Here is a 288,358-nt window from a genome sequence, read left to right as displayed (position 1 = left end):
AGAGTCATTTGCGGTTCTGCAAATTATTCTATTTTCATTGAGTGATTCTTGAAGATCTCCAAATTCACACGATTTAGCTCGTTTTCTTGCTCAGTTATGTACTGACTAATGTTGTCACTTCCTTGCATGTATGTTAAAAATCAGTAATTTTCATATGTGATGTTTTTCTTAGGGCTGCATTAGGCTTTGAATTTTTCCATTATTTCTTTCAAATAATTTCATTTCTCATCACTTTCAAATGTGAATGTGTTCTAGACTTCTAGGGCTGCTTCCCCTGTTACGTGAAGAAAGGCAGAAGACTGTACCTGAGTGTTGTTATTATCGCCTGCCCGTTGCAGTGAGATACAGCTTGAATCGCTGCTGGGACCTCGTCCAGTTTTTGGAGATTTCCCTCCAAACTGAGCTCTGTCAGTGGATTCAGAACCTCCATTGTTGCATTTAGTTTACTTCTGACACCATGGCCAGAATTTTCATTGCGACGTGCATGAGGAGGTGGGCCCCACTTGCCAACGCTAAAAATGACACACGGTGACATCGGGCGTGCATCCCGACATCACCGCACGTCATTCAGACCCTTCATTCGGCGGGCACATGCCAGAGGCAGCTGCACACCCGCCGAACAAGGACATTTAAGGCCAATAAAAAAACAATTAACGTAATTATCAACGCTGCCCATCCAACCTTAAGGTTGGCGGGCAAGCGAAGAGCCCAAGCAGCCTTCGGGTTTTTCAGGAAACCTCATCCACTGGCGGGATGAGGTTTCCTGAAGATTTTATTAAATAAATAAATAATTTTGTCACATTTTATAAACATGTTCAGCTCATGTGACACTGTCACATGAGGAGACATGTCTAAATAATGCTTATCTTTCTTTATTTAAAACATTCCATGTGAACTTAATCTCCCTGAGGCAGCTCCATGCCTCAGGGAGATTTCTGTGCTCTTTCACATGCATGCGCAAAAGAGCACAGGCGCCGATTCTCCCTCCTCCCCCGGCCCGCACAGGTAGTGCTCAGCGCTACCAGGCGTGCGTTACGCTGGGCTGGCCTTAATTGGCCCACCCACATGAAATGGTAGCGCGCAGCCGATCTCAAGCTTCGATCAGCTCCATGCCCGCCTGCGCCCGCTCCCGACCAGCCCACCTGACAGGGAGAAAATTCTCCTCCACATCTTGTTTTTTGTTTCAGTGATGCACACAGGCTGTTGGCATTGTCACTGAGCTAACTTTATTGATAACACAATTTCCTAATATAAACACATACCTGCAGTAACTAAATTCTATCAAGGCAGGTGCCAACATGTGCTATCTGACCTTCAACTCCCAGGTCAGGTGACCCCCCCTATCCAGTACAGAGTAGCATATAGTATCTAATTTTGGAGTCCACTACCACAATCAACTATTATCATGACAGTCTGGGGACTCGAAACCCCGAAGTCAAAATTAATTGATGCAATAGGATTGTAATCGCAGGTTCCGATCTGCTCAGTTGACTTCTGGGTTTCATCCTTGCATTCCCACCACCCTGCACAAAAGCAACCTTCAGCTTAATATCAAGGCCAGTGATTGTGCAATAATTTTTTCTACTCCTACATGTCCATATTCTAAACATAGTCTGCACAAGTTTCAAAAGATAATCATGTAGGTGGACATCTTAATCACAGAGTCAATGTTTGTTTTTGCAAGTCACCTGCAATATTATTGCTCATTTTATATTGGTTAGAGCAAAACAAAGAGTGAGTTGCCCTTGGACTGAAACGATTTAATTTACCCAAGACAAGGAAAATCACAGCTCATTTGGATGGAGAGATTAGCAAGTGCAATAATGAGCTCATAAATTACATTGCAGAAAAATCAATAGTCATGATTTAAGCAGAACACATTGCAGAGCTGGAGCATTACAGTAGATTCTACTGTGCAATCAGTTAATTTACAGGTCACTGGAGAAAATGTGCTTTCACAGCCATTTTGAAATGATAGAGGCATTTATTTGTGTATATTTCAAGTACTTTGCATTAATTTATTGAAGTGTTTAGTTGGGGAGTATGCAAATAGCCTGGTTACAACACTGTTTGAAAATGGACGGGTTGAAGGAGGTCACAACCAATAAGAATATGAGAACATAAGAAATAGGGGCAGGTGAAGACCATATAGCCCATCAAGCCTGCTCCGTCAGTCATTCAGTATGATCATGGCTTCAACTCCACTTTCTCATCTTCAGGGTAAAGTATATCAAAAATTTGTGCATCAGGTGAAGCTAGCCATTTCACACTGCTACTATGCAGTGGCAACACGAGTGGTGTTTTCCACTAACAGGATAATGCTGACAAACCAAAAAGAGGTTCTACCTACCACACAAATGAATAATGTGATGTATGAATTTCAGTGCCGGTGCAATGCCAGATCTGCAGGCCGTACATCCCAATGACTGGCGGCGGATCGTATCAAACAGCACGTCACTTTGGCTGTTCCCAGTAGGCAGGTTACTGACCTACAACAAGCCCATGCTTGCAAACCTCAGATCATAATGTCTAAGAGTAGATGTGATTTCATGATAGGGTAGCATTTGCTAAATAATCTTGAATGTGCTAGGAATCACACCAACAAATTTAAAATTATCAGTTTGGCTCGCAATGTAGCTCACTTATACTTGCTTGAAGCTACATTTTTCATATTTGTGGACCATCTTTTGCAAGCAAATAGAATATGAATTCAATTTTAATTCAATAAAAATCTGGAATTAAAGGTCTGATGATGACCATGAAACCATTGCCGATTGTCATAAAAACCCATTTGGTTCACTAGTATCCTTTAGGGAAGGAAATCTGTTGTCCTTACCTGGTCAGGCCTACATGTGACTCCAGAGCCATAGCAATGCGGTTGACTCTTAAATGTCCTCTGAACAAGAGCAATTAGGGATGGGCAATAAATGCTGGCCTTGTCAGCGATGCCCACATCCCATGAACGAATGAAAGAAAAGACCAGACTTTGCACCTTTTTTGAATTGATTCAAGCATGGGCGGATAATAGTACCCTGGTGCATTCGCAATGTCTCAACCAATCACAGCCAACTTTCCAACTAATCAGCACCCCTTTTCTCATGCAGTAAAAATTGTTGTTCCCTTTGAAATGTTGCTTTTTCCATAAATGTTCATATTTTTGGCTAGTTTACTCTCATACTTTATTTTTTCACTTTTTATCAAATATTTGGTGGCCCGTTGCTGGATTTTAAAACATCCCCAATCTTCAAACTTACTATTATTATTTGCAAAACTATAAGCCTCTTCTTTTAATCTACTACTATCCTTAACCTCCTTAGTAAGCCACAGATGAATCTTTCTTGCTGAGCTTTTGTTTTTCAATGGAATGTATTTGTGCTAAACATTTTTAACTGCTTCGTTAAATGTTTCCCACTGTTTATTTACCACCATACCTTTTAGTCTACTTAATCAACTTTAGCCAGCTCTCTTCTCATTCCTATGTAACTGTTTTTCTTAAGTTGAAGTTCTTATTTGTGATTGGAGTATGCCATTTTCAAACTTAGTATGTATTATGATCACTATTTCCCAGTGGATCTTTTACTATGACATTACTAACTAGCCCTGCCACATTGCGCAAAGTTGCTTTATCCCTCATTGGCTCCACAACATATTTCTCTAGGAAACTGTTGCAAAAGCATTCTACAAATTACAATGTTCCCTCTAGGCTGCACGGATGCGCAGGCCCCTCACAATTGGCACCCCACCCCACCCCCTGCATAAGATGCTGCATGTGTGTAGCTGTGAAAAGAAAAGGTCCTGGGCACTGAAATGTACAGGCCATCGACAACAAAATAAAAATTAGCAGGAATATTGGTCAAAATCTTGTGAAGTTATGTGGTGATTGTCAGAAACTTCAATAATATGTATTTCGCCATTGTGTTAATCTTGCTAATGCTTGGTGACTGACACAAACATATGGATCTAAAACCTACCATTAAGTCAAAACTTTCAAAGGTCTTGAGACTAAAATTGGCTTAGGAAACAAATTCACAAAAACCTATTTACATTTCAAACAAGTTTGATAGTGCTTATTTACTGTCAACTTAATAAACTAATAGTTCAATATTTATTAGTAACATTTTTGCACAATTTTTGCCTTTACTTGAACTCCATTAAGCAAAGTCAGGAAAATTGCGATGCATGTGGCTATAATCGAATAAACTTAGACAAACTCGATGTCAAGTGAGATCCCTTGCTGCTTTCAATTACCACGGCCTCTGATATGCTGTCTGTTTTTGACAGTCTGCTGTTTGGGCTCTATTTACAATGGATTGAATTACAAATAAAGTTTGACATGAGAGAAACTCCTCGAAAAAATTAACAGTCTCCGGAGGAGCAGACTACAAATTAGAAGCAAACAATCTGGGTGTATTTTGTTGGTTGTTATAGCCATGAGGTTAAGAATGTTGAAAAATGGAACATTGTTTACTTTTTAACCTCAAACATTATTATGGAGCTCTCTTACTCAGATGCAATGAGGGACAATGTCTGCAATTAGTTAATATACAAGTAGCATAACCTAAAGGAAGGCTAGGAAATGGGTTGTGCCATTTGATGCAAACAATGTAAGTCACTTACAATCGATTTCTCTGTGAAGATCTAATTTGGTATGTCTGCTGATCAAATCAAGTTTGCCATGTGCGGAATGAGAAGATATTTTATTCTGCCTCAGTAAATGCCAAAACTGCAATGAGTACTGAGTCGGAGAGGAACATTTCTGGATGGAGAATGGAAAGTTGTCTAGTGGAGAATCAAGGACGGTCAATTCCTCACAGTATAGCACAAAATCAGAAAGCACAAGATAGAGTACAGACAGCTAAGTGTAATACACACACACACACACACACACACACACACACCTTAAACCAGCTCATATTTCACCCCTTCCTTGGATTCACCTAGTTCTGTTGAAGGATCATGAGGACTCGAAACGTCAACTCTTTTCTTCTCCGCCGATGCTGCCAGACCTGCTGAGTTTTTCCAGGTAATTCTGTTTTTGTTTTGGATTTCCAGCATCCGCAGTTTTTTGTTTTTATCATAAGTGTAATATGTAACTGCCAGAAATCAGTATTTTTTTTCCAGCTTCATAGGGGCAAATTATTGTGTGTGGAATTGTTTCCATTGGATTTGGACCAAAATGTCATTAATATGTGCAAAGTATGTTTTCCCAGCCATATAATACCAATGTGACTCAAATCTTACAGTGCAACCTTAGCTGAAAAATGTCTGAGAAATGCAAGGATCTGCGTATTCTGGTTAAATTGATTGTACAATGTTATCTGAAATCATCAATGCTGGGCAGATAGTCAGGAAGTGTGGTTGTAGTCAGGATGCTGGACTGATTATCACACAGAGTGGCCACAAAAAAGTGCATCATACATGAAGTGTAAAGGTTGGAATAAGAACAGAAAATGCTGGAAATACTCAGCAGACCAGGCAGCATCTGTGGAGAGAAACAGAGTCAAGGGGCGGAATCATCCCTGATTTGCACTAAGTGCGGTAGCAGACGGGAAAAATGACGCTTTACCCGCTGGCCACAATGGCAGCTTTTCACCTTGTATCATCCCAAACCTGCTGCATTAATTATGCATTCCCATGATACATGCCGTTTCCATGGCGGGCAGGCTCCAATCCACCTGCCATCCCGTCACCTCACCACTTCATCATGCCAGGCACCACATTTAAAGTACAGCCGCGCTCAGTACTTCCAGCCCAGGACTGCAGCAAAGAAGACATGGCCCTGAAAGGCAAGAAGACTGCAGCCCTCGAGCACCTTTTGGACACCATAGAGACACGCTGTGATGTCCTGTACGCCCTCTCTGGCTGCAGGAGAGGCAGCAACAGAACCACTTCAGCTTGGTAGGCAATGGCAGTGGTGATCAGTGCCAATGTTGCACAGAGTAAGTTGGAAATTCCAATGCAGATAGAGGATGAATGATCTCATTCGTGCCACTGGGTTTGGCAACCATCTCATTTCTCTAAAGTCTTACACTCAAGTTCATCTCACACACTGCCAGCTCAAGGGACATCACCACCCGTTCTCACGCACACACCCTCACATGTCCATCTGGCCTCATCCCTCATCTCCTCTGGAGACTGCCTCCTCAGCCTTCACCATCTTGAAGCCACTTGCACAAATCAAATGTGCCCCCCCCACACACCCTTGGATACCCCTCTTCCCTAGTACAGCCTCCTCCTGCAGCCTCTTCCCTTGCCTAAGACCACTTCCCTCCCTTCCCCAAGAAAGGCCTAGCCCTGTAGCCATTGAAAAGCCACCTACATATGGTTGATCTGGTAGGTAGAGACCTGCCTGTGAGCCACCCATAAAGTGACATGGTGCTGTCTGTGAAGTCTGGCGCTGATAACTGCAAGTGCTGACGAAGCAAGGTAGGCAAACAAACCTTGAAGTCCCGAGTGAAGTGTAGCCCGCCAAATGCAAGCCTTATATATGCTGTTGTGAAACACATCAGCATGTTTTCCAGCTGACGTGGGCGGACGATCCAGCAGCAGGGCTGTGTCTAGCAGACTGGCCTTATAATGATATGCTGATGTACTACAATGAGCTTCCTGATGTCTGGTGGCGAGGAATGCGACCCTCCATTGGCAGGCGAAGCGGATGATCGCAAACCGGTTTCACGACGTTGTGAAACTGACTTTTGGCCTTCTCGCCATATTGTCCACTCATGCCACCAAACATGCTCGACATCAGCGGCCATGGAAAACCCCAGTCTGAGACTGCAGGGTGAAGGAGAGGGTGCTGTCTCAAAGGGCCAGTAATAAATTCATTTAATGTGCTGTTCCTCCACCCCTTACCAGGTTGCACTACCTGGGTATCTGAAAGGAGGATACGTGGACCGCAGTGCTTCAAGAAGGCAGTTCACCACCACCTTCTCAAGGGCAATTAGGGATGGGTAGTAAATGCTGGCCTAGCCAGTGGTGCCCACATCTCATGAATGGATAAAAAAACTTGCCTTTTTCTTACAGGACAAGGGGGTGCCAGCAAGGACTAATTGGAGGGGGACAGTGTATCAGCAAATATCATGTAATGTGTTTGGGTGGTGTGGATAGCTGACATTCTTGAACAGATTGCAGTGTGTGCAACCTGAGAGGTGTGGGTGTGTGACTTGCAGTGGTGCTATGTGTGTGTGGGTGAAGTGGAATAATGAATTAAGGTATAAATTCTGATTAAAAGAGATTTTTGATAGGTGAGTGATGAGGGTGTGATGTATTAAAGCAATATCGGAGACAAGGTGCAGTTAGTAGGATGTAGAATTTGAAGATGGATTCATTAAACTCGACCACTGCAGTGAGATCATTGAACTTTTTGCGGCACTGCATCCTTGTGAATTGACTCCCAGCATTGATCTCCACACCTATCTGCTCTCATTGACTTGTCTTTGCACCTGAAGGGCCTCCTGACCACAACCCCCTTCCGCAACTCGCTGCCACCCCCGCCCCCACTCCCACCCTCACCCCCATCCCTGCAGATAGAGAACATCAGTCCTCATTGCCACTTCCTCCACCAAGGCCTCCAGTGCAGAGCCCATGGAACTTAAGATTCCATTGTTTCGTATGTTGTTCCATTCCTTGATGGTTTGCGAATCAGAGTCACTTCCTGCATGACTATCAACACCTACTTCTGTCACAATGTACCTCACCTTCCATTTTTCAAGGGTACAGCCTAGCTTTAATTGGTGTAAGCCACTCACAATATTGCTCCCCCACACCAACCTCCCACCCACACCCCCAGCTGATCCGCCCAGCATATCAACAGTGTGCTTAGCTCTGGCTAGATGATGAAATCATTGGAATGAGCAGGCAGCAGGAAGTTGGCATGCTGCCTGCATCACAATCAACAAGTGCAAATTAATCTTGTACTGTGATCCCCATGGCCATTTTCAGGTGCGATTGAATACAGCCCTCAGTAGCAAGTTTCTTTATATGTCATGTTGCCCAAACAAAAAGTCATGGAAGCCCATTAGACATCACTACCCCTCACACCCCACCTCCCCCCGCGCCCCCCACCACCACCACCACCACCCCCCCCAGTATCATAACTCCCCCAATTTGGCATCCAGCAATGTTTTAAATGCTTTTTTAAAATTTCTATTGCCCACATGAGAAATTAGTGCAAGCACTTATCATCCTTTGAGTAAGTATCCATTACACCACATTACATTTATATTTTCTACCACTACCTTCTGCTTATATATTGAAGTTTATCTTGTCCATATTATTCAATTCAATATTTTACATACTTCAATTGCCTTTGTTTTATTTAGGGCATTTACAACCATTTGAAAATGGAATCTTTAACCTGATTTCTGGGTGGGAGCCAAATGCACAGGCACAGTGCTCTTTTTCAAAGCACTGCTGACTATTGAGAAGTGTGTGCATAGTTAGCACATACTAAAGAGAGGCTTTGTTTTGTCATTAATTTCATTTTAGGAAGTTTGCACGCATCCACTGATTGTATGTTTTTTTATTTAAATATTTATTCTCAAGATATGTTTATGAGTAAAAAGTCCCATCCTCAATGAAACTGAAAGATGGTGATACAACTTAATGGCTTGCTAAACTAATTCAGATGACAGTTAAGAATCAACTATTTTCTATAGGACTGCTCACTAGTCTGGAATCACCTGGAATGCAAATATAACTTCCAGCTTCTCTTCACTACAAATTGCCTTCTACAACTCCTCTCCCAGGCTCCTCCACATTCACCTCCAGAAGCAAGTGTGAGGAGCACACAGACTTGTTTGTCACTAAGATTGAGACTATCCATTCAACTATCTATGCTGATTTCTTCCCTTCTGCCAGTCCATCAAGTCCCTTTGCCTCAAAGGCTCACCCCAGCCTAACTCTAAGCCTGCAATTCTCTCTGGTTTCTTTATCACGCCTCATTTCATCTCCAAAGCTCATCTTGACAATGAGACTCACCTCCTACTCCCTTAACCCTATTCCCACCAAACTGCTGAAAACCCAAGTTTTCTTCCTGGCCTTCGTATTACTTGATTTTGTTAATGGTTCGCCATCCTCAAATGTCCCTCTCCCTTCAAATTTGCTGTCATCACCTCCTCCTCTCAAAACCTCAGGCTTGAACCCTCTATTCTTGAAAACTACCACTGAATCTCCAAATTTCCTTTCCAAGACAAAGGCCTTGACTGTGTTGTCGCTTCCCAAATTTGTGCTGACCTTTCCCACAACTCCATATTTGAATTTCTTCAGTCACATTCCCACTGCTACTACAGCACGAAAACAGTTACAAATAGCTATTTGACCCGAACATGATTAACTATCCCTTATTATCCTTCTCAGCCTACTCAGAGCCTTTGACATGGTTGACCGCATCATCCTTCTCCAATGCTTCTCCACTGTCATCCAGATGAATGGAACTGCCCTTGTCTGGTTCCATTCTTATATATGCAGTTGTAGCCTGAGTCATCTGTAATGGCCTCCAGCTCTTCCTGCTCCCACACTGCCCTCAAGACCCCAAGCATTTATTGTCCCCCTCCTATTTCTCATCTACATATTGCCGCATGGTTATACCAGAAAACACATCAGGTTCCACATATACATTGACATAATCCACATCTGTTTCTCTTTTGACCCATCAACTGTTTCTGATTTGTCATACTGCTTGTCTGACATCATCCTCTGGATAAGCAGAAATTTCTCCAACTAAATTTCGGGAAGACTGAAGGCATTGTCGTCAGTTCCAGACACAAACTTTAATTCTCTAGCCATTAACTTAATTCTTCTCCCTGATCCTTTTTGATCTTAGAGGAGTTTCCAAGTACACAGATGCTCCATCAACAAAACTATCTATTTCTATCTCCATAACATTGTCTGTCTTCCATGATCTCTCAGCTCATATGCTGCTGAAACCTTCATTCATGCAATTATTACCTACAGGCCTAAATATTTCCCTTGTTGGGCATGCGTGATCGGCAAGCCAGGTAGAGGTCGGGAAACAGGGCCCCAACCACAATCAGCCCATGACTGCGATTTTTCACGCTGACTGGCCAATTAAGGCCTACCCAGCGTGAAACGCGTCTTCCCAATGGTCGAGAAGGGTTGGGTGGGATTGGGGGCCTGTCTGGCACCGGGTCCATTAGCGACTCAGTGGGCAGAGGCAGCTCCCTGAAGGCTGCCAGGGGAGCATCTTTCTTCGGTCTGGAGACTGGAGCAATGGCCTCACCAGTGTGAGGAGATGTCAGGCAGGAGGGCAGATCGGGCAGGCTCTTGGCTCCCCATTTCTCGGATTATTATCTCATGGTCCTGTGGAAGAGGTGGATGTCACGCGGGACACCCTCATTCCCAGGGATGGAAGGAGGAGGCCACCACACCAGACCAAAAAAGCTTGGGGGGAGGTGGCAGCCAAGGTCAGCAGCCACAACATCATGAGTTGCACATTGGTGTAGTGCCACAAAAGGTTCAACGACCTGCTGCGCTCGGCAAGGGTGAGTACCGTGTTGGCAGAGATCACTGTGGAGAAGTGTTAAGGGCTGATTGTCCCCCTGTGGAGTCTGAGTGCCAACTGTCAATGACGCTGGAGTTGGCCAAGGGGGTGAGCCCTGGCTGCATGGCCTTAGTACCTTGCGGCTCGAGGGCCATGACTCATATGTGCCCTGCAAGGTGTTCCTCAGGCAGGGTTGGCCATGCTGCAATGGCGCTGCAGGTAGAGAGTGGACTAATCAATGCTCCACTGACCTCACAGGAGAAGAGGAGCCACAACAACATAGAGAGGTCAAAGACAGGCGGAGGTCCCCCCAAACCTCATCATGAGGTATGAAATGGATACATTGGAACTGGAGAGCCGCCACCCACCTCAGTCAGCTATTCGTGGAGAGGCAGAGGTCTCTGACAAAGGTAGGAGTTAATTACACAGATGTGAGAGTGTTGGATTGTACAAATGTTCTTGTGTAGTCTCATCATTAATGGAGCCTCAAACCTGGAGTCCCCATTGATCATTGAAAGACGATGGCACCATAATGCAGATTTTCAGTGTCTCACCAGTGTGTCTGGCATGCACAGTGACAGTGTGATGACTTAAACTAATAACATGTAGTTGTTCTCCCTTAGATTTGCCAACATGATCCCGAAGAGCCACCCTTGAAGCCAGAGAACCGCCAGGCTTTAGATGCACCTGCATCTCACCCGCTTTCTGAACCAGGCACCAGCGCAGATACCAACACCTCGGTGGGCATTAGATCGGCAGCTAGAATGTCGGTGCACAGCGATGAGGGCACTTCACACTTGCTTGAGGAGCAGGCGGAGGCAGAGAGTACCCAGGGCACCAGCAGTCGGAGGACTGCTGGAGACCAGGACGATGCTGAGTCAAAGGCAGATGATGAGCCTCTGGAGTCATCCATTAGGTGGCAGATGCCAGATGTCCAGTGGGATGTGCTGAAGGATTTGGCAGAGATCCATGAGGTTCTGCATGCCATGGTCTCTGTTGTGGAGGGGTCCATGCGGAGTATGAGAACTGCGCTGACCCTCATGGCAAGCACACTGCTTCCTCTGTTGAGAGAGTGGCAATTCTCATCGAGGGGCAGTTCCAGGGACCGAATCAGGGGTTCCTGGGGTTGCACTCAGACCTGCAAGCCCTTACACAGGCAATGATCTCAGGAGGTCAGTGCCGATGTGGGAGGTAGGTGAGGCACCCAGTATCCCAGCTAAGTGCCTGTCCAACAATGGTGAGCGGGGAGATCCAGAGTGACCTCAAGGTGCATGACTTGCTTGTCATCTCTGTGGGCTCCTTTCAGGGTGCTCTGGATGACAGCAGCAGCTCCTCCACTCCTCTGCCAGTGATTGTGACATCTGATGAGCTGGGATGACTGGGGAGATAACAGCTGCGGCACTGGCCGTTTCTCCCAGGAGGGGCCGGTACACGCTCCACTGGCCAGAGGACGACCACCAAGGTCATCAAGGCCAGCAAGACAGCAGAATCTGCAGGCTGTCTCTAAATACACTACTAGAATGGTGGCAGGGGAATGTGGGGGGTTGGGCACCAAGATGCAGCTCTTGTAAACATAAGTTTAAGGCACCATGAGCACAAGAGGGACTGTTCATGAGTGACCTTCTGTTCTGCCAAGTTTTGTTTATATGTTTATTGGTGTGGGCATAAACACTAGAGATGGTTATGTTTATTTGTTGTGAGTGTCAAAATTATATACATTTTGCTATTGTATTAATGGCCTGAATATGCTTCGACTTTGTCTGGTGCAGGGCACGCCAGTATCTAATGCTGAAATTGAGTGGCTCTAAACTTTATTGCACAGACGCTGAATGGACTTTGGGTTTAAATCAAAGAGTCATTTCAGAGATCTGGGTTGAAGACGGCAGCCCTGGCATGAGGTGGAAGCAGATCTTTGGCAGCCTAGCTGAAGGAGCGTTGGATCAAGGCCTCCCTGGTGTCCCTCCCTCCCTGAAGGATACAGAGGTCTGCCTCACGCCCTCAGCATTCACCTCACCATGTTTCTCTTCTGACTCACTACTGGATTCATTCTCTGTGACTTTTGAAGCTGCCTGAAGATCCTCTTCCTCCAGTGGGTCCCCTCTTGTCAGTGTCAGATTGTGAAGAGTGCAGCATGCAACCACTATCAGTGACACCCACTCTAGAGCATATTGTAGTACTCCTCCTGAATTGTCCAAGCATTGGAATTGCATCTTCAGAAGACCCTTGGTCCTCTCTATCTCCACCTTTATGGAGGCATGACCCCTACTATAACGCTGCACCGCCTCTGTTCTTGGTTGGCGAATGGGCATCATAACTGCCTTTTCAACGGATAGCCCTTAGCAGCCATCCATCCAGTCGGGCTGAAGCACTGAATAGTCTTGGCACCTGGGAGTGTCTGAGGATACAAGTATCATGGGAGCTGCCAGGGTACCTTGCATAGACTTGCAGAATCTGCATCTTGTGGTCACAACTATCTGGACGTTCATCGAGTGCAAGCCCTTCCTGTTGAAGAAGGAACCCGGCTGACCCGCTGGTGTCTTGATAGCTATACGGTTGCAGTCAATTGCACCCTGGATGCGGGGGAACCGAGCAATCGCTGCAAACCCTCTGCTCGCTCAGCCTGTCTGGCCTGTTCCATACATAAATTAATAAATGTCATTACCTGCCTGAACAGAGCTTCTGTCACCAGAGCTTGATACAACTGTGGACTGCTGATTGGGACACTCCACTACGATCCCCCACTGACCCCTGGAAAGAGCCGAAGGTATAAAAGCTGAGGGCCACTGTGACCATCAGAGCCTGTCATGGGGTTTCCACCCACACAGTTGGAGCTGATCTCAGGCCCAATCTTAAGACAAATGGAGGTCACTGTCTCCCTGGAGAGACGGACCCTCCTTCAGCATTGCACTTCGGATATATTGAGGTAGCTGCATCGCCGCCTGTAAATCCTGGCAGCAGGATCGTGGCGTCTTCTGCAGCCCCTTCCCTGGACTACCTGCTGCTCTGCACCCCTTGTACCTGTGCCTCTCCTCCCAAAGGTCCCTCCCCTGGAAGCTTTGTTGGGGCACCTGGCTGCGTCTCCCTTCTGCCCCTCTCCTCCTCAGAGGAGGAGGTGACCAGGGAAGAGCACAGTCCCCATTACCAGGATTACAGAAGACTGTCTGATACTTGGAAGGGTCCATACAGTCAAAATCCTCCAGGGGCCTTGCAGACACCAATGAGTCCTGAAATGAGGCCTAGAAATGCTAAGAATGAAGCTCAGTATAGAGATGAAGCTGTCAAGTTCAAATAAGTAACCAGCAGACTATCTCCCAAACTCCTCAATACTCACACTGGCACTGCTGCTGACCCTTTTTATCCGGCTCTTGGATGAGGCTTTGTAAAAAGTGGGCCGCCCTCCTGCCTGTTTTGCCCATGCAACGAGCACGATATCACACAGGCAACATAAAATCTTTTTTAATGGCCTTTTAACTTATGGTGGGTGCGGCTCCAACACCTGCCCACCGACCTGAAGATTGCTTGCTTGCGGGATGACATTGGGACGCTTGCCCAATGTCATCGGGAGTGATTTTACACCCGATTGGGTCAGGCGCGCACCTGCCCATAGAACGTAAAATTCTACCTATAGTCTTGAATATTCCAAGGGTCTCCTGGTTGGCTTCCCATCTTTTACCTTCCATAAACTTGAATTCATCTGCTGCCCATATCCTAACTTGTACTAATCCCTGCTCACCCATCAAAACTGTGCTCACTGACCTACATTAGCATTATATAAATGCAAATTACTGTTGTTTTATATATCTAACGGTTGTAGGAGGTAAGGGAAACCAGAGGGAGGCAATGATTTCTAGGGAAGAATGAGTTACAATCAAAAATGGTGGAATGAAGTCTTCCAATACAGCAAAGCAAACAAGGAGAGAGAAAGATCAGGTTGAAATGAGAGACAAAGAGTTTCAAAGCTAAAAGAGATATAAGCTTTCAGATAACAGAAATATTTTGTATCCTGTCCAGGAACGCATGACAGATTCTACAAGGAGCTTCCCAATAGACTTCCTAAAGACATTGTTTTACATGTAGTTCTTAGCACAGAGAAAGACAAGTAAAGTTACAGTGGAACTGATTTGGGGTAATATGTATTCAACGCGTCTCATTGGCTCAATGCCCAGGACATGAAAATTACGCTATCACCATTCAAAGAGGTTATGAGATAATTAAATCATTTTTAGTTATCCATTTATCACTGAATCCTGGCTTCTTTGCTTAAAGTGAAGTTATTCAGCAGTAAGCATTGTGTGAAGCATAGATCAAATACTATAATTAAACTACACACCCTGGCCTGATTTTCCAGCCCCTCACGACAGCGGGATCTTCTGGTCCCACTGATGTGAATGGAGATTTCGATGGCTCGCTGGCCCTACCGGGGGGCTGGAAAATTCCGGCCCCTCTAATACAACATTGTTAAATTTCAAATACTCTATTTCTCAGAGAATGGTGACAGCTTTAGCACATATGTAAGTATCTGCTGCCCAAGTTAAACTGTCACTTTTCATATGGATATGTAACCAATTACATCCTTTGTATTTGTGTCATTCTGCAAATTCAAAGGTAGGCTTCTTACCACATAAAATTTTATTATGATACAGCCTAAAGTAAAGGCTGAGTTGTTCAAATCACAGAGGGAAACTTGAAACAACTGCCCATTTTTAAAACTGTATGTTTTGAGATGCAGGCTTTGAATTCAGTGGTAATAAGGCCACTGAGTCTCAATAGTGTTTTTATAAAGCTAAATTAAACATTTATTAATACAAGAAAGATTGTAGACACATACATATGTCTACAAAATTACTACCATAACAACTACAAAAACCCTCTAATTAATCTGACTCTCATTACACCTCCAGTAAGGCAATAGTAAATCTCAGATTTAAAGAGACATCTGGCAAAGCACACCCTGGACAGTCACATTCAAAATGAGTTTCTTTCAGCTCTGGGTCCTCGCAGACAGCAGCCTGAGGCTTATGGGCTGGAGGTTTCTCACACTTGTTGGATCTTAAAATGCTTCTACTTTACAAGCAATCTCTTTTCTCCTTTATACATACAATGAAAAATTTACACTCAAAGATAAAGGTATCTTTAGGCTTTCAGCTTTACCTCTTCTAACAATAACATCCTTTCATCCCACCAATTTTATTAGTATGAGAAAAAAAAATAAACACGTTGCTTGGCATCTTCTAGCTAGGTATAAGATTTCACCTGCAGTCTTAAATGGTTTCTTTTAACAAAGGCAAATTTACACTTTACCTTTTGCCCTCCTTATGTTTACCTAATTAACATCTCAAAACTACTATGCATCAAAACACCCAGATTAGCTGACTTTAATCCAATTAAGACACATACAGACACACTCGTAGACACAGACCCCACTAGAACTCTATTTTAAAATAATTTCCAATAACATTATTATATCTTCTTGACAATTTCCTTCAGGCTTTTGGAGAAAAATATGTCCATTTGTAACAATCAAATGTGTAACTAAAAGAAGAATGATTTTCATGAGAGCTGTTTCTGAAACCTAACATCTATCCTATGTGCAGTGTCTACATCTCAGCAACAATGGCGAAAATCACTTGTATTGATCTGTCAGGCTCCCTTTACCAAAACAGTCTAGAGAGAAAAGTATTGCTCCATGGTGAATTCTGTACAACTACACAATTGCAAGCACTGAACAATATTGTAGCAAAATAAAAATAGGAAATGTTGAGATATTATTGTACAACTATAAAGATAGCTGGCCAATAATTAGTCAATCTGTTACAATGTCCATTACAGAATAGAGTTGTTGGGTGCTCAGCATTAGATTAGAATGGACTAAAATATACTTATGCACTAATTCAATTCCTAGAATGGATTATTTTTTTCTGGGCTAATGTTAATAGCCCTAAAATCGTGTTTGACTGAATTTCAATTTAGTTGTGAAGAAATCAGGGTGTAATTAAAATGAATGAACACCAACAGGCAGAAATTTTGATTAAATGCTCTACAGTTATGTATAATAGGCAGAACTAATGACACTGCACCACAGGCAAACTTTGAATTGTAAATATAAGTAGAAATTTGTCCATTTTCTCTTGTACAATATTCACTGAAAAAAAAGTTGTAAAAATCTGACTAGATCAGGCTCCATGTGAATGCAGAGATCAATGCCATCTTCTGTGCCCATCAGGTTGTATTGGATTTTCCATCACCATCGCCAAACCAGCCCAAAAAAAAATTGATGAGTTTCAAATACAAATTATGTCCAGCAGAAATCAAGTTTCCTAGTTTTAAAAATCTAGTCATGCCCCTCGGTTGAATTAATTGTCATGACAAGTTTCTAATTATGTCCCTGCAAGGAAGTTCTTAAAATTAAGCTTTCTCTAGGCACAAGGACACTTAAAGGGACCTTTAAAAAGATTATCAGTATGAATTAATAGTGAGTTCATTACAAAACTATCTTACACCAATGAACCTAGTACATTTTTCAGTTCAGTTTTTTTTTAAACACTATCTCCTGCCAACGCAAGATGGCCACCAATGCCTGTCTGCACCTGTGCACTTGTAAGTGCATGAGCAGAATCCAATGACGTGATTTGTAGGAGACACAAATGCACCCTCATTAACAGTCACAACTTCTTTTCAGCAGTCTTCAAACTTTTGATAATAAATCTTATTTCATTACCCAAGTATCCTCAAAATGATTTGTACCACACAAAAAAAAACACAACCACGTGGACTGTCCCTCTGAATGAATTAAATGGCTGGTCTGAAATTTCAAACAATCCAAGCTTCTTGAGCCCCGTGGAAGGCGGGTATTCAAGGCATGGCCATTTCCCTGTCTCTCCTCAGCCATTTCTTTAAATCGTTCATAATTTTTAAGACACCATTGTTTAAGACACCAATGTGAAGTGTCATTTTAATTGGGGGCTGGGGGTGAGGATGGGTGGATGGAGTGGGTTCCATTTGCTACTTGCTCTTTCCAAGCCTGTCTGTGAGGTTTGGGGCAAGCTGTGGATGGAGGGTAGTGTTATAAGTGTTAACTTGATGCTGCTGGTGCTGTAATATTTGCGGTTCCAGGGCCAGTGATGACCATGCATGTACCTTGCTGCACGTTGCCTCCTATAAAGAGGGCAGCCACGCATACAGCTGCGCATGAGTTGGCAGCAAATGCAGTCTTTTTTTTAAAAAGTCATTGTCAGTTATTTAATATTAATTGGGGTGTGGTCAATCATTTAGCTGGGCTTTACTTTAAGCCTGTTTTTGTGATAAACATGTTTTAATTTCTATCCTTAAAACTGTGCCAGGTTACCATTCTTAAACATAAGTTTCTGGATATAAGAAAACAAAAAAATTTTAAAATTCTAAAACCCTATCTGATTGTGCTGTGGCTCGTTGACGATTTTTCATTCAGCGAAATGCAAATGACTTTGAGTGGAACCTTGAAGAAAATGTTCAATTCAGAAAACTAGCATAGCACAACTTGAATGCAATTTGTGCACAGAATGCCAATAAAGCCCCAAACAAAGTCTACCCAGCAGTATGTATAAATGGAGCCTGGAACTCACTGCCTGAAAGTGTGGTTGAGTCAGAAACTCTAGTAACATTTAAGAAGTATTTAGATATTCACTTGCATTGCCATAGCCTCCAGGGCTATGGGCCAAGCGCTGGAAAATGGGATAAGTGTAGTCAGATCTTTGTTGACTGGTGAGGACATGATGGGTTGAATGGCCTCTTTCTGTGCTGTAAACGTCTATGAGTCTATACGAATGTATTTATTTCCCTTCCACATTTTCCTCTTATCTGATCCTAAAACCATCAAGTTCGGCTGAGGGTAAAGCTTAATGATCGTCACTAGCTGTCTGTAATTTCATTGAACCTGGGCATTCCTCGCATGTGAAATTTGCTAATTGGGCTAAATAATGCAGCAGCTGGTGCCTGGAGCATTATTATGTTTCAAGGGCTGGGGCTTCACATTACAGGATCCTCCTTCTAGGGCTAATGCAGTACTTGCAGTACTTGATACCATGTATTACATGCTGAGTCCACAAGTGGATTCAAAATCTTGCACAGTGAATGTTCCTGAAGTTTCCATATGCAGAAATGAAGATGTGTTACTAAATTCTTTGTAAAAGGATGCCACAAGGGAAAATTGCATACAATGTGAAATGCTTTTCCTGGATGGTCCTGGTGCCATTCAACTTATTTCCTCCAGAGGAATTTAGCCTAAAGAGGTCAAAATGTTTCTGTGACCATCATCTCACCCTCCCACCATCTCCAACACCACCACCTCATATGTCACCCTTTAGGAGCTGCTGAAATGCCTTTCCATGACCCTGAAGTCTTTCCCAACATTTCACATGCTGGAGCGCTATTAAATCATTTAAATGAGGTCATGTGGGGTCAGCTTAATTAGGCCCAACCATGTGCAACTCCTTTAAGAGTAGCACTCTCAGTCATGTTTCATGGGACCACATTACCAAGGTTGGGGAACTGGTAGTGGCTGAGTTTTGAAAAATAATAAACCAATCGTAAATGAAAGCCACAAGTCCAGAATTAGTTTTAAATGGACAGTGAGGCAGCAGAATAGAAAGTCAGATTTGGATTTGCTTCAGGGAGATACAACAGGCAACATTAGTCAATTGTAAAAAAAATTGATTTTTATTGTTGGGAGATTTATTTAAGATCAATATAAAATTATATTTTATTGCTGAATTTACATTTTGCCGAGCTTCTAAGAGTTTGTTATTAATGTAGTGCAATTTGGCTGCAAGGAGGAGTTGATGTGAGAGTGAATCAAGGGGGAGGAATAGCCAGAGGTCATTAAGAGCAATAACATCAGAAGCAGCAAGTTATAGCACACAAACAGATCTGATGGCAAAAAAAGTGATGGAAACCTTTATGGTGGGAAAGTGTTACAGTAATATGTGCAAACATAAACCGTTTAATGAATATGTAATAAAAGTCTATTATTTTATTTTATTCTTAAAACCTAATAGAATGACCAATCTGAAAATCATATTTATTATAATGTGGCTTTCTTAAAAGTTTATTTTTAAAACTTCGGAAATTAAACTATGATCTGCCTGCTGATATACGCACATACAGAAAGGCTGAGAAAACGCAGCAAACATATTGATAGTTCACCACACCAAATAATTAAAGCTGGTGAGCCACTTTCTGTACCCATTTTTAATGTCAACTACCAGGGAAGGCAAATACCTAAAGACAGCTGTAAAAGGTGGTGACTGCCAAGTAAAATGCTTTCTTTAAAAGAGTCATGCTGCAATCAGTGAAGTTAAAGAAACCCCTTCTCAATCTGCCTCTTTTCATAAAAGCAAAATACTGCAGATGCTGGAGATCTGGAATAAAAACAGGATGTGCTTGGAAAATTCAGCAGGTCCGGCAGCTTCTATGGAGAGTGAAACAGAGTTATGTTTCGAGTCCAATGTGACACTTCTTTAGAACTCAAAACGTTAACGGTTTCTCTCACCACAGATGCTGCCAAACCCGGTTGCCCTTTTTTCATGGTTGTTCTACTTTTTCTCTACCGCAATAATGTAAACCACACACATTACACTTCAATGTGCATTACTTTGTAGTATTAAATTAATATAAACCACATACATTACATGTAACTGTGTATCACCTTGCAATATTAAATTAATATAAACCACACACATTAGTGAAATGTGTATCACTTTGTAATATTACACTATTTTTCTCCCTTCCCTTTTATATTCCTGTTCTTTCTCCTGGGATACCTCACAAGGTGGCTAAGATTTGTGTGGAAATTTCGGCAGGTCTCAATTTTACTTGGGCCGTGGAGAGAGTGGCGAGGCAGGAGGGATGATTGTCTGGTGGGAACCCCAGAGGTTTGGATTTCCTGAATTCCTTGCAGAATTTAAGAGGTAGAAGTCTTTTTAAATTTTCCAGCAGATTTCCCTCCTGCTATCCAGTCAAATTGACAAGCTGACAGCCTGTTGGAAAGCAGCTGGGGAGTGGATGACAGATAAGTTTGGCATCACAGTGACATTGTAGGGTGGAGCAGTGTGGGGTTGGTGGTGAGTGGGAAGTGGTGTGGATGCATTCTGCAGGCAGGTTAGTGTCAGCCTATTGCAAGGGACCATCAAATGTAGATAACCTTGTTGGGCCTGTCCCACAAGCAGTACAGTAAAGATGCTTACACCTCATGAATCAATCTTACACACCTCCTTTCACTTGCTGGGAATCCTGGTCTCCTAGAGATAAAAATAAAAATACTGTTAAAATCGAGGCAAACAGCCTCGTTAAAAAATTCCAGAAACTGAATTAATCTCCTGCGAGTGAGTTAGTCAACTGACCCCCTCAAACCTCCTCCAATAAAATTGGGAGTAGGCAGGTTGGAGGCAATTCTTGGTTGAGAATTGAGATTTAAATTTTTTCACCTTCCCACCCACTCCCGACCTACCCATTCTTGAACGTTATAATTTCCCAACAGCCTATATGATTATATGGGATGGCAGGTGTCCACTTTATTCTATTGTCACCTAGGGCAGAATTGTTTCAGATTTGCACTAAAGTGCAGTAGTGGACAGGTAAAATAATGTGTTACCGGTCGGCCGCAATGATGGGTTTTCAAGTCATATTGTCCCAATCCCACCACATTATTTATGCATTCCCGGGAAACAAGCCGTTTTGATGTGGGTGGGTTGTCATTTGCCCACCTGCCATCACCTCGCCACTTCATGATGCCAGGCGTCATATTTAAAGTCCAGCTGCATGCACCCATCTCAGTGCTTCCAGACGATGAGTACTGCAGGGAAGATGTCCACGAAAGGCAAGAAGACTGCAGCCCCCAGGTTTAGCAACGGGTCACTGGAACGCCTTTTAGATGCCGTGGAGGCCCGCTGCAATGTCCTCTATCCCCTCTCTGGCCGCAGGGTGAGCAGCAGCATTACCAACTAGGCCTGGGACGTGGTGGTGGCAGTGGTGGTCAGTGCCAATGCCCTGCACAAGAGGACACCATCCAGTGCCACTGCAGGATAAATGGTCTCATCCATTCCACCTGAGTAACTCATTCTTCTCATCACTTTCAACACTCACACTCACAAAATCATCGAACATCCACAGGGGTCTCACACCTCAAGGGACAACACCACTAACTCTCAAATCTCCACCAGGCTCATATGCTCTTGCTCTCATATTCTCTTGAGCTCACATCCTCATTCCTGTCCATGTCTCTGCTCACCACACAAACATTCCATGCAGTTCCCTGTGTCCTGCTCACACTCTCTCCATATGTTTTCATGAAGGAGAAACTGGCTCACAACAGCAGGGAGAGATGCCAAACTGGGAGTGGAGTGGCCCACATTAGGCCCCTCGCTTACTTTGAGGAATGTGCCATTGCACTGACTAGTGAGGATGTGGACCCTGCTTACGGCAATGGTGAGGTCGGCAGCAATTACCCAACTGAGGATCCTGTACTACATCCTCCCTCCCTCAATGCAACTGTGAGTGCTCTCTCTCCTGCTTTTAACTCTGCTGCCGTGCACTAATTATCTCTACTTTGGTTCACAGGGAGCCCTGCCAAGAGACAGACACGCTCAGCCAGCCAGTCCCTCAGCTTCACCCACTTCCTCATCTGCAGCCAAGAGGACACCTCCTCCAGTGAAGAGGTGGAAATAAGCAGCCCGGAAGACCCATCTCCACAGAGGGAGCAGTTGGCCCATGAGTGATTCTGGAAGGAAAAGCGTGTGTGTGGCAGAGCCTTTTAGAGCATTGTGCAAGTGCTCTCCCAAGCAGGTGGATCCTTCATGTTTCACACTCATCTCATTGTCCCAAGCATTTTGAATGTTGCCTGCTGGGCTTCACTTTCAGGTGTCCATCTGAGCTGACCTGCATCTCCCCCTACCCACTGATCACATTCCCATGCAGCCCATGATCTCGCCCACCATGACTCTCATTTCACTTTCGATTTAGCAAGCATGGTCTGATTTCACTGCATTGTGCGTTCCCCGATCTTTTACACTCCCTGAGTCCTCAACTGCAGTTGACTCCTTCAGTATCACCTTCCACCTCCCCTCCGTTGCATACCAGCCACAACCCTTTGCCTTTGGGGATGTCTAGGTGAAAATGCACGTTCCCTTCTTCCCGAAAATCTCACTCCCGTCCACATTCACCTCCCTGACCTCCTCCTTCCCACCCCTAGGGTCTGTGTCTGCCTCCAGGACCCCACCAACAACCCTCGACGTCCCTTCTATTGCTACCATCGAACACTTTCCCTCCCACCCTACCACCTCACTCTGCCCTTGGTCATTCTCACCTTCAGTTTGCTCTCCAGATGGCAGACATGGACTTGTCCAACCCCTCCAGTGAACGTTCACCTGCACAACACCCGCTCCGCACCCTTTCCCCCCTCCGCACCCCTTCCATCCTTCGTACCCGTTCCCCCACCCCAGTCCTCCCATCCCCTCGGACTCCACCCCCCAGCTTAGTCCATCCCGACTCCTTCCTCCAGCCTCACCTCTCCTTCCAGCCTTACTCCTACCCTCTTCCTGACTTCTTCCTCCACACTGCTTCCTCCACAATTACTCCCTCCCTTCTCCACAGCCCTTCCTCCCCAACACCCCCCCCCCCCCCCCCCCCCCCCCCCCCCCCCCGGACACCGTCCCTTCTCCACACTCCTTTCTTCCCCCTAGACACTTTGCCCTATCCGCACTCCTTCCCTTGCACCTTCCACACCCCTGACACCTACCTCCCCAGTTGCCGCCTTCTCTCCCATTAACACATCCTCTCCCATTCTCCCTCATCCCTCCCACTACAGACACTTTCATTCCCCCCTCCCAACCTCACCCCATCCTGACACCTTAATTCCCCCCTCCCAACCTCACCCCATTGTGACACCTTCACTCCCCCCTCCCAACCTCACCCCATCCTGACACCTTCATTCCCCTCCTCCCAACCTCACCCTATCCTGACACCTTAATTTCCCCCTACTAACCTCAACCAATCCTGACACCTTCATTTCCCCCTCCCAACCTCACCCCCCTAACCTCTTCCTCTCTCAGCTGAGCCTAGCCCTTCCTCTCCCACCCCCTCAACCATCATCCATTGTGTGCATCAATGGTGCATTTCCAACATCCGTGCGCTGTTTCACAGCAAAGCCATGTCCATGGTGAAGGGTTCTCAAAATTCCCACATTTTTCATATCATCAACAAGGATAGGACCTTTGGACTTTTAAATTGCTGAGTTAAGTGTAAAAACCTGCAAACAGGAGGTTAGGCCCATGAAGGCCTAGAACTGGACATGCCCAGGCTTTTTGTGTGCAATGTATTTTTTTTGCTTGAACCCAGACAACGAGAGGAGACAGAATATGGGGTTTTCTTCCCTTTGAAACAATCAAACCAGAGAAAGGCTTCATGTTACACGAAACTAAAGCCCATCAAAATATTGCATAAATAATTGCTCCTAAATACTAAGGCAGGAAGGCACAATCAATGCAATTATGCGAACCCATCAATACTCCACACATACAATGGCTTTCAGTTCAAACCTAGTTGTGGGGGCAGGAGGACAATGATAAACATCATGCGAGCCCATTAAAAACAATGAGACAACAATCACTGGGGGAAGCCCACCAAAATCAAACAAAGAACTAACCTTGATTTGGATTCTGATAAGAAATTCGAAAGACAGTATAATTGGCCCAGTTAGTTACGAAGGAGAGAGAGAAACCAGCTAGCAGGAGGGTGGCCAGTTTTGAAACGGTTGAAACAGAGTTTAAGCAAGGAGATCTGGAGATTTGCAGGCCTGCAGGCAACATCATGGCGAGAGGCACAGGGTGGCAGGCTCAACCGAAGACAACAAGGCCGCAACTGCAGCCCTCCAAGAAGATCGACCACCCACAATTGCATCCTCCACTCAACTGAAGAACCTTTGCAGATTCCACAGATCAGGACCACGTGGGGACAGAGGATACAGAGCGTGCCCCAAAACTGCAACCAGCTTACCTTGCTGGATTGCGAACTGTCAAGGAACCCTGGTTGGTGAGCATGATACCTGACCTCTCCTAGTTCAATTTAGTTAGGTTTTGGGGTGGGACAAGGGTAAGGGGATTAGAAGCATGATTTTCCCTCGTTATGCTGTGTGTTCCCCATTCTTAACTAAGTGTACTTTGTAAGTCTGTATAATATCAATGTAATCCTAATGTTATAAGTTCATTTGTGACTTAATAAACTCAGTTTTTTTCTTGCACCATAACTAGTTGTCTGCTGCACTTTGTCACAACGCCCAAATAAGTCCAAGGTCTAGAACCCAGGGAGTGGGAGCGATTTGAACCCACTCAGAAGTCAGAGGTGAAGCTGACACACACACCACCTCTCCCTACATAATGGCGACCACGGCAGGACCTTGGCAAAAGGGATGTGATGCAGTGGACACTAACTTGGAAGAGAGAACTGTAATGGAAGAGAGGATTTCAAATTATGTGTTCAGTAAGGTGAATATGGAAAAAAAACGGGTCACCAATCTGTTAAATGCTGGGTGCCCGGTAGATGCTGCAGCTAAATGGACAGAAGGGAAGGACCATTAAAAATCCATAGAAAAGACAGTCTAGCTGGTGTGCTTCAAGAAACAGATCCAGCTTTTGGACCAGCTCGTTGAAGCACAGGCAGCTGAGATTTAGGAGTCAGCCCTGGAAGTCCACACAAAGGCCCTAGCAGAGGAGAAGTTACTGTTAGCATTGCAGGCTCTGAACTAGGAATGGGTACAGTTAGTGGGGGAGCATAGGACCCAGCAGGAATATTTACAGTAGCGGGCTCAACCGAAGACAACAAGGCTGCAACCGCAGCCCTCCACGAAGATCGACCACCCACAACCGCATCCTCCACTCAACTGAAGAACCTTCGGAGATTCCACAGACCAGGACCACGCGGGGACAGCAGGCCCCAGAGGACACAAAGAGCGCGCCCCAAAACTGTAACCTGCTTACCTGGCTGGATTTTGAACTGTCAAGGAACCCTGGGTTGGTGAGCATGATCCTGACCTCTCCTGGTTCAATTTAGTTAGGTTTTGGGGGTGGGACAAGGGTAAGGGGATTAGTAGCGTGATTTTCCCTCATTATTCCATGTGTTCCCCATTCTTAACTAAGTGTACTTTGTAGGTCTGTATAATCTCAGTGTAATCCTAATGTTATAAATTCATTTGTGACTTCAATAAACTCAGTTTTCTTCTTGCATCAAAACCCGTTTTCTGCTGCACTTTGTCACCACCCCCAAATAAGTCCAAGGTCTAGAATCCAGGGAGTGGGAATGATTCGAACCACTCAGAAGTCAGAGGTGGAGCTGACACACACACCACCAGCCCCTACAATGGGAATCCACCCAGCATGTCATGGACGTTCCTCCACTGTGCTGTTGCTGTCGGGTGCCAGCACCTTCTGCTCCTTCGACGTCCGTGATGTGAGCAAAGCCCTGGCGGGTGAGTCCCGACTTCTGCACATCATAGTTGTCAAGATATGTTCCACACCGATGTGATTTCCCGCCAACGTGGGTGGACGAACCAGTGACGATTCCGGTGAGCGGGCCTGATAATGATATGCTGATGTATTACAATAAGGTTCCTGATGACTGATGGTGGAGAACGTGGCCTGCCATCAGTGGGCTGAGCGGACGATCGCGAACTAGTTTCACGCCATGCCTTAGCTACTTAATTACCAAACATAAGGTAGACCACTTTTATTTTAGTTTGATTTGCAGTTCAGGAATACATTAGGATTTTCTCCCTAATGAATGCTTAAATGTGGGAGCTTTGCTGAAGTTCAATAGGCAGTTCATCTTCAACGAAAATTACAGCTAGTCCAGCTAGCCTCATTTAATTTTGTTTATTTAATTCTAGACTACTGTGTTTATTGTGTAAATCCAGCTCAGTTTCCAGGGAATAACTGTCTCATTGGGTGTTTTCCACTGGAACAACCAGAAAGAGTAAACATTACAAGCAGACCAGGGTTAAAGCTTTCATAGCTGCCCTTCCAGTTGGACAGTTGCTTAAAAAGTGACCAAAAATGATCAAGAAAGTTAAACCAAGTAGGTAAAAGCTAAACGAAAGTAGCATCTTCTGGGAGCTCGCTCTTAAACAGCAGTCAGCTATTTTGTCAATACAAGACCAATGAAATGATGCTTTTTTTTTTAAACTACCATTTACTCTCATGGTGAATATATGTATAGATCCATAAAGGTCCCATTGGGAACCTTAAATCACAGGCCACAATGACTCTAAGTTAAGTTTTACTGCAAGTGACAAAACAGACATTTATGATACCAGGCTGCATTGATTATTTTCTACCTGAAAGCATAAGCACCAAATCAAAGGTCTGTTGTAAACAAACATGCTGACAGAATTGCAGTATTCACTGGAGAACAGTCAATAGAAAATTACAGCGATTGTTTTTGAAACATAATTTGTGACCACAAAGGTCCACAATGTGTGAGCTCGGCTTCATTTGTTATTCAATATAACAACACAGTGTAAATGTTTACGGCCAAACCAGTAATAATTATCTGTGTCACCAGGGAAACCAATGACAACAATCCACATGCATAAAAAGAATATACAAGGGATCTGGAATATTTCTTAGATTTTTCAAGTCATGTATTGTCACTGATTCAATTGTACAGTATCTTTTCTTTTTAAGTTTAATCTCCCTGAATGCTAAGTACTGATAATTAAAGTGCATTTCAAAAATAAACTTTCAGGTTCCTACTTAGGAACAGAACCAATTCCCCAGCAGTTAGTAAGTTAGGGTATTAGGGATTCAGAGCAGCCCTAAAGATGTACAAACCAAAGTTAGCTGATCGTAAATGTGACAGCAATTCTGTTACTAGAACTAATCTCGGCAAAAGGGTTTAGTGGAGTAGAAATCAGCCACGGTTTCCTGTTTAAGTTTGCTATCGACTAATTCTTGTTGGAAAGCGTGCGTCTAGAAACATTCAATGTGGGCACTAATAAACTTGCCTGCAACCACCTCTGTAATAGTGTGCCAACATTAGCCATCTCATAAAAAATAATCGTTTAGCAAAGTTAATGGTCTCCCAACCCCAGTGGAATTGTGCTTTAAAATGCATCAGTGCCTTCAGGAAAGACCAACAAGTTGATTAAAGAGTTGCTGAAGGATGGGAAAGTGCTTGTTGAAAAGACAGTTGGAAAAACTAAACCCCAAGCTCTTTTCTCTATTTATTCTAGACATCTTGTAGGTGGGAGGAAGTGCAGGGCAGAGGAGGAATCAGTGGTATTGATGCTGTTGTTGCTTATGTGAAAGTGTGCAAGCAATTCCAATTATGCAGTCATTGTAAATGAGCAGTCATTTTCTTCTCTTGTCTTTAAATAATGTAATTGTAAAATGGTCACCAAGACGCATGAAAGCAATTAATGATAATCGCACTGGAATGAGGTGTGAACAGCTGAAGCAAACAATTATTCCACCTGAAACAGCCAGCACTCATCACATGATTTAAGCACATTTCACTGCTTGCACGCTTTCACATATGCAACAATAGCATCATTACCGCTAATTCCTCCTCTGCCCTGAACCTTTTCCCACCTACAAGATGTCTAGAAACAAGCAGAGAAAAGATTTTTGGGGTTAACACCATTTAGTCAACGTAAGCAGTTGTCCCAGGTAAGGGCAGTGTAAATGGTGGGGACTGTACTAGTCATTAGTAATCCTTAACAAATTAATTCTTAGTTTATATCCTTCAGGGTGCAATTGATATTATCCAAGTAATAAACTTTTCCAAGTGTCAGCCTCAAATGGTTAACTGAAGCACAGTCAGATCATAGAATGTGATCACTTTTTCAAGAGTTTTTGGGTTTCTATAAAAATCAGTTTATATTTTCTCTGCGATCAATCAATCACTTGCAATAATGCACCAAACAGCATTTTCATACCCATAAAAGCTTAAGACCTGAGATTATCACCTTCCTACCTCAATTGTCCACTTCCCAAGAGCTGGCATTAGCTAACAATAAATGCTGTCTTCAAATGGTCCAGCCCACAGCTGACAAAACTTCTTCCTAACAGTGGTGGCTGATCCTGACTTACAGAAATCCAGCTCAGAAGCAAATCTGTTAGTATGCAGTCAGTCTATTGCCTGCAATGCTTAGTCACCAAAACTTTCTTCATGGGATATTATGAATATGCCATCGTCCACAAAATTTTATGAAGATGTAGCTGCACAAGGTCCTTGTGGTAATTAATTCTTTTGTATATGATTATTGATAAAAGCATTATATTACAAACATGTCCAGATAACATTTCCTTTATATAGTGATCCATAAAGACTCAGTAATCGAAGTATGTTTCTCTGAGGTTTAGTTGTCGTGCTTCCTGGGCAGATAGATCAGAAATACAAATATCTTGGATCAGGCCTGAATATGTACAATCATAGAATTTACGATTGGGATAGAATCCATTTAGCCCATCATGGCTGTAAGGGCGCAAATAAGAGATGTGTAAGGAGACAGGCGACCACGCCGGAGTGAGATGGAGACTGAGTGAGTCGCAAATTAGGTTCTTATGGGAATTTGATGCATGGGGTAAAGAGGTGTGGTATACAGAAAAATTATTCTAAGCTAAGTGAGTAATTAAATTAAATTAACTAAATAAGAGAAGTGAAAATGGCAGGACAGGTGATATGTTGCAGCTGTGGAATGCAGGTCTTTTGATTTCCAAGGTGATCCATGACAAACATCTTTGCAGAAAGTGCAAGCAGCTAGAGGAATTCTGGATCAGGATTATTGATCTGGAAGCCAAACTGCATACACTGCACAACATAAGGGAGGAGGAGAAATACCTGGACACTTTGGCTGGAATTTTCAAGCCCTTCGCGCCTGTGAGATCTTCTGGTTTTATTGATGTGAAGGGACATTTCAATGGCTCGCTGGTCCTGCCGCAGGAAATCACAGCATGGGAGGGCTGGAAAATTCTGGCCTTTGTTCCAGAAAGTGGTCACGCCTCTTAGAATAGGGTGGTCTGTTTTGGTTAGAAGTGTGGGACAGGAGGACATGACCATGAATGAGGCAGGTAATGGGACTGAGCAAGTAGTAATGGAGAAGCCTCAGACTTTGCAATTGTCAAACAGGTTTGAGCTGCCCACCATCTGTATGGATGAAAGTGAGGTCTGCAAGTTGGATGAGTAGGCTGGCCGTGGCACCATAATAAAGGAAGCTGTTCAAGCAGGGGGACCAAACAGGAATGTAATGGTAGCAGGGGACAGTACAGTGAGGGGGATTGACACTGTTCTCTGCAGCAAAGAACAAGAGCCCAGAAGGCTATGTTGCCTGCCCGGTGCCAGGATTCGGAACATCAGCTCAGGGCTGCAGAGGAACTTGCAGTGGGAGGGGGAGGATCCAGTTATTGTGGCCCATGTAGTTACCAACGGCATAGACAGGACAAGGAAGGAAGTACTGCATAGTCGTTAAGAGAAACTAGGTACCAAATTAAGAAGCAGAACCTCAAATGTAATAATCTCTGGATTATTACTTGAGCCACATGCAAATTGGCAAAGGGAAAATGAGATTAGAGAAATGAATGCATGGCTCAAACTCTGGTGTGGGAGAAGTGTGTTCCCGTTCGTGAGGCATGGGCACCAATATTGGAAAGTGGGGCCTGTGCTGTTGGGACAGTCTACACTTGAACCATGCTGGTTCATGTGTTCTTGCAAATTGCATAACTAGTGAAGTAGCAAGGGCTTAACACTGAACAAGGGTGGTGAGGGATCATGCTTGGGTAGATGTGACAAACCAAGGGGTAGATATAAAGCAGGAGACCATAATAGTAATATGAGAAATGAAGGTCATGGAATACCAGGAAAGGACAGTGATATAAAACCTAAGAATACACCAATAGTCAAGACTAGATGTTACAATGGTAACAAAAAGACAAAACTAAAAGCTCTGTATCTGGATGCACGCAGCATTTATAACAAAGAAAATACATTGATAGCGTACATTGAAATAAGTAAATATGATCTGACATGGCTGCAGGGTGACAAGAATTGGGCCCTGAATAGTGAGAGCTATATACTGGAAAAACTCAGCAAATCTGGCAGCATCTGTGGAGAGAGAAACAGAGTTAACGTTTTGAGCCCAGAAAGCTGAAGAGAAGTGGAAATATGATGAAAGTTATACTGTTTAAGGGGATATATGATGTTCAAGAAGAATAGGAAGCTAGTTAAAGGTGGAGGGGTTAACACTGTTGATCAAGGATGGCATTGGTGCAATAGTTAGAGGTGACCTTGGTTCAGAAGATCAGGGTGTAGAATTGGTTTAGATGGAGATGAAGAATAGCAGGGGAAAGAAGTCACTTGTGGGAGTGGTATATAGGCCTCCTAACAGTAACCACAATGTAGGACAAAGTATACAGGAAGAAATATTGAGTGATGTGATAAGGGAACAACATTAATCATGGGTGATTTTAATCTACAAATAAACTGGACAAATCAGACTGGCAGTAGCAGCCTGGATAAAGAATTCATAGAATGCTTTTGAGATAGTTTCTTAAAGCAGCAGGATCTAGAAACAACCAGAGAACTGGTTATATTAGACTTGGTATTGTATCATATCTTAGGATTAATTGATGACATCAGAGCGAAGACACCCCTTTGTATCAGCTACAACAATATGATTACATTTTACATCCAGCTTGAAAGGAAGAGTGGGTCTAAGACTAGTATTTTAAACGTAAATAAAGGCAACAATGTGGGCATGAAATCTGAGCTGGCTGAAGTTAACTGGGATACTAGGCTAGGGAATAGATCAATAGAGAAACAGTGGCAGACTTTAAAGGGGATATTTCAGAATACTCAGAATACGTATATTCCTACTATAAAGAAAAAAATCTAAGAGGATGACTCACCATCCGTGGTTAACCAAAGAAGTTAAGGAAAGCATCAAACTTAAGGAAAAAGCAAATAACTGCTCAAAGATAAGTGGCAGATCAGATGATTGGTCAGAATATAAAGAATGGCAGAGAATGATTGAAAGGTCAATCAAGAGAAAGAAATTAGAGTATGACGAAGATAGCTAGAAATATAAAAATGGATAGCAAGAGTTTCTACAGGTATTTAAAAAGGAAAAGAGTAAATGAGGTGAGTGTTGGCCCTCCAGAGAGTGACAGCGGGGAGTTAATAGTAGATAATAAGGAAACGGCGGATGAAATGAACAAATATTTTGTTTCTGTCTTCACCATAGAGGATACAAATAATATTCCAGTAATAGTTATAAATCATGAGGTGGAAGGGAGAGGGGAACATGGTGAAATTACAATCACAAGGAAGTGGGACTGAACAAATTGATAGAGCTTGTGGGCTGACAAGTCTCCGGGTCATGATGGACTTCATCCTGGGGTCTTAAAAAAGGTGGCTAATAAGTAACAAATGCGTTGGTGTTAATTTTCCAAAATCTGCTTGATCCTGGAGAGGTTCAACCAGACTGGATGGTAGCAAATATAACCCCTCTATTCAAGTTGGGAGGGAGTCAGAAATAGGAAACTATAGGCCAGTTAGCTTGACGTATGTTGTCAGGAAGGTGGTAGAATCTTTCATTAAGGAGGTTATAGCTGTGCATTTAGAGAAACGCAAGGCAATTGGGAAGAGTCAGCATGGTTTTGTGAAGGGAAAGTCATGTTTAACCAACTTATTGGAGTTTTTTGAAGGAGTAACGTGCACCGGTATAATGGGAAACCTGTAGACATACTGTACTTGGATTTCCAGCAGGCGTTTGATAGTGACAAATCAAAGGTTATTGCAGAAAATAAAAGCTCATGCTGTAGGGGGTAACATATTAGCATGGTTAGAAGATTGGCTGGCTGGCAGAAAAAGAAACTATGCATAAATAGGCCTTTACCTGCTTGGCAGGATGTGACGAATAGAGGGGTCTGTGCTGGGGCCTCAACTTTTAAAATTTACATCAATGACTTAGATGAGGTATGATAGCTAAATTTGCACATGACACAAAGATGGTGGGAAAGTATGTTGTGAAGAGGAGGTTGCAGATGGATATAAATAGGTGGAGTGAGTGTGAAAAAAATCTAGCAGATGAGTATAATGTAGGAAAATGTGAAGTTGTTCACTTCGGCAGCAAGAATAAAAAGACAGAATATTACTTAAACAGAGAACAGCTGCAGAATTCTGAGGTGTAGAATTTAGGTGCTCGAGTGCATGAGTCATAAAAAGTTAGTATACAGGTACAGCAAGTAATTAAGAAAGCCAATGGAATGCTATTCTTTAATATGAGAGGAATTTAACATAAAAGTAAGGATGTTATGTTTCAGTTGGACAGGCAATTGGCGAGACCACATCATGAATATTCTGTGCAGTTTTGGTCTCCTTATTTAAGGAAGGATCTAAATGCATTGGTTTACTAAATGCAGAGGAGGTTTACTAGATTGATACCTGGAATGAGAGGGTTGTCTTAAGAGGAAAGTTTGACAGACTGTGCTTGTTTCCACTGGAGTTTAGAAGAGTGAGGGTTGGCTTGATTTAAGTATACAAGATCCTGAACAGTATTGACAAGGTGGATGTGGAAAGGATGTTTTCTCTGGTGGGTGAGTCCAGAACAGAGGGGGTACTGTTTTAAAATTAGGGGTTGCCCTTTTAGGACAGAGATGAGGAGAATTTTTTTCTCTCAGAGCGTCGTGCGACTTTGGAATTCTCTGCCTCCGATGGCGGTGGAAGCGGGGTCACTGAATATATTTAAGACAGAGGTAGGTAGATTCTTGTTAGGCAAGGGAATAAAAGGTTATCAGGGTTTGATGGCAATGTGGAAATTGAAACGCAAGAAGATCAGCCATGATCTTATTGAATCACTCCCACAAGCTGCAAGAACCTCAAAACATATTGAATAATTGCAAAGGCTCCTCCACACCTATGTTCTTGATCCTCTTATCTGCTTCACTTGCAGTCACACCCTCCTGTCCCTGATCACTGGCCAAATTAGAAGACCCTAACCTAAGGGATGTGACTCCCTTCTGAAACAAAATATCCAGGTAACTTTCCCTCACCCTATTTCATCGCAGTACCTGCAGCTTGGCTGCCAGCTCAATGACTCTGATCCAAAGCACCTCAAACCACTGACACTTACCAAAGATGCGTTTGCCCTGGATCACACTGGTGTCCAGGAACTCCCCATTCTTCAGTCACAACACATCACCTGCCCTGCCATCTTTATTATGTTTTAATTAATTAATTATTTTCTTAATTAATTTATAACCAATAAACCCTACTGCTCCCAATGTGCTCAACTACTGCTAGTAAAACTTACTAATACTTATAAAGCTATACAAATACTGATAAATTATCTGAGTTTTGCAGGATAACTGAGCAAAATGCTCAACAGCTAATGACTTACCCACTTCTCTTTTTCTTCACTGCACTGAATTCCCTTACCAACTTCCCAAGTTCACACTTTGTGACTAACTACTCAGAGCTGAGCTGAGTTGTTGTCTTTGTGTTTGCTTACTTTGTGCACTTAGTAAGACCACCTCTGTTTATACCAGCTGAAATTCTATAGAGATGAGCCAGCATTGCTGGGTAAAGAATCTAGTTCAAACTAGCTACCTAATTAATTAACTACAGCTGCCTGTCCTGTAGGGAGGTTATGTATCACTGACTGACTGAAAGAAATTCAACTCAAACAGTACATTGTAGCTAAATTCAAAATGCAAACCAGACTAGGTTTTAGAAAGAGATTCACTTAAACCCATGAAATGCCCTTGCTCACCAAATTCCCAAGTTTATACTTAGTGACTAGCTGCACTCAGTGATGAGCTGCTGCCTTTGTGCTTGCTTACTTGATTCACTATCAATTAAACTAACATACCTCATGCATTTTTGTGTCCATTATCCTCTCCTTTGCATCATTCTAATATGAAAAGAATGACTGCACTCAATTCCAATTAGAAAATTAAAAAAACAATATTTTTAGAATTATTCATTTAGGACATTGGCATATTTTGGGTGGAGAGCTTTCTGCTCTGGTTATGAAACTCTTGATAATGCGACTACAAACCTTGGAATGGGGAGTCATCTAGTCATTCATTTTGTATTAGGAAGGTACAATGAACAGGATTTTTTTAAACTTTAATTCATAGAGGAATTGATGAGAATTATTATTCAATCCCTGGCAGCCCCTGGTATCTTTCCATGGAGAGTTGTTCTCTACTGGCAAGTAGACTGGAATAAGTTGCAACGTGATACTATTATTATCAATTTTGATCAAAACTGGGTTGTAAGAAAATGTCATAGTTTAATAAAAACTGGATTGTTAAAGAGAAACATGTGGTTTGATCATGTCTGTTTTGTTTTAGATGCGTGTGAGATCTCAAAACTCTACATTTCTGCCAACAATGTAGATGGATATTCAGTATACAATATGTAAAATAATGGATTTCTTTCAACCTGTTGAGCAGGTTGCAAAAGGGATTGAAATTGACTAAATGCATGATTTTGATGCAAAAAAAAAATCAGGGGTGCATATCCCTGGATTCTACTTTAGAAATGGCCCTCCAATTTTGTGCATTCAACACTTTCCTGATTCAGGTTATCGCATACTTGCTTTTTTTCTTCTAATATATGTGAAGGAAAATTGAATTTATCTACAGCTTAAGTTGTGAATCCATGTAACTATTGCCTTCCAAATGCAATAGGCTTACAAAGAAGGCCATTCATCCTCTACCAGCTTTTCAGAAGCTGTGCTAGTTTTTAATCGAACTAAGTTAGTTTCTATATACAATTCCAGCCTTGTGTTATCATGTGACAAATGCATGAGCAGAGTGCATCAGTTACTCTCATTAGGTTTTATCCCTCTTACATACATGATGGCACTGGCTGTCACACAGGTCAAGTTATGCAGCCATCGGCAGCCATCCAATAATTGGCCCAAGTTCTGAGCCAAGGCGCTGAATATCAGCGATCTAAAGCATCTGCAGAGCAAGATAGAAAAACCGGATCACTACATGATGTCCGTAACATTTTGGGTGCTATTATTAACCTCTGACCCCTGGGCTAGAAGACTTTGGTGGAGGGTTGTAAGTCAGAAGTTAAGTGTGAGGAATCTGACAGGAATTTAATTGCTGATCACTATTAAATGGCTCTTGGTAGTTCATTTCCAAGGAAAGGAATAGATTTTATTTGCTTTTATTTGCCATTTGAGATGGATATGGATTGGGTTGTGGTGATAATGGCTGTAAGATATTTAGTAGAGTCAAGTTGGATTTTGGAAAGCAGGAGTGGGCTTGAAGTTGTAATAAGGTTAATTATGGGGTAGGTGACAATAGTGGGACTCATGAGATGTCCCCATCTACTGCAAATCAGGGGCTGAAGAGGAAGTTCACAGAGATTTTCCTAAACTAATCAATTTGTTTTCCTTTGATTTTTACTTCTCCCAGGGGATTACATGATTGGGAGAAAGTCAGGCTTGAGAAGGGTGCAAGATTCTGAGTTCAGTAGTGGATGTGGTGCCTGGATAGAGCATATTTAATGGTCCATTTTTTCATAGTGGTCTAATATATCCTTACTAGTATTTTTTTCAATTATGATTTGAAAAATGTATTTGAAGGGACTGCATTCCCTCATTTTTTCCATTTTTGACAAAGGTTACTCTGAATATTTTGCATTTATTCCATAACATTCTCAATTTTCTGTATATGAACAACAATTCTTCTGCACTTTTAAGATTTGCTTTTAGGTTTGCTGTTCTTAGAGGTTTTTTTCAAGTGGGTGGAATCAAAGATGCAATCGTAATTGCTTTCTCCTATTTGCTAATCGAGTCAAACTTCATTGCTCATTTCTTCCACAGTTTTTTTTTCTCCTTCGCATCTGAAGGTGTTAGTTTTGCAGCCACTTCGATTAGCTGACTCAGCAAAGACTGAGACTTGGACCTGGGATCCTCGTAAATTGTATAGCTCATTGCCACATTGAAGGTACATTTGACCACTATGCTATCAGGTTAGCTCTGTCACTGAACCATTTTTTTTCTCTGGTACTTTGGAAATTCCCTCTATGACATTTCTTCACAATTTTGTATTTTTTTCTAAATTTCACTTACTTTTCTTCTCTGCCTTGTCCTTTTATCTGACCGGTAGTGGCTGATTTCAACTTTGGCAGAGGCAGAAAACTGTCCATTGACCTCAATGGAAGGCAAAAATGAATGAGATGTATAATGAGCAGCATCGCCTCCAGCTTCCTAGCCCTGCTGAAGTTGAAAATTACTCCCTTGCTGTTGTATGACTGTCTAGCTCCCATATTCCCTTGCCTTAAATCAGCTTGATTTCTGTTGCCAAATAAAAGTTGCCATGGCTTTTCTGATGTCATACACTCCAGGCTAATTAACTCTATTCAACTTGATTGATGAATAAGAACCATTTGATGCATCTCACAATTAAAAAAATGTGTCAAGCATGTGTGTGTCTTTTATAGACATGTTCATAAAGAAATGGCAGTGAGGTTACAAGTTGTGGAGGTTGGATAATATAGTTTTCTACATTCACTGTAAAGTAGCAAATGCTTACATTTATATAAGTAGCAAAAGCTTACATTTCTATAACTGCTTGGCAACATTGTTAAAACATGACAAGTATTAGTTATTCTCTGGTGTTAATGGAAGAACTTACATTTACATAGCAACTTTTCTCATCCTCAAGGTGGCCCAAAGTGCTTTAAAACAATGGGCTGAATTGTCATCTGGGTGTGGAGGCATGTTTCATTGCACAAGTGGTTACACTTTGATTTTCTTTCGGAGGAAATCTGATTTTCTTCCACATTTCCAATCCTGTACCATTTTCCACAAGCCTTTTTGAGGGTCAGAAATGTCTAGACTAAATGCACACCCACCCCACAGAGGTGAGGTTCCTTATTTTAAATGATAATCTGATGGTCTGCACAATGTTTATCCTGGTGAGCAGATGGCAAATGTTGTATAACCTCTATCCAGGGCTCCCAGAGAAGAGAGCCATCTCTTCAAGGGATTTCCCTTCTCCTTTAGGATCCATCCACATACGTTGGGGGCTGGAGTACAGTTCTGAGGAAGCCCGGAATGGAGGAGGATGAAGAAATCATGCCAGCGTCTGGGGAAGCAAGCACGCACATGGAGGAAACTTTTGCTTTGGTCACAGACCCATTGGACATTGGGGGAGTGGGCGCCCTTTCTGTTGATGGATCTCACTGGCCACGTGGGTGCCATTGATGATGCCCTGCACCTGGAGCATTCCAGAGATGGAGGCAAAACCTAATGCCCTCTGTCCTAGAGCGGCAGTGTATGTTATTAAATAAAAGTGCTGTTCAGATCTGGCAAAGAGGGCATTAGTGACCAGTGAGATACAATAATGTGTTGCCATTTTTGAGATGCTACCAAATCCATATCTGATCCTTGGCAGAAGCCAGGAGCAAAGAGGTTTAAAGCCACAGTGACTTGGATGTCATGGTGAGCCATGCTGCGAGGTGCATAGTCATCAGCAATGAGGGCACAGACATTTGTGATCGTCTGCCTGGAAAATCTCAGTCTCCTGCAGTACTAGTTCTCGGTCATCTCCAGGCAGCTCTGTCTTTGGTGGTCGATCTTGTGTTGAGGGTTTATCCCCAGTTGCCTTCCTGTCCTTCTTTCCTCTTTTGCACCCTCCTGACATCTAACATTCTGTCCTTCCTGCGAAGGGTATTGCCCCTCATTGCTAATGCGCCAAAAATCTAACAGCTGTGCCTTTATTGATTCTATTGTGATTCGTAGCCTTGCCCTGTGCTCTTTTGCACCCAAAATGCCGGAGGATGCTGCCCCACTTCAAAGTCTAGGTACTGAGTGTCTACAGTCCCTGCCAAATTTTGCAGCTCCTAGGGCAGCCCCTTACCATGTGCACAGTCTCCCATTTCACCACTAACCCAATTATGAGGCTGGGGTGGTGCCCTGGGACAGCCTTGACTGGCATCACTTGTGTATCCACTTCCCCTCAGCTGTTCTGAAACTGACAGCTTTGAAATACTTTTAAATATTACACTCTTCCCCTTCAACAAAATTTTAACAACCTTCTTAACAATCATAATTGGCCTGAATTAGACGGGGAGTGTGATTCCTACTGCCCCCCCTGCTCCCATACTACTCATTATTGCTGGTGTCAGGATCAGTGCATTGAAATTGACGCACAATGCTATATTTTCAGGCTCCCCCTGCCCCCCTCCCCCCTCGTCACAACCCCCCCTCCCCCACACCAGCCACAACATCCCACCGCCTCGATTTCTGTTTTCTGAGAGTCCTGAAAATTCAGCCCAGAGCAATTAAAATTAAGCAGGAAAAGGAAGCGTATGACAAATGTTTGAATCATACTCCTGTGAAGAACCAAGCTCAATATAAAAAAATACAGATAAGTCCTGGAAAAGGAAGTGAGAAGGGCAAGGATTAGTGTGTAAAAGAAAATAATTAGTATATGAATAGAGAAAGGGTTGTCAAACATAGGGTAGTCTTGATTAGGAACCAAACATTCGGTTATCTTGTGGAGGCAGGGGGCATACCTGAGGTACTAAATGAATACCTTGACAACCTCTTCTTTAATGGAGGCAGATGCAACGTCCAAGAAAAGGAGGAGATAGTTGAATAATTAGATAGGAAAAAAAATCGTTAAAGAGAAGACACTTAAAAAGTTGAGAATGCTCAAAGTAGAAAAGCCACCCAGTCCGGATGGGATGCATCGTCGGTTGCTGAGGGAAGTAAGGGTGGAAATCATGAAGGCTCCTGATGAGGAGGCATATTTTTTTCACTCAGAATGTTGTGAATCTTTAGAATCCTTGACACTAAAGGGGATTTGAGGCTTTTGTTTCTTTACTTGCCCCATTACCTCTCTTTTTGCCCCTGCACCATCGTTATCCCTTTTGTCAATCAATTTCTCCTGCCTTTCACTCTTTCACAGAAATTCCCTTTTGTTCACCACCATCCCTTTGCCTTCTTTTATATTTGCATAAAACCTGTTACATCTCTAACTTTTCCCAGTTCTGATGGAAGATCATCAACCTGAAAGGTTAACTCTGTCTTTCCCTCCACATGTGCTGCCTGTCCTGCTGAGTATTTCCAGCATTTTCTATTTTTATTTCAGATTTCCAACATCAAAAGAAAATTGGACAAAAACTAGAAGATGAAAGATTTTCGGGACTCTGGGGAAACAGCAGGAAAGTAAAATCAGTTGGCTTACTGTTTCAAAGTGCTGGTCCAGGCAGGATGGGTAGAATGGCCTCCTTTGCTAAGTCATTCTATGGTGCTAAACATACATAGAGAGGTTCTGTAAATAGCAAATGAGTAACTAGATAATTTGCTTTTGACGTTGATTTTTTTACAGAATGTCGACTAGGACGACCAGAGAACTTCGAATTGTTCCGTGAAGAATGCAAAGTAACCTTTCACATCCAGCTGAGCAGGCATGGAAATTATTCAGTCTAGCATCTCAGCCAAAATTGTCCGACAATACAGCTTTCCCTCAGTTCTGCACTGAAGAATCATCAATCTAGATGATGTACGCAAATCTGCACTGGACCATGAACACACTACCTCCTGAGAGCAAAGATTAATGAGGGAGGAAACGTTGTGGTGGAATTTTCCCAGATTTGCACTAAATGTGGTAGCAGGTGGATAAAATGACACTTTACCCGTTGGCCAGAATGGCGGGTTTTTACGCTGGATCATCCCAAACCCGCAACATTATTTATGCACTCACTGTAAACTCACCATTTCAATAGCTCTCACTTGCCCACCTGCCATCACCTTGCTGCTTCATCAAGCTGGGTGCCATATTTAAAGTCCAGCCACAAGCACATATCTCAGAGCTTCCAGGCCATGACTGCTGCACAGAAGACAGGATGGCCCTGAAAGGCAAAATGACTGCAGCCCCCTGCTTTAGCGTCTCTGAATTGTCTTTTGGACACAGTGCAGTCCCACTGGGATGCCCTATATCCCTGCTCTGACCACAGGATGGGCAATGGTATGACCAACCAGCCTTGGGAGGTGGTGGAAGCAGTGGCCAGCACCAACGCCCTTCAAAAGAGGACAGTCACCCAGTACCACAAGAGGATGAATGATCTACTTTGTTCTGCCAGGGTAAGTCACTCTCCTCATCACTCTCAGCTCACACACTTGCAAACCCTTCACATGTCCACAGAACCCTCACTCACTGCCAGCTCAAGGGACGTCACCATTTACACAGACCTTCATTGTCCTCATCCCATATAGTGGACCACTCATCACCCAAACATGCCAGGCATACTTATCATCTGGCCTGGCAAGCATCCTGCTAACACTTTATCCATCTCTATTCATACAGGACAATTTGGCACACAACAAGAGGGAGAGGTCATAGATCAGTGGAGGAATGCCTGAGATCAAGGTCCAGGGCATCACTCCTGCACTTTTGCATGGGCTGAACTCCATTGCTGAGGCCATAGTTGGCCTCCAACAGTATACATGAGAGACGCGCAGAGCAGCCTGATCTCACTCCAGCTACCCCTTCTCCTCAAGGAGTCAGTCTGGGCCACTTGGGCAACCATAGGGAAGAGAATCAGCAGGTGCACATTCCCGGGTCATCCACCCAGTTGACTCCGAGTGTGTCTGGCCCATCTGAATCCCCTCTTCCTCTGACCTCGGCAGCTTCAGCTCCACAGGCTGAGGAAGGTGCCACTGCCGCACTGAAGCACCCAAAAGCAGGCTGGGGCCCTCCAAATCTCAGCCCTCCAGAGGACGCCCACTCAGGTCATCCACAAACCAGGCGTTGCAGTCAGCAGGCTGCCCTCACCTCCACTGTGGATGTCTGGGGAGCACGAAGACATAGCGGCAGGGTTAGGAAAGTTAAGAACAATTGGTTGCACAGCCTGGGCATGGGTGTTAATCACTTGTACATACTGTTCACTGTTATCAATAAACTCCCAAGATTGTCTCCCTGCCTATAGCTCCTTGTTCTGATGAGCAGTGTTCATGTCACTCAGATGTGAAACCTTTCTGCACAAGATAAAGGCAGGTGCCTCAGTCCAGGGCCTCTACTCTGTGCTCTGTGTGGCCTTCAGGCCAAAGTGATGGTCTGGCCTCACACCCCCTAGAAACATTACTGATGCCTGCACCTCAGCAGTGCTTGTTATTGCTGCCAGAATGTACTGGGCAGGTGCCACAGAGTGTTCTCATTCTCTCTATGTGTTCTCAGCACCTTTAAGGTGGAGCTGGCCCCCATCTCTTCAGCACCTTTGACCAGCGATGCTGTGTTCCTGAAGGGCTCAGGTGTTGGAGGTGGACAAAGGGTCAATGGCGTCCAAAGTTTCATGGCTGCATCTCTATGATATGACCCTGATCACATCAGCCTATCATTATCAGGCCAGCCCACCAGACTCGCCTCCCCCGCTGGATTGTCCATTCACATTGGCGGAAAAGCACGATGGATGGCGGGCAGCATTACCTGCTGTCGGCAGGCTGAGCAGATGATCTCGAACTGGTTTCCCGCCTTTGCAAAGGCGAGCACACCATATTGTCCGCTCATGCCACTGATCATGCCCGACGCCCGTGGGCACAGAAAAGTTTGCCCTTAGAATATGAGAGAAAGCTAACTAGAAATATAAAGATGGATAGTGAGAGTATATATAGATACTTAAATAAGAAAAGAGTTAATAAAGTGAGTGTTGGTCCTATAGAAAATGAGTCTGGGGAATTAATAATGGAAATTAAAGAGATGGCAGGTCAATTGAACAGTTATTTTGCATCGGTTTTCACTACAGAAGATACGAATAACATTCCCAAAATAGCTGTAAATCAGGAACTGAAAGAGAGGAAGGAACTCAGGAAAGTAAGAATTACCAGGGAAGTGGTACTTAGCAAACTGCTGGAGCTGTGGGCTGACAAATCCTCAGGTCCTAATGGATTTTATCCTAGGGTCTTAAAGGAAGTGACTAATGAGATAGTGGCTCGTGAGATAATTGATGCATTGGTTTTAATCTTCCAAAATTCCCTGGATTCGGGAAAGGTGCCATTAGATTGGAAAATAGCAAATGTAATTCTTTTATTCAAAAAGGGAAGGAGACAGAAAGCAGGAAACTACAGGCCAGTTAGTTTAACATTTTTCAGAGAGAAAATGTTGCAAGCTATTATTAAAGATGATATGGCAGGACGCTTAGAAAAATTCAAGGCAATCAGCCAGAGCCAGCAAGGTTTTGTGAAGGGGAAACCATGTTTAACCAATTTATTGGAGTTCTTTGAAGGAGTCTAAGGGGATATTTCAGTATACACAGAATAGATACATTCCAACAGGCAAGAGAAAGTCCGATGGACAGACACACCATCCCTAGTGAGCTAGTGAGATAGCTGATGCATTGGTTTTAATTTGCCAAAACTCCCTAGTTTCAGGGAAGGTCCCTAGTTTCAGGGAAGATAGGAAATGTAACTCCATTATTCAAAAATGGAGGGAGACAGAAAGCAGGAAACTACTGACCAGTTGGTTTAACATCTGTCATAGGGAAATGTTAGAAGCTATTATTAAAGAAGCTATGGCAGGGCACATGAATAAGTTCAAGGTAATTGGGCAGAGTCAACATGGTTTTGTGAAAGGGAAATCATGTTTAATCAACTTATTGGAGCTCTTTGAGGAAGTAACATTTGTTGTGGATAAAGGGGGACCAGTGGATGTACTGTACTTAGATTTCCAGATGACATTTGATAAAGTGCCACATTAAAGGTTTTTGCGGAAAATAAAAAGCTCATGGTATAGGGAATAACATATTGCCATAGATAGAAGATTGGCTGGCTAACAGGGAGCAAAGAGTAGGCATAAATGGGTCTTTTTCAGGTTGGCAAGATATAATGAGTGTTGTGCCACAGGGATTAGTGTTGGGACCTCAACTGTTTACAATTTATGTAAATGACTTGGATGAAGAGATGGATGGGATGGTTGCCAAATTTGTGGATGACACTAAGATAGGTAGGGAAGTAAGTTGTGAAGAGGACATAAAGAGGCTACAAAAAGATTTAGATAGGTTAACTGAGTGGGCAAAGGTCTGGCAAATGGAGTATAAGTTGGGAAAATGTGAAATTGTCCATTTTGGCAGGAAGAATAAAAGGAAGCATGTTATCTAAATGGTGAGAGATTGGAGAGCTCTGAGATGCAGAGGGATCTGGGTGTCTTAGTGCACAAATCACAAAAGGCTAGCATGCAGGTACAGCAAGTAATTAGGAAAGCTAATAGAATGTTATAATTTATTGTGAGGGGAGTTAAATGCAAATGATGCAAAAGTAGGGAGCTTATACTTCAGTTGTACAGGACAGTGGTGCGACCACACCTGACACATTGTGTACATTATTGGTTTCCTTATTTAAGGAAGAATGTAAACGTATTAGAAGTAGTTCAGAGGTTTACTAAACTAATACCAGGAATGGGTGCGTTGTCTTATGAGGAAAGATTGGACAGGCGAGGCTTGTATCTGCTGGAATCTAGAAGAATAACAGGCAACTTGATTGAAACAAATAACATTCTAAGGGGTCTTGACAGGGTCAATGTGGAAAGGATGTTACCTTTTGTGGGAGAATCTGGAACTAGGGGTAACTTTTTAAAAATAAGGAGTCACCCATTTAGGACAGAGATGAGAAGAAATTTTTACTCTCAGTCTGTCATGAATTTTTGGAACTCCCTTTCCACAAGGAAGTGGAAGCAGAGCCTTTGAATGTTTTCAAAGCAGAGATAGATAGATTCTTGATAAACAAGAGGGTGAAAGGTTACCAGGGGTAGACAGAAAGTTACAGTCAGGTCAGCCATGATCTTATTGAATGGCAGAGCAGGCTCAAAGAGCCGAGTGGCCTACTCCTGTTCCTAGTTCGTATGTTTATTTGTTCATATCACTCTAAAGACAGGATATTATCGAATGAACCCAGCTGACATTTAACTTGTCTTCTGTCTTTTACCTATTTTTCTCATAAAATATTCAAGCAAAATATATAGATTACCTACACAACATTGAGGCCTTGTCAAATGATCCCAGGATATTACTAAAGAGCCGCCCCAATATGTTGGGCATTATGGGATGAATTTTATGGAGTGGTATATTGCTCTCCCCACCACCCCCCACCCAACCCACTTGAAAATCTAGTTGCGAAATGACTGACTTTAAAAAACGCTGCACCACAGCAATATTACGCTGGAGGCGGCTATAACAAGCGCAGTGTGGGACTTACACCCCCTCAGTGGAAGGAAGTCTTGCCTTCCAGGCCTGTGGGACAATGTGATTGCCTGGCAGTTTTTGCAGTCTGCAGCACCAGAACTCAGTAGTGGGCACTGCAGCGATGACAAGCAGTCCAGGGAAGAAGTCAGCATGGGTCCCAGACCTAGGTAAGTCTGGAATTTTTGGGTGGGTAAGAATCGAGCACTTTAGGGAAGGGTGGAATGGGGGGTGGCGATAGCAGGTTTTGAAGGTCAGGGGTTAGGCACAAAGGGGAAGGTGTACCATCTTAGGGATGGTGCCCCAATGTGACAGGGCATTTCTTTTTTCCTGCTTTTTCACGACAGTTGATCCACTCTTTTCCACCTTCCACTGCCAACGGCATTATTGTGTGGGCAATGTATTATTCAGGTTAGTTGACTTGTTTACAAGCTCAATTGCCCTTTAATGAGTTTTTTAAAAATGGCAGCTGGGTTGCCTATTTCAGTGCCAAATTTTACCCATGCGGTGGACGGCAGTAGTCTCAATTTCCACATATAAAATCCACCCTAACAATATTTGGCTCTATCTATCTGATCACAAACCTCATTCCAAGCATTCAGCAGAGTTGATAATTATACAAACTTCTACTGATCTTATGATGTTCTAAGTGGGAAAGAAACAGCAAGGTAAAAATTTTATTTTGAATTAGTTACACCAATGAAGTTCTGCAAGTTAATTATTTATTCAATATATGCAATGATAAATTAGTCTGATCCAGTGGAATCTGCAAGATGGTGCTTCGGGGCAGAATAACTGAATACTTTTTAATCATAATAAACACAGTTGCTTTTCCATGCTAATTTAACACTGGATTTCTGCGATCTTAAAAAATAGTCATTTAATGGTACATAACTTGAGTATTGCTGAAAAAAGAGACATGTCTAAGCTTTTCATCTTACATTCATAGGGGCACATTATAAGAATACCAATATAAGGGCCGAAGCAACAATTTATACTATACGCGAAGAGAGTGCTAATTGATTGATAAGTGGCAATGCCATGGAGAATGCACTATTGATGGTGACTGACAATTAACTGCCAAGCATTGTTTGAAATTTAAAACTTTACCCTGATTGGTCATGGCATTGCTCTGAGGAATGAGTCAGCGAATGGCTGTCACTTATTTTGTTTAGCTGAAACAGACACAATGTATGTACATATTCCTTTTGTCTGCAAAGAACAGTGTCCTGTGTATTAATATCTGTAGCTTCCAGTACATGCAAATGCACCACATTGCGAGCCTAATGAGATTACACTGACAACTAATTTAAGATTGTCATTAGGGCTCTCAATGTGGTGCATTTGCAACTACTGGCAGCTACACATATTAATACAGAGGGCCCTGTGCATTGCAGACAGAAAGAATATGTACATAAACTGTGCTTGTTTCAGCTAAACAAAATAAGTTACAGCCATTCGCTGACCCATTCCTGAGGACAATGCCTTAGCCAACCAGGATCAAGCTGCCTGATTTAAATTTCAAACAATGTTTGGGAGTTAACTGTCAGTCATCATCAATGATGCATTTCCCATGGCTATGCCACTTGCCAACCAATCAGCACTCTCTTCACATACAGTATAAATTGTTGTTTTCTCCCTTATATTGGTACTCTTGCAAGTGTCCTGAATAGTGCAAGATGAAAAGCTTAGACACGTCTCTTTTTTCAGCAACCTTAAAAAAGTTTAATCTAATAATATAGCACGCATGGGATTTTAAAGGCTTATGTAAGTGAAAATCCTAAGTTTAAAAAAGAGCAGGTGGAATAGATGCAGCAAGAGGTCCTGAAAAAAAAAATAAAGTTCTATATATGTATAGCTTTTCTATATAACCTCCCACAGGCCACATAAGAATGAACCAATCATTTGGAGAAATATGAATCATAGTTAGCATTCTTATGCTGCATTTATATTACAGTGAAGAGAGAACAGTGATGCAAATAAGGGGGTGCTAATGACTCCAGTAGTACAGACAGCACAACTTGAAGAGATGGCTCATCTTTGTGTAGCCAGCAATGATGACCATTGCAGTACACAACTTTCTTCTTAGTATGGATTTTGCATTGCTGACCTTCTTTAAAAATGGAGCAAATGGTTGACCCATTACTGTTTTATTCACTTTTTTGATACACCATAGGCCTCTCCATTGAAGGTACCACCTTTCCCAGACATCAATGAATGTGAATATCAAGAAGATACTAAAACTCCTGTTCATGCTTTTCAACCCACAATAGAAATGCTATCTCTATTGCTCCCAAGGAAGTTCACAGTACAATGTCAATGAGTTAAATTCCTCCATGATTTGTGGAACTGCTTCAAGTAGAAACAGTGCTGAAGTCTAAACATGACATAATCGTCACATTCTAATGATGGTTGTGATCATTAAGGTATTAATAAGACAAGCATCCATGGAAAGAGGTAAGAAACAACAACACTGGGCCCATCATCATTAATAGACCAATTTTGATTTTCTTGTAAGCTCCAACATGATATCTTGATACTTGAGTGTGCAGATAAGTGCTTTGTTTCAGTTATTTTGTTGCTGAACCCAGTATGAGGAAGATCGAGTAGCAAATCATGTAAAAGTGAAGTTGTGCATCATTTCTACGGACATGAACAAGACATTACATAGCCTTCTGCAGGTGCTTCATGTAAATGTTGTTGTTCCAGCCATTGCTCACATGATTCTTGAATGTCATACCCAAGGGCAAAAACCTGAACAAAATGAAGTACACCTACTTACACTTCTACCTTCAACAGTCCACAATGTTCCAAGGAAAATGAACAAAACAGTGATCGGTCAAACATTTGCTCCCATCTCACCACCTGGGTTTACTTTAGAGAGAAAAAAAAATCAAAGTGGATTGATTTTTATGACTGTTAACATGCTGTGCTGCTCATCATTTCTATATTGTCCTAATAGAGACGTGTACCCTGCAGCCACTTGCTACAGAGAACCACACTGCTTAGGTTTTACAATGATGCATCCTATTCACATAAGTACAGTGGAAGTAATGACTGTTTGATTCGTGGATATATAGGGAGATTGAAAGATTTCACAAGTTCATAAAAATGTGAATTTTCTCCTATCTGTTTGAAGTTTAGCTCAAGCAGTGATCGCAGTTTCAAATTGTTAATGGCAGCAATGGTGAAAAAAGGATTTTCTATTTTTGAAGCAAGCTGAGAGGTTAATTATGTTTGCCTGGTGACTTCAGAGTGTATGAAAAGAAGAAACAGATTGCATGGTCTTACACCATCAAAAGTGATACAAACCAAGCATGTGCAAAGTTTGACATTAGATAACATAGATATTGATAAGGACATTTGAATAGTTGATGGCCCAAGTGGGACAGAGGAATAGAGTTGGAGAAGCACTTCTAGTCAGCAATAAAGCACATAATTTAACCTCCTATGTAAAACCAAGTATCATATGGATAATGATGTACAATTTTCTTCAATTAAATATTGGAAAGACTGTTATCTTCGGTCCCTGCCACCAACCCCATTGCTCTCCCTCACCAGTGTCTCAGACTGTATCAGATCATCTGCAACTTTGGCATTCTGTTTGACCTATAACTGAACTTCCTACCCCATACCTTCTCCTACAACAAGGCAGCTTTCTTTCACTTCTCTAACATCCCCTGAGGCCCTGCCTCAGCTAGCTGCTGCTAAAGTTTTCATGCTTGCTTTGGTTACCACTAAACGTGGTTATTCCATTGCTTTCTTAAGCAGCCTACCACAATGCGCTCTGTAATCAAAGTAAACTCGTCCAAAACCCTGATGCCTGTATCCTAACTCTCACTATTACCTGTTCATTAATCATCCTTGTGCTTTCTGACTTATATTGGCTTCCAGTCCGGCAACACCTCGATTTTAAAATTCTCATTCTTGTTTTCAATCTTATCAAATAATGCCAGCACTAATACAATAATCAAAGTGAAAGCTTTACAAGTTGATGGTCTTACCCTTTAGAATAAAAAATACTTCCACAATATCTTCAAGCATGCAATTGTTTCAGCTAAAAAGCTCAGATAAAACTTCAGATAATTGGTTCAAAATTGGCGAGGTAAAGTTACTGGTTGACAGAAGCAATCGAATTAATTTACTTGCCTTGCTACCACCTCCCTATGCACAGAACAGTGAAAAAAAGCATTGCTATAGTAACACCTCAGAATATTATAATCTGCTACTGTAACCATGTTGCCTCCCTCCATCCATGAAACTGCATTCAGCTTTTTATGGTCCATTTCATCTACCACTGATTGATAATACTCATTTTCTGTCGGGGAACAAACAAAAATGCAATCTATTACCTTAGCTGTTACATCCTAAACATCATAGTTTTGAGGTAGGAAGATTTAGCAAATTGTCCTTTGTGAGAGAATGATTTCACGTAAATTCCTGTTGCGTGGTGCACCAATACCGTGTGGTGCCCATGATTAAGTAATCACACATCAGCCGCAGCATTAACATTAATGCTTGGTTGAATTTCAGCCAATTTAAAATGTTTTTCTTTGAATGGATTGCAGGAGCTGGCAAAGATATTTCACAGTTATTTACTTAAATTGTTAAAAACAAAATTAATATGTTGACAGCTCCAGCTTTTACTGAAAAATTGAATCAAAGTAAAGATCTCCATGACCTCACAACAAATAACTTCTGAAGCATGTGATAAAGATATGAAGAGCTAATTTTGAAGCTTATGCTGAGTTTGATACCCAATTACATAAGGTTGTCTCTTTCATTATCAAATCTGTTCCATTTATACTGCAGATTCGACAACATCACAACAACAGAGGCTCAGAAAACATTTGTACATCTGTGGGCCTAATAGCACTGTGCAGTGTGAATGTGCATCAACAGCAAGGCCTGTGCATGCCAGACTCAAATTCACAGCAAATTACAACTGACCTTGAACATGTTGGTTCAGCTTTTACTCTCCTTTAATCATCCACCTCACACAATAATTATGCAGGTGGTTTTCTAAAGATGCATCCTCATCTCATTTGCTCTTATGACTCCACTTTTGTTACATCTCCTTTTTCTAAGCTGAGGTTTTCCTTCGGCAGTAACTGACTTTATCTACATTTCCTGGGCTCCACTCTCAAGGTCGTTTCCTTGCAGCAGGGTATTCCTTGTCCTTTCTGCACCCATCAAGTAATTTCCTACCATTTTCACCACTTCCGAAGTGAGCTCACCATTGAGCACATCTTTATCTTTCTATTCTAAGGAGGAAACATTCCCTCTGATCTAATCTTGTTCACTTTTCCACTACTAATACTACTATTACCCAACTACACTTCCCTTGCAGCATTGGCCATTTAGTTCCTGTCACACAATGTCTTGGGCCTCAAATACTCCTGTGTTGGGTAGTACTTTGCAGATTAGATGACTGCTTTCCTAAACACTTGTGACTCTGACATCCCATTAGCCTACTACTGCTTTCCTAAACACTTGTGACTTTGACATCTCATTAGCCTACTACCTGAACTCCTGCTTCAATTCCTTGTCTGACCTCTCCATCTTTGGCTTTTGGTTTTCATTCTGACAAAAGGTTACACTTGGACATGAGCCCACCTTGTTTTTCTTTACTAAAGCTAATTGACATGATTTAGTTTTCCAGCATTTTCTGATTTTTGCAATGAATGTTGTGTTTGGTTCAGGAATACATTTAGTCCACAATATCTATACATCCAGGTAAAAATAGAACATTTTCAGATATTTCCAGAACAGCCCATTCCATCTTTCATACAGCAATTCAATGCAAACAAAACACAGCAGAAACAGAAGTGATTTGATTTCTAAAATGTATTGTAGCACTAAGTTGGAATTTCACAGTGCATTGGTTATATTTACTCGAATGAGCTCTTTAAAGTTGACTAATTCAGCCGAGATGTATTTAAATCCTTTGCTGGCATTGTTTGTATGTATTGGTGAGACAGAGGATTTGATTGGTACTGTGGAATGTTCAATGACAGAGGATTTTGTTTACTGCAGTTGTTCTAAATGCTGAAACGGTTCTGGTAAAATAACAGTTTTTTTCTTTCAATTACTGAATTTTCTAATTAGTTCTGAGGCCCTGATCAGTACAGCCCTTCTTGCATATAATTTTGTAATGGAAAAATATCAGAAAGTCCTGTTCCCAATGTAATTAAATATAGTAAAGCCCTTTCTTGGGATTCGCTTCCTAGATCATTAAAACCTTCAGAAAATAATGGTGAAGAACTGTAATGCTGACCTGGCAAGAAATGAAAAATCATTGACCTAAAACGTTAACTCGGTTTCTTTCTCCATAGATGCTGCCTGACTTGTTGAGTATTTACTGCATTTTCTGTTATTATTTAAGCCTGATCTTTTTACAGACTAGGGGAAAAATATTCTATATTGGGCTCTATCTACTCCATTTCAGTGCCATACTGAAGGAGTGGTGTATTATCAGATGTGTCATTTTGTAAATGAAATATTAAACCAATGACCTTTCCTGCCCTCTCAGGTGCCTGGCAGTAAGCAAAGAGAAATGGAGTTCTTTCCATATTCTGGCCAATATTCACCCATGCAAACAACCTCACCAAAAACATATTATTCAGTAATTCATCTCATTGCTGTTTGTGAGAACTTTCTGAGTGCAAATTGGCTGCTTCTCTACACTGCAACAGTGACTACATTTCAAAAGATATTTCACCGGCTGTGAAGAGATTTGGAAATCCTTACATTATTAAAAGCCCCTATATAAATCATAATTCTTGTTCCACTTTTAATGTTCTGTAAGGTGTCTCCCTGTTACCCCCAATCTCAAATCTGAATTACTTTCTTATCTTGCTTCCTCTATTATAAATGTGTGTCCAGTTTAATCCTTTGGCAATGACATTTTCATGGCTACAATAGCTCAAGAACCAATTTCTCCTACACTGCCTTTGATCACTAATCTATATTTGTGTGGTACTCTGATGTGTAATATACCTTTAACAAGAAAGTTATAATGGAAGATCACATGATCTTAGTATCCAATAGCAGAGCAGCGCAGGCTACCTTCGCAGTCAGTGATCAGTAGGAGTAGTCTAGAGTTAGTCTATGATGTAGAGACAGGCTTTGAGTTGTAAGCGCATAAGTGTAGCTGCTGTGTTCCTTTGTAAATAAATAGAATGTGTTCTACATAAGAACTGTCTACTGATCTACTCTGTCTATGGTACTGTCTCGGACATCCCGAAATAAGCATGCAACCTGGATCCATTAGTCCAACTAAACTAGTGACCAGGATCCAACAAACTGATGAGAGAAAAAGCAAGAAAAAGCAAGGAGGAAAAGAAAAAAACAAGAAAAGTGAGCAAGGAAATCAAGTGAACCGAAATTGGGCCACACATTGCACAGTAGATATATATTGAATTTCCATCCTAATCATCAAAGCAGTCCCCCCAAAGCATGCCGCAGTTTGGAAGAGTTGATCCTTTCGACCCAACTGCGGACAATTGGTCTCATTATGTTGAATGCCTCGAGTTCTTTTTCCAAGTTAACGACATCGCAGGGAAGGAGTAATCGTCTTAACCACGTGTGGGAGTAAGACTTATTGATTGATTTGAAGTTTGAAGGCACCCAATGTCCTGGATTCGGAAAGTTTTGATGATTTAGTGAACCTTTTGAAGAGTCATTACCAGCCCATAATGATACAACGGTTCTAATTCAATTCAAGAAATAGAGCCCCAGGGGAGACAGTTGCTTGTTATGTGGCGAGTCTGAAACAGTTAACAAAATATTGCAAATTTGGTACATCTATAAATGATATGCTTAGAAATCATTTGATATGCGGTATAAATGAAGATATGATTCAGAAGAGGTTACTGTCAGAAACAAATTAGGATTTTCAGAAGGCACTAGAAATAACACTGGCCTTGAAAAGCACAGTATGGGACACAGAAACCATACAGGAAGCGCAAAATGGCACCGTCCTACACGGTGGGCAGGGAGCCCCAGCCAAAAAAGGGCGCAAAAATGCACAGCTCTGATGAGAAGCAGGAAGCAGCCACCACTTGCAGACAAATGAAAAGAAATGACTTAGCAGCTAAAACATGGAATAATGGCAACTGAAGTGGAAGCAGACAGCCTTGTAATTAATAGAAATTTTTTAAAAATCAAATGTTTTTACTGTCATCGAAACGGACACCTCATCAGACATTGCAGGGATGGAATCAGGCAGATTTTCAATCAAATGAAAAAACCCTGTGAGATCTATAACGTAAAAGAGTCTGAAGTAACAGTTTCAGATATTTATTTGTTGTAAAATTTAAAAGTAGGAAGAACAGAACCAATCCATGTAACAGTGAGGGTTAATGATAGGCTTTTCAGAATGGACGTGGACACAGGAGCATCCACTCCGGATGAGTATACCTTTAAATACCTGAATTGAAAACTTACATTGGAGAAGACATCAAAATCAAAGTCATAAGCAGGGCCGTTGTACAGTACGGAAATCAATCAGTAAAATTACCTTTGATGGTAGTAGCAGCTGAGGGGCCAAGCCTCCTTTGACGAAACTGGTTGAAAGAAATTAAATTGGATTTGCCTGATGCATTTCCCTCATTTGCCTTTGAAAGAAAACAATGAGGATGTTCTAGTTCTTCAAGAACCCGTTTTATTATTGAACTTCTTAGATTCATCACCGGTATGTGCTAGACAGATCAGAGATTGAACAAGTTGAGACCCAGTCTTGTTCAAAGAATGAGAACAAGTTCTTCATGATTAGTCACAAGAACAGGAACCTGACAAATTGAAACCGTATTTTCACAGAAGATGTGAGATAATCATCCAGGATGGTGTCTTATTGTGGGCAGCTCAAGTGATTGTTCCTCAACAAGGAGGAAAGCCATTGTTAACTAAACTACATAGTACACATCCAAGTATTTCCCAAATGAAGGCCATAGCACGCAGCTATCTATGGTGGCCTGGAATGGATAGAGAAATAGAGAGCTTAGTGAGAAGTTGTATGTGATGTCAGCGATTGCAGAAGTTACCTCCAATAGCTCCGTTACACTCTTGGGAGTGTCCAGGACGGCCATGGGTGTGATTACATATTGACAATGTGGGACCTTTTATGGAAGCAATGTTCCTCCTTATTGTTGACTCTTACTCACAATGTCACCGACATCATCTGCTACAATTGACAAACTACGGCAAAGTTTTGCCATCAACAGACTACCAGAAGTGGTTCTATCAGATAACGGCATGGCATTTATGAGTGCTGAGTTTCAATGGTTTAACAGCTTCAATGGTATAACTCGTAAAGCTTTGCCATACCACCCTTCTTCGAACGGACTGGCTGAGAGCGCGGTTAAAACATTCAAAACTGGCATGAAGAAATTAGCTGGAGATTCCATAGCGACCAAGCTAGCACATTTTCTTTTTCATTATTAGACCACCCCTCACATGACAACAGGTGTCACACCTGCAAAATTGTTGATGAAATGCCGTCTCAGAACGAGATTGAGCTTAATAATGCCAAATTTAGGGGGGAAGGTGGAAAAGAGTCAGGGAAGAAAGAAAACTGGACGTGACTGGCATAGTTATGAGAGGAAATTTACCATAGGAGAGATGGTATATGTGAAAAATTTTGGAGAAGGACCCAAGTGGTTATCACGTGAAATAAGTGCAGGCACTAGACCTCTTTCTTACCACGTGAAAGTGGAAGACCGCGTCATACGGAAACATATCGGCCATATTAGGAGGAGAGAAAGAATGTATCAGGAAATAATTCCTCCAGCTTTCACAACTGCATCAACATCTCCTACTGAAAGAACTCAACTGAGTACAGGTGTGCCTGAAGGATCGGCTATACCTGCAAGAATTGAGGAAACAGATTTGCAGGTGCCCACGGGAAAGCTGATGTTTGGACAACACCAGAACAGGAGGTTCCTGACAAAGCAGCTGAAGCTGTAGAGCTGAGACGTTCTACACATATAAGGAAACCCCCAGAGAGAATGAATTTATAAATTACTTATCTGTGTAAATAATTTGATATTTTGAGAAAAATTGTAATTGTCACTGTAATAATGTATTTCTGAGTAAAGGGGGAGGGATGTGGTGATCTGATGTGTAATATACATTTAAGAAGAATGTTAAAATGGAAGATCACATGATCTTAGTATCTAATAGCAGAGTAGCATGGGCTACCTTAGTAGTCAGTAGGAGTAGCTTAGAGTTAGAGCCTGTAATGTAGAGACAGGGCTTGAGTTGTAAGCACACAAATGTAACTGCTGTGTTCCATTGTAAATAAATAGTGTGTTCTACATAAGAACTCCCTGCTGATCTACCCTGCTATGGTACCAACTCGGACATCCTGAAACAAGCATGCAACCCAGATCTAGTCATCCTACTAAACTAGTGACCAGGATCCAACAATTTGTATTTATGAATTTAAATCTTTTTCTGACCAAATATTCATCAAGATCTCATGAAAGATGCTTTAAAAACAAAGCATTTGAATCTTTAGTTGGGAGTCAGAGTGTTTTTTTGTGAGGTGGCATAAACAGCCTGGTTCTTCCTTATTGAACAGATAAGGAATGCTTGCAATTCATTACAATCCAGTCAGCCATTTTATTAGACCACTGGTGCACTTGGCATTTTCTTCATCCAAATGTCTACAAATCAGTATGAATTGAAAAATTAAAAGCAAATATTTCTGAAAGCAATTTATAAGCAATTATAAAAGATTGAAAAACTTGTTGCTAGAGTGATTTTAGTTTGTCCATGGGCAGATGAGCTTTCCTCATTCACCCACATTCAAGGGGAGATGGTAGTGTAGTGTTAATGTCACTGGACTAATAATCTAGAAGCCCAGGCTTATGTTCTGGAGATATAGGTACTAACTAAGGTAGTTTGTGTAATTTAAATTCAGTGAATAAATCTAGAATATAAAGTTATCACTGATTGTTGTGAAAACCCATCTGGTTCACTAATGCCCTGTAGGGAAGGAAATCTGCCAGCCTTACTTTGTCAGGTCTACATGTGACTCCAGACCCACAGCAAAGTGGTTGATTCTTGAATCTTCTCCCTCAAAAAAAAAGACTTCATCTTAAGTCTACTTCAAAATGCTTTTCACACTACAAGTCATTATTTAGGTTATGGGTTGAATCCTTTATTGTTTACGGTGTATGAAAAATAATTCTGGTAAACATTGAATAATATTTCCACAACTAAAATGCATGGATATGACTCTCTGCTAAGGAAACAGTTGTTTTTCATTGTGAATAAAAACTTCCTTTACATCATATTTTCTCTAAGGGTAACTCGATGTTCATCACTGCAGTTATACCTTTATACACAATGTAGAATCACAACATCCAAACATTCTTGTTGAAGGAGGAGAAATATATTCTAAGCTACACGTTTTATGTACAAGTGAGAACATTCAGACTGATCATCAAGCTAATAATTTGGCAGAAGTGGGACATCAAATCACGAATGCATTAAAATGGAAAGCAATCCAATTTTCTCAAAATATGTAATTTTCTAGTTTACAGTGTGTAATTTACGAGCAAATTGGTATATTATTTCTTAATGAAAGCACATGTGTGGTGACCATAGTCTAGTGTGCATTATATGAAATAAATTATTATACCTATTCTTTACAAACAGCTTCTTTAAAACCTGTGCTTTAGAAACGAGAGCACAACTTCACTACACACAGCACCCAGAGGAAATCATGCATTTTCTTTTTTTTATTTTCTGTCTCCTGTAAGTATTGGTTCCTCCTGAAATTCAGTAGCTTGTCAAAGTGGCCATTTATCTTACGTGAGAGTTGACAAGTTATAGTGGCATCATAGCATAGACTGATCATGTTGTTTCGCTGGCTGGGATCTTTCATTCTGGTGGAATTCTTGACTTCTCAGTACTATAGAAAGATTCCTACTTGCACCAAGAAGCCTTGAGCACCATTAGGAAAGCCCTTAAGTTTTTCTGTTTTGAATTTTAATTTTGTTCAGCTGGGGAAAATTAAACAAAATTACTCTGCAACTGGCTCACTTCCTGTGGGTCTTTTAAGACTTAAATCTCCCCCTTTACTTGTGAAAAGAGTGCTGGGCAGTCAGTCGTTGTAATCAAAATAGACGAGTTGTGCACTTTAACATTCACTTCATCTCCAAAGGCCTACAATCAATAATATGAATTGAAAAACCTAAATCCCATATTTCTGAACATAATTTATAAGCAATTCTACAAAACTGAAACAAAACCGTTGCTAGAATCTTCTTGATTTTCAAATAATTTGCAAAATGTCATTGTCCACAGGCAGAAGAACATTGCTTATGATTGCAATGTACTCTTTGAACTTAGTGTTCGTAGGGTGTAAATGATCTGAAATGCATCAAGTGCTACCATAAGAGAATTTTAACTGGTGCCCTGATGATGAAAAGAGAGGCAGTGGGCCAGTAAAATGCTGGGGAGCTGCATTGGGAGAGGTGTCTGATGCAGCCTTGCCATGGGGAAGATTACCAGCAGCAGGAATGGCATCTGCTTGGCAAACCACCAAATGTTGGTGGGTAGCCAATTTTATTGATTAATGGCCCAATTAAGGATGGTTTTCCAGAATGGTTGCAATTTTTCCAGGGTTGGAGAAATTAAAATCAGAGATGCTCAAGAGACCAGAATTAGAGGAATGCAGATTTCTTGGAGTGTTGTAGAGTTGGGGATGATTACAGTGATAGGGAGGGGCAAGGAAATGGAGGGATTTGGAAACAAGGATGAGAATTTAAAAATCGAGGCAGTGTTCAGGCACCAGTGGAGGTCACCGAGCACAGGGGTAATGTATGAACGGCATTTTGTCTTGCAGAGTTTTGTACAACCTTCAATTTGCAGAGAATAGAATGTGAGAATGTGGGGAGAATTTAGAATGTTTCAACATAGAAAGAAGCTTTTACTATTTCTCCTTTTCAAACAAATGTCTAATTTCCTTTTAAAGGTATTTATCCACTCTAACTCCTATAGATTGGAGCTGAAAATTCCACATTCTAACCATAACCTCCTCATCAGTTCTTTGTGTGATTCTTATAAATGTGCCCTCTCTTTTCACTGTCGTTCTGTAAGGTGGAAACAGAACAACATCATTTATTTCATGAAATAGATCATAACGTTTGCTAATCTTGATAACTCCCATCAGGTCACCCCTCAACTTTTTCCCCTCAGCTTTCTCAGGGGGAACAGAAAAGTCCAATTTCTCCATTCTCTATTCATCTGCATTAACCAGCCAAAGCCTTGGAAACATCTTAATGAACCTTTGCTGTGCATTGTGTTGCTTTTATCTTCTTAAAAATGGGATGACCCAGGGCTACATATTACAACAGCCTAAAATTTTATGTGTTTCATATTTTCTCTTACCTTTAATTTCCATACTTCAAGATACCGATAAGGAATTCAGAAGAAACTTCTTTACCCAAAGCAGGGTGAGCATGTGGAACCATCCACCACAGGGAGCAACTGAAGTGAACAGCTTTTTTAAAATTCTTTCACAGGACACGGGTGTCATTGGCTAGGCCATCATTTTTACTGCCCATCCCTAATTGCCCTTGAGAAGGCAGAGGTGAGCCGTTCTCTTGAGCCGCTGTGTTCACATGATGTAGGTATACCCACAGTGCTGTTTGAAGGGAGTTCCAGGGTTTTGACCCAGAGACAGTGAAGAAACAGTGATATAGTTCCTAGTCGGGATGGTGTGTAGCTTGGTGGGGAACTTGCGGGTGGCGAGATCCCAATGCATCAGCTGCCCTTGTCCTTTTTGGTGGTGGAGGTTGCAGGTTTGGAAGGTGCAGTTGAAGGAGCTTTAGTGAGCAGCTGCAACACATCCTGTTGCACACACTCCTGCTAATGTGCATTAGTGGTGGAGGGAATGAATGTTGGAGATGGTAGCTGAGGTGCCAGGCTGCTTTGTCCTGGATGATGTCAAGATCCTCGAGTGCTGATGAAGCTGCACTCATCCAGGCAAGTGGAGAGTATTCCATACATTCACTAGTACTTTACTGATGGTGGACAAGATTTAGGGAGTCAGGAGATGAGTTAGTCAGCACAGAATTCCTAACCTCTGACCTGCTCTTATAGCCAAAGTATTTATATGGCTGTTCCAGTTCATCTTCTGGAAAATGGTAACCTCCAGGATGTTGATAGTGAGGGAATCAGCAATGGTAATGCCATTGAATGTCAAGGGGTGATAATTAGATTCTCTCTTGTTGGGGATGGTCATTGCCTGGCACTTGTGTGGCACGAACGTTACTTGCCACTTATCAGCCCAAGCCTGAGTGGTTCTCCAGGTCTTGCTGCATATGGTTATGGACCGCTTCAGGATCTGAGGAGTTGCAAATGGCACTGAAAGTTGTGCAATCATCAGTGAACATGCCCACTTCTAACCTTATGATGGAAGGAAGATCATTGATGAAGCAACCGAAGATGGTTGGGCCTAGGACACAATTCTGAGGAACTCCTGAAGTGATGTCCTGAGACTGAGATGCTTGACCTCCAACAACCACAATCATTTTCCTTTCGGCTAGGTATGATTCCAACCAGTGGAAAATTCTTGCCCTGATTCCCATTGACTTCTGTTTTTCTAGGGCTCCTTGATGCCATACTCATTCTAATGAGGCCTTGATGTCAAGAACAGTCTCATCTCATCTTTTGAGTTCATCTCTTTTGTCCATGTTTAAACTAAAACTGTAATAAGGTCATGAGCTGAGCAGCTCTGGTGGAACCCAAACTGAGTGTCAGTGAGCAGGCTGTTTCTGAGTAAGCACCACTTGATAGCATTGTCGATGACCCCTTCCATCACTTTGTTAATGATCGAGAGTAAACTGATGGGGCAGTAATTGGTCAGGTTGGATTTGTCCTGCTATTTGTGAATAGGATGTACCTGGGCGCATTGGTGGATAGATGCCAGGGTTGTAACTGTACTGGAACAGCTTGGCTAAGGAACCAACTGGTTCTGGAGCACAAGCCTTCAGTACTATTGTTGGAATGTTCTCATGGCCCTTAGTCTTTGCAAAATGCAATGCCTTCATTCATTTCTTGATATCACATGGAGTGAATTGAATTGGCTGAAGGCTGGCATTTGTAATGCTGGTGTCCTCCGGAGAAGGCCGAGATGGATCATCCACTCGGCACATCTGGCTAAAGATTATTGCAAATGCATTAGCCTTGTCCTTTGCACTGATGTGCTGGGCTTCTCAGTCATTCAGGCTGAGAGTATTTGTGGAGCCTCCTCCTTCAGTTAGTTGTTTAATTGCCCACCACCATTCATGACTGAATGTAGCAGGACTGCAGAGCTCAGATCTAATCCGTTGGTTGTGGGATCACATAGCTCTGCCTATCGTATGCTGCTTTCACTGTTCAGCATGCAAGTAGTTCAGTGTAGCTTCACCAGGTTGATACCTCATTTTTAGGTATGCCTGGTGCTGCTCCTGGCATGCCCTCCTGCACTCTGCATTGAATCAGGGTTTATCCCCCAGTTTGATGGCAATGGTAGAGTAGGAGATATGCCAGGCCATGAGGTTACAGATTGTGGTTGTATGCAATTCTGTTGCTGGTGATAGACTACGGTGCCTCATGGATGCCCAGTTTTGAGTTGCTGGATCTGTTACAAATCTATCCCATTTAGCATAATGGTAGTACCACACAACACAATAAAAGATATCCTCAATGCGAAGGCTCCACAAGGACTCTTACCAATATTGTCATGGACAGATGCATCTGCAACAGGTAGATCAATTGGACCTTGTTTTTTTGACTCTTGTTGGTTCCCTCACCACCTGCCGCAGACTCTGTCCAGCAGCTATGTCCTTTATAACTCAGCCAGTTGTGGTGCTGCTGAGCCACTCCTGGTGATGGACATTGAAGTCCCCCACCCAGAGTACATTACTGATTCATCAGCTGAAGGGGGAGACTGGGGAGTGCAGTAGGTGGTAACCAGCAGGAGGTTTCCTTGTGCACGTTTGACCTGATGCCATAAGACTTCATGGGGTCCAGAGTCGATCTTGAGAATTCTCAGGGAAACTCCCTCCTGACTGTATACCAACACCACCACTGTGCCTCTGCTGGTAGGATGGGACATACCCAGGGGTAGTGATGGTAATGTCTAGGACATTGTATAATTTTGTATAATTCTGTGAGTATGACTTTATCAGGACAGCTCTTCCAATTTTGGCACAAGCCCCCAGGTGTTAGTAAAGAGGACTTTTCAAGATCAACAGGGCTGGGTTTGCCATTGTCATTTCTGGTACCCATCCATCCAGTTACATTCCTTTTTGTAGTGATTTGGTACAAATGAATAGCTTATATTTCAGAGAGAACTTATGAGTCAACTGCATTGCTGTGGATCACATGTAGACCAGATTTCCTTCCCTAAGGAGTATTAGAAGAATGAACAAGGGTTTTATGGTGACTATTACCGAGACTAGCTTTTTAATTCCACATTTATTAACTGAATTCTACCAGTTGTCCTGCTGAGATTTGAACCCATGTCCCCAGAGTGCTAGCCTGGGTCTCTGGGTTACAAATCCATTGACATTACCATTATGCTACTGCCTCCCCAATAGTATTGATGCATTTAAGTAGAAGCGAGCCAAGCATATAAGGGAGAACGGAATAGAGGAGTGAAAGATTTAGATGAGGAAATGTTGATGAGACTCGAGTGGAGCATGAATGCTGTCATGGCCTGGTTGGGCCAAATGTCCTGTTGTTGTGCTCTATATCCTATAAAACCAATGGCTACAAAGTTTTGAAATGATGAGGAGGCTGGTATTTAAACTTGAAACCTTCTGCTTGGTAGACATGCTTTTTCTGCTGTTTACATTATCAGGTCTTAGCAAAGGATCCATATTGCTTTTGAGCACCTGCAACTTCTCCCAGGAAGGAGAATAAAAACATACAGCTTTTTTATTTGGGAATTTCTTTCCCAAATAGTGTCACATCTTGGCAGCAGAACCATGAGGTCCAGCTGTGCTTTACTGATGTAAATATTACAATATTAGGGGTACGATGAATAATTGGGATTAAATGCTTCCATTAAAAGCCTCCCTATCACGGCCGCTCCATGATCTACAGAGGCTCCCCCAGCAGCAATGGCTACAAAGCTGCCAATGCAATTTGCCCTCTCACCCTATTGCCCAGGCCTGCCTGCTAGGCCATGGCTTGCTCCATAGGACTTAACTTTTCTTTGACGAAAACTGCAGGTCACTCAGCTAAATGCAACCTTTTTGGGGGGGAGGGGGCGGGGGAACAGCTGATGGCATTTTTGGGGCTCCAAGAGGAATTTGAATACACCTCAGAAACATTTTCTGGTTCACTGCTGTTCTTGCACCCACTAGATTGGCTTCACCCTCCCCACAGGCATGACCTGTTAGCCATCTAAGTATAGAATCCATCTGCTTTTTGACCTCCTAAAACTGGTAAGTTGTGGCTGAATGCTGCTTGTGTCCATTGCCTACCAACTGAATTCAAACGAGGCCCAAGCGTTGAAATGGTCCATACTTCCTGAAAGTGACTTTGAACAAACGTTACAGGCATCCTACTCCATTCACATCAGTTGTAGGTACAGATTGAAATCCTCCCCCATTGACTTGCACTTTTAAAATGTTTCTAGGCAAGTATTTGGTGGATAGGTACAGTACTGGAAAGGGTTTGGTGAGGCTACATCATTCTCAATTCACAATTTTCATTTGTGAGCCAAACATTGACAGTAACAAGAGCCTTGCAAAGATGGAAATATGCTCTAGCATTACAAACAAGCAGTGTGACATCCTACTTCCTATAGTTAGATAAACCCTTTGAAAGCTGAAAAGCTGATTATGCTTGTAGAGTTATCACAGAAGAGCATGATTGCATCCTCTTCTCATTCACGTAAATGGTACAAGTGTCATTGCATTTCACAGCAATAGAACCAAAATGTGTGCACACAAGGCTCCATTTAAAAGAGACTGAGAAAACATGTTATCAAAAAGTAATTTTGTAGAAAGGAATTTTTATGATTTTTGTATGAGTAAGACAGCAACAAATAATAAACATGCCAAAGGCTATCTAAAATAGGAGAATATATATAAGGCAGTTCATTTGAAATAGCACTCGTAACAAGTGGAATCATCTGATCTGTGCCAACAGCATCATGCCAGCTTGGATGTAAACTTTATTTTCTGTACAATTATCAAAACTTTGTATTTATGATTGTTCATTACTGACACATATATAACAATTATACTCAATTTCAATGGAGTCGGTCAACAACAACTTTGGTAAGCAATGCTGCAAAGGTAATTCATAAGGTCAGCTTCCTTCTGATACTTGAAGCTGCCTTAACAATCTTGCTGAACTTGTTATAATAAAGAATTCCAAAGAGTTCTGAACGCATGAGTCCCTGATCTATGATATTAGGTAGCTGAAAGGTTCCGCTTGATTAATGAACCCTGCTAACATGCATACTGTGATGCAAAAATGTAGTCTGACCATATAGCTGGTCACAGCCAGTAAGCATAGCATCAATATTTTGTTGAAGGGTCATGAGGACTCGAAACATCAACTGTACTCTTCTCCGCCGATGCTGCCAGAACTGCTGAGTTTTTCCAGGTATTTCTGTTTTTGTTTTGGATTTCCAACATCCACAGTTTTTTGTTTTTATCAATATTGAGCATTTTTTTTCAGCTCTGCCCTCTGCAGGGATCATCCAGTCCTGTCAGAAGTCAATGGACTTGTGGCTGGGCCACAAATCTCCCACGGGGGGTCCAGGCACTATGCAGCCGGAAAATCCCAGCCATTATTTTTTGTCCTCAGCACTGCTGTATGAGAAACTGAACTACACTTACAAAACATCATGAATTCAAATAAGTATATGCAACTTTCTATTCACTGGGGAGAATTTTCACCCCATCAGGGGGATTAGCGGGAGAGGGGGCAGGCAGGCGTGCAGCCACCATTTTATGTGGGCAGGCAAATTAAGGGCCCCACCCAGCATGACGCACACCCGGAAGCACTGAGCGCTTCCTGTGCAGGTGGAGGGAGGAGGCTGAGTCAGGGCCTGCACCCTTTCATGTATGCGCACGAAAGAGCGCAGAAATCTCCCTGAGGCACAGAGCTGCATCAGGGAGATTAATTTGATTATTAAAAATTCTAATAAAAAAAATTAAGACATGTCCCTTCATGTGACAGTTAATGTTAATGAGCTTTAATTAGAAAAATTATTTGAATAATAAATCCTTTATGGAACCTCATCCTGCCATGTTAATGAGCTTTAATTAGAAAAATTATTTGAATTATAAATCCTTTATGGAACCTCATCCCGCCTGTGGATGAGGTTTTATGATAAATGCAAAGGCCGCCTGGACTCTTCGCCTGCTCGTCAACCTTAAGGTTGGACAGGCAGTTCAGTTGATTACTTTAGTGAGTTTTTAAATGGCCTTAATAGGCCTTTGACAGTTCGGTGGGCGTGCAGCCGACTCCAGTGCGCACCCACTGCACTGAAGATCTGAATGCTGCATGGTGACGTCGGGACCCACGCCCAATGTCACCGTGCATCAATTTACTCTCAGTAAGTGGGGCCCACCCCTGTTCACCAACCCGAAGGTTCTGGCCATTATGTTGGCATCAATATAGCTTTTATTAAACATAATTATATTTCTATTCAATAAATGACATATTTCAAAAAAATCACTTAAAATCAGAGGACATAGTTAATGTGCTTTCCTTCTTGCCCATGAACTAGCAAATACTATCACCTTTCATGTTTTAGTGTCATTCATTTTGTCTCTATAAAGCAGTTCCACATATTCAAGTTGCCTCAAAGACCTTTATTTTGACTCACTTTCATTTTTATTGGTCTTGATGCATCCTGAACTTCTCACACCTCAGTTTAAGGAAATTTTTTTAGAAAAAAGCAATTTTGCCCTTGCCATTCCCTGAAGTCTTTCATCTTTCAAGTGTAGCAAAAATGTCTGCCATGGTCATTTAATCTCCTGAAGAAAGATTCTACAGTTGATGGATTGGACAATTGTGATAGGTAGAATGGTCACTTATTCCATATTTCATGTTTTATATAATGAATTAATTCACAATTGTATTCAACTCATGCTTCCTCAAATGCTCTTTGTGCTGCTGTAAAACCCCTCCATTTAAATAGCAAGCAAAATACTTTGATTCATATAGTATCATCCAGGGTAATTTCACAAAGGCCAGAGAATGATAAACGTTTGGAATAGCCTCTCAAACAAATTAATGGAGATGAAAATTTGGGTTATTCAAAATATAATTCGATGTCATGACAGTTGAGTGTGGCATATTAGAGGAATGAATTTTGATGGACAAATCACACATCTCTGACTTAGCTTCAGATTTTCTTTCCAGTTGCTGAACTATTAAGCTCTCTAACCTTTAGTTTGCGTATCTTGTTTTTGGTAAATTCTATAGTCCTGAGCAGTTTTGATCAATATTAAGCCAAATAGTTTGTCAAGGTGTAACATCCTAAAATGTTTTTCACTTACCTGACTTGGATGGGTAGCCCGGAGCACAATTTAGCTTCATAAGTCTTGGAAGCCTGTGGTGGTCACTAAACATCAGTACACTCAACACAACATGAAGAGTTAAGCGACTACAGCAAGAACAGCTTGGAGATAACAGGAGAATCACTTGCATAATGGTGGAGATGATGCATCATAATGAAATCCGCCCTCAGCAATATCGCAACTGCCTCTGTGATTTTCAGCTATTTGCCCCAACAAATCACTTGTCCTAAAGTTTTTGTGAAGTTGACTCTTGGATATGTGCATAGGAAAAATTGCTATGTTTTTAGTTTATTGTTGAAAAATGAGTAGGGAGACAGTATCAAAAGGAAAGTTGCTTCTTTGTGTATTAAATGGGACTGACAGTCTCAGGCATCAGCAGGTAACTCCACATGGGGCCGGGTCCACTCTCCCTGCAAACAATTCTGTTTTACTGATTGTTGTTTAAATGCGCCACCATCATAGAAAAGCAATTTCAAAACCAACTGGTTGCAAATTCACTTCCATGGGAAATCATGACTGTTCTTCAAACACTCTTATTGAAGTCCCACTGAGATTTCATTTCAGAATACTTTAATATTGTACATTGTTCTTTCTCCATTACAATCAGTTATTCAAGCTGTGACAAAAAAGAAGATTTCAGGTTTTTTTTCTGAGCCTCATACATTGGGTATTAAACACCTTTTATCCATATTTGTAAATAAAGCTCATACAAGTTAATTCAGATAAAATCAAACTCAATTTCAAAACAAAAGTTTTATATCTCAAGTTTTTTTTGTTGCATTTCCAATCCTTGATAAAATCTTCGTTATGGTCTTAACTTTCTACAAACAAAATTATGCCCTATCTCGTTAAGATTCCATTAATTTTAGCAATAGAAAATGTAACAAGGATCAGAGTATCAAACTGTATAAAAACAAATTCAGCCAATTTTCAAATAATGATGTACAACTGAGGTTCCCCTGCTGTCATTCTAATTTTAACAATTTGGGATAAATAGTAGATATGCATACGATATGAGAGCAGACCTTGTTTTCTGACATATAGGCACGAACAGAAGTAAATGCAAACCCTGGAGATTGCAATAGGCTAAGTAATTGCAATGTGATTAAACTACGCAAGTACTGTCTCAAAGTTACTGTGCTTAATAATGTCACAACAGCTGAAACAAACAATCAGTTGTAACTGTGGCTTGGCAATTGCTGTAGCATTCTTTGAACAAAATGATAAAAAAGGAACGAATATGCTCCAAAGAGATACGGTAAACAAACAGTTTACATTTAATTATATTGCACACAGGGTGATGAATATATGGTAAAGATTGTCCATCAAAATAATGAGGATTGATGGTGTTTGGCAACTTCAAGAGTGTCCTTGATGAGATATTTGGCAGGTATGTGATTGAGGCGTATGTCTGTGCTTATTTAAACTGGCCACAACACAGGAAAATTACCACCAATGCTGCCTCTGTGTCCACTTGCCCACTATGCACCATGTACAAAACCACTGAGTCATTTAAAACAATGGCAAGTCTTGAAATGCTAAGGGAAAAAAAGCAGCTTTTCAAAAATCTGCTTTGATAAAGGAAACTTTCAGATCTTACAACCCCATAAAACTGTCAATCGGAGCCATTCATAGTATTAATAACAAAGCTTTCCCTCACTTCACAACTCTTAATTTTGTCCAAATAAATATAGAGACATTGAGAAAATATAACCAAGAAATAATAACTTATAACCTCACAAAAATGTCCATTAATCAAGCTAACACTCTAGTTCCACTTGTCAAAGGAGAACCCCTAATGCATTTGTGAGTCTTAGAGCTCAGCCAAACATTCATAAACTTCCATTTTTGACAAACAGATGTCTGTTCAACTGCCTCTGTTTATTTAGTTTCCAGGTGGCCTCATCATGAATGCTTGGCTGAGCTTCAAGTATTTTATTTGATTGAGATACATCTTTCTGAGTTATAATAAGTTATTCTTTATTTGTTCTGTTTTGTCAATGTCTCTGTTTATTTAGACATGATTAAGAAGTGTGAAATGAGGGAAAACCTCTGTTATTAATACTATAAATGGCTCTATTCTGATTGGCACTATTATAGGGCTTTAGGAATAGCAGTTGTTTTTCAAAGTAGATTTCTGAATGGGTGTTTTTCTTCCTCAACATGTCAAGGCTTTCCATTGTTATTATATGGCTCATTGATTTTACACACAGTGCATAAAGGATGAGAGGGAATGCAGGGAGGATGCAGACATGGAGATCATGGAGGCAGCATGGGGGCATGGGTAAGAGCTTTTAAACTTACCTTTCAAAACGTTCTCAAATCCAGACTATGGTTGTCGACTCCTCTGAGGGGGTCTGAAACACAAGTCTTGCAGAAGCTGGCCCATTGTCACAAAAATTGTAGGGGAGGAATGTGAGATGCCTTCTCCCACAAAGAAGCTAGGTTGAGAGTGCAGGATGTGGGCTTACTACCCACTCCTTTATTCCATGCTGGCAAAAATGCACAGAGCCAGAAATAGAGTCATAGAGGTCTACAGCACAGAAAAAGGCCCTTCGGCCCATTGAGTCTGCACCGTTTAAACAAGTACCTAACTATTCTAATCCCATTTTCCAGCACTAGGCCCATAGCCATGGCAATGGATATTGGACATCTGTATCCATACCTCATTCACCATTTTTTTCCTTCAGCATTCCGTTCCAACACAGACCGAGGCATGAAAATCCAAGCCCAGGTTTTTCACTTCAACTATTCTACCTGGAATTTAGGCCCTGGTCTACCTCTTCCTGTCATGCACAGCACTGACAGAGCACATCAGGAGTGCATTTCACCTGTGCAGCTAGTCATAAAATCCAAATTTTCAAATAGAAATTACAGACTGCTTTCTTGAATGCACTGTTTAAACAGACTATGTTTGCTCAGTAAATGGGGTGGCCATGAAATTGAACAGGGGTCAAAAATGGATACAGGTTTCTGTTTGCACGATTATCCTATGCCTGTTGCCTCTGATGCAAGCAACATGCAAACGTTATGGCGGCTGCTAATTCAAATTATTCCAGCATGTAGCCAGCACTAAATGTGTCAGAGTGGCTGCACGCCTGAGCAGGGGGTGCAAAATCATGAGAGGTTAGCACAAGTTAAAGCTAGACTGCACAACTTAAAGCTAACTTGAATTACTTAAAGGGGTGGTGCATTCTGGGTGGAGGAACTGCTTTGAGTCATTCTGCAACTGTTTTTGACCTGGAAAAGAGAGAATAGTGCAACATGATAAAGAATGAGTTCCAACATTTTCTGGCATTGTACTGAGGTCTTAGAGGTGGAGAGGAGATTGGAAGTGATCTATTCATAGTGGTCAGGAAATCTCCAGACAAACATTTCATAGCTAGTGGGATCAGATAATCTTGGCGTTCAATACCGGAAATCTTGACTCAAGGATCTGGATGTGGTGCCGCAAAAAGTTCAATGATCTGACATGAGTGGTCAAGACCAGTGAATGCATCTTCAACTATCCCACCAACTATACCATGAGACTCACACATACTCCCATGACTCACCTATCAATCTTTACCAACCATGACACAAGCCTCATACTCATGGGGCAAGATTTTACGTCCCATGGTGGGCTGGTGCCTGATCCGAAAAGGCGTAAAATAATGCACGATGACATTGAGCGAGCGTCCAGACCTCATCGCGTACTCGCGTGATATTTCAGTCAGAGGGCATGCACGAGAGTTGGCAGCGCCCCCTGTCAACAATTAAAAGGCCTATTAAGGCTATTAATCAATTAATGTAAACCTATTTTTCGCTGCCTGTCCAACCTTATGGTCGGCGGGTGGGCAGATCGGCCAGGTGACATTTGCATTTTTGAGGAAACCTCATCTACGTGTGGGATGAGGTTTCTGTGATTAATTTAAAAAAAAATTAATATAACTTGTATAATGTTTATGTTCATGTCGGTGAATCCGACCAGGGGGTGTGTTTTACATATTTTCAGGATCTTTATTTTTGATTTTAATATTATTCAGCTCCCTGAGGCAGCTCCTTGCCGTCAGGGGGCTTTCAATGTGTGCTCCCCCGCGCATGTGCAGACTTTTGCGCTCGCACGCCGCACCCCCCCCCCCCCCACCCCCCCCCCAACCCTGGCAGCGCTGAGCTTCTCAGTGCACCTTTCACACTGGTTGGCAGTTAATTGGCCAGCCAGTGTGAAATGGTGGTCAGGGGCCGATCACATGTGGTGGACCGTTCTCTGGTTTCTCCTGGGCCTGTCTGCCACACCCTCCTGATGACCCAGAGATCCTGCCCACAGTTTCATCTTACCCCCGCCACCCCCAAACACTTAGCACTACTATAAGCCTTGCACCCACATCTCACATCTTACAAACACTGCCAGCTATTCAACCATGACAACCACATCATGCAAACCTATTGCAGCACACTTACTGGCACAATCCCATCTTTCTTGCAGGAGAAAGTGGTGCGGAGATGAAGGCAGGAGCACTGAACTGGTGGGAGAACAGGCATGGCTCATAAGCAGTGCAGAGTCGGAAAACCTTGCAGCTCATTCCCTGCCATGTTGTCCCATTCTTCTGTCTTTCCCAGTCCAAAATCAACTGTAGAATGGCTAGCAGCAGTTGCTCCAAGCACAATGCACCTCCCCTTTAAGAGGTGGAAGTTGGCTTATCCCAATGAAGGAGACGAGCACAGGCAGTAGCAGGGCTGAAATCACTGAAGATGAGGTATGCTCATACTATTCCTCCTTCTCCCATCACACTTCTTCCATATCCCATAATCTCTTCAGATTTATAAGCTGCACAGGGTGGAAATGTGCACCTCTTCATTTCTGCCACCCTTCATCACAAATCTATCCCAAGATATTGAAACCTCGAAACTCGCAAGTTAATGCTCAGTCATTTATGGTGCAAAGCAACAGCTGGCTGAGTTGGGGAGTTCAGGGATTGAGGATTGGGTGGCCTGAAGAGTGCCCATCACCATCATAAAAAGGCAGCAAGGTGAGTTTGGGAGAAAGGTGTTCCAAGGAATTCACAGTCGTGGTCTAAGCAGCAGAGGCCTGGAGTTTCTTTGTGGGGCCTACAGAAGCACTCCTGCTCCTCCCGACCCTCAAAGGAACTTTTTAAGAAAAATAAACTTTCCATAACAGTTTCTTGACATGTTCACCTGGCAGCTACAGTTGTGTCTGCATTTAGGAATGAGCTAAAATACCAGCTAGTGTCTCATATGTATCATGGGACCCCGATTAGCAATTACCAATTAGAGTTGTGCTGGGGTTTGTCTTGCTGGAGTCTGTCAGAAGGCTCATCTGGTGGCTAAACTAATGGCATTATAATCACAGATCAGTGGGAAGGGAGTGGGAAATGGAGTTGCTCCATTTTATCTTTTCCTCCACCCTTTTTCTGACAATTGGAGTTACAATTCCTCCTACACTGCATTGATTTTACTGACTTTAGATGCCTACATCTGAGTCACAACTATATTGATGTTTCTGAAAATGGTAGAGAAGGTACAAATGAAGTCCACAATAAAGTAGGAATGGAGAAGTCCATGAGAATCATGTATTGGAGTAAATTTGACTTTTGCCGGTATTATAAAATGGACAACAATAAATTGACTGTCTGTTATATACCTCTCCCAATTTTCAATTAACTGATATGTATAATGGTTGGCTGATCCATTATCATTTCTTTCACACTCTTGCCCAGTTAAAATTACCCCCATGAATTCTTGAATGGAGCAATTTTGATAGGCCAAAAGGCCTTTTCTCACCACAGATTTTGTGTCATATACTTAAAATGAGTTTGCTGTCCTGATAACAACAACCTGTCTTTTAAATTTGTTTTTATCCTCAATAACTCCTAAGCTCAGGTAACTGAAGTACAACTTGAATATTAAAAGTAGTCTACTTACTGTTTCAGTTCCTCTTCAACAAGTATGAGTGTTCCTGAGGGGGACAAAAAACAATGTCAGTATAGTACTAACTGCTCAGTCTTTCTGTTGTCATTTCAAATCATGAAAATGCAAACAGATTGAAAGCAACATAAAACTAGATAATACAGTCTATTCTCTAGATATTTGCATAATGGTATGCAATCAATCTGTCCTAATAATCACAAGATAAAAAAACAGTCTTCAGGGTTTTCAGAACAGTAAAAGCTTTGATGCAGTCACTGACTGGTAAATTGTGGCAACACTAATTACGAGCAGTAATTCATTGCCAATGGGTTGTCATCTTGTACCTTGCCTCTGAAATATTGACAACAGCAGGTTTTACTCGAGTCTGGACATGCAGTACCCTCCCACAAGCCCATTTTTCCTTCCTTTAATGATTTCCTGACATAGAGTATAACTCAAAAGTAATTAAGGGAGAGATTGTGCCACTGAATCAGTCTGACTACCATCATTTCAGGGCCTACTGTTTCTAACAGGAGTGCTGCAATTACAGATAACTTCAATAAAATGATTCTGAATTAATTAGACATTGAGTAATTACAAGTTTCTGAGATTTTAATGTCAAAATGACATTATTGACATAGAATTTGCATAATCAAATATTCATATCAGGTATTCATTTGATTTTGAAAGTTCCCAAACATTTGATATTTTGCTTGCATATATTTTCATTCTTATAAATATGTAATGACATTCATGCAGAACTGCTATTAAAATTGAATTAAAAATGTTCCTTCTCTTCTTCTAAAATGGCTAGCAAACCGAGTATTAAACTTGTCAATGATTATGTGGTGACAATTCTAAAACAGTTCTTCTACTTAGAATGTGACAATCAGAAACAAACATTAAGTGGTATTCATGGCTGCCTGAATTTAATTGGCCTGTTTGAACAGATCTTGAGAAAAAACTAAAAATCTTTTCTAAAGGTTAACAAAGCCAGCTTGTCGTAGACACCACCAGGTCTTCGTTCCATTCCTGTCCTGCATTTAGCTATTATGGCCAGGATTTTGCCCTCGTCGGACGTGTTCAGCGGGGTTGGGTGGTGGGGTCGGGAAGCTGACTGCTACCCATGATCAGGGCCCGACCACAATTTCACGCTGTTGGGCCAATTAAGGCCCTCCCAGCGCGAGATGCGAGCTGCGGCGCTGAGCGCTGCCTGAATTTGGAGCGGGGGTGTGGTGGCAAACAGGGAACTTTGCACAGAGCTGCCTCAGAGAGATGAAGATTTTACAAAATTAAAAATAAAGAACTTTAAAATGTTACAAAACACGTCCTGTCACATGAGAGGGACTGTTATGAATGAAATGTTAACATTTTTATTTAATTTTTAATAGCTCTTCGAAACCTCATCCCGACCATGGATGAGGTTTCATAAAAAACCCAAAGGCCACTTGGCCTTTTTGCCTGCCCGCCAACCGTAAGGTTGGACGGGCAGCGAAAAATTTAATTCAATTATTACTTTAATGGCCTTAATAGGACTTTTAATTGTCGGCAGGCACACTGCTGATTCCAGCATGCGCCCGCCGACCGAAATATTGAGTGAGTGCACAATGACATCGGGACACTCGCCCAACGTCATCGTTCATCAATTTTCCCTCATTCGTGTTGGGCACGCACCCACCCAATGAACTAAAAATTCTGATCCATGTTTCAAACAGGGCAGAAGCATAAATGCTACTGCTGACTACACCAATCCTGGGCTAAGGAAAAGAAAAAAAATGCCTGAATTCTGTCTCTGCTCAGATCCAGCAGAAACAGAGGGAGTCATGAGATCCCTAATAAAAAACACTGGGATGACAATTAGACACATGCCCCAGACCATTGTCATCAGCAGTCACCAAAGGAAGCAAACAGTAGTGAAGAGACATATACATGCATGAGAAATAAACCATACGCAGTTCTTGTTAAATCAATTCTTAGGATATGGGCATTGTTGGCATGGTAAACACTAATTGCGAATCCATTGTTACCCTGAGAAGGTATAGGTATATTATTGAATGGCTGTACTGACTTGATGCAATGGAGTGACTTGCTAAGCCACTTCAGAAGGCAGGCAACAGTCAGCCACATTGGTATGGGTCTGAGGTCACATACAGGTGAGGATGGTAGGTTTCCTTCCCTAAAGGACATGACTGAACTAGTTGAGTTTTTACAAAAATCTGACAGCTTCATTGCCATTTTTACAGATATCAGATTTTTATTTTCAATTTTTTGAAAACTGAATTCAAATTCCCAAGCTGCCATGGTGACATTTTGAACACACATTTTCTGGATTATTTGCCCAGGCCTCTGAGTACTACCACCACCCCTTATCTTTATTTTTGAAGATGACCTCTTACACTGAAGGAACACATGAATATTAGCATCTGGAATCAATACGTATGAGTGACATTGAAGCCAGAGGATTTTGACCAGTGTGTTACTATGGGATGAGAGAAGACTGTTCCTGGAGGGGCTCAAGTATCCCTTTCAGAGAAAGTCCTGTTAATGACGTCGATGGCAAGAGTCAATGACTGCTTCCCTGCTAAATTGTAAGCAAAGAAGGCAGAGCTCTTCTGACATGCCCAAATACTGTTACCTGGATGGTATTGTGCATGCCCTGGGTCACCTATGGGTGGTGCACCAGACACCTGAGGTGACAGCAGATTTGCTGCTCCTCCCTCCAGAGAAATTTATCTTCTTCCTCTCAATCCAGAGCAGCCACTGGCACACCTAATGAAATTTGTTTTCTGTTAAGGATAGAAACTGGTGCCAGCAAGACTGTTGCTTTTGCTGGTGTGCACCAAAGGAGTGTTAAAATGCATTAAACTAGCCCCAAACAGTAGAAAATAGAAAATATTGGCTCCAATCCAAAGTGTTCTGATTGCCAAGACAACAAAAGCAGTCTCAGAGCATGGGATCCAACCATGGCAGCTGGTGGAGCTTAAATTCAATTAATAAATCTGGAAAGAAAACTCATCTCAGTAATGCTGACCATGAAACTATAATTTAAGAAAGGAGTGAGTTAAAAGACAGGAAATTACAGGCCAATTAGCCTGTCCTCGGTCGTTGATAAGATTTTAGAGTCCATTATTAAGGATGAGATTTCAGAATACTTGGAAGTGCATGGTAAAATCAAGCAAAGTCAGCATGGTTTCATCAAGGGGAGGTCACACCTGACAAATCTGTTAGAATTCTTTGAGTAGGTTAGACAAAGGAGAGCCAATGGACGTTATCTACTTGGACTTCCAGAAGGCCTTTGACAAGGTGCCGCACAGGAGGCTGCTCAGTAAGATAAGAGCCCATGGTGTTAGAGGCAAGGTACTAGCATGGATAAAAGATTGGCTGTCTGGCAGGAGGCAGAGAGTGGGGATAAGGGGGTCCTTCTCAGGATGGCGGCCGGTGACTAGTGGAGTTCCGCAGGGGTCAGTGTTGGGATCACAACTTTTCACTTTATACATTAATGATCTAGATGAAGGAACTGAGGGCATCCTGGCTAAGTTTGCAGAAGATAGGTGGAGGGACAGGTAGTATTGAGGAGGCGGGGAGGCTGCAGAAGGATTTGGACAGGTTAGGAGAATGGGCAAAGAAGTGACAGATGAGATACAACATGGGGAACTGTGAGGTCATGCACTTTGGTAGGAAGAATAGAGGCATGGACTATTTTCTAAATGGGGAGAGAATTCAGAAATCTGGAGTGCAAAGGGACTTGGGAGTCCTAGTCCAGGATTCTCTTAAGGTTAACTTGCAGGTTGAGTCGGTAGTTAGGAAGGCAAATGCAATAGAACCATAGAACACTACAGTACAGAAAACAGGCCATTCGGCCCTTCTAGTCGGTGCCGAAATATTATTCCGCTAGTCTCATTGACCTGCACATAGTCCATAACCCTCCAGACCTCTCCCATCCATGTATCTATCTAATTTATTCTTAAAACTTAAGAGTGAGCCCACATTTACCACATCAGATGGTAGCTCATTCCATCCTCTCACCACTGTCTGAGTGAAGAAGTTCCCCCTAATGTTCCCCCTAAACCTTTCCCCTTTCACCCTAAAGCCATGTCCTCTCATGTTTATTTCTCCTAATCTAAGTGGAAAGAGCCTACTCACATTTACTCTGTCTAAACCCCTCATAATTTTGTAAACTTCTATCATATCTCCCCTCATTCTTCTATGCTCCAAGGAATAAAGTCCTAACCTGTTTAATCTTTCCCTGTAACTCAACTCCTTAAGACCCGGCAACATCCTAGTAAACCTTCTCTCAATCTTACGGATATCCTTCCTGTAGTTAGGCGACCGGAACTGCATACAATACTCCAAAGTTGGCCTCACCAATGTCTTATACAACCTCACCAAAACATCCCAACTCCTATACTCAATACTTTGATTTATGAAGGCCAGTATGCCAAAAGCTTTCTTTACAACTTGTCTACCTGTGATGCCACTTTCAGGGAACTATGTATCTGAACTCCCAGATCCCTTTGTTCCTCCGCACTCCTCAGTGCCCTACCATTTACTGTGTATGTCCTACCTTGGTTTGACCTTCCAAAATGTAACACCTCACACTTTTCCGCATTAAATTCCATCTGCCATTTTCTGGCCCATTTTTCCAGTTGGTCCAGATCTCTCTGCAAGATTTGAAAGCCTTCCTCACTGTCCACAACGCCTCCAATCTTAGTGTTATCAGCAAACTTGCTGATCCAATTCACCACATTATCATCCAAATCATTGATATAGACAACAAACAACAATGGTCCCAGCACAGATCCCTGAGGCACACCACTAGTCACGGACCTCCAGTCTGAGAAGCAATCATCCACTACCACTCTCTGTCTTCTCCCACACAGCCAATTTTGAATCCAGTTTACAACTTCTCCATGGATACCAAGTGTCTGAACCTTCTGAACTAACCTCCCATATGGGACCTTGTCAAAGGCCTTACTAAATTCCATGTAGACAACATCCACAGCCTTTCCTTCATCTACTTTCTTGGTAACCTCCTCGAAAAACTCTACAAGGTTCGGTAAACACAACCTACCAGGCACAAAGCCATGCTGACTATCCTTAATCAGCCCTTGGCTGTCTAAATAATTATATATGTGATCTCTCAGAACACCTTCAAATAATTTACCTACTACTGACATCAGGCTCACTGGCCTAAAATTACCTGGTTTACTTTTGGAGCCTTTTTTAAACAACGGAACAACATGAGCTACCCTCCAATCCTCCGGCACCTCACCCGTGGCTAAGGACATTTTAAATATTTCTGCCAGGGCCCCTGCAATTTCTACACTAGTCTCCCTCAAGGTCTGAGGGAATATCATGTCAGGCCCAGGGGATTTATCTACCTTTATTTGCTGTAAGGCAGCAAGCACCTCCTCCTCTTTAATCTCTATATGTTCCATGAAACTACTGCTTGTTTCCATTCCTTCCTTATACACTATGCTGGTTTCCTGAGTAAATACTGATGCAAAAAAACTGTTTAAGATCTCCCCCATCTTGTGAGGCTCCACACATAGACGACCACTCTGATCTTCAAAGGTACCAATTGTGTCCCTTACTATCCTTTTACTCTTAATATACTTGTAGAAACCCTTTGGGTTTACCTTCACATTATCTGCCAAAGCAACCTCATGTCTTCTTTTTCCCTTCCTGATTTCCTTTTTTAGTATTTTCTTACATTTTCTATACTCTACAAGAACCTCATTTGCTTCTTGTTGCCTATACCTGCCATACACCTCTCTCTTCTTCTTCACCAGATCACCAATATCCCTTGAAAACCAAGGTTCCCTATGCCTGTTAACGTTGTCTTTAATCCTGACCGGAACATGCAAACTCTGCACTCTCAAAATTTCGCCTTTGAATGCTTTCCACTTACTGAACACATCCTTGCCAGGAAACAACTTATGCCAATCCACTCTTCCTGGATCCTTTCTCATTTTCACAAAATTGGCCTTTCTCCAATTTAGAATCTCAACTTGAGGACCAGACCTATCCTTATCCATAATTAGCTTAAAACTAATGACATTGTGGTCACTGGACCCAAAATGTACACCTACACATACTTCTGTCACCTGACCTGTCTGGTTCCCTAATAGGAGATCAAGTATTGCATCCTCTCTCGTTGGTACCTCTATATATTGATTTAGAAAACTTTCCTGAACACATTTGAAAAACTCCAAGCATCCAGCCCTTTTACAGTATGGGAATCCCAGTCAATATGTGGAAAGTTAAAATCTCCTACTATCACAACTTTCTGTTTCTTACATCGGTCTGCTATCTCTCTGCAGATTTGCTCCTCCAATTCTCTCTGACTATTGGGCGGTCTATAATACAACCCTATTAGTGTGGTCACACCTTTTCCATTCCTCAGCTCCACCCATATGGCCTCTGTAGACGAGCCCTCCAGGCTGTCCTGCTTACGCACAGCTGTGATATTTTCCCTGACTAGTAATGCCACTCCTCCCCCTTTCATCCCTCCCCCTCTAGCACGTCTGAAACAACGGAACCCCGGAACATTGAGCTGCCAGTCCTGCCCCACCTGCAACCAAGTCTCACTAATAGCAATAATGTCGTAATCCCACATGTCAATCCACGCCCTAAGCTCATCTGCCTTTCCAACAATACTCCTTGCATTGAAATAGATGCACCTGAGAACATTTCTATCAGGTACAGACATTTGATTTCTGTCTATACATGTATTCCTCAATTGACCTTTATCCTCCTTCACCTCACTATCTGCTCTAACACTCTGGTTCCCCTCCCACTGCAAATCTAGTTTAAACGCCCCGGAGCAGCACTAGCAAACCTACCCGCAAGGATGTTAGTTCCTCTCCAGTTCAGGCGCAAACTGTCCCGTCGGAACAGGTCACACCTTCCTTGGAACAGTGCCCAATTGTCCAGAAACATGAAGCCCTCCCTCTTGCACCATCTCCTTAGCCACATATTTAGCTGCATTATCCTCCTATTTCTAGCCTTAGTAGCACGTGGTACGGATATCACTCCTGAGATCGCAACCCTGGAGGTCCTGTCCTTCAACTTTGCACCTAACTCCCTAAACTCTCTTTGCAGGACCTCCTCCTCCTTCCTATCCACATCATTGGTCCCTACATGGACCACAACATCTGGCTGCTCACCCTCCCTCCTGAGAATACTGAGAACTTGATCCGAGATTTCGCGGACTCTGGCACCAGGGAGGCAACAGACCATCCAGGATTCTTGATCTCTCCCACAGAACCTCCTATCTGTCCCCCTAACTATTGAATCCCCTATCACTACTGCTCTCCTTTTTTCCCTCCTTCCTTTCTGAGCTGAGGGTCCAGCCACGGTGCCAGAGACGTGACCACTACAACTTGTCCCTGGTAGGTCATCCCCACCAACAGTATCCAAAACAGTATACCTATTGTTGATGGGAACGGCCACAGGGGTGCTCTGCTCTTTCTGTCTATTCCCCTTCCCTCTCCTGACAGTCACCCAGCTACCTGCCTCCTGACTTTTAGGGTTGACTGGCTCCCTGAAACTCCTGTCTATTACTGCCTCTGCCTACCGTATGATCCGAAGTTCATCCAGCTCCAGCTCCAGTTCCCTAACTCGGCTTCTCAGGAGCTGCAGCTGGATGCACCTTTTGCAGATGTAGTCATCAGGGACAATTGTGCTGTCCCAGACTTCCCACAAGCTGCATTCGGAGCACTCAACTGCCCCAACTACTGCCTCCATTACCTACTCCTAATTTACTTAAAGGACTTTACCCGGCCCTACCCCACTCGGAGCAAGCTTGTCCTCAACCTCTGCGCGCCAAAGCCTCTCGAGCCAAAGCCTCAAAGCTCTACTCCTTCACTGGGTCACTCACACACTGGCCACTCACAGGCTGTTCCTCTTCAGCTTCTCCTCCTTTTATTTTCAATCTCCAAGCTCTTTTTCAACTGTCCTGCCTTCAAGATCCGCACACTTTTTCAAATGTTGAGTGTAAGAGTCCTTCTCCTCGATTCCCTCCTGAGTCATGGTGATTGCGCTGACTTCTCCCAGAATGCTTCAGTCACTTTTCACCAGCGCCCAATGTTGACATTTATTTCGAGAGGACTAGAATATAAAAACAGGGATGTGCTGTTGAGGCTTTATAAGGCCTCATTTAGAATTTAGACCACATTTAGAATATTATGAGCAATTTTGGGCCTCATATCTCAGGAAGGATGTGCTGGTCCTGGAGAGGGTCCAGAGGAGGTTCACGAGAATGATCCCAGGAATGAAAGGCTTAACATATAAGGAACGTTTTAGGACTCCGGGTCTATACTCGATGGAGTTTAGAAGGATGAGGGGGGATCTGATTGAAACTTACAGAATACTGAAAGGCCTGGATAGAGTGGACAGGAGGACGATGTTTCCATTAGTACAAGAGACTAGGACCCAAGGGCACAGCTTCAGAGTAAAGGGAAAACCTTTTAGAACAGAGATGAGAAGAAACTTCTTTAGCCAGAGAGTGGTGAATCTATGGAATTCATTGCCACAGAAGGCTGTGGAAGCCAGGTCATTGAGTGTATTTAAGACCGAGATAGATAGGTTCTTGATTGGTAAGGGGATCAAAGGTTACAGGGAGAATGGGGTTGAGAAACTTATTAGCCATGATTGAAAGGCAGAGCAGACTCATTGGGCCGATTGGCCTAATTTCTGCTCCAGTGTCTTATGGTCTTATGGTCTTTTTTATTGATGCAAAAACCACCCCGTTCACTAATGGAAGGAAATCTGCCATCCTGACTCTCTGGTCTACGTGTGATTCCAGGCCCTCAGCAATGTGGTTAACTCTTAACTGTCCTCTGAAATGCCACTTAATTCAAAGGCAATTAAGGATGGACAACAAATGCTGTGCTTGCCAGCATTGCCTGCATCCCATGAAAGAAGAGAAAATTACCATTTTGCCCTGCTGAATCCTACTGCTGCCACACATCTTCCTTTTATTGATGTTTCTGAATAACCTGGATTTCATCATCATTGCTAAAATTCCTTCAGTTTGGAGACATTGATGGAAAACATTTCTATTCAAATACTGAGAGTCAAACTAAAGCCTAGCCTTCTGTCCCGTGTGTTAACTCTTGCAGATCAGGCAAATGCAGAGAAACTTGGATTAACTACGAGATGATGTAAAATATATCTGAGCAAATGATCCATGACCATCAACAATGAGCTGACAAACTGACAGAATAAAATAATTTGTAAGTGAATGTATATGCTTCAGTTTTATTTATTAACAGGCATTTATTAGTAGGTAAACATTTATTAATAGGTAATGTGGGAGGCTAAAACTTTATACCCAAGATTCTGTCAACTGAATGCATTGAGTTCACTCTTTCTGGTTGCTGGCACATATGATAAGATATAGGATGTTGTACATGATTTTTTTCATGCAAACTGGTAACGGCCAAGGTACCTAATGATGCCCGAAGATTCAAAATCTACCCTATACCTCATCATACATAATGGGATCAAAAGGATGCTGAGCATGATTGTTGGTGAAAAGAAAGCTAGAATTAAAAATAATTGTGATATGTTAATATAAGGATACAAATATACAAAATTTAGAAGGCCTCTTAAAAAATATTTTTTAATTACCTGAGCATTTGGGTTTAAAAAATTTTTTTTTTGGCTTTCCACTTTGCTTTCCTCCTTTCCTGATGGTATTGACTTTTATAAGGGTATAGTAACATCAGAGCTGGTAGCATTGCAGTATCCTGCCCAAGTGATCATTCTTCTTGCGTTTCTCAGTAGAAAGTGTTGACAAGTTCTTCAATTATGGAGACTATTATACCTGAGCCCAATCATGTCCTTGCCTAATCTCTACACACTTGCACTTTCCAATGGGTCTCACTAAATCATAATCAAAACCGTGGCTGAGCAGTGATACATCGGTCTCGCGCAGCTCATGCAAGCAATTGCGTATTGAATCGCAGTCTTTTCCGATGTTTGCACAAATATGTTTCACCGTAATAATAATCAGCACAGAAATCCTGACTGATTTGACTTTTTCCTAGCCCGGCAGTACAAAGGCCAATTGCAGTGCTTCATCAGATGCTTGTGGGGATGGGGGTGGGGGCGGGGCCGAGTGGGTGGGGTTTGGTCGTGGTGAGTTAATTCAGAAGTGTCCAGAGGCTAAACCTGGAACTTTCTGCACGCCTGAGTAGTACAGTGCCTTTGCTAACTAGGCTATCAAAGGATCTTAGCAAAGCTCTGCAACAAAAATAACTCCAAGCATTTATTATTTATGGGTCCTGAAGATCAATTTTAAAATATCTTAATGGTATTATTAAACAATAATGAGTGTATGATGGAGGACGACTGGTAGCTCAAGCAACAGAATATAGATACTCAAACAATGATCTGAATTATAATTTGATTATACTTTCTGCTTTTGGTACTTCACAGCGGCAGTGGCACAGTAATATAGTGGTATTGTCACTGGGCTTAGTATTTCAGAGACCCAGTATAATAATATGGGGAACCAGGTTTGAATCCCACCATGGCAGAAGGTGAAATTTGATTCCAATAAAAATCTGGAAGTCCGATAATGATCACAAAACCATTATTGATTTTTATAAAAAGCCACCTGGTTCACTAGTGCCCTTTAGGGAATTGAAATCTGCTGTCCATACCTGGTCTGGCCTATATGTGACTCCAGATCCACAGACGTGTGGTTGACTCTTAAATGCCCTTTGAGCAAAGGCAATTAGGGATGTGCAATAAATGTTGGCCTAGCCAGCAAAGCTTACACCCCATGAACAAATAAAAAAAAACTTGGATGAATTTTCCTCAGCTTTGTATGTTTTATAACTTGGAATTCAAAAGGAAGAATGGACAAGTAATCCGGCAGAATTGTAACTCTTCCCAGTTGCAGAACAGCACTGACACAGCCTACGCTAAAGCCCAGATATCCTACAAAGCACATCTCAATGTGAATATGTGGCAGCAGTGAGAACCAACAAGTGAGGCAAAGTATTTGAACAGGAAAAGTAGTACATGAATTATATTTAGCCTATATATTAGTCCTCAAGCCTGTTGCGCCATTCAATTAGAATCTGGCTGATTTGTATTTCAACCACATTTCTCCTCCTTTGTTCCATATCCTTTCATACCCCTGTCAAACAAAAATCAATCTCAGTCTTGAAACTCCAATTGTCCCACATCCCACATGTGGGATGAAAGTGGGGGGGGGGGTGGGGGGAGCTTCTGAATTTCTACCTCCTTTATCATGAAAGATTGTTTCATTATTTTGTTGCTAAATGGACTAGCTTTAATTTTAAGAACAGGTTCTTTCTTTCTTGATTCCCCTACCAGCAGAAGTAGATTTGCTAAATATAATTGATAAGCCAAATTATTTATTTCTTTAAAAACAACTTTGCCTTTTCATCCAGGTAATTTAAATTGTGGCTATGAATTTTTCTCTTAGGGGAACAAATATGATCTGAACCATTTTAAGGTTAAGAAAAAATATCATTCTTACTATGGATATTAGGCAAATTTTCTAACTATTTGATATGCAACCTATGTCAAAAAATTGCTCAAATGATCATGGATCAAAATGGATGCTACTCAACTCAAATCAGTAACATTCCTCACCTGCATGTCTCAGTGACTGGGTGCCCTAAATTTGATGTGGCTACCAAGCTAATCCAATGAATACCTGTACCATATAGCAGCAGGAAGGCCCCAGGTTCAATTCCTGGCCTGTACCAAGTTACCTAATTTATACAGAGGTGTGGTAATTGCCCTCCACACATGGATTAGGTAGGGAGAGAAAGCAAACATGCTTAATCCTGATGCTGTTCAGTGATCCCTGCTAGAAGTGTGTACATGTATTGAAGGGCATTCAACTGCTATCAATCCATGCCCAAACAACAAATCAACATATTCAGAAGAAATGGAGGGGAGAAAGTTGCCAGAGGGGAAAAAAAAACAGGGGGAGAGAAACAAAAGAAAGCTTCATTGGCAAAACAGCAAATAAATCTCTTTACAGCTATTGTCAGCAGTGATTCTTTTCACTGCTTTAGACTGATTTAAAATGCCTGAATTTGAAATGACTGATTTGAATTTAGGGAAGATTCAAACAATAGCAGCATTTTAAAGTGTGGTGGGTGACATGTTAGAAGAGCTGCCTTAATGCTCATTTATTGCTCTTTTAATGAGAAAGACAGTGAATCATGCTGGGTTGAACATGGCCCTTCGGGTGAAGCCACAGGAAGTCATAATAGAAGAGTCTGACTGCTTTCATGTATAATACGATATATTTAGCAAATGAACTAAAGGCAAGATTGATTTGCTTTCCTTTTAAAATTTACTAGATCTTTAGCTCCCCATGCCTCCCAGAAAATAGATTTTGGATTTGTTGTGCACGCCATGTGGGCTGAAGCAAGCCTATTGACAAAAGGGCAATTCAAGGATAAAATGCAAAGTGCTGTTACTAAGAAGTAAGGGAGTGGATTTTTCCATATCAAACTGATGAGCCAGACTCTAGGTAAATAAGGTAAATAAGAAAAAGGGACCCTGACCTCTTGAGAGTAGATGTGTAGCGCAAGTACAGTGGGTCACGTTAGTTTTAGGGACCCTGTTCCTCCTCAAATGCCACAAAAATGAAGTAAGTTATCTTTTGTATCCTCTTGAGATAGGCTACCAATCGATACTGATCAGAGCAAGCACAGTGCTTACGCTACCCACTGCAGAGTAAAGACAGCACTAGGAGAGCTGCTTGTATTTTAAAAGGGCCTACTGCCTGACAGGCATCTGGAGAATCCTGCACAATCCAGAGGTAACACTCTTAATTGCAGCCAAAGCTGTATCCATTTTGCTGATGTTACACATATTTTTAGGCATAATTCATAAACAATTAGGTTCCAAGGAAACATCGAACCACTCCAGATATTTCTTCTTTGAATCTTAAGTTTAAAGTTTTGACTCATTTAACAATCATTAATGCAGATCAGGCACAGCATGTTTCAGAAGCTGTAATCATGGATAATGTTTCCATTTTTAATATGACTTATACTTTGCCATAAAAACGCATACAAAGAAACAAAAAATGCATCACAGGATATTTTTTTAAACAAAAAGCTAAAAAAAATTGCAACTAAAAGACAAGAAAAGATCATCTTGCATCTTGCTATGTCTTATTGCGATGTTGAAAGACTGTCTTGAGCAAGCGTGATTGGAGGAAACTCACATTTGAAAGTTGGGAGTATGGCTAGATTTGTGGTAGGAGAGTCATTTAGACAGAACATTTGATGGACAGATGTAAAAAAATGAAGAGACTTTGGTGTATTGTACTTATATGTAATTCAGTTACGCCCAAAATTCGACAATCGTTTAAGCCATGTAACTGGTTCGAGCCAAGATTACGTGTGCATCTGACCACAAACATGGAGGGATGTCGAAACAAGGGAGCCACTCTATCTGCCCAAAGGTCAACCTGAGGAAACATTGTCACAATCACAACAATGACAGCATCAGAATGGTTTTCCACCATTATTGGTGCTACTGTTCCTTTTCTGCAAAGCAAAAGGCCTGAAAGCTCAGCCAAAGGAAATAAGCAGATATGATTCTTTGAAATTTAGATCTCATAAAAATGGTTAGACCACAACTCTCAGGTTAGAATTCAAAACTTAACTGAATTAGTTGGGACTGCAGTGGATACAATAACATTGACTTGGTGCTCTGGCCTAGGGAATAGGGGAAGAAAACAGCCAGGATTTGCGTTCCAGATTAATAGGCAGTGATATACTGGAAAGTGCATGTGTGTGGATGTCAGGTGTTGACTGGAAGGTGCTTGTCTGTGATGCTCGTGAATTAATAGCATTGGTGCCTTTTATCATGGAGCTGTAATTCAACAACAACAGTGCCTTTGGGAGCACAGAAAATCTGGCAATAAAAGGCTCATTATTCCAAGCCTTTGAAACAAAAGCTAATTTTTAAAAAATGATTAGATTATAGATAATGAATAAATTATGATTTATATCTATGGATATGATAGCATGTTGACAAATTTCTTTACAGAAATATGGAAGTACCTAGCTTTAATTTATATTCATTCATATTATCTCCCCCAAGTTACATAATGTAAATTGTTTCCAGTTTGGAAATCTGGTGATAAACTTAGTCAGCTTTTGTAAATTCAACAAAGACCATGCATTTATTGACAAATGTCTTACTTTATGAGATAGATTTTGCCATCCTGACTTGTGGCACACCCACATCGAGAGTGGGGAAGGAGGTGGGTGGGACCTGATTTTGAGATTCCTGCTACCATTTGGTATATTTAAGGGCATGGGGTAAGGATGTGGGTCACAAACCTGCACAAAGAAATCCCGACGCCAGCAGTTCCACTGCAGGGGTGATGATTTCAGAACCCCTACAATTGTCATGGAGTCGGGCCACTGTGAGACAAGATTCACACCAGCTCAGAGATATTATGAACCACAGGGGAAGCCAGTTCTGGAGTCAGGAACTTTTGTCAGGTAAGTTTAAAAGAAATTTATAACTTCATGTATCATAAACAGATATTGTATGATAAGTTAAGCTTGTTTTTAATGCAGTGACTGATGATACAGTTTTGTTTAGAAAAGGTAAGTGACCACCAAATTCACTAGCATTATGAAAGTGGAACAGATGCATTAGATTAAAGTATCTAGTGGATTAAGTGCTCTTTTACATTGAATAGTATTGGGATTCAGATTTTACTGTCAGTTGTACCCTGTGCTTTCATCTTTTCATTGATTAGCAAGTCAACCATTTGTTCAGCCTTTAAAGCAGTGTAACATATGGCTATCTGTTCAACTACTGTAAAGTTTTTAAATGAATTCAGTTCTGGAAGCTTTGTTGACACTGTTGTGCAATGGAATCTCATCATAGATGCATGGCTGAGCTCCGAACTGTACAAATGGATTCAGGTAAACAGGTATTGTGGACACAGATGTCAAGGGGACTGTAACCATTCAATAGGGTTAAGGTTTTGCTTCAAGTGGAGTTTGAATTGTTTTGTGTTTGATTGAAAGTTTTATGAGCTCTTAAGAGGATTATACTTTTTCAAGTGGAGTTTGTTTATTTTTACAGTTTAATGAGCATCTCAAATACTTCCCAGTGTTATTATAGGGCTTGTGAGTCTATAGTGGATATTGAGTGAATAGGCATGCGGGGATATGGGCGGCAAGGGGTACATGAAGAAGCAATGGGGGATATGGGGACAGGGGGTATGGAGGGATGTGGGGGGTGAATTTGGTGCGGGTTGTGGGGGGTGAGGTTGGTAGGGGTTACGGGTGGGTGGGAGGGGTGAGGCGCTGAGGGGTGAGGGCTAGGGTGCCTAACACTTATGTACATAACTTTTCCAATGTCCCAGGGAATGAAGGCCTTCTAACCTGCCCATCTCGGCATCTGCCCTCCTCCATTCTCACCTCAGACATGGTTTGGGAGATGGTGGGCCCAGTTGTAGCCTGTCCTTGCCACCCCACCATGAAGATAGCATGAGCAGGCACTGCCAGACAGGAAGGATTGCAATGGTGGTAAATCTCCCAACTTGTGATCCCCACCTCCAAGTGGAAAATCCAGCCCTATGTCTCAGAAACTGTCCTGTTTTATTTACTCAACGTGAATTTAACTTGTAACTTTCTTTAACTCTGAGACCCATTGCTGTATTTTGAACACAACAGAAATATATGATGAAATGTACAGAGCCAAGTTATAAACTTACATAGAATTACATAGAATATGCAGCCAAAAATAGGCCATTCATCCCATGCAGTCCATGCCACATTTATGCTCTACTTATGCCTTCTCCCATCCTTTCGCATCTTTCAATATAACATAACCCAATACTTCCTTCTCCCTCATATGCTTATCTAGATTCCCCTTAAATGCATCTATACTATTTGCCTCAGGCACTCCATATCGTAATGAGTTCCAGATGTTCAGCAATCTCCAGGTAAAGAAGATTCTTCTGAGTTGTGTTACCTCTCATAGGCACAGCTACTTGTTCATTTTGAACAGATTATGCTGAAAATTCTAATACAAAAACAAAGTACTGTGGGTGCAAGAAATCTGAAGTTAAAAACAGGAAATGTTGAAAATACTCAGCTTGTCAGGCAGCATCTGTAGAAAGAGAAATAGAGTTAACGTTTAAGGTTGATGACCTTTCATCAGAACACCTCATTGGAAATACTGTCTCAAGGAAAGGACGGATTTTTGCAAAGTCAGGAAGATTCCATGGACTTTTAAATTGGCGGGTGGGACCTGAATTTGGAGGTCCTGCCCCTTCTGGTCAAAAGCATTTTTGCCAGTAGCGGAAAGGGTGTAGGGGCTTGATTTGCACAGGTGTGAATCATGAGTCTAGTGGCCTATTTAAAATGAGTTAAACTAATTCATTGAATGTTAAAACAGACCCCATTTTGACCATTGCAAAGGCCTTAAACCACGGTATAGTCATGAATTGCTGAAATAAAGTAAAATGTGCTTGAAGGGTGAATAAAGTCAATATACTGTCAAGATACAGCATTTTTAAAACTCCCAACTTTTTAAACTTAATAAAAACTGGCTACAGCTGTTAGTGAGAGTTAAGCAAAAACTCTCTACTGGCTGCTTTGATTGATAGGCACAGGTTAGACACAAAAAAATAACATAACATTATGCAGTTTCAATAGAGTTATTTGTTGCCATTTCCCCAACTGCTATCATTATGTCATTATAAATGCTTGGTTGAGTTTCAAAAGCTACAATTATCTCAGCAGAGTGTTCTGAGTACACAGTTGGACCGACACTTACAGAGGTTATTAAAGGATTAACTGCCTTTCATGCAGTTTGTGCAATGGCTGTTTGTTTGTTTTTATAAGACATTAACAACTTGAGAAAATTTAAAAGCTTTGAGTATGTTTTATGAGTCAGAGATTTTTTTTCACTATCAGGTATGTAGGAATGAGAGCCATTTGTTTGAAGATTGTTTAAAGCCTATTTTTTGTTTTCATCTCTGCATGGCTCAAGGGGCCTGACTGAAGCAGGCCTCCTAACCAGCCTGCCTCAGCACTCGCACACCCCTGCAGCCACCTACACTACACTTACAGCATCAGTAGATCCAAATCCATCCTGTATCCACCTTCCACACTGCAACTACGCGCACCCCCCGACCCCCCACCCACACCCTCATCTCTGGAGCAAAAATTGCACATTTCAGGGTACTTTCTTTTGCGAAGGTGAGTCCAGTAAATTGGGAAATTTCTCGACTTGAGCTTTGGCCTTGGTAGCCAAAGTCTGGCCCAAAGTCTTCATGAGCACATTTAACATTTAAAATGCCGCTTCACATAGTGACCCAAGCAATTGCCCCATCCTTAATTTTCATGTAAGCAGGGCCATCCTGCTATATCTAGCCTCATAATCATTATTCCAGTTCCAAAAGCAGATTGCCCACAGTATATATATCATACCAAATATGGTAAATAGCTGGTAATATGTCAACGCAACAAAACTAAGTGCTGCCAGGAGGGAAAAAATGCCAGCATATTACTAAAACCAGAGTGTACCCTAGTCTTCTTCACCACAACAGTACTGATCATTACACATGACTGTTGCACCTTATGCTGGTTCCAGTAACTATGTTTATGTGGCAGGCACACAAAATACAACTATAATAAACATATTCAATTGGCATCTGTCGAATACATAGTGCACTGATGTCCCATCAAGCCATTACATAAATTACAATTAAGCTAATTTTACCTCTTCATATTGCAAACGTATAAAATTGCAAATACTATGGTTCCCTGACAATACACATTGCCCCAGACTTTGCTGCAGCATTTCACATCATGCTTCATTATTTGGACATGCTCATGCATGTTGGCCGCTGGAAGTGTAAGTTTGATAAGGTTAATAGGATATCTGGAGCTTTGGTGAACACCAGGGCAAACTGTGCATCACCTTAACCAATGAGATTAAAGGATTGAAAAATAAACAGGAATGACTGAAAAGGTGGGTGAATTAGAATGGATAAATTCAATGTCAAATCAGATACAGAAAGAAAAATAAAGCGAGGGAAAGAAAAATTACATTGAGAGAAATGGGACAAAAATAAAAATAAAATAAGAATAAAAGTTAAATACTGCAGATGCTATAAATGTGAAACAAAAACAAAAAATGCTGGAAAAACTCAGCAGATTTAGCAGCATCTATGGAGAGAGAAACAGAGTTAACGTTTTGAGTCTGTATGACCCTTCTTCAGAGCTGAAGAGAAGTGGAAATGTGATGAAATGTATACTGTTTAAGGGGCGTGGGGCAGGTGGAGTTGGATAGAGGGCCAACGAATAGGTAGGGACAAAGGAGGGATTGACAAAGATGTCATGAACTAAAGGATAAAGGGAATGTTAGTGGTAGTGCTGGGTGCAAAAAAAATGTGCTAATAGTGGCATAAAGGTAAGAAAACAGAATGTGATTATAGAAGAACAAGGGCAGCATTGTGTGAAAGAACAACATAGAACAAGTGACAGACGGCCTTATAGGGGATGGGGTGAAGGGCAGGTTCAGTGGTGGGGAAGAATAAAGGATAGAAAATGGGATAAATAAATGGGATAAACCCACGTATAAATGAATAAAAATAAAAATAGAACTAAGTGGATAAAAATAAAAATGAATGTAGAAAAATGGGGATTAAAAAAAGAGGTGAGGATGGAGGAGTGAGTTCAAGGTCTGAAGTTGTTTGCATTGGAAGGGGGAAAAACAGTAACTCATCTTCTGATTAGACACCTTACAGCCTCCTGGACTTGACATTGAGGTCAACAACTTCAGACCATGAACTCTCTCCTCCATCATTTTTTCAGAAAATTCTAGGTCAACTAAATAGCTAAACACATTTTTCAAGTATCAGGTGATCTCTAGTATAACTTTATATCTTAGATAAATGGCTGCACTGTGGACTGAAAACAACCCATTGCCTAACAAAGCCTTCAAACAGATTGTATTAAAATAGTGGAGATATTTATTAGAAATATTGAAAAAATAAACAGCAAATGAGTGAACAGGTAACCTTCATTTGAAGAAAGGTACTGGCCACTAGAGAGCACTATTGTCAGGTTTATCTTGATAGCAATTATGCTCAAAAGGTATCTCTGGTCCACTTGGAATGATTATCACTGCTGCAAGGTTGTCTCATCAAAGCTTCTGGAAAAGGTCATTCTAATTGGTGCCAATTCAATATGTATCCTGCCAAAGTTCAACACCTGCATGTCTCCCTGCTCTCAGAGGCAAGAGAATCTTCAGTATCCCCCAGAGAATGCTTCATGAAGAGATGTTGAAACTCTTGTTCGTCTATTGTGGGAAGGTCTCCTTACAAGAAAAATCACTCAGCCCCCTTTCATTTAGCGCATCAAATTGTCCCTCAAGATAGATATGGACATTAACTTTTTAAGCAATATATCGTTGCTGGCAGATCCTGGATAACTGTACCATCACGAAGAATCAGGAAATATAATAGCACGTTTTTCAGCTCAAATGGTTTTCATTAACTTTCTACATGTACTGCTGATGAGAAATTTCATATGCACAGATGAGTATGATTATGGCTCATATGAGTACCATTTTCATGATATTTTTGCGACAAAGCTGCAGACTCCTAGCATATGAATAACTTTTAAAACTATCTAAAATTCCAGAGAGGTTTTTTTTTACTATTTAAAAAAATTTGCCTAAAGCCCTTTCGATCTGTTTCCATATCACGTGTCACAAGTTATTAGCCTGGTCTTCTGTTTTAGTATTTAGCTTTTTTAATAAAAATTTCTCATGTTGATAAATTAAACTGATGCCTACAGGCCCATACCTCTTCACAAGGTGAATTCCCAATCTCAGTCAAGGTGTCAGAGACAGCATTAAACAGAATGGAGATACTCCTATAAATAGAATATAATAAAAATCAGTAAAGTCATTAATCAAGATCACTGTCATATGCCTGCTGATAATTACTTTGGGGAGGTACTTTTGTGAAATGAGGAACTTTCCGACAGGGAAGGGAAATTAGTGACAGTGATTATTAGTTGGTCCTGCTCATCTCACATTTGCGCAGCTTAAAGGGTGTAGAAATAAATGCGGGATACAATTTTGCCATCTGGACAAAAGAATCATAAGATACTTTATAACTGAACATAGACAAGGTCTGCCATTTTATGAGGAAGCCTATCATTTAACGATTTAGAGATAATATTCACACTTCTTTCTTTAGAACAATATCTCAAATTTCATTTACAGCCGCCCTGACTTGACTCTTTGAAATGTGAATCTAGATAGCATGTTTGAAATGCAATACTAATAGATATTTGAAACCCAATATCAAGATACTGAAAATTATATACCAAACTCCACAACTATCACCATGCTGAGTAACCCTGAAATAATTCTGAATAGGTCACTGTTTGGAAAGGCTTCAATAAAGGGGTTATTCTCACAATAATTGTTATAATCACTGAATAATATATTTTCAGAAATATGCAACAGCAATTCTCTGCTTCAGTTACAATTCTTACATATGTGCAATAACGACAAAGCACTGTTGGATGAAATTAAAACTGCAGAAATTTAGCAACAATACAGCTTTGCAAATGTTATTATCTTCAAAACAAACTGCAGAAGCATGGCAAGAAATATCGAAATAGCCAAAAATAGATTCTGTTGCATTTATTTAACGCTTCATATAAAGGTGTAAAAAACATAAACTCATTACTTTAAAATATAAAATGAAAAGCCACATCAAATTTGTGATCGCAAATATGATGTGGCTACTCATGATTCACCTCTGCACTTGTTTTCACAATAAGTGGACATAAATGATCTCTTTAAAGCCATATCCATAAACTTGCAGAATAGGCATACAATTGGCAAATGAAGTTCAGCATCGATAAGTATGCGGTATTTGATTTTGGTTACAAATATATGGAGATCATATAGCACTTGGAAAATGAAAATCTAACTGGACTGAGGAGGAGCAAGGGGATCTGGGAGAACAAATAATGGTTGGGTGGGGGCGGGGGCAGGGGTGGGGGCAGGGGCGGGGGCGTGCACAGCCACCCGCGATCAGCTGCACGCCACCATTTTTTTGTGAGAGGGCCAATTAAGGCCCGCCCAGCGTGACGTGCACCGGGAAGTGCTGAGCGTTCCCTGTGCTGGAGGGGGCACTAGACTGAGTTGGGGCCTGCTCTCTAGTATCACATGAGCTGGGACTTGTCTATGATTTTTATTAAAAATTTTTATTAAAGTTTAAAAACCTTCATGAAACCTCGTCCCGCTGGTGGATGCAGTTTCATGATAAATGCGAAGGCTGCCTGGCTTCTTCACCTGCCCGCCAACCTTAAGGTTGGACGGGCAACTCAGTTACTTAATTTAGTTGGAATTTAAATAGCCCTAATAGGCCTTTGACAGTTTGACGGGCGCGCACCCACCAAACTGAAGGTCTGAATGACGCGCGGTGACGTTGGGACGCACGCCCAATGTCACCATCCGTCATTTAATGTGTCGGCTAGTGGGGCCTGCCCCCGCTCACCGACCCGAAGATTCTGGCTTAAAAGCAGTTGAAGAGCTGGCAGGTTGTGTAAAATGTTGGTATGAGGCTTGCAGCAGCGCTATATCTCTAAGGAAGAGTATATGGATGTTATCTATGAGGCCTGATTAAAGGAGATTATTGGTAGGTGAATTATGAGTTATGGCTGAGGTTCCTGGTGCAGTTGGTAGGATATGGCATTTTTTAACCACTCGTGTGATCATCAAATTTCTACACCCAGATCCTCAGGGTTTGACTCCCTGGCATTGACCTCCAGTCATTGACATCAAAGGGTATTTGCTCCCACTTTTGACTGTTCGTCTGGAGAGCCCCCTCACCCCTGCAGATTCAGGACATCTACTCCTTTCCATGTCCTCCAAGACCTCTAATGCAGCATCCAAAAATTTTGATTCCCATCTTTCCCATGTTGTGCCTCCATCAACCTTTCCCACATCTGATTCACTTTCTGCATAAATCACAATAGCTGCTCCAGCCTGTTGCACCCCCCCAACACCACACCCCCCCACCGAACCCCCTCCCCCCCCCCACCCCCCCCACCCCTTTAAGTCACACAGGCTAATTTTAAACTATGTAGGATAGCTTTAATTGGCTCTAGCCACCCGCTGATGTATACAGCCAATAAAAATGCAGCTAGCACTAGCTGAATGCAGAGAACATTCAAATGAACAGGCAGCATAAGGTTGGCATACTGCCTGCACATTTGCAATCAACGGGCAAAGGTTAATCGCACATCATTATTCCCATGCCTTTTTAGGGACTATCCAATTTAACCCCCATTGTTTCTACTGGAGAGAAAGAGCAAAGCTAGAGGCAATCAATATAAGATAGTCACCAAGTTATTAAAAAATAAATTCAGAAGAAACCTCTTTAATTAGAGAGTATTATTGGAAGAAAAGGCATGGTGTCAAAGCTTTTCACTCATCAATATTTTGCACTTATCAGGACATTGCAAGAATCCCAAATTTCAAAGCAATCAACAATTTACATTGCATGAGGAAAGGGATGCTTATTGGTTGGTAAGCTAGCTCTGATTTGTCAAGACATTGCCACAGCAAATGCACCAGGGGGCTCTTGTCCCCTATGCTTTCGCTTATCCAAAACATGTGTAATTTCTGAGTATATTCCTTCTGCCTGTAGAGGACAGGCCCCTGCATATGAATATATGTAGCTTCTAGCAAGCATAAGTAACATTGTGAGTCTGACTGATAATCTTAACTTGGTCGTTAGTGTAATTCTTAGCACACTTAGGATTGTTCGGCAAATGCTGCCCAATCGTGGAATAACATCTAATGTTAGACATTATGTTCTGAGTTGTATAAGCGCAGGTCGGTTCAGTACGGTCAGTACTCTGCCTATTGTGAATAGTCGAAGGGAGATGCTGTTTGATATGATCTGCCAGTCATTGCGACGTACAGTCTAAGTGCCTGGCATAACACTGGCATTGAAATTCATATACCACATTACTCAATTGTGTGGTAAGCAGAACATTCTTTTAGCTTGAGAAGCATCCTGTTGGTGGAAAACACCTCTCTTGTTGCATAGTAGCAGCGGGAAACAGTTTGCTTCACCTGTTGGTAATATTTTTGAAATGAATTTCCCTTCCAAGATAACTTGAGGTAGATTGGGCAATTTTCAGGTCCAAAAGTGGCAGCCCTTGGCCCATTTGTGAGTATGTGTGAGACACAGTGAACAATGATCACCATCGCAAAAAGCTTCAACAGCATGTCTCTTTTTTCAGCAATACTCAAATTCTGTACTAACAAGCAACAACTGGAGAGTGGTGAGAATGTGGAAATAGTTACCACAAGGAATAGTTGAGGTGAATTGTATAGCTGCATTCAAAGGGATGTTAGACAAGCAAATAAGGTAGAAGGGATTGGAGGGATATGCTGATAATGTTGGATGAAGAAGGATGGGAGGAGGCTAAAAGTTAGCACAAACGATGGCATGGACGAATTGGGCTGATAGGCTTGTTTCTGTGCTATACATTCTATGCAATATGACTGCACAATTAGTTTGGATTCTATGAACAACACTAAAATATCTGCTTCATATGTGCATTGAAATGTTTGTATGCACAACCTGACAATCAATGTATAAAATTATCTTTTAACGGTTTACTGATATACGTTACTAATTTTGTCATTTCTGTTTCTTCATTTTAACGCTTCTAACGGTTTTTTAGTGCTGCTCTATTCCTGTTTTGGTTCAGTGTGTGGGGCTCAAAAAATTGGCTTCTTATAGTGTTTCAGAAGGTCTTCAAAATTGTCTTCTAATATATAAAAAGCAGATTTGCCATAGGTTTAATTTAATGTGCAAACAAATAACATCTATTACTCTATAAGACTTGCATGAGTCATGTCTCTGCCCATTTGGTGAGTGGCTGTACATTGTGAAAAGATGCAAGTCTTTAATGGTAGTGAATGGATTCCATCTTGAGCTTGACAAAAGTGATTTCTTTTAGAGTTCTGGGATTGCAACTCATGATTGTAGTATTTGTGGAGAAGCAGCTATCTGCAAATAGTCTCCAGACCACATTAGCATGAATACAGGGAGCAAAATTGGCACATTCTAAATATAGGTAGTGCTTTTTGTGTAAAGTCTGACTCAACCTTAAAGATGTTATATTTCGCTGATATCCTGATGACTCATTCAGTTAAATGATCCCTGAAGGGCACTGTGCTGTATGAATATACACACAGGTTTTAACAGCTAACAGCTCTCAAGGTTAATGTTATTTCCAATGAATAGTTTATGATATTGGCTCAATAGTTTATGATATTGGTTTCAGCTCATGTTTCAATCTAACCCAATTGCTATTTTCTAATAATGTGACATTATGTTGTTATTCTCTAGTAACATTCTACTAAATTTATTCTCTTATCATTGGCATTTCTTTTCATATACTCAGTCAAAAGACTAAGCTTTTATTAAACTTCCTAATCCTATCATGACATAGCTACCCATCTTCAAGAAAAATGGTGTAGCAACAATTGTAAATAGTGTCAATCTCATGTCTTATGAACATTATGGCACTTTAACACTTCTAAATAATATATAGAAAAGTTATGTTACAAAAATAATAATTTTTGCATTTGACTTAAACACCTTTGCTCATTTCAAACTTTCCCTTTTTAACATTGTGAAGGTTCTAACATTCTTCCATGTGGTTGCCCTCACTTTTCTCCCTTTAGCTTATCTAAAGGATATATTTTCATCACCTATTTCACATTGCACTATTTTATTAATCCATTTAGGGTCAGGTTTCTTTAATCTGTCTCCATAATGACAGCCGAATTATTTGAATCAGTAATATAGAACATACTCAAGGAACACTATAGCAATTCATTTTTCAACACCATCTTCCAAACCTGCAATCTCTGCCAACTAAAAGAACAAGACACATGGGAACACCACCACCTGCAGTCCCTCCAAGTCACACAGCATCCTGACTTGGAAATATATCACCATTCCTTCAGTGTCAGTGGATCAAAATCTTGGAACTTCCTCCCTAATGGATATTGGTGCACCTACACTACAGGGACTACAGCAGATCAAGAAGCTAGCTTACCACCACCTTCTCAGTGGAAATTAAGGTTGTACAATAAATGATCACAGGTGTCTACTATTTATTAAGCCAACATCATTATTATATCAATGTCCCATGATAGCTTAGGTTGCATATGATATGTGGAAAGATTCCTTCTAATGTTGCTTATAATTGGAAATTATCTCTCTCTCTCAAAAAAAATAGAATCATTTCTTTAACAGAGAACCATTTTCTTCACTTTTTGTGCTGCTTTCATGAGACAGAAAGAAATACAACAGAGGGAAACGTCTGATTGTAATCTGGCATTGATATAGAATTCGTCCAAGACAGCAAGATGACTGCTGTGACTTGACATATGCGAATCTGATCAAATAATCTTCACTGCTTTACCAAAGAGAAGTTGTAAAATCTAACCGAGCATGTGTTGTTGCATTGATTTTGAAGAACACACTATACAATTACTTATACACCAAATTTACTTTTGTTCATGATCATCCATGCAGAAAACTGACATTTCCACTTCCTGTCATTCTTACCTTTCAACCAGTTATAGAACTTAGCATTTCCTTGCTGTACAGTATATTCTGCAACACTGTAACTTGACAGCACAACAGAAGAGGCTGATTACAAAATTAAAATCTAAATTGTATCATCAAAAATATCGAAAAAGGATTTTTGAATTAGTATTTCAGGGACAATTTAGAATTCACATATACAATTATTAGACATGCTGGTTGGAATATTAATAGAGCCATTGCCTTTCAAGTTAGTTTTATCTCAATAATTTTCTTCACACTTTTCTGCTGAATATCCTGATTCCTGTTGTGACCTGATTCTCCTGATGCTATTAGCCCAAGCGATCATTCTTCACCTTTAAACCTAAACAGTGACTGTCAACAAGCTAGTCAACTCTGCAGGAAGTCATAGTTAAGACCAATTTCAAAAGCAAAATATTGCAGAGGCTGGAAATCTGAAATAACTTTTCACCCCAGCAGCCGCCGCATTCAAAGGATCATCTTCCACTATTTCTGCCAACTCCAGCATGACGCCACCACCAAACACATCTTCCCCTCACTGCCCCTGTCAGCATTCTGTAGGGATTGTTCCCTCCAGGACACCCTGGTCCACTCCTCCATCAACCCCAACACCTCACCCCTTCCCACAGCATCTTCCTATGCAATGGCAGAAGGTTCAACACCTGCCCCTTTACCTCCTCCCTCCCACCATCCCAGGGTCCAAACACTCAAGAGCGCTTCACCTGTACCTCCTTCAATTAGGTCCAGTGCATTCGCTGATCCCAATGCGGCCTCCTCTATACTGGGGAGACCAAACGCAAACTGGGTGACTGCTTTGCGGAACACCTTCTGGTCTGTCTGCAAGCATGATCTAGACCTTCCTGTCACTTGTCATTTCAACACACCATCCACTCTCGTGTCCACATGTCCGTCCTTGGCCTGCTACAATGTTCCAGTGAAGCCCAATAAAAATTGGAGGAACAGCAGCTTATCTTCTGATTAGGCACTTTACAGCCTTCCGAACTTAACATTGAGTTCAACAACTTCAGACCATGAGCTGTCTCCTCTATCTCCACCCCCTTTTAAATCCCTTTTTAAAATTTGTTTTTATTTACGTATTTTTTATTAATTTATTCATTGCTTTTCTATCCCCCTTTTTATCTCTTTTTTATCATTTTTTCCCCAGGCACCACCCCCACCCCAACCCCAACCCCCAAAAGGGCCATCTGATACTTGTTCCATGTTATAATTCTGCTATTCACACATTCTGCTTTTTACCGTTCTGCCATTATCAGCATCTTCTTTAGCCCTTATCACCACCATTAACACTCCCTTTGTCTTGTGTCCATGACATCTTTGTCAATCTCGCCTTAGCCCCCACATATCGTTGACGTTCTATCCAGCTTCACCAGCTCCATCCTCTTAAACAGTATAAATTTAATCACATTTCTACTTCTTTTTAGCCCTGAAGAAGAGTCACACAGACTGGAAACGTTAACTATGTTTCTCTCTCCACAAATGCTGTCAGACCTGTTGAGTTTTTCCAGCATTTTCGCTTTTTATTTCAGCTACCTGTCCATGATTAGCTAAATTAGCACAGGCAGTGATTAAATCCACAATCTTGAAATGCCTGTCAGTTGAAACTACACCAGGCAATCTTTTCACCCAATAGATCATCAGGGAAGCTTTTGGGAATATTGTACAGAAAATGTAGTATGCTATTCTTTCTCGTTACTTCTGAGTTTGTTGGCATACGAAATGCAAATTGTGTCAAGCAAATGAAATTATTTTAGAAACTGGCCAGCTAGAAAGAGCTTAAATTTATATAGTGCTTTTCCTGTCTTCAGGCTGTTGTGAAGTGTTTCACTGGCAATGAATTACTTTTAATGCGTAGTTACTCTTGTATTGTAGGCAATCATGGCAGCCAATTTATGTGCAGCAAGTTGCCAAAATCACCATTGAGATGTTTATCAGTTAATCTATTATGATGCCGGTGGCTGATGCATAAATGTTAGCCAGAACAGCAGAAAAACTCTCATTCTCTTGTATGAATAATACCATGGGAGCTTTTATTTTAATCTGAGATGGCAGATGGGACCAGTTGACACTTTGATGATATGTAACACTCAGTGTAGTCAAATGTAAAGTGCTGCTCATTGGTGCAAACATAAGAGCTAGCAAGATTTGCAAGGGTACCACAGAGGATCAATATTTGTAAAAAAATGCAATGGGATATGAGTTGTGATTATTACAGTGGATATATTGAAATAGACTACAATGCAGGAAAGAACAATTAATAAGTCGTACAAAACATTGTAAGTATGTACTACCAGTGATATCAATTTAATCCACGAAGGCATTAACTTTGTATAATGCCTTAATTAGACCACAATTTGTTCAGGCATCCAGTTCTGCTGGACATTTCTTTGAGTGAAACGATGCAGAAGAGGTTGCTCTGTCTGAAGGTAAACCTGTTTTGGAGATGGTTGATTTAATTAAGAAAATTTAGCTTAAGAAAATGTAAATGGTTCCCCCCGACGTCATGCTGCGTCATTTCCGAGTCAGCAAGTAAGCCCCGTCTCCAGCTCGCCGACTGAAAAATTCTGGCCTTAGAAAAATGGGGGCTGGATTTTCCTTTTGGGATCCAGACCCTTAAGGTGGCAGCATTTCTGGGTCCCACTCCCATTCTGAAGGGGAAACAGTCATAATTTTCTGAGAAGTTGGCCCTAATTGGCTGGAGAGTGGGTTTGGCACAGTTGGGAGGCAGGAACCTGAAAGTGTGCACCCAATTTGAAAGAATGACAGTAGCCATTATAGTGGCTGCTGTATTGCAACACTATGACAGGAAGAAGTAAAAAACAGGAAAAACAGACAATAGATACCAACAGCAGGGTAATCCCAAGGTTCAGTGATGATGATGCCTTTGGGTTGATGCTGAAGGTGGTGAGGGATAATCGATCTATCTTCTTTCAGCAGAAGGCCACCCAGCTAGACAAGCAGGTCTGCCTGGAGGTGGCAGAGCACTCAATTTTAGAGGGGGAATATGCCAGTGCTGCAGCAACATCACTGGTGTTCTCAGAGGAGGTGTATGCCACAGAGCAATCAAAGTTACATCATTCAAGTGCACCCTCTACTAGCGCAGAAGCACTCACATCAGTCGGTCTTTAAACATGACTGGCAAGGGTGATACTAGGTGACGAGTATATCACGGGTGAGCAGGGGGAGGTGAGAGAGGCAGAGGCAGCCATAGGCAGTCCCTTTCTGAGGATTGAGGACAAACACAGCCATGCTCAGTTTTGCGCAGGTACAAAGCCGCAGGAGTCACACGCAAGATGGCTCTACTTTGATCTGCAATGTGAGATGTGTGCCCACATGTCAGAGCTCCTTGAGTATGGAGCCATGGGCTGAGAATGGAAGGGCTCATTCGACTCATGTGCATGGCTATCGCTCAGGGTTTTGAATGCTGGAGGCCCTCCATTGTCAGAGTAGCCAATCTCATGGAGAGCCAAATGCAGCAGGTCTCTGAGTGGATGCAGGAGCAGCACACTGACATGGCACAAAATTCATGCTACACTCTGTAACCTTGACTGGTCTGTGGCTCTGCTGGCGTGTAGATGCATGGAGTGGGTGGTAATTGTAACCCCAGTTGGTGGTCTTTTCCAGCAGTCTGGGTGCCATCATGAGGCTGAGGCAGCCATTGATGAGGATCAGGGTGCCACGCCTCATGAGATATCATCATCATTATCATCGGCCTCCTTGGCCCCAGTGACTGAGGGACCATTGATGCCATACATGAACAAGCTGCCTCCAGCTCATCCAAGATCAAAAAGGGAGCAGCAAGTAGAAGTGGCCAAGAGGAAAAGCTACTGTGTCATTCATTGCTCTGAGTAGTTCACTTGGGTGACTTTCATTTGTGCTTGTGAGAATTGTTAATTTATTAGTTACATTTGGAGATGTACTTGCTAGACCTGTGAGCTTCCATTTTCTGATGCAGGGGAAGCAATGGGCTTAGAATGGGAACACACAAATTCTGGGAGAATGTGTACCATGCACTACTGTGCCACAACAGCCAACAGCATATATTACAACAATTATTATTATCACAGCAATGGAAATCCCCTAAAAGATATCACGTCAGAGACAGTATGATAATCTGACATGGTGATCCATGGTGATATGAACGGTGGCAGCTAAATGCATGAACCCAGAACAACATCCAAAGGTATAAAACATTGAAAGCAATTGAAGCCTAACTTGAGAGATGTGCACCCAAGAAGAAAACTTGAAGAAGCTTCATCATAGGCTTGGAAGTGAGGAATCCAACACTGTGAGTGGAAGTCTATTGCAGAAAATTGCAAGAACCTGCGTGATACAGTTCATGAGATGGTGAGCAAAAATACAAAAAAAAGTAGCTATACTTACATTTTAGAAAACGTGACAACCCCAAGGGCTTAGCATCCAGAGGGAAGCTGATAGAAAGCTGCAAGTAAAAAACAAAGATTTAACAAAAACTATAAAAATCAGCTGGCAGAGTCAAATGTTTAAGCAAAGCCTGCAGAGTTTAAAAAAAGAAGAAAGCCCGCAGAGTTTAAAGGAAGAAATCACCACAAAGTTGACAGCTTGCAACTTTTTTTAAAAAGCATGTGCCTGCCGAGACTCCCAAAACTTGGGACATTAAAAAAAGAATGAAAACCTGCAGTGTTTGGCAAAAGATTCACTTTTCCAGTTGGGACTTCGGTTTCAACAGTTTAAACTGTTTAAAAAAGAATAGTCACACGATCACTGGAGAGCCTGCCAAAAGCACAAAAGTGAGGGGAACTCACAACAAAGAAAGCCAACAGCTGCCAACAGCCTGAGTGTAAAATATATGGTTTCTGCACTCACAATCTTAAAAAGGCAACACAATTTAAAGCTGTAACTACAAGAAAGAAAAAACAGCCTTGGACAGCTAATTGAAAGATACTCCAGAGAGAGAGCAACTCTGCCAAGGGCAACTTCCTGGGGGCAACAAGAGACCCCAGAGAGACGACAACTCTGCCAAGGGCAACAAGAAACCCCAGAAAGCGGGCAACTCCCAATGAAGTTCCAAGAGCAACAAAAGACACTGAAAAGAGGGCAACAAAAGATCTGAGTGAGAAGGCAATGAAAGACCCCAGAGAGAGGGAAACAAAAGACCTCAGATGGAATACACCAAAAGACCCCAAAGTGAGAGCAACAAAATACTCCAGTCTGGGAACGACAGACAACTCCAGAGAGACGGAGCCAAAAGACCCCAGAGCCAGGGACACAGGTGCCAATGTGGAGTGGGTAGATGACTATGCATGAAGGAAAAATATATGAGGCAACTTAAAAGAAGGAAAATGTGCAAGAAGTAAATGAAACTGTTCTACAGGAAAATGTTTGCATCAGAGCTGAGCTGGAAGATTTAAAGCACAAGATTCAAGCATTGAAAATGCATAATAAGCTGAAGTATTCAATGAACCAAGCTGTTTGAGATCTGAACAAACAAATTTCAGAGACAACACAAAGATATCAGGAGGAGATAATGACCTTCAATTCCATAGTTAGCAAATCAAAGCTGGAATTGGGAAAACTCACCAGCTGTACAGCCAGGCAAAGCAGCAGGCAGAGAAGGCACACAAAGAATTTGCAATCATGAAAGACTCATTGAAGAATCAATATGTAGCCATGGAAAGGCATGAGCAGCTAAAAAGGGTTGAATATTACTTCAGCCAAACCTGTGTTGGAACCATCAGTAGCAACGAAATGAGGCACGGAAGTCCAGACTGAGTAGGCAAGTGGTCAACAAGAAAATAAACAGTTGAAAGAACAACTGATTGTCCTTCAAGATCAAATGCAAAAGGAATGTGTAACCATTTATCAACATGAAGACATGAACACTGTCTTACACAGTAGAACGGAAGTGTGGAATCTCGAAGAGACTCGATTGAATTACAGGAAAACTCAGGATGAAACAAGCGAGCTATGCAAAGAAAAGGAAAACCCTTCACATGTTACAAGAATCCCTCAGGATAATGTTTATTTTTCTAGAAAATTACGAAGAGAAGCAAAATGATTGTAATACTATTCTAAACAAACTGAAGAACCAGTTGGCAGAGAAGACTCAGCAATGTTCTATATTCCAGGATGGAGCTGAAAGCTACAAGAAACAGACTAAAGAGCTGAAAAAGCAGTTGAATAGAAAAGAGTAGGTATTGAAAGGAAAAGCTGTAGAACTTTCCAAACTGTGTGCAGATCATGAAGCTATGAGTTGCACAATTACAGAACTGAAACAAGTTAAGACTTTGTCGGAGACAGACCTGGCCAACAGTACAACCAAAATGAAGGATAAGGACAGAGGAAAAAAATACCTAAATTATATTGGCAAATGTAAATCCAACACTGAAATGCAAGGAACTAGTAGAAGAAAAAGCTGAGCTGAATGAAAAGATTCATAAGCTTGCAAAAGGATTTGAAAATAAACCAGAAAACTAATATTTAGCTAAAATTGTGAGATAAGTGAAAATTAAGGTTCCATTTTCAAAATATATATGCCAACAAAGGACATGGTGGCACCATGGTAAAAGAAAATTCCAGTCCTCTCTAGGAATGAACTAAGCGCACATTCCCTTCAGAAGGAACAGGACAAACCCACAGTGTTTGAAAAAAGCAGACGGGTTGTTACTAAGGAGAAACACAACTTGAAGCAGCGCAAAAAGCAAATCAAATAGGGATAGCCAAGAATCAAAAATACAGAATACTACTGCCATTCCTCCAAATGTGACAGATCTAGATGTAGAAGAAACGTCAAGCCTCAAGACCATCTGAATTTATAAAGTCCGAGACTCAAAATGGGGGAGCCAGGATAGCAAGGAAAGATTGTGTTACAAATAGTTATGCTCTGCTGGAAAGGAAAGTTTTCTTTGGAGAAGGGGGATGTTGTATGATGTGCTTGCATGCCATTGCAATGTAAAGGTGATTAGCAAAGCAAGGGTTAACATAGGACTGGAGAATTGCACCGCACACAGTATGATGCTTAGAGACACAAAGTAATAGACTCTGAGAGAACAGTCTAGAGAGAACACTTTGGAACCAGCCTGCATGGAGGTAACAGCACCATGCATGATGGTAATCTGGGATCTGTAAATAGTTAAAGATTAACAATAAATGGTTCATGTTTAAATATATAAGTCTCAAAACCTTCTCATCGATGAGCCACAAGAGCTCACACTGTATTACAACAGAAGACATCATAGCAGTAGCCATAGCGAGCACACGCATGCATAAAGCACATGTGGTCACATAACAGCTGAATATTTAGTGACTGGAAGCCCTTCCCATTGTTGAATCTCACTGGCTGCTCATTTGATGCCTTGACATCCATGTGGATTCACTCGATGATGCCCCGCACCTGCAGGAATCCAGCGCTGGAGGTATGCCCACTGCCTTTTGAACCTACAAGGCCCCATCTGTTTGAAACTGAAGGTACCACCCAGCTCTTGCAAATAGGGCATCAGTGACTTTTGAGATGCAATGATGTGCTGCTGCTTGAGATAATCTATCAGGGTGTGTTGCCAATCCTTGGAATGAGCCTAAGGCAAAGACATTCAATGCCACAGTGACTTTAATGGCTATTGGCAGGTCATGACGATTAGTTCTGCAAAGTGCTATAATTCCAGTAGAGAGCGATAACTTTGAAAAAGAAATTTGAGCTTCAATTGAATGGCTGAAAGGATCACATGACAAGAGTTCATGTTTTAAGGCTTTTATTGTAACTCAAAAACTAAAAACAACGTTGACTAAATACTCTTTCAGTAAGCAACATATTCTCTAAAACACAGAAAAGATTCCACATTTAACATTTAAAATGACTGAAAATCTTCCTCCATGGTCATATTTTACTCTGTCCCTTAAATAGACACTCTATTCTCCTGGAACTAGCCCAAAGCAATTCTTAGTGCTGTTTTCCTTTTTTTAAACCCCGTTTATTTTTAATTAATTCTTGGGACATGGGCTTCACTGGTTGGGTCAGCATTTATTGCCCATCCCTAGATGCCCTTGAGAAGATGGTGGTGAGCTGCCTTCTTAAACCGCTACAGTCCTTGTGGTGTAGGTGCACCCACAGTGCTGTTAGGAAGGGAGTTCCAGGATTTTGACCCAGCGACAGTGAAGGAATGGCGATATATTTCAAGTCAGGCTGGTGAGTGACTTAGAGGGGAACTTCCAGGTGATGGTGTTCCCATCTATCTGCTGCCCTTGGCCTTTTAGATGGTAGTGGTTGTGGGTTTGGATGATGCTGTCCAGGGAACCTTGGTGAATTCCTGCATTGCATCTTGTAGATGGTACACATGGCTGCTACTGTGCATCGGTGGAGAAGGAAGTGAATATTTGCGGATGTGGTGCCAATCAAGCAGGTTGCTTTGTCTTAGACGGTGTCAAGCTTCTTGGGTGTTTTGGGAGCTGCACTCAGCCAGGCAAGTGGGGAGTATTCCATCACACTCCTGACTTCTGCCTTGTAAATGGTGGACAAGCTTTGGTGATGTGAGTTACTTGTCACAGGATTCCTAGCCTCTGACCTGCTCTTGTCACCACTTTGTGCTAGGTATGACTCCAACCAGTGGAGAGTTTTCCCCCTGATTCCTATTGACTCCAGTTTTGCTAGGACTCCTTGATGCCACATTCAATTAAATGTGACCTTAACGTCAAGGGAAGTCACTCTCACCTCACTTCAGGAGTTCAGCTCTTTTGAATTCAACAACTTTAGGTCTTGAGCTCCCTCCTCCATCCCCAACCCTTTCTGTTTCTTCCCCCTTCCTTTTGTTTTTTCCAATAATTTATATAGATTTTTCTTTTCCCACCTATTTCCATTATTTTTACATCTTTTATGCCCCCCACCCCCACTAGAGCTATACCTTGAGTGCCCTACCATCCATTCTTAATTAGCACATTCGTTTAGATAATATCACCAACTTCAACACCTGTGTTCTTTTGTTCTTTTGCCTGTGACATCTTTTGATTATCTGCTCCTATCACTGCTTGCTTGTCCCTACAACCACACACCCCCCTCCACCTCTCTCCCCCCACCCAACCACCACCCACCCCCCCCCCACCTTAAACCAGCTTATATTTCACCCCTCTCCTTGGATTCACCTAGTTCTGTTGAAGGGTCATGAGGACTCGAAACGTCAACTCTTTTCTTCTCCGCCGATGCTGCCAGACCTGCTGAGTTTTTCCAGGTAATTCTGTTTCTGTTTTGGATTTCCAGCATCCACAGTTTTTTGTTTTTATCAATGAGCAGGATATTGCTAAGCAAGTATCGCTTGATAGCACTGTTGATTACCCATTCCATTACTTTACTGATGATGGGGAGTAGACTGATGATGGGGAGTCTATTGGCCTGGTTGGATTTGTCTTGCTGTTTGTGTACAGGACATATCCCTGGGCAATTTTCCACATAGCCAGATAGATGCTGGTGCTGTAGCTGGAACAGCTTGGCTAGGGGTGCGGCCAGTTCTGGAGCACAAGTCTTCAACACTGTTGCCGGAATATTTTCAGGGCCCATAGCCTTTGTACTATCCAATGCCTTCAGCTGTTTCTTGATATCACGTGGAGTGAATCGAATTGGCTGAAGACTGGCGTCCGTGATGCTCGGGACCTCTGGAGGAGGCCGAGATGGATCAGTCACTCAGTAGTCCTGGCTGAAGATTGTAGCAAATGCTTCAGCCTAATTTTTTGCACTGATGTGCTGGGCTCCCCCATCATTGAGGATGGGGATATTTGTGGAGCCTCCTTCTCCAGTGAGTTGTTTAATTGTCCACCACTATTCACGACTGGATGTGGCAGGACTGCAGAGCTTAGATCTGATCAGTTGGTTGTGGGATCGCTTAGATCTGTCCATCACTTGCTGACACAGTCCCAAAACACAACATTCTTATAAAACCTCGCATTTGTAACAGAAGTCTGAGGCCTTCCTAAATAAGGTCACAAAGGCACAGGCTCTTGTGGCACTGATGCTCCAGCATGTCCAGGTAGTTTCTTTGGTAATGCTGAGGGTTTGGCTTTCATTGCTTTCCTGTCCCTCAGAAACGGATGGGTTGCCAGGTTCTGCCTCCAACCCCTCGTCACAAAATATTGTGGTCAGAATGGCATCAGGAAAGAAGCACAATTCAAGCATCAGGAAATTACGTGCCTACCTGCCTCAGTTCCCACCCCAATTTGCCCAACAAAACCCTTCCCTCGGAGTCCCAAAGAAATTCTCTTCCTGAAGGTTAATGTGAGAAACAAGCTATCACTGAGCGCAGTGAACAATGACTATGCAGACTTGAAAACTTGACAGGCTTGTGAATTAAGGGGTGCAAGATTGTGGCCAAGATTAATTCAAATTGGGGCCTAAATGACAAGGGAAATGTTAAATTACACATGAACAGATGGGTGGAAATAACTGGCTACAGAGGACAGGATAAAATTGAATGGGATGTACAAACTCAAAGGATCTCATCTCATTCTACAGTTTGTGTTCTGATACTTTCCTTTCAAAACAAGCGTATCATCTACCTTACATGATGACAAGGTCCCCTGCCAGGCTGGAATTATATGACAACTTGAGTGAACTTGAAGCTATGTAGGATGGCTTTTTGAAACAAAATTCTCAAAGCTTGGGTTTAGTGGACTTAGGAGTCAGATAAGTGTCACATCAGTGTGCAGCTGAAAAGATTTTGCCCAGATATGAAAGTGACAGGATAACTGTGTCCATAGGGAACATTGTTGTAGATCTCAGAGCAACACTAAATGCTGTGGAAATAAAAGCCCTTCGTGTGCTTTGAATTTAAATCATACTAGGAATCTATAGGCATTTCAAATGCAGTAAATAATGAGGGAAAAGGACATATTCTTTCCTGGTAATTCTATTCAACAAATGCCTCAGCCGTATATAATACTGTCGAGGGACACTGAGTTATTGTTTCCACATGAATACATTTATTTTTTCTTGAGGTCAATGCTTCAGGCTAAGTGGCCTGAATCAGAGATAGCTCTTGGAATCTGCCTTTTGCCTACCTGTTCTTCAAACCAACAGTGGTTTCTCATAAAGATAAAGAGCAAGAAAAACTATTTTCAATGTTCAAAATTCAATAGCATTAGAGTGCTTTTTGCTTCAAATCATTTGCCAACTCACTAATTATTTCACTTGCATTGCTGTGAGTGAATCTCTTACTAAATAGAAATCTGTTAAAATTAGGCACTAATTTCTTCTTCACACAGTTTCTTCTTCCCCCCAGGAAGTCCTGTCACTTTCAGAGAGATCATTCTTATGAAATTTTATTCCTTAAGAACTTTAAGTAAACAGCAACTCCAGTGAAGAATGTACATGCACTGTGAATGTTTTTTAACGAGAGAATTGACATATACACGGGGCAGAATTTTCCCCCCGTTGAGGTGGAAGTTTAGAAGCGGGCATGTGGAGGCGTGCCTCCAACCAGCGCCACCAATTGGGGGCGTTCCACCATTTTATGTGGGCAGGCCAATTAAGGCCTGTCCAGCGTGACATCCACAAGGAAGCGCTATGCACTCCCTGGGCGGGCGGGGGGGGGTGTGGTATTCCCTAAGCTGAGAGTGTGCTCTTTCGCGCATGCGCACGAAAGAGCGCACTCATCTCCCTGGGGCTAAATGCTGCCTCAGGGAGATCGGCTCCTGTCTGAAAAAATTTTAAAAACAGAAGAAATAAATTTCCCTGACATATCTCCTCATGTGACACTGTCACATGAGTTGTGACATGTCCATCACTTTCATTGACAATTTTATTAAAAATGTTAAAACCTACATGAAACCTCGTCCCGCCCGTGGATGAGGTTTCATGCTTTTTCTTAAGCCTGCCAGGGCTCCCGGCCTGCCTGCCAACCTTAAAGTTGGATAGGCAGGTCCATTAATTACTTTAACTACTTGGTCAATGGCCTCAGATGGCCATTGACAGGTTGGCAGGTGCACAGCTAATTCTGCTGAGCCTCCACCTACCTTAAAATTGTAATGAGGCGGGGTGACGTCGGGAGTTCCACCCAATGTCATCCCGCATCATTTAATGCGTCGGAGAGTGGGTCTGGCCCCCCGCTTACTGACTGGGAAATCCTGGCCATGGAAATTAGAATTCATATTAAGTTGTATGGCTCTCTAGAGCTTAGGTGAAATTCTGGGTTCTAATTGTCAGCTGTCCCTTGATTTAAGGATGGCACCTACTCAGGGTCATGGGTTTCTGCCATGGGTTTTCAGTTAAATGACTGAACAGGCCAATTCTTGACACGCAGATCTTTGAGCACATGGAGTAGGACATCCCATGAGGTGGTGGTATCCAAAATGCAGGATTTGTTTCCTTTTCTTTGCTTCTCTGCCACCGCTTTGCCTCAACATTGAAGCATTGGAACTCAAAGCTTGAACGCCTGATGGACACGTTGGTGCCATTAATTGTAGTAAGCTCGCCCCAGTAATTAATGTCAATGCCACCATGCTTCAAGGGGTCAGTGTTGGGACCTATGCTCTTCCTGATATATTTTAATAACCTAGACTGTGGTGTGCAGGGCATGATTTCAAAACTTGCAGATGATATGATGATTAGAAATGTTGTCAACTATGATGGGAATAGTCTTGAACTTCATAAAACCATAAGACATATGGACAGAAGGAGGCTATTCGGCCCATCGAGTCTGCTCCACCATTCAATGAGCTCATGGCTGATCTGATAATCCTCAACTCCACTTCCTGCCTTTTCCCCATAACCCTTGATACCCTTACTGATTAAAAGTCCACCTATCTCAGCCTTGAATATACTTAACAACTCAGCCTCTACAGCCCTCTGTGGTAAAGAATTCCACAGATTCACTCCCATCAGAGAGAAGAAATTCCTCCTCATCTCTGTCTTAAATGGGTGACCCTTTATTCTGAGATTATGTCCTCTGATCCTGACGTGCCCACAAGGGGAAACAACCTCTCAGTATCTACCCTGTCAAGCTCCCTAAGCATCTTACATGTTTCAATAAGGTTGCCTCTCATTCTTCTAAACTGCAATGAGGACAGGCCCAACCTACTCAACCTCTCCTCGTAAGAAAATCCCTCCATACCTAGGATCTACCTAGTGAACCTTCTCTGGGTTGCCTTCAATGACTGTACATCTTTCCTTAGATAAGGGAATCTACACTGTTCACAGTATTCTAGGTGTGGTCTAACTAGTTTTAGCAAGACTTTTCTATTTTTATACTCCATTCCCTTTGCCTTCCCTATTACCTGCTGAACTTGTATGTCAGCTTTCTGGGATTCATGCACGAGGACTCTCAAATCCTTCTCTGCTGTAGTTCTCTGCAGTCGTCCTCCATTTAAGTAACATTCAGCTCCTCTATTCTTTCCGCCAAAATGCATAATCTCACATTTTCTCACATTATATTCCATTAACCAAGTTTTTGTCCACTCAATTAACCTGTCAATATCCCTCTGTCGACTCTTTATGTCATCCTCACCACTTGCCTTCCCACCTGTTTTTGTGTCATCCGTAAACCTGGTAATAGTACATTCACTTCCCTCATCCAAGTCATTCATATATATCATAAATAATTGTGGCCCCAGCACTGATCCCTGTGGCACCCCACTAGCTACAGGTTGCTATCCTGAAAATGCCCCACTTATCCCAATTCTCTGTCTTCTATTAGTTAGCCAATCCTCTATCCATACTAATATACTACTCCCATTGCCATGGGCTCTTATCTTATTATGTAGCCTTATGTATCAAATGCCTTTTGGAAATCCAAATATATTACATCCACTGGTTCCTCTTTATCTCTCCTGTTTGTTACCTCCTCAAAGAATTCTAATAAATTTGTCAGGCATGATTTCCCCTTCATGAAGCCATGCTGACTCTGCTTGATTATATTATGCATTTCTAAATGTTCTGCTATTAAATCCTTTATAATGGACTCTAACATTTCCCCAATGATGCATGTTAAGCTAAGTGGCCTATAGTTACCTGTTTTTTGTCTCCCTCCTTTTTGAATAACGGCATTATATTGGCAGTTTTCCAATCTTCTCGGACTTTCCCAGAATCTAAGGGTTCTTGGAAGATTACTACCAGTGCATCCACAATTTGTGCAGCTACTTCCTTTAATATTCTAGGATGCAGCCCATCAGGTCCAGGGGACTTATTGGCATTCAGTCTGATTAGTTTCCCTAATACTTATTCTCTAGTGATAGTTATTGTATTTATTTCCTCCATCCCTTTTGCCCCTTGATTATTTAGTATTTTTGGAATGCTAATAGTATCTTATACCATGAAGACTGATGCAAAGTATTTATTCAACTCCTCTGCCATTCTCTGGTTCCTCATTATTATTTTTCCAGCCTCAAAAGGACATAGACATGTTGGTGGATTGGGCAAACAAGTGACAGATGAAGTTCAATGCAGAGAAGTGAGAAATTATTCATTTTGGCAGGAAAAATATGGAGAGACAGTATAAAATAAAGGGAGAGCCTCTAAAGGAAGTGCAGAAATAGAAGGACTATGTGTAAGTACATAGGTCATTGAAGATGGCAAGGCAGGTTGAGAGAGCAGTTAATAAAGCATGTAGTATCATAGGCATTATTAATAGGGGCATTGAGTACAAGAGTAAGGAAGTCATGTTGAACTTGTATAAGGCACTAACTAGGCCTCATCTGGAGTACTGCATCCATTTCTGGGAGCCATGCTTGAATAAAGATGTGAAGGCTTTGGAAAGAGTACAGAGATTCACAAGAATGATCCCAGAGATAAAGAACTGTAGCTATGAGGATAGATTGGAGAGGTTGGGACTGTTTTCCTTGGAAAAAAGAAGGCTGAGAGCAGACTTGATAGAGGTATTCAAGATCCTGGTAGGTATGGACAGGGTAAATAGTGAGAAACTGTTCCCACTTAAGAGAACATCAAGAACTAGAGGGCACAGATTCAAAACAATGGACAAAAGGAGTAGAAGTGATGTGAGAAAAATCATTTTTACCCAGAGGGTGGTTGGAGTCAGGAACAAACTTCCTGAAAGGATGGTGGAGGCAGGTTCAATTGAGATGTTCAAAAGGGAATTGGACTGCTACCTGAAAAGAAAGAATGTGCAAGGTTACGGGGATAAGGCAGGGGAGTGGGACTAGGTGTGGAATGCTCTTCCAGAGAGCCAGTACAGACTCGATGGGCCAAATGGCCTCTTTCTGCACTGTAAAGATACTGTGAAACTCTGAGAGCTTCAGAATATCTTTGAAGTGTTTTCTTTGCCTTCCCCGGTATGTCGGCATTCTGGCAAGTGAGACAGTTTTCAGCTAACTGGACAACGTATTCACTCCATCAAAGTTGATTTTACAGGAGTTTTGTCTGAAAGCTTGTGGACCTGGCTTCAGGAAGGACACTAGCAATTGCTTGACAGTCATCCCACTGGATCTGAAGGATGCGGCATTGCTGATGGAATTTCTCTAACACTATTATTTGTCACTGATACACAGTCCAGGTCTCACTCAGTACAGGACCATAGTGACGACAATTCCTCTGTACACTTGGACCTTTGTTGACTTGTGGAGGTCTTTGTTGTCAAGCACTCACTGCTGTAGCTTGTACAAGACTGAACTGGAGCAGCTGATCTGATGTTGGATCTCCTTGTCAATGGTGGTCTTTTGAAATGACCAGGTGTGGTTTGATATGTGACTTTTGTTTTGGCAATATTCAAGGACAAGTCAAGTTTCTTTTATGCAGAATTGAAGAAATCGGGAAGAGCTTGCAAATGCAGTGCAGAGTTAGCAACAACACTACAGTCATTTGCAAACTGTAGATCATGTATATCTATGGAGGTCAGTTTAGTTTCATCACAGAGGCAACTAAGGTTAAAAAATCTTCCATCTAGATGGTATTTAATACAGACACTAGAGGGCAGTTGATCTTTGATGAGGTGAGTAGCGACTGTCAGGTATTTCACATCCTTTAAAAAGTACCTGGATGAGCACTTGGCACATCATAACATTCAAGGCTATGGGCCAAGTGCTAGTAAATGGGGTTAGGTAGGTAGGTCAGGTGTTTCTCACGTGTCGGTGCAGACTCGATTAGCCAAAGGGTCTCTTCTGCACTGTGTGATTGTGATTCTGTGAAATTGCAAATTATGGGGGCTATCACCCAGCTTTGTTTGACCCCAGTCCAGATTTTGAAGGCATCTGTTTCAGGTCTCCCACTCATAACAGTTATAATCATAACATAATGAAACAGTTGCAGGATTGTGATGAAGTTTCTTGGACATCCAAATCTTTGCAGCAATCCAAAGAGACTTGTGATTTACCGAATCAAATGCTTTTGTCAGGTCGATGAATACAATGAAGAATTCCTGGCGTTGTTCTTGACATTTTGTGTGGATTTTTCTGGCAACAAAGACCAGGTCGGAGGTTTCTCTGAGAAGTCTAAAGCTACACTGTCTCTGGAATGATTTCCTCAGCTGCCAGAAGTAGGCGCTTCAGGAGAATGTGTGTCTGGATTTGCCCTGCTACGGAAGCGAGGGAAATACCTTGATAGTTTCCACAGCATGATTTATCTCCCTTCCTGAAGATTGTCACATGCCTGAAGTTGGGTAGGAGTTCTTTTCCTCTCAGATCCACTGAATGAGTGTATGGGCTCTTGATGTGAGCAAAAGTCTGCTGGCTTTGAAGACATCAGCTGGAAAACCATCAGGGCTGCAGGCATTTTTTAATTTTTCATCTGTTTGATTGCTTGTTGCAGCTCCCCTGTAGATGGTGGTTCACCAATGGATTCTACCACAGGATACTGGGGAAAACCTGGAGGGTACCAAATGCTACTGTGGATTCACAGGAGTTGTTCAAAATGTTCTTTCCAACATTGATGGATGGCATTGTCATCCTTGAGAAGGGAAACACTATCCTGTGAACGAAGGAGATTTTGTCCATTTGACCTTGGTCAATCGATGGCCCTCGTGTCCTCAAAAAAGCTTTGCGTGTCATGATCAACATACTGTTGGATCCCTTGGGCTTTCTCTTCACACCACTTGTTCTTTATCTTGTGGATTTGTTTTTGGACATCAGCCTTGAACTGTTGAAATCCTGCCTTCTTGAGTGGTGACCTTGAATTGTTCTGCCAGGTTGCTTGTTTTTGTCTCAGGAGGTCACATGGTTAATCAACATTTTCATTGAACAAGTGTTTACGATGTTTGAAGCCAATGGTCTGGGCACAGAGGTCTAAGACAGCTGACTTTATTTGATTCCATTGTTCTAGAATTGAGTTGGATGTGTGAAGATTTTCCAGATTGATCATGAGCTGCACTTGGGATTCCTCTCTTCATTTGGGTTTTGTGATGTCTTGGTGCTAGGTGGGTGTTCATCACCAATTGAACATGTTGACAATCGGTCCAACAGGCAGCAGTCACCTGCATGGATTGAGTGACACAGACATCATTTAGATCTTTGACCCAAACAAAGACATAATTCAGGTGTTGCCAATGCTTTGATCTAGCATGCTCCATATGGTTTTGTATTTGCCCTTCTGACAGAAGAAGGTGTTTGTTATAATGAGGCCATGCTGAGCACATGTTGTCAACAGGAGGACACTAAAATCACTGGCTTTTCCAACACCATTTTTCCCAATGGTTCTGCTCCAGGCACCAGGATCACAATCAATCCTGGCATTAAAGTCCCCCAAAAGGATAATCTTTTCTTCTTTTGAGATGGCAGTGAGGATTTCATCAAGATCAGAATAGAACTTTATCTTAACATCTTCATCAGAGTCAAGGGTCAGACCTGATGAAACTACTGAAAGTGGCATATTGGTTACGACTGAGTTGTAGATGAAGTGTCATGAGTCTTTCACTTATACAACTGCGGAGTTCTGGCAGTGCATCCAAGATCCTATGCGGAATGGCAAAACCAACTACGTGGACAGGAAGGTCACTGTTAGCCTTTCCTTTCCAGTAGAAGGTGTAAACCCAGCTTGTTCCTCAGCTGCACCTCTCCAGGAAGGCAGGTCTCAATGAGAGCGACAATGTTAATTTGGAGTCTTGATAGTTTATGTGATAAGATTGCAGTTCTTCTTTCTGGACAATCACTCCTGAGATTATCCATGAGTACTCTAACATTCCAAGTTACAGAATTTAGAGTTATCTTTCTTTGACCACAGAGATGGTGATCATGCAGGGCATGGTACCCAGCCAGGAGAACGTGGGACAGCCAGTTTTTAGGGCACATTTTTCAGCCCCCCCACCCACCCATTTGGAGTGTTAGAGGGTATCCTGAAGGGGACAGCTCAGTCACTGATGCTGCTATCCAAAGATGCCTCTGTCCCAATACAAGTGTCCAGTGAGCTTCATGCATCTCTCACCTGTGTGCGGATTCTTGACTGGGAGCTCCCAGGTTCACGGCCCTGTCCCTGACGCCAACCCTTGATCATCAAAGCATTTGCCAGATGGACCCAGGTTGAAGCCTGTGCATGACTTTGTTAAACATGAGACCTCCAAACTCCACATGACCTTCCTGGGTTGGTGGTCAGATTTAAGTGACAATGTCAAACCACGATGACTGGCACCATCTTGCTGCTGCAGCCTTCTTCCGCCTTTACTGCCGATGAGATGCACAGTTTTCCTTTGTCTGTTCTGCCCTTGAGATTCTAACTGACCACATCTTGAAAACCACCAAGTATATATGATGTGTATACCTCTCACAGTGCACTGCTGTGTTAAGTACTTGGTGAGTTGCACAATATTAAGTCAAGTATAATGAAGAATTTTGAATGCAGGTTCAACTTTTCTGTATGTAAACAAGAGCCTAAATCAAATAGAATGCAAAGTGATCTCAGGCAGGTCAGACTATCATAATTTTGCAATAATGTTATGTTCAAATATTTTATTTAGAATTTATTAGATTTTATTCTGAAACTATTCAAAACATTATGCAAATTATGAATGACTGATGGAAGCTGTCATTCCCAATAATATTGATCTCTGTTTACTTAAAGGGGTTTTGTGATGTTACAGATCACTTAAATGGATCCATTAAATGCTAATGTCAAATTGTGAAACTCCAAACACAATGAATTGTGGCACCATTTACTGGCTAACCCAGGGATTAAGGGTTGGGATTCAGTGACGGGATTACGCTTCAGCACAAGCTTGCTCTCAACTCTGTATTCCTGACAGTCTTAATTATTAGTAACCATATTAGTTTGGATTTGGAGAGAAATGGTATTCCTTTTGAAGCAAAAAAAAATCAAAAGACATGTGAGCACGGTGCCTGTGAGGCAATGCTTCCAGTATTTTGCAAATTAAGCTTGTCATGTGATTAACAGTGGATTGTACCCAAATGAAAGAATATCTTCAGAAATGCTTGGGGCAGAGAATTGATTGAAAGGAGCAATTCTTTCTATTCACGATCAATCAAATAGGATAGAATGCTTCACCAAATGGCTCTTCTGTTTCCTAAAGCAAGTCTGCTTGGTTTTGATGATGACAGTCATGCATCTGGGTCAGATGGTTGTGAAGTTGATCTTCATTAAAGACTTGAATATATAATCGTCGATGATCGTCCACAGCACTACTGATGAAATGAGGTGTTTATAGAGCTGCAGCCCTTCAAAGGGTGTTAAAAATCCAGTGATATTATTTGAAAAACAGCAAGGAGATTTCTCAGTGTTGTAGCCAACATTTTTCACTCAACCAAAGCCACCAAAGTACAGATTAACTGATTCTTCACCTTATTACTGTTTGGGGCAATGCTTGCACAAAACAGCTTCTGTATTTGCCTATTTAACAATATTCACTGTATTCCAAAAATAATTAATTGTGTAAAAGTGCCATGAGCTGTTAGGAAACTGTGAGATAACATATAAATATAAATACCTAAACTCACATTTGCTTCTAAAGATATTGATTTAAAATTGTAACAAAAAAGAAACCTATTGATTTAATGGGGCATGGATGCAATGCTTTGATATACAATAGAAACATGATTATCATCCATTCTGTTTTAATGCATTATAAAGAGGGCATATATCAGCACTTGGTAATTTTCCAAATACAAGCTACTGAATGTCATTGGGATGGTAACTCATCTGTCTGAAGGCTGTGTTATAAAAGCACCACAAATTGGTAGTTAAGCTTTTATTGAAGCATTACGTACTTTGTGACAGAAAAAAAAATGGATAACTGGCACTGGGATCATGATGCACAATTCACCCATGTCTTTGTCTCAACTAATCCGTGTCACCTGTTAATTTAAATCATAGTATCAGGCAGCCCAATGCAAAACATGCTGTTGAGTGACTGTATGCCTCAGCAGGGTGTCCAGGTTTGTATGAAGCTAGTACCACTTAAAGCTAACCTGCATCTCTTAAAGGGCAAATAGATTCTGGTTGCAACAGGTGCTGCATATGGCCAGTGTTGGGAGTTACAGAATGGTGTATCTTAAAGAAATCTTCATAGTCTTCAGTAGGTTAACTTTAAATCTTTATTAACAAGTAAATATATTTACACATATACAGTAAAGGGTACAGGATAGGAGCTATTGCCATGTTTAGGAATTTACCTGTCTCTGCTCAACACCACACTGACTCCTGGATCTAGGTCATGTGCTTTCTTGCATCATTGTGTGGACAGTACCGTACTCAGTCCCACATAAACCCTGTATGTGCCAGATGCTTATACCACAGCTGTGAAAGACATTCTGAGCAGAAAGAACACTGACTAATGACACAACAGGACAGAAAACATGCATGTTCCAAGATTCTCAGATGTGTCACAGCAGGCATTAGTGGAAGATCAGTGCCAGATTATTGCTTAGCCCCCCTCCTGGCATAAAAAAAGCATCAGTCACCTGTCTTTTAGAGCAGTGGCCAGCAACTACAGAAGATGCCTCATTTTGGTACAAAAACAATACTCCTAGCACTGAAAATATGGGCGCTACACAACTGAATTTTGAAGTCTACGATTACAAATATTGACTGAATAATATCCAAATCTTTGATGATTTAGCTTATCTCAGCCCGAGAATTGGATGTCTGTTATGATTAACCACAGCACTTCTGGACCAATAAAAGGTTAGCAAAATCTTTCGGGTGTGATGAGCCATGTGTTTTTGGAAAAAAAAAACTATATCTTATGTTGGGATGGTGGTCCCTTTAAGAATTAGGTTTCTCTGTAAGTATTCTTATTAGCAGCAGTTTGCTGCTAGTAAATGATCATGTGATCAAGTTGCCTTGGAAATAAACAATAAAAAAGGTCAACAAGAAGCTAATTATAGGGGAAAGTCAATTATGCATATGCTTCTGTTTCAAGTATGTTTTCTGGAGTTTAGGACAGATTAGCTGGCAGAACTGGAAAAAACTCATTCTGGCAGAGTTCAGCTGAAATTCTATGCGCTGGCTAACAATGTGGAAAATAGGTGTTGACATGGAATGGTTGGGCTAAATGGCCCATTTCTGTAATATGACTTCTATCTATTTCAATGCATGTATAAGAAGAAATAAAATTGAATTAGCTATTTAAAGTAAGGATTATAGGAAAATCAGGAATAATTTACAGAGGAGAGGCACTTATCATAGGAACAGACCAGGAACCAATTAGAAAAATAAGAACAACAGGGATAAAAGGAAATAAGAGGAGGAAAAAAAAGCAAAGCAGAAAGTTACGGAGATAAAAGCAAAAAAAGAGAAATGGAAAAAAGCAGATGAGAGAGAGAAACAGTAGTACAAAGACAACAGAAACAGATAAAAGAGTGACTGTATTCTCTGATGTACTATATTCTCTGATTGACCAGTCATGTGTTGATAGTCTTGCAGGTAACTTACAATTCTTGTAACAATTACTCCTTCTAAAATGTTGCTGTTGTGCTGATTCCATCATGATGTTTCCATTATACTCAAACTTTATTAAGTCTTCCTAAACCATGTAGACCTATGGGTCCCTCTACCCCTGACTCTGGTACTTCATAATGAGTATAATCAGCCAGTCATCCCCAGTAGCCCATTCCCAATGTGATTAATAAATTAACTAATCTTTGCCATTCAAAATCCAGATTGTACAGATTACAGGAAACATGAGGTAAAGAAATGAATTCAATGCATGTAGACTATTACTTTAGTTAAAGCCGTTAACCTGGTTTGTTAAGAACTACCAAGAACGTAAGAACAGGAAGCTGAAGAGACCCTGTTGTTGATTCCAAAGTCCTAAAATGTTCTGTTTTCAAGTTATTTGCACAGTAACTATTTATCAATTTTTCACTAGAATTTTCTATTTTCTCCTTTTTATTTTATTTCATTCTATTGAGATGTACCACCAAATTAAGAACAAACAGCAGCTTATGCAGTCAGCATATATGAAGAGATTCTGTATTCAGCCCTCACTGACAAACATATCAACTTTCTGAGTTCACAGGCTGTTTATGCCTTCTTTTGAAAATGGCAGTCAAGATTACAGTCAGTAGCAGAAGGATAATTCTGTAATCACATGCAATCAATGAGCAACCAGGCTTACATGGAGTGCAGGTTGAAGATAGGGCTACAACGTAGGTGATGAATGAACAAGGAAAATCATTTAGACAACTGTAGCTTGACATTTTCACCCAGTTAGTGAAGAGAGTTTATTTTCTAGTCAGCAGCAGCATTAATGAAACCTCACAATATCACAATTATCGATAAGTCACGACGTGATTTTAATTACTGTTGTACCATCAAGAAAATTCACTGCACACTTCTCCACTCTCATCCATATCTACACAACACAGTAAAATAATAAGCATTTTAATTACATTGAATCATAGCAATTCCCACTGTCAAGAATACTGATGACACTGTAACTCTTACAAGCTATCATAATCATTTAATCTTTAACCAGCTACCATTTTGAAAAGCAGGGAGAAAGCACAAACTGTAGCCCTTTAATCTGCAGCATGTTTGCTTAATGCAGCATCACCAATTGACATAGTCACATTTCAGCCGTAGGAAATTAAACCAGTAACTGTCATAGTGCAAAATAAGTGTAGCAGTGATAGAAAATATTAAAGTGACAGAAAACAAGAGATATTGGGATGGAGAGATAGAAGAATGGACACAAACAATTGATAGTGGGATGGATAAACAAGGAAAGACAGAAGGAAATGTACTGAGAGACACAAATGCAGAAAAAGAGATAGATAGACGCAGCCAAAAGGAGAGTTAAAGACAACAAAAGACTAAGAGAACTAGAAACAAAGGGAGAAAATGAATGGACATGCAGAAACATGCCAGAGAAAGATAGAAATACAAGAAAAGAGAATCACAGAATACAGAAAGAGAGAGAGAAGAAGATAAGGAAACAGAGTCAAAGATAGAAACAGAAAGATTAGATAGACATGCAGTGACAGTGGAAAAGAGCTAAAGTCAAAGATCAGAGGAAGACTAAGACAGAGAACAGAACTGTCCCAGATTTGCACTAAGTGCAGTCGCGGCTGGGAAAAAGGACGTTCTACCCACAGGCTGCAATGGCGGGTTTTTACGCCATATTGTCCACTTCCCGCCTCATTAACTATACAACCACAGGAAACACTGCCAGATCAACCATAAGGTAGGGATGGCTTTAGAATGGCTGCAGGGCTAGGGCTTGCTTGGGGAAGGGGCAGGTGGCGTCTGAAACATCCGCCGTAACCTCAACGTTTCCTCACTCTGGGTGCCATATCTAAAATGCAGCCACGTACGCAGTTCTCAATGCTTGCAGCTCAGGACTGCTCCAGTGAAGACATGGCCCCAAAAGCCAAGAACAGTTCAGTGACTCTTCCCTGGAATGCCTTTTGGAGGCCCACCATGATGTCCTCCGCTCCCGCTCTGGCCATAGGAGGTCCACCAATCTCACTACTCCAGCTTGGGAGGGGGGTGGTAGTGGTGGTCAGTGCCAATGCTGCACAGAAGAGGTTGGCTATCTAGTGCAGAAAGAGGATAAATGATCTCATCCGTGCCGCTGGGTAAGGCAACCATCTCATCACTCTAAACTCACACACTCAAGGCCATCACACATTCACTGGCATCTCTCTCACTGCCAGCTGAAGAGGCATCACCACTCACTCTCTCACACAAATCTTCACACCTCCATCTGGCCTCATCTCCTCTGAAAACTACCTCCTCAGCCTGCACCATCTTGAGGCTACCTGCACAGATCAACATGCGACCCCACACTCACCTTGGGATACCCTCCTTCCCCAGTCCAGCCCTCGCCCTGCAGCCATTGAAAAGCCACCCCTGCCTTATGACTGATCTGGTAGATAGAGACCTGTCCATCAGCCCCCCTAAAAGTGATGTTGTGCTGCCTGCGAAGCCTGACATTGATGATTGTGAGTGCTGCCCGAAGCAAGGTAAGCAAACAAACCTTGAAGTTCTGAATGAAGTGCAACTCGTCAGATGCACATTACTTATGTACAGTCCAGCGTGAGGGGATAATTCCAGTGAGCAAAGTTTTAATGATATGCAGATGTATGAAAATGAAGTTCCCGATGTGCAGCGGTGGTAAACGTGGCCCGCCATGGATGGGTGGAGTGGGCGTTTGCAAACTTGTTTCACGACGTTGTGAAACTGATTTTTGGCCTTCCCACCATATTGTCTGATCACGCCAGCCATGACACCTGACACCAATGGGCATGGAAAATGCTGCCCAGAGGTGGAGAAAAATGGGAAGAAAGAAACAAGATAGATAGAAATAAAATAGGGTAAAAGAGAGAGACAACGAAATGGGGTAAAGACAGTATAATTTTAACTTTGCAATAGTGTAAGAGAGATGAGAGTGCATCTGCAGACAATTTTTAATCACTTCCAATTTTCATCTCCAATGAAGTCAATAGAAATAAAAATCATGAGAAACGTAAAATGGGCTATCAATTTGTGAGCACTCATTTCATATTCTTACATAAATGTTCAGCACCATTTGTGACTCCTCAGATACTATAGCAGTCCATGCCCATATGCAGCAAGAACTGGACAACATTCAGGCTTTGGCTGATAAGCAGCAAGTAACATTCATGCCACACAAGTACCAGACAACAACCATCTCCAACAAGAGAGAATCCAGTCATTTCCCTTTAACATTCAATGTCATTACCATTTGCTGATTCTCCCGCTATCAACATCCTGGGGGTTACCATTGACCAGAAGCTGAACTGGACCAGCCATATAAATACAGTGGCTAAAATAGCATGTCAGGGGGTGGGAATTCTGTGGCAAGTAACTCACCACCTGACTCCTCAAAGCCTGTCCATCATCTACAAGGCACAAGTCAGGAGTGTGAAGGAATACTCTCCACTTGCCTGAATGAGCGCAGCTCCAACAACACTCAGAAAACTCGACACCATCCAAGACAAAGCAGCATGCTTGAGTGGCATCCCATCCACCACATTCAACATCCACTCTCTCCACCACCAATGCACAGTGGCAGCAGTGTGTACCATCTACAAGATGCACTGCAGAAACTGACCAAGGCTCCTTCGACAGCACCTTTCAAACCTGCGACCTCTACCATCTAGAAGGACGGGAGATGCATAAGAACACCACCACCTGCAAGTTCCCCACCAAGTTACACACTATCCTAACTTGGAAATATACCATCGTTCCTTTCATGTCGCTGGGTCAAAATCCTGGAACTCCCTCCCTAACAGCCTACACTACATAGACTGCAGTGGTTCAAGAAGGTGACTCACCACCACCTTTTCAAGGGCAATTAGGTTAGGCAAGAAAAATGCTGGCTCAGCTAGCAATGCACACATCCTATGAAAGTAAAACAAAAATTGCATGAAGTCAAAAATCCTATTAGAGATTCTTTAACAAAACTTCTCCCAAATGATTCCAGTGATCTAACTAACTGCAGGTGGGTGTGGCACTGTCCATTTCAGGCCTGTACCTCTGATTGGGTGGGTTTAACACTGAGTAAGCAAGCTGGTAACTGTGACAAGAATGCATTGGGATTGTATATTTATATATATATATATATCATATGGCACCAAATTGCATAGAGCATGAAGGTCCTGCCTTTTCCAGGGAGGGAACTGGCTGTCTAAATCAAAGCTTGCTCAAAATTAGCTTGGCAGGAAAGTGGTGTTAAAATTACTTTTTACAAATTTTGTCCATTAGCCCACTCACACTGAGAAATATGAAAATTGGCCCATGGACTAGAGAAGTTCACAGTTAAGATAGAGCAAAGTCTCTGATCCTCCCCACTTCCCGTCACCCAACAACAATGCTGCCCACTCCTCCCCCATCCCCAACTTCAACTTTCTGCTGCTATCATTGAAGACAGCATGCCAAGGTAATCAATGGTCAGTAAGAACATAAGAACTAGGAGCAGGAGTAGGCAATTCAGCCCCTTGAGCCTGCCCCATCATTCATTACAATCATGGCTGATCTCATTTTGCCTCAACTCCAATTTCCTACCCTCTCCCCATAACCTTTCAATCCGTTACTAATTAAAAATCTGTCCTTCTCCTCCGTAAATTTATTCAGCGTCCCGGCATCCACTGCATTCTGAGGTAGTGAATTCCACAGATTCACGATCCTTTGAGAAAAGTAATTCCTCCTCATCTCTGATTTAAATCTACCACCCCTTAGCCTAAAACCGTGGCCTCTCATTCTAGAATGCCCCAGAAGGGAAAACATCCTCTCCACATCTACTCTGTCTATCCCCTTTAGCACCTTATATACCTCAATTAGATCTACTCTCATCCTTCTAAACTCCAGTGAGTATAGGCCCAAACTGCTCAATCTCTCCTCATAAGACAGCCCCGCATCTCTGGAATCTAGTGAACCTCCTCTGAACCGCCTTCAGTGTAACTACAACCTTCCTCAAATAAAGGGACCAAAATTGTGCACAGTACTCCAGGTGCAGTCTCACCAATGCTATGTACAGTTGCCACAACACTTCCCTATTTTTATACTCTATTCCTTTAGCAATAAATACCAAACATCCATTTGCCTTCCTTAGTACCTGCTGTACCTGCATACAAGCTTTCAGCGATTCATGCACGAAGACACCCAGATCCCTCTGCACTGAAGCACTCTGAAGTTTCTCTCCATTTAAATAATAAGTCGCCTTTTTACTTTTCTGACCAAAACAGATTACCTCACACTTATCCATGTTAAACTCCATCTGCCAAATTTTGGCCATTCACCATAACCTGTCCATATCCATTTGTAAATTTCTTATTTCTTCATTGCAACTTACTTTCCCACCTATTTTGGTGTTGTCTGCAAATTTAGCTATAGTGCCTTCTATCACTGAATCCAAAACATTAATATAGATTGTAAATAGTTGGGGCCCAAGGACCGAACCCTGTGGCACCCCACTAGTTACAGCTTGCCATGCAGAAAAAAGATCCATTTATCCCGACTCTCTACTTTCTGTTGATTAGCCAATCCTCTATCCAAGCTAATATATTACTCCTAACTCCGTGTGATCTTATCTTGTGTATTAATCTTTTGTGCGGCACCTTATCAAAGGCCTTCTGGATGTCCAGATATACTACATCTACAGGATCCCCATTATCCACTTTGCTTATCACATCTTCAAATAACTTGTCCTCTGTGGCTGCAGTCACCAAGATGCCACCTTACATAGTTGCAAACATTCACATGCCTAATTGGCAGCAGCCACTGGTTCACATATGTGTTAATGATAAAGAAAATAAATGTAAACAAGTAAGCATTTTTTAAAAATAAGCAACTTTGCAATTTTGACCTCCTAAATGATTCAACTTTGTGAGTGGCTGAACTTCGGTAATTAAATGATTGCTACCACAATTGCTGTTTAATTGGATTTACTTATATTAAAATGATGGTAAACCAGGGCTATTTTCAACTTTCTTGGCACTTTTAAAATGATGTTTCTATAAACCAAAATAGAGCTTGTGTTTGGAAAATTAATGACATGAATATAAATTTTGCAGAATAAGCATTCTTTGATTAGAATGATTGACTAGAATGATTAGAACTTGCACTGATACATTCTTCCAGAACCTACTTGGAAATACAGATTTTTGTTTCAGTACAGTCATGTTAATTATGATGCACCTAATGTAAATGTTAATTTAGAATTAACTGAATTACAGTGTGATCATTTGCTTCTGTGTAGAGCATGTATCAATATAGTCAATAACTTCCAAAAAATATATTTGTCACTTCTGTAACAAATATATTTAAAAAATCTTTAATTTGTCATTATTTGTCTGAGGTTTGGGATATTGATTTACAAAGAGGCCAACCTGATTTCAAAGTATTAACATCTAAATGCAATCCAGTAACATAATTGTAACATAACTACTCTAAAACAAACATCTCTTTTTCCCTTAAATGATTCCTTTCCTTCCCTTCTCTGACGCGATAGAAATCAAAATTCAAAATTCCTGATTACAATTGTATTTAGGTGAAGAAGACCATTCATTCCATTTGATGGCATCTTGCTGTTGAGCAGCTACATGCCTCAACATGGCTCTCAAAATCATGAGGGATTAACGTGGGTTAAAATCGGCCCGCACCCCTTAAAAAAAAGAGGGACGCTGTGGCTGCAATGGCTGGAACAGCTGGTGGAAGTCCTTACACAAGTCACTCTGATGTGTAAAAGGAATTGATAATGGCACAACACGAGAAAGAACGTGCCCCGGGATTCTCAAGCAGTGAACTAGAGGCCTTGGTGGAGGACATGCAAAGGAAGAAAAAAGTGCTGTATCCACCAGACAACAATGGAGCCAGATAGCTGTGGCTGTCAATATAAGGAGCCTGTCCCAGAGGGCATGGGAGTAATGCCTCAAGAAGTTCAATGATCTCATATGAATGGTCAAGGTAAGTGAATGGATCTTCAAATGCCATATCCCACCAAAAAGACCATTAGACTGACACTGCACGATACATCACACCCCTGTCACATATCTATCAATGTTTACAATCAAGATCCTTACCTAACATTCATAGTTGTACTACCCTTAGTAGAATTAGCAGTGCTGCAAACCCTACACCCACATTTCATATGTTGCACAACTTGCACAAAGACATATTTTAATGTGCAAAGTGTAAGATGCTGCCAATTCCCTATGACCTATTTTATGCAAGGCAAATTTCACCCCAGGGTGTATCAGGCCATATCCCTGCATCAACATCAGCACCTTCATTTTTCTCTTTCCAAACATACACATAAAAAGAAATCAAACGGTGAAGGGTTTATGGATAGCTACGGTTTGTGGGACAGAAAAAAAAATGTTCTGTTGACAAAAGACGCTTTGAAAATTCATAGCAAAATGTTTGCAATATCACCTGTTGTGAGCTATTTCCTCAGTTATTGCTGTACCAATATGCTTTGTATATGTTGAATCTTTTGTGTATTTGGTGTCATTTTTGTTTCTCGTCAGTTGAGTGCCTTGCCCTCTCTGTCCCTGAGGTGCTGAGCTCAATTTTAGTATAACAATTGTTTTTCCAGCTGAGATTATCAACTCAGCATTGAATAGAAACCAGTCCTGGGATCATTTGATTCATGTAGCCAAGTGCTGGGCAGGGATTAGGTCCACTAAGTGACCAGAGGAACTACAAGTATTTTCTTTTGACTGACAATTTACACAACACAGTACAGAAGTCATTGTTAACACTGCATGGTGCCATGATACCCACATAGACTCAATATTTGAATTACCAAATCGACTATAGTTCAAGTCACTGTTGATGCCTGAACAGGCATCATTGATTGGCAGATCTCTTATTGGGACTGGGATCGTATTACTCATCTCCAGATAGCTTGCAAGACAATGCTAATGGATAAGGAAGGATTAGCTGGATAACTAGCAGAGAGCTATTTAGCACTTTGTGTTAGTAAGTTGCACAGTTTTATCTGGGTAAACTTCAGTAGTGCATGGTGTGTATGCCATATCTCACACAAATGGAAACACCACAGGAATATTTAAATAATCCTCTCAATATATGGCAAAACTGACGTATCAATTCTAAATTGATTTTAAGATGACGCTATGAATTGTAAAACAGGAATACATTTAGTGCATTGCTAACTGTAGTGTTAACTGGCAACAAACATACTCCAAATGTCTCTAGTAGCTTAATGAATAAAGATCCCATTGCTGATCTTTATCCATCAACTCTTGCTGTAACTACAAATCCAGAGATGTTGGTAAAGAGTAGAATTAGGTAAAGATCCGATTCCCCCATATTGTTCAATCAACTGAAACTCACATGGCTTACACAAGAGCAATAGCAATGTTGTGGAGTTACTAGAGGGTGACAAGCTTACTCCAACCAGAAGCCAACACCTTCCAGAAAGAAGAGTATAGGGAGGTGGGGCAATTGGTTGCTGGGGTCATCTTACGGTCAGTAAGGTGGATGAGGGAAAGCCTAAGGTGTCCTTGCAGGGCCTGGTGGGAGGGTCCTATTCCTTCTGACATTACAAGGAACATTTTAAAAAAGTTTAAATGAAATGGGCCTCCTCTTCCCAGCCAGGTTTGCCTGCCAGTAAACTCACTTAGGCTCCCTGCTTAGGCTGCTATAATAAAATCTTCATCGGGTCCTGATAAGGTCATTGAGGCTGAAAGTGAGGCTCATCAGCATACAGCAGGTAAATTGGGAACAGTCAGTTTCTGGTGTCTCTCCAAGGTGGGTAGGTGTCCTGAGTAACTTTAGGCAGCCACCAACAACCCCTATTTTTTTTTTGCTGGGCAGATAGCATTAAAATTGGTCATTTTGTATTCAAAAACTTGGGCGAGAATAAGGGAGAAATTATGTTACTGCCTCCCTTGACACCTTCATATAATTTCAAGAAATTATTCAAGTCAACAATTTTATTTTTAATGCAGTTTATCTTTAATGCAAAATATAATATTGGAACACTGATAACATGTTTTTAGAAAGACCAAGGGCTGGATTGTACACTGAGGGCGGACCTCCCACACCCGACTGTAAATTTTGGGGAAAGCTCACTTCCACTTGGCTGGCTCACCCCACTTTAATTTTTTGGGCAATGGTCCTTTAATTAGTATCAGGGTTAAACATGTCGGGCTGCATATTGGGCACAGGGCTCTCCCAGCTCTCTTTAAATCAGAGCTGAGGTAGGATAAGGCCCTTAATTGGGCATTTATTGCCTACTTAAGGGCCTCAATTGAGCCATAGGTAAGCAGACCCCCAGGTGCTCTTTCCATAGCCTGTAAAATCACAGTAAGGGTGAGGGCAGGGGCATGCAGGCCAGCAGCAGGCATGATGCCGATGGCACGGTGCCATAATTTACAGGTCCACCTGCCTATTTTTCTGCCCGAGGTGACCCGTAAAATTCAGCTCCTGCTTGTGGAGTGGATTGAACATCACTCTTTCAACATTTAGGACTGAGGTTTAATTCAGCCAAAAGCAATGAAATAAAGGAACAAAAGCAAAATACTGCATCTGAAATAAAAACAAAAATTACTGGGAATATTCATCAGGTCCAGCAGCACCTGTGGAGAGAACAATAGAGTCAATGCTTCAGGCATGGGACCTTCCAACTCAACTAGGAAGCATTAGAAATGCAACAGGTTTTAAGCAAGTGAAATCGGGAAGTGGCTATCAACCGATATTCACTCACTCCCATGTCTATGTCTACCTTGACTATATTTCCTTTCATCCCACTTCCTCTTTCATTCCATTCCATTTTCCCAGTTTCTCAACTCCATTGCTTCTGTTCAGATGATCCAAACTTCCACACTAGCACTTGTGACATGTCTTCCTTTTCCCTCAACTGAGTACATCCCTCCACCAGCAGTGCGGATGAAAGGGCCATTGATGGTTCCCATTCTATTTCATGGACGTTTGTTCTAACCCAGCCCACATAAAACCATGATAGGGTTCCCATTATCCTCACCTTCCATGTCATCAACCTCTGCCTCCAATGTATAGTCATCTGCCATTTCTGCCATCTCCAGCTTGTTGCCACTGACATTTGTCCTCTCCCCCTTCAGCATTCTGAAAGGGCTGTTCCCTCCCTGACACCCTGGTGCATTTCTCAGTCACTCCTGACACCCATTCCCTTTCCTGCGGCACCTTTCCATGCAAAAACAGGAGTTGCAACACCTGTCCTTTTACCTCTTTTCTCCTCAGCATCCAAGGCCCCACACACTCTTTCCAAGTGAAACAGTGATTTACTTGTACTTCTTTCAATGTGGTGTGGCTTCCATGATAGTTAACTCTCATTTCAAAAAAATAAAAATTCCCAAATCTTACTATTATGTATTTGGAAGCATCTTTGTGTAACATAGGAGCTGGAGTAGGCCATTTGGTCCCTTGAGCCTGCTCCACCGTTCAACTAGAAAATGGCTGATCCTCTATCTTAATGCCATCACTATCCTGCGTGTAGGCTAACCAAACTATCCTGAAATACAGCAACACAAAATGTATGAGAGTCACTAGGGTTTAATTTGCTGTACGTGGTACTATCAGCTTGATGGTTACCCCCTTATAATAAATTCCTATTTGCACCATTTTAAAGCAGTGTTAACTGTGTTTTAATAGCCATGTTTAAAAAAAGGAACAGGAATTTCTTGCAAATATATTGATCTGTAAGCTAAGGATAGCATGGAGGAAGTTCCTCAATTGTTAAAAATTGTTTCTAGATCCTATTCTTTGTCTACATTAATTATTCATGACTAAAATTTACATAGAATAATATTGCTAATGTACTGTGTACAGCCATATGGCTATGCTGCAAATAGAAGCTGAAATTATTGCAGCAGTGAGACATGCCGTTCCTTTCAAAAAAATATAATTGCCCTGAGTGGTTTCTGCAACAATGTGTTTTATTCTAAAGCTGTAGATGTATGCTTTATTGCTTCAGTGTTTCTTGCAAAGCAGATGGAAAAATTATTTACTGCTAGGGCATGCTTTCTTTTAATGATAGTCATATCTTCCGTGGCCATTTACTCAGAGCAAGCAGAGCTAACTGGGGCTCTACCACAGCTGGAGCTTGTCCCTCTGATTATACTTGAGGTGACGGAGTTAAAACAGTGTCTGTCCTTTGTCTAATCTCTATGGTCTTATCCAAACAAATACAACAGCTGTTTTCTCACCTTTGCTGGTTGTGTGTTTATGTTTTGCTCTACTAAATGGATTTTATAACAGGCTAATGAGGTGATTTGAAGAATATTCACTCGAATCCCAATAGAGGGATTTTTAAAAAAAAACCTATAAAGCTGGTATCATTTATCCTGCATGGTTAATGAAGGGAAACTGAGGCATATGACTGTTTTCCCTCTATAAACAACACAAATGCACACCCAGCACATCTTAAGTCTTTTTTGGAACAGTTTGCTCATTTAGAATTTTTTAAGTAGCGGCCAGATGAAATAATATAAATGGATTTAGCATGTAAAGATTCATGCATCAGAGCAATGTATACACAGCTGGGTGTGTCAAGCAGTGCTGTGGAGCAGTGAAATCATTACCTGCGATAATGCAAACAAGATTGATTCCTTTTGATTGTCTTATTTAAGCCACAGAATCTGTTTTCAAACAATTTATTTGCCAAAGTTTGGTCAATGCATTATATTCAAAATCAAACTCATTTAGAAGCAGGTCCATTATTATTATTGTCATGAAATTCATCTCAAAAGGAAAATTATGGCAATAAAATTATTAGAGGTTTCAAATTTCAAAGAACATTTCTGTTCTTTGTTACCAATTTCAAGCCAGATCACAAAGCTTGTGGGAGGATGTGTGTGGAGGGCAAAGTAGCAGAGGGGTTGAGCAAGATAGCAATGTAAAGTTTCAAAATCTAGGCATCAATAGTCTTGCTCTGCATCTCGAATCAAATAAAAAAGTAAGGTGTGAAAAGACCATCAGTGATTGTATCATTCAATAACTCCCAGTAAGACAAAAATGGGGGGGGGAAATGTGGACTGTCCAGGAAAACCTGTATAAAAATGTACCCTTACCATACAAGGGGCATTGATAATTGGTCTGCTTTAATTGTTTTGCTTTATCTAGCTCTTCAGAGACCTAGTAGTAAAGGTACTAAGCAATTCAAAGCAGAAGGTCCAATGTTTCATTCTTAGTCCATGTGCAGTTAGGTGTCATTTACCAGTGGTTGAAATTGGTGGATATGGCTACTGAATCTCCAGAATAGAAAGGGGAAATTAGGCAAAAAGCCTCAATTCTTAAATGCTATCCAGTAAGCTTGTCATTTGAGGTTATCCAAAACACTGCTGCCCACGTTGTAACTAATTCCAAGTCCCCTTGGCCTATCATCCCAATGCCTATTGACTTACATTGCTCCCAGTTAAGCAAAGCCTCAATTTTTAAATCCTCATTCATCTTTTTAAATTTCTCCATCATTTCGCGCCTCCCCTCCCCCCCAACTCTAATTTCCTCCAGCGCCACAAGATATCTGCACTTCTCTAGTTCTGGCCTCTTGAACATTCCTGATTTCAATTGCTCCAGCATTTGTGACAATGACTTCAGCTGCTTCGGCCCCAAGCCCTCAAATTCCCTCCCTAAGCCTTTCCACTTCTCTTTGTTCTTTTAAGATGGTGCTCAAAATCTACCTCGTTGACCAAACTTCTGGCCACCTGCCCTAATTTTCCCTGTGTGGTTTCTATTTGCTTTGAGCACTCCTGTGAAGTGCCTTGGAACATTTTATTACTTTAAAGGCACATTATAAAAACAAGTTTTTGTTGTTGAAAATGTAAGTAACTGTTTGGCATAAGTAGGGTTCAACTGTACTGGAGAGTTTCCCATGAGCAAGTATTTTGCTGCAATCACCACCCAGACTACAGATGAAGAATGGCCACTTGGGAAAGAAGCTCAGATGACTGTGAGTACCCAAGGAACTGTACCTCAGTATTACCTTTAGGAAACTAAAGGAAAAGACTTGAAAGATTTCCACACATATTTTCAACTCTTTTCATTTCTTGATGATACACATAATGAGGCAAACTTTTTTTCTCTGTACAGATGTTGATGCAGCAGCACTGTGAATTTCTTTCTACTTCTACATCAGCTTTCAAGGTGCATTACTTACTCTGCGAGATCCATTATGGACGGTAATTTCTATTCCACATCCTTGCTCAAACCCCAGACTCCCCAGTGCTGAGGTTGCCAAAGTGAAACCATTTTGTTTATGGGCTTTGGTCCATTGAGTGCTGGACTGAAAACAAGGAACAAGCACATTTCTACACGTGATCTGCAATAACATTAGTACAAGGTGACCTATATTGCTCATCACTAAACTGCTATGAAGAGCAAAAGGAAAAGATATGTCTTATTTTTTGAAAGGTATAAACTGGAGTTTTGCATTTGGTTCTTTTATTTACACCTTTTTGCTCGAGTGGACCATCCCCATTGGGATAAAATGAGACACTTGGGGCTTCATTTTAGTAAGTGGTTGCCTTTCTCTTTCATTTCATTTTCACTTACTTTGGAAATCACAGTATTAAGAATTACAACTCCACTAAAGAAGATAATAAATTGCATGATCAATGAAGGAAAGGACAATGATAATTACATAATCAATGAGCCAGGAAGGAGATAATAATTTTGCATTGGTTTTGGAGAAAGACATCAAATCACTTAGTTATCAGTTAGGAGACTATTTAAAAGTTTGGTGCATATAAGACATTTTGAATGGTAGACGAGTTTTGAAGGGCAGAATTTTACCTCCCGTGGGCGGGCGTGCGCCTGACCTGACCGGATGTAAAATAGCATGTGATGATGTTGGGTGAGTGCCCTGACGTCATCGTGCACTCGCATGATATTTCGGACGGCGGGCACACGCGACAGTCGGCAGCACGCCCGCCGACAATAAAGAGGCCTATTAAGGCCATTAAAGTATGAATTAAATGGTACTATTCGCTGCCTGTCCAACCTTACAGTTGGTGGGTGGGCGAATCGGCCAGGCGGCCTTTGGATTTTTTAGGAAACCTCATCCACATCCTGGTCATATGAGTGAGTCCCGTGTAGGGTAATTTTTTTTTCCGATTTTCAAAATATTTTTTTGATACTAAAATTCTTCAGCTCCGAGGCAGCTCCCTGCCTTCAGGAAGCTTTTAGCGTGCGCTACCCTGTGCACGCGCAGACTTTTGTGCTTGCTCTCCTGCCACCCCCCACCCACCCACCCCCGCCCCACTCCGGCAGCGCTGAGCCTCTTAGCACGCCTTTCACGTTGGCTGGACGTTAATTGGCCAGCCAGCATGAAATCATGATCGGGGGGGCCGATTGGGGGCAGCAGACCGTTTCCAAGCCCCTCCTGGGCTGGCCGCTGCTTCCAACCGATGACCCAAAAACCCTACCAAAAGTGTTGTTACTAGCTCAATGCCCAAATTCTGTGTAGAGCCTGAGCTTGGAACAGAAACTGAACAGAATTTAGAAATAATTTTCGCTGAAATGGTTTATTTAATTTTAAACCTTTCTGTTGAATTCCATTATTTCTCACTAAGACTAAATGAGAAAAGTTAACCAAAACTTGCTGAATTTTGGGTAGAATTAAGCCTTTCGATGACTGTACGTATAGACCGTATCCATACAAGATAATCTAAAAGATTTTTATGTTCAAAGTGGTAGTGCAACCCCAATTCTTTTATTTTTCTAATGAAGCTCATTTTGTGCTCAAAGTGAGTGATGAAAAATTTTGCATTTAGGAATCCTAGTTTAGATCTAATTTAATGTTCCTCCATCCATTATCTTAGACAATGTACCTCAACTCCAATCTCATTGGGAAACCAAATAATGCACTTTTACACCATTTTGCCATTTCTGACATCACACCTTTGTTCTCTATAACTCTGGGCCTGGTATGGAATATCTGGAATTTGATCACCAGCTTATAATAATAGAGGAACCGGGACTAGACAAAGCCCAAACAGGCAAGTTTATTTTATTCGTGTGGCAGCAAGAGTGCTTCTCTGGGTGAAAGGAAAGCTTGGGTTTCCCTTGTTCTTCCAAAAGTACCTCTGGGGTAGTTACGTTCTTGGCAATTGGCCTTCCCTCAGTACCAGCTGGTGAAAATTGGGCATCCAATTATCACTGCCCTTCCATTTCGACTAGGCATCTGAGTGGCAGTTTATCGGTGACCCCACATGTAAGAATTGACTGGGTTTTAATGTGCCAACCTTGTGCACATCTGGCAGTTGTCCCATGCCATCCGACCATCGTAATCCTGCTCCCATTTAAAATTCTCCCTTTTGACAGATCTCAATCTGATTACAATATATCAAGAAAGTAGACGTGATGCTTAAACCAGAAGGTTGCAGGTTCAATTCATGGTCTATGCTGAATTTTTTCATCTCATCAGGATTACAAAATGTACACACCTGTGCTGGAAGGGGGACAAGAATCACCTGGATTTGCAATGCCGATTACTATTCAACATCTTTTTGTTACAAGTGAATGTGTGAGGATACTGAGACAAGTCTCAACTAATGTTTTAATAGCTGAATGGTGGAGCAACACCAGCGCTCCAATTCTTATGAGATAGAATTTTAAGGGCCCCTACCAGTATGCTTGCAGGCAGGAGAGCCTGTAAAATTTCCCAGGTGGCCTTCCCATTGCCCTCGCACCTAGTCCCAACCAGCTCACAATGTTACAGGGGGCAGTGAGGTCTGCCCAATTAAGGCTCTTAACTAGTCAACTTATAGCCACCTAAGGGCCATTTCCTGCCCTAGCCTCAATTTTGAGGCCAGCGGGAAGGGCTCAGGAACAGCAGGTCACTCTGCTCTTAGGTGGCAGAGGGTATCACCTCCCTCACCAGCTGCCTTTTGAGATTGAGTGCCCCTCCCCCATCACAGTCTGGATCCCTCGGGTGCCTCCTCCCCATTTACCTTCAAATCATGACTCCTACTTTGACTCTGGTAAGTACTTGTATCAGTGGCCACTGTTCTCAGTGGTGCTGCTAGGATTACAGAGTTACCTGTCAATCAGATTAGCTGGCAGCTTGAGTTCAGCTGGGCTTCAGCTGAATGAGGGACAAAAGTTTTGCTTCCAGCCAACTGACACTTATTGAAGTGTTAAATGGCTGGTGGGCACACCAGATCAGCAGGGAAATGCTCTCCACTGACTTCTCTGGTGGTGTGGTGGGAAACATCACCATTGGAAAAATTCTGCACATGGAGGAAAAGGTGAGGGTATGGTGAGGCCAGGCATGCAGAGATTTTAACAGCATGGCCTCATTAATATTTTGTAGCTCTGTCTCTCAACCAAATGGATAGCCTGGTCAATGGACTGGAGGGAACACCAGGAGCAAGAGGCTACAGCTGGGGATCCTTGGAGACAGTCCCCAGAAATGGGCACTGGCAGAGGAGGCTGGAGGTTGCTACTGGTGCCAGTGGGGGTGGGGGAGGAGGCGGAATTTGTGAGAGGAGAATAGAAATCAAGGATGGAGAATGTCGAAGGCTTCCTTGAGAACCCTGGTTGGAGAACCCCTGCTTCTCCTTATACATGGAATGCTGAAGTAGCCACATGCCTTGGGAAGCTGACAGCTTAAACTGCATTGCTGAGTTTCCTGACTCCTGAGAAATCCAACCAATAGCAGTTAGTTTCAAATTGGGCTTCCAATTGTTCCCAATTGTTTCTGAATTAAGCATCTCAACTCTCCATGGTGGGACACCAGGATGTCCTGATACCCACCTCTGTAAAAATGGTGGGAGGCTAGAGTTATGCTCTGTGCATTTCACTTTATAACCACCACTCTAACCCTGATCCCCTTGCTATGGGGGTTTAATATCGAGGCTTCATTCTCTGGGATCACACATACATTAATGGATTAGTAACAGAAAGCTGCTAGTGCCCGTGGGATTATACTCAATTTGAATAAAAGCTTTGAGTGGAAGGAGGAGCAGAAAAATATCTTTTAAAAAGCTTATGCCAACACTTAAAACAATTTTTGCACTCCATTTACGTCTGCACTGAAAGCAACTTTGTCACTTACAGCAGAAAGCTAGCTAGTGTTTGTACAAGGAGATTAAATCAGCACCTTAAATCTATAAGCAAAAAGTTGGCATGGACAAGTTTTGATTAGCAATGCATTGTGAAAGTGTTCCCTTTCTTGAATAAAGCTGCTATCACTACACAAAAAATGCCTTAAGATTTATAAATAAGACACATTTCGAAAAGACAAAAATAAAGTCAATGGCAATTAATTTTCAACTCATAATCAATTGAAACAAATGAAATATCTTCCTCACTGCGATGGAATATTGTAAAAATTGCCAGATTTTTTGTAGTTCAAACCAGGAAAATTATCTTTTAATGCAAAGAAAAATGTCCATTTCCTTGGCACTTAACAACTTACTAACACAATCACATGAATTTGTTATTTTTGAGAATGCGATTACATTGGTGGCTCATTAAATCTACAATAAAACAAGCAAATTGTCATCCCTCTCAAAAACTTACCATCCATTATTAGAGGAAAAAATCCTGGGGCAGAATTCCCCCATGTCCCTGTCAGCAGGTCAGCTAGAGGGTGGGGATGGGTGGGAAGAATTCAGTGGAAGGCCCAAAAATGAGTTTCATGCTGGTGTGAAATCACAGCAGGATCTTCCAATACTGGCGGATCATGATTCCCGCTAGAGGCTGGCTTGAAACCGATTTGCATCCCACTAATGGGATACAGATAAAGGCCTGACCGGAACTGTCCCCCCATGCCAGATTCTCCGCAACGCCAGTGGGAAAACATGCTGGTCCAGAACATGTCTGGATCAATGTGGCATGCAAAAATAGGGATTTACTTTAAGGGCCTTGGGCAGCTCGAGAACATCCTTCAAGAAGATGGAGGCCTCCAGCTATTGGACACTGAAGCACCATGTGCAACACAGGGTGAATGGAGCTTCATTCACATGACTCATCAGCAAATAAGCTTCCAGAAGGTGGGAGCTCTCCATGCAGCAACATCGGTCTTGCCTCAGACCTTCCTCCAGGGATCAGATCCTTGAGCTGCAGGATGGAAGGCAGCAGTGTGCATTGTTGGGCGGCGAGGGTCTGTTGTTGGTTGCAGGGTGGTGTAGGTGGGGTTATGTCCAGGTGTGAAGGGGCTCACAGGGAGAGATCAGTGGAGTCAAATGTTGACTCAGGGTAGGCGTGGTATGAGGGATTGTTGAGTGTTACAGGGGGCAGAGGGAGCCGGTAAGGCGGAAGGGAGAGGGTGCAGCGGTGTCGAAGGAAGGGGTGGCGAGGGTTTGTTTGTGGGGACACGAAGGTTAACATGAACTCGGGGGATGGGCGGGAGGAGGGCGGGCAGGTCAGTGTGTATTGGGTGGGATTCTCAGGGAGGAAGGGAACATTTACATTTACTTGGACATTGTCAAAAGAAAAAGGGTTTGGGTTGGAGGGTAATAGTGGGGAGGTTGAAGGTAATGCTGGGCGTGGGGTGGCAGTGTAATGGGGGAAAGGATATGGGTGACTGAGGGAGGGGAAATGGTGCCGGAGCGCAGGAAGAATGTCACAACCACCATGCTGGCCTGGTCAAAACTAAGCAAAGCCTCATGTTGGGGATCCTGAAATGCTTCATGGGAGTTGGGTCAGTGGGTGAGCAGAGATGCAGGTCATCTCTGCTGGATGACTGAAAGGGAACCCTGGCAGACAAGTATCGATCATGCCAGAGATATAAGACTTTGATGGATGAAAGCTTAGCATGCGCAGATAAGTGCTCGTACATGGCTTGCAAAGGCCCTACTACATACCCTTCCCCCTGCAAAATCACTTGGGGCTGGGGGGAAGTGGGGTGGCCAGGTGTCTGCAGGAGAGGGGTTGGGGAAGGCGTTCGCTAAGCCTCAAGAACCATGCTGAAAAAAGACAGTGGACATTATTGCAATGAAAAGGATTACATTTACATAAGTTATAATTGTGACAATCATTTGTTCACCCATGCAACCAGCTGTGAACAAAACGTCTTTATTTTCTGTGGCCTATTACTTCTTCTAGGTGCTCCCCAGCAGGGGTTGAGGCAGCCTGCTGACTGGTTGGTCCTGTTGCCTTTGATGACTTTGGTGACCTTCCTCTAGACAGCTGAGGTCTGGAGGGCCCTGCCTTCCTTTGGCTGTTTCCCTATGGGCCAGCTGCTCCCTCTGCAGTGACGGAGAATGAGGTTGAAGGGGTCACAGGCAAAGGGGATTCGCTAGGTCCAGATAACCTCTGAGATGTGAGTGGGTAGCCCAGGGGTGTCCAGCCACCGCTCCTCCCCACTTTGAGTGCCAGAAGGCCCTGGCCTGATTCCTTGGAGGGAAGAGGCACATGGAGGGAGGTTGAGGTGCCTGTCCGCACCTCACATGCCAACTCTTACAATTTCCACATGGCTACCTCAGTGAAGTGCAGGTCTGCGCGCATCGCTTGAAGGATCTGCTGGATTAGGATCTCCATGGAGTCTGCCAAACTCCCCATGTAGACTTCGAAGTGGGCACAGGTTGGCACAAGTTCATCAGCTAGCAGGCGACGGACTCCTCTGACCCACATGCCACTCTGTTGAGGACCACCAATACTTCTGCCTGATGTTCCCTGCCTCTTGCTGACTCTCTGCCATTAGTTGGAAGGCTGATTTCCAGAGTTTGGTGGTAGCTTCTGTGTTTAAGTCCACTTGCGCCCCACCAAAACAACTCACCTGACCACTCCTGCCCCCGCCACCTCCCACTTCCATACGGTGATCTCTGTATGTGGAAAGGTGAAGAAGGCACAATGGTCACTGCTTGGATGCACTGCTGTGGGGCTCTGAGGCATGACTATGTCGTTGACACTGATGCCCATGTACCCTGACATATTGGTCCCATCGTGGTTAGTGCGAAGCTTTATTTACCCTGGAGGGGTGATGGAGGTCATTCATCCTTGTCCGACATTGTATTGCCCACCTTGTGGCATCAGCCACCTGTGCCCATGCAGGGTTTGTTTCCCTGGTCAGCCTCCTCCTCCCATCAGCTGGGTACAGCACATTCCTGCGGACCTCGACATTGTCCAGGAGGATGCGCCTAGAGGCATCACTGAACTTCAGCACACGCCATCCAGCTCGTTCAGCCACACAAGATACCGAGAAATCCCCAACTACAAAATTAATGATGCCGGAGCTGGAAGAAACTGAGGTTTTACGTCGGCCTGAGGATCAATGAGAATCACTCCCTGTGTCCACCCCCGCCATGGTACTTAGTCCCAAGTGGGAGAATTCAGCCCCTAGTCCCTATTGCATTGTTGTTTGAGGGTGCTTGCTGTGTGCAAATTGGCTGCTGCATTTCCTTTTTCTAACAGTGACTGCACTTCAAAAGCTGGCTATAAAGTGTTTGGGGTGTCCTGAGGTAGTGACTGGGGATGCAAGTCTTCCTCTTTTCATAACTAAATTAAAAACTGAATCTGAGAAATAAGGTAGTTTTAATACTGATTAATTCTCCAAGATGAGATTTATTGTGTGTAAGCACAGTTGTTCCAGAAGCAAGGTGTACTGTAAAATTGCCGTGGACAATATTCATATACCGACAAGGGAGAGGTGTTGCTAGATCTAGTTTCAAGTAATGAATTAGATCAGGTGAGTTAAATGTAAGTGATCATCTCAGGAGTAGGGGCCAATGTTCCCTCTAAATTTGGTGCAGTATTCCTGAAAGCAAACTCTGCTCCTTCCCTGAGGTTCAGCGGCAATTACATACTGCTGCAGCTAGAGAAGGACAAATTTGAAACACATGAAAGAAAAAGGGGAAACCCTTTAAAATTCATCAACAGAGGAACAATCCAAGCCAATTTTACTTGTCCAGAAGGAGAAAGCAGATGAAGACCATAGTCCAATCTACTACTTCTACAGCAATCTGGAAACAATTAGTCATGTGCACATTGGACATTCGCTCCACCACAACCTGGCCTCCTTAGGCCTCATTTGAATAAAGGAGGCATAACGTGGGAGGCACTTACAGCTGGAAAGTCAAAAAAGGAAGCCTGGGCTCTTTGCTGACCTTTCAAGGGGTGAGCATGGCTAAAGCTCCATATATTTTAATTGACTAGGTTTGTGTATGAAGAATAACTGCTAAAATATCATAGGGCAGCCAGCCTGTCCTTATAAAACTGCAACCCAGGAACAGTTAGTGCCTCTAGTAAAAGATGGGAACATTGTGGATGGCTCTTCCAAAGAGCTGGCACAGACATGATGAGCTGACTGGCCTCCTTCTGTGCTGTTTAATTTTATGACTTTATAGCAAGTGTGATAGGGTATTGAGCCAGATGTAACAGAAGCACAAAGTAACATGAACACCTAGTAGCATATAACAATGTCTTTGTATCACAAAATATATTTGCAGAATATTTTTGATTTAGAAAAATCCAGCTATCTATTTTTCTCTTTTGTATAATACCTCCTGTGTTTCATTTTCCCTTCCCCCATCTTGTTAATCTTATTTTGTCTTATCTTTTGTCGAGCCTTTCATTTTTCCTTCTATCTCAGCCTTTATGCTGCCCTTTCCTGGTCTTATTTTCTGACATTTGTTTCTTTCCATTCAGATGTATCTCAACAGAAAATTGTTGCAAAATCAGTGTAAAAGCTGGCGGCTACAGATAAAACCCCACAACCACTACCACTGAGATTGATCGCTAACCTAGCAGCGGTTATTAGAGAGCTTGGGAAAACTAGGATTGAGTACTTAAAAGTCTCTTAGGTTAAATTCATTATGGATAAACAAGATCAAACCCCAGAGCAGAGCTAAGGTAGGAATCAGAGATGGTGCAAGAAAGCCAGGACTGAAGATCTAGGATGAATTCAGACTGGACAAGGTCAGAACGAAACACAATAAGAGGGAGATTAAAGAGCTTGTACAGGGAAAAGTTAGAACAAAAATGAGACACAGCCAGAGGTCAAGAGAGTTAAAATAGATTGACGGAGAAATGGCACAAAGCAAGAAACAACTAAAAAATATATCCGAGGGTAAGGCAGGCTAACACCACCAAGAAAACACACCATAGCAAACACTAAAATTACTTGATTTTTTTTTCCGTTTACACATATCAGCTGTTTAAAATAGGTTCCCCATCTTCAATTCAAGATGTGATATTCTATCTTACATATTATTAACATGGACAGCAACACTCCTCACATTATGAATTAATATTTCAAATATTTAACCTTCTGGCAAGAATGGAAGTTGGAGATTACTTTCACTTAGTATGCAGGATATTATTTGCCATTTGCTCAAAGTTTTTGACAAGTCTGCAGTTTCAATTGTTCTTTTATTGCATGAGACTTAAAAATCAGAGAATCAATCTAATTTAAAACTACTGAATTTTATAAAATTGAGGCAAGCAAGTAACAGATAAGCAGGTCCAAAATTCAAATCTACCTTTCAGTCAACAATGCACATACTCTGTTGAAAGGTCACAGGCCTCAAACATCGGGTGGAATTTAATGCCCTAACCGATGCTAATTTGGTGGTGATGGGACGTCTAATCGGGTGAAGGATGGCTGGTGGGAACTTCATCACCTTCTGCCTCTGTCCTGATAAGTCAGGGGCAGGAAGGCGCTTGGACTGCCTTCCTGTCCCGTTCGCAATTGAGGCCATTAAGTGGATAATTAGTGCCCAATTTAGGGACTCACCTCACTACTGCTGGTATTCACCTAAGGAACTCACCATGAGGGAAGCACAAGAAGCAAATCCCGTCAGGGTTGTTTGTGAGTTTCTTGATGGGGAAGGGGCGGAGGGGGAGATGCCCCATTCAAAGGCACTCAGTGCCTGAAGGAGGGAGCTGGCATCGGGAAAGGGGGACCTGCTGTAAGCATCCTCCTGCCCTTGCTGCTGATCTCCCTCCCTACCAACCTCCTCCCCACAACCTACATCCCACCGTTATTCGCCTGTGACCCCTCAGCAACCATAGGCATCAGGCGAATGCATTATCACCGGCAACCTTCGCTCCCCTGGTGGTTCTGTCTGCAACGACAGCTGCCAACCTCTGATTGTTCTGATTGGCTGGCAGCTCTCAGGGGTACCGGATTTCTGCACCCCACCACCACCACCACACCACCCCCCACACCCCCCCAACCCCACCTCGCCCCCTCCACCAAGGTCCTTGATCCCATTGGAAAGCCACTCACCACTGCCTAGCTAAGTACTAAAGAGTACTTAATTTGGCTTGCCTTCCTGAAAAGAGGGAGTGCAGGGCTTTCACGGCTCTCCAGCCAATAAGCAAGAGCCCCATCACCTCCATTTAATATTACCCATTAATTTTGTTTTTCTCCCACATATCCTGCCTGACCTGCTCGGTATTTCCAGGATTTTCTGTTTTTACTTCAGCCAAAGCTTCATTCAGTCAACAGCATCATTATTTGAGCTATCATTTCCCTGTGGATTCTATCATTTAATCTTTGTAAAGCCTATGAACATAACTAGGAAAGGATAATGTTGCAAATTTTATGTGAGAATGGTTCAGACATAGTCATGGTTGGACAGAATAAGTTTTAACATTTGAAATTTTAAATATTTTAAATTGTCCCTAACGTGCATACATGATAGTTTGATGGCTTCAAACTTTCCTTGTCATGCATAGAGGGACATAAGGAATGAATATTCCATAAGTTTGGAGTTTTTCTTAGACCCCAGTTATAGCTTGCTGGAATGATTATTCTTTGTGTATGAGCCTGGAACACATCAAGCTATTCAACTTAATGAGCAGGAGCACCAGAGGCAAGCATGATCCACTGTTTACTCAACATCTATCCAGGCATTTTTCCAGCTAGGATTTGCTATAAACCATTTGAATTGGAACCCTATTTAACTTTTCCCTCTCTTCAGCAGCTCTTCCAAGTTCAAGTGTGGTGACTTTGCTACTGCTCTGTTTGAAATCAGGTTTAATCCATTTAGGGTTCCTTACACATCGACAATCAATGGAGACTAATGAGAGAGGGCCTTGTAAAGGTAAAGAAAATGGAAGAGAGAAGGTTCATCCTGAGCGTATATTCAAATTAAATTCTGAAATAAGAGAAAGGAGTTTGGTATAAACATTGGAGGGCAAGGTCAGAACTGATGCCAGGATGCCATTCCACACACAAGAGATAAACTTTTGGGGAATGGTCTGATTTGTGACCTTAATCATTGTAAATTGAGGCCTGCTTTAAATATCCTTTTGAGGTTCAGGGTCAGAGTCATTCTGTTCAGCAGACGTGAATTTGAGTTACATAACACAAGAGGCCATTCGCCTATCTTTTGAAAAGCAATCTAGATAGTCCCACTCTCTTGCTTTTCCCTGCAATTTTTTTCTCCTTCACTTTTGAAGGCTATTATCGAACCTGATCGAGCAGTGCAATCTAAATCCACACATTGCGTAAAGTAGTTTTCCCTCATGTTGCCTCTGCTTCTTTTGTCAGTTGCCTTAAATTGGTGCCCTCTGGTTATTGACACTCCAGCCACTGGAAACAGTTTCCTTTTACATGCTCGAGTTAATCCCTTACTTTTATGAAAGCTGACTCGCATTTCCCTACGTCTACTTAAACAATAGTGTAGCCTACAGTAACATTAGCGTCCCCCATCCCCTTGTGATCTGGACTGCCTACGCAAGTCTTCTGTAAATGTTCTTTTTGGTCTTGCTGCCTCTGGGTCAAGTAAATTCTAATTGAGGTAAGGTTAGAATAATGAAGCTGCTTTATTAAGATGCATGTACAAGAATAGTTATGATTAGATTCATTTAGTTCAATCAGTATAATTTATCTCTGTGTAACGGAGACATCATGGTTTTCCATTTCAGTTGGTCATCTTACTTGACTTACAAGTCTTCTAATGGACTTCCACAATTCCTTACCTCTGCTTCAGTGGAGCCCCTCACAACTTTCCTTCTAATGAAATAAACTTCCCTAGCAGCCAACCCCAAAAGCCCATTGACAAAATCCATTTTGACAAAAGACAGATTCCAGGAGTCACTTTGTAATCAAAACTGACCATCACTTTACCACTTTCTGAGGGAGATTGTGGCATAATGGTAATGTCACTGGACCAGAAGCCCAGGCTAATGTTCTAGGTATTGGGTTCAAATCCCATCACAGCAGCTAGTGGGATTTAAACTTAATTAACAAATCTGGAATACAAAGATAGCCTTGGTAATGGTGACCATAAAACTATTATTGATTGTTGTAAAAACCCATCTAGTTCACTAATGTCCTTTAGGGAAGGAAATCTGCTGTCCTTACCTGGTCTGGCCTACATGTGACCCCAGAACCACAGCAATGTGGCTGACTCTTAAATGCCCTCTGAAATGACCTAGCAGGCCACTCAGTTCAAGGGCAATTAGGGATGGGCAGCAAATGCTGGCCTTGCCAGCGACATCCGTACACCATGAAAGAATATTTTTTTTAAAATCCCAATCAGTAGCTGAATCTTCTGGACTCACTTGACTATGACACTTGCTGGATTCAAACTATTGTAGTAGCAATAAGTGTGAATGATCAGCCAAGTTTCAAATTATTTCTAATTGTCAATGGAATTCTGCTTCAGTCACCCGTTTACACTACATTTGGAATGTAGCTACTAATTTAGAACAGTCCTGTTGTCCTGGGAATTTAATTCCTTGGCTGCTCTATAGTTGCAATTATAAAACATTACACCAAGGCACCCCTCTGACAGCATAGCCTGAAATCCCAAAACATGAAATAATTAGGTTTCTATGGAAGGATGAGATAGATTGGTCAAATGATTTTCCTCATCTTTATTTTATCATCTTGCTTTCTGTTTGAAATCATTGTTCATTGCCGCTAGTATTTTCCAAGCCAGCATTAGCAACAAATGAAAAGGAGTGGTCCATTCAGTCCCTCAAGTTTGTTCCACCATTCAATTAGATCATGGCTGATCTGTACCTCAGCTCCATTTATCCACCTTTGTTCCATAATCCTTGATACCCTTACCCATTAAAAGTCTATTCATCTCACATCCTGAAAACTTCAAATATTCCTGATCCACAGCTTTTGGGAATCAAATTCCAGACTACCACCACCCTTTCCTTAATGTCCTAGCTCTAATTTTATGTTTATGTCCTTTCGTTCTTGATTCCTGCACGAGAGGAAATTATTTCTCTATCTTGTCTAGCTTACTGAAATGATTTATTATCTTACATGTCTTGATTAGATCATAAATAAAGGGCCAGATTTTCCCATCTCAATACTGAGGAAACCTGTATTTGGAAGATCAAATGAGAGGCCTGTGGGGGCACAATTTTATACTTACCAAGCTGTTCCCACAGCCTGCATTTCCCCAGGTCAGAAAACATGGTGGGTTGCAAGCCACCATGCACCTAAACTGATGTTGGGTTCACCATTTAAATGCCTGCTCCAAATGCAATTTTCCCTTAGGTTGCACTTTTTGTCAAGACAGGTAGATTCCTAAAGTTTACCATGACAAGTAATTCAGCTTGTAAACTGTGGGGATACCTGTTGTGAAGTTGGAAACCTTTTAACAGGTATGATTAAAGGCTCTTGTCAACTTCAACTGCCATAATCAGATGTTGTTTGAAAAGTTAAACATGTTATTAATACAGTTATTGATCATATGCCTCTGAATTTAAAAGACAAGTCACCATTAAATTGACCAGCATTGTGTTCAGATACTTTAGAGTACTTTATCCAGTAGATAAAGTCCTCTTCTGCATTCAAAACTATGGAAAATCAGATATTAATGTATGTATGAGAACTCTTTGGTATGATTTTCACATTGATTTAATGTCTTGACATCTGCTGATCCTATGAAGCACTCTTCCATGATCCACAAGGTAAAGGCCCAATTAGCCATATAATAATGCTGGCAAGTCTTTGAAATGCCTTTGAAACTGTCAAAATAAGCAAACAGGCATTCAAATATCCCTTGAAAAATCGTTCACCTCTTACAAGTTCATAAAACTGTTAAACAAAGCCAATTATACTCCCATTACAAAAATTGCTTGAATCCACTTAACTAATATTTTCCAAATAAACAGACAGGCATTAAAAAAAATGCTTCAAAGAAAGATAAGTGTTTTAAAAGATCATAAAACTGTCAAACAAAGAAAGCTTGTTGTCCCCTTCACTGTGGTGTAAACACAGGATTGAATCCATTAGTAGGTCTTGGAGATCAGCCAGGCATTCAAAATGAGGGCATCTGGCAAAACAGATGTGTGGCCATCTATTCAGCCTGCTTTGTTGATGCAGTTGCAAGATGGAATCTAATATTAAATATACACATGAGTTCCAAGCACTACTATTAGAGTTAGCTCAGCAGGTGAGGCACAGCTGTGAGGGGATTGTGCACTTTGTTTGATTCTCAGTTTTATGAATTGCTAAGAGGATTGTGCATCTTTGATGTAGTTTTTGAAAGCCTATTTGTTTATTTTGAAGGACTAATGAACACCTGAGAAAATATCATTTTTTAAGAGGAGTTTCAATGGCTATGTGTTTGATTGACAGTTTTATGAGATTCTAAGAGGGGATTTTGTTTTAATTTCCTGAGCATTTCAAGACTTCCCAGTGTTATTATATGGCTCATAAGTTATTTACATAGTGGATACAGGGTGTGAGCATGGAGGACTCAATGGGTCCATAGAGGCATAGAGGGGGCTTGGGAGATATGAGGGGGTATTGAGGGGGCATGAGAGTAGAGAGGGGGCATGAGGTGGATGGGGGGGCATAAGAGCTGGAAAGTCTAAGAGGCATTAATAAAACGGAGCTAATAACCCAGTAAATGGACCAAAATTTGGGTAAGTGGGCTGATTTTTCTGAAGTTGGGAACCGAACATTCGGAAATTACCTGATGCATGTTTCCTGAACTGAAGATGAAAATTCAGCCAAGAGACCTGATTAGAGACTGAGCATACACTGTTTATTCAGTGGAAATAATTAACTGAATAACATACAAGGGCTTAGGCTGCTTTATTGATTAGCTTTGGCCTCTCATTTCTGAATGTCAGTGTGGCTTCTAGAGGAAAATGTGTGTGACAGTTGATTTCGATCAGCACGTAGGTGATGGGAAAACAGCTGTTAGAATTTAAACAGTGAGAATGTTGTTTGAAAAAGTAGAAATACTTCTGTAAAATTTCATCTGATAGTATCTCACATTGAAAAACAGTTCCCTGTATAAATACAGATGTTTTCAGAATGTTTTGGACTATTCCTCTATGAAGACAACTTCATAGCATTGAGATTCGAATCAGCAACAACTTTTCCAGTTTGCAGTGGAAATGATGGAAAAACTGCCAGTGTTCACTCTCATTATTCCACTGAAATGGACAGCAATTCCTAGACTTCAGTCATACCCGGAATAATGCAAAAATCTAGATGTTGCTGATGGTGAGTCCATGCTCCTCCATAAGGTGTGATGTATAAGTTTCGAAAGACCGCAATCTCCCTTGGAATCATGAATTGACAAGAACTGCCACTCTTAAGATTAGTCTTGAAAATACTACACCTTTTTGAATGAAGTGTAACTGGGTTTTTAAACAGCATACTAGCTAGCTTCATAATTATTGCTAAACACCTTTAATTGTGGAATATCAAATTTCTCCATGATGAATATTTTCATTTATAGAGAACATCATCACATCATAGCATCTTAGTGCTTTGCATGATTGAATACATTGGCACGCAGTGGTAATTGTTACATAGCCAAATACAACAGCTGTCCTCCACAAGCAGTAAACCGTTCAAATAAACTGAATGACAAATCTGCTTTCGCTGGTATTCAATGAGAGATAAATTGCCCAGGATACCAAGAAAACTATCTGCATTTACATAGAGATCTTCAACATCCACCAGAACCATAAGAGCAGGTGGATGGGATGCTCTTGTATGTTTATGTATGTTTCTAATTCTTATGCTCAAGTTGAGGGATCTTATTTTTGGGGAATTAAACTCTTCTGATTTTAGGCAGCCAGTGTCTTTGCTTTCAATCTGACGTTTCTGGCCATGATCTCCTGCAGTATTTCAATGAAGCTCAATGTAAAGTCAATGAACTTCAACTCAGCTTCCAATTAAGCACTTTACAGCCTTCGGGACTCAACATTGGGTTCAACAACTTCAGACCATATGTAACCTCTGCTGCCATTTGGTTTCCTCTTCCTTTGCAGGTTTTGAGCTCTATTCTCTTGCTTTTCTTCATTCCTTGCTTGCAGGAGTTCATAATTCTGCATTCACACCCCTCTTGACCCATCCTTTGATTCTTTACCTGCCCCATTGTCATCTCCTTTCTCCTTGCACCATTTCTCTTTTTATCATTTAATCTCATGTCTTTCATCCGATCACAAACATTCTGTTTGTTCTTCTTGCCACCCTCCCCCCTTTCACTTTCTTATAACCTGTTATATTTCTAGATTTTCCCAGTTCTGATCAGAGGTCATTGACCTGAAATGTTAGGGTGCTGCCGAATAAACCAGCACAAGTCTCACTGCTGGAACCAGAAATGAGAACATGCTCCGGGGGTACATAGGACCCTGAGACAGCATTTTGCCAACAATGGCTAATTAACAGTCCACTACCAGGGCCGTCATCCCATTGAGGACAGAAGGCCACCCTCAAGGGCTGCCAGCCTAATCAGAGGCCCACTAGTTCAGCAGTGCCACCATTAACAGTGGCCACTGCTGAGACTGAATCACCAGAAAGAGAGAATGCCTCAATGCCGATGCACTCTTGAACACGCGAGTTATTTCGGGAAAGTCGAAGCCTGGCAAGCAGTTCCCGATAATTGGTAGGGCAGGTAGATGGGTTAGTTATTGAAACAACATGAGTTAGGTGTGGGGTGGCCTTTGCCTCTAGGGCCCCCTTCCTTCGGTCATAGAGTGTCCATCAATGAACACCACCCTTCCTGGAAACAGATTTGGAGGCTGCCACAGATTATATGGAGGCGTCGCCATGTGGTGGCGGGTCCTCCCGACAAAGGTGAAATGCCTGTGGAAGCAGACCACATTTAAGGAAGGATATAATTGCATTGGAGGCAGTAGAGTGAAGGTTCAATAGATTGGTGTCTTGGATGAAGCATTTTCCTATGATGGGAGGCTAAGTAAATTGGGCCTATACTCTCTGGAGTTTAGAAGAATGAGAGATGATCTCAGAAACAATACATGTTTCTGGGGGGGCTTGATAGGGTAAATGCAGAGAGATTGTTTTCACTGGCTGGGGTATCTATAAAGCAGGGACAGCAGTTTCAGATAAGGGGTCAATAATTTAGGGTTGACATAAGGAGAACCTTCTTTACTCACTAATTCTTTAGGATTCTCTACCACGGAAGGTTATGGATGCACCATAATTGAATATATTTAATGTTGACATAGACAGATTTTTGGTCTCTCAGGGAATCAGCAGATATGGGGAGAGGGTGAGAAAGTCAAATCTCTGTTACAGGTAGTATAACATACCCTCCAGTGTTATTAATGCCTCTAACTCCAATTCTTGTATGAATACCTTTTACATCCACCCAATACTACTCAACACTAACTTTATTTTTTTCTAACACTGACCCTTAACTCTTAAATTACCTCTGGAAATCTCAAGCATACACTTACCTAGATTATTAGTTCCACCATTAGAAACCATTTATCCCATGTTAATCAAATTATAAACATTTTGAAAGCCAAGTATTGTATAAATGGATTCTATTATAACTACTGATCTTTTATTCCTTTTATTATGCATTAAAAACAGTTAAATTGACTGGAAGCCTCCATTTGTAAATCTATCAATTGAATTTTTTTTAAAGCATTTTAGTTGTTTGGTTAAATGAGAAGAAACTGATTTTCCAAAGGAACTGCTGCAAAGCCTACAGGGTTTCTTGGGGTCTGCAATTGTTTTCCATCTCACCTCTAAGATGTGGTAACAAGGGGTCTGTAGAGAATGATCCATATCATTTGCCATCTAGATACTAATGAGAGCAAGACAAGTGGGCTAAAAGCAAAATACTGTGGATGCTGGAAATCTGAAACAAAAACAGAAAATGCTGGAAAAACTCAGCAGGTCTAACAGCATCTGTGGAGAGAGAAACAGAGTTAATGTTTCGAGTCCATATGACTCTTCTTCAGAGGGTCATATGGGCTCGAAACGTTAACTGTTTTTCTCTCTCCACAGATGCTACTAGACCTGCTGAGACAAGTGGGAGTTGGTTGGAATTGGCGGGGGAGCTCATGGAGATACTAGAGTTAGGGCCTAATGATGTCATCCACGTTTGAATGCTACAATACTTGGAATTGCATGTTAAGCATCCTACCATGCGCACCTCACCCGGTTTTCCAGCCTCCACACCATCATCGCTAAGTTTAGGCGGGAGTTGTGCTTGGAATGTATTAATCAGACTTGGGAGCTAAAATAGAGCAGGGGGTAATTTTTTTTGGAAACAGGAGCTGTAATCTTACCACCCTCACCTCCCCACTCCAATCGAAAAGTTACGCAGCACATTGCCAACTTTAAAGTCCCACCCCCGAAAGCTGTCTGCCAATCTGGGCTGGGGTGGAGAGGTACCATCTTGGGGAGGTACCTCTGACTGGCACAGGGAAATGCCCAAAAGAGGTGCTCCCATTTCTTCCTGTCTTTAGCCCATGCAGTGGTGCCGAGCTGGTTGCCTTCCTTCGCCCTCTCCTGCTGCACGGGTTATAGCAGTTGAGGAGGAATGAGGTCCTTAAGTGGCTATTAATTGGCCACTTAAGGGCCGCAATAGACCTAAGGGTGAGTGAATAAAATGGGGGCAGGTTGAGGGGGAGTAGGAAAGTGTTGGCTGGCCACCTGCTTTAATTTTAATCTGCCCCCAATAATGTGTGGGCAGGTTGGAGGTGGGCAGGAAGGCGGTAGGCTGGCCACCTGCTTTATCTTATGTGCCCCCCCGCATTCAAATACACAGAGAGAGGAAATGTAAATTTCACCCCCAGGTCGCGTTGGGTCTACCCCTGACCTCACAAGCCTTACACAGACCACTAATCTAGAATTGAAATCAGGCCTTGTTTGTCTAAAATCTCAGATGTATAGAAAGAACTTGCAACCTAGCTCTTTTATAATAAAAAAATCAGCTCAGTTTAAAATTCCATATTTGTTTACTGATACATACTAGCACCTCACCTTTTTTTTTGCTTCCGGATATTATTTCAAACACCAAGCAGTTTTAGCATATACACATCAATCTAACAATATTATTTTAACCCTTAAGGGGTGACTAAGGCATTTAGTGGGTGCCCCACATATTCTCTAGTGAGCAATGTTCAGTCGTTAGGGATTAATAGTTAAACCTGAGCTAATCAATACACAGCACTGCATAAAGGCACAGATTTTGGTTCATGATAGGTTCAGCCTGCTTATGGAACCTGTACATCTAGCCACCAAAAGTAAGTGTTGAGAAAAAGCTTGAACTATAAAACTATTACCCCTCTTCATAGATTGGAACTGATGTTACTTGTAGAATATAGATTATATTAGCTGTTAAAAAAAATGGAACCCCTTAAAAGCAAGTGCTAAAAAATTGGTTGCCACGTAAATAAGCACTAAGATGCTAGACATGTATGTTTCTTTTAATTCTTTCTAATTCAAAATGTCTATCTTTTCAGATACATTTTTTAGACAGTTACATAGCAAACACAGAAGCTTCAAATGTGGAAAGAAGTAGCAAGGGAGAGAGTTAAAAGGGAAAAAGAAACAAAAGAGTCTGCATATATTATGTATTATGTCCCTTAGAAGCATCTCAAAAGTATTTCATATGCAACTAATTACTTTCTGAAGTGCAGTGATTGTTGTATTGATAAACACAACAACCATTTTGCCCACAGCAAGATCCCACAAGTAGCAATGGGATGAATAATCAATGAACATGGTTTTGCTGGAAATATCTGTTGGTGGTTTGTGGACCCTGTCAATAGGAGAGCTCACAGCCCTTCTTCAAATAGTGCAAAGGGATCTTTAAAGGCCAATAGGAACCACCAAAAAAGCCTGGCTACTAGAACATTCATTTGCTTAATTCTGGAACTGGCAACAATCATTTCAGACAAAATGGAACACAAGGAACTATAAGTGAGCCCAAAATAATAATCCAAAATCTGAAGCACAGAAGTAAGTCACATGACTCATTGCACCCATTTCATTGCTAGCTCTTCATAGATACTAATGCCTTTTCCCCGTACCTATTTATATCTTTGCTGTTCAAAAATAAAAGGTAATTGGGAACACTTGCTGAAATACATTCAGGGAACTGCCCAACTAACAGATAATATAAAGCCTGTACAAGTAGACACACTCATGCTAATCGGAATGAGTGGCCCAGATCTTCTGATCTCTGGATCGTCAGAGACTGGATGTACCTCAGAAGATATGCCATGGGACCTCTCAGTAGTCCCAATGTAATGACTCAGTGGGATTGCCTTGGATGTTCAAACTTCCCATGGGCAACTTCTCTGCTGCCTGGAACCCTCTGAGAAAGTCTCCAGCAGAGTCAGAGACTTTGGACTATTCTGACTTACTTATCTGGATTGTTACCCAGGAAATGTTAGACAGAAAAATACTAGCCTAACTCCTGCGTAACCATATAGCTGACACCTGCGCTCCCCACCCCTCGACTTCCCAGTTGACCCTCTGACTACACCTCTGACACACTGGATGCCCCTGTGCTGCCCGACTCTCTTCCTGACCCTTCCTGACTCACCCCCACCACCTGATTATCCCCCAAACACCCAAGTACCCCACAACCCAACCTGATTAGCTCCCACCACCTGAATCTCCTCTGACCCAATCTGACTAGCTCCTGACATGACAATCCCCAACCTGACTACCCCAGCATACCTACCCACTCATTCATCTGCCACTCTACCCACCTGCTACCCAACCCACCTTACCTACTTACCACACCAACCAGCTGCCACCCTGCATCCTTAGCCATTTACCTCACCCACCCTACCCCCTTACACACTTACCTTCTCTCTGTGGCTTTTCAAAGGAGCTTTGGGATATTCCAGCTCTTTACATACCAGAATGTGGCAGATAGTACTGTAAAAAGAGGATGATGCTCATCTTCCCCTGATGTGCCAAAACTACGAAGAAACAGTTCCATTTCAGGTATGCTCCGCATTTCTGAAGCAGCGGGGATCAAAGGTCCTGGCCAGAAATGCAGAGCTCTGGTGTGGTGCAGAGAAGTAGGAGTGGAGTGGCAAGCCGACAAGCTGGGCTAATACCTGTTGTTCCAGAGGACAGAATTCCTTTTTTAAATGTACTCCTTTGTACAAGTGACCTCCAATTTAAAAAGGCATATTCTTATCTGGTTAAATGTTAACAAACAGAACTTATCAGTAATGCAAACAATTCAGGAAACCTATGATTGGTTTATGATTACTTTTCCACCTAGTTGCTCATTTAAGGTAATGCGTGGATCTCATTTTCACTGGGTACATACATAAAATCAGCTTTATCAGATTCATGAGATTCAAACTGACCAGCAGGTAGTATTGGTGCTGTAGGGGCTGATGTCATTTAAATCGTAAATATTCAAAGGCACTCTATCATCGCATTGAATATATCCAAAGACAATTTAACAGTTCTACAAAGAAGGAAGAACACAATGGCATGATTGTGATGCAATGTCATTCTGCTATGTCCCTATATATTACATATATATTACATATGTATTGTTGGGGTTTGCTAACTTACCACCAACTTCGAGAGTAATTAGGGATGGGCAATAAATGCTAGCCTAGTCAGCAATGCCTACATCCCATAAGGGTACTTCTAAAAAAATTCTATCTAATGAGCAATGAACAAACAGATTTATTATGGTTGAAAACAATTTTATATTAAACAATGACCTACGTTTGTAAACTGGTTTATGCTACATCAACTAATTGATTAATTGCAACATTGACTCAGAATTTATTGATGTTTAGGAAATACCTCTAAATTCTAGTACTGATAGATCATTATAAACCAGCAAAGTCAAATGCTGCAAGCTGATTTTTAACAGAGTAATAAAAAGCATAAACATTCAGACTAAAAGAGATTCTAGCACCTATTTGTCACAATTTCTTTTTCCCAATGTTGTCAAGGCAACCTCCTTCAGTGTTTTAGAAGATTGCTGTTGCTTATTCAACTTGGTGATTCTACCAAGATTGAGAAAATTATATTTTTTAGGATTCTTGCAAGGTTAAACAATACCACATCTCCATGTTTCCAAATGTGACAAATTCATTTACGTTTCCAGTAGTAAGGAAGTCTATTCATATTAAAAACTGTGCATAAGAATAGAGTAGACACTTTAAGTTTTGGATATTGCAAGCCCACAGAGGCAGATCAGTGAAAAAATTTAACATCTCCCTCATTTCACAGGGCAGCAGTTGGTCTGGAACCAGAATATAGAGTCACCTGGTGGCACGTTCTTTTAACTTATTGAATTTTTAAATAATAGCGTTGGACCATTCTGCCTCAGCCTCTGCAGTGCTGCTTTGAACTGGACCTTCTTAAATAGGTTCGCAGCTGACCCTGCCCTCACCTCAGTTGAGCTGGTCTGCAGCAGAGTTGCTGAAGGTTATCTGCTCCGGCGAAAATCACAACAGTACAGATGATGAGCTTCTAATGAGCTCCTTAACTTTGGTAACTGACCTACTGATGAATGTTATTGACAAGTTCGCTGGCCCGCCCTCCCATCTGCCCTCGCAAATATCACTGGTGTCAGAAACAGACACAGCAGATCAGCCACAGGCCACCGGTGCCATTTCTTTCAGCCAATTACTTCATTTCCGGCTTAATTCAGACCACAAAAATCCATCCCTCAAAAGGAGAGAGAAACAAAAACAGTAACTAAAACTAGTCAGGATAACATCAATTATCACAAAGCTACTGGAGTCTGCCATCAGAGAGAGAGGGTGACTGAACACTTGAATTCCATGATAATCAGAATATTTTCTCACTGATGAGAGACTAGGAGCTGTGGAGAAGCAAAGGGATTTGAATTTCCATCTACACAAAGCACTAAAACATAGGCACAGACACAAAAAGTAATTTAAAAGATGAATGGAATGTTAGCATTTATTTCCTATAGGTACAGAGAGTAACTTTCCTCTGTTGGGGAAATCCAGAAGGGGACATAGGCCCGGATTTTCAATACCAACGAGGGTAAATCAAGTGAGGAGATTTTCTGATTTGCCGATCCACCTCAGTAGAAAGGTCCTCAACTGTCATGATTTTCGCTTGGGGACAGGTGGGGTGGGTGTGAGATGCAGCCTGACCCTCCAACCTTGGAAACAGAGCATAGGTGGCCAGGGGCATCAAGGTGAGCTGGTTAGAATACCCGCTTTGGTTCTCTGGGACTTCCCCCACTGAGGTAATCCTTTTGTGAGTCTGGGCTCTCAATCAAGCATGCATAATAAGGCCATCCAGTTCCACTGCAATAATTCTTAAAACCTGTACTCATACTGGGTGAATGGGCCTGGAAGGGCTGTGAGTTGGCATGAGTTAGAATGGGGCCATAAGGGACCTGGGGGTGAGTGGGGGGCATGAGTTGACATGAGTTGGAATGGAGATGGCATGGGGGCATGGAGGAGCTTGGGTAACATCTTTTTTTTAAAACTTATCTTTCAAAAGGTTTCTGAATCCAGACTATGGTTCATGATTACTCTGAGGGGCCATGAACCATGAGTTACGGAGAAGCTGGCCCAAATCCATGAAAATTTGCAGGGGTTGTGGCTAAGAAATGCTCACTCCTGTGTGGTTTCACTACCTGTACCATCATCTTCCACCAGTGAAAATTGTGGGCGTTGGGAATGGTGGCAGAAATCCCGGAATCAGGTCCCCCATGCCATTTTTAAATGGCTCCAGAGTCGTCCTTACTCCGTGAAAATCTGGGCCATAATCTTAAATTAGAGTGAGTTATTTGTCATAATGCTAGTCAGCTCTGAGGGTAAATACAGTACTGAGCTTTGCATATTTATATTTATTTACGCTTCCTCTTTTGAGCATGTCCAGCATTGAGCTTTGTTAGATGGAAGCACAGATGGGAGAATTAGGACTATAGTATCATAACACCGTCTTTGACATACATTTTCACCAAGCAAGGTCCTGCAGCACAATAGTACTGAAGAAACCTTACAAATGACATGTCCCATCTATACCAGAAACAAAACAAGCAACAAACATTTAAATTCAGAATTCTTTGTAAGTGAGATAAGAAAGACAAATTCATTTTTTTTAGCAGGGCTTGGTGTGTTATTGGCTGTATTTATTTTGCATTACAGTCTGTAGAACTCAATTCAGCCAACAAGATTAGAGTTATATTCTGAGCTGCAAATTGCACTCTGTACACTGGAATTTGCTTGCGCATATGCAGAATGGCACTTTCCCAGCAGCTATTTATTTAATAACAAATGAATGAGAGGGAGTGACAACCTTCTTATAAACTTGACTACCAACTTATTAAATCTGCAACCTGGCTTCAAAGCAAACTGCATTTAATCTCCAATTAGTACCAAGAGCAATGTAAATTGGCTATTTGGAAAGCATCTCATACCACTTGGCTTTTGTATGTCCTAGACAGATAGAAAGCTTAGCCTGGAGTTGTGCTGTCATGTTGCTGAATTGATGCACATCCAAAACCAGTTCGCCTTAATGCAAAAGTTGTGTAACCAGTCACATATACCAAGATGTACAGAATCAACAATTTACTGAAGAAGAATGTGACGGAGCATGAAAGATAGACAAAGAAAAAGCAAAGATAGAGTGCCTTGTAACTTATAATGAACTGTAAAATGAAACTACAAATTATCTTTGGACAACAGCTGGAACCACAGCTTGGAGTAAACAGGCAGACACACATTTCAGCTGCGATAGAAGGTGCAAATTTTAACAGATGTCCCTTCCAGGCGTACTGAGCAAATTAGAATAAAATGACTCTGGAAATAATCCAAGCCAGGAAGAAAAAAAAAGGATGCTGCTCTGCTGATCCATGTGGGAGTACAAAGCTGAGAAGCTTTTTAGAAAAGAAGTGCTTTAACAACCTAAGAAGAACCTGTGTTGTAGAGTGTGGCAAATCACTTAAGTATAAAAGCACAATTTTATGTAGCATAGAATTGATTCCTGGAATGAACAGGAAATGAATTGTTTCCCTATTGTCACATGGATTGTTGGCATGCTTCACAACTTTGGGGTCTACCCACCTTTCTTCTGGAAGGCTCCTGAGCTCTCAGTCTTCACTTTTGCCTGATTTTCCACACCTCCCTCCTTCTTTGCTATTCCATATCAACTCTCTTGAACCATTTCATAATTTTAATGAACAGTATCCTGTCTCATCTATCTTACTTCTGGAAAAAAATAAGCCCCAATCAGCTTGACTTTTGCTGATAGTTACACCCTTGAAATTATAGTAGTATCTTTGTAAACCTTTTCTGCACCTTCTCCAGTTCATAGAATCATAGGACAGTACTTCAAAACTGTGGCAGTTCATTTGAAGATCAATCCAGTTAGTTCCACTCCCTTAATATTTCCCATATGACTGCATTTTTTCCTCCTTCAAAGAAATATTTATGCAATTCTCTTTTGCAGATTATAATTGAACTTGTATCCACCACCCTATCAAGCAATCCATTCCAACTTTAACCATTTGTTTCATTAAAAAAATCACATCACTTCTGGTACTTTTCCTAATTACCATAACCTGTGCCTTCTTTTCGTCAACCCTTCAGCCATTGAAAATGTTTTCTCTTTATTTACTTTATCTAAACACTTCACAATTTTAAATACCACTATCAAATCTCCCTGTATATATTCTGTTCTAAGGTGAAGAATGGCAGGCTTCTCCAGTCTACCCAAGCAACTGTAATTCCTCATCCCTGAAACCATTCTAGAAGATTTCTCTGTACTATTTCCAAAACCTTCATATTCTTCCTAAAGTATTGCGCCCAGAATTTGACACAATACTCCAGTTGGACTACTAAACAACTTTAGAATAATCTCCTAGATTTTTGCAATTTATGCCTTAATTTATAAAGTCTAAGATCCCACAAGTTTTATTAACTACCTTGTTAACCTGTCCCTCCCTCTTCAAAGATTTGTACACAAACATCCCCAATCTCCCTCTTGTTGCTCTCCCTTTAGAATTGTACCATTTGTCTATTATTATAACTCCACATTCTTCCACCAAAATGTATTACCTCACACCTTACTGCATTCAATTGCATCTTCCATCTTTTGCACACATTCCACCAGCTTGTCCATTTCCTTTGAAAGTCTATTACCATCTTCATCATTATTTACTACACTTCCGAGTTTTGTGTCATCTGCAAATTTTATAATTTCATATACCAAACAATGGAAGCAGCATGCAATAGATAAAGCTAAGTAATCCCACAACTAATGGATCAGATCACGTTCTGCAGTCTTGCCACATCCAGTCATGAATGGTGGTGGGCAATCAAACTGGAGGAGAAAACTCCACAAACATCCCCAACCTTTTTATGGAGGCACCCAGCACATCAGTAAAGAAGAGAAGGCTGAAGCATTTGCAACCATCTTTAGTCATAAGTGCTGGCTGGACTATCTCAGCTTCCTCCTGAGGTTCCCAGCATCACAGCTGCCAGTATTTAGCCAATTTAAGTCACTTCATGTGATATCAAGGAATGGCTGAAGGTACTGAATATTAATATTCGAAGACCTGGCTCCAGAGCTAGCCACACCCCTAACCAGGCTACAACACACTGGCATATACCCAGCAAAATGGCAAATTGCCCAGTTTATGTCCTGCCCACAAAAGCAGGACAAATCCAATATGGCCAATTATCGTCTCAGCTGTCTACCCTCAATCATTAACAAAGTGGTAGAAGATGTTGTTGACAGTGCTGTCAAGGGACACTTTCACAGTAATGACCTACTCATCACTGCTCAGCTTGGGTTCTGCCAGGGCCACACAGCTCCTGACCACATTATAACCTTAGTCCAAACATGAACAAAAGAGTTGACGTCAAGAGGTGAGGAGAGTCTGACTGGCCTCGACATCAAAGCAGCATTTGACTGAATAAAGCATTATGAGCCCTAGAAAAATTGAAGCAATGGGAATCAGGGGGAAACTCTCCACTGATTGGTGTCATACGTAGCACAAAGAAAGATGCTAGTAGTTATCAGATTCGGCAGAGCTGTGCCCTAGACCTAACCATCTTCAGCTGCTTCGTCAATCACCTTCCCTCCACTATAATGTCAGACGTAGGGATGTTCTCTGATGATTGCAGTGTTCAGTACCATTTGGCACTCCTCAAATACTGAAGCAGTTCACGTCCATATGCAGCAAGACATGAACAACATTCAGTCTTGAGCTGACAAGTAGCAAGTAACATTCGCGCCACACAAGTGCTGACAATAACCATCTCCAACAAGACAGACTCTAACCATCTCTCTCTGACATTCAATGGCATTACTATCACTGAATCATGAACTATGAACATCCTGGGGTTACCACTGACCAGAAATGGCTACAAATGCAGGTCAGAGGCTGGGAATTCTACTAATTCTATTAAAGGAGTAATTTGCCTCCTGACTCCAAAGCTTGTCCACAATCTACAAGGCACAAGTTAGGAGTGTGATGGAATACTCTCCACATCCCTGGATGAGTGCAGCTCCAACAACACTCAAGGAGTTTGACATCATTCCAAGACAAAGCAACCGCTTGATTGGCATCTCATCCGCCACCTTAAACATCCACTCCCTCCGCTACTAACGCACAGTGGCCGGAGTGTGTACCATTTACAAGATAGATTGCAGCAACTCACAAAGATACCTTCAACAGGACCTTTCAAACTCGGGACCTCTACTACAGATAAGGACATGGGCAGCAGGCATATGGGGACACCACCATCTGCAAGTTCCCCTCCAAGCCACACACCATCCTGACTTGGAACTATATTGCTGTGCCTTCACTGTTGCCAGGTCAAAATCCTGGAAATTACTTCCTAACAGGCATGTGGGTGTATCAACACCAGATAGACTGTAAAAGCTTAAGATGGCTGCTCATCACTACCTACTCAAGGGAAATTAGGGATGAGCAACAAATAGTGGCCTAGAAATTGAGCTGATGAAAAACTACAAAAATAAGTACTTAGGATGAAAATCTCTTACATGAAAAAATCAAGTTGAGACAATTGGAATAGTATCGGCCAGTAGGTCAACACAATGGCAACCATTTTCACTCCGAAGAGATAATATGGCTGCATCGGAACAGGAAAGTTATTTTAATGGATGATATCAATCAATACAAAATAAGCTGGGACAACCTAAATGTTTTATTGCCATCTTTTCAAGGGATAGCTCTTGTCACCCAGCAGCCATCCATCCAGTTGGGCTGGGGCACTGAACAGCCTCAGCACTTGGAAGTGTCTCAGGATAAATGCATCATGGGAGCTGCCAGGGTACCTTGCACAAACTTGTAGAATCTGCATCCTGTGATCTCACATTATCTGCACGTTCATCAAGTGGAATCCTTGTGCCTTGATGGCCACATGTGCAGTCGATGGCACCCTGGATGCGGGGGAACCCAGCAATCACTGCAAAGCCTCTGGCTCACTCAGCTTGGCTGGCCTCATCCGTACGGAAATGAATGGAAGTCAATACCTGCCTGAACAGAGCTTCTGTCACCAGCTTGACATAACAGTGGACAGCTGATTGGGAGACTCCACACAGATCCCACTCTGAGGCCTAGAGAGAGCCAGAGGCATAGAAGCTGAGGGCCACTGTGACCTTCAGAGCCACTGGCATGGGGTGTCAACACCCCCAGTCGGAGCTGATCGCAGTCGTCTTACAAATGGAGGTCACAGTCTCCCTGGAGAGGCAGAGACTCCATCAGCATTGCACATCGGACATATTGAGGTAGCTGCACCGCCGCCTGTAAACCCTGGCAGCAGTAAAGTTGCGATTTCTCCAACCCCTTCTGCCTTGGGTACACGCTGGCCCTGCGCCCCTTATGCCTGCACCTCTCCTCCCACAGGTTCTTCCCCTGGAAGCTGCATTGGGATACCTGGCCTTCTCTCCCTTCTGCCCGTCTCTTCCTCCTCAGAGGAGGCGCCTCCAAAAGAGACCCCAATCCCCATTACCAGGGTAAGGGAAGGCTGTCTGATTCCTGGAAGGGTCCACATAGTCCAAATCCTCAGGGGGCCTGGAAGACACTAATGAGTCCTGAAACGATGTGTGGAAATGCTAAGAATGAAACCCTAATCAGAGATTAAGCTGACAAGTACCAATACGCCACCAGCATCAAGTTATCTCCAGAATTCCTCATTACTCACATTGACAATGCTGCTGACCCTTCTTATCCAGCCCATGGATAAGGTTTTGCAAATTGTGGGCTGCCCACCTGCCTGTTTTGCTCATGTGGTGAGCGAAAAATCATAGGGCAACATTAAATCACTGTCAGTTAGGTTGTCAAGGGCTTTAACTGGCCTTTTAATTAATGGCAGCACGACTCCAACTCCCACACATGCCCACCGAGTGAAATATCGTGTGAGTGTGCGATGATGTTGGGGCGCTCGCCCAATGTCATCCCACGTCATTTTATGTTCGTTTGGGTCGGGTGCACGCCTGTCCAACGAGTGAAAAATTCTGCCCATGAAGTTTAAAGGATGCACATGTCAATTTTTGAAAGCGTGCACAAAGATTAACCACAGACTGCTGTGAAATGTTCATATCTCCCTTTAGCAAATTGCCTGAGCGCATGATGATGACTTGGTTTTGCAATAATCAGCAGCTTGAGTTATGTCAGTTCACAGCTTTAGGTCATCCAACTTTTCAAAATGTGGTTAGAAAATAGAACATAAAACTGATGCAAACATGAACTTATGTACGTAAGCAGAGCAAAGGCACTGCAGCTGTGCAAGACAGAATTAGCACAACCTATAAAGTGCTAATTTACTGGACTCATGTCCGGTGCTGATGACATCAACCTGAAGCCAGGCCAAGAGGCTTCATCGCTGAACTGAATCTCAAACATAGCTGTAGAGAGCATCAAAATTAACCTGTTTATGAAACTAAGCTCAAGCCTTGAAAAGAGGCACCAACAAGCATCAGTCTTTCTACACCTCACTCAGAGATCAAATAAAGTCACACAGAGCTGGCAAGCAAATGCAGCCATATCAAAACTATAAACACATCGTGTATTTAGCCTCATTCTATTCAAATATCAAATCCAGACAATTAGGAAATTAACTCCCGTTGGGGATTATGGGAGGGGACATGAGGGCTTGGTGTGGGAGTCTTGTGGAAGGTAGTTGGGGGTGGTAGGGTGTCGGGGACCAGTTGGGGTTGGGGGTTGGGGGGAGGGTGGGTGGTGGTCAGTGTTATAGTTACCCAGAAGCTAAAAGTGGTTTTAAATTCTTCTAACATTTTCTGGGTAACTATTAATGTAACACTGTTGGAACCAATCAATGTTTGTGATTTAAATCGCATTATCTGATGGTTCCCTATAGAGGTTATTTCAAAGTCAACAAAATGCAATTCATAATGTATTCAAAGGAAGTCTTGTGGTGCAGTGGGTAGCATCCCTGCCTCTGAGTCAAAGGTTCTGGGCTCAAGTCCCACCCCAGAAATTGATGGCCAAAGGTGTATTCATAACATGGCCAAACAGGTATCGACTTGTAAATTGCACGGGATCAGAGGTGAGCTGGCAAGATGGATATAGAATTGGCTTGGTCATAGAAGACAGAGGGTAGCAGTGGAAGGGTGCTTTTCTGAATGGAGAGCTGTGACTAGTGGAGTTCTGCAGGGATCAGTGCTGGGACCTTTGCTGTTTGTAGTATACATAAATGATTTGGAGGAAAATGTAACTGGGCTAATTAGTAAGTTTGCAGATGACACTAAGGTTGGAGGAGTTGCAGATAGTGAAGAGGATTGTCAAAGGATACAACAGGATATAGATCGGTTGGAGACTTGGGCGGAGAAATGGCAGATGGAGTTTAATCTGGACAAATGCGAGGTAATGCATTTTGGAAGGTCTAATACAGGCAGGAATTATACAGTAAATGGCAGAACCCTTAAGTACGTTGACTGGCAGCGAGATCAGGGTGTACAGGTCCACAGGTCACTGAAAGTGGCAACACAAGTGGATAAAGTAGTCAGGATGGCATATGGCATGCTTGCCTTCATTGGTAGGGGTATTGAGTATAAAAGCTGGGAAGTCATGCTGCAGCTGTCTCGAACCTTGGTTAGGCCACATTTGGAATATTGCATGCAATTCTGGTCACCACATTACCAGAAGGATATGGAGGCATTGGAGAGGGTACAGAGGAGGTTTACCAGGAAGCTGCCTGGTCTGGAGGTTATTAGCTATGAGGAGAGGTTGGAGAAACGCGGGTTGTTCTCACTAGAGCGACAGAGATTGAGGGGCGACTTGATAGAAGTTTACAAAATTATGAGTGGCATGGACAGAGTAGACAGTCAGAAGCTTTTTCCCAGGGTGGAAGAGTCAATTACTAGGGGACATAGATTTAAGGTGAAAGGAGAAAACTGTAGAGGAGATATGCAGGGCAAGTTTTTTACACAGAGGGTAGTGAGTGTCTGGAATTCGCTGCCAGAGGAGGTGGTGGAAGCAGGTACGATAGTGGTGTTTAAGAGGCAGCTTGACAAATACATGAATAGGATGGGAATAGAGGGATACGGACCCCGGAAGTGCAAAATGTTTTAGGTGATGGGCAATATGATCGGTGCAGGCTTAGAGGGCCAAAGGGCCAGTTCCTGTGCTGTACTTTTCTTTGTTCTTTCCAACATACACCAATGGTAGGTGGTAAGAGTGGGAGGAATTTGTGGTCAGCCATGTGATGGGAGGAAATTGGAACCTCTACCAACACTATCCATCGCTCCAGGATACAACATGTATCCAGGATACAACATGAAACTTACAGAATACTGAAAGGCCTGGATAGAGTGGATGTGGGGAAGATGTTTCCATTAGTAGGAGATACTAGGACCCGAAGGCACAGCCTCAGAGTAATGGGAAGACCTTTTAGAACAGAGATGAGGAGAAACTTCTTTAGCCAGAGAGTGGTGAATCTATGGAATTCATTGCTACAGAAGGCTGTGAAGGCCAGGTCATTGAGTGTATGTAAGACTGAGATAGATAGGTTCTTGATTGGTAAGGGGATCAAAGGTTACGGGGAGAAGGCGGGAGAATGGGGTTGAGCAACTTATCAGCCATGATTGAATGGCGGAGCAGACGCGATGGGCCGTTTGGCCTAATTTCTGCTCCTACGTCTTATGTTCTTATGGTCTTATGTATGTAAAAGAGTTGCCATAGCAACCTTGACTCCTCTGACCCCTTGGAGTGCCGGTTGACTCAACTGGCTGGCTGGCAGGTGTGGACCAGACTGCTGCCAACTATATGGGATTTGACCCCTGCTCTGGCTGAGATGGATGTGGGACCTGCGTCTTTGTTCTACCCATGGTGGAGGTTGTTTAGACCTGCCTTTGGGCAGAGAACTGAAGAGGAAGAATGTAGTCAAATAAAATAAATTGTTGAAAATAAACCCAATTGTATAAAAAAGGCCTTTTAGCAATCTGCAGACCTTTAAAAATGGTGGGTGGAACTTGGATAGGGAGATGCTGCCCCCATTTCCAACAGATCTAATTTTTGCCAGCATGGGGAAGGGGACAGAGTATGAGTCATACAGGAGGGAAACCCACACTTAGCAGGACCATTTGAACTTAGTGCTGAGTTCAAACTGACCTATGTTGGTTATGACAAGACCCTTAGCCTGCAAATTGATGGAATGTAGATGGAAACACTCTTCAAGGATGAGTAAGGCCTGTTTAAGTATCCCCTGCTCCATAAACCTGAAAAAAGGCTGAAGTTGTCAGTGAAAGTTAAAAAAAAACTCTGTTAGATCCCTTTGATTGATAGACCATCTGATGTATGTTAGAAAAAACATTACCATCTGGTTATATGGCTTTATTAGAGTTCTTTGTGGACATTTCCACAGGGGATATTATTTTGTTATTATGAATGCTTGGCTCAGTTTCAAAAGATACAATGATCTTAGCAGGGGGTTCTGAGTTCACAGTTTGACTGACAGCTTAAGGAGGCTATTAATGGATTAGGTTTCTTTGATGTGGTGTTGAATAGAAGTTTTTTTTTTAAATAAGAGATTAAGCACTTGAGGAGATTTAAAACTTTGAATGGGTTTCTTGAGTAGAAGTGTTTTTCACTGTTGAGAATGTAGAAGTGAGAGCTGCATTAGATTGTTAGAAGTTTTATTTTAATATCTAAATGGCTCCTGAGGTTTACCCATAGTGGATACTAGCTATGAGTGGCTATGAATCTGGCATGGTCGTGTCAGGAGGGATGGGAGTGGGTGAGAGCATGACCTCGCATGGAGATGGCATGGAGGTGGTGGGGAGTGAGAGGGTGTGAGAGGTAGAGTGATTAATACCTTTTAAGACAACTAGGATGATGTTTCAGAGAACTGAGGCAGGTCTTCAAACCAGCCCACCTCAGCAGTTATCCATGCTTGTAGCCAACTAGAATCTGCTTACATGTTTGGTGGGATCAGCTCTACCCTGCACTCACTCCGCCTCCCCAGAGTGAAATTGAATCAAATGGGGCCCTTTAAAATGACATGAGTCTGCCGGGTCTAGAAATTTCCTGACTCAAGCTATTGACCTTAAAATCCAGCCCCTACAGTCCAAAACAGCAACTCAGGCTCAGTTATTGCCCAATAGTTATGGAAAGCAAATCATATCATTTGATGATAAGTGCTCCTTTTCTTACCTTCAATTCTGCCTTTCTATCACAAGTAGGACAAAAGTCACAGTCCCCCTGAAATTCTCCCTTATCTCTTAAGCCCAGAATACAGCAAGCCACACACTCTTCTTTCTCCGTGCCAAAACTATAATACTTTATAAGCTTCTACTTTGATTAATTCTTATTCAGGATTCAAAGCTGTGGAATTCCTCACATATCTCAGTATTCCCTCTCTTCAACAATGCTCAAACACTAAAAACTTAAGTTTGATGTCTTGATTTATTTTATTTGGCTTTCCACCTATTTAGCTTTAGTAGTGTCTTAGAGTGTAGGCCTTAGCCCTTCATCTTGGCTTTTCTTTATTTAAAATTAACTACCTTATCTTCAAGAGGGTTTAATATTAAAGCATTCTTTAGTTGTCCCCTCTCACTGCAGTAATAAAAGCTTCTTCAACATGTAAATGGCAAACAAGGTAACCATACAAAATTTTCCTTCGTATTATACCCTTTTTTGAACAAGGGTGTAACATTTGTAATTCTCCTACCACTGGCGTGCCCCTGTGTCCATGTGGGATTGGAAGGTTTATGGCCAGTCTGCAATTTCCACCCTTACTTAGTATCCTTAGATGTACCTCATCTGGTCCTGGTGACTTATCAACTTTAAGTATAGCCAACCTTTCTAATTTCTCCTCTTTAGCAATTTCAACTTATCCAATGTATCAATTACTTCCTCTTTCACTATGACTTTGGCAGCATCATCTTCCTTGGTAAAGACAGATGTAAAATATTCATTTAGTACCTCATCCATGCCCCTGCCTCCTGACATAAATCAGGTTTTTAGACATAAATCAGGTTTTTGGTCCCTAATTGGCCTTATTCCTCCTTCAACCACCCTTTTACTTATATGTCTAGAAGACTTTTGGGTTCCTTTTATGTTGGTTGTCAGCCTCTTCTCATACTTTTTCTTTGCTTCTCTAATTTCTTTTTTCACTTCCTCTCTGAACTTTCGATATTCAGCCTTGTTCTTACTTGTATCAGCAACCTGACACATGTCATATACACCTTTCTTCTACTTCATCTTACTCCCTATCACTTTCACCACTCAAGGAGCTCTGGCTTTGTTTTTCCAACTTTTGTGCCTCATGGGAATGAACCTTGACTGTACCCTAACAATTCCTCTTCAAAGGCAGCCTATTGTTCCAATACAGTGTTGCCTGCCATTTTTGATTCCAATTTTGCTGGACTAGATCCATTTTCATCCTATTGAAATTGGCCATCATCCAATTAATTATTTTTACTCCAGATTACTCCTTGTCCTTTTCCATAGTTAACTGTCATGCCCAGTAAAGGCTTGCCTTACCCATAACTTTTAAAACGTGAACTGTAATCAGTGTTATGTCTTCTGGAACTGACTTTTCTATCAAAATGGACTTTAAAATGATGCAAGAGTTGTTCACCGAGAGTCTATCTTGGTCTGTGCATTGAAACTACACACAGTCTTGAAAGGGCAAAAGGACACATTCCCAACTAATAAGTATCATTACTGATCTCCTGAAGCCATCCAAACGCTGTTTCCCAAATTGGATGGGTCATTCTGAAACCAAGGCAGCGATTGTCTCAAACCCCTAGGATGAATGTTGGCAAGCAATCACACAGGTTGTGGCAAATCCACTGAAGCACAACACCATATTTGGAAAAGGGGACAGTGAGAAACCATATGGTATGGCAGCCATGCTGGTGTCCCTTTAAATCTTAAAAGTGATGTCTGCAAGACCCATCAACTCAACAGCTGCAGAAATAGCAGCAGCAGAGAGGGCAGCAACATCTATGCCTTAAGATCTGGAGACTGTAACATTGTAAAGTTACCAAACGTGTTCCTTTTCAAGTCCACCAACACAGAAAATGACCTCCTAGCAATAAGGCTACAAGTAACTAACTCCATGACATGCTGAAAATCCATCTCTTCAAGAGAATCCTCCAACGTATATGGTATTCAGCTTTAGCTTCTGAATTCACCAAGCTACACATCAGGAATTAAAAAAGACTTTCTTCACCTTGTGCTTTCCAAGACAAGCCAAGCACATGAATTATGAACCCGTCCTTTGCTTATAATTTATAAAAGTGCACTATTCTCTTTAATTGTATTTTTTCTCGTGCCGGTAAGTGAGGGAGTGACATAGCATTCAATTTTTGGCATCAATACATGAATAAATAAACCTTTTCATTTAAACCCACGAAAAGCTTGTTGCTGGTTGTTCAAACTGTTCACACACTTAAGGGTTAAGAAACACACACATCTGCCTTTTTCAAAAAAAACACACTGATTACAAACAGTATGGGAAAAAAACTAGGGTTTCAGTTCTCTTTCATGCCTGTCAGTAACACTAACCAAACACCTTATGATACAATGATCACTGTCCGCTAAATGTTCCCCTATTGATACTTCATCCACTTGATTCCCCAGAACCAGATCCAGCAATGCCTTCTTCCTCATTGGGCCGGAAACATACATACCTTGAAAATGCTCCCGTACACGCTTCAGAAGTTCTTCCATCTCCCTGCTTTTACACTATTACTATTCCAGTTTACATTAGGACAATTAAAATTCCCCATTATAATTGCTGTAATGAATTTGTACTTCTGTAATTTCCTTAAAAAAATCTTGGTCTCTATATTTCCCACTATTTAGTGGCCAACAGAATGCACCTTGTAGTGTATTGTTTCTTATCACCTATCAAGGATTCTTATCCTTGACTCTTCTAAGGCGTCTCTCTCTCCAGTCCTGTAATATCTTCTTAGTTAATATTGCAACCCCTCCTTATTTCCTTTTTATACTTCCTGAACACCTCATATCTAGGAATACCTTGAACTTAGTGCTGTCATTTTCTCCATCGTATTCCCACTTAGCTATCTGTGCCTGCAGCTCACCAACCTTATTTACCATGCTCTGTGCATTCACATAGATGCACTGAAAACCTAATTTAGAGCTATTGTATTCCCCTTAATCTGACGTCACCTAATAATTTACTATTTCTTACTCTAGTGCTATCTGTCTCTCCCAATCCTTTGTGCATCTTGATTTTCCCCTCGAATATTACATTTTGATTGAGGTGTGAATTGTCTCAAGGAACAGGCAGTTATTGCCAAGAAAGGTTTTTAATTTTAACTTTATGAATAAAACATTGAGTTATTGCTTTTGTCATAGAATGGGCTTCTCTCACTCTGCCATTGTCATAAAAGTAGCTTGAAAGGAAGTTCATGGCCTTGGTAACGAAGCCTGTGTTTCATCCCATTCCATCTGTCCTTTTGCAATATGAGGCATACATGTGGAACAATCACAAGTCCCCTTAACAACTGAAGTCATTCATCCAGCCATCTCCTGGGCCACAAATGCCTGTTTCTCTACCACAGAGTAGTTAGCATCCTCCTTCACCATAATCTATGGTTTCTGTAATAAAAGAAGCCTCACAGACAACCCAATTCTCTCTTCCAATCCCAGAGGCAGCATTCTTCATACCCACACATGACTCCATATTCCTCTACCTACTGCCCTTACACAAAGGCATCACCTGCTGAGCAGTTACATTCAAGGAAGGCTGTGGGATCTCTGAGTCACTATTTTGATTGCTGCTGCTTCCCACCCATGATGCAGCAACACACAAATCATGTAAACAAATGTTAAGACCACTAAACTGCAATGTGCAACTTCTTACATTATGTACATTAATTTAAAAACTTAGCTTCCTTCATCAGAAAGTCCAGATAATAATCTTGCCCATTGTCTGTAAAAAAAAAGTCTTCTGGCTCTCACATGGGGCTTGAACAGTGCAGCTCCTTTAGCAGTGTTAGTGCCTTTAATGCTGAGAATATACTCTATCTTCTTTTCTTACGTTGCAGCTAAAAAATGCAACCATAATTTAAGTTAAGCCTAAGAGCATGTTTGAACACTCAGCTCCAAATTGCTCAGGATCAACTTCTTCCAAACAGAAATGGAAATAGATGATGACCTAGTGTTTCCAACATGAAGAGAGAAGAGAATGACTACAGAAAATTACTGAAAACAACTGCCAAATGATGATCCTCAAATGACAATCTAAATGTGCACTAAGAGGAACCTCCCCCCAAACAATGATTCCTTGTTGTGTTGCTACTCAATAAACACCAGGAGACTCGGGAATGGGCTTTGATCATTTATTCAAGTGCATACAGGGAGAGACAGCCTTGGGCAGTCCAAGACTGAACTCTACAGATCACAGCAAAATCACCCTTTTATACTTAGCTATTCACATACACTTACAATCACATGCTAAACAGATGTCCCTTTCCTGTGTGTACATATACCTGGCATTATTCTCATCCATGGAAGGCCTCCCGTACCTTGCTGATTGTGCAGTCTAGGGCCGCATCCCAGACTCAACATCCACTCTCTGGCCTTGCCCTTTGTCCTAGTAGATTGTTTATCTCATATCCTGTCTACAGTACATCTGCTAATCTTCAGTTCTTCTCTTTTCTGCTTATATTTTATTTTTATTAAAAGACAATAACTAACCCTTTCGATCCTAAAAAGGGAAAAGTAATTGACACTTCTATTTTTAATTGATTCACAGTATGTGGGCATCACTGGCAAGGTCAGCATTTATTATCCATCCATAATTGCTGCTAAGATGGTGGTGGTGATTCAAATTTTTAACAGTGGAGTGGCTTGCTAGGTCATTTCAGAAGATAGTTAAGAGTCAACCATATTGCTGTGGTTCTGGGGTCACAAATCGCCACATTGGATATGGACAGCAGATTTCCTTTTCTAAAGGACGTTAGTGAGCTAGTTGGGTTTTTATGACCATCTGGTAGTTTAATAGCTGTCATTCCTGTTACTAGTTTTTTATTTCAGGTTAAATTAATTAATTAGTGAGTAAGCTAACTGGGTCCTAAAGGACTTAGGTACTAGACTAGATCTGCTGTATGTGGTGAGGGAACAAACAAGAGGGGGAATCTACCTGACCTCGTATTCAGTAATCTACCTATCCCAGGTACATCTATCCATGACTGTATTGGTAGGAGTGATCATGGCACAGTCCTTGTGGAGACCAAGCCCCATCTTCACACTGAGGATACCTTCCATTGAATTGTGTGGTACTACCACCGTGCTAAATGGGATAGGTTTTGAACAGATCTAGCAACTCAAAACTGGGAATCTATGACACACTGTGGGCCATCAGCAGCAACAGAATTGTATTCAACCACAATCTGTGACCTCATGGTCCAACATATCCCCCTCTTGCCCATTACCATCAATCCAGGAGATCAATGAAGAATGCAGGGGGGTATGCCAGGAGCAGCACCAGGCATACCTAAAAATGAGGCGTCAACCTCAGGACTACTTGCATGCAAAATAGCAGAAGCAGCATGCGATAGACAGAGATAAACGATCCCACAACCAACAGATCAGATCAAAGATCTGCAGTCTTGCCGCAATTAGTCATTAACGGTGGTGAAGGAGGATCCATAAATGTCCCCATCCTCAATGATGGGGAAGCCCAGCACATTACTGCAAAAGACAAGTGAGGTAAGATTGATTGCCCTTTGACACCAAAACAGCACCATTTGACCAAGTATGACATCAAGGAGTGAAAACAAAACTGAAGACATGGTTGGAGTCATACCATGCACAAAGTAGGATGGTTGTCGTTGTTGAGGGCCAATCACCTCAATTTCAGGACATCGCTGCAGGAGTTCCTCACGGTAGTGCCCTAGACCCAATGATCTTCAGCTGCTTTATCAAGACCTTCCCTCCAACATAAGTTCAGAAGTGGGCACATATACTTTTGATTGCACAATGTTCAGCACTATTTGTTACTCCTCATATAATGAAGCAGTCCATGCCCATATGCAGCAAGACATGGACAACATTCAGTCTTGGACTGATAAGTGGCAATTAACATTTGATTCATACAAATGCCAGGCAATGGCCAAGTCCAACAAGAGAGCATCTAACTATCTCCCCTTGAAATTCAATGGCATTACCATTGCTGAAATCCCCTTTATCAACATTCTGGGCAATTATGATTGGTCTGGTTAAACATCTGGTCAGTCATATAAATGACTCCCCAAAGCCTATCCACTATCTACAAGGTATAAGTCAGGAATGTGATGGAAAACTCTCCACTTGCCTGGATGAATGCAGCTCCAGCAACACACGAGAAGCTTTACATCATCCAGGACAAAGTAGCCTGCTTGATTGGCACCCCATTCACAAACATTCACTCTCTCTGCCACTGACATATAGTCGCAGCAGTGCGTACCATCTACAAGATGCACTGCAGAATCTCACCAATGCTTCTTAGAAAGCACCTTCTAAACCCATGACCACGACCATCTAGAAGGACAAGGGCAGGAGACACGTGGGAACACCACCAGTTGGTAGTTCTGCTCCAAACCACTCAGCATCCTGACCTGGAAATATATTGCCATTCCTTCACTGTCACTGGGTCAAAATCCAGGAACTCCCACCCTAACAGCACTGTGGGTGTACCTACACTACATGGAATGCAGTGGTTCAAAAAGGCAGCTCACCATGACCTTCCAAAGGACAATTAGGGATGGGCAATAAATGCTGGCCTGGGCAGCGATGCCCACATCCCAGGAAATCATAAAAAAAAATAAACACTGCGTTACAAGAACAGGTCAGGAGCTGGGAATTCTGTAGTGAGAAATTTACCTCCTACTCCTCAAATTCCATCCATCATCAGCAAGGTGCAAGTCAGGAATGAGGTGAAATACTCTCCACTTTCCTGGATGGGTGCAGCTCCAATAACACTCAAGAAGCTGAGCACCATCCAGGATAAAACTACCAGCTTGATTCGCACTCCATCCACCAACTTAAACATTCACTTCCTCCAGCACTAACACACAGTGGCAGCAGCGTACACCATATAAAAGATGCACTGCAATAACTTACCAAAACTCCTCAATGGCATCTTCCAAACCTCTAGCACCGAGAAAGACAAGAGCAGCAAATTGACCACCATCTGCAAGTTCCCCTCCAAGTCAAACATCATCCTGACTTGGAATTAAATTTCTGCTCTTTCACTGACACTGGAAAAATTCTGGAACTTCCTGCGTTACAGCACTGCGGTTGTACCTACACTACATGGACTGCAGTGGTTCAAGAAGGTGTCTCACCACCATCTTCTCAAGGAAAATTAGGGATTAACAATAAATGCTGGCCTAGCCAGTGATGCCTACATCCCAGGAAAGAATAAATAAACAAACAAACAAACATACATACAAACAAGCAAACAATCAGTCCATCAGCGTAACCACTACGCTACCATACCCTAGCAAGATCATAGAAAAGAGAATAAAGGCCTGCAATATTTCAGAAATTCCAAATATTATTGGATGGGACTTAAAAAACAGATATATTTGGTAATGCTACTCATTCGTGTTGAAGGTACCTTACTTGTTCAAAATAGATCATGAACATTTAGAACACTTCCCGATTCAGAAAATAGGTTTCAATAAAGGTTAACCCCAAAGTAAAGGAAATAGCCTTCAAGGTCATATGATTATACTAAGGATGACACTTCCAACTATAAAGGTAGTGCTGCACCTTCTGGTTACAACACAAGAGCACAAGAATTTCTAAAAACAAGTAAAGACCTTTAGCCCCAACAAGCCTGTCTCCTTTTCATAGATCAACTACCAACCTTCCTATCATATTGTTCATCCCTTTTTACTACTGAAATTTTCCAAATTGTCTCTGGAATTAATTTATGTTGACCCATTCAACAGTTTTCCCTGAAATATAATCCATAATTTTATGAGGTCAGTGAAAAACTTTCATTTGATGTACCTTCTTAATCCTAACTTCCTCACTTTTAAATTTGTGTTTCCTAGCATATGAATTATTTATCATTGTGAAGTATATTGAAAAAAACACACCAATTTTCTGTATATTCCTTGTAAACTTTAAAATCTCTTTTCAAAGGGAGCAACCAAACCATCAATACATTGACGGACTGAACTATTACGGTTTCAGTTGACTATGAAGAAGAAAAGTAGACTGGAGCGCAATTGCCTGAGGGCATCTTCTGAAATGAGCCAAGTATGACATCTGGGGAGAAAAGAGGCAGCTAGCAGAACCCTATAACTTGATTTATACTGAAATACCTAAGGAAATATATACTTGCCATAATGACGGTTCACCAAACTAATTCTTGGAATAGAGGGATTTTCCTATGAGGGAAGATTAAATAGACTGGGCCTTTATTCTCTGGAGTTTAGAAGAATGACAGGTGATCTCATCCAAACATACAAAATTCTTAGAGGGCTCGACAGGATAAATGCAGGAAGGATGTTTTCCTTGGCTGGGATGGGCAGAGGAATGGGGGGTGGTGGTCTAGAACCAAGAGACACATTCTCATAAAAAGGGGCAGGCTATTTGGACTGAGATGAGATGGAATTTCTTCACTCAGAGTGTGGTGAATCTTTGGAATTCTCTGCCCCAGAGGGCTGTGGAGGCTCTGCTGTTGAGCATGTTCAAGACTGAGGTTGATACATTTCTACATATTAAAAATATCAAGAAATTCGAGGATATGCAGGTTGAAGTAGAAGATCAGCCATGATCTCATTGAATGGTGGAGCAGGCTTGAAGGGCTGAATGGCCTAGTCCTGCTTCTATTTCTTATGTTTTAATGTGACGCTAAGTACTTGCCTGCTCCTCAGGGTTGATTCCATACTTTCCTTATCAAGAACACTTGGTAAACAAATAGATGCCAACAGCTCTTGGCTCCTTCCTTTGGACAAAATTGCACACATGAACTTCTGACTATTTAGTGCATATTTGTGTTGCATTTCTGTTCCCCAAACACCTTAAATAAATTAGAAGTTAAAATAGACATGAGACTGAGAATTATATAGCACAATTTATATATAAAGAGGCAGCCAATAAATCAAGGGAAATTTTACAATAAATTTGCTTGGATTACAACTCTCAATTCTCCCATCAGAAAAATATGAGGACAAATTACAACTCCTGGCATCCTCTGGAGATGACAGTAAGCCCCTAAAACAATAGAACGATTTGATTAAGAATGAACAGTCTTTTTTGAGAAGGGATATTCAGCCACAAAATAACAGTTACAGTCCTCACTTCTCATTATTTATCCAGGAGGAACACAAAAAGCTGGCCAGGCTAGTTACTGTGATGAGCGGTTTCCAGTAGAGCTAACTGTGAAGCTAAGTTTTATTTGTTAAAAAGTTTAACAGTTTCCACTTGTGAAAGATTCAAGTATCAAGGAGAAAAAAGGTTAAAAATAAGCAAGTTTGGAACAAGAAAGAAAATTGTGTTTAACTTCATTTTAATCAGAGAACATAAATGGATTCTGGTAGAAAATCTCAAATAAAAAGTTCCCTGCTCACCGTGACCAATTCTGAGGCTTTCACCAGAAGTGATGCAGTTTTTTTACTGAGTGAATAGGTAGATTTTGTACATCTGCACTTGTTTGTTAAAGTACCTTGCAGCATGCTTAATTAAAGTCTTGTATCCTCACCATATTGCTGCATGGCAGCGAAGTCTGGGCAACTTACACCTACCATGGAAAAAAAAACTCAATAACTTCCATATCTGGTGCCAGCACCAGAAAGACAAAGTCACTATAAAGTGGTTCTTTCTAGGCCAAACATGCCAAGCATGCTAGTACTAATCAAGCAAAGAAAGCTTCGCTGGCTTGGGCAGATGCGCAGGATGTAAGATGGCTGCATCCCCAGCGATATGCTATACAGGGACGAAACCCATGCCAAGAGACCAGAAAAGTGGCCAAAGCTCCAAGTCTTTCTAGACCTGTAGTAATCTTCCCTACTGCCTATCAGGAGTCACGTGATTGCTCTTGGAGACTCCGACCAATGAGCCCTAAATGTGGCTTCCTAGTTGAGGACCTGGTTCAAGCGCGTAGCTTCTGAAAAGCTCTCTATAATAAAGCTATCTGTTTCAAGTAGAAACCTGTCTGGTATGGCAAGTCATTACATTTGGCAACGAGGGTAAAATAACTCCGATGCTGCACCCTGCCTTGTGAATGTGAGTACATCAGATATTAAGAAAAAAGAACAGTATACTCACCAGTCATGCCACTCTTTGGTAGAATCAATCCTTATGATGTGACTATGGAACACTGGAGCCAGTATGTAGGGTGCCTTGGTTTTTATTTTGTAGCGAATGAAATTACTGCGGAGGAAAAGCAGAAAGCAGTGTATGTTGTAGCAAGACATACAATCTCATCTGCAGTCTGATGGCCCCCAGTGTCCCCAATTCTAATTCCTTTAATGAATTAGTAGACCTCGTGAAGACATATTACCAGCCAAAACCATCCATAATAATGCGGAGGTTTAAGTTTAACTCCAGAGTAAGGGCCCCGGGAGAGTCCATCGCAACTAAGTTGAAGCAGTTGACTGAGCACTGCGACTTCGGAGACACGCTCAATGATATGTTGTGGGACTGATTAGTTTGTGCAGTTCACAATGATGCCATTCAATGCCATTTACTCGCAAAAGTCAACATCAATTCAAAGTGCACCATGGAAATAGCACTTGCCATGGAAAATGCTGTGAGAGACTTGCAAGCTTTGCAGAACGTACCACATGGTGCAGTCCTTCATGTGGGGCAGGAACCTACCGCCAGGCGTGGTGCGAAAACCAGAGACCCAGCAGCAAAGCGAGAGACAATCTCTGCAGCTAGAAAAACGAAACGATCTAGTGGGAGCATTTCAGCAGAAAATCCAAGGTTAATCTGTTATAGATGTGCGAGTAACCACGTACTGGACACCTGCAGATTCAAGGAGGCAGAATGCCATTACTGCCATAAGGAAGGTCATGTAATAAGGCAATGCAGGGTAAAATCGAAACAGCCCATAAGGCAGCAGACCAAAATGACTGAAGTGAATAAAGTAACAGAACTAGAAGCTGCCAATACCGGCATCTATTCCCTGTACAATGTCACAGAAGTAGAAACTGAACTTATTACTATCACAATCCAAGTGAACGGGAAACTGCCAATAACAGGCGTAGATACAGGAATTTCAAGCACAGTCATGGGAGAGCACACAATTAAATACCTAAATGAAGGTACCCAGACACTGAATCTGGAGCATAGAACAGCTCAATTTAAGACATATACTGGAGAGTCCATACAGGTAAAGGGCATCGCCACAGTACCTGTGTCCTATAGGCAACAGACAGCTCAGCTTCCAATGATCACAGTGAGAGGTGAAGGACCTAGTCTTCTGGGCCAAGACTGGTTACAAAAAAATCAAGGTTGACTGGTCTGAAATATTTCACTTGAGAACAGGAAGAGTTCTTGAACTATTAAGGAAATACGACAGTGTATTTTGTGATGAATTGGGAAAGTTAAAAGGCTTGCAAGCAAAAATATATGAAGATTCTCAGGCGATATCACGTTTCTTTAAGGCCAGACCTGTGCCTTATGCCTTAAAAGAGAAGGTGGATGCAGAATTGTGCCACTTAGAGAAGCTAAGCATCATCCAACCAGTCCCATTTTCGGAATCGGCAGTGCCCATAGTCCCAGTGGTGAAGCCTGACCAAACCATACGCATTTGTGGGTCTATGAATTGACCGTGAACAAGGCAGCCAGACTAGTTAAATATCCTATCCTGATGCTAGATGATTTATATGCAAAGCTAGCTGGAAACAAATCCTATACCAAACTGGACATGAGCCATGCATACCAACAGCTAGAGCTGGATAGCACATCTAGAGGGTATGTAACCATCAACTTTTACAAGGATCTGTATCAATATACTCGCCCACCCTTCAGAGTATCATCTGCATTTGCAATCTTTCAAAGGACAATAGAGAGTCTTTTGCAAGGACTTCCCCGAGTAGTAGTGTACCTAGATGATGTTCTGATCACAGGGTCAACTGAAGCTGAACATTTGGCCAACCTGGAAGGGGTGTTTAGAAGATTTTTCAAAGCTGGGGTATGATTTAAAAAAGAGAAATGTACATTCCTAGCGCCAGAAGTTACTTACCTGGGTCACTGGGTGGATGCTATGGGCTTGCATCCAGTAGAAGAGAAAGTTAGGGCAATCAAAGAGGTGCCCTCTCCGTCCAGTGTAACTGAACTTAAGTTTTTCTGGTCGTGATCAATTATTATAGCCACTTCTTGGCAAACTTATCAACAGTGTTAGCACCATTACACTTGTTGTTAAAAAAAGAACCTTCATTAATCATGGAATTCGCAACAAGAAGAAGCTTTTGTGAAAGTTAAGAAGCTATTACATTCATCATATTTACTGATACCTTTCGACCCATCAAAAGAATTTGTATTAACATGTGATGCGTCTCCTTATGTGTGGGAGCTGTGTTACCACATAGGATGGAAGATGGATGAGAAAAGCCAATTAGTTATGTCTCCAGAATCCTCTTTGCAGCTGAGAAGGGTTATTCCCAACTAGGGAAGAAAGGTTTATCGGTACCTGCATGGACGACATTCACTATTGTGTCACGCCATAAACCATTAATGGGTTTATTCAGTGAGGATAAAACCATTCCACCAATAGCATCAGCAAGAGTTCAGCATTGGGCTTCGATATTATCTGCGTATGAGTATACCATTATGTACTGTCCTGGCTTGCATATTGCAAATGCGGATGCACTCAGTCATCTTCCATTACCAGATAGTATTATACATGCTCCAGTGCCACAAGAAGTTGTGCTTGTACTGAATTTCTTGGATTCTTCACCTGTGCGTGCGAAGCAAATTAGGAATTAGAAGAACAGAGATGCAATTTTGTCAAAAGTCCAAGACCTTGAATTGCAAGGGTGGTCAAATGCACCAGTGTTTGAAGAGATGAGGTAATTCCATGTCTGAAAAACAGAGTTAAGTTGTCAAGATGGAATCGTCCCTTTGCAAGCAAGAAAACCACTCTTGACAGAGCTTCACAGTGTGCATCCAGGCATATCAAAGATGAAAATGCTTACACAAAAACTATGTCTGGTGGCCAGGCATGGACAGTGATATTGAAAGCATGGTCAAGCACTGTCTCCAGTGTCAGCAACAACAGAGGTTGCCTATTTCAGCTCCGCTGCATCCGTGGTACTGGCCTGGTCGACCCTGAGTTAGACTACATGTTGATTATGTAAGACCATTATTGATCATAGATGCGCATTCTAAATGGATGGATGTGTACGAATTCAAATCACTGACATCGAGAGCAACTATTGAAAAGCTGCATCAATGTTTTAGTATACATTGCCTACCGGAAATCATCATTTCTGATAACATTAGTCTTTACCAGTACAGAGTTTCAGGCGTTCATGAATTTAAATGTAATCAGACATATTAAAACAGCACCATACCATCCCTCATCAAATGGGTTAGCTGAGAGAGCTGTACAAACTTTTGAATCTAGAATGAAGAGGTTATCAGAAGGTACTCTAGAGACTCAATTTTCCTGCTTTCTTCTCCATTATGGTACAACGCCTCATTCAACTATGAGTTCAACGTCGTCTGAATTATTGATGAAATGCCACCTACGTACGAGGTTAAATCTGGTGTTCCAAACTTAAGAGGGGAAGGTAGAGAAGAATCAGAGTAATCAAAAATTGAATCACGATATTCATAGCAAAGCTCGAAGATTTACTATAGGAGATGCAGTTTTCATGCAGAAGTTTGGAAGCGGAATTTGTTAGGTTCCTGGAACAATTGTCTCAGAAACTGGTCCCTTGTCCTTCCAGGTGGAAGTGTAAGACCGAATTGTTCAAAAACATGTGGATCATCTTAGGAATAGAGACACATTCCAACAACCAGCTATTCCGCCTGTGATTAACATCGAACCATTAATCCCTGAGGTGACAGATCAACCTAGAATAGACATACTCAATGTCTCTGTAGAGTTGCCTAACCCTGAACTGTCACTTTCTAATGATGTGCCTCATGCTGCAGTTCCTTATCATGTCAATCCAGTGGAAGAACCTCGAGTGGTAAGAGCTACGCCGCTTTGACTGAATAAGGAAACAACTTCAGAGACTTAATCTTTAAATACCTGACTTGTAGGGGTCATGTGATTATTCTTGGAGACTCTGACCAATGAGCCCTAAGTTTGAGTAATCGGCGGGCGGAGGGGGTGGGGGGCGTGTGGCTTCCTAGTCCAGGACCTGGTTCAAGAAGTAGTTTCCGAAAAACTCTCTAACAAAGTTATCTGTTTCTAGTACAAACCGGTCTGGTGTGTCAAGTCATTAAAAGACCTAACATGATTTTGAATATCTCTATCAAATATCCTTACAGAAGGAAAGATTGAGAGAACAGACCCAGCTTCTCCAGTCTATGCATATAACTGAAGTCCCTGAAACCATTCTCATAAATCTTTTATTCACCATCTCTAAAGCCTTCACATTCTTCCTAAAGTGTGATGCCCAGAATTGATGCAGTTGAGGCTGAACCAGTATTTTGTAAAATTTTGTCATAACTTCCTTGCTATTGTACTCTATGCCTCTGTCTATAAAGTCCTGGATCTTGTATATGTTTTGGTCACATTTTCAACCTGCCCTGCCACCTTCCCCTGGTCTCTATGTTCCTGGACCATTTTAGAATTGGGAGATTAGAATCACCCTTGATTTCATATTGCCTCTCCTCTTCTTCTAACCAAAATGTATCACTTCACATTTCTCTGCATTAAATCTCATCTGCCATGTATCCACCCATTCCAGCAGCCTCTATATGCCCATTTGAAGTCTTGCACTGTCGCCCTCACAGCGAACAATACTTCCAAATTTTGAACCATCTACAAATTTTGAAGTTGTGCTATGTACACCCAAGTCTATGTTATTAATGATATATCAAGAAAAGCAGTGGTTCTAGTTGTGACTCCTGGGGAACCCCATTGTACACCGTCATCCTATCTGAAAAACAAATGTTCACCACTATGCTCTGTTGCCTATTACCCATCCGACTTCAAACCCATGCTGCCACTTTCCCTTTTATTCCATGGGCTTCAATTTTGCTGACCAACCTGTTATGTGGCACTTTTTTCAAATGCCTTTTAGAAATCCATGTACACCCATCAATCACATTACCCTCATCAACCCTCTCCGTTACCACATTGGAAAACTATGCTGGTTTTCCTTAACTAAGCCACATTTAGCTGACTGATTTATTTCTTTTTTCATTCATGGGATGTGGGCTTCACTAGCTGGGCCAGCATTTAATGCCCATTCCTAGTTGCCCTTGAGAAGGTGGTGGTGAGCTGTCTTCTTGAACTGCTGTAGTCCATGTGGTGTAGGTACACCCACAGTGCTGTTAGGAAGGGGGTTCCAGGATTTTGACCCAGTGACAGTGAAGGAATGGCAATATATTTCAAAGTCAGTATGGTGAGTGACTTGGAGGAGAACTACCAGGCAGTCGTGTTCCCATCTATCTGTTGCTCTTATCCTTCTAAATGATAGTGGTCATGGGTTTGGAAGGTGCTGCCATAGGATCCATGGTGAATTCTTGCAGTGCATCTTGTAGATGGTACACACTGCTGCTTCTGTGCATGAGTGGTGGAGGGAGTGAATGCTTGTGGATGTGATGGCAATCAATTTTGTCCCAAATTATTGTTTCAAAAAGTTTCTTCACCACTCAGGTTGAATTGACTGCCCTGTAGTTGCTGGGATTATCGTTGGACCCTTTTTTGGCTAAGAGATTTTGCAATTCTCCAGTCCTCTGGCTCCAACCCTGTATCTAAGAAGGATTGGAAAATTATGGCCAGTGCCTCCTCAATTTCCACCCTTTCATCCTTCATTATCCCAACCAGTCCTGGTGACCCATCAACGTTTAAGGACAGACAGCCTTTTTAATACATCCTCTTCACCGATTTTTTTCCCATCCAGTGTCTCAAATACATTTTCTTCCACTCCAACTTCAGCAGCACCTTTTGTCTTGATAAAGCCAAATGCAATGTATTGATTTGGTAACTCAGCCATGTCCCCTGCCTCCATGCATAGATCTCCCTTTTTGGTTCCTAACCTGCCCCACCCCTCCTCTAACCACACTTTCACTATTTATATGAAAGCCCTCAACATCAGTCATGGCAAGTGGGAAACTCAAGCTGACGATTGATGCAAATGCGCCACCACAACAACATGGGTAAGGGCTAAGGAAAGGTGAGAGTTCTAGTTTTTATTTGAAGTACATAAATAATTTAACATTTTTTTTTACTGCATTTAACTTAAAGTAAGGGGTTTTTTTTCAACTAGAAGCATGGCAGGGCAGCCCAGTCCCATGTTATGTACCACCTGCAGCATGTGGGAAGTCCTAGATGCTCCTTGCACTCTGACCGACCACGTGTGCAGGAAGTGCCACCAGCTGCAGCTACTTAAGTTCCGAGTTTCATCCGCGAGGCTGAGAGTTTCGTAGATAGCACGTTTTTAGACGTGGTCTTATGGAAGTGCAGACAGAGAGGGAATGGGTGACCATCAGTCAGAAGAAAGGTGTCAGGCAGGTAGTCAGGAAATCCCCAGGTTGCATCCCACCTGTGAACCGTTTATCTGTGTTGGAAAACGGTGAGTGTGATGGTTCCTCTGGGGAGTGCAGCCACACTCATGGAACTGTGAGTGGCTCAGCTGCACAGGGGGGAAGGAAAAAGAGGGGAAGAGAAATAGTGGTAGTAGACTAGATAGTAAGGGGAACAGACAGGTGTTTCTGCGGCCGTAGACGTGACTCCAGGATGGTATGTTGTTCCCTGGTGCCAGGGTTAAGGATGTCACGGAATGGCTGCAGGGCATTCTAAAGGGGGGGACCAAAAAGACAGAGATTGTGGTACATATTAGTACCAACAACATAGGTAGAAAGAGGGATGGGATCCTGCAAGCAGAATTTAGGGAGCTTGGAAGCAGATTAAAAAGCAGTACTTCAAAGGCAGTTATTCTCTAGCTTACTTCCGGTGCCACATGATAGTGAGAATAGGAATAGGAGGTTAGTCCAGTTGAATGCGTGGCTGGAGAGATAGTGCAGGAGGGAGGGCTTTAGATTTCTGGGACATTGGGACTGTTTCTGGGGGCGGTGGGACCTGTACAAGGTGGACGGGTTGCACCTGAACCGGAATGGGACCAACATCCTTGTGGGAACATTTGCTAGTGCTGTTGGGGAGGATTTAAATTAACTTGGCAGGAGGATGGGATCCTGAGATGAGGTTCAGCAGGGGGAGATGCACAGCCAAAATTAGAAGAGAGAGCAAGTGAGTCTGGAAGGCATAGAAATTATAAGCCAGTTAAGGCACAAGAGAGTTTGGCAAGATTGGATGATATTTATTTTATGACAAATAAGGCAGATCACTTGAGGGCACAAATTAACACGTGGAAGTATGATGTTATTGCTGTCACAGAGACATGGTTGAGAGAGGGGCAGGACAGTCATCTCAATATTCCAAGATATAGGGTCTTCGGGCGAGATAGGGAAGGAGGTAAAAGAGGAGGGGGTATTGCAGTATTGATCAAGGAATCAATCACAGCAGTAAGGAGGGATGACATCTTAGAAGGCTCCTCAAATGAAGCCAGATGGGTAAAACTTAAAACAAAAAAAGAGCAATCACATTGCTGGAAGTGTACTATAGGCTCCCAAACAGTCAGAGAGAAATAGAAGAGCAGATATGCAGGTAAATTTGAGAGAAGTCTAAAAATAATAGAGTAGTAATAGTGGGGGATTTCAACTTCCCCAACATTAACTGGGTTAGTCATATTGTGATAAGCTTAGAGGGAGCGGAATTCTTAAAATGCATCCAGGAGAGCTTTTTAAGCCAGTACATAGAAGGCCTTATAAGAGAGGGGGTGGTCCTGGACTTAATTTTAGGGAATGAAGCCGGACAAGTGGCAAAGGTATCAATGGGGCAGCATTTTGCAGATAGTGATCATAACTCCGTTAGATTCAAGGTTGTTATGGAAAAGGACAAGGATGGGCCAGAAAATTGGGGGATAGCCAATTTTAATAAGATCAGATATGATTTGGCTAGAGTGGACTTGGAGCAGCTACTTTTAGGTAAATGTGCGTCAGAACAGTGGGGCTCATTCAAGAAGGAAAGTACAGGGAGAGTACAGGGCCAACATATTCCAGTAAAGATAAAGTGTGGGACCAACCCTGGATGTCGAGGGATATACAGGATTGGATAAAGAGAAAAAGGGAGGCTTATGGCAGATACCGAGGGCTCAAAACAGCTGAAGCCCTAGAGGAGTATAAAATGTGTAGGGGAACTTAAAAGGGAAATTAGGAGAGCAAAAAGGTGACATGAAAAAAAATTGGCAGGTAAAATAAGTGAAAATCCAAAGTTATTTTATAAATACATTAAGAGTAAGAGGATAGCTAGGGAAAGAGTAGTGCCCATTAAGGACCATAGTGGTAATTTGTGTGTGGAACCGTAAGACGTAGGTAGGTTCTAAATGAATACTTTCTGTCAGTGTTCACAAGTGAGAGGCATGATGTGGGTATGGAAATCAGGCAGAAGGACTGTGATATAATTAAAGAAATTAGCGTAGAAAGGGAAGAGGATCTAAGTGGTCTGACAGGCTTAAAAGTAGATAAATCTCCAGACCCAGATGAAATGTATCCCAGGATGTTAAGTGAGGCAAGGAAGGAGATCGTGGGGTGCTGGTAATAATTTTCAATACCTCTCTGGCCACAGGACTGGTGCCAGAGGATTGGAGGACAGCCAATGTGGTACCGTTATTCAAGAAGGGAGGAAGGGATAAACCAGGGAACTGTAGGCCAGTCAGTCTAACGTCAGTGGTGGGGAAACTATTAGAAGCAATTCTGAGGGACAGAATTAATCTGCACTTGGAGAGGCCTACACTGGAGAGGCTACACTTTGACTGGCGTAGACACGAAGGGCCGAAAGGCCTTTTTCTGTGCTGTAGACCTCTATGACGCTATGAGGCAGGGATTAATCAGGGACAGTCAGCATGGATTTGTTTTAGGGGAGGTCATGACTGACCAATTTGATAGAATTTTTTGAAGAGGTGACCAGGTGTGTAGATGTGGGCAATGCATTTGACATTGTCTACTTGGACTTCAGTAAGGCTTTTGATAAGATCCTGCATGGGAGACTGATAATGAAGATAAGAACCCATGGGACCCAAGGTAATTTGGCAAGTTCAATCCAGAATTGGCTGAGTGGCAGGAAGCAGAGAGTAATGGTCTAGGGGTGTTTTTGTGACTGTGTCCAGTGGGGTTCCACAGGGATCAGTGTTGGGTCCCTTGCTGTTTGTGGTATATATAAACAATTTAGAGTTGAACGTAGAAGGGTTGATCAGTAAGTTTGGGGATGACACGAAAATTGGTGGAGTGGTAAACAGTGAGGAGGATAGCTTTAGATTACAGGAGGATATAGACGGGCTGGTCAGATGGGCTGATCAGTGGCAAATCGAATGTAATGCAGATAAGTGTGAGGTGGTGCTCTTGGGTAGGACAAACAAAACACAGTAATACACGATAAATGGTAGGACCCTGGAAAGTACTGAGGATCCAGAGGGGCCTTGGTGTGCATGTCCACCGATCCCTTAAGATAGTGAGACAGCTAGATAAGGTGTTTAAGAAGGCATATAGGATACTTGCCTCTTTTAGACGAGGCATAGAATATAAGAGCATGCAGTTCTGGAATCTGCATTATAAGGAGGATGTGATTGCACTAGAGACAGTGCAGAGGAGATTTACCAGGACTTTGCCTGGGCTGGAGTGTTTTAGTTATGAGGAGAGATTGGCTAGACTGGGGTTATTTTCCCTGGAGCAGAGGAGATTGAGGAGGGACATGATTGAGGCATATAAAATTATAAGGGGCATAGATAGGGTAGACAGGAAGGAACTTTTCCCCTTGGTGGAGGAATCAATAACCAGAGGCATAGATTTAAGGTAAGGGGCAGGAGGTTTAGAGGGGACGTGAGGAAGAATTTTTTCACCCAGAGGGTAGTGGGAATCTGGAACTCACTGCCTGAAAGGATGGTAAAGGCAGAAACTGTCATAACATTTAAGAAGTATTTGGATGTGCACTTGCAATGCCATAGCTTATAAGGCTATGGGCCTAGTGCTGGAAAATGGGTATAGAAAAGTTAGGTACTTGTTTGACCAGCACAGACTCAATGGGCTGAAGGGCCTTTTTCTGTGCTGTAGACCTCTATGATGACTCTATGACTCTAATTTGACACTGAAAAATCAGCTAGGGTCCTGGACAGACTACTGAGTGATCAGATCTTAAATGTTGCATTTTTACTTTGGGCATACGTTGGAAAACCATAATTTGCAGCCCTGAATTTTTCCAAACTTATTGTGAGTGCTGTTTCTTATTAACCATGCAATCGATACACTTATGTCATTAGCACTTATGCTCCCTTTCAATAATTTCTGAATCAATCATTGCAAACTGCATTTTTGGAGTGGCTTAGATGTTTTTTCTCCTCTGTAATAAAGATGATGGAAGGCTGAGTACTGATGCAATTAAATTCTTGCAAGTCCGTCTCCTGCTGCATTTTTAGTCTAACTTGTAATTTTAAAATCTCTTAAGTCGATGTTCAAGGTTTGTCATTTTTTTTAGGACTTTGCTACCTTTTGCTAACAAGTAATTGCCTTGATGGAGAACGCCAGCAGCAATTGTTTTCTGTGAGTTACAGACAGACTTCAAGAAGAATATGTGCTACATAGTTGTCACAGATTTCCCTACAGTAAAAACTACAGCAGCAACCCAGGTTTTTTTTTGTCACATTAGCTGTGAAAACAATTATTTGAGGGAAGCAGCCTGGATAATTACAAAGACTGCAGTAATGTAAAATTATAGCCCTAACATGTAAAAATTATCTTGCCTTACAGGCCTGCAATGGAAGTTACTCACTCTGTCATCATCTCTCCAGAGAACATCTGGGACTCTGTCTGAAACATTTTTTACCTATAGTTTATCATATTTAAGGAGGCTGGAGGCAATCATTTTAAAAGCTTAGTTCTGTAAATCCCCAAAAGTAGTCAGAACATATAGATGGTGGTGACGACCTTCATCCCACAGTAGAAGTTATTAATTTGTGTTTCTTGGCTAATGTGAAGAAATGCCATGGTAAAAAAAAAATGAGGGGTTAAAAGAGAAGGGAGGAAGTGAACAGAGGCTTAGGATGAACCATTCAGAGGCTGGAATTTTCTTATCAAGGCCTATGGAAAAAAAACAATTCTTAGGCTTTGTTGTAAACACTACCATTCCCCATTCAAATCATGATTAGAATGCACTTTGACCTGGATGTTTACAATGACAGAGAGACTCTCCCAAAAATAATGGAAGAGCCTGAAATCAGGAAGTCCAGCCTGAAATCAGGAAGTCAAGCCTCCAAACATATTATCTACTGTTTTCACTGGGGCAGGAATGGGGCCATGTAAGGGTTTGTGCACACATGTTTTGCGGAAGCAGCTGCCCATGTAAATAAGCTGCTGCCTTCACTCATGTATGATTTGGTGGCCTGGGTGTGTGAAACATTATGTGCACAGATTAGACCTGCATGGAGCAGGTCTAAACTTTGCAGAGTCCCTTGGAGGGTTGGGGTAAACTTTTGGGGAGGTAGGATATTCAATTTAGATATGGTCCCAGGTCCCCTTTGCGGGAAGTCAGGTCCCCTTTGGGATTGTTAAAATTGGACATGAATGTGTGTAAAAAGTGTACAACTCATTGGAACCATCAAGAGAGCTGTCAAAAAGAACTATCAAAAGTGTCAAAAAGAATTGTCAAAGCAACTGCCAAAACCAACTATCTAGGCACTTACAAATCTTGTTCTTTAAATCTTTCAAAAAAAATCTCATGGATTATTAACAAGTCATTGCTCACTATCTCACTTTGTCTCTTCACATAAGCCTGAGATCTGTCATTAATACATTAGTGCTGTATGACTTATTTCACAACATCCCACCATCACAGTGGGGTGCCTGCCATTTCAGTTTGATTGATAGCTTCAAGTAGTTACAGACACTTTGAAATAGGACTATGAATTCCATTTTTTTTATAAGGAATTAGGAACTTGAATGAAATATTTTTATACGGGACTGTGTATTTGAAGGAATGTGAATGAAGTGAATGGTTCTTTTTATGAATGAGGGTTTTTTTTTTAAAACGAAGTCTGCAATAGACACTTAGAACTTTATTTCATCTCGGCACACGTCCTGAGGTCTGCTCAGGATGGATACTGGATGAGTTGGCATGAGAGTGTAAGGGAAAAAGGCAGTGGCATGGGTTGGCATGTGTTGGCACTATGTTGGCATAGGGGCTATAAAGGGCCAGAGGTTGGGTAGAGGGGCTTAGGTTGGCATGGGACTACGAGCACCTGGGGAGTGGGTAGTAGAACATAGGTTGGCATGGAAGGCATGAGGGGCCATGGGGGTCAGTAGACAGGCGTAGATTGATATGGAGGTATGAGGATCATGAGTTTGAGTAGCGGGCATGAGGTGGCATGGATGAGGCATGATGAGCTTTTGTGGGTAAGAGGGTTGAGGATTAGCGAGCTGTTTTTTGCTTTTATTACTTCTTTAGAAACATTGGCACAGTACTGGTGTACTGAGGCAGGCCTTCTGCCCATCCCGCTTCCATACCTGGCAGCCTCCGCACTCATTTTGGGGTCGCCCATGCAATCTTGCCCTCCTGGAATGAAAAGCCCAACTTCTCGGGCACTTTCTCCCATGTTGGGTTTGTGGAGCTGGTAGTTGTCCCAGTTCTGTGCTCCTGAACCGGGAGCAAAAATTCAGGCCGTGGTTTCTTCACTTGTTTTGTTATAGGGCCTTACGTGATTTGCTTACTGCAGAAATGGCAGATTTATTGATGTTTGCTTGATCACCAAAGTGCATCTCAAACAAACTAGCAGTATAAAAGTGTTGATGGATGCCACACTATGGATAGCTGCCAAGCAGTACTGGACGTAACATTTTATCTCATTATGCAAATCAAAACACAATTCACAGATGGTCCAACTTTGGTATTTTCTTTTGTCTAAAAGCTATGATTCATTCATGCCCTATAACGTGTTTTTTCCCTTATCTCGTGTTCACTGACATCTTGGGTATAACTTGCTTTCGTTTTCCATAAACAATTGGCCCAACAAGCCCATGCCAACATTTGTGTTCCACCTGAATCCCCTTCCATCTTTCCTCATCTAAATCTATCATGGTAACCCTCTATTCCCTTCTTCAAATGCTTGAAATACATCTATTAGATTTGCTTCAACCACTCCTCAGGGTTGTATGTTCCAAATTGACACTATTCTTTTGGTAAAGAAGTTTCTTCTGAATTTCTTGTTGGATCTCTTGGTGATTATCTTATACTGATGGCCTCTAGTTATGATCTTCATAAGTGGAAACATTATATCTGTAGCCATTCTAGCAAAATCTTTTATAATTTCAAAGATCTTGATTAGGTCATCACCCAGCCTTCTTTTATCAAGAGAAAAAGAGAACCAATCTGTTCATCCTTTCCTGATATGTGTACCTAAACATTTCTGGTATCATCCATGCAAATCTTCTCTGCACTCTCTCTGGTGCCTTTGGATTTTTTTTGTAATATAGTAACCAGAGCTGCACACGGCGCTCTTAAGTGTGGTTTAACACAACTTTTCGATTTTTCAATTCTACCCCTCTAGAAATAAAACCTAATGCTTTGTTAGCTTTTTTTTATGATTTTGCTAACCTGTGGTGCAAATTTAGCAGAAAAGACTTCAAATTCTGAGGCAGAGTAAAATCTTTACTCTGCTGATGTAAATATGCTTCTGCAATAGCCATTTACAAGCAATAAACACTTCAAAGCGTTTGAACTTTAGAAAGGCAAAACACTACTTAAACTCCTATTGTATTAAGATGGAAATTTATTACAGAAAATTTCACAAGACAATTCCCCTAATGTCTCAACTGCATGGATAATAAAGGTTCTATTCCCATTTGTGCTGAATCAACTTGGAGGGATACTGTTAATGGGGTGACTTTATTTAATTCTCTGTAGTCTATCATTAGTCACCAGCTACCATTGAGTTTCCTCACCGGCCAATTAGGTGCATTTTTAGTAGAAGCTTTTGGTCTTAATATCCCTTGCTGCAGCAGACTCTGTATCACCTTCCCTATCTCTTCTTCTGCTTGTTTTTGGAAACCATACTGCTTTTGTGGTTAGGGGTCTGAACATTGTATACACACACTCCCAGTCATTTTCCCACAATTATGTTTATGTTGGGCGAATACTATTGATTTTTGTGCAATAATTTGTTGTACTTCACAATCATAACTCATTTCTCCTGGTTTTATCCACATCTGCCCGATCGTGCATATCCTATCCTGATATTTCCCCACCAGGATGAGAGTGTGATTTATACTGCCCGTGCCCAAAGGCATTTGCCAAATCATACAATTAATGGGATAAAAGCAGAGTCCCGCTTTGGACATATAGTCACTCCCTAATATATATTCTTGTTCTTTGGGTAATTTGATAAGGACCACTGAATGCCCTATCACTATGTCTCCCACACCGATTTACTTATGTCCAAAACCGTAAACCACTGCGCATCCTCATTTTGTCGAACTACTGTCTCTGGGCTAGTTGCTACAGTAGGAGCTGTTAAGACAATAACTTCTATCAAAGACACCACATCAGATACCAAAAGTTTTCAGATTTTGTTGTTTATAAAGAAATCTGAGGGGGTTGGGAGTGAGTGAGTGAAGTTCTCTATTCTGCTTCCTGGCCAATATTCAGTCCTAGCAAGAGTGGCTGTGGGCTATCTGGACAATGAGCAGATGAGGTTCTGCTGTGATGCCCTTTCATCAGTCACATAGGATGCCACCATTTACCATCTTTGCTCTGACATGGCAAGTGTTCAGTTTAGGAAAGCTACTAGGAAGTGACCATTGACTTCACGCTGGAGTATGGTTCTATGCCCTTCAGGAAAAAAAATGTAAAGAAAACTTGTGCTGTTGGGAGAACACAAATTAACATAAATTGATTGATTTCTTAGATCCTTTATTAAAACAAAATGTTATTAATAAGTTTGTAGTCAACGTATCTAATGTTCAGTGCTTTAATCTGTAGCTTACTGAATGAGGCAGAGAAAGTCAATATTTGATTAGTCTGCTTGGTACGTATATTAAAGGAGGTCTAAGACTTTGGCATAGACAAGAAATATCAGTATGTAGATGATCAAACTGAGACAATTTAGATTTGAGTGAATATTCCTTTTGAATGAAATCTACTTTAAATTTTCTGCCCTAAATAAAAATTTTTAGCACCTCATTAAAAATGATTTTTTATATATTGGTAGATCTAGACAAAAATGAAGCAGTAGTGCTGACTGCTTTCAGGACAGTCACACTTAAAGAAGGGGACCTAAAGTGTTCAAGAAACAATAGAGGAGGCATTATACTACTGGGTGTATTTTTTGGGCTACAAACTAGTGGAAAGATATAATGGAGTAAATCTTCAGGGAAATTACAGAGAATTGCAAGAACTATAGAGTAGTGATAACCTACAATAGATTTCTAGGGGATTAGAAATATCCTAATATAGGCCGGGATAATAATAGTCCAAAGGACAGACAGGGGGACAAATTTCTAAACTGCATTCAGAAGGATTTTCTAGGGCAGTACATTCCCACCCCAGTTAAGAAAGAGGTATTGCTGGATCTGGCTTCTGAAGAAAGGCCCTTGACCTGAAATGTTAACTCTTTCCACAGGTGCTGCCTGACCTGCTGAGTATTTTCAGCATTTTCTTTTCTTCCTTCAGACTTCCAGCATGGGCAGTATTTTGTTTTTTGTATTGCTAGGTCTGGTTCTGGGACTGAAATGGGTTAAGTAGATGAAGTGTTAGTAAGGGAACATTTAGGGAACTATGTTCATGATATCATAAGGTTTAGTTTAACTATGGAAAAGGACAAGAAGCAATCTAAAGTAAAATTAAAAAATTGGAGGGTGGCCAATTTCAGGGGAGTGAGAATAGGTCTGTCACAGGTAAATTGGAATCAAAGATTAGCAGCAAAACTGTAATCAAATAATGGACCGCTTAAAAATTGTGGTGGTTTGGGTGCAGTCAAGGTACATAACCATGAGAGATAAGGTAGGGCTCCCGGGATGATGAAGGAGAGTAAGATGAAACAGAAAAAGGGGATATATATTACAGATATGTCATATGCCTAAACCCGATGACCTATATCCTTAAAAGATCTTAAAAGAAGTGGCCCCAAAGATAATGGATGCATTGGTTGTAATCTTGCAAAAATTCCTCAAATTCTGGAAAGACCCCATTGGATTGGAAAATCACAAATGAAATACCACTATTCAAGTAAGAAGGGAGACAGAAAACAGGAGGCTATAGGCCCGTTAGTCTAACATCTGTCAAAGAGAAAATGTTAGTAGTGGCAGAATATTTAGAAAATTATAACATAATCAGGCAGAGTCAACGTGGTTTTGTGAATGGGAAATCATGTTTGTTTTGTTTTTAGTTCTTTGAGGAGGTAACAAGCAAGGTGGGGTAAAGGGGTATCAGTAGATGCAATGTATTTGGATTTCCAAAAGACATTTGATAAGGTGCCACATAAAAAGGTTACTGCACAAAATCAGAGCTCATGGTCTAACGAGTAACATACTAGCATGGATAGAGATTAACTGATGAATAGGAAACAGGGGTCTAGATTTTCTCAATGATGGAGTCTTTGGCCACCATTTTTGGTCTCTCCATCATGGCAAAACTGGTGGATGAGCCCAGAAATTCCAATTCCCTCCCCAAACGCAGCACATCCTATTTTTGTGGAGGTGGAACTGAAGTCAAGCCAGGGTTTGCATATGTGTGGTTTACGGAGACAGCTGGCCATTTAAATCCCAGCTGCCTCTACTGAAGTGGGAATTGGTAGGCCAGAGTGTGAAACCTGAAGTGTGCAGATTAGACCAGGTGAGAACTGGTCTGAAATTGCTGGATTTGTTTGGACAGAAAGGGTGCCCCTTTGGAAAAGTAGGTACCCTTTTGGATATGGTCCCAGGACACCTTTGGGAGAGGTAAAACACCCTCTGGGATTGTTAAAAGTAAACATGATTGCACATAAAAAGTGTGCAAACTCCTTGGAACTGTCCAAGTTGTCAAAGAACTGTCAAGCTGTCAAAGTGTTGTCAAAGCTGTCAAAGAACTGTGAAAGGATACTAAGTGAGTTGGCATGGGGGTAAAGGAAAAGGGTCGTGGATGGGGGCATGGGTTGGCTTGAGCTGGCACTAAGTTGGCAAATGGGCTATAAGTGGCCTTGGGGTGGGTAGAGGGTCAGTAATAGGGGCATGAGGGGTGGGTGGAGGACATGTGGTGACATAGGTTGGCATGGGTGGGGCATGGGGAGTGTGTGGGGTTTGAGGGCTAAAGTGTTCTTTTTTGTTTCAATCTTTCTTTTAAATGCCATTCAACAAAATGCCAGAGCACAAAGATAGGGCTTCTGCCCAGCCCGCCTCTACATCTGGCAGCCTTTGCACTCATTCCAGCAGAGAGGGGGCCTGACTTCTAATGCAGCTTTCCACCCGGAACAAAATCAGAAATACAAGCGGCCATTTTTAAAGTTCTGGTTAGCAGAGCCGGGAATTCTGCCATCTCTGCACACCCAACCCAGGAACGAAAATCTGGGCCAGAATCCGGGTAAATGGGTCATTTTCAGGTTGTCAAACTGGAACTAATGGAATGCCACAGGGATCAGTGCTGGGGCCTTAACTAATTACAATCTGTATTAATGACTTGCATGAAGGGACCAACTCTAGCCAAATTTGCTGATGAAACATGGATAGGTAGGAAAGCAAGTTATGAGGAGGATGCAAAGAATCTGTAAATGAATATAGATAGACTAAGTGAGCAGGCAAAAAATTGGCAGATGTAGTATGATACGGAAAAATGTGAGGATGTCCATTTTGGCAGGAAGAACAGAAAAGCAGAACAATATTTAAATTTAAATGGCAAGATTGCAGCATGCTTCAATACAGAAGGATCTAGATGTCCTTGCACATGAATCGCAAAATGTTAACATGCAGACAGAGCAAGCAATTAGGAAGGCAAATTTAATGTTGGTCTTTATTGCAAGGGGGATGGAATGCAAAAGTAGGGAAGTCCTGCTACAACCTACAGGGCATTGATGAGACTACATCTAGACGACTGTGTACAGTTTTGGTCTCCTTACTTAAGAAGGAATATGCTTGCACTGGAGGGAGAAAGGGAAGGTTCGCTAGGCTAATTCCTGGGATCAAAGAGTTGTATTTGGAGGAAAGATTGAGCAGGTTGGGCCTATACTCATTGAGGTTTAGAAAAATGAGAGGTGATATTATTGAAACATATAAAATTCTAAAGGGTCTTGTCAGGGTAAATGCTGAGAGGAAATTTCACCAAGCAGGGGAATCTAGGACTTAGGGGCAGTTTAAAAATATCAGGTCTCCCATTTAAAACAGTGATGAGGAGGAACTTCTTCTCTCAGAGGGTCAGTAATCTTTGGAATTCTTTAATCCAGAGAGCAGTGGAGGCTGGGTCATTGGATATATTCAAGACTGAGATAGGCCTTTGATCTAAAGGGGGTCAAGGGTTACGGTGGACAGGTAGGAAAATGGAGTTAAGGCCACAGTCAGATCAGCCATGTTCTTATTGATTGGTGGAGGAGGCTTGATAGGCCAAATGGCCTACTCCTGCTCCCATTTCTTATGATCATATGAAAAGCTAACATAAAAGAGAATCCAAAAGTCTCCTATAGTGATGTGCATAGTGAAAGGGTAGTGAAAGGATTGGGGATGAATAGGGAACAAAAAGGAGACCTGCGCATGGAAGTAGAGGGCATTGCTGAGGTGCTAAATGAACAGTTTGCATCTGTCTTTACCAAGGAAGAAGACTTCTTCATGAGACAGTAGACAGTTGAGATACTAGATGGGCTGAAATTTCATAAAGCTAAAGTGCTGGAAAGACTAGCTCTACTTGAAAAGTTGATAAGTTATGCATGGAATGGGATGCATTCGAGGATGCTAAAGGAAGTAAAGATGGAAATTGTGGAGGCGCAAATCATAAACGTTTAATCCTCCTTAGGTAGGAGGGTGATTCCAGAGGACTGGAGAATTGCAAGTGTTACACTCTTGTTCAAAAAAGGGTGTAAAGAAAAATCCAGCAACTCCAGGCCAGTCACATTAACCTCGGCAGTGGGAAAGGTTTTAGAAAGAAGAAATGCTGTAAATGATTAACAGGTCTGCCAGCATCTGTGGAAATCTTTGAAATGATAATTCAAGAGCTCATAGACACACTGGTGGAATGGGCAAACACGTGGCAAATGAAATTTAACACTCAGAAGTGCTAAATGATACATTTTGGCAGGAAGAAGGTTGGAATTAGCTTTTGAATGTTTCATCACAGTTAATCACTATTATTTAAATTAATAGCTGTGCAAAGTAAAAACTAGATTATAAAAGACGGAAAGGATTTTTTCATAGATCATGAATGTGCAGCTGAGACCTGTAGCTTGCAATTCCTTTGCCATGTGGGAAGCTTAGGATATTTCAAATGTCTCGAGGGGCCACATATGTGAGATATGTCACCAGCTGCTTGAGCTCAAGCTCAGGATTTCCAAGCTTGAGGTGCAACTGGAATCACTTTCTGAGCATCAGGCAACACAAAAGTTTCCTGGATCGCAAGTTCCAGGAGGTGGTCACTCTACATGCAGTGAAAGCTCAGGAGAGCAGATAGATGGCAATCCAAAACAATTGGAAGAGGCAAAAGGTAGAGAAATCTTCGAGATGTGCGTCACTCTCAAACTGACATTGGAATCCATATACTAGCAATAGGGAAGCTAGCTGTTTCACGCAGCTACTATTCAGTAGCAACACGAATGGTATTCACCACTAACAGGATGCTGCTGTCAAGCCAAAAAGACTTTCTGACTATCTTACAAATGAGTAACGTGGTATATGAATTTCAGTGCCAATGTGATGTGAGGTATGTAGACTGTACGTCCCAAAGATTGCAGATTGTATCAAACAGCATGTCCTTTCCACTGTTAACAATGGGCAAGGTACAGACCCAACATTAGATGTGATTCCACGATTGGACAACACTTTCTAAATAATCCTCAGTGTGCTAAGAATTATGCTGACAACCAATTTAAGATTGTCAGTCTGACTCGCAGCATGGTGCATTTACATACTAGAAGCTGCATATGTTAGTACACAGGGCCCTGTTCTTTGCAGACAGGAAACAAAACAAGTGATAGCCATTCACTGCTTCATTCCTCAGGACAATGCCTTGACCAATCAGGGTCAACCTGCCTGGTTTAAATTTCAAACAATGTCAGTCACCATTAACTGATGTATTCTCCATGGCATTGCATCGACCAGTCACAATCCACTTGTCAACCAATCAGCACTCTCTTCTCATGCAATATAAATTTGCTGCTTCCCCTAACATTGGTATTCTTATGTTTGTCCCTGATGAGTGTAAGATGAAAAGCTTTGACAAAATACTTTTTCAGCAATGCTCAAGTTCTGTACTACCAAATGCCTCTTTGTAAGGCTGATGCAATTACAGTTATGTCTGGTCCATGGTAACCCCTAGGATGTTGATGTTGAGGGATTCGGTGATGCTAATGGTGTTGACATCAAGGGGAGATGGTCAGATTCTCTCTTGTTGGAGATGGTTATTACCAGGCATTTGTATGGTGCAAATGTTACTTGCCACTTATCAGCCCAAGCCTGAATGTGCAGGCCTTACTGCGTGCTAGCATGGACTGCTTCAGTATTTTGGATGTTGCAAATTATACTGAATATTTTGCAATCATCAACAAATATTCCCACTTCAGACCTTATTTTTGAGGAAAAGATTGATGAAGAAGCTGAAAATGATTGGCCCCAGGATACTACCTTGAGGAACATTTGGAGTGATATCCAGAGGCTGAAATAATTGGCCTCCAGCAACCATAACTATCTCCCTTTTATGCTCAGTTGGACTCCAACCAGTAGAGAGTTTTTCCCTGATTCCCATTGTCTCCAGTTTCTCTTGGGCTCCTTGATGCCTCACTCAGTCAAATGCTGCCCTGATGTCAAGGGCAGTAGCCCTCACCTCACCTCTGGAATTCAGCCTTTTTGTCCATGTTTTGACTGAAGCTGTATGAAGGTCTGCAGCTGAGTGATCCTGGCTGGACACCAGCTGTGCATTGGTGAGCAGATTATTGTTGTGTAAGTGCTGTTTGATAGCACCATGAACAATTCCATCATTTCAATAATGATTAAGAGGAGTTTGATGGGGCAGTAATTGGCTGGATTGGATTTGTCCTACTTAAAACACAATGGTTCAGCCTCAACTGGTGTCATCTGTCCAATTATGAGCGACATGCTAGGAAGAATATCAAAGCTTAGGAGAAAAGATTTTTGAGAAGGGTTGCAAGTGTGACAGACTTCAGTCACATGGATAGATTTGAGAAGCTGGGATTGTTCTCCTCTTAGAGAAGAAATTGTTGAGATAAAATTTGATAGAGATGGTCAAATTCATGAGGAATTTAGATAGAGGAGAGAATTTTCTCCCTGTCGGGCAGGCCGATCAGGAACAGGCATGGGCGAACGTAGAGCTGATCACCGCGTGTGATCAACTTCATGCTGCCATTTTATGTGGGCGTGCCAATTAAGGCCCACCCAACGTGATGCGTGCCCGGTAGTGCTCAGTGCTACCTGTGTGGGCGGGGGGGGGAGGAGGGAGAGTCGGAGCCTGTAAAAATCTTTCTGAGGCATGGAGCTGCCACAGGGAGACTCAGAGCATACTGAGAATTTTTAATAAATAGAGTTAAAAATTATTTACACATAATCCCTCATGTGACAGCTGGGGCATGTTTATGAAATGTGAAAAATGTACTTATTAATTTAATAAAACTTCATGAAACCTCATCCTGCCCATGGATGAGTTTTCATGAAAAACGCGAAGGCTGCTTGGGCTCTTCACCTGCCCGCCAACCTTAAGGTTGAACAGGCAGCCCTGTTAATTATCTAAATTGGTTTTTAAATGGCCTTAACAGGCCTTTGACAGTTCAGTTGGCGCGCAGCCACCTCCGGCGTGTGCCTGTCAAACGAAGACTTGAATGACGCGCGGTGATGTCGGGACACATACCCGACGTCACCACGCGTCATTTTATGTATTGGCATGCAAGGCCCTCCCCCACACACCGATGTGAAAATTCTCCTCAGAGAGAAAATTTTCATGTCGTCAGAAATGTTATGAACAGGAGGACACAGAAGAAAGAGTGATTAGCAAAAGAAACAAAGGTGACATAAGCAAAAACCATCCAATAAGTGGTTATGATCTGGAATACATTGTCTAATAAGGTATTGGAGGCAAATTCAATTGAGACTTCTGAAAGGGAACTGGATAAGCACCTGAAGGGGGATAATTTGCTGGCTACAGTGAAAGGGCTAGGAGTGGGACTAGCTAAATTGCTCTTGCAGAGAGCCCACTTGGCTTACCAAGTAGAGTGGCCTCCCTCTGCATTGTAACCATTGTATGAGTGGCCGAACACACTTTTGTATACCTAAAATAGGGGCCCCATATATTTTGCATAGGGACCAATACCTGTGCAAACCTGGTAAAATTGACTTCCATCATGTCTGGGTATCAAAATGTTTTAAGAAAGTAAAAAGTGGAAAATGCTGAAAAATACACAGCAGACCCTGTCCAATTTACTCTTCAACTGGCCCTTTCCATTTTTCTGAAATTCTAATCTATCATGTTTCCTGATATTAAGGGATCTGGCATGACTTTGCAGATTTTCTGTTTTTGTCTAAGGTTCTCATGAAGCAATTATTTTTCCATAAATAACAAACTTTTAGTAACAGTCTACTGTCCTTTTGAGGTTTCTAAGATACTTCACTTAAACTGATTCAGATACCGATTTGGATGGTTGTAAGATAGTGGTGGGAGTGGAAAATTGTATGCAAGGTGAACTGTATAAGGAAAAGAATACATAACGGTAAGTTTCTGAATATGAGAAAAAGAATTTTGAAAGCCTCTGATAAAGCTCATAAAAACATTTAATTCGCAACATTTGTCAAACACAAAGGGGGAGGGACTAAAAGGTGACTGACAAAAACCTGCAGGCAAGCAATGGAACAGCTTATTACCCATGCTTGCTGAAGTGAGGTGATGCTCCATGAAAGGGCTGCTAGGTAGGTGGTGCTCCATGCCATTATTCCAATAGGTTAGCATTGCAGCTTGCCTGAAATGGGACGGACACAAAATTCAGGCCACAGCAGACTGTTACTTTCACTAAATCCCGACTGATTCTGACCCCCAGTGCATTAGTTCCAATAGTTATTGTCAGCTAAGTTTAACCATGCTTACAGATATGCTCGCTGGCATCTTGGCAAGTGGTGTCAGTAAGCCATCTTAATGATTACTCCATAGTACCACTGAAAGTTTGGCACATTATGATTGAAAGAAAAAAAGATTGCATTTCTTGGGTGAAATCCATCATTATTAATCAAGCATTCATGTATTTAGTATCACCAAATCTACTATCTCAGCTTCTTTTGGGAAGAGAGTGCTTTGAATACACTGACTGCCTATCAAATTGAAAGTTGACCATTTCTACCACAGATATAGATCTGTGAGTTCTGATCAGTCAGCACAGAGCATTTCCCACACAGTCTGACTTGCCTGATATCCATCAATAGATACACTTCTTACAAATACCTCAGACTGAGGAATGGATTCCCATTGATGCCAGTAATTGTGCTGAGATAAAAGAAAATGTGTAAATGTGAATAATTGCCACATATGCTCTTGAGAACCCAAGCACCAGCAGAAAGCAAAAGGAGCAAAATCAGTTTTAAAAATAGACTAACATACTGAAGTTTCAACACATTTGATTGCTTATAAACTGGCTCCATTGGCTGCATTTCAGCAAACTATCTGCCAAAAAGTGTAAGGTTTGTGTGAGTAAGTGGATTATATTAAACCAGAAAAACCTGCTTTTGAACAGGTTATCTCATTGGTGGCCCCACACCATGTTCATCTTTCTCTTGATGTACAATTATCTTCAACATAATCACCTGCCCATGCCAATTTTCCTTCCTCCTGTCATCAAAGCATCAATCATTGTGGGAGACAGTTTCACCAAAAAAAAACTCTTCGATATCTTAGCCAACCGCTTATTCTTAACATGAGGTAAGAGAACAAGCACCTAAATGCAGAACGCAACACGGGTGAGTCTGGTTCCATATACTGGCACCAGTGGGCCACTAATTAACAATCAGAAACAGATATTTTGGATGAATGACTCCCCTTTCCAGCTCAGGGTCAATGAGACCAATTATTGAATCTGTTTGCCAGATAACTGAGCACAGATCAAGAATTGAGAGGAGGTTATTCTGGTACCTATTAGTAGACTAGTCCATCACTGGACAACATTGTTACCCAATAGACCATCTGTGTTTAAGGGTTAACTCTGATGCTTAACTTCTTTAGGGGCAGTATTTTCTGCTCAGCGTATGGGCATGCGCCCAACATGCCCGACTGTGAAATAGCGTTCAATGACGTTGAGCGTGCATTCCCTGTCACATCTCCCCCTCAGTACTGTACTAGAGTTTCTGCTTTGTTTTTTGTGTTCAAGACCTGGGGCAGAATTTCATGTGTTGGCGAGCAGGGGCGGGGCCCGCTAGCCGATGCGTAAAATGACATGCTGTGACATCGGGGGGAACTCCCAAAATCACTGCGCCTGATTTAAATTTTCAGGAAGGCGGGAGCGCAGCAAAATCAGCTGTGCGCCCGCCGACCTGTCAATGGCCAATTGAGGCCATTGACAGGATCAATTAAGTAATTAAAGGGCCTGCCCGTCCAACCTTAAGGTTGGCGGGCAGGCCAAGAGCCCCGACAGGAACTAGAAAAAGCATGAAACCTCATCCAAGGGCGGGATGAGGTTTCATGTAAGGTTTTAAAAATTTTAGTAAAGATTTTATAAAAATTAAGGGCATGTCCCAACTCATGAGGGGACATGTAAGGGAAATTTTATTTTTCTATTTTTGTCGTTTTTACATGTGCAGCCGATCTCCCTGAGGCAGCACTGAGCCTCAGGAGATGAGTGTGCTCTTTTGTGCACATGCGCGAAAGAACGCATTCTCAATTTTGGGATTTCCCCCGCCTGCACAGGGACCGCATAGCGCTTCTGTGTAGACATCAAGCTGGGCAGGCCTTAATTGGCCAGCCCACGTAAAATGGCACCACGCCTCCGAATGGGGGCGCCAATCGGAAGCCCGCCCATACGCGCCTGCCCATCAACTCCCCCACCCCGACGGGGGGTAAAATTCTGCCCCTGGAGTGGAACCCTAGAACATTGAGACAGAGTCAGGAGTGATAGCAACTATGCAGCGACTGAAGCTCCCTCGCACCTGTGCTGACTTCAGTGTTTGCCCTCCTCCTGCCCCCACCTGTTAATTGGCCAGTCAGTGTGAAATTGCGGTTGGGGGCCGATCGCGGGTGGCGAGCTGTTTCCCGGCTGGTCCTGGGCCCGCCCGGCCAATGACCTGAAAATCCTGCCCTCAGATAATTTTGTTTCACCTGTATCCAATTTGCACAATAGTATTTTCATAAATTAAAACAGATTTGAATACATTATCACAACAGTTCAAATCTGTGATTTTGGCATAATTTTTCATCAATTGGACAAATAAAATAATAAGCATTTTCTGTATATTCAATATTTAAAGCCTGCAATACATTCAAAAAAGCATCTTGAACAATTTTTCTAAAATAGTGTAGGCATTTATCAGAAATGCAGCTAAATGATTAGTTCTAAGAGGAGCTAAATAAAAATGTATTTCACTACTTAAAGCTAGTTTTACACCTCTCAATTTGGCTGGCAGTTAATTTGTCCCTGTATTTAAAATGCTGTCCAGCAGCAATACATTTAGAAATATTACAAATGTATTCTCTTTCAACATTGGAAGTGCAAGACAACATCATACAATATGATGCCCCGGAGGTTTTTGATGGTGATAGAGATGCAACCTACATCCGTATCATTAGTTTTATTTATGGTGGCATTATTTACTTTAACAAGACAAAGGTGAAAATACACAATGATGGCTGAATGTAAGCAAACTGGTCAGATAACAATGGTTGGATTTGGATCAAGCATATATTGCTGATTTTTTTTAAAAAAACATCATCGTAAGCTCAGCACCATTTTCGGCTGGATATCTCTATATGATGCAATGTCCAATATATGTGATAGAATCTCTCTAACATTTCAAAGTACTCTACAGGATGATGCACAAGTGATCATTCATCACATCATGTTTGAAGTAAATCACGAGCTATATAACAATATGGATCTAATTTCAGCAGCTGGAAGTGATCAACAGGAAGAAGACTAAGTTAATGTCACAGAGTTATATAGAAAAGCACAGAAACAAGCCATTTGACCCAACTTATCTGTGCCAGTGTTTATGCTCCATGTGAGCCACCTCCCAAAGTCTTAGAGGGCATAAGCAACCAGTCTACTATATTTACATCGATGAACATGAAACATAAGTTACTCCAGAGTTATTGCTAAGGATGTCATGAGAGAAACTGGATGGTTGTCTTCATGATATTCTCCTGAAGATGCTGATTCTTGCAAGAGTACAACTTCAAAGGCCCTACAAATCCTTTTGCATCTCACTCAAGTGACAGGAGTGTAGACAATAGATATCAGCAAGTTTTTAGGTTATAGACACCATCAGAGATGAGTTCTATTTCACCTAGCATTTGCACATGTACACTATCTAGCCAGTCAATTGGTTGAGCTAATAGTAACATCCAACTCCTGCCCTGGCTGAAATGAGCTAACTCAGAAAGTTGGGAGTGGACTACACAGCACCTTCTGATTTTCCTAAGGTATATGCCACACTAAGATTTTGAAAAAGCTTTTGCCATACAGGGACCAAATCAACTTTGTCAGGATGTAAACTAAGAAAGTAAACATGGCATATCAGCAAAACCCCCATATCTTCATGCAAAAACAAATAAAAATATATTTGTCGGTGGTAGAGGGAGTGAATGTTTGTAGAAGGGGTGCCAACCAAACGGGTTGCTTTGTCTTGGATGGTGTCAAGCTTCTTGCGTGTTGGAGTTGCACTCATCTGGGCAAGTGGAGAGTATTCCATTACATTTGTGCCCTGTAGATGGTGAACTGGCTTTGGGGAGTCAGGAGATGAGTTACTTATTGCAGGATTCCTAGTTTCTGACCTGTTCTTGTAGCCACAGTATTTATATGGCTAGTCCAGTTCAGTTTCTGGTCAATGGTCACCCCCAGGATGTTGATATTTGATGTTGATGTTTATTATCTATAGGCTTCTTTCTATATCAAAAAGGGAGACCTGGCAATGTATCTTAGACTTCAAAAATCAAGGAAAAGAAAGCTTTGAATTTGTAACACCTCTCATGACCACCGGATATCTCAAAGCATTTTACAGCCAAATAAGTACTTTTGAAGTGTAGTCACTGTTGTAATGTAGGATTCCTGGCAGCCAATTTGTACACAACAGACAACAATGTGATAATGGCCAGATGATTTTTTTTATCTAATGCTGATTGAGGGATAAACATTTGCCAGGGTATTGGGTCCCCCTGCTCTTCTTCAACATAGTGCTATTGGATCTTGTAGATCTACCTGAGCAGGCAGATAGTATCTTGAACAAAAACAGAATTACCTGGAAAAACTCAGCAGGTCTGGCAGCATCGGCGGAGAAGAAAAGAGTTGACGTTTCGAGTCCTCATGACCCTTCGACAGAACTTGAGTATAACTCAAGTTCTGTCGAAGGGTCATGAGGACTCGAAACGTCAACTCTTTTCTTCTCCGCCGATGCTGCCAGACCTGCTGAGTTTTTCCAGGTAATTCTGTTTTTGTTTTGGATTTCCAGCATCCGCAGTTTTTTTGTTTTTATAGATAGTATCTTGGTTTAACACCTCATCCGAAAGATGACACCCCCAGTAGCGCAGCACTCCCTCAGTACTGTGCTGGAGTTTCAGCCTTGATTTTTCTGCTCAAACACTGGAGTGAGAATTAAACCCTTGTTACTCAGAGGTGAGAATGCCACCAACTGAGCCATGGCAGACATTCTAAATGCAAACTAGTGTACTGCGCATTGCCTAGAACCAACATTTCTCAAAAACAGCAAGAATTTAATGATAAAACATTGTTAAATATGACTATATTTATATTAGTTGTGTATAAGTAACAGCCTTACCTGGACTTAAAAAGATTGGGCAAGCCATTTGACACTTCGTTTACCATCAAATTAATCCATCACATTAACATTTACTTCATCTGCTCCATAAACCCCTACAACAGCAAATATTTGTTCAGTTACCACAACAGATTGTGTCTTGTATGTGAAATGCTTTAGTTCAAGCTAGTCTTCAAAAGCAAAGAAATTCCAATCCCCAAGCTGAGCTGAGTTAACTGATCTCATCGTGGATTTCAGTTGAGGTGTTACTCCTCAGTACCCAGCTCTAATTGCTACCCAGTGACCCAAGTTGGAACAGTAAACATGTGACTGTGGGGCGAAAATGGGGTTGGGTTCATTTCAGGTGCCCTCCACAGTTTAGTAGAGTGCTCATTATGTATCATCTAGGCTTGCAAATGAACAATTACCATTTGGTGGAATTGTTGCAGAGCTGTCAGTACCTTTGGAACTGTGCACCAGCAAAGGAACCAGTGCCTTCTGCGGAGAAGAGGGGAAAACAGTAATAAGTGAAAAGAGGAATTCTTACTAGTTACAGAACATTGCATACTCAGAATATATATATAAATATAGAACTGTAGTAAGAAAGATAAATGAACTCAGATGACATCCTGAAAAAGTACTGTTTTGTTAAAAAGATTTGCTTAAGCATAGAGTCCTTAGGGGACAAAAAAATGCCATTTGGCCCATTGGGCTCATGCCAACTCTCTGTACAACAATCCAGTCAGCCCCATTCCCCATGCTCTATCCCTATATTCCTACAAGTTTATTTCCCTGAAGTGTCCAATCTATTTCCTTTTGAAATCATTAATCGGGTCTGCTTCCACCAACCTTGTTGGCAGTAAATTCCAAGTCATTACCACTCACTGCATAAAAAAAGCTCTTCCTCACATTTCCCCTGTTCTTTTGCCCAAAACCTTAAAACTGTGTCCCCTAGTCCTTGTACCATCCGCTTAATGGGAACAACTTTTTTGTCTACCTGTCATAATTTTGTACACCTCGATCAGATCCCTCCTCAATTTCCTTTGCTCCAAAGAGAACAAACTCAGTTTTTCCTTCCTAACCTTGTAGTTAAATTCTCTCATTCCTGGAATCATCCTGGTAAACTTCCTTTGTACCACCTCAAAGACCTTCACACCCTTTCTAAAGTATAATGACCAGAGCTGGACACAGTACTCTAGTTGTGGCCTAACCTGAGCTTTATAAAGATTCAGCATAGCTTCCCTGCTTTTGTACTGATAAATAGACCTCTATTTATGAAGCCTAAGATCCCATGTGCTTTGCTACTGTCTGAATATGTCTTGTCACTTTCAAAGATCTATGCCCATGAACTCCTTGGTCCCTCTGTCCCAGCACACTCTTTAGAACTGTAGCATTAAGTATAAATTGCCTCTCCCTAGTATACTTCTTTGTATTAAATTTCATCTGCTATTAGTCTACTCAATCTCCTAGTCTATCTATGTCTCCCTGCAGTTGCTTGGTATCATTCTTCTTGTTTGCCACTCCTCTGAGTTTGGTCTCACTGGCAAATTCTGAAATCTTAGTCTATTTTCCAATGTCCAAGCCATTTATATCAAAAAAGCAGTGGTCCTAGCATTGACCCTTGGGGAAAACTACTGTCTACTATCCTCATCAAGCATACATAATGGGATTTGGCTGAGAGCCCAGACTCACATAAAATATTTCACCTTGTTGACACAGATGCACAGAAGGGAACACATTACTCAATTGACAACTTTACAAACTTTCTTCTTAGATGTGTCAAGTGCTATAGTTTCTGCTAATTATAATTTAAAGGTCTGGTTGGTGGCAGTAACAGTAGGTTTTGTAAGAAAATTAAGAATGGGTTTTTTTTTAACTATAGGGTTCATTGGTTCTATTCAGAGTGCAAACTTGGTGAATGGTCATGGAAGTGCCATGAGTTGGCATAAGGAGCCATTAGGTGTGGGTGGAGGGATGAGTGAGAATTAAGTTGGTTAGGGGGCCAAAAAGGACCACAGGGTGGGTGAGGGGGTATGAAAGGTAAGTGCTAGAAGACCCAATAATTCACAGAATAACTCAGATGAAGTCTGAGGGAACTGAGGCAACCTTTTAAAGAGGCTTGTCACCTGGAACAAAAATCCTGCCATTCGGGGCACTTTCTCCTGAGGTGGGCGTGGCAAGTCCGGAAATTTTCCAACTCCCACTATTTGGCTTAGGACCGAAAATCCAGGCCAAATTGCTCCACCCTGGCAAAAAGAGCATTGGTTACTTGATGGATGTACTTGTGTGCTGCAGATTGTAAGATCCCATAGAGGTCAGATGCGGAACTTTGGAAAGAGCCAGTCGTGAAGAAATTGAGGGCCACTATCACCTCTAGGACCCCTGGGAGTGCATGTCTCCAATTTCCCCTTGGCTGGAGGTCTTCTCAGTAAAGTTTGCAAAGCTCAGCCACCACCTCCAAACAGATGCATCATCCTCCGAAATTGCCTCTCAGTCATGTCAAGGTGCATTCCTGTTCCTGTATAGTTTCTCAAGTGGTAGTTCTTCAGCATTCTATGCCTCCTTTTCACAGGCACTCTGTGTCATGCTGCTTCCCTGCCTTGGAGCCATGCATTTTGAGAGCGAGGGAATTCAGGCTATCGCTGCTGCTGCTGCTCCTCTACCTGTGCCTCTTTGTACTGCAGATGGGTTGGGGTTGCTCTTCTCCCATTCTACACTGCAGATTTTAAAAGCACTTTTCTTAATATTCAGGAGGCTGAGTTTGAGGCAAACAGCTCCTTAATATATTTTTTTATATATTTTTTTCTTTTCCCACTTATTTCTATTATTATTTTAAAAATGTATTTCCATCCATTGTTTTGTCTCCACCTTTTAGTCTATTTCGATCCCTTCCCCTAATGCTCTGGGCACATGGGTTCAAATTTGAATTCAATTAATAAAATCTGGAACTGACAGCTAGACTCAGTAATGATGCCATGAAACCATCGATTGTCGTCAAAACTCATCTGGTTCACCAATGTCCTTTATGGAATGAAATTTGCTGTCCTTCCCTGCTCTGGTCTACATGTTACTCTAGACCCACAGCAATGTGGTTGACTCTTAACTGCCCTCTCAAATGGCCTAGCAAGCCACTCAGTTCAAGGGCATTTAGGGATTGGCAACAAATGTTGATGTTGCCTACGATGCCCACATCCCATAAAAGAATGAATTTTTAAAAATATACTGCTCAGCTTGTTCGTGGAATACAAAGCTGCAGATTGTATTCTCCACCATGGGCCTTGCTGTGGGATTTCTATGTTGTGGGTGTTGACAGTGATGATATTAGCTAAAGGATGTGCTAATGGTGACATTATGGTAGAAAGCAAGATGAGCAAGTGACAGTTGGCCCTAGTGGGGGTGGGGCGGGGGGAAGGGATCGAAATAGACTAAAAGGTGGAGATAAAACAATGGATGGAAATTCATTTTTAAAATAATAATAGAAATAAGTGGGAAAAGAAAAAAATATATAAAAATATATTAAGGAGCTGTTGGAGAAATGATGAAGACAGACAAATCTACTTTATAGATACACAACCAGTGGCATCAGAATTATTTTGATTACCTGTTAACTTAATGGATCTGCTGAAAAGATTATGCAAGACAGTGAGCTATGACTAGAAAAAGTCCATGATAAATACCATGATTAAATAATGTTTGACATGAATAAAAACTACATGATGTTGAGTTCAAATTAATCAGAAAGAGCTATCAGTTGGATTGACTGTGAGTGAATGACAACCACCATTTGGTGAACTCAAATTATAGTTGTCATATTTCAGTATTTAAAGGATGTGCAGTTATATTAAAATGTACTTTTAAAGTTAAAGATTGCTTTAAGAAGGGATTTGCCGCATTAGGGTGTGGGTCAGAAACCTCAGACCATGGAAGCTCATGAAAACACTTTGCACATTCCCACCAGAAACGATTGTCTTTTAAAATGTTGCATGGAACAAATTCCAAAAAGGGACCAACTTTCATGCAGGCTTGATTGGCAGCTCTATTGTAATCCGTTGGATGTGGAAGGAATCAGTAGTAAAATGGCCTAAGTTGTTGTTATCAGAGGTCTTAAAAATAAAAGTAAACATGGTTCAGTTAGTTGATGTATTCCATCCTTTTTGAAACATTGAGCTACCTGAGGGATCCTGGCTTTCATAACTCTGTCAGTTTTATTGAGAGAGGAAAATCATCTTCAAGTCAAGCATGATGAATCATTAAAGACAGGTATTGTAGCGAGTTCATTAATTTAATATTACATGGAAAAGTTTTAGTAATTGAACTAGATGAATTTGATTGTAACTGCTGCTCTGTATGATCACTCTACTGTGAACTAAAGCTTAATGATTTCCATCGCCTAGCCTCAACATCATTGGAGAGATTGAAGAAATACTTAGGCAAAAAGACCATTTGCCATGTCACAAGAGGATGCTATTATTAAGTCCCTGGTTAGTGGCATCATGAAAGCAGATACAGGGTAGTGTGGGTAATTTGGAGTGACTGATGCTACTGCATTTGAGGGAGAACAACACTTGTAATACTGGCGCTTCTTCAAAGTGTAGAATATATATTACAAAATAATGTTTTTTGTACATAACTTGTTTCCATGATCATTTCTGGTGTCATCAGTTTGACTGTTTACTCAATGTACCTTTTTGGCAACGTTCTTAACTCCCAAGTCTCTACCTCCTTCCATTTGGCATGCTCCTCTTTAGTCACCTATTGCTTAATCTGTGCATTATATTTGGCACCAACTCCCCGAATAACCTACTTGGAAAGGAGAGAATGAGAATTATGGGCGGGATGAGGTTTCATTTAAAGTTTCATAAAATTTTTAAATAAAAGCCATTGATATGTCCCAGCTCATGTGACACTGTCACATGAGGGGACATGTCTTAACATTTTTTTTTCCTTCATTAATATTTTTAAAAATCAAACTAATCTCCCTGAGGCAAATCTGTGTCGCAGGGAGATTTCTGCGCTAGGGGGCAGGCCCCGACTCAGCCTACTCCCCACGCCCACACAGGGAGTGCTCAGTGCTTCCGGGTACATGTCACGCTGGGCGGGCCTTAATTGGCTCATCCATGTAAAATGGCAGCGCGCAGCTGATCACGGGTGACGATCGGCTGCATGCCCGCTCCCGTCCAACTCCCCCGAAACGGAGAAAATGCACCCCACTGAAAAGCTATTTAAATGTTCCAGCATTTCAGTGTGTTAGTGAACACTTACCAGAATAAGGCAGCTAGTGCTGTTAAAATGGGCATGGCTTATCTTCCCCCGATGATCCAGTGCTACAAGAAAGCAGTTGGATTGAAGTTATGCTCTGCATTTCTAAAGAAACCGGGATTGGAAGTCCCAGCCAGAAATGCAGATCTCTGGCGTGGCACAGAGAAGTTGGAATGGAGTGGCAATCCGACAGTGATTGTCGCTCCTCTAAAGATTAGGGTAAGCAGAAACTCATTACACCGTGGTGAAAGTTGAATAGAAATGCTTGGGCTGGCTAAACACCAGCCTCCTTTTTGTGGTATAGAAAAATATATACGTTTTGACCAACCTTAAACTGCAAAGCATACGTCAGCTCCTGCTTTCTTCAACTGCGTGAATTCTACATAAATCCCTAACAGCAACATTATTACAAATACAAAACCTTTCCTATTATGTTGTCGATCACAAAAATACCTGGGCATGAATTTATTTTTTTGATCATCGAAGAAGCTCATAATTATGCTTAAACTTTTCAAAATCAAACTACTTAGACATCTATAAAAACTCAGCAGGTCTGGCAGCATCAGCGGAGAAGAGCACAGTTGACGTTTCAAGTCCTCATGACCCTTCAAGTTCTGTTGAAGGGTCGTGAGGACTCGAAACATCAATTGTGCTCTTCTCCGCCGATGCTGCCAGACCTGCTGAGTTTGTCCAGGTATTTCTGTTTCTGCTTTTGTTTTGGATTACCAGCACCCGCAGTTTTTTGTTTTTTTTTATAGACATCTATAAATCTGTTCTGAATAAGCCACAATGGTCAAGCCTTGCTTCTTTCTCAGCCCTTTCTGACACAAGGTTACATTTTAACTACAATGAAAAGTGATGTTTTAGTTGTAGTGGGAGCAATGGAATCTACTGATATGGCACCACAAGAACAGCAGTGAATGATCATACTGTATCAAAAATATACAACTCATTTTCAGCACGTTCCACAACAAAAATATATAAATTAAAACTAGGCAGAGTCAACAAGATAGAATGCACTTCACAGAATCAGTTCTGAACGTGGACTGGCAACAGTTCAATTTGACAAATCTTTTTAACAATGAGATTTTTCAGAGATTAGAATAAGAATGATAAATCTAATCAAGATGCTGATTTAGATTAAATCCACTTTTTAGCTGTCTTAGGCCGATTAAACTTGATAATGCGGAACCTGACATTTTCTCAATTTTGCAAGTTGCAACACTTCATTAACAAAGAAACACTGTGGTGATCATATCAAATGACTAGCTTCCTTTGCAAAATTGGACTGTGTTGTATTAAATCTAATGTTTTAGATTTGGACTGTACAAAATATTGGTTTTTGTCGTACTTGTAAATTTAAAAGAACCCAATAAATTTTAGTTAGAATAATTTAAAATATCCAAACAGCTTTCCATACAAAAATGATTCTCTTCTATTGATAAAAAGAAAAAGATGCAAATCGTGTCACAATGGTGGATTACAGCCCCAAATTACTTACAGGCATATTGAACTTTTTAAGGAAGACGTGTTTTTTTTTAAAAAAGACATACATGCAAAGACACAGAAAAAAAATGGTTGAGAGTATAAAGTAACGACTTCCTGGAAAATTCCCATGTGGATTATACTTGGCCAACTAGTTCAGAGAGAACATGGAATGTCCCACCATAAAAGGTGTCAAGGTGTACTTCAGAAAGAGACACTTAAAAGGAAGAGATCAAATGCAAAAGACTGAACTTTAACCACCTGCAGTAGGAGGGACAGTGGGGATTGACTGCCACATCTCAGCAAAACATCCAAAATCATCTCCTGTTGAGGTATATCTCAGGATGTGGAAATGATCTAAATTAAAAGAAAACAGACTCTGGGCAAATGACATGTTTGTTTTCTTGCCTTCCCGGAATACAAAAGGAAAGGGGTTAGAAAGCTAGCTGCAGACCTGATCTGCGTGTTCTAGTTCTGGTGTGCTAGTGTATGTCACAGTAGAAGATGATTGACTAGGCACCCCTTTGCAGCTTGTAGGCAAAGGCTCTCTCCACTCTGTTTCTGGAGGCAAGTTAGCAAAGCCACAATCAAAAAAAGGAAACAGAACAGCTTCTTCAGTTAATCCACAGAACCAAGCGCAGGATTTTACCGTCAGCAAGCGGGGGTGGGGCCCGCTCGCCGACGGGTAAAATAATGTGTGATGATGTCAGAGGAAACTCCCAATGTCACCGCACCTGATTTAAATTTTCAGGAAGGCAGGAGCACAGCAAAATCAGCTGCACGCCCACCAACCTGTCAAAGGCCAATTGAGGCCATTGACAGGGTCGATTAAGCAATTAAAAGATCTGCCCATCCAACCTTAAGGTTGGCGAGTGGGCCAGGAGCACCGCGGCAACTAGAAAAAACATGATACCTCATCCACGGGCGGGATGAGGTTTCATGTAAGCTTTAAAATTTTTTAATAAATATTGTGTAAAACTTATGGACATGTCCCAACTTATGTGACATCGTCACATGAGGGGACATGTTCAGGAAATTTTGTTTTACACATTTTGAGCCAATCTCCCTGAGGCTGCACCTAGCCTCAGGGAGATGAGTGCGTTCTTTTGTGTGCATGTGGGAAAGAGCGCACTCTCAATTTTAGGAATCCCACCACCCCCCGGCTTCCGCCTGCACGGGGAGCGCATAGTTCTTCCCGGTGGATATCACGCTGGGTGCCTTAATTGGCCTGCCGACGTAAAATGATGCTGTGCCGATTGGAAGTGCGCCCACACGCGCCCGCCCTCAAAATTCTGCCCCATGTATCTCTAAACCAACTGCTAAACTGCCAAAGTAAGCTCTACTAGAATCACCCAAACTAACGGCCACAATGATTTGCCATCTACACCTCACAGACAAGCCAAAGACTAATTTGTATAATATTTTAAACTTTTATTTTTGGACTAAACTTCTAATTTCCAATCTGTGTGTGTGTTTTGTGTTTTTATTTTATTTTTTCTCGGGTTTTAAGTAACTAATAAACTTACTCTTTCTTTGACTCAAGAAAGCCTGGTTAAATTGGCTCCTTCTAGAACATAAATACATTTGGACTGGGAAAAAGTATCCATGAGGGAAAGGATTCCTTTTAAATTAACCTTGTTGCGACCAACCAAGGGGGTTGAATAAATAAGGGAAGCCAGATCATTCCTCCAAACCTGGGAATATAAGAAAATTGGGGTCCCATTCAGGAAGTTAACAATTTAGGGTATCGTGTCCAGGATCAGAAGAAATTGGGGGACCCCACCCAGGCACCAGTCATAACAATAGTGAAAATCAGAAACAAGAATGAAAGTAATTTCTAGAATAACAGTTCTGATAAAGGTTGTACCCAAAACATTAATGTCTGTTCTCTTTCCAGACATTGATTGAGCTATTGTGTAGCAGTTTTCAGCAATTTGTTGTTTTTACTCTCCCCCAACTCCTTTGAATTTTTAAAACTTTACTTTAACTTCTGTAACTGGGGTAAGCGCCAGGCACACTCCATCTTTCCTAAACCAGGTATAAGGCATTTTGGTCTGGATTTTCATGGAGTTGGGCTGAGTTGAAACATCTTTAGAAATGGTGGGTGGCCCTGATTCCAGGAATGCCACCCCCATGCTGGTATGAAATAAGGGTGCGGGTATCCAGCAGTCCTGGCCTTGCTGGTATCATTGCAGGGGTAGGCATTTTAACCCCCATTCCTCCACCACCCCCCACTGCACAATTTTAATGGAGCTGGGCCCATTCTGTTAGATGTGGTTCATGGCATCTCAGAAGAATCGTGAACACAGGGAGACCCTAGTCCTGGGACAGGAACCAAAAAAAAAAACAGCTTTTCAACATTCCCTTTGAAATACATTCTCATAAATCTATCAATGTAAGAGGGGCAATCACAGCTATTCATATTATCAATGATAAAATATCTTATATGCACTTAATCTCATGTAAATAAACATGGGCATTGAAACAACTCTTCCAAGAAAGATCAGGTTATAAAGATATCAATTCAGCAAAGCTATCACTCTGCTGCAAAGTTTTCTCAATGCTGTCGACAGGCTTGAGTTAATTTTCCATTTGTGGAGTTCAGCCAAGCATTGATAAAGAGGCCATTTGATTAAACAGGTGTCTGGCCATCTGCTCAACCTGCTGTCAGATTGAGGGCCTAAAACTTATGATTATAACTAGGCCTATGCCCCAGTCAATGAAAGTGGGTCTTCTAGCCTGTCAGTCTTGCCATCCACCCATATATTTTGCCACCTCAGGCCTGCCCCTGGAGACGGCAGGCTGAACTCCATCCAACCCCTGCCTCCCTGGAATGAAAATACTTCAGACAGAGGCCTCCACAATGGAGGTGTGCTTGGTAGTCAAGAACTTGCCTGACTCTCACTTCCCATCTCTTTCACAAAAATCTTGCCCTTAAACTCCTGAGTCTCATTCAAATTGACCAGGTCCAAATCCTAGTTTTAATGAAATCCGGGTGGCTAACAAGAGTTGGGTGAGCACAGAAGACCAGAAACTCATGTGAAGAGTTCCTGGCATAAAGATATATGGTGTGGGTGGATAGGTGACTTCAGTCTGGGGAGGACAGCCTAGGTAGCTAGTTTTCCTTTTTGGTCGCAAAGGAGTACCCTATAACTTATGAAACACAAGGAAACCTTGCTTTTAAAAGAAAAATCGCCCTCTCCTGGGTCTTTGTTCTTAGCAAGTCAGCATCAAGCACCTAATGCAGCAGCTGAGACTTATATAAAAAATATAATGACCTCACCAGAGTAGCATAAGTATATAACTGTCCTGCACTCAGACAGCATATGTATTAAGCCAACTTAATTTAAATTTTGACTTTGTTGACTTTCACAATGATATATGTATCAAATGTTACATATCCACCATTTTTGGTAGCCAGCAAAAAATTCAGCATTAATAACACATCCTCATAGAGATACAAATATCATCATGCCTCTCCTAATGCTGGGACCATCTGGGCTGGACTCAGCCTTGGTCTGAGAATAATGATGGAGGTGTGCTTTTAGAAGACTGTTTATAGCAGGCCTTCCAGAATGACCGGTCATAGTTCAAAATCTATGAAAACCACAGGACAAAGAAACGTTGCAGATCTTGGTTGAAAATTGTGAAACAGCTGGCCTCGTGGCAGCTCTGTACATTTGTCAGACCCTAACAAAGTATTTTCAACACAAACACAGGCCCTTTCACCCAACAGTTCCATACCGGTATTTATGCTCCACATGAGCCTCCTCCCACACCATCAATATATCCTTCTATTCCTTTCTCCCTCACTGGTTTTTCTAACTTTCCCTTGAATGCATCTATACTATTTGCCTCAAATACTTCCTGCGATAGTGAGCTCATACCTTATTTTAAAACAATTTTTGGCAAAGAAGTGTTTCCTGAATTCTCTATTGAGTTTTTTACTGACTATCTTATATTTGTAGCCCCCAGTGGAAACAACCCCTCTACATCTTCCCTATCAAACCCTTTCATAATCTTAAAGACTACTATTAGGTGACCACTCAGCCTTCTCTTTTTTTTAGGAAATGGAGCCCCAGCCTGTTTAAGCTTTCCTGATAGTTATAATCTCTTTGTTCAGGAGTTTCATATAATCATAGACTTTGGATCAGAGGAGTCATGCAAGAAACCTAAGCAGCATCATACAAATTCCATTGATTAATCTTCCAGTAAGCAGAATGCACTTGTATTCATTTCCATTTTTTTACTATTTGTTATTGCAAGATGCTGCAAAGGAGGAGAATTAATTTAAAGGTGGGCAGTACCCCTTTGTGCTGTCAACCCTTTCATCACCTTCACAGGTTTCCACCCTCTCATCAGTAGAGAGAAATCCACCCCATGGGACCTCTATACTTGCAACTGCTGATTGTCACTAGTTACAGAACATAAAAATTCTTGGGAAGCAGAATGTTAGTCCCTGGATAAAGAGCCTCTGGTGATCGCTGCACGAACATGTGTCCACAGCAGGAGGGGGGTGTGTCAGCCGAGATCCCCAGCTCTTGGAGGACTGCAGGGGAAGAGGCATCTGTGAAGTCTGAGTCAGATGACGAGCCACTGGAATCGGCCTTCCAACTCATGGTGGAGAGTCAGCAAGAAGTGAGGGCACATCACTCAGAGTTGTTGGAAACCCTCAACAGAGTGACAGGTGAGTCAGAGGAATGTGTTTGCCTGCTCTCTGTTGAAATGTTGCCCACATGTATGTACATTGGAGGTCTCCATGGGGAGGATGGTGGACACCATGGAGACCCTCCTCCGGCCAAATGCCCAGTTTTTGCTGGAGATGTGTGCAGACTTGCACTCCATCACTGTTGCAATGGGTGAGTTCATGCAGTGGCTATGTGAAGGGTGCCCCTTCCCCTCAAGGAGTCAGGCCGGGGCATTTGAGCACCCAAAGGTGGTGGCACCGTAGTTCAACAGCCCTGAGCCATCCAATCAGGACTCTCAGATTTGTTCTCTCCTTCTGAATCCACTTTGCCTGTGACCCCTTCAACCTTGTGCTCCGTCACAGCAGAGGGAGTAGCTGGCCCACAGGGGGGCAACCAAAGTAAGCTGGGGCCCTCCAGGTCTCGGCTCTCCAGAGAACAGCCGCTGAAGTCATCAAAGGCAACAGGGCAAACAACTCCACAGACTGCCTCCACCCCTGCTGCGGATTTCAGGGCAGCAACTAAAAAAAGTAGTAGGCAATGGAAAATCAAGAAAATCTGATCTCGAGTTGCACAGGTGAACACTGTCACTATATTAGTTGTAAATATATGCACTCTCATTAAATAATGTCTGCTGTTGTCATTCAGTGTCATTATTTAGGCTTCACTAGAACCCCCCTCCCCTCCAACACTACTAGTTCAGCTGCATGCAACCGGACCACAAGTGAATCTGGAGGGAGAAGTGTCTGTGGCAGGGCCTTTTGGAGCCTCCTGCAAACACTTTCCCATGCATGTGGAGCCTTCGACCATCACACTCATCTCAGTAGTATCCCTCGCAGCATCCTTACCAGCCCATGGTGAAATCCATCAAGTTCCAAAGCAGGGCTGAGGCTTTAGCCAAGACCATGGAAGATGGTGTGAGCCCATGGCAAAGTCCTTGAAGTTCTGAAGCAGGTCCAAAGCATTAGTGAAGTCCAAGAAGATCCGAAACCTCAGCAAGGTCGAAGCTGTTACATGGAGAACCACCGCCCCCACCCCGCATTCTGAGAGCTGCTTCACAGTGGAACCATGTGCATGAGGATCCATCCACCATGCGTTGCCAAGTGTTTCTCCAGGGTCAAGTAGCTGTAGGCCTCCAGCATCTTCTCCTTGGATGTCGGCAATCTGAGCAAGGCCCGAAAGGTAAGTCCCAATTTCTGCATGTCACGCTTGTCCAGTTGTGTTCTAAGAAACTGGTGTAACTGAGAATTAGGCATGTGGGGTGATTCCAGTTGGGCCTTCATTTGCATCCCATTAATGGGATGCAAATTGGCTTCATGCTGGCCTCCAGCGGGATTCCCAATCTGCCATGGCGGACGCCATCGAAAGATCCCACTGACAATTCATGCCAGTGTGAAATAGATTTTTAGGCTTCTTGCCGAATTCTACCCATCCCCCCTCCCCCACCCACAATCAATCCCGCCAGCAGAGGCATGTGAGAATTCTGACCATACCATCTGATTCTACTGCCCCTTGCCTCCTAGTTTGGCATAACCTGTGAATTTAACCACTTTTCTTTCAGATTTATAATTCAAAATTATTTATGTAAATTAGAATCAGTGGTGGTCCCTGCACTGACATCCGTCCCCCCTGTTCAATACATGCCCCTCACCTCATAATTCTTCTAATTGAGTTCTGTTTTTTTCTTGATTCATCCAGTTTCTTATTCATGCACAGGGTTTGCCTTCAAGCTCCATTGTGCAACATGCCGTTTGAGATGTTATAGCAATTAACTTTCTTTGGCAGTCCACTCCTCCTCTGATGGTGGGAGCCATGATTAAAGTTTGCCTCTTCCTAATCTTCAGTATAATGCATGGTTTTGTAAGCCATGGTTTTAGACTGGTTTGCTTCACTGTGATAATCTGCCTTTAAACTCATTAATTTTACTTTAGCCATCTGTAATCTTTTGCTCTTTATTGCTTTCTGTGGCAATATGACCTTTAATGTGCAAATAAACACAATTTGGAATAAGAAGTTAGCAACCTTTGCTGAGAAGTTATAACAGCAAATTAATTAATAATTATTATTCTTAGATATACTGCACTTATTCTGCAAAAACACAGTGAGTACCTTTAGGAAAATTCCTGCAGGGACATAAATATTAACACTATAAAATTTATTGAAAATCTTTTTAAATTTTATGGAAAAAATGATATTCATTCTCACTTTGTCTGAATATTAAAGGATAGCTGTCTGGAGAGCAGTGAGCATGTTTAGAAATTTCTCTCAATGGGAAGAGGTGCTTTGCCAACCAGGCCCTGCCAGCTACATTTTATGATGAGAGCCTCAGGACAGGAACACAACTTTAATGTTCAGTGTGTCTTGAATCTATTTTTGCTCTTTACAAAATGGTTTGAAGCTCTTGAAATTAAAATTGCCTAAAATTCTGAAAGTTCCCATATTTTCATCCTGTCATTCAGGATGCATTTAAACTCAGGTAGCAGAGGTGAATTATCCACATCTGCCCTGCCAACTGTTTCTTCTCCTAAAAGATATCTTTTTTATTATAACACACTCCCTTTCCTAGATGCTCCTAGTTGAGAAATCTGCTGATGGGTTCTCCACTACTATCACAAGCCTACCTTCTCCAGTCAACATACACATTGGGGTTCATATAGCTCCACACACTATAAGTTTGGCCTTATCAGCAAAAATGTCAATAGAGCCCCAGCCATTTGTTCACCTTGCAAACTTCACACAGAAATAGAGCACATCAAATCTATCCTGCAGGACAATGGTTATTCTGGTCAGATCATTGTTTGTTGCAAACTCCCAAATAGGTTAAATTTGCAAATAGGCCTCAAGGCCACTACTTTAGGACCTGAAAAGTGCCTCATCTACTTCAAATTACCCTGGAAAGGCAAAGCATGTCAAAATTTTGAACAGGTTAAGGAAAGCGTTTCACGCTGCTACCATGCAGAAGCTACGGAAGTAGTATTTTCCATTAACAGGATGCTACTGTCAGTCCAACAAGACTTTCTACCTACCACACAATTAAGCAACATCATGTATGAATTTCAGTGCAGGTGCAATGCCAGGTATGTAGGCCATATGTCCCAGTGATTGGGTGATCAAATCAAACTGCATGTTCCATCAGTTTTTTGTAATAGGCAGAGTACAAACTGCACTCAACCAGCCTGCATTTACAAAACCCAATACAAAATGTCTACTGTTAGATGTGATTCCATGATTGGGCAGCACTTGCTGAACAATCCTGAGTGCAATGGCATAGTGGTATTGTCATTAGATTACTAATCCAGAGACCTAGGGTAATGGTCTGGGGACCAGGGTTTGAATCCCGCCACGGCAGATGGTGGAATTTGAATTCAATAAAAATCTTGAATGAAAAGTCTGATGACCACCATGGAACCATTGTCGATTGTTGTAAAAACCCATCTGGTTCACCAATATCCTTTTTAGGGAAGGAAATCTGCCGTCCTTACCTGGCCTGGCCTACATGTGACCCCAGACCCACAGCGATATGGTTGACTCTTAAATGCCCTCTGAAATGGCCGAGCAAGCCACTCAATTGTAACAAACTGCCACAAAGTCATAAAAAAGGAAAGAAACCAGACACACCACCCAGCATCAACCTAGGCAATGGAAATGATAATGGCAATCGTAACCCTGTCAACCCAACAAAGTCCTCCTTACTAACATCTGGGGGCTAGTGCCAAAATTGTGAGAGCTGTCTCACAGACCATTCAAGCAATAGCCTGACTTAGTTATCCTCACGGAATCATACCTCACTGGTAATGTCCCAGGCACTACCATCACCATCCCTAGGTATGTCCTGTCCCACCGGCAGGACAGACCCAGCAGAAGTGGTAGCACAGTGGCATATAGTCAGGAGGTAGTTGCTCTGAGAGTCCTCAACATTGATTCCGGACCTTATGAAGTCTCATGGTATCAGGTCAAACATGGGCAAGGAAACCTCCTGCTGATTACCAAGTCCCACCCTCGTTCAGCTGATGAATCAATGCTCCTAAAGTTGAACGTCACTTGGGGGAAGCAATAAATGTGCTTTGGGCAGGGGACTTCAATGTCCATCACCAACAGTTGCTCAGTAGCACCACAACTAGCTGATCTGACCGAGTCCTAAATGCTAGACTTGTCTGTGGCAGGCCCTATATGACATAGCTGCTAGACTAGGTCTGTAACAAGAGGGAAAAACATACTTGACCTCATCCTCACCAACTTGTCTGCTGCAGATGCATCTGTCCATGACAGTATCGGTAGGAGTGACCACCACACATTGTTGGAGAATGTTCTTCATTGTGTTGTTTGGCACTACCACCATGCTAGATTGGAAAGATTTCGAACAGATCTAGCAACTCACGACTGGGCATCCATGAGATGCTGTGGGCCATTAGCAGCAGAATTATACTCGAACACAATTTGTAACCTCATGACCCGGCATACCCCCCACTCCACAATTACCATCAAGCCAGGGGATCAACCCTGGTTCAATGAAGAGTGCAGAAGGGCATGCCAGGAGCAGCATACCAGGACCAGGCATACCTAAACATTAGGTGTCAACCTGGTGAAGCTAAAACACAGGACTACTTGCATGCCAAACAGCATAAGCAACAAGTGTTGGACAGAGCTATGCGATCCCACAACCAATGGATCAGATCTAAACTCTGCAGCCCTGCCACATCCAGTCATGTATGGTGGTGGACAATTAAACAACTCAGTGGAGGAGGAGGCTCCACAAATATCCCCACCCTCAATGATGGAGGAGCCCAGCACATCATTGCAAAAGATAAGGCTGAAGCATTTGCAGCAATCTTCAGCCAGAAGTGCCAAGTGGATGATCCATCTTGGCCTCCTCCAGATGTCCCCAGCATCACAGATGCCAGTCTTCAGCCAATTCGATTCACTCCACGTGATATCAAGAAACGCTGAAAGCACTGGATACAGCAAAGGCTATGGGCCCTGACAATATTCCGACAATAATACTGAAGACTTGTGCTCCAGAATTTGCCGAGCCCTTAGCCATTACAGCCTTGGTTCAAACATGGACAAAAGAGCCGAACACCCGAGGTGAGGTGAGAGTGACTGCCCTTGACATCAAAGCAGCATTTGACTAAGTGTAGAAACATGGAGCCCTAGCAAAACTGGAGTCAATGGGAATCTGGGGGAAAACTCTCCAATGGTTGGAGTCATGCCTAGCACCAAGGAAAATTGTTCTGGTTGGTGAAGGTCAGTTATTTCAGCTCCAGGACATCACTGCAGGAGTTCCTCAGGGTAGTGTCCTTGGCCCAAACATCTTTGGCTGCTTCATCAGTGACATTCCTTCCATCATAAAGTCAGAAGTGGGGATGTTCACTGATGATTCACAATGATCAGCGCCATTTGTGACTACTCAGCTACTGAAGTATTTCATGTTCAAATGCAGCAAGATCTGGACAATATCTAGGCTTGGGCTGACAAGTGGCAAGTAACATTCTTACCACACAAGAGTCAGGCAATGACCATCTCCAACAAGAGGGAATCTAACCATCACCCCTTGATGTTCAATGGTATTACTATCACTAAATCCCCCACTATCAACATCATGGGTGTTACCATTGACCAGAAACTGAACTGGACTAGCCATATAAATACTGTGGCTACAAGTGCAAGACAGAGGCTAGTAAGTGTGCGATGAATAACTCACCTCCTGACTGCCCAAAGCCTGTCCACCATCTACAAGGCATAAGTCTGGAGTATCATGAAATACTCCCTACTTGCCTGGATGAGTGCAGCTCCCACAACACTCAAGAAGCATGACACCATCCAGGATAAAGCAACCCACTTGATTGGCACCACATCCACAAATATTCACTCCCTCCATCACCGACACACAGTAACAGCAATGTGTACCATCTACAAGATGCACTCAGGAATTCACCAAGGCTCCTTAACAGCACCTTCTAAACCCATGACTACCATCTATAAGGACAAGGGCAGCAGATAGATAGGAACACCACCACCTGGAAGTTCCCCTCCAAGTCACTCACCATACTAACTTAGAAATATATCGCCATTCCTTCACTGTCGCTGGGTCAAAATCCTGGAACTCTCTTCCTAACTGCACGGTGGGTATACTTACACCACATGGACTACAGCAGTTCAAGAAGGCAGCTCACCACCAACTTCTCAAGGGCTACTAAGGATGGGCAATAAACGTTGGCCCAGCCAGTGACGTCCACATCCCGAGAATGATTAAAAAACAACAACCAATTTAAGATAATCTTTCGAGCTCCTAATGTGGCTCATTTACACTTGCTTGAAGAGACATAAATTCATAGTTGGGCACAGTTCTCTACAAACAAAAGGATTATGTTCAATCCTTGTCTCTTCTTTGAACTACCCAGGAGCTTGGGGAACTGATAGCTGCCTGTTGCTTTCTCCATGGCAGCATCTTGGCCAATCAGAATCAACTTGCCAATCAATCAGCACCCTCTTCTCCTGTTGTATAAATTGTTATGATCATTTGAAATTTGGCATTCTTGCATTTGTCCTGATGAGTACAAGATTAAACATTTCAGTAACATATTTCTCTTTTCAGCAATATTCTTTCTATCACCTAAGACAAAAGAGTTATCAGATAAAAAGATTTATGAGAAGCCATGTGTTAAATATGGATCAAGCAGTAAGAATTATAGAGAAAGTGGCATGGTTTCTTTGGTTAATCCTCACTATGTCAACATGTCTGCCCCCATCCCCACCACCCCCCCCCCCACCCTTGCATTTCTCTCCTACACTCTCTTTGGTAACCTTTTCCTGAATTGTCATTCAGAGTCCCCACTCAATCCTCAGTACTGCACACTTAGCACATTGGTGCTGCAATCACTATCTCCAGCTGTCAGACTGGAAATAAAGCTCAGTGATTACTATCTGCCTCTGGGAATTCTGAAGAAAAATGGTGCTGCTCTGGCAGTACGTCAGGCAACAATGTGTTTATGTGATTTGTCCTGAGCTGTTGTGCCATCCAAAATGACTTGCCTTGATGAAATCATGGATATCATACCTTCTAGGAAGACCACTTACGTTATAGGAAGCTTTAATTGATTTACAATAATCCAGATTTTGTGCTTGTGCTATTGGTAAAACTGTTAGAGTTAGCCTATGAAGTTTGCAGGAGACACATGCAAATAATGCATGTGAGATGGCATGGAAAGGTGGTGGGGTGGGGGTGGAGGTGGTGTGGGGGGATGCCCCTACTGATCACCATGAATCTGGTCACAGTGGCAGCCAGGAAGATAGTCAAGGTCCCCCAGCTGGAGAAAGTTGGTGGGGGTGAGACTGCTACTGCAGGTGCACACAGCCATTGAAGAGGCTAATGCGTGTATGGTGTGGTGGTCGGGAGCGGGGGGAGAGGGGATGGCAAAGCTTATAGTTTCGCATGACACCAGAAGCATGTCAAGCCCTGGATGGTGTGGAAGGTCTCTTCTGAACAGAGCCTTCAGGTTTTCATCCCTCTTGAGGCTCACAAAGATCCCTGCGGTCTCAGGCCATCCTATTTGTTGAGGAATCCCTCAGACAGCATTAGGGGGAAGAGATGTCTGAGGAAGGATTGTCACATCTGACTAGTGCACAATTCACCAATGCAGATTCGATGGGTCCACGCTCATGGGCCAGGATTTTCCCCTCAATGATTTGGGGGGCGGGGCTCGCTTGCCGAGGGGGAAATGACGCGGGATGATGTCAGGAGGAATCCCTGACATCATCCCGGTCCCTTTAAAGTTTTAGGAAGGCGGGCGGATAGTGAAATAGGCTGTCCGCCCGCCGACCTGTCAATGGCCAATTGAGGCCATTGACAGGCTAATTAAGACAACTAAAGACCTGCCCGTCCAAGCTTAAGGCAGGTGGGCAGGCCAGGAGCCCCAGCGAGCTCCAAATGGTTCATGAAATTTCTTTCACTGGCGGGATGAAGTTTCATGTCCGTTTTTTAAAAATTTAACAAACTTTATGTGTTTCGTATTCACATGTCCGATCTCATGTGACATTGTCACGTGAGGGGGACATGTTAATAATTTTAATATTTCTCTATTTTTGTTACTTTTCTTACCTGTCAGTAAACTCCCTGAGACAGGACTTTGCCTCAGAGAGCAGTGCGCTCTTCTGCGCTTTGACAGTTGGGGAATCCCTCCACACCTGACACAGGAAGCGCATGGGAAGGCCGCTGGGCGGGCCCTAATTAGCCCGCCCACTCAAAATGGCAGCCGGCCCCGTTTCGGCGGCGGAGTTTGGTTGCCCGCCCACCACCGAGCCAGTGGGGCCCGCCCACCATCCAAGGGCAAAATTCTGCCCATGATTAGAGGTGTTGGCACGGGAAGAGGAACACAACACTCGTGTGCAGAGTGATGTGTCTGAGGCAGAAGCATGTGTGAATTGTCCCTCTCAGAGGAGGCTGGACAGTTACAGTGATGTACCAGTGGACAATGAGGAAGGGTTTCAAGGGTCACAGTTTGAGGGTTGATACTCGGAGAAGCAGGAACAGATGTGTGGCCATCTGTCGCAGTTCCCTGAGGCTGTGCAGGCTGATGGACAGCAACTGAGGAGTCCATGGAATGTATGAGCTCAGCCATGTTTCAAGGCTTCGAGCACACAAGCTCCTTCCTTGAGGCTGTGGCCAACCTCATGCAGAGTCATATGTGACAGCACCTGATGTGCATACAGGAGCAGTGTGCTCTCCTGCACAGAATTCAGGGCACTTTATGCAGCCAGGACCAGTCTGTACCGAACCTGAGCACTAATGTCCATGGAATACATGAAGCGCTAGGCAGCAGTCATGTAGAAAGTCAAAAGGTGCCTGGACGATTTGCCAGTTGCACCCCAACAGCAGCTTCCCTTAATCCAGCAGGAGTAGCAACTAAGGGCTGAGGACGTGCCAGAGGAGGATGAGGGTACCATAGCTCTTGCACTACACTAATCATCGTTAGCTTCCTCAGCCCCTCCAACAGAGGGAGCACCTGTGGTGCAGGTTCCAGTGAGCATGGCTGCCCCTGCAAAGATGCTGGCAGAGAAGTCCTAGAGAGGCTCCAATGGGTTCCTCCAAGACATGGTCGACTGCCACAGTCAGCACAGCTGCGAAGCCAGAGACATGACTAGGCTGTCTTCCCCTGCTCTGAGGCAACAAGGGAAGCATAATATAGGAGGGCCTGAGATTGAAGTGGGCCACATTGGTCTCAGCACTCAGTGGTGTCATGTTTATTAAATAGTTAAGATCACCTAGTGAATAAATTCAATTGTTGCTTCTTGAAATGCCTGACCCTTTTATCTTTATGCTGAACAGCGCTAACAGTGTGAGCAAGGCATTATCCCCTCACTGGTGACATTGAGGATACCAGACAATAGTCCTGCCCTCTGTGAAGGCATGATGGCATAGGTACGTTTATCGCTCCTGTGACCTTCTGAGACGCAGGTGCCTCCTTGGCTGTACATTCTGCTGCAGCACCGTCTCTATGTTCTCTATTTGAGATGGTGCATCAACCCTTTCCAGCTGCACCCTCATATTGATCAAGTAAGGTCCAATTAGCCTGGTTGTATGATCTAATAACAAGTTGATGCCCAAAATGGTGCCTGCTCCCAGAGATGGCAAGGTCCTGACTTCTGCTTCTTCCCCTGTCCTTTGATGCAACTTCTCAATCCAGCCAGTCAGTCCTTTCAATCAGCTGAAAACATCCAATAAATGGGAAAATAATTTTTCTGCCTGATGATTCATCTCGATCTGCTCACGCACATTCCCTCTCTGGTTCTGAACATTGAGGGCTCCTGAAGCCTGACTGCCTCCCACAAAGTTCAACTGGGTCAGAAGTTGACCCTTTTAATGATGTCTTAACTTCTTCAATTATGCTCTTAATAGGTGAGGGGTCAGCTCTGTGGCCCACGCCCTTTCCTGCACCACTGAAAATAGTTGGCGGTGGAAATGGAGGCGGAACTTCTGACCACACAGTTTAGTGACCATTTTTTTTTCTCTGTCCCACCTCCATTCCAGCTCCCAACAGAATGGGAAACTCTACCCCTCAGTGTTAGCTTCCTTCTCAAATTGCTTTGATTTCCCAAGGTCTTGGTGGAGTATACAGATGGCAAAACTTAGCCTTGAGTAATATTTAAATCATACACAAATGAAGACAAACTTTGTCCCTCTATATACAAAAGAGTCCCCATTTAACGTGTTTGTAATATTTTAAGTGTAAGCATTATGTCTTTTTATAGCAGTGAAGTTGTCCCTATTTTTGCACACAGGATGCCAAACCTAATTTCGAGCTGGTGATGAGTTTTACACAATAAATGAAACATTGCATTTATTATAGCATATTATCATACCTTCAGGATGTCCCAAAACATATTACTTTTAAGTTTAGGCATTATTGTATCAGAAAATTCATCAGAAAATTTGCATATAGCTTGGTCTGTCAAACATTGAATGAGATGAATGTCTAGCTAATCAGTTTTTTCAAAATATGGTTTTGGATGAGGAATAAATGTTGGTGACAACTTTGAAGAGCTCCATTCTATTCTTTTATATTGTGCTGTGGGATTTATGTCCACCTAAATAACTAGAGCAGTCATTTGAAAGATGAATCACTCAATCAAGAAATAAATGTTCCTTTCATTTCCTGAATTACAGAGATTGCTTTGTGACAGAAACAATTTGGCTAAATACATTTGTAACGAATGTGTTCATTGATTACTCACTGCATGCTTCTCTATTTCTCCATTTCTCTAATCTTTTATGTTCTACCACTGATGACAAAGCTTTCAACCATCATATTCTGCACCCTGTAACTCTCCTCTTAAACGTTTCTTCCTTGCCGCATCCATCCCCACCTTCAAAGTCCTTTCCTTAACTTTAGATCCCATTATTGTTCAAATTCCTGCTCAGCATCCATTTTTTTCTTCCCTCCTTCATATAACATCTTAAAATACTTTGCTCCATTAAAGACACTCTATGAAGACAAATAATTGTTAGCAGCACAAATGGATTTTAAATTTAGATTTCAAAATCATATTTTATAGCACAGAAAGAGGCCCTCTAGTTCATTCCACCTCCCTGAAACAGCTAAATATTTTCTACTCTTTCCTTGCCCTTTCCAAATATGTATCTGCTTCCCTTTCAAAAGCTGTTTCTGAGTCTGCTTCCAATATTTGTTCTAGTAGGTATTTTGCTTTTAAAAAGAAACCCTGTATTGCCAACTGAAATGTCCTTTGGTAGCTAAAGGGTTTCCTCCATTTTTCACAGAGGTAATCATAGCATTGTGTCCACTATTACCTAGATTCATTATTTGTTTGATTGCAACTGGGATTAATCCAAAGTTAGAGTGACTTTTCTATAATGAAATTTGTGAAATGTCTCCTGGCTAGTCTAATATAAATAAGAGATTGAGTGAACTTATTAGATTTCTCAAAGGATTTAATGCAGTACTGCATTTTCAGCACAAGCATCATAGACGGTGACATCTCTGCAATGTAAAGGCAATACTTTCTATATTCATCCTGCTGTCAAAGCAAGTTTAACTGGTAAGATTATTCCTTTATTAGATAATATTACCTTGTTTTTCACCCCAGTTTTATCAATCATCTTCACGGGGCCTCACCTTACCAGATACTTCTGCAGGTTTCAAATGAAAGCCTTTAAGTCAATTTCACCCTTTAGGTTCAGATGTGCCATTCTTTAGTAGTAAAAATATTCAATGGTCTCCTCAAAATTGCAGCTAAGTTCCATGTACTGTAAATGGTTAGAGACTACCATCCCATGTTGTTGGAGAGCTACAACCTCCACCACCCTAGAAGGACAAGGGCAGCAGATGCATGGGAACACTATCACCTGCAAATTCCCCTCCAAGCCACGCACCATCCTGACTTAATTGGAACTATATCACCATTTGTTCACTGTCACTGGATCAAAATCCTGGAACTCCCTTCCTAACAGCACTATGGGAATACATGCACCAGATGGTCTGCTGCAGTTCAAGAATGCAGCTCACCATCACCTATCAAGGGCAATTTGGGATGGGCAGCATCCTGGCCTTGAATTTAAAAAAAAACATGGGGCAGAATTCCCCCCTCTCCCCGTTGGGGAGGAAGTTGAGGCGCGGCACCATTTTACGTGGGTGGGCCTTAATTATCCTAAACAGCGTGACATCCGCAGGGAGGCGCTATGTACTCCCTGTGCGGGCAGAGGGGGGAATGCCTAAAATCGAGAGTGCGTTCTTTCATGCATGCACACAAAAGAGCGCATTCATCTCCCTGAGGCTGCACTTAGCCTCAAGGAGATTGGCTATAAAAAGTAAAAAATACAAAAGTAGAAAAATAAAATTTCCCTTACATGTCCCCTCATGTGACAATGTCACAGGAGTTGGGACATGTCCATAATTTTTACACAATCTTTATTAAATTTTTTTAAGCCTACATGAAACCTCATCCTGCCGGTGGATGAGGTTTCATGTTTTTTCTAGTTGCCGCCGGGGCTCCTGGCCTGCCCACCAACCTTAAGGATGGACAGGCAGGTCATTTAATTGCTTAATTGGTCCTGTCAATGGCCTCAGTTGGCCATTGAGAGGTCGGCAGGTGTGCAGCTGATTTTGCTGCGCTCCAGCCTTCCTGAAAATTTAAATCGGGCGTGGTGACATCGGGAGTCGCCCCCGACGTCACCACGTGTTATTTTATGCATCGACAAGTGGGCCCCGCCCCCGCTCACCGACTGTAAAATCCTGCCCATGGTATAGGGAGTGAACATCCAATGGTTTGTCATCAATGCTTAACTGAAATATTTTTTTTCAGAGAAGATAATACCTGTTCAGCTGATGAAGTAACAAGTAACTGCAGCAGTACTTTATTGAATAAAAGAAAAGAAATCCGGCTCTAGTTTTCAGGTTTTGAGCTTGGGCCTCGGGAATGAAAGTTCTACAGAGTTCCTCTGATGTTTTAAGTATATGCCATGCTTTGGGCCAGATTTTCATGGTGTTTGGCCAACTTTGGAGGATTGTAAAAATGGCAGGCGTGACCTGGATGCAAAAGTCCCATCCCCATTTCCAGCAGATCCCATTCTTGCTGGTAGAAGGAAGGGGACAGAGCAGGAATCACACAGGCTGGAAGCTCAAACTCAAAAAAGCCATTTGTAACTAGTGTTGAGTACAAACAGACCTCATTATCTTTGTTCCAAGGGTCCTAACCTACAATGTGGGAGTCACAAATTTATGGAGGAGATATAAATGCTGTTGAAGGGTGGTTAAGGTTTGTTTAAGTGCCATGATCTGAAGTTACATAAATTCCCAGCCCTTTAAACATGAAAATCAACAGGCTGCAGCTGTCAGAATTTAAAAAAAAAAACAACCACCTTTGGAGTGCATTGATTGACAGGCCATCTTGTATATCATAGAAAATAAAATTACCATCTCTTCCTATAGTTTCAATAGGCATAATTGTTGACATTTTCCTAGGACTGTTACTATAGCTGAGCCCATTATGAAAGTTTGGCTGAGTATCAAAAACTTCAAAACCACTTATGTCAGCAGGGGGACTGAGTTTGCACTTTGACTGACAGCTTTAAGAGGCTATTGAAGGATTATCTGGCTTTGAAATGGTTACTGGAAAAAATGTTGATTGTTTTATAACAAATCAACCACCTGAGAGGAATTAAAATCTTTCAGTTGGGTTCATAAATGAGACTGTTTTCTGTATCAAGTGTGTATGACTGAGAACTCTGGTAGATTGTTAGAAGTTTTTCTTTCATCTCCACATGGCTTTTGAGGTCTACAAACAGTGGATACTGGGTGAGTAGTTATGGAGGTTACATGGTGGGTATGAGGTGGCATGGAAATGACATGGGGATATGAAGTGCCATGGGGATTGGTGGGGTATGGGGTGCTATGGAGGTGGCAAGGGAGGTATGTTTTAGGGGTCACATGATTGTACTGATGAATCAGCCCTAAGCTTGGGTAATCCTAGACAGCTCTCTAGTCATGGACTTGATTCAAGCATGTAGCATCTCCAAGAGCTTTGTAAATAAAGTTAACTGCTTCAAGTAAGAAATCTATTGGGTACACCAAGTTTATTACGGGGCCCCTACTAATCAAATCTAACAATGTTACAATTGGATAGTTAGACTCAGACAGCATAATCCAGGAATCTGCAAGGTTAAATGCCTAAACAGAAGATGAGTTGATGAATGCTGTTGTATACAAAATTACAATGAACCCTAAAAGAAGTCCAAAGAAGGACCACAAAGTAAAAAAAAATCAGCAACCATACACACGAGCAATTGGACAGTCCCTTACTGCCACTTGATGCTGGTGAAAGCCACTTATCACAAAATTTCTGGCTTCTGAACTATCATTAGGGTACTACAACCCTGCTGTCACCACTTGTGTAATCATATTCTCACACAACCATTTACCTTTAATCAAAACTGGTTGGCTCAGAAGGACAAGTGGGGCTTCTGAGGTCGAAGGTCAACATTCTCGAATTATTAGAAAATGCTGAATTACAACAAAGGACACATGTCAGATTTGTAAAGTGTTCTAGCTGGAGAATGTAAATTGACTAGAGAGAATTGCATAGAAAAGGCAAATGTCAGGGAAACAAAAACAAAATAAGTCAGGAACAGGAATAGACCATTCAGCCCCTCGAGCCTGTCGATTATGTCAACTGTACCTCAACTCCATTTACCCGCCTTAGCTCTAGACTCCTTGGTACCCTTATCTAGCAAACATCTTGAGAGGCTGAATTGACCAATAATCCACTGCCTTTTGAGGAGAAATCTCCACTACCTTTGTGCAAAGAAGCACAGTCTGAATTCATCCCTAAACAACCTGGCTCTAATTTTAAGATTATGTTATGCTGTTATTGATCCCCACCAGAAGAAATACTTTATCTGTATCTGCATTACCAAATCATGAAATTAGATTACTCCTCAATCTTCTATATTCAAGAAAATATAAAGCAAGTGTATGTAGCTTTCCTCACGATTTAAACATTTCAGGCCCAGTATAATTCTTGCAAGATGTGATGCCAAGAATTGATGTCTAATGCTCTAAACAATCAAAAAATAACTTCCTTGCCTTTGCATTTCAACCTCCTTGAGATAAAGGCTAACATTTCATTCGTCTTTTTGATTGCCTTTTTCACCTGCTTAGAGAGTATAGAGAAGAGAGCAGAATAACAGAATCATAGAATTGTTATGGCACAGAAAGAGGCCATTTGGTCCATTGAGTCTGCACCAGCTCTCGTATGAGCAACTAACTGAGTACCAATCCCCCGCCTTCTCCCCATAACCCGGCACATTCAGATAACAGTCTAATTCTGTTTGGAATACCTCAATTGAATCTGTCTCCACTGCACCTTCAGGCAGTGCATTCCAAACCCTAACCATTCGCTGTATAAAAAAAAATTCTCTTCACATCGCCTTTGCTTCTATTGCTAATTATTTTAAATCTGTGCCCTCTCATTCTCGATCATTTCATGAGTGGGAGCAGTTTCTCCCTATCTACTCAGTCAAACCCTCTCATGATTTTGAATGCCTCTATCAAATCTCTTCTCAATCTTCTTTTCTCTAAGGAAAATAGTCCTGGCTTCTCCAATCTATCTTCATAACTGAAGTTCCACATTCCTGGAATTATTCTCATGAAACCTTTCTGAACTCTCTCCAATGCTATCAAATCCTTCCTAAAGTGCAGCTCCCAGAATTGGACATAATACTCCAGCTGAGGCCGAAATAGTGGCTTATACAAATTCAACATAACTTCCCAGTTCTTGTACTCTTTGCCCCTATTAATAAAGCCCAGGATACTGTACGTTTTATGAAGTACTCTCTCGACTTGTCCTGCTATGTTCAATAACTTAAGCACATACATACCCAGGTCTCTCTGCACCTCCACCCCTTTTAGATTTGTGCCCTTTACTTTGTATTGAATCTCCATAGGCAGAATTTTAGGATGGCGGGATTTTATGGTCCCAAGGAAGTCAGCGGGTAGAATTTTGCCCTTGATGGGCAGGCGGGCCTGACTGTTTCAGTAGCGGGCGGGCAGCCGAACTTTGCCGCCGAAATGGGCCCCGCCGCCATTTTAAGTAGGCAGGCCAATTAAGGCCCGCCCAGCGGGCTGCGTGATGGGAAGCGCTATGCGCTTCCTATGTGGCGGGAGGGAGGGATTCCCCAACCGTCAAAGTCAACCGACTAAGTGCTGTCCCAGGGAGATCGGTGAAAGCTATATAAACATCAAAAATGGAAAAATAAAAAAATGATTAAAATGTCCCCCTCATGTGACAATGTCACACGAGATGGGACATGTTCATAAATATGACTAAAACTTTATTAAACTTTTTAAAAATAGACATGAAACCTCATCCTACCAGTGGATGAGGTTTCATGCTTTTTCAGAAGCCTGCTGGGGCTCCTGGCCTGCCTGCTAGCCTTAAGGTTGGATGAGCTAGGGCCTTTAATTGGGTTAACTAGCCTGTCTGCCCATTCCACCAACTTGTTCATGTAATTTTAAAGTTCTACGCTCTCCACCTCACAGTTCACAATTCTTCTTAGTTTTGTATCATTACAAACTTTGAAATTGTGCCTTGTACTCCAAGATCCATGTCATTGATATATATCAGGGAAAATCAGGGTCCCAATACCGACCCCTGGGGAACTCCACTACGAATTTTCCTCCAGCACGATAAACATCCATTGATCACTAATATGTTTCCTGTTGCTCAGTTAATTCCGTATCCATGTTGCTACTTACCCTTGAATTCCATGAGCTATAACTGCTCACAAGTCTGTTGTGCGGCACTGTATCAAATGCCTTTTGGAAGTCCATGTGCACCATAGGACAGCATTGCCCTCAACAGCTCTCTCTGTTCCCTTCTCAAAAAACTCTAGCAAGTTAGTCAAGCATGATATTTCCTTAAGAAATCCATGCTGGCATTCCTTAATTAACCCTCATTTGCCCATGTGACTATTAATTTTGTTCTGAGTTATTGCTTCTGAAAGTTTCTCCACCACCGAAGTTAAACTGACTGGCCTGCCATTGCTGGGCTTATCCTTACATCTTTTTTTGAACAAGAGTGTAATATTTGCAATTCTCCAGTCATCTGGGACCACCCCTGAGTCTAAGGAAGACTGAAAAATCATGGCTGGTGCCTCTGCTATTTCCACTCTCACTTCCCTCAGTATCCTAGCTTGGATGCATCTCATCTGGTTCCAGTGCCTTAACAACTTTAAACACAGATAACCTAACCAATAACTCCTCCTTTTCAATTTTAAACCCACCTTGTGTCTGAATTACCTCATCTTTTACAATGGCCTGGGTAGCATCTTCTTCCTTGGTAAAGACAGATGCAAAAGCAGACAGCATAGGGACTAGAACAAACAGAAATGGTACCTGGAACATGTTATCATAAACAGAGAAATTAGCAGAGAAGAGAAAGGAATGGAAGTAGAGGAGATTTGGCTGAATTTTAAAGTCATAGTAAAAAGGGTGTGATTACTGAGGACAATGGAACAAAATAAAGGGGGATGTATGGTGGAAAGGTTTAGCAGAATTCCTGGACAGTCAGTGTCACACAAGACCTCATAACCATGTGATGCAGTAAATAAAACCCTTTCTACTAAGTTCTAAACATTTTAATGCATCTGTCATTTAGTGATAAGGGCAACACGCCTCAGTCACATAAAAGCTGCTCCTATTTGCACCTTACCATAAGTTTTCCATTGCCATGACAACTGACAAGTAGATATCTTTGTGCTGTGACTATTGATGAAAATGCCAAAGCCTTTTAAATATAGCTAACAAAAGGGAACTGAGTTATAGAATAGGACAAATGTTGACCTTTCATTCCTGTGATTTGAGTTCAAACTAAGCCTAGAATGATAGGGACAGATTTCCCCATTGGAGGCCAGAATTGGGAGGCTGCTTCATTCCTGGTCACAAACCGGCTTGTGATTAATGCTGTGAAGTGGGATTTTTACAGACATGGGGTTTTAACCGGCCTAGTGATGAATCTACTGCCATTTCCGTGGCTGCTGTCTGTGTGTGGTCTTAAAAAAAATGAGAAGGTCTGCATCTTCAAAGTAGCCAGGGCAAATAGAGAATTGGACTGGGAATAGGGTCGGAAAAGGTTGATTTGTAAAATTTGTTGCTGTTCCGTAGTTTTTTGGAACAAATTTTCACTTTTTTGCATTAAATCAAAACAGTTACAGTGCTACTGCCCCTGTTCCTGCCAGGTTGTAGCCGGTCAGTTTCAAAAAGTTTCAATATAGCCTGCCTCATGAAAACCTCAAGAAGTCAGAAGGCGAACTCTTAATGAGCTTCCTAATGACATCAAGCAGCCCAATTAACGTGGTGGGTGACACTGCTTTCCCGCCAGGTCCTGCTCTCTCTCTGTCCTCAGAAAAGTCATCAGAGTAGGGAACATTGATGATAGACTGACACTGGCACCTTTTTTTTGGCTACCCCACCTCCATTCCATCCCAATTTGGGATGGGAAAATCTGGCTCAAAATCTACATCACTCTTCATTTGCAACGGCCCTGCTAACCATAGTCAGATTGCAGCCCAGGAAGAAGAGAACGAAAACAGCATAGCAGTGCTGAAGAAGCCCTGATTCTTGTAGCTACCAACACAGATAGGGCACTGCACATAACCCAGAGGCAAGTATAGATTTGGAATCAGCACATGATGAATCATCCGCGTAGCAGTTGGCTGCAACCTGACCAAAGCTAAAGGATGGTATTTTTCCTAGATTTGAGTGATTTATGATATGGCCAACAGAGTTTTGAATGAGCACAAATTTATGTAGGATGGAAGACAGGAGACCAGCCTTGAGAGTTTTGGAATAGTCACATCTAGAGTTAACAAAAGGCATGGATGAGGGTTTCAGCAGCAAAGAAGTTGAGGGATGATTGGTCTCGAGTGATGTTATTGAGGTGGAAATAGGCAGTCTTGATGGTATTGTGGATATGTGAGCGGAACCTCAACCTGGGGTCAAACACAACAGCAAGGTCGCGAACAGTCTTTCTCAGCTTATGACAGTTCCCACAGATGGAAACAGTTGACAAAGAATGAAGGTTGTAAAAGGAAACAACGACAATGATTACAGTCATCCCAATATTTAGTTGGAGGAAATTTCTGCTCATCTAATATTGGATGTCAGACAGACAATGTGATGAATCAGGCAGCAGAGCAGTCCAAGGAGATGGTGGTGGGATGAAGTTGACTGTTGTCACCATGCATGTGTCATCATTTTTAGTTAGGTAAATTTATTTTTAAAGATTTGTTTGACCAATACGTTCAAGATGGAGTCATGATTAACCGTACATATTTCCAGAACCTATCAAATGGTATATTTTTAAATTGATCGAGAATAATTCTTATGAAAAATACATTGTATTTCCTACCTGTTAAAGTATGCTAAGTGTTTTAGATCCTTGAGGCAACATCTTCCCTTGTACTGGCCAGAAAACAGTGCTGTTGTAATGTCATTAAACTTTAAACATTACACCGATTGTTAAAAATCCTGCTGTCTTATGCAAATAGAATGGTGTTTTCATAGAGTGTTATTGACATGTTCTTTAGGAACCTTCAAGTTTAAGATCTTGGTACATTTGCATTTCTCTGAGAAATCAGAACTACTTGATTTTTTTTAAAAATAGCAGTTATTACCAACACTGCTTGCTACTTTTGCATAACAAGAAAATCTGCCATCAGCTTGTAAAATTGCTGCCATTGGCTATTAAAGAATAGACCCTCTGTCGGGTTAAGTATTCTTGTGTCTCAAACAGGTTAGGTTAGTTAATTAAAGTTCAGGAGGATTAAATTCTACCTTAGTCTTTAGCAAACAAACCAAAATTGCACTAGACACAATCCGTTGATGTCAACTTCAGAATGGAGCTCAGCTGAGCTTTCGTTCCCAAATGTCAACTGAAAGCAACAATTAATTTTCTCAAGCTGCAATGTCTGTGCTTTCTTGTGCTATTGACTGATGGTTCCCAAAGAACAATATGAACTTTACCAGTTGTTATATGTTAGTTCAAACTCAAGCCATTTCTGCACTGAATTTAGTTAGGTGTTTTGTTTAGATTCAGTAATCTTTTGAACCTTACAGCAAAACACTAGCAGAAAATAAATGCAAAATGAAACCAAAATGTTGTTTGTTTCCCCCAGATAATTTTGTGTGTGCTTTAACTCCTGCTCAAGATACATTTTCTTCTATACCCATTGTTTAATTCACAAACTGCAGTACTAAGGATCTAATTATTTAATTTGATTTAATTCACAAACTGCAGTACTAATGCAACAGTGGGTGTCAAAATAGAAGAGTGTTCCCCAGCACAGCACTGACATCTGCTATAAAAACAAAAAACTGTGGATGCTGGAAATCCAAAATAGGAGAGGGGTGAAATATAAGCTGGTTTAAGGTGGGGGGGTGGGGGTAGAGAAGTGGGTGGGGGGTGGTTGTAGGGACAAGCAAGCAGTGATAGGAGCAGATAATCAAAAGATGTCACAGACAAAAGAACAAAGAGGTGTTGAAGATGGTGATATTATTTAAAAGAATGTGCTAATTAAGAGTGGATGGCAGGACATGCAAGGTACAGCTCTAGTGGGGGTGGGGTGAAATAAGACTAAAAGGGCATAAAAGGTATAGATTTAAAAATAATGGAAATAGGTGGGAAAAGAAAAATCTATATAAATTATTGGAAAAAACAAAAGGGAGGGGGAAGAAACGAAAAGGAGGTGGGGACCAGCTTATATTTCACCCCTCTCCTAATATTACTCAGTTCTGTTGAAGGGTCATGAGGACTCGAAACGTCAACTCTTTTCTTCTCCGCCGATGCTGCCAGACCTGCTGAGTTTTTCCAGGTAATTCTGTTTTTGTTTTGACATCTGCTATCTTGATAAGGTCAAATAGTCTTTCTCCTGCTAGATCTCATTCTAAACAGCACTCCTTGGCCGCAGTCAGGGAAGAAAATAACACTGACTTGAATTTGTTCCAGTTCATCAGGGTTTTACAGTTATATTCTTTTGCAAATACTATTGACAACTTATAGATGTTTATGGTTTTTAAATCAAATGTAGTGCAGAATGGGAGCACATCCATTCATAACTTTAATTATATTAAAGCACAGGCACTGCAATTTTTGGGACTAAAAGAATTGCAAATACTTTGGAAATAAAACCTTTAGTTTTTCCATCATCAACAGACAGCATCTGTACCTGAATGCAAGTGGTGGGTAACCAATTGAAATAATTAAATGTCCACTGAGGCCTATCGTTGGACCAAACTAGGATTTTCTAGTCAGCATCCAGGGTCCCACAAGTGGCTGGAGGCAGCATCCTAGTGGCAGACTGGTGGCCAGTGCTCTGGGAAGGCTTAGAGATACTCCTTGCCAGTCTGGATTTAGCAACAGCATGCAGCCTAGTGAAATGATAACATAGTAGTAATGTCACTCAACTAGTAATCCAGAGACCTGGATTAATGGTTCAATGAAGAGTGCAGGAGGGCATGCCAAGAGCTGAACCAGGCATACCTATAAATGAGGTATCAACCTGATGAAGCTATAACAAAGGACTACTTCCATGCCAAACAGCACAAGCAGCAAGTGATTGACAGAGCTAAGTGATCCCACAACCAATGGATCAGATCTAAGCTCTGCAGTCCTGCCACATCCAGTCGTGAATGGTGATGGACAATTAAACAACTCACTGGAGGACGAGGCTCCACAAATATCTCCATCCTCATTGATGGAGGAGTCTAGCACATCAATGCAAAAGATAAGGCTGAAGCATTTGGTTACAAGGAAATCAAAGCTGGGAATATTCAGGAGTATGTGACTTTTTGAAAGGACAGGCAGGAAGGAAAGAGTGGTGGGGTAGCCATCTTAGTATGACATGGAATAAGTATGATAGCAAAAAATGATCTTGGATCGGAAGATGTAGAATCCATATAGTGGAGGTAATTAATAACAAGGGGAAGAAGACACTGGTGGGAGTAGTCTATAGGCCCCTAACAGTAGCTATGCTGTAGGACAGAGGGTAAATCAGGACATAATGAGGGCATGTAAAAAACAGGCAGTACACCTGCTTATTGTCCAAGGCACAGCCTGCCCAGTTGACTATATTGTTCTTTCGTCACTGTTGCTGGGTCAAAAACCTGGAACTCCCTTCCTAACAGCACTGTAAGTGTACCTACACTAGATGCACGGCAGTGGCTCAAGAAGGTCACTCACCACCACCTTCTACAGGGCAATTAAGGATGGGCAACAAATGCTGGCCTTGCCAGCGATGATCACATCCTGGGAACAAATAAACAAAAAGGCCACTATTGATTAGATGGCAAGTCTTCCCTCTGCCCATTAATTGGCCAATTCAAGGAAAATTACAGGTGAATGAATGTTTCCACACACACTGCAAGTTTTTGACCCCCATTTGAGCCTGACAACAGGGTTCAGAAGCCTGCAGGAAATCCTACCCAGTGGCCTCATGTTCTAGATTTCCCATTTTTTTCAGCATGTACCCTGTCAAGAGCCTTAAGGGCTTTGTATATTTCAATTAGATCATCTCTCATTCTTCGTAACTCCAGGGGATATAGGACTAGTCTACTCAATCTCTCCTCAAAGGACAAGATATTCATCCAAGAAACAATCCAGTAAACATTCATTGTATTCCCTCTAGGGCAAGTGTTTTCTTTCTTAGATAAGGAGACCAAAGCTACACAACGTGCTCCATGGGGTCAATTTTACAGTGGAGTTGTGGCGGTTCCTCACGCCTACGTAAAAGTTGGTGGCCAGTCCATGTCCCCTTGGCTGTCTTGATCCAGCATTGTCATCAGGAGTGGTGGCCATTATTGGGATTGCATGCAACTCTCAAGAGGAGAGGCTGATGGAGTCCCAACTTCAAGGATTGGGATCTCACCGGGGCCAGGCTTTATGCCCCACTGAGAAGGGTGGATGGCTGGGATTGTCAGGGTAGGATGTGGAGAGGAAACCTGGGGATGGCATTAGGATTAACTTGGCGGGACCTCCAATGGGCAGAAGGTAGCAGAAAAGAAAGGACACCCCCTTGCCCATCCACCAGTCTGTCAGGTTTCACCTGGCATTAGGACGCTTGACACCAGCCTCCCTGCCATGGATAAAATCCAGGGTGGTGAAAAGGGGCCCTTAAGCAACCATACATTGGTTTCTTAAGGGCTTCAACTGGCCTATGGGTAAGCTGGCTACATGATGCCTACCCACGACTGGTAAAATGGCAGTGGAGGGGCAGTTATAGCAGCTGGCACAGAGCAATTGCCATGGGACCCAATTTTACACCACCCCACTTGCCATCTTGCTCCTGGGGGCCATAAAATTCCAGCCCAAGTGTGAATTTACCACTGCCCTGTATAATGGTAGTAAGACTTCTTGACTCTTATACCCCAATCCCTTTGTAACAAAAGTGAACATACAATTTGGCTTCCTAATTGCTTGCTATACATTCCTGTCAAATTTCTGTGATTCATGTACAAGGATAACTCAGTCCCTCTGAATGCAAACATTTCCTGGACTCCCATCATTTAAAAATAACCTGCTTTTTAACTTTTCTGACCAAAGTGTATAACTTCATAATATATCATACGTATTCCATCTGCCATGTTCCTTTCCGCTCACTCAACCTGTCCCTATTCCTCTACAGCCTCTTTGCATCCTCCTCACTCAGTCCCTTTATCTAAGCCTAGATTATAAATAGCTGAGGCCCAAGTACTGATCTTTGTAGTATCCTGCACAGCCTGCCAACCTCAACATGTCTTGTTTATTCCTACTCTCTGTTTTCTGTCCATTAACCAATCCCAGTTCCTGCTATTATATTACCCCAAACCCTTGAGTCCCAATTTTGTGTAAAGCCACTGTCAAAGCCCACACAAAAACAATCTCACATGGTGGGTGAATGCCAGCATGGACTGATTGAGTTGAATGGCCTATGTCTATGTTATAACTTCTAGGTATTCCTATGCAGAATGACAAGAGCAGCTGGCTCCCATGAAACTTCAGCCTGAAAAATAATCAATGCATTCAGGAGAGGTGGGGAAAGGAAGCAAGAAAATAAATCAGCTAGAATATAATTTAAAAAACGTAATTGCGTGGACTATTTTAAAAATGACACCTATTATCACAGTAATACTAGCAACCTCAAACTGAAGGTTTAATTAACTTCCAGGTTATTATATTTGATCGATTGAATGATTAGGCATTATGCAGGTTTAGAATTTTATTATCTTTTATGTGAAGTTTCACAAAGAGAAACATTTCTGTTTGCCCAAAGACAAAATAGTTATTTTTGAGTACAATTTTGTTAGAGATACTGATTTTTTAAAATGTGATTTTGTACCTGTGCATGGACAGATTGACCATTGAAATTCAAACATTGTCAAACATCTTTGTTACAAAAAAGCAACACTCACTATCTGGGCTCATGAAAAGAACGCTCTCTTGAGTAAAATAGTCGAGGACTGATAGTATCTGTAGATCCAAAACAGAGATCAGCAAAGCCCACAAGTTTGCACTTTGAACATTACAACCCATAAGGTTATTCCTGTATTGATAACAAGTGGAATTTTAAAATACATTGTGACATTTTTATGCCACTCTTCTGTGATACCCACAGACCTAGCGAACCACACTCTTTTGGAATAGAAGTGAGGTTTTGAATTTAAAAATAACCTATTTTCTGTTCTAAATACTGAAATGTCTTCTGTGCTGCTTGATCTGTTATAAGGTCTCAGGTATGAGTTACAATGCCTGTTGACATTGAGCAGCTGTTTCTATTTGTGCATCATAAATCTACGTTACATTATACAAACATTTATGGCCTTCAGACCAACCTGTCATTTCTCACTGCTGTTGTATCCAACAGATCTGACATACTGCTTACCTGCAAGTCATTCTCAATGTACCAACTGGGGAATCAGGTGTATCCATCCCTAGCACATCATAAGACCATTTAGTTGAATAGCACAACAGCTGCACCTCAATATTCTTTATCAATTCAAATAAAATGGAGACAAATGTAAGAAATTTAGTAGCATTTTAGCAGATGAGAAAAGACAGAAGCTGGATTAACAGAAGGAGAGGCAATGCGTCAGCAATTAAAAGAAAGTGAAAAGTGATAGATTAAAATAAAGTAGAGCAGAGAGCAGTTGCCTCAAAGTTACGGTCAGAAATTAAGGAAACATCATCAAATTCTCATAACAACATCACATTTTGAGGATTGGGCTGAGGGGACATGGTAGGAAAGATGGTAAATTGTGGTAAGGATTGTGAAAGTCTAAGAGGACAGGTGACTGATGATTACATGGAAAACATGTAACAGATTTGCAAATTTCAGAAAACCTCAAATGGTAAGATTTTAAACTGAGTAAAGGAGTAGGTGCTTCTCTTTGTTCCTCTGGTATGTTCTCACTTTTGAGCACCATACAACACTCTCAACACTCCTCTAAAATTAACTGCTTCCCCTCCAAGGATATCTCCAAAATACCTGCTCTTCTTTATTCCCTTAGCTTCACTCTTGCACGTTTTCATCCAGGATGAGTTCAATGCCCATTTCAGCTCCAATGCCCTCTGTTTCAAATTCATGGTCATCCCTAGGACCTTTCCACTCCTATGGTCTTGATTGCTGATAAAGTCACGTCCAATTTCTTACTCAATTCCTTTGCCATCTTTATCCTATCCTCCTTCTATCCTACTTCCTTCTGTGTTTATCTGTGGGGAAAAAAAAGCACTGTGCTGTCCTTGAAAACCTCAATACCTCCCATCCGTGATTCCCCTGCGATGGCTTCCCTCATCAATCATTCAGTCCAAGGTACACAAACTTTGAGTGTATCTGGTTCTTTACCAAACACCACCAGGTCCGGATTGAGCACATCAGGGAATATTGGGTTTTAATTTCCTCTGCCAAAATTGCCATACTACTCCAGGATCATTCTAGACAGCAAATGCACTATTTCCCAACTTTCTCCTTGAATCCTTCTTTCCTGATCCATCCAATTTCATTTAACATGTGCAAGGAGCTCATGAACATCTTTTTCTCCAAGGTAGAGGATATCCATTGTTACCTGTGCTGCTTCTCCTTTGTCCTCTGGCCAATCTTCTTTCAGGGGGAGATGTTGGGGTATTGGTAATAAACTGGATATTCACAGGCCTGGGCTAATGCTCTGGTGACTTGGGTGCAAATCCATGGTAGAATTTAAATTCCATTTTAAAAATCTGGAATTGAAAGCTAGTCTCAGTCATGGTGATCATGAAACTCATTGATTGTTGTAAAAACCTATATTGTTCATTAATGCCCTTTGGGGAAAGAAATCTGTTGTCCTTATCTGGTCTGGCCTACATACAACTGCAGACCCACAGCAATGTGGTTGACCCTTAGCTGTCCTCTGAAGTGGCTTAGCAAGCCATTCAATTCAAGGGCAAGTAGGAATAGGCAACAAATGTTGCCCTTGCTAGTGATGCCCACACCCCATAAGGTATTTTTTTCTCTCTCTCAACATATATATATATATATATATATATGATTTAAAAAATGCAAGAATTTTTCATTATTCTTCTACTGTTCAGCTGGATAATGAGGAGGGGCATGCATGCAGGTAGTCCATGATGAGAAAGGGACAATAGGCATAGCATCTTAAAAAACATTGCAGTTTCAACCTATATATTGTGACTTTTGTGGATTTCCACAGTCTAAATTCAATTTCAAATTTTCCAAAGTTATATCCATAGTAACCTGAGCTCTTCCTTCCCTCCACTACAATCTTTAGTCTGCAGTGACAGAATTAAGCACTCCTGTGTTACAAACGATAAGGGTCGGACACAACATAGGGCTACATTTAATTAAACTAACAATTAACAATGTGTCCATTCCTAACCCAACTTCATCATATTCTCTATGCTGCCTATTCTTCTATGTTTTCGGCAAGATTGCCAATTAGTAGTAAAGTCAGATGTTTTTTTGTGGTGCAGATTTGTGTCGATGGGGAATAGGATTAAGACTACAGCAGCAAATAAAAGCAGGCAGCCTTCAGTTGAAAATGATTCATAATGCAGAAGCCACATTTCTAGATAACAACAAGCACAAAAGCTTAAGGGGATATTCATGTTATTCTCTCAACCAATTTATCACCACTGTTCAGGGACTGACAGTACAGATCTGCCATTCAACAGTTGTCTTATCCAAAAACTGACTTCATTAAACACAGTGTATCTACTTTATTGAGCTCATCTGACCACATGAACTTAAATGGGATCAAGTCAATTAGCTTGAGTAGCTGTAAAAGTCAAGTTCTTCTCAGTAATTTGAGTTGTCTGTTTCCTGTGATGTGTCAGTAATTTGAGTTGTCTGCTTCCTGTGATGTGTCAGTAATTTGAGTTGTCTTCTTCCTGTGCTGTGTCAATAATTTGAGTTGTCTGCTTCCTGTGCTGTGTCAATAATTTGAATTGTTTGTTTCCTGTGATGTGTCAGTAACTTGAGTTGTCTGTTTCCTGTGCTGTGTCAGTAATTTGAGTTGTCTGCTTCCTGTGCTGTGTCAGGAATTTGAGTTGTCTGTTTACTGTGGTGTGCACATTTGAACTTCATCTTCACTTTTGGGTCGGAATGGAACTCTTTAGAAGCTGAACCCAGGAGGCCAGGGAAAATAGAAATAGACAAATTTTAAGCCAGAACATTAAGTATAATATTCTACAGTTCACAGAATCTCAGAATTGTTATGGTGTAGAAGGAGGCCATTCAGCCCATCATGTCTGCACCGGCTCTCTGAGCATTTTAGCTTAGTGCCTATTTCCTGACTTTTCCCTGTAACCCTGCACATTGTTTCAATTTAAATAATCATCCAATGTCATCTTGAATGCCTCAGTTGAACCTGCCTTCACCACACTTCCAGACAGTGCATTCCAAACCCTAACTACTCAGTGTGTGAAAAAGATTTTCCTCACCTCACATTTGCTTCTTTTGCAAAACACTGGTTCTCAAACCATTTACGAGTGGGGACAATTTCTCCCCATCTACTCTGTTCAGACCTTTTATGATTTTGAAAACTTCTATCATGTCTCCTCTCCAAGGACAGTTGAGAGATACTTGTAATTTTAGAAAGATTACTTCTATGTATTGTCACAATGACAGAAATTATGACTGAATGATATCTACCTATAACTTTACCAGCTGCCCAAAATCATATCAAACTGTTTAAAAAAAGAACCTTACTTTTAAAGACAAGAGGAATTCTGATTAAAGGTGGCTGCCACAAGTCATCTGATGTCTAGAATTTTAAGCTGATCTTTTCTGGAAAGTTGCTGTATGGATTCCACTTCAGACATACCCTGATATGTTGTTCATAGAATTTCACACCTACGAGTGTCAAGGTTCACTTCAAAAAGGGCAACTGAAAGGAAGGCATTAAAAATGCAAAGTGTTATGATGGAATTTTTCAGCCCCACCATGGATGCAGCTAGCCAGCCAGCCAAATGTCCATTGACTCTGGTGCCACCAGAAGATCTTGCAGACCTGCAAGGCTGGAAAATTATAACCCTCAACTCTAACTTTCCTTACTTCTGATGTATGTGAGTGTGTGCGTGTGTGCATGTGTCTGTGTGTGTGTGTGTGTGTGTGTGTGTGAGTCAGATCATGTATTTTATTATTTTTTTCTCTCAGGTTTAGCAGCTCATAAACTTGGTTTTTCTTTGACTCAAGAAAACCTGTGATTGGCTTCTTATTGTAATCAACTGCATATATAGTAGAAACACGTATAGATTTGGAAAAGGCATCCATAGGAACATTTAAAAAGCTTTGTTGTGACCAATTGAGGAGGCTGACTATTGGGGAACCAGTTCTTGCGACCCCACATGGGTCACCATTGACAGACCCAGGGGAAATTTGTTTTTCAATTGCCCCAGCGTCTTCATCGGGTTAGGTGGGTTGTTTGGAAAATCTGTCAGCTGTGAGAGTTCGGGAACCTTGGTGGAAGCTGGCTGAAGATTCAGGAATATTCTGAAAAGTAAGCGTTCAGTCTTTTGACAACTTCAAAGATCATTATTAGATTCTGATTTATAAATTAGAAGTATTTTTATTGGAATGATTGATCATAGGGCTATATCCTGCAAAGGTAAGTTGACCATTATATTGACGTGTATTGGCTAAGTGTTGAGGCTTATTTGAGTACTTTTCCCATTGGAAACGGTGCTACTTTGTATTCAAAACTATACAAAACAGTACTTGTGAACACTAGTGTCATAATCTGAAGTGACTTAAGTGTCTACAGCACTTTAAATTTGGAGAGAAAATGGCCTGCAGCTTTAACTTAGAAGAAAAATAGCCACCTGCGCCTGGAATTATTTGAATGATGGCTGTCTGGTGTAGCTTACAAAATATGAGCCAACTGTTCTTTCAGTTCCAATAGGCTCCATTGTCTGGGGCTATCATGGTTTTTTTTTGATAGCTGAGCCCATTGTGAATACTTGACTGAGTTTCAAAATCTACTGAACCACTTGGCTCAGCAGGTGGTTGTGTACACAGTTGATTGATAGTCTTAAGAGGTTATTAAAGGATTACCTGTCTCTGATGTGGTTTCTGAATAGTTGGTTGTTTGATTTTATAACAGAATGACTTGAGGGGATTTATTTTTTCCCAACATTTCATAAGATTTTTCCTGTGCAGTATGACTGGTTTGTTTGAGTGACAGTTATGTTATGTTATTAGAAGGTTTGTTTTTTCCTGCTTATTTCAAAGTCTTCCCATTGCTTATTACATGGCTCCTGAGGTCTGCCCATAGTGGATGCTGAGTGAGTGGCTATGGACAATATATCGAACGATGGAGGGCGCATGGGGGTATGAGGGGGCATGAGGGTATGTGGGGACATGGAAGGGGTGTGGAGGATATAAGGGAGCATGAAGGGGGCATGGCAGATACAAGGGGGTATGGAGGGGCATGGGGCTGGATGAGTGAAAGGATGTGGGTGAGGGGGCATAAGAATGATGTGGAGAGCTGGGCCAATATGACCAAAAATGGAGGCAGGCCCTCTATTTAGCCCGCCTTGGCACCTGCACTCCTCCAACATTGCCTAAGGCCTGCCTAGTAAGGTGGCAGAATCAAATCTTGCCCACCTACTTCTCTAAAAGATGGAAATATGTCTAGAATGGGAGGAAGTTACAGTTTAGGTTGGCAAAATTGAGGAATACCCTGACCCATATTCCCTGGACCAGAGTCAAAAATCCAGCCTTGTGTTTCATAAATTTGGCAGAATAAAGCAATGAAACAAAAACATATCTTATGTGGAATCGATTAGGCTTTCAAATGGGATGCTGTTTCTGGAAATTTGCAGAATGATTAAGTAGTATAATAATTAGATAATGAAGAAGTATTTAAACCATGCTATCAAAAGAATTATTCTATTTAATTTGCTAATCAAGTTTGAACTTTGGAGGCAGTTCAGATCTTAATAGATCCTATTTCAAGTTTTAACCAGTAATTTAAAACAATGAGCACGACGATTTTGATTAGATCAATAAAATGTTACACTGGTGTCACTAACCACAAAAGCTGGTTAACCAGTGTGCACTCATCTGGAAGAAATTATATTGAAGCTGAATCATAATATTATCGTCCATGTCAATTAAACAGTGTATGGCCAGTGGAGCCCACCACTCACAAAAGCATCAGGTGTACTGGTAAAGAAAAACATTGAACACGAGGAGGGATATGTAAGATGCTGAAGAAAATAAGCTTCCTTTTATCCTTAGAGTGAAATTATACTTTTATTTTTACATATAGAGGGATGTGGTATGAGACTTCCCGTTAATCTCACTGAAGCTTTATCTGGATTGGACCCTATCCTCGGTTCAATGTTTGGTCCAAGTTAAAAATGCTCAGAAATCCATTGGACTTTGTGGACACCTCAGAAGCATAAACAAAACTTATTGAAATGTTTTTGAGTGTCTCACTGTGCTCTCAATTCATTAAAAATATATTGGCCTGGAGCAGAACTCCCTTCTGTCCACAAGAGTCTGACTCTCAGCAAAGCAGCATAGGTGAGGCACTGTTGGCTATAAATTCATACTGTTGCTACAATCAGAGATGGCTAGCTACAATATAATCCCTGATTCTGGGAATTAAAATACATTTGACTCAAATTCCTTTGAGTGAGAATGAACCTGTTTCTCATTTACCTCTTACACCTGAGACCAAAGTCCTCCAACACTATGCAGTGCTTCAAGTTCATTTCAAAGAATAGGCTAACACGGGAGACAATAACTGACTATGTTGCCATTTTAGAGGCAATAACAGAACATTGCGATTTCAAAATGTCAATTAGTGATACATTGAGAGACCAGCTGATATGTAGGATTGGAGATGATACTATTCAAAGGCATTTGCTAGCCGAATCTAATCTAGACTTCGATAAGGCATTGGAATTAGCCACAGCCATGGAGAGTGCTGTTAGAAATTCGGAAGCTATAAGAGATACACAAAGTGGCACCATCCATCTAGTAGGGTGGGACAGATTAGCCACAAAAGGCATGCAAACATTGGACCCCACAGAAAGGTAGGAAACTCCCCCAATGTACAGATCAGTAAAAAATAGCAGTACTACAGTGAAAATCCACAAAACGAATGAGAGAAATGCATCCAGCCATCCAGTGGATGATCGACAATTCAAACAAGTCGAATGCTTTTTCTGCCACCGCTATGGTTACATAATGTGGCACTGCAGAGATAAGCTGAGACAGCATTTTAAAGTCAAAGGGAGAAATCGTGAAATATGTCTCACAGAAGAACCAGAAGAAATAGAATCAGACACCCGTTCATTATATAACCTGAAAGTGGGTAGAACCAAGCCAATCCAAATAGTCATTACAGTCAATGGACAACCCATTTAGATGGGAGTTGATACTGGAGCATCATTGGAGAACATACATTCAGATACTTGACTAAAAAAACCCATCCTTTAAGATAGGAAGTTTTGGACACTAAACTGAAAACATACACGGGTGAAGAAATAAGACTGAAAGGAATATGTCAAGTCAAGATGCAGTATGAAGAACAGTCTGCAAAATTATCCCTATTTGAAATGTCAGGCTGGGGAACGAGTCTCGTCAGAAGGAACTGACTGGGAGAGATAAATCTTGAGGGCCTAACTGGAAATGATTAGCATTACTGTAGAAAAAGATGAGTGTAAAGACCCAATGGGAGAAGCCCATGGAAGTGTTACACTGAGACAGAGTTAAAGCTGAAGTCAGCATCCTTCGAAAAGAAAAGAAAAACCTATTGAAGGACTTCCGTGCTTTACAAAATTCAATCAGCTCCCAATTTGTGCCACTGAAAAGATATGAAGAAGGAAAGGAAGAGTTAAACCTGTCTCTGGCTGAGTTAAGGAGCGAATTAGCTGAGAAGGGGCAATGATATGAAATTCTCCAGGAAACTAGTAATGAGAATAGGAAAGAATTGAAAGAGCTGAAGCAGCTGCGTAAACGCCCTGAAGTTTTAAAATTAGAAGGCCCTGAGTTCTCAGAAAAGTTGTTGGAAAAGCGAACTATTGAGCTCACCCACGTTCAGCTCACGCCTGAGTCTAGTCCAGCCATAGCAAAATGAAAGAGAAGACCGAGATGCGAATCAGTGCTACCAAGAAAAGGACTCACAGGAAAAAAAAGAGGAATTATTGACAATCCTTGAAAAGAAAAACAATTTTTTCCTCCTTTTCCTCTTTCTCCTCTCTTCAAGCCTCATGCAGCTCACCACTGTGTTGCTTTGTGCTTGTTGCCCTTTATCTGTTTCAGCTTGAAGGGAAGGGGCAGCAAGAGTGAACATGACCACATCGGGAAGATGGTGAAAACATCCACTGAGGAACCTAGTGGACAACTGTCCCCTGCAAAGGAGGTCTCAAAAAAAACAGCCGAGGTTGTTGAACTGCAACGCTCAACACGTCCAAGAAAGCCTCTTGAGAGGCTTGATTTATAAATAGTTCACATGTAATTAAGTTTGTCAACTGTATTTTTTATGTGAAAGGGTAGAGATGTGGTAAAGTGGAACACTATGTACCTTTAAGAGAAGGCAAGTGGACTAACCATGTGGCAATACTGACTAATCACTGTACAGCAAAGGCTACTGGTTAACTGTAAGTCTAGAGCTGGAGGTGGTTGTGAGAGCATGCAAGGATTTAGTGCTCTGCCCTTTGTTGCAACAAACAATCACAGTTTGTTCTTGTGTTGGCCTTTCTATTATTGATAGCAAGCATCAACTAACAAGTATGTATGGAGGCGTGCAATTCAAGTTTACTTGACTAGTGAACTCATAGACTCAAGACATAAATAGATGAGGAGGAATTTCTTCTCTGAGAGGGTTATTAATCTTGGAATTCTCTTCCCTGAAGAAGAGTGGAGGATGGATCATTGAATATTTTCAGGGCAGAGATTCATAGGGTTTTGATGTACAAAGTAATTGAGGGTTAGGGGGTGGGGGGGGGGGGTGCTGGTGGTGGTGGCACTGTCAGGAAAGTGAAGTGATCATGGCTGCTCTGATTGTGATTGAATGAAGGGATAAGCTGGAGGGGCTGAATGGTCTGCTCCTGCTCCTTTTTCTTAAGTTCTTAAGTAAGTTAAGTAACTGGAAATAGCACTGTGTTCTCTTATTGGTGATGCAACAGCTTTATCTTTAACTTCAAATCTCTGAGAAATAATTTATTTTAGGAGTTCCTTTAAAACCTATAAAACTGAAGACTGCCTAAAGTAATAACTAAGATTACAACAATACATTCTGTTAGAAACTGTCCCTCACTATAAGATACTGGATGCAATGAATTCTTTCTATATTGTGTATTGAGGGGGAATGTTACCTCCATGCAGTTGTTTGTTAGCAACAAAAAAGCAAGTCAGACACTGGTGATCTGGTTTTTCAAAAATAAATGCCCTGGGTTTTATTTTTAACATTTCAATGGCATCACTGAATTCAGCTTACAGGCCTGGATTTTCACTGAGCTGGGGTGACTTAGGTGTCCTTTCAAAATGGCAGGCGGGTCCCAATTCTGGGATTCTAAACCCCACTTCTGGGCTGTTTGATTTTTGGGATTACGGACTGGTTCCTGTCAAAATCTCACATCCAGCTCTCCTGACCAGGCTGGATCCATTGAGGAAATCGACATATCCTATTCCTGTGCAATTTTCATGGAGTTTGGCCAGGTTTTCAAAAAGGAGTCATGAACCTTAATCTGCAAGAGGAGACCTTTTAAATGGTCCTCCTCTTGCCTCCCATGCCTAGCTCTACCCTTCCACTCACCCCATGGCCCTCATGCTCACTATGCCAATCTCTGCCCTTCCACCCACTGCCATGGTCCCTCATACCTCCAATGCCAAGCTATGCCCTTCCACCCATCTCTCCATGGCCCCTCAGAGCTCCACTGCCAAGCTATGTCACTTTCCTGCCTGTTGACCCACTATACACAGTACAGAATCAATGAACCCTGTAGTGACAGTAGGTTATGTAAAAACAAACTATTAAATAAAGTAATTCATTCATAACTTTCTAATATTTCACTTGGAAGGCAATGAAACTGTCAATAGTTCGGACCCTTTTAAGTATCAATAACAAAAGCACAAGTCCTTGAAACCACTTAACCTTGTGTAAATAAACATTGTGAAATTGACTGCAGAGATCGGAGAGCCTGAGCTGTGTTTTCCCTGGGGCACAGCTGTTTCAATAAGCACAGTGGATGTCTGCGTGCTCAGCCAAGCCTCATTATGTATGCTTTAAGATTTAAAGATTTAAGATTATGCATGCCTTGTGATTTTAGACTGATGAGTGATTGGTTTACAGAATGTATACCAGGTAGTGTCAGGTAGCGGAGATCAAAACCTTGGACAAGTTTAATAACATTTGGATGCTCTGAACAGGAAACTGTGGGTTCTTTCTTTCATGATAAAACAGAATGGGTTGAATGGGTTTCCTCAACTATCTTGTGAACTGCATTTTAGTCAGTAACCAACAGTACAGTAGAGAGACAAACAGGTATTAACTACTGATGCTACTTAATTATAAATTAAACATCATGCAACCTAAACCTCATTGGGTTAAGTACGATCTTGGGCAAAGCTATTTAGCAGCTGGCAATACATATAATTATCACAATTAGTGTCAGAAAGGCGAATAGGGGAATTCCGGCCAAGAATCAGTGACAGTACAAATGACTCAATTTTGTAATGAATCATCTGCAGCAATATGGAAAGTGTCAACGGCAAAAAATATTTTGCTCAAAACCAAGGAATTGCACAGATGAATACACTAGTGAAAGGGAAATTAATAAAATAGTAATTAATTAACAGTCATCATTTAGTTCCTCAAGTCTAAAATTAGAAATTAGTTGTCTAGTTATCCGCAGCATATGATTTTCTTAGACAGAGTTCATTAGGTTGGAATCAGAATTTTATATTACAGAGGGGGGCCATTCAGTTGAACTCTCTGAAATAGTTGCCCATTTAATTCAATTAATCTACATTTTTCATTTTTTTTCAAATGTTTATGGAGTTCCTTTTTAATAAATTAGAAATAGATTTTACTTTCATCACTGTTTCTGGTGGGGTCATCTTTGTCCCAATCCAAAAAGTAATATTTTAACCAAAATAATGAAGGAAGAGGTTGTGTTATCCCTCCTCACTACTGAATCAATAACAAATAGAAATAGATTTTTATGATTTAAATTAGCAAAAGCTTCATAATTTTCAAACCTGTCTCAGACATCTTAAATGTCTAGACTGTAATGAAAGAACTCAAACTTCTCAAGTGTCTCCTATAAACTAAAACATCTCGAGAGGCAAGGCTTGATCAGGGATAGTCAGCATGACTTTGTCAGAGGGAGGTCATGCCTAACAAATTTGACTGAATTTTTTGAGGAGGTGACCAGGTGTGTAGATAAGGGTAGTGCAGTTGATGTAGTTTAAATGGATTTCAGCAAAGCCTTTGACAAGGTCCCAGATGGGAGACGTATAAAGAAGGCAAGTGCACATGGGATACAGAGTAATTTGATAAGGTGGATTCAAAATTGGCTTAGTTGTAGGAGGCAGAGGGTGATGACAGAAGGATGCTTTAGTGACTGGAAGCCAGTGTCCAGTGGCGTACCGCAGGGATCTGTACTCGATCCCCTATTATTTGTCATTTATATAAACGACATAGATGACTATGTGGGATGTCGGATTAGTAAGTTTGTGGATGACACAAAGATTGGCCAGGTGGTTAACAGTGAGGTTGAGTGTCTTGGGCTACAGGAAGATATAGATGGGATAGTCAAATGGGCAGCTAAGTGGCAGATGGAATTTAACCCTGAAAAGTGTGAGGTGATACACTTTGGAAGGAGTAATTTGACAAGGAAGTATTCAACGAATGGCATAACACTAGGATGTTCTGAGGAACAAAGGAACTTTGGCGTGTGTGTCCATAGATCTCTGTAGGCAGAGGGGCGTGTTAGTGGGGTGGTGAAAAAGGCATATGGGACACTTGCCTTTATCAATCGAGGCATGGAGTACAAAATTAGGGAGGTCATGTTGGAGTTGTATAGAACCTTGGTGAGGCCACAGCTGGAGTACTGTGTGCAGTTCTGGTCACCACATTATAAGAAGGATGTGATTGCACTGGATGGGGTGCAGAGGAGATTCATCAGGATGTTGCCTGGGATGAAACATTTAAGTTATAAAGAGAGGTTGGATAGACTTGGGTCATTTTCGTTGGAGCAGAGAAGACTGAGGGGCGACCTGACCAAGGTGTACAAGATTATGAGGGGCATGGACAAGGTGGATGGGGAGCAGCTGTTCCCCTTAGTTGAAGGGTCAGTCACAAAGGTGAGGGGCAGGAGGTTTAGGGGGGATGTGAGGAAAACCTTTTTTACGCAAAGGATGGTGACGGTCTGGAATGCGCTGCCTGGGAGGGTGGTGGAGGCAGGTTGCCTCACATCCTTTAAAAAGTACCTGGATGAGCACTTGGCACGTCATAACATTCAAGGCTATGGGCAAAGTGCTGGTAAATGGGATTAGGTAGGCAGACTTGATGGGCTGAAGGGCCTCTTCTGCACTGTGATTCTGTGATCCCTGACATCATCTTCAGGATCTCTTTTTCAGGGCTTTAACAATCTTCCTAAAGCAAAATGCCAAAACGGAGACCTAAGCAGCGATTTGTACAGTTTTAACATTAACTCTGTTTCTGTACTGTACTCCTATTTATGAAACAAAGGTTCCAAGTTCTTTGTTTAACAGCTTTTATCAATTTAAATGTTTGTGCATCTGAATCTCAAGTATGTATGCTCATCATCTCCTTTTGGGGTTTTATCATTTAGCAAATATTTCCTTTCCTTTTTCTCCCTCTCAAAATATACCACCTCACATTTCATTGCATTCAATTTTAATCTGGTGTCAAACTGGTCAGTCAATTAATTTGACTGTGTTGATGTGTGCCTTATACCCAAATTTACAATATTTATGCATATTAAGTTAAGCATTCCACTTGTTTACCTTGTTTCAGTTTGAAAATCATCACTTTATTTTTTCATCAACATCCTACTCATGCTGCCACATTCCTTTTAACATCATGTGCCTTAACTTGATCAACAAGCCCCCTATGCAGCAGTTTATTAAATGCTTTTGAAAATTCAATCAACGTCATCCACTTCACTTCTCAATATGCTCTGTTATTCCCCAAAGAACTCTATAAAATTTGGCAGACATAAATCACCTTAATTTTACTTTGTATTTATGAAACCCTTTACTATTTCACTATATACTACCTGGCAAATCTTTTCCTGCACCCTTTCATATAACTTTTCTAACCACCTTTCTTGCCATAACCAAGAGCTTTAAGCGGTGTGTTCACTTATGGGTGCAGTGGAATGGGTTCAAAAGGTTTGGGCGGTGGCGGGGGGGCAGGGGGAATTGGGGCATGCTGTTGAGGGGAAGGACCACAGTTAGAATTCATAATTCATGTCGGAACTAATGACATAGGAAGAACTAGAATTGAGGTTTTGCAAAGGGAGTTTCAACAACTAGGAATTACATGAAAGAGGAGGATAGCAATCTCAGGATTCCTCACAGTTACAGGCAATTGTGAGTAAAGGAATAGCAAGGTAATGAAAGTAAATGCATGATCGAAGATATAATGTCACAAGAAAGGATGCATACTCTCGAAATATTGGAAACACTTTCAGGACACAAGGGGCTTGTAGAGGATGCACATGCTTTACCTAAACAAGGTGAGATCAATACTTTCTATACTTGCTATTAACTCTGAAATTATGTCTTTATTAAGTCTCTCTTTAACTTGCATGGCTTTACTCATCCAAGGGACTTTTGTTGTCTCCCTTTACTTCTAGGGAAATATGCCTCATTTGCAATGATTTCCTATTATTTCTCCACCACTGTCAAAATTTTATTTACTATTTATCTGGGTTCATTCCTCCCAATATCTAATTGAAATGTGTTTTTTCACCCTGGTACATTTATCCTTGACTGGACCTTCTCCTTTACAAATTTTCTCACAAAAATAATTACATTTTGGTTGTGGTCTCATAGATATCCCCTACCTTTATATTTGCTACCTGCCTCTTTTCATTTCTTAGACTGACAAGCATCATTGTCACCTTCCTTGTCTAATACCACATGAATCAAGAAAGCAGTTATTGATAAGTGTGGAAACTCTTCCACTTGTTTCACACTGGCATTAATTTTATCTTAGTCTGTTTGAATGATTTGTCTTCCATTTTTATAGTCCTGCAATTTCACGACCTTGTCCACATCTTTTCCAGTGAGCTTCCTTTCAGTGTTTGATGGTCTACAATATAGTCCAAAGGAATAACCGCTCCTTTCTTATTCACAGAGATAAAAACAAAAAACTGCGGAGGCTGGAAATCTGAGGACTCGAAATGTCAACTCTTTTCTTCTCCGCCGATGCTGCCGGACCTGCTGAGTTTTTCCAGGTAATTCCTTTCTTATTCCTTGGGCGGAGTTTTCCCTTTGGGCTTCTGAACCCCACCATCAGGCTGAAATGTGGGTCAGAGACCTGCACCATGTGGGAAACAGTTTTTGTGATTTTCCCTAGGGCGGCCAATTAATGGCCAGAGGACAGGCTCACCATCCCATTAAGAACAGTGGGCAGACTCTTGAAGCCAGGGGGCCTATCAGAGGCCTTCCTTAAAAAGAACAGCAGACTGCAATGGAAGGTAAGTGAGAGAGACAGTACTTTAAATGGAGGCACAATCTTTCCATATATTTAAAATGTAAATTGAAAAATTACTTTTGCAGCCAGGCCATCACTGTGGGGTGGGGGACCCCAGCTAAATCACAGCTTGTGGCTGCTGCAGCACCTAGGCAGACAGGTAAAAGGCTCTTCCCATCTGGAGTGCTGGACCCCTGGTTGGTTGTCAAAAGGGAACCTGAGGCTGACTGGAAAATCACCTTCGGCTTCCTTTAATTGTTTTAAGTGGCCCTTAATGAGCTGTGTTGGCTACCCACCATTTGGTGGGTAGATTTGCCAATTTCCACCTTACCAAGCCCCCCTCTGCAAAAATGGCCCAGAGGCAGGAAGGATCCAGGGAACCGGTTGAAGAACGCAGCTCATCAGCACCTTCTCAAGGGCAGTTAAGGATGGGCAATAAATTCTGGCCTAACCAGCAACTTCCACATCTCATGAGTGAATTTTTAAATAGCACGCTGATTGGTGGGGCAATTTCTAGCATTCACCTGCCTCTGTTCCCAGCCCCGATAGAGGTTTAAAATCCTGCCTTTATCTCTAAACAAATGGATTCAGATTTTGCATCTGCCCTATATCATCCCTAAGCTTTAGATCTGTAAGCAACACTATCATCTATCCTCCCCTTTTCCCTACTCAATCCCTTCTGGACAACTTACAACCACAAATGTTCAGCTCCCAATTCTCCACTCTCCACCTCACATTTCTGTGAATATTATTTTATTATCTTACCTTCAGCAATTTGTGCTTCTGGTTTAAAATTTTATTCACTATATTTATACATCTATGTACATATGAGCCAAACCTACCCTGATTTATTTGGCAATCTTACTTATTTTAATTCTGACTCCTATTCTTTACAACTGCTCTTTATTTTAACTTTCCTACATTCTTTGTTCTTTCTGCTTTCTCGCCTTGTGTTCTCCTTTCCCCACCAGGTCAGTTTAAACTCTGGCTCCAGTACAAGTTACCATCCCAGAAAGGATACTGCCAAGGACCCATTTTATCTGCCAATACTAAAATTGTCTATTTTCAACAACTTAATCATGTACCCCTCAAATTAAATTTTAGGCCAAACGCACCTCATGGTTAAATTCATAGTAATGTTCCATCTTGCTGAAGCTAAACATCACACAATCCTGGCCTTTTGTGCTCCATCGGTATCTCACTCTCAAGAATTCCCTATAGATATTCATTGATCAAGTTCACTCTGAACTTTGAAGTTTATCGATGCAATGACAACCGACAGGAATGACAACCAACTGTGAAATATTCTTATACTATTATTACAATATTTTCCTCCCCTTAGTCTCAAGATTTCCCTTTGGGACCCAAACTTCTCAGACTGCATTTACACGATGGTTTGGGATCTAGCATTTCTTGCTGATTTGTGCTCCAAAGACCAATGTAATCAAGGTGCAGTGCCCATTCCCAGCAAAAAGGTAGGGGAAATTCAAATAAGGCACATGTCCATTCTAATACTACATCTGAATTTCTTTGACCTTTTGTGCTGATTCTTCAAAACCTTTGCCAGATCCTTCATTGCTCATTAGCATGGCTCCAACCCTCAAAGTAAATTTCCTGCATTTGTGTAGGTTCAGAATAGGTGGAAATTTGCATCTAAAAATTTAAACGTGCATGCTCCCTTTGCGTTTATGGTTTTCAAAGAGATTTATAAATGTGATTCCACCCTGGATTTTAAAACCAGAGACAGTATGGATCAAGCATATTAAACTTGTTTTGTGTGCTCATTCCATGCATCAAGTTGTAAAGCATGGACTCAGCGAATATTTTTCGCAAATAAAATCTGGAAACCAACTTCAATGTTGTTGTGATTGGACTGTAATTATGACATTGTGCAACTGACATATAAAAAAGCCTCTCCATCAGTGTTTTCATATTTAATCCATTGGATCAAAATTAGGTTCAAGTCAGAGACCACAGAGGGAATGGAGTTTAGCTCCATGGTAACATCAATACATTGCTTTAAAAACTCTTAAATTTAAGATTAAAAGAGGATTTGTGAACTTTCAGTAATGTTGAAGTTAAAAGACTTCATAATTTGTCAAAATGAGGGCAAGCTGGCTGACTGTTACTTGAGAGAGCTGTGAAACTATCCTTTCAGGCTCAAAGTCAGGAAAATAATGAACACTAATTTGCTTTAGCAGGGCATTAGACTTTTCTTTGCACATTTTAGGTCTTTTAATTTTTTGTCTGACAAATTGCTGAAAGTGCAAGCTGACATCATTGCAGGAAAGAAAACCAAGCATCTGTGGCTTATGTGATCAGGAGAAGCAACTGTGTATCGCTTTAACCAATCCGACTGAAGGATTGTGAAATTAACAGCACAAGGGCTGAGAATGAATTGTAACTTTGAGTGGGTAAATCCAATGTCAATTCAGGTACAGAATGAGAAACAGAGATGGAAGGAAAGATCAAGAGACAATAGAGACCGGAAAAAAAAAGTTAAATCTTTAAAGCCTGAAGCTCTGATACTCCACATTAGTTAAATTTCAGCACATGAAAGGTGGATTGGTAGTTATCAACACTTGTGTCATTAATTTCGTACTTAGATTGGAATAGACAATACTTCTCTTTCTGTAGTATGTTTAGTTTCCATCCGCCACACAAGTGCAGGAACTTAACGCAGTTCAATAGTAAAGCAGGAAACCAGATACAGTTTTGACAAAGCTAACAATGAGGCAGCACCTCTCTGACAGTAGCTTCTGGTTATTTATGTGTACCTGCGCATCTGCGTCTTGCTTGAAGTTGCTGTATGAATTGCACATAAGAAATGGCAAATGCCATTAGCCTCCATGTCATTTTGACTGGGCAATCTAAACCAATCTCATTTTTGTATACATAGAATATTTGGATGTTCTTAATAACTTATCAGTTCTCTTTACAAACTATTGAACTGGAACTGTACTGGAACAGGTAGTGGATTTGTATGCCAAGACCTACCACATTGTGATCGTATGCTGTGTGATCGAATGCTGTGCTTTCACTGGCCCTGGGGAGGAAGAGGCCATTGGGGAAATGGAAACTAGATACTGGAAATTTTGGGAGGCAGGAAAAGAAGAAATAATGATACTTCTGGAGATGTTTGAAATGTCTTTCGTAATGGTGGGTGATTAAGTTGATATGCTGGAAATGATCTGCTATATCATGAAATTAGAGACCATTTTTTAAAACTTACTTTAGAATCATGCTGGTTTTCACACTCCATGTATGTGCACAGGAAATTTTAATGTAATTTAATATTGGAAAAATCAGCTTTAAGTGGCGGTGAATTCAAGTGTTGCTTCCCGATTACGCTGCTAAAGGAAATTCTACTCCTGTAGGTTTTGCCTAAAACCATAATATTTTATCACTTGTGCTCTCTGATCTGGAGATTATTTTGGGTACATAGGCCTCAGTATTTCAGATGGCAGAGCTTCCCTTCCTGAGTTCCCCGCCGATTGGCATTTCACGCTTGAGTGAACATCAATTGGCTGTAGGCAGGACTTGCACCCCTCACGTGGGAGGAGGTTCTGCCCTAGAGAGCTTCCGGCCAATCAGATTGGCCAGCAGCTCTCTAGCCCTGCAGTGACAAGAGCTGCAGTGGATAGAAGAGGAAGTTCAGGAAGAGGCCTGAACCTAAGTCCCGGGATTGGACGGCAAGGTAGGTTTACGGGGTTGGGTGGGGAGCAGGGCAAGAGTAGGTAAGACCTGGGAGTGTGGAAAGTGGGCGATTGGGATATTGAGGGAGAGGCTGGGAGGGTGGGGAGATGGAAGTCCAGTGGCCACTGGAACTTAAGGGGGAAGGGTTCTGATGGAGGGCTTCCCGTTCCCGCCTGGGCCTAAGCCTGTTCATTTTTGGGCTTCCCCCAAGCTAGATAAATCCTTCTAGCAGCTTAGAAATTGAGTCTGCGTGGGAAATGGCTCTTAACTGGCCAATAATTGGCCACTTAGGGGCCTCAATTGGGACAAGAGTGGGCAGCCTGTCTGAGGCCTTGCCTGCCCAACTGTAAAATCTCTGCAAGGTTGTGATGGGTGGGAACCCGGACGGAATCCCATTCCTTCAATTTCATGGACTCCCCTGACTAACGACCCACTGGCTGGGTGCGTGAAATTCAAGCCTTAGTAAAGCTCAAAACATAGACATCAGCACACTCTTTGATTATCTTATGTGTCACAGACACATGCATGGCAGAGTTTCCAAAATTCCACAGCTGACCCATCAGGAAGGCTTGTGACATACTCTGTCTCCGTGCATGTCAAGACCATTTGCTCCATCTTGGGTCCATTTATTAATATTTTGCTGTGAAACTCTTTGCTGTAGCAATTGTCAGCATGTTGGAATAGCCACAGGAATGGTCAGGCTGAGATTTGGCTCTAATGCACATCATGGTGGAATAGCTTGCTGCTAATCAATCTCCAGGTTTACACCTCTGTATACCAGTTGGATAACCACTAAGCTGAAGCCACATCTGCCCTGTCTATTGCGCATAAAAGATCCCATGGCACTATTTAGGGAAAAAAAAAACTGGAGAGTTCTCGCTGATCTCCTGTCCAATAGTTTTCTCTCAACCAGCATCACTAAAATGGATTACCAGGTTATCACATTTTTGTTTGTGAGAACTTGCTATGCATTAATTGGAAGCTACGTTCCCTTCACTACAACAGTGACTACACTTTGAAAAGTACTTAATTGGATGTAAAGCACTTTGGAATGTGAAAGTGCTTGATTTCCTTTCTTTACCAGATATATGTGGGTACTATTTATATATTTCAATAAAAGAATAACACTAGAGTTGAAATTTGAAGTTGATATTATTGCTATCTAATTATCATAAATTAGACATGTATTTTCAATTTAACATACTAAAACTAGGTCTAATCCACTCCTTTTAAACTAGTTCTGATTATGTTTAAATATATTAATCATTCCAGTTCCGTACATGAATTATAATAATACATTTCATTATTTAATTATTTCCTCAGTTTAATATTTCAATAAAACTCCTCAATAAATGCTATGCAGTATAATAGCGTTAGTTAAGATTCATTGATATGATAAAGTACAACAATTATTATGGCTCCATGCGAACTAGGAGCTGAAATAATTTTACTGAAAACATTGAGTCACGGTTCAAATAATATAATTAAGATTTGGCGTTGGCATGCCTTTGGGAAAATTTCTACATAGGAACCAAACACATGGGTAAAGGATAAAAAAAGTAAAACTTGAAAGAGCTCAAATACGAGCACCATTGGAATGCCAGTCTGAAATAGAAGGAAAAAGATATGGTAATAAGATCCGACCGATTCCTGCTGTGTACTGCTTTATCAACACAAGACCTTGAAATAAGGCCATGCTAACTTCCATGCGTTAGTATTCAATACCATGAGGCTCTATTCCAGTTCAATAAATTAATTTTAACCAGAATTTCAATTTTTTTGTTGCATTAAGCAATGGTCAAGAAATGGCAAAATTCCAGCTCTCTATGTTAGCTTGGCTTAGTTTGTATGATTGTTAATTAAAACCTAATTCTAAAACATGAGGACATAAAGCACATTTATACTTCATTGCAATACTGAGGGAATGCTACAGTATTAGAGATGTATCTTTTGGATGAGGTATTAAAGCCAGGCTCAATCTGCTCATTCAGGCGGATATAAAAGGTTTCATGGCAGTTTTTGAAGCATAGAGTGTTCTAATATCTTGATCAATATTCTCCCCTCAACTAACACCAGTAAAATACAAATATGCTAGTTATTTATCTCATTTCATGACTGGATTGGAATGTATGAAAATCAGCTGCTGTGTTTGCCTACTTAACAGCAATAACAATTTGCATTCATATAGCCTGGGATTTTCCAGCCCCGCTGAACACCGGGTTGTTCCAATACCGCTGAAAGCCAATGGACTTTTGGCTGGCCCGCCGTGTTCCCATTGTGGGTCCCAAAATGGCGGGGCTGGAAAGTCCCGGCCATAGTTTCTTAAACATACAAAATTGCAGTAAAGCGCTTCACAGCAGTGCAATTAGAAAGAAATGAAGGTCAGCCAGGAGTTCATTGGAATAATCAAGGTACCATGAAAGTTTCAGAAGCAGGTTGGCTGAGGCAGGGGAAGATGTTGGCATCGTTATGGAGATGGCATTAGATAATCTTTGTCATGAAAAGGATATGGTATTGGAAGCTTAGCTTGGAATAGGCAAAACTGAAACCATGGTCAGGTAAGGGAATAGAATTGACGGCAAGAGTGCATAGTTTGTGGTGGGGACTGGAGGTAATGGCTTTGTGGTCTTCTCAATTAACCGAAGGATGTTACAGATCATTCAAAGTTGGGCAACAGGTTGACACATAGGCCTAAATTTTCCATTAGGCAGGCGGGCTGATGTTGATGTGGGAGGCCGTGGATCCGATTGCCAGCGGCGATCGGGGCCGCGCAGCCATTTTCCACAAGCGGGCCAATTAAGGCCCATGCAGTGCATTTCCGACTCCCATGGAGAGCGTGTACAGACCACCAGGTCCAATGGCGACCCAGCAGTCTGTGTAAAAAAAGGTCAGGCAGCCTCCTTTAGGCTGTTCACTATGACCAGCTACAGGTGGTACCTCAGGGGGTCTGCACACAGGCCAATGTAGAGGGAAGGCCAGATGAGGAAGGCAGGGTGCAGGGTGTGGCCCAGGAGCAGGGCAGAATGCAGGGTAGGCCAGCGGGGGCCAATGTGCCCCTCGCTTTTCTGATGGCTGCCTTGCTGTCCTCCTCAAGAAGGTGGCAGCATGGTGGGAGGTGTTGGTCCCCCAGGATGGGAGGAGGAGGCCCCTTACATGACCAAATGTGCCTGGGAGGAGGTGGTGGAGGTGGTGAGCTCCTGCGATGTGGTGCAGTGCACCTGGATCCAGTGCTGTAAGCGTTTCAATAATTTGTTACGCTCTGGAAGGATGAGTACCATGTTGGTATTGGGCATTTAACCCAGTGGTTAGCCTTAGCCTTTGAGGGCACCCCCCCAAATCTTACTGTTGTGACTGCATTGAATCATGTTGGGCATTTGTCACATGCTGGGTGGGCAAGCAGATAGTGCCCATGCTTACATCAGCCTCAGTGGTTCATGAAAAGATGGGTTCTCCCCACACCATGTGTTGGTCTTAGTTGCACATGAGTAGTATGGGGGAAACCTGCAGAAGATGCAGCTAGCTGCATACTCAGAACTCCAGCACATGTCCTATTCACGGTGATGAGATGGTGGAAGGGGAGCCTCAAGGTCTTGTGGCCAAGAGCAATCTGGTGCCCTCAGCGCCGCACGTAGTTGAGCCTCCTTGCCTTGGGAGCTAAGACCGTGTGTTTCCTAAAGTGATGGACACAGAATGTGTCCATGGTGGCCGTTGGGGGGGTGAGGGAGGGGGGTTTGAAAGCAGCCGTATTATATTTTTGTGACCGATCACCAGTAGCATAGAAAGGAGGCACAGGAGGCCTCAGATGGGCCTCTGTGGTTGGGGGTGCAGCGTGTGCATGCAGAGTACATGAGCGATTAGCCCCAATGAATGGTCTTCTCTGTTTTTCAGGAGAAAAATGCATATAATGCATATGAGCGTTCGCGCACTGGAGGCAGCCAGGCTCAGCTTGTAATATTGACCCGTTTTGAGCAGGAGGCCCCGGAGCTTGAAAGGCACCATGCACCCAGGTTCACAGATGTTGGGGAGGCTGGGGTGGAGCGGTCAGGTAATTGAGGTCCACAGTACCATCTGCTCTGTCTTCCCACCATCCAAAGCACTGATGATTGTTGGAATTGTTAATGCAGCAACATTGCTTATTCACAGACTGATAGAGTCAAACGCGTGGGTCATAGACAAAGATGCGCCTGTCTAGCACCTTCTAAAATTGCCTTATCCCATTTCTGACCACTATCCCCACGGCCTTGTATGCCATGGCATCGCTACTGCACATACAAATACTTATTACATCTTAAGAGTGTTTCTACCTCCACCACCCTTTCAGCCAATGCGTCCCACATTACTCTGTGCAAAAGTTCCTCATCACCTCACCTGTCATCCTCATGCCCCTTAAATAAATGCCACCAAGTTAGTCATCCCTCCACCAAGGGGAAATGTTGCTTTGTGTCCACCCGATCTATGCCCCTCATAATATTATGAAGCTCAATAATGTCACCCCTCAATCTCCTGTGCTCCACAGCAAATTTCACCATGGATGACACAAAGATTGGCCAGGTGGTTAACAGTGAGGTTGAGTTTCTTGGGCTACAGGAAGATATAGACGGGATGATCAAATGGGCAGATAAGTGGCAGATGGAATTTAACCCTGAAAAGTGTGAGGTGATCACTTTGGAAGGAGTAATTTGACAAGGAAGTATTCAATGAACAACATGGCATTAGGAAGTTCTGAGGAACAAAGGGACCTTGGCGTATGTGTCCATAGATCTCTGAAGGCAGAGGGTCATATTAATGGGGTGGTGAAAAAGGCATATGGGACACTTGCCTTTATCAATCAAGGCATAGATTACAAAAGTAGGGAGGTCATGTTGGAGTTGTATAGAACCTTAACGAGGCCACAGCTGGAGTACTGTGTGCAGTTCTGGTCGCCACATTATAGGAAGGATGTGATTGCACCAGAGGGGTTGCAGAGGAGATTCATCAGGATGTTGCTTGGGATGAAATATTTAAGTTATGAAGAGAGGTTGGATAGACTTGGGTTGTTTTTGTTGGAGCAGAGAAGACTGAGGGGCGATCTGATCGAGGTGTACAAGATTATGAGGGACATGGACAAGGTGGATAGGGAGCAGCTGTTCCCCTTAGTTGAAGTGTCAGTCACAAGGGACATAAGTTCAAGATGAGGGACAGGAGGTTTAGTGGGGATGTGAGGAAAACTTTTTTTACCCAGATGGTGGTGACAGTCTGGAGTGCACTGCCTGGGAGGGTGGTGGAGGCAGGTTGCCTCACATCCTTTAAAAAGCACCTGATGAGCACTTGGCACGTCATAATATTCAAGGCTATGGGCCAGGTGCTGGTAAATGGGATTAGGTAGATAGGTCAGGTGTTTCTCACATATCGGTGCAGACTTGATGGGCCGAAGTGCCTCTTCTGCACTGTGACTCCGTGATTCACCAGTGTATGCTATGTGTCCTCATAACTCCAACTCTCCAGTCCAGCATGCATCCTGGTCAGCGACCTCTGCACTCTCTCCACTCCAATCACATCCCTCACATGGAGCACTGATCATAACTAAATGCAAAAGTGTAGCTGTGGCCTCAGCAGCGTTTTCTGAGTTGCAACATGACCTCCCTGTTCCTACACTCTATTCCTCGGCTAATAAAGACAAGTATGGCATCTATCTTCTTAAACACCTTAAGTACCTGCCTGGCTACCTTAATGGGCCTGTTGACATGCCCAGCAAAGTCACTCTAATTGTCCTTACTTTCCACGGTCCTACCATTCCTCATGTATTCCCCTACCTTGTTTGTCCTGCCCAAGTACATCACCTCACACTTATCCACATAACGTTCCATTTGACATTCCTTAGACCATCTGAATAGCCCGTCTGTATCCGCCTGAAATGTTTAGACCTCCTCCTGACTATTTGCCACCGCACCAATGTTCATCTCCTTAGCTTCTGGAAGGTTGAGCGCATAATGAGCCTGGGGGAAAGGGATGAAGTGTGTCACTGTATGGACGCTAACCGATCCACTGTCCTTGTTGTTAGTTTATGTATCATCTGAACCTGTCCACCAGGAGGGATTGCAGCTGCCCCCTCACACACCTGACCGGAACTGTCACCTGTGTCACATCATTTCAGTGAGGCAGGCACCAGCGCAGGGACGAGCACAGCAGTGGGAACTGTTACATCGGCTAGTGTCCTGGGGCACATTGGAGAGGGCACTTCATAATCACTGGAGGAGATGACAGAGACAGAGAGTGCCAATGGTGCCAGAAGCCAGAGGGCTGCAGGGGACCAGGCACATCCTGAGTCGGGGCGTGACGATGTGCCTCTGGAGTTGTCCACCACACAGCAGCTACTGGAAATGTGGCCGGGTGTGCGGGAACATCTAGGAGTGTTGCATGAGAATGTGCTTCGCTTGGTGTCCTTGGTGGAGGATTCCACGCGGAGCATCAATGACGCCATGAGCCTCATGTCAGAGTGTCATGCTTCCTCCAGGAGAGAGTGGTGACTCTTCCAGCAGAACAACCAGCTTCCCCTGGGGATATGTTCGGACCAGCAAGCCCTCATAGCGCCAGAGGTCACAGCTGGTCATTGGCAATGTGCGAGATGTTCTGGGCACCAATTGTCCCAGCTCAGTGCCCATCCATTGACGGTGAGCCGGGAGATCTGAAGCGACCTCATGTTGGTGCAGCAACTGCCTGTCGTCTCTGCAGGCTCCCCTCAGGGCACTCTGGATGAGGGCAACAGCTTCTCCACCCCTCTGCCAGTGACCGTTGCATCTGTTGAGGCTGTGACAACTGGGGAGATGTCAGCAGTGGAACTGGCCACTCTCTCCCAGGCAGGTCTCCACGGGGCAGAGGACGTCCTCCAAGGTCATCGAGGCCACCAGGACAGCAGAGTCAGCAGGCTGACTCACAAGCCACTCCGAGCGATGGGGCAGCACAGAGACATAGTACCCGTAAACGTAAGCATAAGGCACCTTAGGCACACCACGGATTTCTCACTGGTGCTTTTGTGGTGGCCTGAGTTGAGGGAATTATTATTTTTTGGAGTTGTAAAAACATTTGGGATTCATTTTGTTGGACCATATGATGGATCAAAATAAAATCCACATGTGTTACCATGGCTGAGGGTGGCTCCTTTGTGCTGCACTTGTATGTTTCACACACATGCCATGAGTGTTTGATTTGACATTGACGTTTATGTACAAAGCCCTTAGTTGCAGCTGATGAAGTGGCAGATGTAGCACTTAAGTGCCATGTATGGAAGCGCCAGGCAAGGCTGCTCCTCCTGATCCATTTGTGTGGAGCTAGCTGAAGGTTCGTTGGATTAAAGTCTCCCAAGTGTCCCTGCCTCCTTGGTGTAGTGCCGGGTCAACATTCAGCCCTCATCATTGCCCTGTGCTTCCTCATCCTCCAAACCACTGCTGGAGTCATCATGTGCAGCCACATCCACTGTATCAAGGTCTTCATCATCCACTGTGTCCCCCCTTTCCAGCGCAGGATTGTGCAGAATGCAACATGCTACCACTATCACAGAGACACGATCTGGGGGAGGGGGTACTGGAGTGCGCCCCATGAGAGGTCCAGACATCAGAACCACATCTTGAGAAGGCAGATGGCTCTCCCAACTACAGCCTTTGTGGAGCTGTGGTTCCTATCGTAGCGCTGCTCAGCATCTGTTCTTGGATGGTGGAGAGGCGTCATGAGCCACCTTCTGAGGGGATAGCCCTTGTCACCCAGCAGCCATCCATTAAGCTGAGCCGGAGCACTGAAGAGCCCCGACACTTGGGAGTGTCTGAGGATGTAGAATCAGAATCCTGTGATCACACACCATCTGCACGTTCGTGGAGTGGAAGCCCTTCCTGTTGACAAAGGCACCGGGCTCACCTGCTGGTGCCTTGATGGCCACATGTGTGCAGTCTATTGCACCCTGGACGCAAGGGAAGCCAGCAATGGCCGCGAAGCCTCTCGTTCGCTGTGCCTGACTTGCCTGGTCACAGCAGAAGTGGATGAAAGTCAATGCCCATCTGAACAGAGTGTCTGAAACCTGCTTGACACAAGTGTGGACAGTTGATTGGGAGACACCGCAAAGATCAGCCACAGAGCTCTGGAAGGAGCCAGAGGCATAGAAGTTGAGGGCAGCTGTGACCTTCAGAGCCACTGGCATGGGGTGTCCACCCACACAGTTAGGAGAGATCTCAGGGTCAATCATCTGACAGATATAGTTGACTGTCTCCCTTGAGAAACAGAGCCTACTTCAGCACTGCACCTCAGTCATATTGAGGTAGCTGCTTCTCCACCATATATCATGGCAGCAGGATGGCATGGCATATTCTGCAGCCCCTTCCACCTTGGACTACCAATTGGCCCAGCGCCCCTTGTGCCTGTGCCTGGCCACCCAAAGGTGGCTCCCCTGGAGGCTACTTGTGCACTCCTGGCCTCCTCCTTATTCTAGCCCTCCCTTCCTCCTCAGAGGAGCTGCTTCCAGTGGACATGTCAGAACCCATAGCCAGGCTAAAGGGAGGCCTCTGGAAAGCTGCAGGCCCGATACAAATTGCTGAGCTGAAGGTTCAAAGGACAGAGAAAGCTGCTGGAATTCATTCTGAACTGCTACAGATCACACAGCAAGTTTAAAACACTTTCTTCAATAAATACTTCACGACCAGGTTGACCACCCCACTGTGCCCTCATATCCCGCCCGTGGATGAGTTTTATTAAAATATCTCTTACCTGCCTGCCTGTTGCACCCCTGCGCTGAGCTGAAGATCACACGGGCGCCAGAAAATCGGCGTTGATTGCCGAGTTAAGGGCCTCAACTAGCCCTTTAATTAACGGCAGGCACACATTGTACTTCATCACGCGCCTGCCCAACGAAATATCATGATGGCACGCAGTGACGTTGGTACGCTCGCCCGACATCACTGTGCATCATTTTACGTGCTGACATGCGGGGCCCGCCCCTCACACGTCACCCTGAAGATTCTGCCCATAGAAACAACAGAAAAGTTGAGCGAGAGGGCGGAGAAATAAGACTGGCTTGTCAGTATTGCCATGAATGCCGAACTTTACAAGACAATTATGTTTTGAAATGCACCTTTAGGTCAAGTAAAACATATTTCTGGATAAACACCTTATCCTGGAGACAGGTTCACGTGATCTGGTTGCCATAGGGAGAGAAAGTCAAACAGAAACCCATTGAGATGGGGCTGGCAGTTTTAATACCTTTCCCCATATTTCAGAGAAAAAAGCTCAGCCACTGTTTGAGACATAGAAATAAATGAGCTACTTCTGTGTGAAATCAGAGAAGAACTGTTTTGTGTTAACAACCAAGCAGGATGCTTGTGAGAGTTTGGTTTCTGTTCAAAACGAAGGGAACAGAACAGCTGGGCTCTTGAAGATTTAAGGAATGGTGAGTTACTGAGTGCCATGCTGGTGATAATCAAGTTCTGAAAACTCAAATGGGGAGTGGAACAATTATCGGAGGATACTGGAAGCTTCGACCTGGTATGATAGGAGAAGTGAACCTGCTAGAGAGCTGGGAGTGACTGTGGGACTGTTCCTGTAATGCTTCATATCTATGAAGAATGTAGCACAGTGAAATGGTTTAATTAGGCTAAGTCAGTTGTATTAGTTAATTAATGTAAAAGAACCTTTTTTTAGCAGTTTGGTGTATTAGTTGCCTGTTAAGTAATGTTTGATCTATGTTGATTTTAGTTTGCTTGTTATAAAAAAAGTTTTGACATGTGAAATCCTGTCTTTCAGTTCTTTCCATCAATTGCTAGGAAATCCATTTCTTTTTAAAAGTCATTGGTCTCTATGGGGATCATAACAGTATAAAAGTGGAAGCCAACCCATGTTCGCATGTGGATGAGGAAGAGAAAGGCACTAATAATAGGTTCCTGGTGACTCCTAAGAAGACAGTACAGGAACTGAAAGAGAAGCCATTATTGGAGATACTCTGGATAGAATTTAATAGATAAAAGTAAAATTGATCCAGGACTGCCCTGCTCAATTGGACAACAGAAGAATGGCATTGGAGAAGTTTGGTGTAGTTAACCATGTCAAAGGCTGCAGAGATCGAGTAACAAGAAGGAAAAATAAACCACCTCAGAGCCACAGAGCATGTAATTTTCCTTCACCACATATGCTCAAAATTTGCTTTAAGAGATGGCCCATTCCAGGCAAGTAACCAGGATAGGAGAGTGTTGACATTTTTATTCATAAAGGGGTATTAAATTTAGATGTGAGGAAATACTTGAACAAATTGACAGCTCCTAAAGCATTGTGATGGTGGAAGACCAAAAGTTCAGCAATTGGGTGTTAAAAACCATAATTGTAGGTGATATTTTTTTCCAGGTGTAGGAGGGAATGATGTTCGGAGGGTTTCGGGAATGTTGGCAATGAGAGATGGAAATGGCCTTGTCAGCTATCAAAACCAAATGAGTAGAGAGGCCATGCGAGACAGATAGGTGGCCATGGTAACAGGAATAACTTCAAAAAATAATTCATTTTTAGGAAGCACTTTAAGAAAATTTGAATATCTGATAATGTGCTATATTACTGCAACTTTATGCTTTCACTATATGGATTATATTATTAATTTGCATATAGGCTACACTTCCCTAAAAGCAGGGGAATATAGCCTTGTTGTACATCAAGGGGAAGGGGTTTAACTGAGCACCATATTGTCAAATGAAGCCCATAAGCCACAGAGAATGAAATCTCACTAATTAGTAACTGTGCTATTCCATTCCTTTCTTTACACTGGATCAACTTGTCGACATTCAACAAAAAAATATATTGTACATAAACCTCTTGTTATTCATTTGTCTATTGCTATGTTAAAAATTTTTTGGTGTGTGCACTCAATCTGTTCCTGAAAAATAATACTTAATTACTTCATTCTGTGATATTTCCATCATATTTGTCTGTAATACTTTGCATTATCTATATATACTATGCTTTTGATTGCATTCTCCCAGCATCTGAGTCATACTAGGTGATACTCTTGCACTATCCTCCACAGCACCAGCTATTTAAAAGCTTCCATAATCAGGCCTTGAGCTCAGTGCTGTATGACTGCTTTTTTGCTGTCTTATTGCTTTCCTTGCTTTCATCTCTTGTTGCAGATACTCCTTGAGCTGCTGGCATCCTCACTACCCCAATCCAAGATAACTCCAATCTCTGACCAAACCCGAAGTACCAATAAGGCTGGAATATTGTAAGTTCTCTGATCTGGGCTCCTCCACAATGTGGCTTCCTGGATGACATTGTGAAATCTTGGAATAGTCACAATTAAGTTAGTAATAAGAGATAATCTTTGAAGTAGACACTACAAATAATACAGCTTTGTGTTCTGAAAAATTAGCTTGTTTTAAGCTATCCAACAACTAACTTCTTCAGAAAGTAATAATGCCCCTTTTAATTTCCGATTGACCTACATTAGATTGAAATGCATTTTCGTCACAGACGTGAAAGTTTGCTGATTGTGTGTAAAAAATGGTCCCATTGCAAAACTAATTATAGATGTGCACCATCCTGAAGCATTTTATTTAAGTAGGTTGCCAGAGTCCTGCCAGCCCTCTGTCAGGGTTTGAGCTCATTACTGATGTTCACATGCCAGAGCAACACTTAGGACATGCGGCATTGTCAGAACTGCCATCCTTTGGACAATATGTTAAACCAAGCTCCTATATGCCTGTTCAAGTCAACATTAAAAATCCCATGACACTCTTTAAAGAAGAAGAGGGAATGCTGTTACCCTTGCTATTAGCTCCCCTTCAATGAACAGCAACAACTGACTGATCATTCATCTCATTATTGTTTATGGGATACAACTGATGCTACATTTGTGTACAAAAGTCAACTGCATATCAAAAGTAATTAATTCTGTGAAGCACATTAAGACATGATAAGGTACTAGATACACAGCTGTTATTATTACTTAATAGCATTGAAAAGTTTCTTCTTTATTATAGTTTAAAAAGTCTGTTTTCTCCTCTCTTCAGAATATTAGTGATGCATTTCCATTAATTTTGTTATGTGACATAAGAAAAAGTGCAACTTGAATATCATAATTTATCTCCGAAGGCATTTAGTTTAACCAGTTAGTTTAACCAGTTTAAGCTACTTCAAACCTATTCATTGCCTATAAATAACTGAGATATCATGTAGAATTAAACATCTTTGCCTGCACAATGTCAGACTAAGGGCAGAATTTCCCCCCCCCCCCCCCCGATTCAGTGGGAAGTTCAGGAGCGGGCACGTGTGGGCGCACCTCCATTCAGGGACACGCTGCATTTTACGTGGGTGGTCCAATTAAGGCCCACTCAGCGTGACGTCCGCCAGGAAGTGCAATGCGCTCCCTGTGCGAGTGGGGGGGACGGCAGGGGAGGGGGTTCCCTAAGCCAAGAGTGTGCTCTTTCGCGCATGCGCACGAAAGAGTGCACTCATCTCCTTGAGGCTAACCGCTGCCTCAGGGAGACTGGCGCCAAATTCAAAAATGTTAAATGTAGAAAAATAAAATTTCCTTGACACTTCCACATGAGTTGGGACATGTTCATCACTTTTAATTAAACTTCTGTTAAATTTTTAAAAACCTACATGAAACCTCATCCCGCCCGTGGATGGGGTTTCATGCTTTTTCTGAAGCGCGCCAGGGCTCCTGGCCTGCCTGCCAACCTTAAGGTTGGACAGGCAGGTGCTTTAATGAGGTCAATTACCTTTTAAATGGCCTCAATTGGCCGTTGACAGGTCGGCAGGTGCATAGCTGATTCGGCTGCGACCCCGCCGACCTGAAAATTGAAATGATGCGGGGTGGCGTTCTGCCTGACATCATCCCGCATCATTTCCTGCCCTAGGAAGCTATAACATCTGACATGGCAACTTGTAATTTGCTGCATCAAAGTTATTTTACACAGAAAGTGATTTAACCGTAAGTAAATCAGGACAAGATGCCATTGCAGGAGTTATTTAATATTGTTGCATCTATGGGTGGAACCAGCAACTTGAATTTATATAATGCTTCTGTGTTGGTTGTGGCGGGGGTGGGGTGGGGATTGGGGCAGGGTCTATTAGCTCAGTTGGCTAGATAGTAAGAGTGTGGTGTAGATAGTGTTGTTATCTTTTCTTTAATTCATTTTTTCTCCTTATTTCTCCTTTTCTAATCTGTATTGATTTCTTCCTGGCTACACTTCAATTGACTCCTTGTCCATTGTTCATATGAGCCTTTACAGTGAGTGTTGGCAGGCTATTGGAGCAAGAGAGTCATCACATCCAACTAAGCTTATCATCACCTGTCAGCCAATTCTATCATGAAAGTATTATGTTGTGAATGATGAAAATCTGAAATAGTCATTTGGTAGTACAGAACTTGTGTATTGCTGAAAAAAGAGACATGTCTAATCTTTTTGTCTTGCACTCATCAGGACACTCAGAAGAATACCAATATAAGGGGGAAAACAACAATTTATACCGTATGTGAAGAGAATGCTGATTTGTTGGCAAGTGGCATTGCCATTGAGAATGCACCACTGATGGTGTCTGACAGTTAACTGTCAGGCATTGTTTAAAATTTTAAAACAGGCAGCTTGACAATGATTGGTCAAGACATTGCCCTGAGGAATGAGTCAGCAAATGGCTGTCGCTTATTTTGTTTAGCTGAAACAGGTGCAGTGTACGTACATGTTCGTTCTTGTCTTGTCTGCAAAGAACAGGGCCCTGTGTATTAATATATGTAGCTTCCAGTGCACGCATATGCACCACATTGCAAGCCCGGCTGACAATCTTAAATTGGTTGTCAGCGTAATTCTTAGCATATTGAGGATTATTTAGCAAATGTTGTCCAATCACGGAATCACGTTTTACGTTGGATACTGTGTTTTGAGTTTTGCAAGCATAGGCTGGTTGGGTACGTCTGTATCCTGCCTGTTGCGAACACCGGCTGGGACATGCTGTTTTGATATGATCCGCCAGTCTTTGAGATGTACAGCCTACATACCTAGCATCACACTGGCACTGAAATTCATATACCACATTGCCCATTTGTGTGACAGATATCATGTATTTTTGGCTTGACGGCAGCATCCTGTTAATGGTAATACCACTCGTGTACTACTGCATAGTAGCAGCATGAAACAGCTAGCTTCACCTGTTGCTCACTCCTTGCCCTTTCAGGGTAATCCAAAGTAGAATGGGCACTTTTCAGGGCTGCAAGTGATGGCCTTAGGCCCGTTCATGAGTTTGCATGATATACAGCATGAAATTCTTGCAAGTGTCCTGATGAGTGCAAGATAAAAAGCTTTGACATGTCTCTTTTTTTGGCAAAATCTGAAATGCAAACAGAAGATGTTAGAAATACCCAACAGTTCAAGCAGTTCTGATGACAGTTCATTAACCTGAAACATGAACTTTGTTTCTGTCTACATAGATGCTGTTGCCTGACATGCTGAGTATTTCCAGCATTTTCTATTTGCATTCTGCCAGTTTTATTATGACTTATTAAATAAGGATCAGGAGTAGAGCTATTGGTTAATTTTTCTACCTTTTAACCTAGGGTGATGGAGCTAATTGTCATTCTGTCCTCCCCTTCTCCAGCTACTTCATCAGCTGGGATCAGCATTGGCCAAGGAGAAAACATGGAATTTTCTTCACAATCTTGTTCCAGAACTTTCATCCTTCTGGCTTTACTCTTCCCCATCCTTCAACTATGGCTCAGTTGACAGCACTGCCACCTCTGAGTCAGAAGGTTGTGGTTCATGTCCTTCTCTAGGGCATTCGCACTAAATCCAAGGCTGACACGTCAATGCTACACTATTGGTGGTGCTGTCTTTCAGTGGAGATGTCCCCTCTCAAGTGGACATTGATGACCCCATGACACTACTTCAATGAAGAGCATAGGAGTTATCCTCAGCTAATATTTACCCCTCAATCAACATCACAGAAATAGGATTATCGCTTTGCTGTTTATGGGAACTTGCAAGTGTGAACTTGTTGCTGCTTTTCCTTCATCATGACAGTGACTACTCTTTAAAGTACTTCATTGGTTGGGCTTTGGGCTTTGGGACTATTAAATGCAAATCTTTCTTTTTTTCTCTTCATCCCGCAATTGGTGGCAGACCATTCAGCCACATGCATCTTTTTCTCTTAAGTTCCAACATAAACATCTCCATCTTTTCCTACCACTCTCCCCTCCTTTAGTGTGACTCTTAAGCCAATCCCTTCAACTAAGCTTTTTATCTCCGTTTTTCTTTAATGTCTTTCTTCCTGGCTTGGTGTTCAATGATATTCTTCATGAATTTTTTTTAACATTTAGAAGCATTATCTAGCTACAAGTTCTATTGTTGCCATAATTGTTTGTTATTTGTTGTCCAAGCTTCATCACATTTCTGTTCTTACTTTTTAAAAAAATGTTAAAATCAGCTTAATCAATTGAGAATATGAACAAATATTTTAATATACAGTAATCAAAAAGTGTGTCTATACTAACATGCTCAGCTTATCCACACAACTTCTGTTGACATTTGTAAGTGTTGTTTTCTTTCCGTAGGCTGTTCTTATTTCTCACTGTCCCAAACCCTCACTCCCACCACCTCAAAGGCAGTGTCTCCTGGCATGTTATGGTTTCACCTAGTGATTATTCCTTTTGTTTGTTTAGCATTAGTGGCCATTTTTCATGTAAGCCCAGACAGTAAGTCTTGACGGGCTATTCATCTGTGCTGGTCATCACAGCTGAGCACATTCCTGCACTCACTCAATATCCATATGTGTATTGTCCAACTGAGCTTGCTACATGGCAATCAGGCAATCAATTAGATTGATATTGGCATGCCGGCGAAAACTTTGACCTCAGACTGGAAATTGAACCTAAAACCTCTGGTTGGCAGAACTGCTAGCTACAAGCTATCCACTGACCAACGTTTAGTTGGTAAGTTCTTCTAAGACTCAAGGCACCTAGGACCATTCCGGTGTCACTGAACAGGTTACTGTGAGCTAAATTGTAAGCACAAGAAAATTCATTGGTGTGTTGATGTAAGCCTGCATAAGTATCAATTGGCAAAGTACAGATAGATTAGGGTGGTCCAGCTGAGTGACATTTGTTCACATTCTCAGTTGATTAAACTGATTTTCACATTTAAAAAAAGTAAAAACAGAAAAGTGATGAGGTTTGTACAACAAATAGCAAACAATTATGACTAAGTGACACTGAATCAAATGGTGCATTGGTGCACATTTTAGATTTATTAGCACAAATTAATAAAAGACTGTAGTATTTTCAATAGTAATTATTTTCTGCAGTGTACAATAGCATACATCTATTCAAGTATCAAACACTCAGGAATTTAATAAAATGACTGTTAAGTATCCCATAATTATTTTGAAAATAATTTTGCAAAATGAAAAGGAAGTAAGATTAGAGGAGTTCAAATTCTGTGATCTAGAGAAGAGATGGCTAAGGCTACAAGCGGCACATCAAATGTTATTTGGCATTACATTAAGGTAAGTCTGGAAAGCAAGACCAGACACCATTAATTTAAATGAGTGAAACAGAAATTTAAAACAGATATCAGGAAGAACACCTTAGGGGTGATCATTGTTTATAATAATTTGCTAGACAGGCTAGTTGAGACAAAAAACATAGGGGGGGTTCTTAAAATCCAGTTGGATACTAAAAATGGGAGGATTGAATGGGTGGAAATTGTTATTGAGAGAGATATTATAGGAACAACTAGTGTCTTTATTCCAGCAATTTCCTTAGTCTACTAATCTAACGGAGATGCTTATGCATTTAAAATGAATACATTGGGTAATGTTTTTGCTTTGGGTATAATTGCACTGGCTTTCTGCTCAAACTCATTTGCATAATCTCAAACTTAAAACCTTCCATGAATCAGTGCAACTGAGCAGCAAAATGAAATTTAATTTTTAAAATTTATTTGCATGAAGTAAACATTTAGGCTGGGATTTTCCAGTCCCGCCCATGGCAGGAAGCGTCACGGGTGGGATGGAAAATTTGATGGACCAGCCAAAGGTCCATTGAATTCAGGTGGGGAATTCCAGTCCCATGGTGGGCAGGACTGGAAAATTCCCTTTTTAGTTTTGTATTTAAGAGTGGTAACTTAGAGTCAGCTTTGGAGGTGGGGAGGATGGGGTGTGGTGGTGGGTGGTGGGGGGGCGGGGAGTGGTGGTGAAATTCAGGCCAAGACACGCAGGCTCACTTCCCAAAGTGTTCCTGCCTCCAGGAGATTTTCCTGGTCTTTGGCTCCCTATGGCAATAGCTGCCTGTCCATATGCAGGGGTTAGGGGGAGAGTGGAGGGAAGCCAATCCAGGTATGTAAAAGGATAATTATCCCTTAATTGTGCACAGCAATACAATCCTAAGAAAAGCAGGCAGGCCAAATGCTCTGAAAGGTGCTTGGCAACACTTCAAAGCAGGTGTTATGGCTAGAGGCACATCAGAGTCTGCTGTCTATAGCAGTATCAGGAAGGATCAAGGCTGAAAGGGACACAGCCATGGCCGTCCTTAATTGGACAGCAAATGCCTTCCATATGAGTGTGATGGAAAACTTTACACTAATGTCTTTATTCCATCAAATTCCTTTGTCCATTGATCTTACGGAGGTGTTTACGCATTTAAAATGAATACACTGGATGGGTGCAGCTCCAACAACATACAAGAAGCTCAACACCATTCAGCAGCTCACTTGATTGGCACCCCATCCAAAAAACATTCACTGCCTCCTCCACTGATGCACAGTAGCAGCAGTGTGCACCATTTGCTCAATGCACCACAGGAACTCGCCAAGGCTCCTTAGACAGCGCCTTCAGCCCATGACCACTATCATCTAGAAGGAAAAGGGCAGCAGACACATGGGAGCACCACCACCTGAAAGTTCCCATCCAAATCACACACCATCCTGACTTGGAAATATATTGCCATTCCTTCAAAATTATTGGGTCAAAATTCTGGAACAGCCTCCCTAACAGCACTTTGTGTGTACCTACACCACATGGACTGCAGTGGTTCAAGAAAGCAGCTCACCACCACCTTCTCAAGGGCAATTAGGGATGTGCAGTAAAAACTGACCTAGCCAGCTACGCCCAGATCCCATGAATGAATTTTTAAAAATAGTGGCACAAGGCACATCTCTGACACAACTTGTGCGGGGGGGTCAGGACCCACAAATGATCCGACTATCACCTGTGCACCTACAAGTCCTAGTTTAACTTGAAGAAAGCACATTCAGTGAAAACTCATCAAGCTCAATATTTCATTGAATGCATGACCTGCTTTGGGGTGGGCTAACTTCCAGTGCAATGTCCAGGTCACACTCAACATAACCTGTGCTTAAAATTGGTTTGTCAGCTTTCAGGTGAACAAACTCATGGGGTTGAATTTCCCCCCACCGTTGGGCAGGGTGGGGGGGAGGGGGTTGTGTGAGGGTGGGTGGGAGCGAGCACGAACCCGATCGGACCCCTGATCGCATGTGCACGTGAAAGAGCGCAGAAATCTCTCTGAGGCACAGAGATGCCTCGAAGAGAGTAGTTTAAGGTTTTAAAATTTAAATAAAGGGAAAAAAAAACTTATGAAACATGTCCCCTCGTGACAGTTTCACATGAGCTGGGACATGTCAATGAATTTTTAAAATAATTTTTATTGAATTTTAAAACATTTCACAAAACCTCATCCTGCCTGGCCTATTCACCCGCCCAGCAACCTTAAGGTTGGATGGGCAGGTCATTTAACTCTTTTAATTAGTTGTTAGCAGGCCTTAGTTGGCCTTTGACAGTTCTAAGTGACACGCGGTGACATTGGGATGCCCGCCTGACATCACTGCGCATCATTTTCACCCTGCCCCCGCTCGCCGACCAGAAAATTCTTCCCATGCGAATCATTTAGGCCATTAAGTGTTTATTGGCAATAGTAATTTTTATTACATAATGTAGGAAATGGATAAGCTTTGTTAGTCCAAATTACTCTTTTTTTATTCATTCTTGGGCTGTGGGCATCACTGGTTAGGCCAGCATTTATTGCCCATCCCTAATCACCAATTAAAAGTTAAAGATTAATTTACACTAAGCAAACCATAAGAGTGTGGTAAGTTTTAACAGCTGCCAAACAACCTCTCTGCTTCTGAAATTTCACAATAACAGGTGTAGAGCTTCATTCCTTCAGATTTTAATTATTGTTAGTGATTTATTTTCTCATTTTTTTCTGTTTCATTTGTGTCTTTCACTTAATCCTATGTTTTTTTCCCTCTCATTTCAATCGTACGTTGAATTAACTATTCTAATTTACACTTTCTTGTTAAGATTACGGCCGGGATTTTCTGGCCCCATTGTGAGCAGGACCCGCCGCAGGTGAGACAGCGCCCCAGCCAGAAGTCCGTTGACTTGCGATGGGATTGGAAGATCCCGTTGGTGGGAGGGTGCATAAAATCCCGCCCTACATGTCTCAGTAAGGACCTTCAATCTGATCGGTTAAAGGGACACACCATTGTTTATACTGTTCATACAGGTCCGCAATTCCCTACAGGGGCACCATGCGGTTTTGGATTTCTAATCACCACAGCTTCCAGTCAATAGCCCGTTGAAAGTCTCCAGGCAAATGTGAGTAATCAACAGCTAGCATAATTTATTCCTTGCTGATGCAAAATCTAGGTCATGGGGCCAAATGTCCCAGTCTCTGGATCATCTCGACCTAACCGCACCCACTTACCCACCTCACCCACCTCCCCATCCATGATAAATATTTTCAAGAGACTAAGGGGCAGTGAAATCAACTTTTGCTGATTTGCTTGCAGTGCGTATTTAGTCCCAGGATTTTCTGGGGCAGGGTTTTCCCCCCCTTTGAGGGGGTTGTGCGGGAGTGGGCACGAGCGGGCGGGTTCCCGATCGTTGCCTCCGGTCAGGGGCGCACCGCCATTTTACATGGGCGGGCCAATTAAGGCACGCCCAGCGTGACATCTGCCCGGAAATGCCGTGCTGGTGGGGGAGATTCCCTAAGGAGGTCAAAAGAGTGCACAGATCTCCCTGAGGCAAAGTGCTGCCTCGGGGAGATCGGTTGAACTTTAAAACATTTATTAAAGGTAAGAAAAGATTTTCCTGACATGTCCCCTCACGTGGCACTCTCACATGAGCTGGGACACATCCATTACTTTTTTTGTGAAAACTTTGCGAACATTTTAAATCCCTCATGAAACCTCATCCTGCCCGTGGATGAGGATTCATGCTTTTTCAGAACGTCCCCTGGTCTCTCCACCTGCCCGCCAACCTTAAGGTTGGATGGGCAAGCCCATTAATCATTTCAATTACTTTTGTAATGGCCTGCTGAACTGAAAACCAAAATGATGCGGGGTGACGTCGGGACACACGCCTGAGGTCGCCCCGCATCATTTTACGTGTCGGCGAGCGGGCCCCGCCCCCCCCGCTCACCGACCAGAAAATGCTGCCCCGGGGGTTTTTCTATCAGATTTCTCAGTTACGTAACCATACAATAGATCATATGGCAGTTTAAAAAAGCTCTTAGAAGTTTCAGTTGTAATGTGGAAAATTATTCTCTCCGAATTGAAATTACATAATGTTTAAACAACTGTTAGTTTCCATGTATTTTTTATATTTTATTTTCTCTCTTTACTTCCCAGTTATCAGAAGTAAAGTCCCGGAAACGTGAATATGTTACTGACTCATGCATACATTCAGAAACATTCAAGTATGCAAAAGAATTTGTTCATATTCTGATTGTATCTGATGAGATAGAAAAAAAACACTCACATGTGCTGAGATGAAGAGGATTTTTGAAGAAAGGCTCAAGGCTTCTCTGATCAAAGTGTGGTACTGCATTCTCAATGATTTAGGTGATATAAATTAAGCCTATTTGTATATGAGTCTGATCGCAAACACAAGGGGGAAAATCATTGTTGATTTATCTTACCATATTCAGGTATTAAAAAAAAGCAACGACAATTATTGTACACACAGCATTGACTTTATGATGTGACACAAAATTCCATGAATTGAAGCTGTGCAGAGAAAGCAATATGTATGGCTAAAAATGAAATAAAACTGTCTTTTCAATGAGAAATAGAGCAATCAGATTTTAAATGCTACCATTTCTGGTGCCTAATTATTTCACTTGGGGTTTGCTCTGTAAAGTCTTCAGAGTGTATACATCAAAATATCAGTCCCATAAAAATATGCATAGGCATAATTTTAAAAGAGCTTTTTTGCTTTAAAGAGGAACACCACCAAGGGAAATGATCAGAAATGACTTTAAAAAAGGACTGGACTTGTTAACTTAGCATAGACCAAGGGAAAAATTGATATCTTCCAATCCTTCAAGTTACTCTGTATAAACCTTTTGAGCCATCAGGCATACTAAGTTAACTGACCTCAGCTGAAATAGGAGCTGAAGTATTATAACTTGCCCTGTTTAGAGGGATTTGAGTGGGAAACACTTCAGTGCAGCTCAAATGAGGCCCAGGAATTAAAATAGCTGGTCCATATATTGAATGCTCCATGGGGATATCCGATGTACAGTTCACAACATCCACTCCAACAATGCCCAAAATAGAATTTTGCTTAATGCAATGGAAAAAGTGGATTTCAGTAGTCAAAATAAGATTCAAAGAGGACATGAGCTAACCTTTAAAATGCTGAGAGGCATGGATAACATAGGTGTAAGCAAATAGTCTAAGTTAACTGTGACAGCAGAACTAGTGTCATGAATATAAAATTAACAAGCCTACAGCAAAGCTAAGCTCTGAAAAATGTGTTCCTTAAGGAACAGTGGGTATGTGCAAGTTATGGTAAGCTAAATCACATAATATTGAATCAACTAACATCGTTCTTAAAAAACTGCTGGTTCAATGTCTGATTAGAATGATTTGAGGATCATGAATGTAAGTGCAGATACATGAAAACCAAATACTCTTTGCTGGTTTCTGAGCTGCTGGAATCTTAGAAATGCCAGGATTTGCACCTGGATGTAGATAAAATATGTAGTATTGCAAAGTTATACACACATTGAACAATCTTATTTATTTACTTTGGAAGCTGCGTGAAACTTTGCAAAATTTTGAATACTTAATAGTGCAAAGAGTATTTTCTTGTTCCATTTCTTTTCGGGATTTTTATGGGTTTGTGGAAATAATTCTTCTGGTTGCCATGTATGGTAACATTATGAATGCATTTAGGAAGTTTTTTTTCTCTGACATTATCTTCAGCAAAATCAGAAATGTATTCTTTTAGAGTAAGTTATTAATTTTGCATAAATAGTGTTTGACCCAAAATCATCATCTTAGGATAGTTGAGTATAGCACTGAAAACTTATTTGCTGTGTGCTTTCTACTCACCTTCTCACCTCAATGGCTGGTCAGCCATTTTCAATCTATATACAGTGACTGCACCTGCCTGTAGGGCAATCATACCTTGGAATGCGTCTCCCAGGAGCCCCTCCATCTCCCCTATGTAACTGAGTGTCTCTTACTGTTGCTCAAGCTCACTGACATTGAACATGAGAGGTTGAAGCTGAAGACACTTTCTGAAAATGTGTTTCCCCAGGATGTCCAAACCATCAAGGGACTCCTGAACCAACAACATGAGCACACTATCCTGTCATTGAAATCCTTTAACTTAATCCATGTAACCTATAACAGTTTAAAATTATACCATATGGTATAAAAGTCTAAGTGAGATCAATAAAAATAAAAATAAAAATCATTCAGGATGTAAAACAATTTGTTATCACCTGTTTATGATATTACAAAACGTCAAAATTACGCAAGCAGTGTGATTGGCCGGCAAAAATACATTGTTATCCAGGCCAAGAAACATTGGCTAACCTCACTACTCAATAATAGGTCAGTAATATTTTCTACAGTCTGCAAAATTGTATATTGTTATGAATGGTTTCACAGTGATGCTTTTATCATCTAGTGCAACTCATAAATTAAAACGTGATAACATAACAAAATATCTAATTGAAGAGATAGTAAAATCAATGCTCTTGTTAGTGTTCAAAAAGAATCAAATGGTTTATATCTGCTTGAGTTAAACATTGTTTTTAGAAATTGAAATCAGAAAATCAAATTAGGATCTATATTTGTTATATCATTTCATTTTTATTGGTCAGGTTTTTCTTAGAAAAGCTCCTACTATATTCAAGTGCCTTAAAACCAAGCTACTTAAAAATCCATATTTCTGTCTATCTGTGATGGAACGTATAGTCTCTCCCTACAGGGATACAGTTTTCTAAGTCCATGGTCAAGTCACAAATTCGTGTAATGGCACTGCTGATATACAGCTTGGTAAAACGGCACAGCTTACCAGCATAAAGCACTGGTAAGCTTCCCACAGATTTGAATTAGGACAACCCAACACATTTAGGCATTGGCACTTACCATCTACATCTCAGTGGGAAAAGTTGACCTGTGTATGTGTAAGTTCAACTAAATTAGTTAGTATTGAATCAACAGCCTCAAATCAGCCCAAAATGGATCGCAATTCAGATAAGGGAACCCAGCTCAAGCTCTCAAATGCCCTCTTTGCCAGTACTCAAAGACCTGAAATGGAAATTGTCTTTTTCCTTTGCACTATTCTCAATCACGTGAGTGAGGAGCCGAAGTATAAAAATAAATGGAAGCAAGATTATTTATATCGAAATTAAAAATAAATGAAGAAAACAGGCTGGATTCTGGTTATGGGGTTGGGACATTGAAGTTAGGAGAACTGCCAGGTCCTGACCCCGTACTATCTTGGAAATAGATGCGCGATGCGATTTTAAAAGAAAAGGCCACTAATTGGCCCAAGGTCAAGTTCGCCATCCAATTAGGGGCGGTGGGCAAGGAGAGGAGGTTGGAGTACACAGAGTGGGCCAACTTTAAAGGCAAATGGCAGGCATCCTTCCTGGCTGGCCATTTAACCCACAGGTGGAGGACAGGCCAGAGCAGCAGGGCAGCACTGTGTTAGAGGTGCTTTCGGAAACCATGGCAGCACAGAGAAGAGTTCTTTTTTTGAGAATGGCAGGAGAAGGAAAAGGTCAACTCTCCAAATGAAGGACATTTAGGGAGCGAAGTACCTCCCAATCGATGTATCTCCCTGCTCTTCACTTGGTGCCTTGATGGGCACATGATTACAATTGATACCCTGAACCTCAGGGAATCCACCAATGAAGGAAAATGCCATTGCTCTGTGTGCCTGCGTTTCTGTGTCCATTGCAAACTCTATATACTCCCATGCCCTCTTGAACAGTGCATCCATGACCTTATGCAATTATTTGCTGTTGCCTGAGAGATATCGCCAAGGTCTGTTGCTGATTCTTGGAAAGAAGTGGAGGTGAAGAAATTCAAAACCACTGTGACTTTGGTGTCTACTGGCAAGGTGTGCCTCAAGACCTATGAAGCCTGTGGTGATCCTCAATGATGACGCACAGGTTAGAAATCACCTGCTGGAGAGGTGAAGCGTCCCACGGAACTGATGGTCTGAATTATCAAGGTAGCTTATTCTTTGGCAGTACACCATGTGCGAAGAGTATTACCTTAATTATTTTCCTGCCCTTGCTCCTTTCCTCTGTCCTTTTTAATTCCAGGGTTCAGCATCTTCTGCTATGCCTCTTTGCTACTCATCCCAATGTTGGAGCAGTTCATTCCCATTGTCAGGTCTAGTCCTGCTTGTTGCTTGCCATCAGCTTGATGCCTTATTTTGCTCCCATGGTCCCTGCCCGCTCACTAAACCCCCAAACTGGCCCAGTGCTTAAAAGTCTAAATTCTCAGGGACCTGTAATCATGCAATGGAAACTGTGTACTAATGAATGAGTGGCTCTCTGAGCTTTCCCTTCTTTATGATCCTTTTATCACCTGTGGCCATGACTGGCTCCCTACAGTGATGCTGAATCCTCCTGATGGATATGTTTGAGGTTCTGGGGTTCCTGTGCCTCCTTTCCAAAGTAGTAAACTGGCCCTTAATATAAATCTGCAAGTTAACAGCTTGTTCATTTATATTATCAATTGCCTATTCAGTCTCTCGGGTGGGTTGCAGGGTAATGCTTCCCTATGCCAGTATCTTTTATGTTATTATTCTTTAATGGGATGTGAACATCACTGAAAAGGTCAGCATTTGCTGCCCATCCCTAATTGCCCTCGTGAAGGTAAACCATCTTCTTGAACTGCTGCTGTCCATCTGGTGTAGGCACACCCACAGTGCTATTTGGAGGGAGTTCCAGGATTTTAATCTAGTGATAGTGAAGGGATGGTGTGTGGCTTGGAGGGGAACTTGCAAGTGGCAGTGTTCCCATGCACCTGCTGCCCTTGTCCGCCTAGCTGATAGATGTCGCAGGTTTGGAAGATGTAGTCAAAGGAGCTTTGGTGATTTGCTCCAATGCTCTAATCTTGTATATTGTACATACTGCCACCATGCATCAGTTGTGGAGGGAATGAATAGTTAAGGTGCTGGTTAGGGTGCCGATCAAGCTGGCTGCTTTGTCTTAGATGGTGTTGAGCTTCTTGAGTGATGTTGGAGCCACACTCACCTGGGCAAATGGAGACTATTCCACCATACTTCTGACTTGTGCCTTGCAGGGCCCAGGACAGGGGTACAGATGGAGCCAAATACCAGTGCCCAGGAGCTGGTCGGTGGCGGGTGGTGGGTGGGCAGGACGCCGTCTTCTCATCTATCCAGAGCAGCCTGAGTTGCAGACCTGACAGACCAGCTTAAAGCTGGTCTGTTAGTGTCAGGTCAATTGCACTGAGTTTCTGCACTACTTCCAACCTTCGGCCAGCTTCGTGTTTCCGAATGTTTTTTTTTAAAAGCGTGCCAGAAAACCATGGGTTGGGATGGAGGCTGGAGGGGGTGGGGTGTGTGAGGTTGGAGGGGGTGGTGTGTGAAAGGTTGGAGAGGGTGTGAGGTTGGTGGGGGAGTGAGGGTTGGCAGAGGAGTGAGATTGGATGGGAGAGGTTGGAGAGGGACACTGGAGGGGGGTTGGTGAGGAGGCTGGTGGGAGTTTAGACAAGGAGTTGGCAGGGAGGTTGGAGGGCGAGACTGGAGGGAGTTGGAGCAGAGGTTGGAGGGGGAGGTTTCAGGGGAGGTTGGGGGAGGTTGGAGTGGGGTTGGTGGGAAGTTAGAGCAGGGAGTCAGCTACAGAGTTGAATTGTTTTGTAAATGTAGTGATTTCTTTGTCGCCACTTTCCTAATATCTGCTGGTTGCTTTGTGATTAATTACCCTTAGAGAATCAGCATTGGGCCTTCAATTTCACCATTATTACAGTCACTCTGCCTATTGCATGCAGATATAATGAATGAAATACAAAACTTGCATTTATACAGCACCTTTCATGATGTCCCAAATTGCTTTAAAGCCAATCAAGTACTTTTGAGTTATAGTCACTGGTATAATGTAGGCAATGTCATCAAATGCTGGAGCAGACTCGAGGGGCTGAATGACCAGCTCCTAATACTTATGTCTGAATGTCATTCTGGGATGGATGAGTTGAACTGGAATAGATGGCTTTGTCGTCCATAATTATCTTGTGAACAGAGGGTGGAATCATGGCTGTTTATTTTGTTGTTAATGAAGGTTTACAGTGAGAGGACTTTGTGGGGTGAGATTGCCAGGACAGAAGTGCAAATGGGCTCATAGTGAATCAATAATCTGTTTTACACCGCACATGATTCTCAAGAGCATTTTTCATTTTCTTCAATCTTTTTCTTTTGTCTATTTACCTATTATCCCAATCTATCTTGGTGCTTTTTATGAATGTTTTAAGGTATTGAAATACTATGTTAAAGTTGTGTTTGTCACAAAACTATAATATTTTTCATAATATTATTGTAGGCTTATGGGTGTGAGTGTAGATGGTGCTGCCTGGGTGAGTGATTTAATTGAATTAGAGTCAGAGAGACTGCAAGATTGAAATTATCAAAAGAGTTAGGTGCAAAGCAGACTTTTGAAATGGAGATGGACAAGCGAGAATAAGGGTTCCACAGATCAGGTGTGAATAAAATTTTCATTATTAGCTAAATGAAGGAGTTGTTTGAATTAAAAAGGATGGCAGGATGTTTACAACTAACACAATAAATAGATCAGGTTATTATGTATATTTTTCCCAAAAGAAAAGAGGTCACATTGACAACATGAAAGATTTTTATATTATGGGAAAAGTAAATTACTGAAGACATGTCAGACAATGGGATTTTAACATTAAAGAGAGAGAAACATATATAAAGAAGAATGGGAGCTTATGTGGGGGTGGCCGTGTAACATCTTGAAAGATATACCATGTAAAGCAGCCTTGGGGAAAAACCTCCAGCTACCATTGCAGAAGTCAGCTGTGTCCAGTAACTAAAGATGTGTTAAAATTCCTTTGGAATTGCATTGTCTAGTAGATGCTATGGTAACCTTGCTGGATTGCTCATTTAAATTTAAAATCTATTTCGGACTGTTGCCTTAAAGTAGTTGGGAGGCAGGTTAATTAGGAATTTGGGAATTTGTTATGATATCAAGTAATTGTAATCTTATGCGTGTGTTTGAATTATTTTTTGTTAATCAATGTTTTAATTTAACTTTTAAAATCACCATGGGTGTCAGTGGATTCACTACTTCTGAATCCAGTACACAAATCTTATAATAAATACAAATTGGAAAACTATTGTGATAGTGCGGCCAAGTTTCCCTTGTGGATTTAGTTCAGCTGGCACATATCACCTGCCATATCATAACATGTTACATATTAGATATTGAATATATATTGTAGTGAGAAGCAGCAATCAGAAGAGTCCACAGACTTGCTGATCAAGAAAACACAGATACAATTGTGAACCATTCAGTCTTTGTCCTCTGGCCTCATAAGGTTGTATTACACAGAGACACCTGAGGGTTCTAATGCTTCTCATTGCCAGTGAAGACTTATGTTGTTCAATCATTCTATTTTGTTGCTGAGAAGTCATTTGATATTTCAAACCGGTGAGATTACTGAAAAAATAGATTCCAATTACACTCCTTGTATGAAATAATTATATTGAATAATATCATGCACCTGGGCAGAAGATAGTCTTCTTCTACTTATTTGGAATGGAAAGGACCTTGTGCAGTTTATCTGGGTTGCTAGTATTGAATATTTCCCCCAAGTACGAACTTACTGACACCATGCCCATTTGTTACAATGTGCAAAACATGTTAATAAGGGCTGAGGCAGTCATCAAAATCAGTGTTATCATCTGCACAGTGTTATAAATAACGAATGGGATATTTTCAAAATATTTTCAAATATTCAAAGACTCTGCTTCCACCACCCTTTGAGGAAGAGTTCCAAAGAGACTCAACTCTCAGAGAAAAAATTTCTCCCAACCTTGGTCTTAAATGAGCAACCCATTATTTTTAAACAGTCACCCCGAGTTCTAGATTCTCCCACAAGAGGAAACATCTTCTCCACATCCAACCTGTTAAGACCCCTCAGGATCTTAAAGGTTTCAAGTAAGTTGCCTCTTACTCTTCTAAATTCCAGTGGATACAAGACTAACCTGCCCAGCCTTTCCTCATAAGACAACCTGCCCATTCCTGATATTAGCAGCATCATGCAATATTGTTAAAATAAAATTTGTACTCTCTGGATTAGTTAATAGTCACAGTGGGATAACCTTTAGGGTGCGTACAAACTAACACTGCATTATATCATTGCTGTTCTTAATATTAATGATCCATGCCGCATATATATCGGACAATATGTGTAACCAAATACCAACAATGGACATTATCATTTTACTAGGACCTTTGTGATTGTTTGGTGAAACGATTTGTGAATCTTGAAAGGGGAAAGAAATCATGCATGATAGATGGGGAGGGTTAAGTGCAGGGGAGGAATAAGAGGCCCAGAAAGAGAGAAGCACCAGGGTCCATGATATCTCTCCCTGGCGCCTTGTAGGCAGACTTTAGGGAGTCAGGTGGTGAGTCACTGCAGAATTGCCAAGTCTCTGAACTGCTCTTTCAGTCATGGTATTTTTATGACTGATGCAGGTCAGTTTCTGGTTAATGGTAACCCCAGGATGTTGATAGGGGGATTCCATTATGGTAATGCCATTGAAAGTCGAGGAGAAATGGTAAGATTCTCTCTTGTTGGAGATGGCCTTTGCCAGGCAATTATGTGGCACAAATGTTTCTTACCATTTATCAGCCCAAGCCTGTATGTTGTCCAGGCCTTGCTGCATTTGGACACGACTGCTTCAGTACTTGAGGTGTTGCGAATGGTATGGAACACTGTGCAATCTTCAGCAAACATTCCCATTTCAGACCTAATGATGAAGGGAAGGCCAATGATCAAGAAGCTGAAGAGGGTTGGGCTTGGGACACTACCCTGAGGAACCCCTTTAATGATGTCCTGGGATGATTTGCCTTCACCAATCACAACCATCTTCCTTTTGCTAGGTATGACTTCAAATTGTGGAGAGTTTTCCCCTCGATTCTTATTGACTTCAGTTTTGCTAAGGTTCCTTGATGTCAAACTCATTCAAATGCTGCCTTGATGTCAAGGGCAGCCACACTCACCTCACCTCTTGGGTTCAGCTTAGTGTGGTATCAAAATTGCCACAAATCAGTACCATATCAGGAAGCTGGCACACCATTTGGTGGCATGAAATTGCAGGCCCGCCCACCTCTGTTCCTACCCTCACTGCACAATGAAAATTTGGCCGAACAATTTTAATTGTCGGGCTCCTTTTTGTAGTTTTCCACAGTATAATATACATCTATGGGGCTCTGTAGCTATAGAAAACTGGTTTATAATATTGAATGCATGTCCACAAATAAATGACTCAACAATCAGCTGAACTTCTTTGTATGGGAAGCCTAATGGACACTTGGTAATAAAAGTATCAGGGAGAAATTGGGCACTGTTTTGCATGTTTTACAGGCATAAAAGGAGTACAACCTGCCTCAATTTTAGGAGTTAATATCCTGTGGTCAAAAATGCTGAAAAATTCCTACCCAAAATTGAGTCGGGTCATTGCTCAGGAGCCCTTGGAGGCCCCATAAGGCAGTGTTGGGTCCCTTAAATATTTAACTGTAATTGCGTTGTTTGAGACCGATCACTGAAGTCGGTATGTTCTGAGCAAAGCAGGCATCAGGCCTGCTTATGATTCTTCAGTGGCTAGGAATGAGTTTTAGTGTAAATCATTTATATAGTTTGTAAATTATTTGAAAAAAATGTCCTTCATAACACTAGATCCAGTTCCACAACCCATTCAAAGGCTGCTACCAGTAGTTGTAAGGTGTTGAATGTAGTTTGGTAGGTCTTAAGATATTCATAGTCTAAGGTAGTTCAACAGTAAGAATTAATTAACTACTAGAAACTATATGCAGAGGTACAGTAAGCGATCAAGCCAGGAGCTGTCTG

The sequence above is a fragment of the Carcharodon carcharias genome, chromosome 9 (assembly GCF_017639515.1).
Source record: "Carcharodon carcharias isolate sCarCar2 chromosome 9, sCarCar2.pri, whole genome shotgun sequence".
Taxonomy (NCBI): Eukaryota; Metazoa; Chordata; class Chondrichthyes; order Lamniformes; family Lamnidae; genus Carcharodon; species Carcharodon carcharias.
The sequence above is the reverse complement of the archived record's forward strand: the minus strand, read 5'-3'. Positions refer to the sequence as shown.